This window comes from Monodelphis domestica, chromosome 1 (assembly GCF_027887165.1).
Source record: "Monodelphis domestica isolate mMonDom1 chromosome 1, mMonDom1.pri, whole genome shotgun sequence".
Classification (NCBI taxonomy): Eukaryota; Metazoa; Chordata; class Mammalia; order Didelphimorphia; family Didelphidae; genus Monodelphis; species Monodelphis domestica.
Genome location: NC_077227.1, coordinates 320516222 through 320804579, shown reverse-complemented (window position 1 = coordinate 320804579; position 288358 = coordinate 320516222). Strand labels below are relative to the sequence as shown.

The window sequence follows — 288358 nt, the reverse complement described above, 5'->3', positions numbered from 1 at the left end:
CTGGGTCAGAGGATATACTGAGTTTTATTGCCCTTCTTTAAAAAAAAATTTACCAGTGTTAGCTATTTTAATTTGATTTTCCATAAAACCAACTCCTACTTTTATTTATTAGTCCAATGTGTTTTCTTTTTTACTTTTGATTTTATTAAGCTCTCTTGATTTCCATTTTGATATTTCATTGGGGATTTTTAACTTGTTCTTTTTGTAGCTTTTAAAAATTATATGCCCATTTCATTAATCTGTTCTTTTTCCCTCTTATTGATGTACGAATATTATTGCATGATTTCTAACCACAGGAATGCAATTTAGAGAAACTGAGTCTCCAAGCCAAAAAGAAATAAGTTTATTGTAAGAGGGTTGATCTCACATTAAAGCTGGGCTTCTGATTAAGACCAAAAGACCCAGAGCACTGTGAGAGACTTTCCTATATACCTCAAAGAATATCACAACTTATATACCAAGTTAAAAATAATCCAAGATGATGTTAAAAATAGAGCAGGACATACTTCTCATTGGTAGAGGAAGTCACTTGATGATGACTTGAAAGTCACTTGATTGAAAAAGCTGGGAGTTGGGGAGCCTGGAGTAATGGTGCAAATGGACTAGGGGGGAGTGAGGGAATCTGGACTAGTGACACAAAGATAAGTGTGGGTGGAACCAGGCTTTAAACCTGGGTCAGGCCTAGCTCAAGACCATAATTATTGCTGATGGTGCATTATATAGCAAATTTGAAGTGTGAGGCTGACATTAAGATCTATGCTAACACTGATTAAATATATATATTAATTACTTAATTCAACCTTAATAATTATACTAAAACAATCACAAAAGGCTAACTAAAATCATGATATGCTGTCTTAGAATTACAATTATGATTATCTTAAGACTACTGCTAACATTAAAATATAATCCTCAAATAAGAAGGTAGGGGATTTTTCACTCACAATGTAGAGATACAAATTTTCCTCTAAGTACTATTTTGGCCACATCCCACAAATTTTGGCATATTATCTCATTGTCATTATTTTTAATGAGATTATTGATGTTTCTAAGATTTATTCTTTGACCCATCCATCCTTTAGGATTAGATTATTTAGTTTCCAATGAACTTTTCATCTATGCTTTCACAGTCCTTTAATAAATGTAATTTTATTGCATTGTGTTCTGAAAACAACATATTTAATAATTCTGCTTTTCTGTATTTGTGAGCCCTAATACACGATCAATTTTTGTGAAGGTGCCAGGTACTATTAAGAAAAGATATGCTCCTTATTTTTCTTATTCAGTTTTTTTCCAGAGGTCTATCATAGTTAACGTTTCCAAGATTATATTTATCTCCTTTACCACCTGTTTATTTTATGATTAAATTTATCTCTGAGATGGAAAAGTTGAGGCCTTATTAGTATAGTTTTACTGTCTATTTCTTCCTGTAATTTTTTCGACTTTTCCTTTAAGAATATGGATATTATGGACATTTGGTTCTTGTCTGTCCTTAATTTTTAGAAGAAAACCAATGGCATCACTAGGGTGATATCTTGACTTTCTAATGAATTGGATTTAAATGAGGCAGAGTTGCACAAAGTCCTCAGCCACATTCTCTCTTCCAGTCATCAATGGCCAGTGGCAAGACAAAAACCAGGATGCCTGGAGATTACCCAGGATGCAGTGGTTGACCTTGGAGCCTTTGATGTCTGACTGCTCTAAGCACTCTACAATACCTGCTTCAGCTGCCTTCATGGCCACTGGAACAAAGTTTTCTTTTACTTTGGGTAGACATCCCTCTACCTCGCCAAGTCTGAGGTCTGCCAGTTATCTTCAACCAGGTTTAGCGTATCTGCTGAGACAGTATTACTGGGATGTGGCCATTGAACATGCAACAGCTGGTGCATATTTATTTAATATTAGATAATTAATTAATCAAACATATATTTAATATTTAGAATAACACTTCATTATCTATGATTTCTTTTATGGAATAAGCATTTATTTAGCATTAGTATATTAAAGCATTTTACAAATATTATCTCATTTGGTCTTTACAACAATCTTGAGAGGTAGATGCTGATCTTAACCCCAATTTCCCTAAAGAAGCTGAGGCTGAATGATCTACCTAGAGTCACACAGCTAGTGTCTGAGGTCGGATTTGAACTCAGGTTTTCCTAACTCCTGGTTCAGCACTCTGTCCACTGAGTTACCTTGCAGCTCTCAACTGCCTCCCAGTTTCCCCTATAGGAAAGTCTTATCTATGACATTCCTTAGGGGAAGTTCTCTCCTTTGGGGAGGAGAAGTGTTTTAAGAGGATGATTAGGAAGGGGGTTGCAAATTGTTATATCTGATTCCAGGTCTATGCTTTCGGATCTGTAAACACAGTAACTGTTATAAAAGGTTTGAGAACAGGCCTGGAATGTTACCTTATTTACTCAAAGTTAACAAACAAGGAGATTTTATAGAGGAGCCTATCCACTATGCCTGGTGAATTGGGGGGGGGGGGGGATACTTTATCTCTAGGTGCTTATTGGCAGGGTTGGAAGAAAAAGAGAGAGAGAATGAAACTTCTTGACTGACTTTAGGGGTAAAAGCAAATATCAAAGGGATAATTAGCTCTTACAAGAGAAATGCCAACTATCTGGTAAATGCCAGGAGAATTAGCTTTGGTCAAGCTCTTTTCTCAGGTGAGAAATCAAAGGCCTTGTAAAAATGACTATGGTTTTTTCCCCTCTGAGAGATTCTCCCTTTGAAATGCAAACTCAGAGTCTGTAGGAACAGAAAAAGGCTTCTAATATGTAATTCCTAACAAGAGGGTAAAGTCTTCACTTAGAAATATCACTATTTATAAATGTGTATATGTATATAGTATACTCTCTGGGGTACTCACTCTAAGGTACATTTAAACTAGTGGGTCGGTGCTTGAAATTCCTCTAGTTTCAAGGATGGATTCTTGTAGAAATACTCTTTGAAGAAGAGTATAATTCATAAACCTTCCTTCCTTCCTTCCTCCTTCCCTCCTTCCTTCCTTCCTTCCTTCCTTCCTTCCTTCCTTCCTTCCTCCTTCCTTCCTTCCTTCCTCCCTCCCTCCTTCCCTCCTTCCTTCCTTCCTTCCTTCCTTCCTCCCTCCCTCCTTCCTTTCTCCCTCCCTCCCTCTCTCCCTCCCTCCCTCCCTGCCTTCCTTCCTTCCTTCCTTCCTTCCTTCCTTCCTTCCTTCCTTCCTTCCTTCCTTCCTTCCTTCCTTCCTCCTTCCTTCCTTCCTTCCTTCCTTCCTTCCTTCCTTCCTTCCTTCCTTCCTTCCTTCCTTCCTTCCTTCCTTCCTTCCTTCCTTCCTTCCTTCCTTCCTTCCTTCCTTCCTTCCTTCCTTCCTTCCTTTCTCTCTGTCTCTGTCTATCTGTCTCTTTCTCTCTCTCTCTAGCCTTGGACATTTCCTAGTTTTGTGATCTAGGGCAAGTCTTTTGACCCCAACTGCCCAGCCATTACTCCTTTTCTCCTTTAGAACTGATACTTAGTAAGGGTTTAAAAAAAAAGAAAAAGAAAAAATTAATCTCAGCAGGAAAAGCACTAACAGTGGCGGGTGGGGGGGGGGCACCTGGAAAAAGCCCGTTGAAGAAGGCAATATTTGACCTGAGATCTGAAGGAAAACAGGGTAATTAGGAAGCAGAGGTGAAAATGAAGTATTGCCATAAAAATTTTTGGTTTCTTTTTATTAGTTTTTATTATTTAGGGTTAGAGCTGCCTCTTCAGTTTAAGAAGGATATTTAGCTGGCTGTAACTTGTTCCACGGAATATTAAATTTTAGAGAAGGCTCTCACATTGTCCCAAGATAAGAAGCTAAAAGGGAGTCAAGGTTTTCCAAAGTAATTTAACTTGTTTTATTTGTGGAAGTATCCCAACTGGCTCCAACCCTGTGGCACATAAATCTCCCTTCTCAATTAGGAATAATAAACTCTAAATCTTACAAACTTATGTATGTGTAATTTGCTTTAGTTTATTTGTAGATGCCAAAATTAAGTTTAACTTTTATGGGCTTTCAGGATATATGATACTGCTGTATGCTCAGAAATGACTTCTATCTCTCTGATGTAATTGAAAATTGAGAGAGAAAAATCAAAACAAGGCTGAGATATCATCTCACAACTCTAAGACTGGCTAAAATGACAAAAGGGCAAAATGACAAATGTTGGGGAGGATGTGGAAAAATGAGGACACTAATACACTGTTGGTGGAACTTTGAACTCATCCAACCATTTTGGAGAGCAATCTGGAATTATGCCCAAAGAGTTATAAAACTATGTATACTCTTTGACCCAGCAATACCAGTATGAGGTTTATTTCCTAAGGTGATCAGGGAAAAAGGAAAGAACCTCTATGTTCTAAAATATTTCTAGCAGCTCTCTTGGAGGTAGCAAAGATCTGGAAATTGAGGGGATGTCCACCAATTGGGGAGTAGCTGAACAAGTTGTAGTATATGATTGTGATGGAATACTAGTGCGCTATTTGTTAGAAATGTCAAGCAGATTAATTTTTTAAGTGAATTAATTTATTTTTTAAGTTACATATTTTTTTAAGTTTTTAAGTTACATATAGATACATATACATATAATTTTGACAATTATTTTCTGACATTTTAGGATTTAGATTTTCTCCCTTCCCCTCTCCTTCAATGCAGGCAGTAAATAGTTTGATAAAGGTTATACCAATACTTTCATGTGATACATATTTCAAGTTAATTTTTTAAGACATTGAAAGACCTACATGAAACTATGACAAGCAAAATGGACAGAGCCAAGAGATTATATATAGCAGCAAAATATTGTTTGAAGAATATGTTCACCTCCAGAGAAGAAACTGAAATATAGAAATAATCAGGGAATAGTATATAAAAAGAGATATCTTTTTATTAAATGATGCCTTCTTTAGTGCAGGGAGGGAAGGGAGGGAGGTATCTGGGAGCTTTAATGTAACAATCCAATAAAATAAAAATTTGTTGATAAAAAATTTTAAAAACTATATAAGCTTTGCTAGTACCCTAATCAGGGTTAAGTTATTTTTCTGAGCTCTGAACCGGTGCTTGAGCATAATAAATAAAACCTAGGTTTGAACTTCTGGAATCTCTGTGTTGTGACTGTTACTCAGCAGTAATTGAGAATAGCTAAGAAGTGTTTGAGGTCAGATTTGAATCCAGGATTTCCCACATCTGGCTCTCAATCCACTGAGCCACCTGCTTGGCTCCTAATTATATGGAACCCTGAAAAAACTTTTGCTGGGTGCAAAGTCTCTGGTGGGCTAGTGACTTAGTTTGGCTCTCAGAATCAGCTCCTTTCTACAGTTTTCCTTGATTCCTAGAGCTATAACTTCTTTTGCAGTCCATAGCTGGCTCTTTTTTATTGCTGGAAGTCCTGTTCCTTGAAGTAGCTCCTGGCCTTTTGTGAATGTCTCTTTCCGTATTGATGTCTGTCTGGAGTCTGCGTCTCGGCTTCCCAGATGATGCAGCGTTTCCTACAGATGGGGTAGGGCCTCTTAACCTACAAGGCTGATGGTGAGAGATCCCTTCCTTCCCCCTGCAGGAATCTCCTTCACAGCACCTCCTGGCCTGCATTCCTTTGAGCTGCCAGACTCATCCAGAGCTTAGCTCTCAAAAATTCTTCAAAAGGAAGCCCATTTTTTTCCATCTTCCAATGAGGTTGCTCTCTTTAATTTCATTAGAGAAAGGTGTTTACATTTCATAAAGGGATCCTGAGTGTTATCACCTTGGTAACATGGAAACATTTCATTACCTCTTTTATTTAGTCTTTGCTTTCTGTGACTATATCAGCTATAGGGCTGGGGAAGTGAGGATTGCATCCCCTCCTTTGCATTTATAATCTATTAAAAGAAAATTTGGTTTAAAAAACTTATAATAGCAAGTATTTATAGAGCATTTTCAGGTTTGCAAAGGCTTTATGCATATTATCTCACGGATCCCTGAAAGGTCCCCGGAAAGTAGGGGTTGTTATTAGCCCCGTTTTACAGATGATGAAACTTGAGACCAAGACAGGTTAAATGACTTGCTCAGGGTCACATAGCTACTCTTCTGATTGCAGGGACAGCTGGGTAGGGCAGAGGCTAGAGCACTGGGCTTGGAATCAGACTCATCTTTCTAAGTTCAAATCCAGCCTCAGACCCTAACTAGCTATGTGACTCTGGGCAAGCCATTTAATCCTGTTTGCCTCAGTTTCCTCATCCATAAAAATGAGCTGGAGAAGGAAATGGTTAGCCTTTCCAGCATCTTTGCCAAGAAACCCCCCAATTTACTAAAGAGTCAGGCAGGACTAGAATGACTCAAAAACAACTTCTTGATTCCAGGGCCAGCATATTCTATCCCCTTTGCCGCTTATCTGCCTAGGTAGATTGATACAGAGTGAAGATGGAGAGAAACAGCAAAGAAGCAAAACCATACCCTTATGTATGCAATTGGAAGGGGTATAGAACTACAGAGACCATATATTTGAGGCAGGCAGCATTGAAGCAATTAAAGTTGATTTGTTTTTGTTTTTTCACTTTGCCACCGATATGTACGTAGAGAAGCTAGGACTAAACATGTGCAAAAGCAATACAAAATAATTTTAGGGAGAGGGTATAGTACAAGGGGGTGGCACTTGAGCTAAGCTTTAAAGAGAACTAGGGGTCCAAGGGGAACCTAGGTGGAGCAGTGGAGAGATTGCTGAGCCTGGAGTCAGGAAGACCCATCTTTCTGAGTTCAATCGTTGTCTCTGCAGTTCTGGGCACAACATTTAACCCTGTTTGCCTCAGTTTCCTCATCTGTAAAACAAGCTGGAGATGGAAATGGCAAACCATTCCAGTATCTTTGCCAAGAAGACCCCAAACGGGGCCATGACTAGTGGGACATGATTGAACAGCAAACAACTAGGAGGTATTCCAAGATGTGGAGGTGATAAGGAAAAACAATCAAGGCATGGAGGATAGTCTTGTACATGGGGTGATTTTTGAGTACATAAGGAGAAAAAGTGACTAGAAAAACATATTGGAATCAGATTGTAAAAGGTTTTAAATGCCGATTAGAGGAGTTGTGTTTTTTCCTAGAAGAGGCGATAGGAAGCCCACTGAAGCTTCTGGAGAAGGAGGGGTCTTGTGTGTTAGGAATATATATTTGGTAGCTTATGTGGAAGATGGATTGGAGAAGACAGAGCCTGGAAGCTAGTAAGAGGCTGGTGTTGATGCATAATCTCATCTCCTGACCTCCAGTCCCATATCACCAACTGTCTATTGCATATTTTAAGCTGGAGGTCTTACAGGCATCTCAAACTCAATATGTACATCACAGAAGCCATTATGTTTTCCTCAAAGTCCAGCTCCCTTGGGAACATCCTCATTTTTGTTGAGGGCAGGACTATTTTTTCAATCACTCAGTTTGTAGCCTCAACGCCATTCTGGACCCTTTTTAGCTTCCCCTCACATAAATACCTAGTTGCCAGATCTTATCTTCTGCCTCCACATCTCTGACAGCCACGTTCTTCTCTTCACTCAAGTCATCATCGTAGCTCAGGCTTTCATCATTTTTTTCCCTAGACTTTTATAATAACCTCTTTCTGGGTCTCTCCCCTTTCCAATTCATTGCCAACCCAGCTGCCAAAGTGGTTTCCTTAGTGTCAAATATAAAATTCTCTGCTTGGCATCTAAAGTCCTTCAAAAACTGTCTCCACCCTACCTTTCCAGTATTAGGAGTGTGGTAGAACCAGCTCATACTGATTCTTGAAAGCTGATTATTAAATTTTCCTTGTGAGCACTTACACCTCAGAAATCAGCAAATGGTTACAAATTAGGATTTATTGATTATTTTGATTGTCAAGTGATATCAAAAGAATATTAATGCAGATTAAACTTTAAACTGTGTGGTCTGTATGTATTTTAATAATCAGCTCTTAGAGAGTTGATTATTAAACATTTATTAGCATATCCCTGAATATATTACTCATCTTACTGCACCTAACTAAACTGACTTTTCTCTTCTTCAGGTAGGATTTTCCACCTTCCAACTCTGTCTCTTTGTATTGTTTCTATTGTTTTCCTTCCCTGTCTCATCTAATCCATTGCTTCCTTCAAAACTCATCATAAAATCCACCTTCTCCATGAAGCCTTTCCTGATCCCCCTACCTGACTACTACTGCCTTAACTCCCCATGTGTTCTTGGATTGATTTAAAAAACCCTTAATTTCTGTCTTAGAATAGATACTAAGTATCAATTCTAAGGCCAAGAGCAGTAAGGACTAGGCAACTAGGGTTAAGTGACTTGCCCAGGTTCACATAGCCAGGCAATATCTGAGGTTAGATTTGAACCCAGGTCCTGCTGACTCCAAGTCTGGTGCTCTAGCCACTGAGCTACCTAGATGCCTCATGGATTTATTTTGTACAAATTTTATATAGAGGTGGTTAGATTGCATAGTGGATAGAGTAAAATCAGGAAGACTTGAATTCAAATCCTACTTTTAAAAAAGCAACAAAATCCTTACCTTCTGTCTTAGAATCAATACTATATATTGGTTGAAAGGCAGAAGAGTAGTAAGAGCTAGGCAATGGGGGTCAAGTGACTTGCCCAGGGTCACACAGCTAGGAAGTATCTGAGATCATATTTGAACCCAGGACCCCCCATCTCTAGGCCTGGTTCTCAATCCACCGAGCCACCCAGCTGTCCTACTTTAAGATAGTTAGTAGCTGGGTAACCCTGGGCAAATCACTTAACATCCTTCAGCCTTCATTTACTCATCTGTAAAAGGGGAAAATGATAGCACCTACTTCAAAGGTTTCTTGTAATGATCAAATGGAATAATTTAAATGTCATACTATTATTATTATTATTATATGAGTTTCCTAAAAGAATTTGTATGATCTTTTAAAAAAAAGTTTTTAAAATTAAATTGTACTTTTTTCAATTACATGTAGAAACAATTTTTGATAATTGTCTTTTGACATTTTGTGATTCAGATTTTCTCCCTTCCTCCCCACTACCAGGCAATACAGGTTATTCCAGTGCTTTCATGCAATTTTCATTTAAAAAATTTTTTTATTTATTTCTATATTCCCCATGTAGTGATTGAAGACACATATCACCTATATCAGTGATGACCTTTTAGAGACATGAGTGACCAAACTTCAACCCTCATGTTGCACGTGACCTCCCCCTTTACCCTAGACAGGGGAGGGAATAAGCATTCCTATTGGCTGCTGGGAAAAAGGCTGGGTCATGTGAGAAATGTCCTCAGGCATGGTATAGAGGGGGAGGGAGCAGCTCCCCAGCACAGGTGCCATAGGTTCACCAACATGGACATATATAGTAAAAATCTCATTGAAGGAAATTAAGTGAAGGATGATATACTTGGATGCACAATCAGATTCCAATGGTACCTTCTTTGGTTGTAGGAATTTGTGCAGTCTTGAGCATTAATAGCTTAAGATTTTTAGGAAACCCTGTATGTATATATATATAAGGTCTCCACTATTACAATGCAAACTCCTGAAAGCCTTTTTTTCTATAGCATATGGTAGGTGCAAAGAAAATGCCTATTTTAAAAAAATACTTACCTTTTGCCTTAGATTCCATATTAAGTATGGGTTCTGAGACAGAAGAGTAGTAAAGGGCTAGGCAGTGGTGGTTGTGACTTGCCCAGGATCACATAGTATCTGAGGTCACCTTTGAACCCAGAACTTGCTGTCTCTGGACCTGGTTCTCTATCTACTTAGCTGGCTCTGTAAATGCCTAATGATTGATTATTTGATTGACAGCCTGGAGTTTAGTAGGGAGATGAAGGCTGAATATGTCAGCTTGGGAGTCATCTGCATAGAAATGGTAATGAGACCTGATTAATATCCTTGAGGGAGAGAAAGGAAAAAAGGGCCCAAGATTGGTTCCTCTGTCAGAGCAAGATAATAATTCTTCAAAGGAGCCTGAAAAGGAGCGCTCATATAGAATCTATTCTATTCCTTCCTCTCTCCAAGTGCATCCTTCACATTTTGCCCAAAGTGACCTTGCTCATATTTGATCACATCACTAGCCCCATCTTCCTCGAAATCCTAAACTTTCATTTTGTATTTTATATTATAAGCAAAGGAAGCTTATTTTATTGCTTATTGCTTATAATTGCTTGTAATATAAAATATAAAAACCTTAGTCAGCTATTCCGAAGCCCTCTACATTCCAACCCAGGAACAACCTGGACTAGGACCCGTTCCCCAATTGTCCTACATGTCTCTGCCTCCTCAGATTCGTACAGGATAGTTTATATTTCATGCCTGGGACATACTTCCTCTTTTCATTTCTGAACTCCTTCTCTTTCTTTCTTTAGAGCCTGCTCTTGGCTACCTGTGACTCATAACAGAAGACCTTGTAATTGGGGTTGAAGAAGAACTTCCTTATTGGTTGTAGTGTTAGAAGGACTTATTATTCAGTGGATGTTTAAAAATGGATTTCAGGGATCTCTGAACTTGGAGGGGGAAAAATTACAAAAAATTGAGAAAGGGGGGCAGTTGGGTGGCTCAGTGGATTGAGAGCCAGGCCTAGAGATGGGAGGTCCTGGGTTCAAATTTTACCTCAGACACTTGCTAGCTGTGTGACCCTGGGCAAGTCACTTAACTCCCCACTGCCTAGCCCTTACTGCTCTTCTGCCTTGGGACCAACACATAGTATTGATTCTAAGGCAGAAGGTAAGGCTTAAAAAAAAAATTGAGGAAGATGATTTTAAAAAACCCAACCCATTACCTTCTTTATTAGGATCAATATTGTGTATTGGTTCCAAGGCAGAAAAGCAGTAAGGGTTAGGCAATGGGAAGAGAAGTAACTTGACTTGCCCAGGGGTCACGTAGCTAGGATGCGATTGAGACCAGATCTGAACCCAGAACCTCCTCTCTTCAGGCTTGTCTCTCTATCCACTGAGCAACCTAGCTGTCCTGAGGAAGGGCATTGGAAAACTGAATGGAGAATGGACTGGAATGGGGAGTCTTGAGGCAGGCAGATCAACCAGTAAGCTGGTTGTAATAGTCTAGGGATGAGGTGATGAGGACCTGCATGAGGAACATGGCAGTATCAGAGAAGAAAAGGGGATATTATGAAGGTAGAATTGCCAGGATTTGGCAGCTCATTGGATATGGGAGATGAGAAATAGCGAGAAGTCAAGGATGATACCTAGGTTGTTCACCTGGGTGACAGGGAGAATGGTAGTGCCCTCAAGGCAGTATTTGGGAGAGGGGAAACGTTAGGAAGGAAGATAAGTTAAATTCTGGGTCTGAGACATATTGAGCATCTAAGGCACATCCAGTTAGGGATACTCCAGAAGTAGTTAGAGATAATAAAACTGGAGGTCAGGAGTGATAAAGAAATTCAGACAAATGTATTTGAGTAGGAAGGGAGACTCTGGGATACCACAACCTTGGATATCTCAACACTAATGCAAAGGACTTCTGCTTCTGATAGTTAAGATGGTGGAGTAAGGAATGCTTTAAGCCAGCTCAAACCCACTTCCAAACAAACATCACAACAATCCACCAATGCAAGGAAGGAGTAGGGAGGTAGGAGGATCAAGGCTGACTGGAGAGGGCTTTGCCTGAAATGCAGCCATGGGAGTAGGAAATATGCCATCTGGTAGCTTCCCAGTTTAACTCATTATTCTTGCTAACTAGATGCTAGACTCAGTTGTTTCCACACTCCTTAAGGAGTGAAGATGCTTGTCAAAATGTAAATGCTACACATTTGGAAAATGCACAATCTTTTTTTAAAAAATCATTTAAAAATGTTTTCACCTTCTGGAATGTTTTGGGGGCCCAGTTGCCCCTTGCCAGTTATAGCTCCAGGCATTAATTCTTGCAATACCCTCCTTAATGGTTATCCTGATTGCAGTCTCTGCCCTCTCTAACTCATCCTCCATGGTTGTCAAAAATAATTTTCCCAAGAAGCAAGTCTGACCACTTCACTCCCTTATTCAAAATCTTTAGTGGTTTCATATTACTTTTGGGATAAAACACAAACTTATCATTTAAAACCCTTCCATTGAGTTCCCTGCTCTCTCTTTCTTTCTTTCTTTCTTTCTTTCTTTCTTTCTTTCTTTCTTTCTTTCTTTCTTTCTTTCTTTCTTTCTTTCTTTCTTTCTTTCTTTCTTTCTTTCTTTCTTTCTTTCTTTCTTTCTTTCTTTCTTTCTTTCTTTCTTTCTTTCTTTCTTTCTTTCTTTCTTTCTTTCTTTCTTTCTTTCTTTCCTTCTTTCTTTCTTTCCTTCTTTCCTTCTTTCCTTCTTTCCTTCTTTCCTTCCTTCTTTCCTTCTTTCCTTCTTTCCTTCTTTCCTTCTCCCTTTCCCTCTCCTTCTCCATTTCTTTTAAATTTGTTTGTTGGTCAATTAAAACTTCCAGGCATCACCTTCCTTTCTCCCCTCCCCACAGTAGAATACCTACTACCTTTTCAGACTCTGTTGGCAGTCTTTGTACATTCTACATTCCAGCCCAGGTGGCCCACTACTGTTCCGTAAAGTTGGCATTCCATTGATGGTCTCTGTGCCTTCCTATGTGTTATCTCCCAGGCCTGGTGCTTCTTCACTCTCACCTCTTGAGATCCTTAGCTTTCTTCAAGGCTCAGTTTAGATGTAATCTCTTACACAAACCGTTTTTGACCAGAGAGGTTCCCCTAGTTGTTAGCATTCTTTCATTCCTCATATTATCATCTACCTACATTATTTCTTTATTTTAGTACATAGTGTTTTCTCCTTGAGGACTAGGACTATTTTCTTCTTGTTTTTGTTTCTCAAAACTCCTAGTATAGTTCCTTAGTAGGAATTTTGTGTAATTGAATTGAAATGAAATGAGATTATGAATATAAAAGGGTCCTGGGAACTATATTAATAACAGCTCTCATTTACATAGTGCTTTAAGATTCACAGAGTGATTTCCCTCACAAGACTATATTTAGGGTACATGATCTGCCTTTGATTACTGGAGGCAGCTAGGTGCTACAATGGATAGAATGCTGGGTCTAGAGTTAGGAAGACTCATCTTCCTGGGTTCAAATTCGGCCTCAAGATAGTTGTGTGACCTTGGACAAGTTACAACCCTCAGTGTGCTCCTCAGGGGTGTTCCTCCACCTGTAAAATGACCTGGAAAAGGAAATAGCAAACCATTTTAGTATCTGACAAGAAAACCCCAAATGGGGTCCTGAAGAATGGGACAGGACTGAAATGACTCAGCGACAACAATAAAAATGTGCAAGAAAGCTGGCCCTGCAGGGAAGAACAAAACATTGGGTGGAGGCTGAAGAAAATCCAATCTAAGAGTCTTCACCTTCTTCCTGAAGGCTTTTTGATCCTTTTCTCTTGCTAGTGCCATCTTGAGGATAACTAATCACGCTATATGTTGTCTCTCCTGATAGAATGTAAACTCCATGAAGGCATGAACTGTTTCTTTCTCTTTATATTCTCAGTGTAGCACAATACTTGGAGTATATCGTTGTATGTATATGTATGGCATATACAGTTGATAACTATTAGAGTTATTCAGAAGACATCAGAGACTGCCTTCAGAAAGAAGGAATTTCCCACTACTGGAGATCTTTAAGCAGAAGTTGAATGACCCCTTGTTGGGGTGTAGTAGAGGGTATTATTATTCCAGCACAGATTGGGCCAAATGACCCCTCTGTTCTTTTCTAGAAGCAGAAGAGTGGTCAATGTTGGCTTGAGTAGCTGGAGAAGGCATTCTGGAGGATGTTGGTTTTGAACCAGACCCTGAAGGGTAAAGAGGATCGAGATTGGAAGAAAAGAGGGGATTTTTTTTTGCTGAATCATTTCAGTCCTGTCTTACCCTTCAAGGAATGGAGTTTGGAGGTCACTAAATTGCAAGTTTCCTGAGGGCAGGGGCGGTGTCTGAATTCATCTTCATATCCTACACATAGAAGTCAAGTAATAAATGTCTTTTTTTTTTTAACCTTACCTTCCGTCTTCAAGTCAATCCTGTGTATTGGCTCCAAGGCAGAAGGGCAGTAAGGGCTAGGCAATGGGGGTCAAGTGACTTGCCCAGGGTCACACAGCTGGGAAGTCTCCTGTCTCTAGGCCTGACTCTCAATCCACTGAGCCACCCAGCTGCCCCCTAATAAATGCCTTTTTTGAATGAACAAATGAATTTGGAGATTGGCCTGGAGAAAGCAGAAAGTTGGTCTGGAAGGAATAGTTGAGGGTAAAGAGCCTTGAACAATGGGCTCCCTAGCTTGAACTGAAATCTCTAGACTAGAGAACCAGCTGAATTTTCTATAGTCCTCTCCTTGCAGTTCAACCAGAACAAAAAAGAAATCTGGTTCAGATTGTTGAACCCCAGACCAGCTCCTACATGTCATGGCCAATCTGGTTACACCATGGAAGAAAGCTTGAGAACAGTTATTTTGGCTCCCTTTGAAGTATACCTAATATGTGAACCAGAATGTTCATTTACTCCCTATATCTTGATTGCAACATGGAGGTTAATACTTAGTGCAACCTTCGGGTGTGGTACTCTAGACCTTTTAGTATTCAGTTGTTCTCAGTCATGCCCAACTCTCCATGACTCCATGGGATTTTTTTGGCAAAGATACTGGAATGGTTTGCCATTTCCTTCTCCAGTTCATTTTATAGAAGAGGAAACAGTTAAGTGACTTGTTCAGGGTCACACAGCTAGGAAATGTCTGAGGTCAGATTTGAATTTAGGAAGATGATTCCAAGTCCAGTGCTCTATCCACTGCACCACCTTGCTGCCAGAGTGCTTTGGACTAGTGATGCCAAATTCAAATAGAAGACACAGTGTCACTAACTCCTACGTGATCTCTGTGGGCTACATATTGGCTTACCTTTAAAATGTCTTTAAATAGATATTTAATTGTATTTATTTAATTAAATGTGTGTTTAATTTAACAAAATGTATATTTAATATTTGATAATTAATAAATACTGATATTTAATTAATTAATATTTAAAAATAAATAATTTTATTTATTTTGCTAAAAAATACTACTCAATTACCAAAAAAAAAAAGATTTTATCTAACTAAAGTAACAGTTCCAACAAACCCAAAGGACTTATAAGAAAGAATGCTATCCACATGGAGAGAAAGAACTGGGGGAGTAGAAATGCAGAAGAAAAACATGATCGATCACGTGGTTCAGCGAGTATGTGATTAGGGTTTGGCTTTAAAAGATTATAAATATGTTACAAATATGAATAATATGGAAATAGGTTTTGAACAATGAAACATGTACAACCCAGTGGAATTGTTTGTCAGTTTCGGAAGGGGAGGAAAGAGGGGAGGGAGAGAACATGAAACATGGGACCATGGAAAAGTATTCTAAATAAATAAGTTTAAAACATTTTTAAAATAAAATAAATTATCAGTTTCAAGACCAGAGCATAAGGCAATTGGGGTTAAGTGACTTGCCTAGGGTCATCCAGTCAGGAAGTGTCCAAGGTTATTTTTGAACCCAGGACTTCTGCTCTCCAGTCCTGGCTATCCACCTAGCTCCACCCTTCCCTCCACTACTTTTTAATCTGGTTTGGGGCCTTGTGCTTGCCCCCTCTGTCCCAGAATTCTTCCCAGCAAAAGCCCTTTCCAAGGGACTTCCTCTTTCAAAGCCTGCCTCCATCCAGAAGCTTTCCCCAAGGAGGCATCTCCTCTCTCAAATTTCTCACAGTACTTTTTCTGGACCATTTTTTACATTTACAGATTTGGGCCCAGAGGGACCTTGGAGGCCATTATGTTTGACTGTTTCATTTTATGAATGAGGAAAGTGAGGCTGTAAGAGATTTGCTGACTCATCCCAGGGCATGGAGCCCGTGGAAGGCTGAGGCTGTATTTGAATTCAGGTCTTCTTGACCTGAAGACTATCCACAATCCCACTCTAGAGGCCATTTAGCTCCCTTGCACATGAACTATCATTATTTGTATATTTGCTCTCACACTCCCCTTTTGTATTTGCAATTTGGTACCTTATCAGGATATGGGATTTTAGAGTTGAAAAAGATTTTAGAGATCTTCATATGCCTCCTCCCTCACTTTACATGCAGAGCTTGGGCTTCTTTGATATGATCCCCCTCCCCCCTAAACCCTCACTTTAAAAATAAAAAGAAATGAGCTAAGTATGGAAGGTCGATGGTTCAAATCTAACCTCAGACACTTCCTAGCTGTGTGACCTTGGGCAAGTCACTTAACCCCCATTGCCCAGCCTTTACCACTCTTCTGCCTTGGAACCAGTATATAGTATTGGTTCTATGATAGAAGAAGAAGGTTTACGTCTTAGAATCAATCCTGTGTATTGGCTCTATGGCAGAAGAACAGAAGAGTTAAGCAACTTGCCCGGGGTCACACAGCTAGGAAGAATCCAGATTTGAACCCAAGTCTTCCTGCCTTCATGGAGTCACTCAGCTGCCCTCTAACTGATTCATAAAAACAAAACCAAAAAAGGCTAGAGGCAGTCTGAGATAAGGGGAGGGATGGGGAACAAGTATTTACTAAGTACTTATTATGTTTCGACCATTTTATAAACCTTATCTCATTTGATTCTCATACCAATCCTGGGAAGCAGATGCTATTACTATCTATATTTTACAGTTGAGGAAACTGAGGCAGACAGTGGTTAAGTGTCTTGTCCCGAGTCACACAAATGACAAATCTGAGGCCAAATTTATATTCAGGTCTTCCTGACTCCAACCAGTAGATAGAAGTCTTAGCCTAGAATTGGGAAGACCTGTGTTCAAATCTCGCCAGATTATCTGTGAGACCCTGCCTGGGCAAGTGATTTAACCTTGTTTGCCTCAGTTTCCTTATTTGTAAAATGAACTAGAGAAGGAAATGACAGACCATGCTAGTATCTTTGCCAAGAAAACCCCAAATGGAGTCATGGAAAGTTGGAAGTGCCTGAGAAATGAATAACAAAACCTAGTTCAATGTATGAGATAGGGAAGGATGGGGGGAAGATTATAGAGAGAAAGATACAAAGGTCTCAGTCCTTAAAAGTTTATATTTTACCGGGGAGAGAGGGATTGCAGAAAGTCCTCAAATGCTCAGATAGCCAAATGAATGTTATCTCTTGATGTCAGTCTTCCCTTCAACAATGCAGTTTGCAATTCAACTAGTCCCACCCATTCTGCCTGGCTCAATTCTGGCCAGTTCACCAATTTGCCCTGGGGCTTTGGATGGTCTACTCAAAGTGCTGGAGGCCTGAGCATTCCAAGGGAGCATGTGGTCTGTCCACTGCTCATGCCTTGCTCTTCTTTTATAACCAGTCTGTCTTCATTTTCTCTCATAAATTTCTTTGATGACATCTTTTGCACATGTTCACAAAAATGTGGGCAATTGAATCTTTAAGAAATGTACAAAGGATGGATTTCTCTTCTTTTTCAAACACTTTCTTAGTAACTGAAGGGCAGGGGCTAGACAATTGGGGTTAAATGACTTGCCCAGGGTCACACAGCTAGGAAGTGTCTGAAATCAGATTTGAACCCAGGTCCTCCGGACTCTAGGGATGATCAGTTTCAACTACAAAGTAGTTAAACATCCTTTAAGAAATCCACAGGTCAAATTTTTGTAACTTGAATTAGGTTTTATATCAACAAGTCAAGGATCTACTGAAAGAAATGTTATGGAAAAGTCTTTTTCAAATGAATTGATCTTTTTGTAAGGCATACTAATCCTACTAAGCGTTTTGTCCATTTGGGTTTGTATGTATTGATTGGGTTTGCTTAAGAGAGGGTAGATCTGTAATTTGAATTTATGCTGTCAAAGGAAGGCAGGCACACCTAGTCCAGGCTTAATAAAATAATCAATAAATGGTTATTAAATGAATGTGTAATTTGTGATTTGCATTTCAAACATTATAAATAATTTACAGAATCTTTTTTTTTTTTGGTCTGCTAGATGTGACTACTTCATTGGTATGGGGAATTCATATTGAGGAAATTCCTTCCATCGATTCAAATCAACTCCTCTAATATTTTCAATCTTAGAAAGCTTCCTGGGACATTAAGACATGAAGTGACTTGCCCAGTCCACAGCTAGTATGTGTCAGAGGTGGGATCTAGACTAATATCTTCCTGACTCTAAGCCTTGATCCCTTTCTTCTACTCCCTGCTGCCTCTACTGTATAAAATCAGAGATATATGGACTATCAGAGTGGGAATATTAATAAGGGCTAGTACTTGTATAGCTCTTTAAGGCTTGCAAAGTGCTTTACAAATATGTTTTCATTTGTCACTCCTGACAAACAACCCCAAGAAGGGATAGGTAGTTTGCCCAATGGTTAGGGTGCCTGACCTGGAGTCAGGAAGACTCATCTTCCTGAATTCAAATTTGGCCTCAGATACTTACTATCTCTATGACACTACTGAGCAAGTTACCTAACTCTGTTTGCCTCAGTTTCCTCATCCATCATGAGCTGGAGAAGGAAATGGCAAACCACTTCAGTATCTTTGCCAAGAAAACCCCACCTAGAGATGCCCAGTTTATTTAGTTTGAGGATGAAGAAGGACCTTCCCTCAGGGGGAAACTCTCTTGTGACAAGGTCAAAACCTGCGGGTTCTATCCTCAAACTAAGTAAACTAGGGATCTCTCGATTTCCATGTTGACAGGGGTCATGAAGAGACTGAAAGGACTGATCAATTATCCCCATTTTAAAGAGGAGGAAATGGAGATTCAGTATCTTTTCTCAGGGTCAGGAAGCTCTGTGTCTGAAGTCACATTTGAGCTTGAGTTTTTTTGACTCCAGGTCTAGCCCTCTAATCACTGTACCACTTAGCTGCTCTAACTAGCAAGACTCTACAGTGATTTTTTTTTTGAGACAGATGCATAAATTTTATTAAATTAGCAAATAAGTATGATAATATATACAATAAACTAATATACATATATACACACATTATTATAATGGTTAATATACATAAACTCTCATAAATCGTGTACAGAGATCATAAAATAAGGGCAATATTGGGTAGGTTTGTTTTTTTAAAGGAATTTTAAAAACACATTGAGAAGCTCACCAAGACAAGCTTCAAAAATGCCAACTTCCCAAGTTTGGAACCAGAGTTGTGAGGCTCATGTTTGTCTGGCATTGGCTGTCCTTCTTGGAAATGCTACAGGATGCAGATAGCCCATTATCTCCAAGTCAAAGAAGGTGGCACACTGTATACAGAGCTCAGAGTCAAGATGGGGAAAGAGACCTAGTTCCAAGATCCAGTATCTTGTTCTGAAGAGGTTTTGTGCCCTGCTCCGCCAGTACCTCATAAAGTTTTTCACCCCAATAGGAGGGGCCAGGGCCACTAGCCAGCATTCTCATGACATTCTTTTTTTTTTTTTACTTCCTGAGGGGGCAGAACAGGAGCAGACTTATCTGATTTCAGTAAGTTTAGTGCCTTGAACACTGTGCAGGACAAGGAGAATTCATGTGCTGTACAACCAAACATGGGATATATTGGGGTATAATAGAGATTAGCTTTATAGACCATAAGCATATCAAAATAGAGCCCAGGGGATTTATTTTACAGACGAAGAAATTGCAATCCAGGGAGTAAAAGCAACTTGCTTAATTTCTTAGTGGCAGAAGAAGTGGTGATTCAAATCCAGGTGTCCTGAATCCCAGGTTAGTCCAAGGCTGGTAATGAGGTCCTGAACAAGAATAAAAGTAAATTGGATTTGAGAAAAGTTGGGGAAGTAGAATCAGCAGGATTTAGCTAAGGCTTAGAGCTCAGGGGTGAGAGAAGAAAAAAAAATTACTTCAGTTTGAAACTTGCCTCAGTTTCCTCATCTGTATGATTGGGAGGTTGTTTGAGCCATTGGTAACTTGGTAAATCAGGAGTAGGAAAAGGTTCATGTTCGGAAGGGAAGCTGTGGGGTTGGGTTTGGGGCTTGAGCTGTCATTTCTTGCCCTTTTGCCCTGAAGGCCCTCAGTGCATTCCCTGAATACCTGGTTGTTGTTCATCCTTCAAGCAGTATTGGGGGGCTGTGACCCTATAATGTCAGGTTGAACTGACCCAGTATATAACAACTGATACTGTGCTGCTGCCTACGTGTGTCAACATATGTCACCATAATACCTTCTGGAAAGTGGTAAATATCTGATGTTTGGGGAGGGTGGGTGGACAGGAGGTGGAGGAGTGAAGTTTTGTAAGAGATGTGATTTACCTAGAGAAGCTTCCAAGTTCCTTTCGACTCTGACGTTCCATGAATTGGTAATCCTAATGGCTCTTCCAGGTCTGATATTCTATGATCTATGAAGAAATGATCAGGTTTCTTAGAATCATGGACTGTAGAATGCCAGCGCTGGTAGATTATGAAAGACTCTGGGGCTCAAGTTGAAGAGAATTGAGGTTTTCCCTAAAGCTAAAAGGGACAGTGTTGGGGGATGGGGTGGAAAAGAGGGTTTTTAGAGATTCAGCTGCCTCCTGGTCAGGTGCCAGGAACTAGGAGATTGGAATAGATCATTATTATACTGACGATGACGACCAGCTGTTCTCTCTTTCCCAGAGGACAGAACAAGGAGAAATGGGCTTAAAGAGCACATGGAACTCCTATAGTGGCTTCTGAGATTTTCTTTGGAGATGGCAACTAGATCAGTGACTTCATTGGTACAGAGAACTTTTAGAGGAGGAAACTCCCTCTACCAATGCAGATCATCACCTGGCACCTTCTTAGCCATTTATTCTTTTATTTATCTTAAAAAAAAAAAAACCCTTACCTTCTCCCTTAGAGTCAATACTATATATTAGTTCCAAGGCAGAAGAGTGGTACGGGCTAGGCTAAGGGGGTTAAGTGACTTGCCCAGGGCCACACAGCTAGGAATTGTTGGAGGTCATATTTGAACCCAGAACTTCCCATCTCCAAGCCTAGTCCTCAATTCACTGAGTCACTTAGCTGCCCCCACCATTTAGTCTTCAAGAGTTGCCTAGAATACTGAATTCAGTGACTTGACCAAGGACCATTCTGCTATGCAGCCTGCTTCTATTGAGGAACTGGGGGAAATAATAGGGTCAGAATTCATCAGGGCCAAGTGAGGAGCTACACTGAGACATTGGCAACAGTGATAGGAGTTTATAAAGTAGAGGGATGTCATTTAGAAGCATCATCTCTAACTTTAGTGATAATCCTTCACATCATATATGATATCTGTTATATCAAAGACGTCAAGTCTAGAAAGTGGTTCTATACCATTATTTCATTTGGATCTTAGAATAAATACACGGCACTGCTTCTCCCAACAATATGCCTTTCCACCTGCTGTCCCTCAGACCTGGAATGCCTTCCTTCTTCACCTCTGTCTTCTTTCAAAACTCAGCTCAAATTCCACCTTCTGCAGAAGGCCTTTCCTGTTTCTCTCCCACATCCAGTGCCTTCCATCTGAGATGACCTTTGTAAGATTAAAATTTATATCCAATAACTCCAAGTATTACATTTTATAAAGTTTATTAATAGTCAATTAAATTAGAAAAAATACAAGAACAAAAGTAAAAGCCTGAGTAAAGCCACATGGAAAAATTCTCCTGTCTGGCACTTACAAACCTCATTCCTCCAAAAAGAGAGCTTTTATAACTTTATCCTCAAAACGTAAGGATGTAATGTGAGAAGGAAAGTGGGATGCTAGGAGAGAGAGTCCCTGGGGACCAAATTCTAATTATGCACCTTTCATTGGATAATGAGTTAGGGTGTCTATTGTAAGGGTTAAAATTAATGGTTTGGCTAAATATATGAAAATTATAAATCTTTTATTTACAACAGAGGTGGAAAGAGTGAAAGTAGAAAAATACAAAAAGGTAGAGAAGACATGAACCTACTCTGCCAGGATGTGTTGACCTTCAATAGGAATTAAACTCTCTCCAGAAGATAGGAAGGGAAAACCAGCTATCCACTCACCCAAGTCCCTTCCAAGAGGCAGGTCAAGGCTATGAATCGAGCTGAAGGTGACTCCTGAGGCTAATTTTCTTCCTTGAGTCGACTTTCTTTCTTAAGCTGACTTCCTTCTTGAAGCCAACTTCCTTCTTGGAGTTGACTTCCCTGGCCTCAGAAATTCAGAGCCTTTTATAGTGGCTTCTTGTCTCCTCCTTTCTTCACAGGTGTCACTCATAGCTTCCAAATTGTCTAGGACTGCCCAGGGGGCAGAGTTTGTGAGAACCAGTTTCCACCTTCTGGAGGGGTGAATATGCATTAAAACCACAGTTTCTGAGGGTGTGAACTCTTATAAGTTTCTGACTGAGTGAGAAAAAAGGGTGGAGCTCTCCAATTATCTTGCTGACTTCTCACCTAGCACTAAGCATGGTGTGAATTCACTACGTGGTGTGGAGCTCCTCCACCTCCATCAAGCTTGTGTTGATTCAATCAAAAGGTAGACAAGGGAGAGTTAATACTATTTTCACAATCTAGTGAGGTACTTAAATTATTGTTAATTCAGGATAAACAATAGAGTAAAGAATTCTCTTTCATATTATCCCAAGCATATGAAGACTTCCCTCAGTGTAATGGATACATGAGAACAATTCATTCAAATGGCCATGATGGCCCCTAAAACTTGGGCAGACATTGAAGATTCATAGATCATCCAGTGGACTTACATGACTTCAGGAGAGAGTAAGACTGAAGACTTTAGGTAACTCTGCCTCACATAAATCCAATTCACAGGCAAGTCTAGACAATACCCCATGATGTCACTGGCCCTCTTTAAAAAGGAAGATGAACAACAGCAACAACTTTCCATTTTTTTCTGAATATGTCTTATACTTAATGAAAAGTTTACAAGTTTGACTCCATCATTAGAATGTGAGCTCCTTGAGGGCAGGAACTGGCTTTCTTTGCATTCCCACGGTTTAGCACATTATCTAACACATAGTAGACCCTTCATACAATGTTTGTTGACTGACAGACTGCCTGAGAGGGTTGGAGTGGAAAGAGTACTTAATTTGGAATCAAAGGATTTGAGTTCAGATCTCACCTCTGCCACTTCTATCACTTTGGGCACATTAAATAACTTTTCTTGGTCTCAGTTTTCTCATCTGTAGAATTACATACATATAAACTTTATATTATGTTTATACATATATAATGTATAATGTATAAACTCTAATGTCTAGCTCTAAATCTATGCTCCAATAAGGTAGGCAGGACAGGAGTTCCATGCCCATTTTACAGTTAAAGGAACTGAGAATGAAATTAGAATGAAATCAGGAAATTTGGTGCTCCCACATCACTCAAGAGTTAACAAAAGGAGGTTTATTTAACCATAGCAGAGGAAGAACATTAAGCAAGGACATTCAGTGAGGACACTCACATTGATTCAACCAAGCATAGCTTCCTGGATTCAGTCAAGCTATCAGGTCACAGAGAGGGCTGGAACTCCTGGTAGCCTCTTGTATTCAGGTGATCAGAAGGCAACATCAGCAACCTTAGTTGTAGGTCCCCAGAAATAATCAACTCTCCAAGGAGAGTTTCAGTACCTCTTTATCTTTCAAAAAATTTAATCCCTTACTTTCTGTCCTAGTAACAACTGTAAGACAGAAAGGAAAGAGCTAGGCAAATGAGGTTAATGACTTGTCCAGGCTCACACATATAGGAAGTAACTGAGGTCATACTTGAACCCAGGACCTCTCTCCACACCTGCTCTCATCCACTGAACCACTTAGAGGCTACTTCAGTACCTCCTTTTTTATTCTTTTAAAAAACCCTTACCTTCTGTCTTAGAATCAATGCCAAGTATTGTTTCCAAGGCAGAAGACTGGTAAGGGTTAGGCAATGGGAGGTAAGTGACTTGTCCAGGGTCAGTCAGTTAGGAAAGTATTTGAGTTCAAATTTGAATCCAGGACTTCCAGTCTCCAGGTCTCTGTTCTGCCTCCTGAGCCACACAATGCCCCATCAGGACCTCATAAGGAAAAGAACTAGCCTAATGTAGGTGGAGTGCTGTACCATTTGTTTTATCTTGGCACCCAAAGGACTACTGGGTCATTCCATCATCTCCAGAGCTGAAACTTCCTACATGTGTAGTCATCCTGTACTAGAATGTGAGCTCCTTGAAAGAATGATTATTTGTTTTTAAAAATCTCTTAGATGAGTAACAGAACTTCTTACATGCTTTTTCACTTATTCATTAATTCATTCATTTCATCCCCACTCTGCCATTCTCTACTTTTCCTGTATTTCTCTGTGTATGTGTAACTATTGCTTCCCCTTTTCCTCCTTCCTCCTCTCCTCTTCCTTCTCTGCTATCCCCTCCCCCCCCACCCCATCTCTTCTCTCTTTCACATTCTTCTAGCTTGGATAATGTCACATTTACATGCAAAACTACAAGCCTTAAATCTTTATTTTTACTTTGTAGATAAATTTGGAAGTAGACCAATCTGCTTCTCATCTTAGGGCTTTCTGCTCCTTCCAGGGCTGGTCTCTCCAATCCTAGTACTATTACAAAATGCTCCCCACTCTGAAATAGACCCAAGGAGGAAGTGGCTTGGCCATGGTTGAAAGTAGCAGAACTGAGATTCAAACCCAGGTTCTCTGATTCAGAATTCCCCTACGCTAGGCTGACTTAAAAAAGCAAACAATTCTGTCTTTTTTTACCTTCCATCTTAGAATCAATTACTGTGTATTGGTTCCTAGGCAGAAGAGTTACCTTCTGTCTTAGAACCATTAATTCTAAGCAGGAGAGCAATAATGGCTAAGCAATTGAGGTTAAGTGACTTGCTCAGGGGCATATAGCCAGGTCTGATCTGAACCCAGGTCTTCCCAACTACAGGCCTGGTTTTCTATCCATTATGCTATCTAACTGCCCCACTAGGCTGACTTTTTAAAAAAATCCTATTTTTTAAGTCTCCACTCAAGGATTTACAATATACAGAGTAATCTGAATAGGCCTGACAATTAAATCATAACAGCTAATGAGGTCACCCAAAGACAAAGTGTAAAAGAAGAGGGCTCAAGGCCTGTGCATCATTAGGGGCAGGATATGGACAATGATTCAGCAAAGGAGACTAAGAAGGAAACACACAGAAGTGTAGGAGAAAGCATATGGAGGAGGAAAGGGTAATTGACTGTTAGATGCTGAAGAGGGGTTAAGAAGAATGAGGACTAAGAAAAGATCTTCAAATGTGTTCATTAAGAAAGCATTAAGAGCCAAGCCCAGAAGGTGGGAGGTCCTGGGTTCAAATGTGGCCTCAGACACTTCCCAGCTGTGTGACCCTGGGCAAGTCACTTAACTCCTATTGCCTAACCCTGATTGTTCTACTGCCTTGGAACCAATATACAGTATTGATTCTAAGAGATAATGTAAGGGCAACTTAAAAAAAAGGAAAAAAAAGAAAGCACTGATAACATTGGAGAGACTGATAAAGAGATGGAAGCCAGATTGTAATAGATTGAGGAGTGAGTGAGGAAAGAAGAAACCAGTGAGTGGGGACAGCTTTTCCTAGGCAATTTCTAAGGAAAATCAAAACCTTTTTCTTCCCTCTTCACATCTATCAAACAACTTTGGATTACTGAGGGCAAGATGTGAGTGTAATAGAATTCTCAAAAATCTAGAAAATCACAGAGATCCAGGCCCTTACAATACAGAACATAGAAGGTCAGACCTGAAAGAGAAATCATGAAAACTACCCTCCCTATTTAACAGATAGGGAAACTGATGCTCCACAAGAAGTGAATTGTCTTGGGACAGCTAAGTAGCTCAGTGGATAGAGAGCCTGGCCTGGAGATGGGCCTGGTTGTGTGACCCTGGGCAAGTCACTTAACCCCAATTGCCTAACCCTTAATCCTCTTTTGTCTTGGAACCAATTCTTAGTACTGATTCTAAGACAGAAGATAACAGTTTGTTTGTTTAAAGAAAGAAAGAAAAAAAGAAGTGACTTGTCTAAGGGCAAACAGTTAGTGGCAGAATTGCAACTAGAACTCAGATCTCCTGCATCTTTTCTCCCATGCTTGTTCGATTATACCAGGGTTTTCTCTCATTTCTTCTATAATAGATATTCTTATATTTGTGCAATTCATACACACACAGACATAACTACATATATATATATATATATATAAAGTTTTTTTTATTTTTTCTAGGTTGAAACAATTTTCAGTAATCCTTTTCTGACATTTTGTGATCCATATCCTTTCCCTTTATCCCATCCCTACTCCCTCCCAAAATAGCAGGCAATACAGTATAGGTTGTACATATGTTATTATACAATACATTTTTCCATGTTCACCCTGTATTGAAAGAAGAAACATATCACTTAACACTAGAGAAAAATTCATGGAGGAAAAAAATAATTACATGCTTCAGTCTGCATTCAGACTTGATCAGTTCCTGCTATCTCAGTGGAGAACCTTTTTCTTTATGAGTCTCTTGGAATTGTCCTGGATCTTTGCACTGCTGATGATAGTTGTTATTCATGGCTGATTTAACATGTTAATTTAATTAATTAACATTGTACACTATTGGTGTTACAGTACAAATGTTCTACTGGTTCTGCTCATTCCACTTTGCATCACTTAATATAAGCCTTTTTAGGTATTTTTGTGATCATCTTGTTTGTTATTTCTTATAGCACAGAGTATTCTATTACAATCATACACCACACCTTGTTCAGCCATTTCCCAGTTACACAGGCCTTCAGTTTCCAGTTCTTTGCCACCAGGAAAAGAACTGCTATAAATATTTTTGTACAAGGAGGTCCTTTACCCCCATCCTTGATCTCTTGGTGATACAGACCTAGTAGTGAGATAGCTGAGTCTAAGGAAATGCACAGTTTGATGGCCCTTTAAGCACAGTCCCAAATTACCTTCTAGAATAGCTGTATTGGTTCACAGCTCCATCAACAGTGTGTTAGTGTCCTGATTTTTTCCACATCTCCAACATTTATCATTATCCTTTTTTGTCATATTAGCCAGCCTGATAGTTGTGAGATGGTACCTCAGAGTTGGTTTAATTTGGTTTTTTCTCTAATTAAGAGTGATTTGGATCATTTTTCTCATATGGCTGAAGATAGTTTTAATTTCTTCAACTATTCATATCCTTTGACCATTTTTCAACTGGGGAATGCTTTGTATTCTTATAAATTTGATTCAGTTCTCTATATATTTGCAAAATGAGGCCTTTGTTAGAGACACTTGCTATAAAATATTTCCCCCCAGTTTGTTGTTTGTCTTCTAATCTTGGTTGCATTGGTTTTGTTTGTGCAAAACTTTTTAAATTTAGTGTAGTCAGTTACTCATAGTGTCCTCTATTTAGACATATGTTTAGATATATGTTCTTCTCTAATCCATAAATCTAACAGGTATTCTATATTCTTTAATCTGTTTATGGTTTACCCTTCATTTCTAAATCATGTGTCCATTTTGACTTTATCATGGTATATGGCACAAGGTGTTAATCTCTGCCTAGTTTCTGCTGCAATATTTTCCATTTTTCCCAGCAGTTTTTATGTACAATTCCTTTTTTTGTGATTTTATCCTGTATGTTGAAGCTCAGCTCCATTTCTCGAGTGGAGGGATTACTGTCCTGATATACTATGGTCTATTCCATACCTGAGGATGGCTTGGCTGTCTCTGGTTCTAGGATTAAGCACTCTACACAATTCTGCAGATAGCCCTTGTGTGGAATAACATTGGATTCTACCCTCTCCCACAGAGGCCGAACCTTATTGGGTTGAATTCTTTCCACTGCTCCCTGCACTGGTATTGTATTGTATCATCTTGGTTTCCACTCTCCCCTTGCTGAAGCTGGACCAAACTTGTTTCTTCTTGTACCAAGAACAAGTCACAGTTGTAGCATTGTAACATTTCTAAATATCATCATTAAATATTTACATCATTTTGGGCATCTCATATAACATCTATGAACTAGAAAAAGTCATGATCAGAATATTTTAAAATATTAGCCTCCTCAGTAAGAAAACACTACTAAATGTTTCATTACATGGATAAAAATAGATATATTAGTATTACTTAATTAAGCATTGTAAACCAATAGATGAGTTTCTACTTTATTTTGCCAGGGTCTAAGTCTTTACCTCATTTCCTAACCCATCTCTAAACCATACCTGTTCTTCAGGCATCATCCTCATTTCCTTCTTAAGGAACATTTGGATTTCTGATCCTAGATCCACTCTGGATTCAGATAAATATGCTTTTACTTTTTAAACTCTTACATTCCATCTTAGAATCAATAATAAGCACTGGTTCCAAAGCAGAAATGATAAGGGTTAGGCAATGGGAGTTAAGTGACTTATCCAGGGTCACATAGCTAGGAAATATCTGAGGCCAGATTTTAACCCAGAATCTCCTGTTTCCAGGCTTAATTCTCTATCTATCAAGCCATCTACCAGCCTCTAGATAGGTGTGTTTTCATCTTATTTTGCTAGATCCTAGGTCTCTACCTCACTTCCTGGCTGTCTATAAACTTTGTAGCCTTTTCTTTCCTTCTTTTCCTCCCTTTCTCTTACTCAATATAATTGTCTTTCTCATTAGAATCTAAGCTCTTTGAGGGCAGGGATTATTTTCCTTGCTAGTGTTTATGTTTTTACTGTTTAGCATAGTGCTTGCCACATAGTAAAGTGCTTAATAAATGCTCTATCAATGTTGAAGAAGGCAGTTTCAGAGAAACCTAGGGAGGCTCATATTTACTGATTCAGAGAGAAGTGAGCAGAACCAAAAGAACAATTTATATAACAGCGACAATATTGTAAAGATAAGCAACTTTGAAAGATTTGAGACACTCAGATCAGCACAATGACCAACCATAATTCCAGAGGATTCATGAAACATGATGCCCATCTCCTTAAGGAGAGGCAACAAAATGCAGCTGAAGACATATCTTTCTGGACATGGCCAATGCAGGTATTTGTTTTGCCTGATAATATATGTTTGTAACAATTTGTTTTTCTTTCTCAATAGGGGAAAGGGAGGTGAGAGAAGGGAGGTAATCTTCCTTTGAAAATAAAGAACAAATTCTCTATTTACTTAGCCATTCATCCATCTATCTATCTATCTATCTATCTATCTATCTATCTATCTATCTATCTATCTATCTATTTATCTATCCATCCATCTATTGAATCTGCTAGGTACCATCTTTAATATTTGAAAAGATGCAATATCTGCTTTTGTGGAAGTTGGGATTTCACCCTAGTTAGTACTTCAGGGCTATCTGGGGTAGAGGCGACAATGTGGTGCCCTAGATAGGTGCTGTAAAGCACCTGTAAAAATGTAAAGTACATTTTTTTTAATGTACACTCTTATGCCAAAGGGGACTGCCCCCTAATTGGCTTTTGTCAATGCGCCCAGCAAAACATTGGTTTGCTGACTTTCTCTCTCCTCTATTTCCCCATATTTACAACTATTATAATTGTCCTCTTAGTGGAAAAAATTTGTATACACTTATAGTTAGAAATTTTTGGGGTGCAGTATGCTTATGTTTAGTGATCAATTGGGGAGACTAGTCTCCCAATCATCATCAGGGGGGATTGTGAATTTTAAAAGTCTCCATCTTGGTCTAGCACCCAAAAATTGTGCACACCCACCTACACGGGCATGCGCTAGTCAATGACTAATCAGAAATAACTAACTGCCCACCTGGGCTGTCCTAAGCCAAGCTAGAGCCAACCATTGGATTTTGTGAGACACAGGAAGTGAGGGAGGGAACAGCCTCTGGAATTCGCTCACTTCCTGTGGAGAGAGCGAGAGGGGAGTTGGTGTTAGGAGCTTGGAGAGAGAGGACGCCCGCAGACAGCTTTCCTTCAGATCGGTCACGTGAGTTAAGGACTGATTCTTTCCACCTGGGCCTTTAGGCCTAAACTCCCTCTGCCTTGGTCAGAGGTTGAGTAGCCCCTTTTCCCTTTTCTCTTCTCTCCTTCTCTCCCTCTCCTTTTCCCTACTCCCGTTGTGATTAAACCTCCATAAACTCCATTCTGACTTGAGTGTTCATTTTAGGAATTTCATAAGTAAATTCCTTGGCGGCCATTGTTCAATATTACATAAATCCTGTAGCCACATTTTAGCCATTACAATATTATAACCCTCTCACAGAGGCCTAAATTTCCCCATTACAGTTTCTTGGACTGAGAAATTAAAGAACTGGTTTCCAGTCCAGGCACGGACACCAATCAATTCTATGTCCTTAAACAAACCATTTTTCCATATCTGTGTTTCAGTTTCTTCATCTGTTAAACCAGGAACTGGTCTAGATAATAGTAACTCACATTCACATAGCAACTTACTATTTTCAAAGCATTTTCATCACAGTAAGACTACGAGGTCAATAGTGCAAATATTATCATCATTTTATAGATGAGAAAACTGAGGCCAGAGAGGTCTAGCAATTCACTGTGTGATCACATAGCCTATAAAAGCTGGAGCAAGGTCTTGAGCCCAGGTGTTTTGTTTTTGTTTTTTAAGCCTTTACCTTCTCTCTTAGTATGGATTCTAAGACAGAAGAGTGGTAAGGACTAGGCATTTGGGGTTCAGTGGCTTGCCCTGGGTCACACAGGTAGGAAGGAACCCAAAGGTTTTGATTTTAAACCCTGAGCTCTTTTCATTGGGCTGGGCATGCTTCATCCTCTACTCTGCCATTCTATGTTCAGTGATTCTAACAGCCTAGAAATTTTCTGATTCAAGGGTCAAATGCTCTGGATTATATCTTGTATTGGTTTACTTATGACAAGAAGGTGGCAATTCCAGTGATAATATTATAGTATTCATTATCAAAAGGAGGCAACATGATTTAGTGGAGAGTACTGGTATGGGAGTTCAGTCCTAGGTTATAATATCCAGAATCCCTGGATACAATCACTGAGTATCAGTCCCTTGTGGGCATGCCAATTCAGCTTGTTCATTATAGATATTTGAAGGATTTTTGGTCTTCCCCACTCCCAATCCTGAGATCCTTGCAGTTGCAGAGGCCTCTGATCCCTTTAGCCTTCCTGAGTGAATAACAATGAAAGCCTCAAAGTTCAGAAGCCTCTCAGGTCATTCTGTCCTTCCCACATCTGACCAACTTCTAAATGGACTGCTTTTAGCATGTTGCAGATCAGAGCTGAAAGGATGCTGTGTATCTATTTCACCAGCTGGTGCATGTCCTTGTTGGATCCTTTCTTTGTTTATTACTGGGACTACATCCATGATTTCATTAATGCAGAGAATGTCTATTGAGGAAACTCATTCTACCAACACAAATTGGCACCTTCTCTGTAACAGTGAGGGTTAAAAATATTTTTTATATAAATGTTTATTGATATCTTATTTTTTTACAACACCAAAATTTCTTCTAGTATTCCTGGCCTTTTCCCTCCACAGAGGGCCATCTCATATAACAAAGAATATTTTTAAAGAAAAAAAGCAGCAAAATTGATACATTAAAAAATCTAAAAAGATACACAGTATCTTTTTATGGTAGATAGAGCTTTGGGCCTGGAATCAGGAAGACCTGAGCTCAAACATTTAGTAGGTGTGTGACTCTGAACAAGTTACCACACTTCTGACCACACTTCTGACTGCCTCAGCTTCCTCAACTGTAAAATGGGAATAACAATAGTATCTGCCTATTTATGGGTTGTGAGGATCAAATGAAATAAAAATTTTAAAAATTGCTTAGTTGTAAGTGCTGAGTATAATAAGTGCTATATAAATGCAAAATTCCTTCCCTTACCTCCTACAAAGGAGTATATGGGGGTGTATGAGGTATTCAAGGAGAACTAGTACCTCTGGTGTGAGGGCTTCCTGAGTTCTGAGTTTCTGAGTTCCTCACCCTCCTTTGATGTCTACATGTCTCCCACTTTCACTGGTGACTCCAAGAAGCTATAGAACACATAATGGTGACATACCAGTGAAACCATCTTAGCAAATAGCCTAAACCAGGTTGAGGATAACTGACAGGTCTCAAACTTGTCAATGAGGTGGGAATATGTCTACCTTTAGCAGAATGGGTGGATGGGAAGAATTTATTCCAATGGCCACGAAGGTGACTGAAGCAGGCACTATAGAGCTCTTGGAGCTTGGTCAGAGCTCCAAGGTTATCTCTTTCATTCTAGGCCATTGCCAACCATCTTGACTTTTGTCTTATCACTGGATTTTGATGATTCTGGAAAAGAGAGTGAGATTGCAACTCTATCTCACTTAAATCCAACTCACAGGCAAGTCAAGACATCATCCTGGGATGTCATTGGTCTTCTTTGGAAATGAGGGATGAATAACATCTCTACAGATGAGTAGAATGGGAATATCTTCTTGGTTTTGCATGTTTCACTTCATATAAGATAATATAAATGTTTCAATGCTTCTCTATATTCATCATGTTCATCATTTTTCACTTATAGCATCATAATATTCCAATACATCCATGTACCACAATTTGTTTAGCCATTCCCCAAAAGATAGGCATTCATTTTGTTTCCAATTTTTTGCAAACACAAAAAGAGCAGCTATAAATGTTTCGCTGTTGTAGGTGTGGCCTTAACACCAGCATCCTCTTCGTTCAGGATTGATATTGGGACAAAATGAATCACTGGAAAGTCAAAGGAGATTTGTTTTCCATAATGCAGCAAGAATATGCAATAAGGAGACGGCTGCATTTAGCTTGTCTAGATGTAGCCTCCTTTTTCTCCATCTAGTCAGTAGGCCATCAGGGTATGGTGATTCACATGATCTTAGGCACCCACCAGGTCTAAGAGGACCAGACTTGATGTAGTTGGGACTTTTAAAAAGATTTATTAAATTTTTTTCAATTACCTTTAGGAACAAAATTTTTAAATTAATTTATTTAGTCAATTTAGAACATCATTCCTTGGTTATAATAATTATATTATTTCCCTCCCTCCTCTCTACCCACCCTTCCCACAGCCAACACGCAATTTCATTGGGTATTACTTATGTTCTTGATCAAAACCTATTTCCGTGTTGTTGGTGTCTGCATTAGGATGTTCATTTAGAGTCTACATCCCCAACCATATCCCCTAGATACATGTATTCAAGCAATTGTTTTTCTTCTGTGTTTTTAGAAACAATTTTTGACAATTGTTTTCTGACATTTTGCAATTTAGGTTCTTTCCCACCCTTCCTTTCTCCTCTCCCGATGGTGGTAAATAGTCTGATACAGTTTATACTAGTGCTTAGATACAATGTGTACTTCTATAATCCCATGTGATGACTGAAGACATATACCACATATAATAAAAAACTCTTGAAATAGGGGCAGGTAGGTGGCTCAGTGTATTGAGAGCCAGGCCTAGAGAGGGGAAGTTCTGGGTTTTAAATCTAATCTCAGACACTTCTTACCTGTCATACCCAGAGCAAGTCACTTAATCCTCATTGCCTAGCTCTTACCACTTTTTTACCTTGGAACCAACACACAATATTGATCTGAGCTAGAAAAAGGTTTTTTTGTGGTTGTTTTTTATTTTGGTTTTAATCATGAAGGAAATATAGTGAAGGGTGGTGTGTTTTAATCTGCAACCAGATTCCAATAGTTCTTTCTTTGGCTATGGATAGCATTTTTGTTTTCTGTGTTTTTATCATGAGTCCCTTGGAGTTATATTGGAACTTTGCTTTGCTGATAATAGTTTATTCCTTCACAGTTGATCATCACACAATATTTCTGTTATTGGGTCCAATGTTCTCCTGTTTCTGCTCACTTCACTTTGCATCAATTTTTCTGGTTCTGCACAATTTACTTTGCATCAGTTCATGTAAATCTTTCAATGTTTTTCCAAAATCATCTCAGATATGGGTCTTGAGCACAATTCTTTCTGACTTCAAAGCTGGCTGCAATGACCTCCATCTTTTTTTTTTAAATACCATTAAATTGTCATTAGGTGAGTTCTCTGGACTTAGTGTAATCTACTACTTTCTTCTTCATGTCCAAATGACCTACTGCACTTGATGTATGATCTTGGTCAATTCATTTAACCACTTTTCCTTCTTATTTTCTCTCATATGTCAAATAGGCACAGTGATGTCTACCCTGCTTCAAAGAGCTATTGTGAGAATGATGAAAAAGCTTTATATAATAACACTGTCTACTATATAGGCAGTTCTATTATAAATGGCTATTAAAATGTATTATAAATGGGCCATCCAGCAAAACCTAGTCCTTAAGAACATGTATTATCTCCTGTTTCTATTAAAATCACCCACATGAAGGCTGGACTCACCTTCCTCTACAACAGTGATGGTGAACCTTTTAGAGATGGAGGGCTGGGCCCCACCCCCACCCCACTCCAAGACCTTGTGCCATGACCTCGTGCGATGTCCCTCTCCCACCACATTCTGGATATGCCCTGCTCTCCCCCTTATCCCATATAGGGGAGGGAGGAAGTATTCCCATTGGGCTGCTGGGCAGAGGGTGGATGAAATGAGGAATGTCCTCAGTAAATGTAGAGAGGGAGAGGGGAGTGGTCCAAGAACTTTGCTCCCCTCCAGCTCTGTCACCTGTGAGCTGCCCATCTTACCCCCTGTGTGCTCCCATTGGACTGCTGGGCAGAGGGGCAGGGCATATTAAAAATGTTGTCAGGCATGGTGGAGAGGGGGAGGGGAGCAGCTCCACTCAAGTCTCTGTTTTTCTAGTAATGAACAGTGGAGGGGGGGAGGGTAGCTGAGTACTCACAGAGAGTGCTTGGCATGCCATCTTTGGCACCCGTGCCATAGGTTCACCATCACTGCTCTAGAAGGTCATGATAACATAGAATTGAGAGGCCTGGTTCCCTTCTTCAGAGGATGAGCTCATGCAGGTATTCTGTGTCCTGTTTTTCTATTACATAGGGAAGAGGGGCTTTTGAACTGACTGCTAAATTGGAACTGAGAGTTCAATACAAATAGAGAAACTTTCTCTTTTCTCTTCCATTGGCTACAAGGTACAAGGAGAACCCTGGAGGACCACTGAGGGGGAATGTTCTTCCTCTTCCTCTTCTATGGCCAGCCCACCAACTCTTGATTTTATGGCCTCTTAAGCAAATCTGTTTCTGAGTTAGGACTGCCTCTTATATTTGTCTTTCTTTTGGCATAGAGTCTTGTGAGACTTCAAAAGGCTAGAGAAAAAGACCAGTGATGGGAGTTTGCAGACTGTGGAGCCCAGAGTACCAACATATATCTAAGGAGTAGCATACTTGAACCAACCCTGTAGTGGACTAACTTGGTAGTCAAGATGCTTTATTTTGCAGCAAGGGAGGCTTAGCCAAGGATTATGCCACATTCAGAAATAAACTTCATGGAACAAAATGTAGCAACTGTTTTAAGTTTGAACCCACTCTCTCCAGGGACCAAGATGATAAAGTGAAGAATTTGTCCTGGTTTGGAATAGGAATGTTTTAGTATTTAGATTCTTGCTGTTTCAGTAAATATCCCTTTGTAAAAGTTAATTTATATTAGCACTAAAATAAATCCCATATCCTTTGCTCCAAGGTCCTTAAGGGGAAGATGTAGCCTTTCTCTGGGGACCCATTCTGCTAGTATGCAAGTGAGAATTGGGATAAAGACCTCCCTTTCTTTTTGTTTTTTTAAACCCTTACCTTCTGTCTTAGAGTCAATACTGTGTATTGGCTCCAAGGCAGAAGAGTGGTAAGGGCTAGGCAATGGGGGTCAAGTGACTTGCCCAGGGTCACACAGCTGGGAAGTGTCTGAGGCCAGATTTGAACCTAGGACCTCCCATCTACATCCTGGTTCTCAATCCACTGAGCTACCCAGCTGCCCCAGTTGACTCATATTTTTACAAACCATGTCTCTCCATGACATTGAAATAACAGAACATTTAAATGTAACAGACGTGAACAGTAAAGCAATAAGAAGTAATCATAGCCAAACTCCCAGTGAGTACCATCACACTCCTCTACTCCCAAAGAGAAGGTTGGGTCTTAGTCATCTCTAAACACTCCCAATTCTACTAGTACAAGCCTAGATAAAGTACTGTGTTTCTGTAGTTACTGACAGATAAGAAATTTTTCTCAAGTCAGCACTAGCATCCCTACTCAGATCACCATGGGAATCATTTGGCAGCCATCCTTAGTCCCTTGCCATTGGCTAAGCTTGCTTGCCAAACTGGTCACCTCCAGAGCCAGCTCCTGGGTTGAGTGTGGCTGCTCTCGTAATATCTGACTTCTCCTGTCAATCTGCCTATCTGCTATGAATTATGCCACACGTAATTCCAGGAAACATAGTCTTTTACCTTCCTTATGTTCTGAAGCTACACTGAATGTACTTCTCTCTGCCCCTTCCTAAGACAGGGACAGGAAAAAGGAAAATAAATATATAGGCAAGGTTTCTGTTCCTATCTGTTATGTACCAATTCAGATATATCAACCAATTGCATATCTAGATGTAGATGCTATGTTAAGGGTACCATATCAGAAGATATAGTTCCTGTCCTTTTGGAGATTATAATATCTAGGCTTTGAGAGGCAGGGCTGACCACTGCACAGATTGTATCTTGCATTTTATAACGTAACAGGATGTCTAAGCATTTTAAAGGTGATGAAATTAGCTCTGTTCCAAGTAAATGCAAGGAATGGTTTGAGGACATTGGTTTTCCTTAAGGACATATTCTTCTGTGTGAAAAGGCAAGAGTGATGGATTGTAAAGAAAACAACAAAGACATTGACCTTCCAGAATCAATAGTAACCAAGAGGGAGGCATTAGGTGGCTCAGTGAATAGAGAGTGCTAGGCCTAGAGTAGAGAGGTCCTGGGTTCAAATCTTGCCTCAGACACTTATTAGCTATATGATGCTGGGCAAATTCATTTAATCCAAATGACCTGACTTTTTCTACTCTTCTGGCTTGGAATAGAAGGCAAGGGTTTAAAAAAAAGTAGCACAAGAGGCCCATAAGTTCAAAAGGCAAAGATAGAAACAGATCATAGAAGCTAGTTCTATTACATTTAGGAGTTCTTAATCTGAGGTCCATGTCTTTCATTTTGTTTTTAGTGTTTTGATAACTTTATTTCATTATTATTGGTTTCCTTAGTAATCCCATACCTTTTATTTTATGTACTTAAAAACATTCTGAGGGTAGCTAGGTGACTCAGGGATATAGAGAGCCAGGCCTGGATACAGGAGGTCATGAGTTCAAGTCTCAATTCAGATCCTACCTAGCTGTGTGACCCTGGGCAAGTCACTTAACCCCTATTGCCTAACCCTTACTGCTCTCTTGCCTTGGCACTAATACTTAGTATTGATTCTAAGATGGAAGGTAAGGACTTAAAAAGCAACATTTTGAGACTGTCCATGACACAAAAAGGTTACCAACTCTTGATCTAGATGATAAACTATATGTGGACTGTAATAATTAAAAATGGTTGCCAAATATAAGAATTAAAAAAAATTATCATGGTCACCATTTATAAAAATAATTAACTTTCTGTCAAAATGACTATAAGCAGCTTTTATTTATAGCATGGTAGAGATATTAAAGTGGAAAATATAGGAAATAGGTAGAAAAAAATCACCTAGCTACAAGTACCCTAAATCCTAATCCTAATGCCTCTAGACCAAGGATGCAAATCCAAAAGCAAATCTCACCAGAATCCAAAGTCCTAATTAGGAAGCTGAAATCTGAAGAGCCAGGAGACACTGAAAAATCTGCCAAGAACCTTCAGCACACACAAGGCTAAGATTGCCAAGAATCTCACCAAAGCTCATGCTGAAGAAAGTGTCCCACCAAAGCTCCAACCGACAAAGAGCCAAGGAAGAAATGAACGAATCTTCTCCTTTGTCTTGCCTTTTAAAGTCCTTCTCCCATGTCACTTCCTATCTCTCTCCCACTTCACAGGAACCAATCACTGCCTCTCAAGGCCTAGCATTGCCCAAGACAGGCAGTGCTTGTGGTCTTTGGAGGTGTGAACATTTTTTTATAGTAACTTGTGAACTCTCTTATTTAGTGACTTACTAAGTGTTAAGTAGGGGTACTTTAAATTATTGATTGATTAAATTAAAGGTTGCTGATTGATTACAATAAAAATAAACAAAGAGAGTTTAATTCTCTCTTCACAGTACTTAGAGGAAACCTTATATCAATTCAATTCCATAAATATTTGGCTAATGTTGTATGTTCCTTATTGCTGGACATCCACACAAAGATGAATAAATATAGCCCCTTGCCTCAAAAAGCTCACAATTGAGTAGAGATGGCAAAATCCATACTTATATAACTATAATAGAAAATTTATTAACAGCTCTTGAGGGATAGTAGGAGAAAATACTCTGGTGTGGGGTACAAGTTCATATTTTTTACCATTTACTAGCTCAAGACAAGCCAAAAATCCTTTAAGGCTAAGTTTCAACCATTAAAGGAAGATACTATTTGTACTACTTATCTAAAATGAATTTTGTGAGGTTGAAATAACATTAGGTATATATGCTATATAAATATGTTATTTTATTAGAAATGTGTTATATTTACAGGCAACAACATAAGCAATTTTGTTGTTCAATCATGTCCTATTCTTCACGATTCCATCTGGGGTTTTCTTGGCAAAGATATTGGAATGTTTTGCCATTTTCTTCTCCAGCTCATTTGACAAATGAGGAAACTGAGACAAAGAGTCTTAATCAAGTGACTTGCCTAGGGTCTCACTGCTAGTAAGTATCTGAGGCCAGCTTTGAACTCAGGAAAATAAGTCTTCCTAACTCCAGGTCTAGTATCCTATCCACTATGCCCCAATATCCCTATCCCTAGCTGCTTCTATATCAGCAGTTCAATCTTTTAAAATGTTGTGCTTTTATGTGTTAAACATACCCATATGTAGGTAGTTAAATCTATTCCTGCAGGTAGTGTAGGATATTTAGAAATGGTTCATGTGGGGCAGAGGGGCTCTAGGTGGCTCAGTGGATAGAGAGCCAGGCTTGCAGAGAGGAGGTCCAGGGTTCAGATCTGAATTTAGACACTTCGTAGTTATGTGACACTGGACAAGTTATTCAACCCCTTACTGCTCTCCTACCTTGGAAATGATACTTAGTGTTGATTCTAAGTTCATAGCTAAGGGTTAAAAAAAAAGGAAATGGTTCATTGATATTAGGACTTTTGGAACCATAAAAATAGAAACTACAGGTGTCATATCCATATAGAACAAAACATATTAAAATGAAATGTAATATAGCCAATATTAACTCTTCATAGAAAAAGAAAATGTTAGAATTTATATTTAATTGATTGTTGTCTCCTTTAAAATAGTATAGAGGGAGTAGGTGAGGGCAGACCAAATTGGAGAATTTTCCTAAACAACCTGATGACATTATAAGGCATTGGTTGTCTAAAGAAGGCAAGTAACTGATAGGACTCTGGGAATTTTTCTTTCTTTCTTTCTTTCTTTCTTTCTTTCTTTCTTTCTTTCTTTCTTTCTTTCTTTCTTTCTTTCTTTCTTTCTTTCTTTCTTTCTTTCTTTCTTTCTTCCTTCCTTCCTTCCTTCCTTCCTTCCTTCCTTCCTTCCTTCCTTCCTTCCTTCCTTCCTTCCTTCCTTCCTTCCTTCCTTCCTTCCTTCCTTCCTTCCTTCCTTCCTTCCTTCCTTCCTTCCTTCCTTCCTTCCTTCCTTCCTTCCTTCCTTCCTTCCTTCCTCTCTCTCTCTGTCTCTCTCTCTCTCTCTCCCTCTCTCCCTCCCTCTTTCTCTCTTTTTTGGTTATTGATTTAAAATTTTTTTATTTTTAAATACTTTTCCATGTTTACACGATTCCTTTTCTCTCCTTCCCTCTTCCCTCCTCCCAGAGCTGACAAACAATTCCATTGGGTTGTACAAATGTTATCACTTGATACCTATTTCTATATTATTCATTTTTGCGGTAGAGCTATCTTTTAAAGACTAAACCCCAAATCACATACCCATATTGGGAATTTCTCATGATTGGTTAGCTGCTGACCTCTTATTTTACTTTATTTTTTTAAAACCCTTACCTTCCATCTTGGAATCAATACTGTGTATTGGTTCCAAAGCAGAAGAGCAGTAAGGGCTAGACAATGGGGTTTAAGTGACTTGCCCAGGGTCACACAGCTAGGAAATGTCTGAATCTGAGCTTGAGCAATTACTTTGGAGGAAGGAATGATCTACTGAGGTCCCACCCTTACTTTCTTACCTGCATTTGTAGAGTGTATGTAACAAGAGGGGAAGAAATTTTTTCTCTCACCAACCCCCTACCATGGATTCTATGGCAAAAGCACAAAGCTGTAGATGTTCACTTCCATATAGCCTGAGAGGAGAACTCAAGGACAACACTTCCTGAATCCTAATCTTCTATGTAGAGAGACTCAAAGAAAGAAAAACTTGGCATGTAGAATTGAGATCCTGCTGCTTGGGAGATCACAAGCTTTATAGCCCCAAACTCTAAGATAATATTGCTAAAAAGACTTCCAGCTAGTTGTAGGTTAAGGGTTCTGGTTCATTCTCAGAAAGCATAACAGTACCCTAACCAATAGCTTCAGATGAACCAGTAACTAGAGGCAGAGAAAATCATAGAGAAGTGGCACAGCAACATATCCAGTGAGCAGGCCCAGTGAAACCAGCCAAGCCAAATGCCAAACAGGACATTATATAGATCAGAGAGTTGCATGAGATCGTCCTAAAAGGACATCAGGGGTCCAGCAGTGTCAAAGGTTATTCTTCCATGCATGTTTCCCATGGTGGGGTTATCATTGCATATGGTCTTTATATTCTGCCACCCAAGAGGCCATAAAATCCAGCTCCCTTATTTTATTAGTATGATCCTAGGTAGAATAAAAAAAAAAAAAAACCCAGCTCTTACCAGAGAAGTACGTAACCAACCAGTAACTGCTCACCAATGCATATCTTTTAAATCTTGAGAACCTTGATCCTGGGACTGGAAGTTCAATCTTTCCTCTCCTAAGGAATAAGGGAAGAGTAGGAGGAATTGCACAGGGAAATTATGCCTTTAGTGAAAAATTACAAGTGTATTGCAAAGATAAGTGAAGGCAAGAGGGCTCTGGGCAACTCCGGACACAGGCTCTGTACCCAAGGAACTTCAATCATTATGCCACACCTCTGTTCCCAGCAGCTTCTTCTACAGGGATGACCAGAGGAAGGACAAGAGAGAATGGGAACTTAGTACCACCAGGGGTGGTGACAAGAAGAGAAAAGATTGTGGTTGAGCAATGTCAGATTACCAGGAAACAAAACAGAATGCTGGTTTATCTGTTTCTCCTGGGAAAACATGTATCCCTTCCAAAGCTTGTCTGTTTCTTCAAAGTCTACTTGGTATATCTGTCCATCCCTTCTCTATAAGCCTGTATTAAGATATAACTGGTTAACTTGGTGCCTGACTGGTCTGTACATATGCCATTTCTTCAAAAACAGTTGAGAGGGAGGCTGTGGTCAGCTAACCACACAGAAAGGAGATTTTCTTTTCAGTCACTAATATTCCTACCAGCTTGGGGCTTGAGACAAACACAAATGATTTTTAAAATGGATAATATGTTAAATTCCTCCAATCTTGAGATAAAAATGAATCTGTACTATCTTGGATTTCCCTGGCCACAAATGAGACAACTATGTAAGGGGAGGAGAGGTTTGCTAATAAAAATGAGGAAGCTTGCCTCTGAGGCAGTGGCCTTGGACAACTCCCTTCTTTGCTGTTCTAATCTCACAGCAGGTTAAAGAATCCCTTTCTTTCTTGCCTGAAGGGCTGAGTGGTAGGAGGTGGTAACTGAGGGGAAAGTTGTCTTCACTGGGGGCCTGAGAGAGGGAATAATTAGTTTTGCTCTTCAGCTAGGCAATTCTATACCACCTCCACTGTCCAAAATATTGAGGAGTGATCTGTATTGGTCCTTTTGTCAATACATAACAGGTTAAAAAAGAAGAAGGTAATCCAGGGACAAAACCACAAAGCAGAATAGGTGTGATACATGGAACAATCAGAGGAGTCCTATGTATCCTAGCCCAATGATGTGGAACCTTTTAGAGATGGCGTGCTGGGCACTGCCCCCATCCAACCCCTCCAAGTGTTAGGCATTCCTCACCCCACCCCCCAACATGGGGGAGGGAGGAAGCACTCCCATTGTGCTCCTGGGCACTTAGGTGCATGGAGAGGGAGAGGGGAGTGGCCCAAGCAGTCTCCAGCTCTGCCACCTGTGAGTCACCCACATTACCCCCTGTGCACTCCCATTGGACTGCTGGGCATATGAGTGGGTGATGTGAAAAAATATCATCAGACCAGTGGAAAGGGAGAGGGGTTCAGCTCCACCTAAGTCCCTCTGCCTTTCTAGTAACAAACTCTGGTGAGGGTGGGTGGCCATGTACCCACAGAGAGTGTTCTACATGCCATCTTTGGCACCTATGCATAGGATTGCCATCCCTATCCTAGTCTATGCTTAATTGTCATTGTATCTAAGAATCTCTGCGTGGGTAAGTATAAAGTTATGAAAATTAAATTAGATAATTTATGCACAAGTGTCATGATACCTGTTAATCTTTAAGCTTCTCATCATTCCAAACCCTAATAGAGTCATAATTACATAGAGAGCAGTATTTTTTCCACTGGGTGCAGATTGTAGGCCCTCCATATTTTCTTGGCTTTTCTCTGTTTCTTTTAATATATCATTTATACCAATTTGGCAACTGGCCTTTGCATCTGTTATTCCTTAGATCCTTACTTGACTGACTCACTTCCTTTCCTAATAATATAGATTCATCTCCATTCCCATTATATGTCCTCAATGATGTCTTTACATCACTTTTTATTTTAAAATAATCATGGAGAATATGCTGCTGTCTACTCACCAATTCTTGTATCATTTCATGTCAGTTATAACTGTTTTTGTTGCTCCAAGGATGTTGACGTTTGTCACAATATTTTTCTAGCTCATCTCTTTGAAGGCATCTGGGCTTGTTGGTAAAAGGTATTTAGAAGGGTAGACCTTAGGACAAGGGGCTTATTTAATTTTGGTGGTCCTCAGATTGTTTTTTCAACTTCAAATTCTGCTGGAGGCTGGGAATAATCAACACTTTCCCCCCTTCCACTTCATCCAAAGTTATTCATTTGCTAAACTATGGAAAGTAATCATTTCTAGGAACCCAGAATAAAAGAATGTTGATTCTATCTACTTTAATATTTGAAGAAATAGAACACTTATTCCATTCAGCAAACATAAATCAAGTGTCCAATATATGTAAAGTAAGACCTAGAGTAAGGTTCTGGAGTTTGGGAGATAACAGAAAAGAAAGAAATGGGGGGCAGCTGGGTGGCTCAGTGGATTGAGAGTCAGGCCTAGAGACAGGAGGTCCTGGTTTCAAATCTGACCTCAGACACTTCCTAGCTGTGTGGCCCTGGGTAAGTCACTTGACCCCCATTGCCTAGCCCTTACCACTCTTCTGCCTTGGAGCCAATACACAGTATTGACTCCAATACAGAAGGTAAGAGTTTAAAAAAAAAAGAAAAGAAAGAAATGACATAAAATCCTGGCCAGAGAGCTGAAGTCATGAATTAGCCTAGTGCCCTCATATCATTTCACAACAGTTACAAAAGCACCATCTAAAAGAACAAAAACAACAAAGAAAAGGGGGAAGAGAAAGCAACTTTTATAGGAAAACCTTTAGAGAAAAATTAATAAGACTATTGAAGGGGGGGGCAACTAGATTGCTCAGTGGATAGAGCCAGACCTAAAGCTAGAGGTTCTGGGGTCAAATTTGGTCTCAGACACCTCCTAACTGTGTGACTGTGAGCAAGGGCAACTCCAATTATCTAGCCCTTATCACTTTTCTGCCCTGGAACCGATACTTGATATTGATTCTAAGTCAGAAGGTAAGAGTTTAAAAAAAAAAAGATTGAAGGAGGGAACAAACAGGAAAAGAGGCATTAATGTAGTAAATAAATATTTCAAGGTAAAAGAAAGCGAATCAGATTCTCTAGAAACACGGACAAAGGAATTTATATAATTCTCATTTGAACATGGTACCATTATGAAAACTGGGCATAAAATTCTCACAAAAATGTAGAAAAGTAGAAATATCATATTTATTATTTACTGAACTCAGTGCAATGTAACTTATATCCAATAAAAGCCTCTTAAAGATTGAATTAAAAAGTAGTAGAAACTAAATAAAATTAGACCTGGTGGGTCAAATAATATATTATATAAACAATAGAAAATTTCAGCAAAAGAGAGAAAAATCAAATCAATGGATGGGATACAAAGTTAAAAAAGACAACAAAGGAAAAATATCTAATGAAATAACAAAATTGAAATTACAAAAATTAAAGAAGAGGTTAATAAAATTGAATGCAAAAGGCCATTTGACTAGTAAAACTAGGAGCTATTAAAAAATAAAGTTATCTAGACTGATGTTTAAAAATAGAGAGGAAAACCAACATTTTCATATTAAAGGTAAAACAAAGATCTCATAATAATTGAAGAGGAAATAAAAGATAACCAAAACTCATTTCACCCCAAAACTGATAACTTAGAGAAAAGAGATGCTGTTGTTCAGTCATTCAGGTATGTCTTCTTTGTGACCCCATGGACCACAGCATGCCAGGACCTTCTATCCTCCCCCATCTCATGATGTCTGTCCAAGGTCATGTTCATTGCTTCCATAACACATATCTATCTCATCTGCTGCCATTCCCTTTTTTTTTTCCTTCAATATTTCCCCAAATCAGGGTCTTTTCCAATGAGTCCTCTCTTCTTGTTATGTGGCCAAGGTATTTAAGCTTCAATCTCAGGATTTGACCTTCCAATGAATAGTCTATGGAAAGGAGAAGAGTTCATGACTAAAGAATTGATAATGAGGATTACATAAGATAAATAGACAATACTGAATATATGTAATTTAAGAAGTTTTTTTCACAAATGAATCTAATATTAGGTAAAAATAGAAAGGAAACAAGCAACTGGGGGAAATCTTTGTACTAAATTTCTTTAATAAAGTTCTCATATCTAAGATATACAAGGCATGAATTCCAATTGATACAACTAAGAAATATTCCCTAATAGATAAATGGTCAAAGGATATGAATAGGCAGTTTTCAAAGTAAGAAATCTAAGCTACCAAAAATCATATTTTTAAAAATGTCTGACATCACTGACAATTAGAGAAATATAAATTAAAGCAGCATTTATCAGAGTAATGAAGTTGATAACGAGGAAATTATAGATATTGGAAGGACTTCTGGAGAACAGGTTCTTGTGCTATTATTGAAGCTATGAATTGGGCCATTATGGATCAATTTCATCGTGTAAAGAAATTTGGAACTATGACCAGAAAGTTGCAAAATTGTGCATACCCTTTGACCCAGAGCTATGGATAGGTAGACCTTTTCCTCAAAGAAATTAAGGAAAGAGAAAAAGGAAATACATGTACAAATTTGTTTATAGTAACTCTGTATCATAGTAGCTTCAAACTGGAAACTAAGGAAGTGTCCTTATATTGGGGAAGTGGTAAACAAATACTGGCATAAGAATAATGGAATATTATTTTGTTATAGGAAATGATGAAATGGACTCTTTCAGAGGAAATTGGATATGATCTGATACAGAGTGAAATGAGAAGAAATAGGAAAATAATTTATGCAATGATAGCATTATAGAGAAAAAAAACATGAAAAAGACTTTAGAACTTTTATCAACTCAATAATAAACCATGAGACCAAAAAGAATGAAGATGAAATATGTCATTTACCTCCTGACAGAGAGGCATTGAACTTAAAAATATAAAAAGCAATATCCTCTAACACAAGAGGACTGTTTGTTAAGGTAATATGAAAATAATATACATACACATATGTATATTAAATACATACATATACATATTATAGAGTTTGAATACTATATTCCAATAAGTTGTTTAAGAAAGTTACATAGAAGTATTGAGAACATAGGGCAGCATGCAAATCAATAGAACTCAATGAAAAAAAGGTAGATATGATTAAGACAGGATTTATAAAGTAAGACAAGCTTTGTCGGTTGTACAGACAGGAGGGAGAACCGTATGAGGGCATAAGAAATAAAACTGTGTTTTTTTCTCTTCAAAAAACTATTTTAAAATTATGTACCGAAACTCCATTAAAAACTATTTCTACACTATATTTGAGCACAAAACATCAGGAGTTGCAATCATGATTTCAAATAAAGCAATAGCAAATGTACATAAAATTAAGAGAAACTTTTAAAATATAGCAGATTATGTAATATAATTAAAGGCACAATAAGTAACGAAACAACATCAATGTTAAATATAAATATATATGCATCAAATGGATCTTAAAAGAAAAGAAAAAGCTCTAGATAGTAAGATAGTAATTTTAGGTGACTTTAATATTCTTGTATCAGAATGTGACAAATTAAACAGAATTTAATAAATCAAACTCTTAATGGTAGCAGAGAGGCTGTAAGTAAGAGAATTGTAGAGTACTGTGCCTAGAGTCAAGAAGATTCACCTTCCTGAGTTCAAATCTGGCCTTGGACACTAGCTGTGTGATCTTGGGCAAGTCTATTTCCCTCAGTTTCCTCATCTGTAGAAAGAGCTAGGAAAGGAAAATGCAAATCTTTGCCAAAAGAATCCCAAATGGGGTCACAAAGAGTCAAACACAGCTGAACAACAACAAAAATGTGCCTGGCACTATGCTAAGCACCAACGATACAAAGAGGCAAAAGGCAGTTGCCGTCCTCTAGGAGTTTAAAATCTAATGAAGGAGACAATAAAGCAAGCTATGTACAAGATAAATAGGAAATAATTAAAAGAAGGAAAGCTTGGAATTAATAGGAATTAGGGAAAGCTTCCTATAGAAGATAGAATTTTAGTTGGGATTTAAAGAAAGCAAGGGAGGTCAATAGTTGGAGTGGAGGAGGGAAAGTATTCCAGGAAGGGGAGGAAAGCCAGAGACAATGCTTGATGCTAAGAGATGGAGTGTCTTATTCATAGAACATCCAGTAAGCCATGGATCAAAGAGAATCTTTGGAATCTTTGGGAGATGGGGGGGAGGGGTAGGGTATAAGAAGAATGAAATAGCAAGAGGAGGCTAGGTAATGAAGATTTTGAATGCTAAACAGAGCATTTTGTATTTGATCCTGGAGGCAAAAGGGAACTTCTGGAGTTTGTCAATATGAAGGGACCTGTGTTTTAGGAAAATCACTTTTGTGATTTAATAAAAAGTGGAATAGAATGAATATAGATTTGAGGCAGACAGACCCACTAGCACACTATTGCAACAATCCAGGCACAAGGTGATGAGGACCAGTAATAGAGTGGGGGCAATGTCAGAGGAGAGAAGGGAACTTGCATTTTTAAGTATGATAAAATTGTAGCACATATTCGAGAAATGTTACAGAAGTGAAATCAAGCAGAACCTTGGTAACAGCTTGGATGTAGGGGATTAGAGATAGTAAGGAATCCAAAATGATGCCCAGGTTGTAAGCCTGAGGAGCTGGGAGGTGGGTGTTGCCCTCTACCACAACTGAGAAGGTAGGAGGCATGTTTGTGAGAGGATTTAGGGGGAAAGAGTTCTATTTGGGACTAAATGAGTTTGAGATGTCTGAAGGTAGTTGGAGATGCAAGATTGGAGGTCAGCAGAGAGATTGACTCAGAAACCTAAAGAGATACTCTATCATAATAAGCAATGAATGTAAGGAATTCAGAAAAACATAGTGATGCATGAAGTGATACAGAGTAAAGGGAGCAGAAATGAGAAAAATATACAAATGGCCACAGTCATATAAAGGATAACACTAGAACACAGTTGAACTCTGATAAATTGTAGCAGTCTTGGTCCTGGCGAAACTGATAAAGAAACATACCTTTTTTCTAAGAAAGGTAGGTAGAGAATGTGGTATAGACAGATGCAGTTGCAATGTCAATTGGCTTTAATGACATGTTTTTCTTTGATACAAGGAAGGATTCAGTAGTGATAGGGCAGTTTAGAGGGGAAAAACACATAAAAAAGGCAACAATAAAAATTTAAAAAGAAAACCTGACATTCTAAATAAGTAGTAGGTCAAAATTTGAATAACAGAAACTGTAAAAATTTATATTAAAAAGAATAACAAACATGAGGCAACATACCAAGATTTATTTGGTGTTATAAAAACAATCTTTCCAAGGCAGAATATATACCTGAATACTTCTATTAACAAGAGAAAAAAGACAATGAATTGAGAATGCAACCAAGAAAAAAAAAAGGAAACCATCAAAATGGTAAGTTCAAATGAAGCATCAAAGAAATTTTGAGAATTAAATAATAAATAATATCAAATTATTTTTTTCTTTTAAAAATTCATTAATTTTGGTTACTTTAAAATTTCTTGGCATCTCATCCTTTCCCCTACCCTCCCTGTACCAAAGAAGTCACCAACTGAAAAAAATGTATATATAGATTATGTATTTCATATTTCTATTTATCAATTTTTTCTCTGGAGGTGAACATTCACAAGTTATCTTTCAAATATTAATTCTGTAGCTAACTATAATGTTTTCCTGGTTCAACTTGTTTTGCTCTTCATAATTTCATGTAGATTTTCCCCAGTTTTTAAAAAAATTAACTCCTCATTATTTCACATAGCATAGTACTATTCCATCATAATAATAAACACAATTTATTCATCTATTCCCCAAATGATGGATATCCCCTCAATTTCCTCAAATTCATTGCCACCACAAAAAAACACTGCTAAAAGTACTTTGGAACATATAGCTTCTTTTCCTCTCCCCCTGATCTCTTTGGGAAAGAGACCCAACAATGGTATTGCTGGGATCTAAGGATATACACAATTTTATAATTCTCTGGGCATAATTCTAAATTGCTTTGTGAGATGGTTAAATCAGTTCATAGTTCCACCAACAGAATATTATTAATATCTCCATTTTTCTACCTCTTTCCCAACATCTGTCATTTTGCCCTTTTATCATCATAGCCAATCTGATAGGCATGAGATGATATTTCCCAATTGATTTGATTTTCATTTCTTTAATAAGTAATTATTTAGAGCATTTTTTCATATCCCTATACAGTCATCCCTCACTATATTGCGGTTTACTTATCATGGCTTCACTGTATCCCAGGATTTATTCAATGTATCTATCTATCTAATTTTGTATTATGGAGTTTTTGCTATATTGTGGGATTTTGTGGATGAATACTGTACTGTACACAATGAAAATGCAGTATGCCACAACAGGTACCACTTGCACAAGTTTGCCAATGTGAGATTGCATACTAGTATACATGGTATACTATTGACTGATGAAATGAAAGGCAACCAATCACAGCTCTGTGTTCTGTATCCTGGGCAATTGCTTCAGTTTTATAAGAGTGTGGGAAAGGTTAATAAGAATATGGAAAAGGTTTATAGGAGAATGGGAAGGGTTTATAAACCCTTTAAATATATATAAATAATGAAATAAATATAAAGTTGCTACTTTGAGGATTTTCGCCTATGGCAGGGGTCTCTGGAATGTAACTCCTGCAATAGGTGAAGGATCACTTTATATGACTTTGATTTCTTCATCCAGAAACTGCCTGTTCATATCTTTTGACTATCAATTAGAAAATGGCTCAGATTCTTATAAATTTGATAAAGATCTCTATGTATTGTTATGAGACCTTTATCTAAGAAATTATCTATAATATTTCCTCCCCAATATTCTGCTTTCCTTCTAATCTTGGCTACTTAATGTAATCAAAACTGCCCACTTTACAGCTCACAATGCTTTCTCTTTTTCCATAAATTTCTCTCTTATCCATAAATCTGATAGGTAATATATTCCGTGTTCTTCCAATTTGCTCATTTTATCTCCCTTTAAGTTTAGGTACCCATTTTGATATTATCTTAATGAATGGTATAAGATATTGGTCTATACCTAGTTTCTACAAACCTACTTTCCAATTTTTCTCAGAGATTTTTACCAAATAGTGAGATCTTTCCTTCAGTATATGAAGCTTTACTTTTGTTATATATAAGGTTACTATAATCATTTGCTATTATTTGTTTTATGTCTGTTCCACTAGTTTATTTCTTTGCTATCAGATATTTTTCATAATTACTACTTAATAATACATTATTAAGTATAAATCTAGTACTGTGTGATCTCCTTTCTTTACATTTCCCCCCATGAATTCCTTTGATATTTTTTATCTTTCATTCTTCCAAATGAATTTTGATATTTTTTCTAGATCAATAAAATTATTTCTTGGTAATTTAATTTAAATTAATAAGTAGATTAGTTTAGGCAGAATTGTCTTAATTTTTTTTTAAACCCTTACCTTCCATCTTGTAATCAATACTATTTATTGGTTCCAAGGCAGAAGAGTGGTAAGGGCTAGGCAATTGTCCAGGTTCACACAGCTAGAAAGTGTGTGAGGCTAGATTTGAACCTAGGACTTCCCATCTCTAGGCCTGGCTCTCAATCCACTGAGCTACCCAGCTGCCCCTTGTCTTAATTTTAATTATATTGGCTCTTCCCACCCAATAAAAATAAAAATTTCTTCAATTATTTAAATCTAATTTCACTTGTGTCAAAAGTATTTTATAAGTGTATTCATGTAGTTCTTGTGTTTGTTCTGACAGATATACTCCCAGTTATTTAATTCTGGCTATGGTTATTTTCAATGTGATATCTCTTCCTATCTCTTCTTACAGATTTTTGTTACTATTTTTGTTATTATTTGAAAATGCTAAGGATTTATTCCCCTGAGATATAATATTTTATATTCTGCCATTTTGCTTAAAGTATTGATATTTTCAACTAACTTTTTATTTGTTGAATCTCTAGTTGAATCTCTAGACTTTTCTACATATACCATTACATCATCTGCAAAAAGAGTTTTATTGCCTCTTTGCCCATTTTGGTTCCTTCAATTTCTTTTTCTTCTCTTCTTGCTATTGCTAGCATTTCTAAAACAATGTTGAATAATATTGGTGATAATGGACATCCTTGCTTCACTCCTGATCTTACTGTGAAGGCTTCTAGCTTATTTTCATTAGAAATATACTTGTGGATGGTTGTAGGTAGATAATTCTTATCATTTAAAGAAAAAATTCATTTGTACGTACGCTTTCCAGTGTTGTTGTTATTGTTTAAATAGGAATGAATGTTGTATTTTGTAAAAGCCTAGGAAGTGTCCGAGGCTCACAAAATAGTCTTTTAAGCAAATTTATGTTTGGCCTTTGAGCAAGAAGATACAACAAAGAAAGTTGTTATAGAATTATTTTTTCAAACTAGGGACACGTTCATCCCTTGAACATAGAAAGTCTCTGGGGAGGCAGCTAGGTGCTCAATGGATTAGAGTATTAGGCTTGGAGTTGGGAGGATCTGGGTTCAAATTTGACCTCAGACATTCCCTAGCTGTGTGACCCTGGCCAAGTTACTTAATCTTGTTTCCCTAGCTTTTGCCCTTCTGTCTTAGACTTGTTAGCAGCACAGAAGAAGGTAAGGATTAATATATATTTTTAAAAGTCTCTATGGAAAGTGGGTTCAAACTTAGCACCTATGGCCAAAGTTAAACTCCCAGGTACTGGTTACTAAATGTGCTTTTAACACTATAAAAATTCCTCTTAGACATACCTCTAGCCTACGCTTCACAATGCCTATCATCTGCCTGACATTTAGAAGCATAAGATCATAGATCTAATGCTAGAAATAAGAAGGAGCTGGAGTTAGTTCATGACAGCATTTACACGTTGGAAATCAGCAAACATTACAAATCAGAACTTTATTTGTTCTTTTATTAATAGGAGTGGAGGGCAGGGCAGTAAACTGTGGCCTAACAGCCAAATCTAGCTGTAAGCTAAGAATAATTTTTGCATTTTAGATGTAATAAAATTTTATTTAAAAAATGTGAAAACATATTTAGCTCAAAAGCCCTACAAAGGGTTACAAGGGGGTAGACTGGATTTTGCTGCAGATCCCTTGACTAGACTTAAGCAATGGAGAAATTGTTAATAATGCAGACTAAACTTAGAATTGTGTTGTGAATACATTCCTCTCCCCCCTCCCCCAGCTGATTGTTAAACAATGATCATATTTTAGGTTCACTCTCTTTTTTTTTACCTTCATATAGGGTCTGCCTCTTTAAGGAGCTTCCAAGCCAGAAAGCTCTCAATACTTTACTGCTGGACTAATTGCTGAAATTCTTCCACTATTTAAAGTCCTCAGGTCATGATCAGATTATTTAGTAAGACAGTCACACTAGTCTCTTATTGTCCCAATCAGAGATTCAGACCTCATAAAGGATTTTGAATTATCCTGTTCACACATTTTAAACTTCATTCAATTATTAAAGTGAGGGGGGAGGGAAGATATTGAACCCTTCCACTAGGATGGGTCACTTAGGTAGATGTCAAGATTTACTAGTCTTAAGATAGAGGAAGTATCAGTCCTTCACTGCTGTCAGATGGACCTTTCTTAGGTGTAGATCTGATCATGTTATTTCTCTGTTTGAAACTTGCCCTTTGTTGCCTCCTAATCAAAATTCAAACTTTTTAGTATGATATTCAAGACCTCTCACAATTTGTTTATTTATTTAAGAACCCTTACCTTCCTCTTGGAATCAATACTGTGAATTGGTTCCAAGGCAGAAGAGGGGTAAGGGCTAGGCAATGGGGGTTAAGTGACTTGTCCAGGGTCACAGAGCTGGGAAGTGTCAGAGGCTAGATTTGAACCTAGGACCTCCTGTCTCTAGCCCTGGCTCTCAATTCACTGAGCTACCCAGCTGCCCTTTCCCACCCCCCCCCACCCCGCCACACACAATTTAGCAATCTTACCTTCCAAATCTTGTCTCATATTATGCTTTTTTTTTTTTTAACCTTGCTATCTCTCTTAGAATCAATACTGTATATTGGTTCCAAGGTGGAAGAGCAGGATGGGCTAAGGGGGGGGGGGCAGGGTCACATGGCTTGTGTTTTAGGCCAAATTTGAACTCAGGTCTTCCTGAATCTAGACCCAGTACTTTATCTATTGAGCCACCTAGTTGTCTACTCATACTAGTAAGTTCATTTTTTTTATGTGTGTGTGTGTGTTTTTTTTTTTTTTTGGTATGAAAATGATCTAAATTTCTTAAACAAAAGAGGTATAAGAATAACATTTTCTTTACTATATTCTTTTGATTCTTTCTACCTTGTTAAAACTGGGCTAAGGGTTTGGGATAATACTTTATCCTTCAATTTGTATGTGAAATAACTTTCCACACTATAATCAGAGTTTACAGAAACTAGATTCAGTCTTGGAGGGTAGCCCTAAAATGAGACTCTCTTTGGTTTATAATACCCATGCCCACAGTTTAATCTGGGACAATCACCAAATACAACTTGTATCTAGATTTCCACAAATGTGGGTAACAGTATCTATAGCTCAGGGTTTCAATAATATCAGGTACAAGACAATGTTTATTTCACCCCCATAGAAAATGCACAAAACCCAGAGGACTTGAAGGACCCAGTAAACATTCCATACAATTCTCTATGTTTGGGGCTGGCTTTTTACATTCCTCAGAAGCTCTTCTTCTGAAGGCTTTGTCTGCCCTAAAAAGAAAACACACTTGGGGACTGCTTAGACAGACAATCCCTTTCCTAATGGACTTGCTCTCTTCGAATAACTCAAAGTAATAGCAAAGAACAAAGTCAAGGACTCTCTTGATACTTTCTGCCATAATTTAGTCCTTGGCTTCTTCAGCTTTGGGAGCCATACGGGCAGATCCTCTTCTTTCTCTTAGAGCATGCTTCTCAGGTAATTCCCTTTCCCTGGCTAGAAGGCTAGGACCCAAATCAATCCCATTTGGGATTACTTGCAAGGTCACTCCCAAGGCTGGCTTCCCTTTTGTTGACTAGAATGCTATATTCTAGAATCATGCTGTCCATTCTTAAGGCACTCAGAGGCAAATGTTTGGGAATAAAAATGTCCATGAACTCCCTTTCCTTGTTTTTAATTTTTTTTTGAAATTCTGAATAAGCATCAAATTAAAGGAATATTTCCATATATAAAGCAGTTCACAAAAAGAGGATTCTATAGGAAACAGAATATATTATACATTACTTGCTTTTTTGTCTTTTAAATATATAATAAATTTAACTTATAACCTTCAGAGCTGTCCTCCTTGTTTGTGTTTCTCTGTCTTCCCATCTGTTCTCTTCAGTAAAATGAGGATAACTGCACTAACCTCCCAGGATTGTTGTTAGGTTCAATTGAGTTAATATATGTAAAGTGCTCTGCAAACCTTTCAAAACCAGTGGCTTATTATTAAAAACACACAACTTCAATGATCATCTTTTCTTTTTTTGTGTTTGCCAGTCCTATCACCAATCCTCTTTTTAATTTCTGATCTCCCCTGCCCCCAACTCTCAAATGAAAAAAACAAGAAAGCAAAATTCTTGTAAAAATATGCATAGCCAAACAAAACCAATTTGCATATGTTTAAAAATGTATACCTTGAGTTCAATTCATCTATCAATTGGTGGATGGTATGCTTTATCTTCTGTGTGATTGGTCATTGCTTTGATAAGAGTCCTAAACTCCCTTTTCAAGGCCATGTGGGCAAGCATTTGTAATCCCTATGTGAGTTTCTATGACACTTTACCACTTCCCTGGCTTTTTCCATCATTTGGCTCAGGGAAATCCATGCTCAAGTCTTTGGTTTCTAACTTGTGCTCAGAAAGGAAAAAAGGCAAAAGATAAGCAAGAACTCTTCTTTCCCACCATGTGAGCTTAGACAGTGAGCACATGCAACTCCCATGTGTATTTGTGTCAAAGTAGCAATTCATGCCCTTCTATAGGCTCTAAGGAATGTTGACAAAAATTCAGCATCTTGGATGAAAATGTATTTTATAAGACAATGGAAATGAGTTGGTTTCTCCAACAAGAACCAGTCTTCATAATTATGAGTTAATTCATCTTGGGAGAAGTTTCTAGTTCCTAAAAACCCATCCCATAGGATGACTCCAAATAAATGAATGGTTCTTAGGTAAGCTCAGTCATAAAGCCTAAAACTATTTTTTTTTTGTACTCTTAAATGGCCATGTTCAGACCTTTCATGGGGAGATAAAGACAACCAAAAGCTGGTATATTCATAAAATTGATGAGTTGATCTACCTCCCTCACTCCCATTTGATTATTTTCTTGATAGTTGATGAGTTCATAATAAAATCTGAGAAAAAAAGGATTAAGTGCAAAATGCTTTATAAGCATATTCTTACATAAAGTGCTCATTTTACAGATGAGTTACAAAAGGGTAATAGAAAGACCATTAAAAAAAATTACAAAGTCACTTAGGATCATGGGATTTAGAGCTGGAAAGGACCTAACAGACTAGTTCAACCTCCTCATTTTGGATATGAGAACACTTAATACCACAGAAACCAGAGCCAGAAGGAATTCTAGGTCTTCTGACTCCAAATCCAGCATTTCCCCCATCACTCTACATGCTTTTCAAAAAAAATAACAGATTAATTGAGATATTTTATCAAGTTTGAAAAATGTTTAAATGCTACTGTAAATATTTGGTGACCTTCATGAAAACAGTTCTCTGATCTAAATAGTCTACATTCTTTAAGGAGACAATTATATAATTCTTACTCTATTTGCAAGAACTATGAAATTCATGGAGCAAATATTCCTAAAATGGGTACCACTTATAACTATGTTTGTAAGATCATTCAAGCAGAAGTGAATGTGGTTAGATCAACAGAGTTAATAATGAATGTTCATGTAGTATTAAAAGCTGAATTTAAATCCCTGATTATTTATTTAGTCTTCAAAACCATAAAACTCAATATTTTTCTACAGCTATTTATATCTCTGAACTGTTGTAAATCCTACACATATTGAGTTTTGGTTTGAAAGGAATTATATTTATATTTCAGATGGGTTTTTAAAAATGATTGAAGACCCTCCCCAATTATCCATTAACGATTTTATTTTTGAAAACATTTGATTTTTGACCAGATAGTATTTTCTAGAGAGTCACCAGATGTATAATCAGACTCTAAAATAGCCCCGGTGGCTTTTGTCCCTTAAAGTCTTTGAACTTGTGAATTTCTCACATCACTGTTCAGCCATTAACATGAATTTCTTCAGCTCTAGATTGAGCCAGAGGGGATAAGCAAAATCAACGAAAAACTAATCCCAGGTATTTGAAAAGGCAAGTTCTTCCTAGGAGATCCAAGGGTTGGGAAACTAGTGGACTAATTTTATTAAGGGGGAAGGGTGGTAGTGCTTTCAGCACTGAAAAGTGGACTATGTCTTTGGAGGAAGTTGACCCACAAAACAAAGGGATTTGGGTGTCAATATTTTTCTCTTTATCCTTTTCAACATCCCGGCCATTTTCAGTAAGTGTAACTCTCTCAGAGCATTCGATGGACTTCATTTGTCTTCCAATTACAGTCGAGAAATTAAATATCTGAGAACCAGTAGTGGGGGAAGGGGAGTAAGCAAGGAAGATTTAACCCTACCACTCTTTATCAGCAGACCTCTTCTTCCATCTCCAGCCCTGCCCTGCCTTAGCTCTTTCTGGTTTAGGATGGGAGATAGGGACAGAGGGAGTACACACAGGGACTGAGGGACAGTTTGGTAGGATGCAATAAGGTGCAGTCCCAGCGGAATTTACTGTATCCTGACACTGACCAGCCCGTACCTAGCTACAAAGAGGCAGGCAATTGACTGGAAACTGCAACTCCAGATCCAGGAGGGCGAATGTGTATGTGTGTGTATATCTGTGAGAGAGATGTACACATTATTATCCCTCATGGAGCTAGCTACTGTAGTTCAAACAGGGAATAAAAATCTTCCAGCTGTCTAAGGTCGAATATTGCAAAGTGGCTGGGACCTCGCTACCTCCCTTTGGAGGCGGGGTTCGGCCCGGAGGGAGAACGGGGAGAGGAGAGATGGCCCTCCGCAGCAGGAAGCTCCTCCTCCTCCTCTTTCCCTCTGGCCGCAGAACACACAATAATTTGGGTAACTCGAGCAATTCAGATGTCTCCCCCCCCCCCTTCACTTTCCTCTCTTTTACCCAAGGGGGGGACTTTGTATATTGTACTGGGACTATAACCCACCCCAGAAGAACTGCTCCCTCTGATTCCCCCACCTCTTCAATCCTAGGAGAAGGTATGGGGGTTGGGGAGGGGGATTGGCGCAATTAGTTTCTTCCAATTAGTTTCTCTTCTTTGTATGGAGTCCATTCAAACTGTGATGTAACCTTCCGCTGAGAGGGGGAGGAGAAAAAGTAGTGCGGTTTTAACAGCTTTTTTTTTTTTACATTAAAAAAATTAAGCTGTTTAGCTCTTCGGTGGGGTTCCTATGGGAAGCCAGATGAGGGTGTAGCTTGACGGGTGTTATCGAGAAGGGAGGTTGAGGGGAGATAGGCTAAATCCTCTCCATTGCCTAGCCTAGAGAGAGGGATCATGGGGCGTAGAGAGATTGCAAACCCCCCAACCACGTACAGCGGGAGATACGCGTCAACCGAACTCGAGCAACGGAAGCGCCGGGTCCGCCCCCTCCTCCTTCCCCCTCCCTTCCGCACCCAGCTTCCCTTTGACGGACGGGGTGTCCCAGCCAACCGACGCGATTGTGGCTCTTCCAAAATCCCAGAGGGACCAATGAGAGGCCGGGAGTGGGGCGGGGCCTTCCTCAGGCCGGCTGAGTTCGGCTGAGATCCTTGCCTGCTCCTCCTCCCCTCCCCTGCCCTCTCTCCTCCCCCCTCCCCCCCGGCTCCCTGCTCCCAGAGTAGTTGAGCCAGTGAAGTGCGGACGGGCGGCGATGAGAGCGAAAGTTGCGCTTGGCTTCGAGCTGGGGCGTTGAAGCGGCTCCGAGTCCCCGGTCGCCGTCACAAGTCTCTCCCTCAGCCCTCTCTCCCTTCGGGCAGCCCCGGTTACAACTGTCGCCCCCGGAGCCCCGGTCCCCTCGGCGGGCGCGCCCCCCTCCTAGCGCCCTCGCGGCGAGCCTCCCCTCCGCCTCGCTCCTCAGCCCCACTTTGCTCCCTCCTCCCCGCGCCCCGCCGTCCCTTCTGATGCCAGCCATGGTGGAGAAGGGCCCGGAGGTGTTGGGGAAGAGGAGGGGGAGGAATAATGCTGCTGCCTCCTCGGCCGCCGCCGCCTCCAACGCCGCCAACGCCGCTGCCACCACCACTACTACTGCCTCCTCCTCCTCCTCCTCTTCTTCCTCCTCCGCCTCCGCCAATGCCTCGGCCGCCTCTGCCTCCTCCGCTGCAGCCTCCGCCTCGGCCTCCGCCGGCTCCGCCAATAATGGCCATAATAAAAGTTTGGCAGCGGCGGCCACCGCGGCGCCCAATGGAAATAGCACCAACTCCTGGGAGGAAGCGAGCTCGGGCTCCTCGAGTGATGAAGAGCATGGTAGGTGATAGCCTCAAACTCAAGCCGAGGCTACCCTACCTTCACCGCCCCCCCTCCCCCTCTCCGCCCCGGTGTCCCCGTCCTTCTCTCCTGCCCGGCTTCCAAACTCTTCCTGGAGCCCTCTCTGACTTCTCTTTCCCTTTTATTCGCAGGAGGAGGTGGCATGAGAGTCGGGCCCCAGTACCAGGCAGTGGTCCCTGATTTTGATCCTGGTGAGTTTGGCATCCGTGAGGGTGTGTGTGTGTGGGGGGGTTAGGGGTGGCGCCCCCTTCCCCCCAAGGCATTGGATGGCCGCTGCCTCTGCTTGGGGTGGATTGAGGCAGAATGGGTTAAGATATATAGTAGCTTCAAACGGAATGGAGTAGGTTAGTAGCCTCAAACTGGTTAGAGACGGTGTTGGGGTGTGTGTGTGTGGGCGATGAAGGGGACTTTGGTGGAGTGTATGTCCTTGATTGTTGCACCCTTGTCTTCCAGGTGGGGTTCTATTTGAGGGATAGGCACCCCACCCTTTTCACTTCTTGGAAAGAAAATCTTACGGGAAAACGTAGAATCATGTGAATATTAGGGAGTATTGGGGATTTGGATAGAGAGTGGAGATCAAATCAACAACTTTCTTTTTGTGTGTGTTCGCCCTGCTGTCCAAGGGAAGAACAGCAAGAGGGGGAGGGGGAACGTGTTCTGCCAACGTGCTTCCAGACTTATAAAAAAAGATAATTTCTCCTTCACGAAATACCAGTGTAACTTACGATTTGGTGTCTATTCTCTGGAGAGCAGGGAATGTATTGCTAGCGGAGATGTAGTAGTGGGAGCAATTGTATTGGCTCCGTTCTGGCTCAGGTGTGGTTAGTTTCACATTCACAGTGATTATGGTAGTGGTGGTGGTAAAGTAGAATCTAGCAAGCGAAATGGACTTAATGAAATTTCACTGACCACATAGAATAGACACCCCTACCCAATCAATTATTACTTAAGGTTCTTATTTATTCCTTTCTGGCCTCCTGAGCCCATGCTTCTGCCCTTATCTCTGATTTTGAAACGTCAAGTATGGATGGAATAAGGACCAAATACATATTGTTTCAGTTTATAAGAGAAGTAGGTTTTCCAGAGGGCGCTTTGCAGGGAAAAAGCAGAAGAAAAGCTTATATAGCTAGAAGAGGATCTCATGTGGCAGTTTTGCTGCCTTTTTTTTTTGAGACTTCTTTGTAAATACTTAGTCCTTTGGAGGTGGTAGTGGTAGTGGATGACTTATGAAAATAAAATAACCCAAAGTCTCATTTTAGAGCATAGATTAATCTAAAAACAGTCATCCCCAAAATCCATCCCCCAGAAACAAGAACATTTTTGAAATCATATCCTTCTTGCTGTTTATGTGCAAGATAATTTAAAGTGGTATAGGAACAAATCAACATGCAGACAAAAGAATTTTAGTTAGATTTTAGTTTTGGGGGATTTTCAGCATATTAGTTTACTTGACCTGTATGTTAGTAATTAGAGTTTTTAAAAGGCATAAGTTTTATTTTTTAAAATAACATTTTAAAACTTGTCCCTTAGTCAAACTCTTACTTTCTGAGGTTTTTTGACCTGGAGTTGCTTCACTTGTATGATTCAAAGATTTATTTTCCACAAGATACAGAAAGAAAATTAATAGGATAGTCATTGAAAAAGGTACATCTTTTACTCTATTAGTGAAGGTTTTAGATACCTAATTTGGTTTGATATTTGAAGTCAATAAGTGGAGATGACCTTGCCCTGTTCCACTGTACTTTGGACATAGATTTTTTTTCCCTTGCAATTTTACCTTTCTTTGTAATTTTGAGAATTTCTAACAATCTATATTAAGTGAAAGAAAATAAGGCTTTAAAATTGTGTAGGTGTATGTCAGTGCATAAAGGCTTGTGCTTAAAAAAAAGAAAGATACCCTCCATGTTACTTTGTAATAACTTTTATTACCAGAATTTTGAGAGTACTCCTCTAATTTTGATAATCACTTTTTATTTGTTTGAATGAAAGAGCTGACCTAGGAAGCTAGACTTGGGGAGTGTATGTGCCCCCAGGTCCCCCCTCCCCTCCCCTCTTTCTTACACTCCACTCCATCATTCCTTAGTCAGCCACCAGGGGAAGCATATTGTTTTTTGGTTACAGTTGACCCTTTCTTCAGTTTGTAGGTCAAGCTCAACATTTCTTTTGCATATTTAAAATAGAACTTGTCACCAAGTATCCATAAAATATCATGAGGTTGTTCAATCATCCTCTCAAATCTTTTACTTTTAACAAGTTGCAACTATGTTGGCTTAATTTGATACATTTTGGTTACATTTATTTGAAACCTTTTTCTTAAGTGTTTTGAATGGGCTACAAGAAAGGCATTAAAAAAGATTTTAAAATCTTGCTTCTTAGCTGACTACAGCTGGTCTATCTTCATCATTTAATATTCTATTGCATTATTAGCAGTTTAAAGGTTTGACTGGTTTATTCTCTCATCAAAGAGTATATGTAACTGATAATATTTAAATTGTCAAACACTTTTCCAGGAAACATTTACCAGTAATGGGCTTATTAGAAGCTCATCATTGTAAAAATTAAACATCATTGATGCTCTTATTCTGGCAAATAGTATAATTTGCCTGTTTTGTGTGCATTTCTGAATCTTATTTGAATAAAAATGAACAATTTGAATTGTAACATTTCAAATAATACTTGACCAGTCTAAACTGGGGAATGTGTCAGAAAGTTAGTGTTGGCTCTAGGTTTGATTAAAGGTTGTATGTTTGGCCTTGTAATTTTACAACTTAATGACTTTTTTGCCTATACTTAAGGAAATTCAAAAATAAATAATTGGGAAAGAGGAAGGATGTTAATTTTGGGAGTCTATGTTACTCAAACTATTTCCTTTCTTTTAGACTAATTGAGTATAATAATGGGAAACTACCATACAGGGAAGTTTGATCATTCCAGGATTATCCAGATCTCATTGCTTTTTCTGTCTACTTTTCGGATATGATACTCTTTTAGCTTCTCTACCAGATATCAGCAAAGCGGTAGTGAAATTGGGTTTAGGAAGTATTACTTTTTCAGTAAAGTATTTGAGGTTATGTGAGGTAGTGTAAGATGAAAGGCTGATTGGCTAGAACAATAACTTTTAGACTATTGTTATTTATAGTTTTTGTTTAGTTGTGCATATTCTTCCATTAAATTTATTTAGAGGTGATACTATGTAACTTATAAAGTTCCAATAAGACTAACCTCTCCCCTTCCCCCTTTATAGACAGTCAGGGTTTACAATCATCCTGTGTGAAATCCTGATTGTAGCAGAATGTTGATTCAGTTCTTACAATTTAATTAAGAGCTAAGCAAGATCAATGGAGTACTACTTGAAAATAATAAGTATTAAAGTCATCTTAATTACTGCCTATTTACACTGAGAGAAGAACATTTTAGCACTCAGAATTTAAAAAAAAATATGAAAATTGGAAGTGTAGTACAGGGAAATGAACCATTTATTTAGTAGAATAGAATTTTGTTGTTTGAAGAAAGTAGTTGTCCTCAGAACTTGGGTCATATGGGGCCCAATGATGCTTTCTAGGCAGTCTTTTTTTGAGCTTCATTAAATCTTTACCTTTGACTTTATTCTCCTTAGATCCATTTCAGCTATCACAGAGAAAATTACCAAAGTTTTATTATTCTGTGCTTATTTACCATCCCATCTACTTTTTAATATACAGTTCACTGTGTTCCTAAGCTATGGTCATTATTTTGAAATAGTTAAGATAGTTTCCCTTCTGTAAATATGAAAACTCTAGTAATTTTATTAGTATGCCTAAGAGTAATCTGTTAAAGACTTTAATCTTTGCTATCCTATAGTCTAGTAAGCTACCATATTATTTTTTTGTCCTACATTTGCATGTATTTTAGTGATGTCAGTCAACAAGCATTTTATTAAGTCATTGTGATATGCTAGGCAGTGTACTGAGCCCTGGGGATACAAAGACAGGCAAAAAAAATTGTCCCCATTTTCAAGGAATGTACATCCTTTTTTAAAATTATTTAAACCCTTATTTTCTGTTTTAGAACTGATACTGAGGGTCTTTTCTAAGAAAGAAGAGATAGGCAATTGAGGTTAGGTGACTTGCTCAGGGTCACACAGCTAGGAAGTTTTCGAGGTCAGATCTGAACCCAGAAGGACCTCCTGTCTCTAAACATGGCTTTCTATCCACTGTACTACCTACTTAACTTCCCTAGGGATGTACATTCTAATGGAGAAGACAACACATAAGTAACTGGGTACATACAAGTTATATAGAGAATAGATGGAAAATAACCTGAAAGAGCAGGCTAGGGAAATTCCTCCGGAGAAGGTGGAATTTGAACTCAGGCCTGAAGGAAATAAAGAAGCAGAGTTGAGGAAGAAGAACATTGTCATCTTTCACTTAGTCAAATTGGTTTTCTCAAAGAGAAGGTCTGATCTAATAATGCCTTATTCAAATTCCAGTGACTCTATTGCCACCAGAATAAAAAATGTAGTGTATTTATATTATACATTTCATATGCATTATGTATTCTAGCATTCAAAGCCCTTTATAATTTCCCAACCCTCTCCAGTCTTCTTATGCCCTACACCTCTCCTCCCCCATTTACACTGCCATCCAGTGACACTAGCCTTTTTGCTATTCCTTGAACCAGACACTTTCTCAGCTTCTGAAAATTCCATCTCCCAGCTCTCAGGCATTTACATTGACTGTCTCTCCTGTCTGGCATCCTTTTCTCATTCTTGCCTCCTTGTTTCTCCTGGTTTCCTTCAAGTCCTAGTGAAAATCCACCTTGTACAAGAAACTTTTCCTGATTCTCTCTGACCCTGGTACCTACCTTAATTCTAGTGTCTTTTTTGTTGGTTATTTCCAACTCATCCTTTATATAACTTTTTTTGTATATAATTTGTTTGTTATCTCCTGCATTAGACTGTAGATTTGGTAGTAGGGACTATCTTTACCTTTCTTTGTATACCCAGCATTAGTGCAGTGCCTAGCACATAGTAGGTTCTGTGTTTTTCCCCCCAAGTTTTGGGAAATTTTATTTAATTAATTAATTTAGAATATTTTTCCATGGTTACAAGATTCATGTTCTTTCTCTCCCCTCCCTCCAACCCCTTCCTGTAGCTGACACACAATTTCACATAGTAGGTCCTTAATAAATATTTATAGACTGACTACAGAACAACCAGTGCAAAAGTAGAGAGATGAGATGAGATGGAGTTGGGAGAGAGAAAAGGGCTTGAAAGTAGATGTCATGGTGTAGTTGTAGAGTATATGGAGGGTTTGAGAAGACTGGACACCTAAAAAGGGACCAGGCTATGGAGATTTAGAAGCCAAATAGGATTTTAAAAAATTTGGACCTTGAGGTAGTAGGGGGCCACTGGAATTTGTGAAGGGAGAGTGACATGATCAGATTTACTTCACATGAAAAATTATCTTAGGAACTTTGTGGAGACTGGATTGGAATGGGAAGATTTGAAACAGGGAGTCCAGGCTCCTTCACTATTTCAGGGGAGGAGTGGTGAATCTGAACTAAGAGTTTATCTGGATGAATAGAAGTGTATTATATGATACTTGTGAAGATAGAAATGAGATTTGACAACACTTTGGTTATGTCGAGTGACTGCAGTTTTGAGCCAAAGAGCCAGGGAGGAAGGTTCTCAATTGTGATAATTTAAATTTTTTTCTTTAAAAAATTAAAAAAAATCCTTACCTTTTCTCTTAGAATCAATAGGTGTATTGGTACCAAGGCAGAAGTGTGGTGTGGTAAGGGCTGACTTGCCCAGGGTTACACAGTTAGGAAGTGTCTGAGACTAGATTTGAACCCAGGACCTCCAGTGTCTAGGCCTGGCTTTCAATCCACTGAGCCACCCAGCTGCCCCCCAATTTTTAATTTTAACAAGCATTAAGTGTCTACTGTGTCCCAGGCACTGTGCTAATCATTTTGCAAATTATTTCTTTTTATCTTCACTACAAATCTAGGAAGTTTTACAGCTAGGAAATTGAGGCACATATAGAGAGGGTAAGTGTCTTTTTCTAGGGCCACAGAGCTAACAAATACCTGAGTCTAGATTCAAATTCAAGATAATGATTCCAAATCCTGGACTCTATCCACTTTACCCCATAGCTGCCTCTAGATGGTGACAGGGAAGTTTGGAAGGGGAAGAGGTTAAGAAGAAAGAAAATGAAATCTGTTTTGAGCCACTAATTTGGGGTGTTGAGTTTGGGATGCCTATGGGACATTCTATTCAAAATGTAGTTGGACATGCTGAACTCAGATTTATGATAGCTGTGCAGACCTGGTAATTATCTACATAGAGATGATAATTAAACCCATGGGATGTGAGAGAAGGGAGTAGGGGGAAAAAAAAGAAGACCCAGGATGGAGCCTTGAAGAACCAGGGGTAAAAAAAAGAGCCAATAAGTGGGACTGAGAGATCAGTTGGACAGTTGAGAGAAATATGACATGAAAACTTAGAAGATATAAGAATATTCAGAAGGCAATCAGTAGTGTCATATAATGTAGAGAAGTCAAAGATCAAGATTGAGAAAAGGCTGTTAAATTTGATAAATGATGAGATCACTAATAATTTAAGAGCAGATAGAAGGTAGATTATAGAGGGTTTAGAAGAGATGGAGAGGAGGGAAAGTGGAAGCATCTAAAGGAATTTAGGCACAAAGGAAGAAAACATGTAAGAAGATGATAGTTAGCCAGGTTGCTAGGACTAAGTAAGGGTTGTTTAAGGATGAGAGAGATATAGGTATCTTTGTAAGCACCAGTAAAGGAACCAGTAGATGGAGATTGAAGAGAAGAGTGAGGACAGTAAAGATAGTAATAATTTTGTTGGAGAGAGTTTGGGAGAAATAGAATCAAGGGTTGGATATAAAAGATTTGACAATGGCAAGAAGGGCCACCACCTTATCTGAGACTAGGGTGAAGGAGGATATAGTTGGAAAAGATGAATAAGGAAAAAAGGAGAATTCTTGGGGAATTTTTGTTGTTAAGTATGAAGTGGAATTCAAGGCTGAAATGGGGGGAGGAGGGAAGAGAGGCACTGGGAGGCTTAAGGAGAGAAGAAATGAGGTGAATGGATTGTGAATCAATTAGGAATAGAATTTTCCTTGCTTCAGTGAGGATCCAGTAGAGAATAGTTAACAAATCTGTAGTTGGTCTCATGGTTCAGCAAGGGAATAGGAGCAAAGGAGAGGGATGATGGGAGCAATCCAGGATTGGAGTTTTTCAAGGGCTGATAATAACAAGGGGGCTAGGATTGCAGAGCAGAGGTTAGTGTAGAGTGGAATTGTTACACCGAAGTTTGAGATTGGGAAGGGAAAAGAATATAGTCAGTACTGGGAAGGATCTGAGAGTTGGAGATTGACGTTAGTGCTTGGACTCCTGGCTGGTGTTTATTAGGTCAGTTTGCTTTATTTTTCAGAACTACAAATCACCACTTAGTAAAATTCTGGGTTTACATAGAACCGGAAGAGGTCATCTAACCTATATCTGACCAAAGATCCCCTCATCCCTAACAAGTAATTGTTCTTCTATTTGAGACCTCCAATGAGAAGAAACCTATTACCTCATGAGGCAGCCTCTGCCATTTTTGGAATGTGTTGCTTAGAAAATCTGGCCTTTAATTGAGTCTAAGTCTGCTTCTCTGATACCTCTAATCATTATCTCAAGTTCTGCTTTGTGGGGAAAAGCAGGTTGAATTTAATCTCAGGAGAGATCTTCAGATATTTTAATGTCACAATTATATTCTCTGCTAAAGTCTTCTTTTCCAAAGACTTAAAATTCCCTACTTCCAATTATGGCATACTCTAGATCTCTCACTCTTCTGGTCATTCTATTTTGGACATATTCCAACTTTTCTTTCCCGAATATAATACCCAGAATCCAACAGATCAATATATATAGTCTTACCAAGGGGAAATGTAATAGACATTTTAGTTTCCTTATTCTGGATACTATACCTTTTAATAAGGTCTATAATTAGCAATTGGGATGGGGTTTTGTTTGTTTGTTTGTTTTTTGGCCTTAGAATTGACTCTATTGCCTTATTCTTGCAAATCACATAAATGCTTAGATCTTTTTCCATAGGACATGCCTGGCCATATCTTCCTCACCATATGTTAATCAAATTGGTTTTTTTTATAATAAGAGTGGAATTTTACCTTTATTTCTATTAAATTTTTGCCAAAAACATAATTGATGTACAGTTGAGCATTTTAAAATGTATCTTTTTTTCTCCCACTGGAGTTATATTGGGTATTAGAGAAAATCCAATTTAAATACATTATATAAATGTATACATTTTATGTTTACTATTGGCCCAACTGATTTTTTTTCCAGTTGATTTCTTAGTACAAAATAGTATTTATTATGATACAGTTTTCAGAAGAGAAAAACTTGCATAGAATAAGTATTTTTAAATGTCGTACAATGTGATCTGGTTCCTAAAAATAAAATATCCTTCTAAGCAGGATAATTTAAATTATTATAAAACCTCACTGATGAATTAAAATGATTCTCTAAATTAGTGAAGTTTGAGTTAAGACACAATCCTGCTTTTTAGTTACAGCTATACACAAAATCTTTGACATAGATACGTTAAAGTTTTGCATTACTGAGTATAAATTTACTTAAGAGAACCCCTTTTCTTACCCAGTACAAACAAAACCAGAAAAAGATCTTTAACAAAAAAAGCAAAACCCCTAAATACTTTAAATATTGATCTAAGCCATAGAAATTCCAAGGTCTGAATAGTGTCTGAATTATTGAGGTTTTACTGTCATCCTTTAGCTTTGAGTATTTTATTTTATTTTATTTAAACATTAATTTAATTGGTAATTTTCAAACCTTATTCATTGGAAACAAAGATCATTTCCTTTTCCTCCCCACTACCCCCTCCCATAGCTGACATGCAATTCCACTGGGTGTCACATGTGTCCTTGATTCAAACCCATTTCCATGTTGTTGGTATTTGCATTAGGGTCTTCATTTAGAGTCTCTCTTCAATCTTATTCCCTCAACTCCTGTAGTCAAGCTGTTGCCTTTCCTGCGTGTTTTTACTTCCACAGTGTTTCCTCTGCTTGTGGATAGTGTTTTTTTTTTCTCATAGATACCTGCAGATTGTTCAGAGACATTGCATTGACACTAGTGGAAAAGTCCATGACATTCGATTGTACCACAGTGTTCAATGTTCTCCTGGTTCTGCTCCTCTTACTCTGTATCAATTCTAGAGGTTGTTCCAGTCTCCATGGAATTCCTCCAGTTCATTATTCCTTGAGCACAATAGTATTCCATCACCAACATATACCACAATGTGTTCAGCCATTCTCCAATTGAGGGCATCCCCTCATTTTCCAATTCTTTCCTACCACAAAGAGTGCCACTATGAGTATTCTTGTATATGTTTTTTTCCTTATTATTTCTTTGGGGTACAAACCCAGCAGTGCTATGGCTGGATCAAAGGGCAGACAGTCTTTTATCGCCTTTTGGTCATAGTTCTACATTGCCCTCCAGAATGGTTGGATCCATTCACAACTCCACCAGCAGTGAGTTAATGTCCGACTTTGCCACATCCCCTCCAGCATTCATTACTTTCCTTTGCTGTCATGTTAGCCAATCTGCTAGGTGTGAGGTGATAACCTCAGAGTTGTTTTGATTTGCATCTCTCTGATTATAAGAGGTTTAGAGCACTTTTTCATGTGCTTATTAATAGTTTTGATTTCTTTAACTGAAAACTGCCTATTCATCTCCCTTGCCCATTATTCTTTTTTTTCTTTTTTTTAATTTTATAGTATTTTATTTGATCATTTCCATGCATTATTCATTAAAGACAAAGATCATTTTCTTTTCCTTCCCCCCACCCCCCATAGCTGACGTGTGATTCCACTGGGTATCACATGTGTTCTTGATTCGAACCCATTGCCATGTTGTTAATATTTGCATTAGAGTGTTCATTTAGAGTCTCTCCTCTGTCATGTCCCCTCAACCGCTGTAGTCAGGCAGTTGCTTTTCCTCGGTGTTTCTACTCCCACAGTTTGTCCTCTGCTTATGGATAGTGTTTTTTTCCCTAGATCCCTGCAGATTGTTCAGGGACATTACACCGCCACTAATGGAGAAGTCCATTACGTTTGATTATACCACAGTGTGTTTGTCTCTGTGTACAATGTTCTCCTGGTTCTGTTCCTCTCGCTCTGCATCACTTCCTGGAGGTCGTTCCAGTCTCCATGGAATTCCTCCACTTCATTATTCCTTTTAGCACAATAGTATTCCATCACCAACATATACCACAATTTGCTCAGCCATTCCCCAATTGATGGGCATCCCTTCATTTTCCAGTTTTTGGCCACCACAAAGAGCGCAGCTATGAATATTTTTGTACAAGTCTTTTTGTCCATTATCTCTTTGGGGTACAGACCCAGCAGTGCTATGGCTGGATCAAAGGGTAGACATTCTTTTGTCGCCCTTTGTGCATAGTTCCAAATTGCCCTCCAGAATGGTTGGATCAGTTCACAACTCCACCAGCAATGAATTAATGTCCCTACTTTGCCACATCCCCTCCCACATTCATTACTTTCCATAGCTGTCATGTTAGCCAATCTGCTAGGTGTGAGGTGATACCTCAGAGTTGTTTTGATCTGCATCTCTCTGATTATAAGAGATTTAGAACACTTCTTCATGTGCTTATTAATAGTTTTGATTTCTTTATCTGAAAACTGCCTATCCATGTCCCTTGCCCATTTATCAATTGGAGAATGGCTTGATTTTTTGTACAATTGATTTAGCTCTTTATAAATTTGAGTAATTAAACCTTTGTCAGAGTTTTTTATGAAGATTTTTTCCCCAATTTGTTGTTTTCCTTTTGATCTTAGTTACATTGGTTTTGTTTGTATAAAAGCTTTTTAATTTGATGTAGTCAAAATTATTTATTTTACATTTTGTGATTCTTTCTATGTCTTGCTTGGTTTTAAAGCCTTTCCCCTCCCAAAGGTCTGACATGTATACTATTCTGTGTTTACCCAATTTACTTATGGTTTCCTTCTTTATGTTTAAGTCTTTCACCCATTTTGAATTTATCTTGGTGTAGGGTGTGAAGTGTTGATCAATTCCTAATCTCTCCTGTACTGTCTTCCAATTTTCCCAGCAGTTTTTATCGAATAGTGGATTTTTGTCCCAAAAGCTGGGATCTTTGGGTTTATCGTATACTGTCTGTCTTTCTGAGGTCGCTTGCCCCCAGTCTATTCCACTGATCCTCCTTTCTGTCTCTTAGCCAGTACCAAATTGTTTTGATGACTGCTGCTTTGTAATATAGTTTGAGGTCTGGGACTGCAAGGCCCCCCTCATTTGTGTTTTTTTTTCATTATTTCCCTGAATATCTTTGATCTTTTGTTCTTCCAAATGAACTTTGTTATGGTTTTTTCTAAATCAGTAAAGAAATTTTTTGGGAGTTCCATGGGTATGGCACTAAATAGATAAATAAGTTTGGGTAGGATGGTCATTTTTATTATATTGGCTCGTCCTATCCATGAGCAGTTAATGTTTTTCCAATTGCTCAAGTCTAGTTTTAGTTGTGTGGCGAGTGTTAGCTTTGAGTATTTTATATTTGGGCAGCAGAGATCTTTTTTTTTTTTGTAAATACTTTTATTATTATTTTTCAATTACCCATGGAAATGATTTTTTTTAAACAATTACTTTCTGACCTTTTGTAATCCAAATTCTCTCCCTCCCTTTCTCCTTCCCCTACTCCACTGGAGGAAAACAATTTGATATAGGTTCAGCAGAGGTCTTTAACATTCCTCCTTTCAGCTGATGAAAGGCATATTAAATAATCCCTAGACTTAGAGCCTGAAGGAATCTTAATATGTCTCTTAACCTCCTCATTTTAAAGATGAAGCAGGCCTAGAAAACTTAAGTGGCTTGTCTAAGTAGTAGAACCAGAATATGAACCCAGGACCTCTGATTCCAAATCCAGTATTTTTCCTAATTTATTACATTGGAGGAGTTAGAAGGTTGGTTGAGAGAGATACTGTAAATAAACTTTTTAAGAAGAGGGAAATTTAGGTAATTTAAAGATGACTATATATTTAGTTTTTTGTCTTAATTTTGGAAAAAAATAGATCCCTATGAAAGTATAGTAGGGGCAGCTATGTGACTAAGTGCATAGAAAGCAAGGCCTAGAGACTGGAAGTCCTGGATTCAAATGTGGCCTGAGATACTTCTAGTTATGTGACCATGGGTAAGTCACTTAACCCCAATTGCCTGGAAATACCACTCTTCTACCTTGGAATTGATACCTGGTATTGATTTTCAGACAGAAAGTAAGGGTTTTAAAAAAAATGGGAGTTTTTTTTTCCATTCACATTTCTTTGCAGTCTTTTAAAAAGAAATACTACTAAACTTTCCTGTGTATACTAAAACCCTTTACTAGACAACTGTGAGCAGAGAGTTATATTTATAAGCCTGTGAACTGGGAACCTGGAGTTTGTTTCAAGAAGTGGTAGTATACTGTTTCCCTTCCTCTTGCTAATATTTGCCTATAATAACCTTCTAGAGACCAGTATGAGGTAGCAGCATAAGAGCTGGATCCCAAGGGGAATTGATTGTAAGGGGATTATGTTGACACTTTAAGCCTTGAGTGGTAGTTATGAATTGGGCAGATAGGTGGTACAGTGGATAGAGTACCAGGTCAGAATTAAGAAGGTCCGAGTTCAAATTTTGCCTCAGATACTTAGTAGCTGTGTATCCCTGGACACGTCTGTTAACTCTGCTTCAGTTTTATCTGTCAAATGAGCTGGAGAAGGAAATGGCAAACCATTATGAGAAAACCTCAAATGGGGTCATGAATAGTCAGACATGACTGAAAATGACTGTACAACAGTAACAATTACAAAGATACATCCATCCTTTTCACGAGTTCATTGCCTATTCTAGGCAAACCCATCATTAGTTCTTTACTAAACACATTATCTTTTCTGACTTTGCAAGAGTGATCCATCCCCAAGTTTGGATTGGGCTTTTCTTCCTTTTCCTCATAGAATTCTGAGTTTCCTAAAAAAAAAAAAAAAACAGAATTCAGATGCCAACCTCAAACCCTGTCTTACCTCTTGTTGCTTTTCCTGTTCTTTCCCTTTCCCTGACTATTAGCATTTTCTCCCTCTGGAAATAACTGTATTAATTTATACATATTTTGTATTTGTTTGTGGACATATTGTATCCCTCTAGTGGAATTTAAGCTCCTTGAAGGCATCACATGTTTTTGTTTTATTTCCCAGCACTTTGTGCAGCAGCTGGTACCAGGGAGCTTGATAAATTTTGGATTTCAGGGAGGTATTTTGCTACTGTATTTCTTTCCATGGGGTTGGAAGTATTTTCCTGGCCATGAATGACTGCATGCAGTGTCTTAAGTTTTGAGTTTGTTGCTTGATTGTTTTTGACTTTTAAAGAGATGAATGCTAGAGTTTATCTAAGGTGATAATATTTTAGTTAAAGCAACTGATTAAAGAGAAAGGCTCTTATTAAAGAATGATGCACTAAGATCTCATCTAAGCCGGTGCTTTTGAGTGGAGCTGGATATGAGTGTGGGCTTGGACCTTGTGCTGACCTGGTTAGAGGATGCCTATCGGATGCTAATAGAGCTTTACATGCCTTATCCACAGTTATATAGGAGACAACTACAGAGCCAGGGCTTGAATGAAACCTGACTTCTCTGATGCCAAATCCAAGGTTTTTTCCTGTGTACCACACTGCAGGGAGTTAACTAGGGAAGAGATCTGTTTCAACATTCATTGAAAGCTTAAAATGTATTATTTTCTGTTCTTGCCTTTTTGCCACAGAATATAATTGAATTTTGGTATCAGTCATTTTGAAACCTTTTTTAAAAACTTTTATTGTATTTACTTGTCTGCAACTTAAGAGTCTTTGCTGCCTAGAACAGTAAGAGGTTAAGTGACTTTTCAAAGGTGGAGCTTATGAATAAAAAGGGATCTTGTCAGAGTTATAACTATTTATTGAGAGAGAGAGAGAGAGAGAGAGAGAGAGAGAGAGAGAGAGAGAGAGAGAGAGAGAAAGACAGAGACAGACAGATTTTAGCCTTACTAATTTAAAGTAAGATCTGGTCCCAGATTTCAACCCAGCATGCTAACTGCCACTCATAAAAAAACCTCTCTCCTTCCTGTGCTTGCTTTATAAACCCCTATGGCGACATTGCATATCGATACTTAAGCTATTAAATGTGATTTACTCTGTATCGCCACTAAGTGCCAGAGCAGGATGGAGATATTTTTCCTCACATAGACTTGAACCCAGGTCTTCCTTATCTCCAAGGCCAGCTATCTGTTATGCCCCAGAAGTATACATCCTTGTTACCTATCATATTTACTTAAAGCAGCTTTTAAATAACACATTATCTACTATACCAGGTTGTGGGTCTGAAAGTATTATCATACAGATACTTTTTCAGATAAAAGAACTATTCAGAAGTGAAGTGACTTAACAAAGTTATACAACATAGCTAGTAAATGCCAATGCTAGGGCTTGAATTCAAGTCTTCCAACTAGGAGCAGGCTATTTCTGCTGACTAGTGCTACTAGCATTGCTGTTGATTTTTATGGCTTCTGGGATATGTCATAGCCTAAACTCTGCTTCTTCAACTAGAGCACTACACAATGAGATTTTATATCCATGGTGAGAGCTTCTTTCAGCTCCTTTCTTTACATTTTACAGATGAGATTCCCAAGTCTCTTTAGTAGAAACTTGATCAAGGTCATCAAGTGAGTTAGTGGAAAAGCTGGGATCAAAACCACTTTCCTGACTCTAGTGTTTTACATATATCACCACTCTTATGAATGCAATAGTGATGGAAGATTAGGCTAATCATTTACTGTTCTAGAAGGTTGTTTTGTTTTTAGCTAAAGTTCTGATGAGTTTTTTTTTTAACTTTTTGTTCTTTTCTCTAAAAATGGAGTGTTATCTGAGAATTCTAGTTAGTTACTAGGTTTTGGCTGTTGAAAGCTTTAATATATTTCTTATCAAGATAAAGCTTAAAAAAAGATTTTCCTTAGTTGGAATTCCTTAATGGGAAGACTACTCAAAATTAACTGAGAAAAATCCCAAGCTTTGAATATTTGTTCTAAAATGTCATTTTTTTGGGAGGGGAGTATTATTTTATGCAATTATGTATTTCCTTACTTGCAAGAAACTTGTGTGTTCCTTAACTTCCTGTTCTCCTTGGGCCAGAATTTACTCAGAATTGTGATCCTCAGAGGATTATTGGTATCTTCTCAGTGTTGGCTGCTAGCCTATGAGGTGTAGAAGTTGCTAAATCATGTTTTCCTTGACTTTGAGAGATGCTCTGAGCAGCTCTATTATTTTGTTGTTAATATGTGCTGTTTTTAAAACCACAAATTGTTGAGAATATATTAAAATGTAGAATATTTAACTGAGCCATGAAGCCAGATTTCATCATGATTCAGTTATATATTTTTGGGAGAATTAAAAAAAAAACTTTTAACTTTGGGGAGGAGGAAATAGAATGAGTTATTTCTAAAGACTCATCTAAGTATATTTTTGTTCTACTTCCTTACAGTGACAGTTATCATCAGTATAGATATCTTTTTTGTTGTTAGTTTTGAACATAGATAATCCAAAATATGGACTTACTATATAAATATGGTTTTGTAAATTTGTGATTCAGATCCCTCCCCCTTTTTAAATTTGAACTTTTTTTCAGAATACAATTGTAATATGAAAGGGATGATATGCATAAACTGATGCAGAATGAACTGAGTAGAAGCAATTGAACATTTTAAATAATAAGTGTAAAAGCAAATAACTTGCCAAGATCTGAGATTTCTGATCAATTCAATGACCAAGCCATAATTCTCTGAGGCTAATGATGGCACTTGGTACTCCACTTTCTGACAGATGATAGATTCAGAGTGCAGAATGAAACATAGTTTTTGTATATAGTCTAAATTGGAATTTTTTTTGCTTGACTGTATATTTGTTGCAAGAACTTCCTCCCACTCCTCACTTCCCCTGCTTCCATGGTGGGAATAAGTAGGGGGAGGAGGGAGGGAGAGACAGAGACAGTCAGTTTTTGTTAATTGAAAGCAAAGCAAAGAATTATGATAAGAATATTTTCTTTTAGAGTAGGATGCTAATGAAACCAAGATCATAGTTATGGTCAGTCTTAGAGGGGAAAATTAAGTTTAATTTATAAATCACTTTGCCATTTTGTGTTGCCAGTTTAAGGTGGACTTGAGCAAGAGCCAATGATGACTATAACCAGAAAAACTTAAGAGTCAAGAATATGCTTATAAGAGGACAACACTTTCCCCCCACCTTATTTGTCAACCCAACATAGCTTACTTAGAAAGAACCAACCAAAAAAATGTTGAGAAAAACAGTTTTTGTTGTTCATACTTCAGTCAAGTCTTTGTGACTGCATTTGGGTTTTTCTTGGCAAAGATACTGGAGTTATTTGCCATTTTCTTCTCCAGGTTATTTAACAGATAAGGAAACTGAGACCAACTGGGTTAAATGACTTGCCTGTCACACAGCTAGTAAAATGTCTGAAGTTGGATTTGAACTTAGGAAGATGAGTCTTCTTGACTACTGGATTGGTAAAATTACTAGCAGGAGTTCTATGGTTGACAGAAATTGTTCAGCGGCCACTTTCATTTGTCCTTTCACTAGAAGAAAAGGAGGAATATAGTAAAAGGATTCTTTCCTCACAAGCAAAAAAGCTAGAGTAATTTGTTTTTCTGTTATGTATTAAAATTGAAATGATCATTACCCACAGCTCATCATGTTGGTTTTAGGCTAAAAGGTTCTGAGGTGTAAATTATCCCCCTCTTCTGGTTAAGTATGATATTGTCCCAACTCTAGGTTGCCAAAAATAATGATGTTGCTAAATCTTTTTTTTTTTTCAATGCAGGATTAAGAGCCCTGCTTTAATTACCCCCCCTTTTTTTTTTTTAAGAAACTGAAGTGTTTGTGAACAGTAGCATCTTTGATAGTTTCCTGAGGATTGAATGCTGAATGCCCTTCTAGGCTCTTTGGTACATTTACTTGAGAGATTAATATCTGCAGTTATATGAGTAATCAAATTATTCTGACTATGCATATTCAAGAAGAAATCTTTATGTTTAATCCCTGCATTAAGAAAAAAGAAAATTGGTGTAATTAAAAAGAATTTTTAAAAATTAATTTCTTTCTCTTCCCTCCCACCTCCTCCCACCCCTAATTGAGAAAGTTTGAGAAAGCAAGAAAAAAAAACACCCTAGTAAGAAAAATGGAGAGCCAAGTAAAATAAATTCCCGCACAAAAAAATCTCAATCTGTACTCTGAGGCTATCACCCCTCTATCAGGAGGTAAATAACTTGTTTCATCTTGAGTCTTCAGGAATCATGGCTATTCATTGTGATGATCAGGGTTCCTAAGTCTATGAAGTTTTTCTTTTTAATACTGTTACTATTGTATAAATCATTCTCCTGGTTCTTCTCACTTTACTCTGTATCAGTTCATACAACTATTCCCATTCCCTCTATCATTTACTTGAGCAGAATAGAATTCTATCACATTAATAAGCTATCATTTGTTTAGCTGTTTATAGGCACCCCCTCAGTTTTTTATTTTTTTGCCACTGCAAATGGAGCTGTTATGAATGTTTTTGCATATATTGGTCCCTTTTACCTTTTTTTGGCTTGTTTTCTTTGTAGCTATAGACCTAATAATGATATTGCTGGGTCGAAAAGTATATACAGTTTAATACCTCTTTGACCATAATTCCAAATTGCTTTCCAGTATGGACAGACCAAGTCACAGCTCCACCAATAATGCTTCATCAGTGAACTTGTTTTTCCATAGTTTTTCTAGCATTTGTTATTTTCCTGCCAATCTGAGGGGGTATAGTTTCCACAATGGTACTTTTTAGATTTACCAACAGTTGCTGTGGGATAGTGAGTTCTTGCTCTAACAGTATGTATTAAGGGGTTTATCCAATACTAGGTTCATTTACTTTTGTATATTATATACCCATTCACTTCTACTGATCAACTGTTCTATTTCTAACCCAGCTTTAAATTGTTTTGCTGATTACTGCTTTAATAGTAGAGTTTGAGATCTGTTATTGTTAGGACCTCTTCCTTCCTACTTTTTTTCCTCCCATTAATTGGCTTGAGATTCTAGGCACTTGGGCCCCTTCTCAGACCATCCTGAATCTTTGACTTTGATAGTGAATAGTAAAGCTAACTCTTGGTATTCATTTCTGCATCTGGTATTAGGTCAGAGTCCATATATATGGATCTAGTACCTCTTGCTCTGGTATAGTATCTTGGTTCTCTTTCAGTTTCTGCATGTTGGAATGCTTTTTGAACTACATCCCTGGTTAGATCTGGTCTCCAGGGTCCACATACCTCTCTGTCTGCCTCCACATAGAGACCTTGGCACAAAGTATGATTCATTTGGATTTTTCTTTTATTTTTTGAGTAGGACTTGGTTCATTTTCTATATCTTTGTGGAGAGTTGTATTGGTGGGAACTTGGCTCCTTTACTTTTCATAAAATAACATAATTCTGTTAACTGTTTTGGGTTCCATAGAATGACATCAAGTGACCTTTATAGCCTGATTAGGAATTTGAATTTGTGATTCATCAGTGCAGGTAATACAGTACAAGTTGCACCCCCTTCATGATTTTTCATTCTTTGCAAGTCTTGTCTATATTATTATATAAATTCTTCACTGGAAATTTACTCAACAAGCTGGGGGCCTGCTTCTCTTCTTTTAAAAATTTTTTGTTTGTTTTTATGCCTTTACATTTCCCCTTTGCCCAAAAGCCATCATTTGTAACTGAATAATAAAAGAAAATCTCATTCATCAAAACTGACACATTATCTTTAAAAAAAAAAATGTCATGGTTACCATTCAGGTACACTCATCTCTTATCTAATCTTCTTAAGATATAAGATTTTGTAATGATAAAGAATTTGGTAAAGCCAAGATGAGATGAAATATCCAAAAGGCTATGATTTCTCTAGCAGAGCAACAGAAGGTATTCTCTTTCCTTTTTCCCTTTTCCATTTCATTTATACTCCCATAGGAGTTTCTAAGGTTGTTTTTTGACCTTTAATTCAAAGTCTAGGTATATATATATATATATATATATATATATATATAAAGTAATCATTGTTGATAGTGTACTTGTTCCTGGTTGAGGTGGATGTCAATCTTAACTATGTTGAATTTGAGTACCATGGGGCTAAATTGAGAAGTTGTCTGATTTATGAACTAAGTGAAGACTTTGGACTTTAATCAAGAATCTGTGGGGAACTTAAGGGCAGACCCTGCTCTGTGTTTTGCTCTTGGAAGTTTGGTAAAAACATAGCTTCTCCTGGAAGTTCTTTTAACAACCAAGAGAGGCATGATATAGATGAATTGATAGGCTTGTGTCTAGAAATGCCATAAGATATACTTAAATTCATGGTCATACACCTAACTGCTTGCCTTTTAGTGAACTGAATTCTAGTATGGTTACTTGATTGTATTGCAGTAAGTTAAATAACCCTGTGGAATCTTGTCAGCATTGACCGGAGTTTAGTTCCAACTCTACTCTTTTTAACTCTACCAAATGGAGAACTCTCCTTTCAGCCTAAGTCATTAGTTTAGCTTTAAAGGTAGTATAGGCAGGTCATGGAAAGAAGTTGCTGCATCATATTTATTCCTGTTCTTTAACACACTTGGCCTGATTTAGCATCTTTCAGTCTTGGTGAGTGGAGTTGAAGAGAATGGAAATGTGACCTTATAGTATTTAAATATATTCCAGGAATGAATTTAATTTTCAGGTCCCCAAGGAAAGTAGGAGATAATAGCTATGAATGGTCACAGAGAAGCCATAATAGTGACTTTTAGAACATATTTTAAGAACATCTTTAAGCATTCAAACATTTTTGGCCAAGCTAATTTGCCTTTAATGGAGACATCTTTTTGAACCTTTGTCACTGATGTTTGTGGTTGTGATTATTTAAAAAATACCAAAAGACTTGAATAGCATTAAGTAGTTAAATAAAAGCATATGTCTTTGTTTTACCTTCCTGAGTTGATGATGTACAATAATCAAGAAGGAAAATTTAGGTAACTATCTCTTATGGCTTGAGCTTTTATTCATATCTTCCTTTAAAATGTATTGCCTCTTTTATTTTGTGAATTGTCCTGGGGAGCTGAGCTTAATTGAAAGCTCACTTTTTGATTATTCTTTTTAATTAGCTCTGGAGTTATGCTTCATGTATCATGTGACTTTAGAGTAGGCCCTTGATCTTTTGTATGCAGTTTTTTTCAGAATATTTTCTTGTAATTGATCAGAGGTTATGATGTGTATATATTTCTCTAATGCAGACATTTTTTCAAGGTGTTAGCAACAACGTATAATGAGACATCTGTCAAAAAAGCCCAAAAGAAAGTTTGAAAGTCCAGAAAGGGATTGTTCTTTTCTACTTAACTATCATCTATATCATCCTGATGCATTTGAAGGAGTACTAGATTTGGAGTTAGAGGACTTGGGTTTGAATCCCAGTTCTACCACTTATTACCTATATTAGGTAAATTAACTTCTCAGGGTCCTGGTTTCCTCATCTATAAAATGTTTGAATTTAGATAACCCCAAAGGTCTAGATCCCTTCCGAATGATCATATCATTATCCAGTTCTAAATCCTTCTGAACTCAAAAAAGTTCCCATTTGTCTATTACTTTACTGCAAAGCACTTTTCTTATAACTCTGGGAAGTATTATTATTATTATACCTATTAAACAGATGAGGAAATTGAAGTACAGCAAAGTTGGACTTGCCCAGGGCCACAGAGTAAGTTAGTGGCAGAATTGGCAGGTGACCAAGGTCTTTTTAACTTCAGGTACAGTGTTCTTTCCACATACACCCTCCTAACTAACTGAATTAATGGCTTTAATCCAATGTTCCTCCATAGGACTTAGTTTTATAAGGTGAACAAACTTTAAACTATGCAATTCTATCTGAATTTTTGTCCAGTGTGCCTTTGTAGTGATCCACAGAGAATTTTCAGGTGGATAAAGAACTTTAATTCCTCCCTTCATGGGCCATGGTTCATCTTTTTGCTTTACCTTAGCTTAAAAAAATTGTTTATAGGATAAGAATATGTTGTGACCAATTGTAATAGAATTGTTTTAAACTTTAATAAATGTGTTTCTAAATAAAACTAGATTGTTTCTATTATACCTAGATAGATTTCTTTAACATCTGTAAGCCGAATTAAAAATTTTAAGTGCATATGGCTTTAGCAAAATTCTGTATTAAAAATCTACAATTTTATTTTGATCACTATTTCTAATCTGTCACTGCAGCCAAGATGATTGCATTTAAGTGGCGATATATATGGTTATGATATATAGTTCTAAATATAAAAGTAAACATTGCATCTTTTTGCATCTTCCCCTATACCTCCTGGGTATTATATGGCATAGTTGGCTTTTAATAAATGAATTGATGGTTATATGTATATAATGAATTAATATAAAGTGGGCTTGGTGATTTAAGTTCATTTTTTTGAGAAGATAATGTACTGGTTAAGATCACTGGGTTGTAGATATGGTGAAACTTTACATTTTTATATTCATTAGACATTTCCTATTTTAACCTAGGGTCTTTTTAGTATTTTGTTAATTTTTATTCAAAGTGTGGGAGAAGATCTAGCTTTCATTTTCTTTGTTATTGTTACCCATTACTAAAATATTTTGGTTTTGCCAGCCCAGATTTACATTTGGAGGTCAATTCTACTCATTGAAAACTTGGTTTTGATTGTCCAGTTGCAGATTATGTTCATGTTTTCAAACATCCGTTCACTAGTCCACAAGCAGTTTTTCAGACACAAGTTTAGTCAACAAATAATTTGATTGGAATGCTAACATGTTACCTAAATGTCTTTAATCTATTCTCCTGACTCTCCACTTTTCTTGCATAACTAGTTGTTTCATGTTAGATAACAGTGAGGCATTATAGGTTGCTTCTTTAAAAAAGCATTTCAGTAGATGAATAATTTTGGGGGGATTAAATATTTCCTTTTAATTGAAATTTTTAAGCTTATGATCATTAGAACGTCATTATATTTTTCTAATTTTTTTCTGTATGTTTATTTAAAACAAATTTGTTCATAATACTTTCCGTTTTCCATGAATCACACAATGGGTTAGCTTTTAAATCATGATTATAACTAATCTTTGTAGATTAATAATTCTTATAATACTAACATAAATCCTGCAGATATACTACTACCTCCTATTTGGTGGCCATATAGGATCAGACATACCTAGTCTGGAGAGATTTTTCCATTTTCAAGTGTCCTAGTCTTTCCTGCTGAATTTCTTGGGACTTCTAAGTCTTATAGGGAGTTATAGTTAATCTAGCAATTTTAGGGTGGACGTGAATTTCAAAGGATTCATCATATCAAGCAATGCTTTAATTTCTAATCCTGCAAGTCTTTTGTAAGGGTTAAATTTAATGGTTGGACAATAATTTTATGAAATGATGTGGTCACCAACATTATATCTCTAGTCGGAATTTTATTTACAAATATTTACAAAATGGAGAGGAAACAATAAAATAGAGAAACATGAAGAGGTTAGAGAGGTTATCTATCCTATACACCTAAATGTTTACTCCAGATCTACTTAATCCAGGCAGAGATTAATTAGTTCTCAACCAGGAAAGCTGGTGGTGAGTAACCACGTGGCTTCCTCCAAGATGGAAACTAGGAAAGGAGTCAGGCTTTCACTTACCCAACGAAGTTGTCCAGGAGTCAAGAGTCTTAAGTTGAAGCGGAGCTCCAGGCCCCGGATCCAAGCTGCAGTCTCCAGCAAAGCTCCCTTGAAGACTCTTCACCAGTCAGAAGACTATCTCCAGAAGACAATCTCTTCAGACTCTTCTCAAAGACAATTTCCCTCTAACTTGGAGTTTGGGGTTAGCTTTTATGGTGACTTTTTATCCCTGCCCATCTTCACAGGGGTCAATCACAGTTTCCAAATTGTCTAGCACTGCCCAGGGGGCAATGTTTTGGGATTGACTTCTCACCTTCTGAAGGTTAAGTTCTTAACTTCTGGAAAGGTGAATACTTATCTTGGCTGATTGAGTTTCTGAGGGTATGAATTTACTAAGTGGTTTGTGAGCTTCTCCACCTATTTCAAGTTTGTATTGATTCATTCAAAAGATGGACAAAAGAGAGTTAATCCTGTCTTCAGAATCTAGTGAGGTACTTAAGTTAGTGTTAACTCAGGATAGGCAATAGAGTAAAGAATTCCCTTTCACACTTTTTTCCTCCATGTCTTTTCCTTTTGTATTTAAATATGGTTCTACATGAAATTTTTGTGTAGGAAGAAGATACAGAGCTATTTTGCCAAGAATGTCACTGTAACTACTTTGGCACAGCCTCTGCCAGCCTTCATGCATGCAGAATGACATAATACTCTAAAGTTGGAGGACTTAGGTTCAAATTCTACCTCTGATAATCACCTGTGTGACTTTGGGTTCAGTCTCCTTAAGTCTCAGTTTCCTCATCTTTAAAATCAATGGTTTGGACTTAGCTTTTGAAGTTCTTTCGAATTTAATGACCGATCCTCTGATTCTGGCAGTAAATAAGAGTTATTTAAAAGTTGTTTTCTCAGACTTCCAAGTCATTAAAAATATTTAATTTTTCTGTACATTATTTTCCTGCAGGGAGAAATAAATCTGTATACCTTATTAAGGGACAAGACTGGGTAAATTGTGATGCTCATGGAGTCATTGAAGCACACTGAACATCTTTTTTCCTTTTTCTTTTTTTCCATCCCTCCCCCTACCAAATCCAACAAACAGTCCCACTGGGTTATACATGTATCATTGACACTGAACATTTCTTACAGAAAGCAACATTTATTATTCTTGCTTAGTAAAGTTATAAAAGCTAGGGTAGTCAATGCAATGTTGTATCTGAATAAAAATTAAATCTGATTTCTGTACAGATAAAGCTAAATATGTGGAAAAAAAGAATCCATTACTATTTTATTATTCTTTGGTATAAATAATGGCCATTATTATTCTCATTTTCTTTGGTCACTTTCAAGAATTATTTTTACCATATTGGCCCAAATGAAGGCAGCTTTACCTCAGATATGTTTATGACTCACATTTTGGATATTTTTCCTTCAAAAGAGAAGATAGTCAAGGATTTAAAACTGAAAAGGATTTTTAGAGGTCATCTAATGCCTTCATTTTGCTGATGAGAGAATTTAGCCCCATATAGGTTAAATGACTTGTCTAAGGTCCCACAGAGCCAGGATTTTATTTTAGGACTATAGGTTATATTGGGAAGTAGGGAAAGTCTGTAGTTTTATCAATAAGGTAAGTTAAATGCCTATTTTAAGATAATAGATATAGGTATGCTAAATGCTTTAGTATATAGATGTACCTAAGAAATAAAACTCATCAAGGATTTAGTATATATATATATAAAATACACATACACATCACACTGAGGAAGTTTTAAAAAAGAAACATATAAATTTCAGTGCCAGCAAATTATTCTGGTACATCAATATGACTGAAGCAATTAAAAAACAAAATTTTACATAATGTATTGTGTAGTACAGAAAAGATTGGTTTTCATATAATGTGTGTTTATGCACATGAGAAGGGGAGGGGGAGAGAATAAACATTTATATAGCATTACTATGTCAGGTATTGTGCTCAGCATTTTTTACAAATACTGGCTCATTTGGTTCTTACAACAACCATGTGAGGAAGGTGCTATTAATATCCTCACAGATGAGAAAATTAAGAAAGGCAGAGGCGAAGTGACTTACTCATGGTCATATGTCTAGTGCTTATCTGAGGCAGAATTTGAACTCGGATCTTAGTGACATAGCAGACCCAACTCTCTTAGACACTGTCTTGCCTCAGTGGCCACAGAGAAGTCATTTAAAAACCTTAAATTAAAAAAAAAAGATTTCTCACTTATAAAATGGGGTTCCTTAGTAGTTAGCACTTATTACTACTTTTTGGATTTTTGTGAGAGTCATTAAGATAATGTATGTAAATTTTGCAAAAGTTTGCAAAAGGCTTTGTAAATCTTAAAGTGACTTTTATAGATGTTATTTATTGTCACATCTTTTTTTATGGCATTCACATACAAATGGTCTTTATATAGGTCTCTATTCTTCTGTTACTCTTATATTCAGGTAGATTAAAATCACAGTTTTTGGAGCCACAGGTTAAGAGTTGGGTGAGTGGTAGACATTAAAGGTAGATAAGCAGCCCTGAAAAGGACTCAGCCTTAACAACAAAAATGTGAGTTTTCTTTCTGCACATCCAGTATATCCCTTTAGGTAGACCTGTAAATTATGTATTTCAGATTAAGTGGCTGTGAATGAGAGACAACTCAGTAAGGGAATAGAACTTGAATTCAAATTCTGTCTCTGATTGTGTGACTGGAAAGTCACTTAAACTTTCAAATGGGTTCTAAAGATTATAACTGGTGAATTGTTGATCTGTATCCATGGAGAGAGTTTCCACAATAGAAGGCTTCTTTAGCTTGGTACAGATTTTTTAAAAATGCTATGTTACTGCTTTTCAGAGATGAATCCGTGTGGTATAGTTTTAAAGTGAGCATTGAATTGGTAGTAAGGAAGACAGTGGATGGGGAACAGTTAGATTTTAGCCCTGATTTTGATTCTAGAATTGTGAGATATTTTTGTTATTCTTTTTAAGGTTGGAGGAAGCCCTAAAGATAATCATCTAAGAAATATGGCCTAAGTTGGTTGACAGTTTTTGCTCCTCTTAAATAAGGTAGTTGAACAAGGAATTCTTTTTAAGTTCTAAAATTCCATGATTGTGTGTGATTTTTGCCAGGACCCTGATAAAAAGTTGGCTTCTCTATGAAATAATGCATGTTTGAAATATTTCCTTTAAAATAATATGGTAAATTGAATCCTACCAATTTTTATTTTGTAACTGTAATTATATTTCTAGGGCAAAGGCCTTAAGAGCTTACCTTCTATAAAAAAGAAACTCCAGAAAGATCTGGGTTACTTTCTTTTTATATAGTTGTGCAGCATTTAGATTTAGAACTAAATGGAATCTCAGAAGCCATTTTAAGTCCCCCAACCCCTGCCCCTCAGTTTTACAGATATGAAAATTGAGATCCAGAGAAGCTAAGTGACTTTGATGAAATCTGTTGTCTTCTTGGGCCAAGTAAAAAAGATATAACAATAACTTTTCAAAATTTGTCAAAAGGATAATCATTACCCATTTCTGGTGATTATTATAGATACAAATGATATTGCTAGAGGAACCTAAAAAGTGCTGCATTAGAATATTAAATCTTGGTGAGGAAATACCTCATAGGGTTGTTGGGTTAAATGAGATAATATTTGTAAAGTGCTTGGCATAATGCCTGGCAAATAGTAGGGGCTTATTAAAGCTTATTAATTAACCCTGCTCCTTGGGTTGTATCAATGAGATAATGTATGTAAAGCCCAATTTGTTGTTGAGTCATTTTTCAGTCATGTCTGACATTTCATGACCCCATTTGGGGTTTTCTTGGTAAAGATACTGGAATAGTTTGCTGTTCCTTCTCCAGCTTATTTAATAGATGAGGAAACGGAGGCCAACAGGGATAAGTGACTTGCTCAGAGTCACATAGCTAGTAAGTGTCTGAGGTCAGAGTTGAACTTCGGAAGATGAGTTCCAGGTCCAGCACTCTATCCACTGCATTACCCCTAGGATATTATGTTGATATGCTTTCAAAAGAAAAATTTCAAAAGAAAAACTGAATGATGAGAAGGAAGGATGTAATGAGAGAAGAGGGAAAGGAGAGGAAGAATGGGGAAAATTGTCTTTTAGAAAAGAGGCATGCAGGGAAGAATTTTTACAATGGAGGGGGGAAGGCAAAGAGAGAGCAGGTAATGAACTGATTCAAAGAGGGAAGAATATATATATGTATGTGTATGTATATGTATATACACATACAGTTAATTGCAGAAATTAATCCTACCCAATAGAGTAGTAAGGGAAGGGGCTAAGATAAGGGGGTAGGACAAGAAGACAGATAGATTCAGGAAGACAGCCATTAGAAGTTAAAAAGAGACTTCTGAGAAGGGGACAGAATAAGAAAAGAGGAGGATAAACATAAAAAATAAGACAGGAGAATACACAGCAATCATAACTTTGAATGGGAATGTAATGAATTCAATCATAAAACAGAAAAGGATGGCAAAATAGACTAGACACCAGAATCTAACAATATGTTGTGTATAAGAAATAGACACACACAAGTTAAAATGGGCTGGAGCAGAATCTGTTATGACTTGGCTAAAGTAAAAAAGGCAAGGTTGGGGGCAGCTGGGTGGCTCAGTGGATTGAGAGTCAGGCCTAGAGACAGGAGGTCCTGGTTTCAAATATGGCCTCAGACACTTCCCAGCTGCGTGACCCTGGGCAAGTCACTTGACCCCCATTGCCTAACCCTTACCACTCTTCTGCCTTGGAGCCAATACACAGTATTGACTCTAAGACAGAAGGTAAGGGTTTAAAAAAAAAAAGGCAAGGTTAACAGTCAGGTCTGACAAAGCAAAAACAAAAATAGAACTGATTTAAAGAAAATGAAGGAAACTAAATTTTACTAACAACATCATAAACAATAAATTAATATCAGTATCGAACATATATGAACCACAGGGCAAAGTATCCAAATTCTTGAAGGAAAGGTTAAATGAGTACAGGAGTAAATATGAAACAAAACTAATACTAGTGGGGAACTGACCTCTCAGATGTAGAAGTTAAGGAGATGAATAGAATTTTAGAAAAGTTACCTTTGGAGAATATTGATAAGATTAGAAAGAAGTATACCTATTTCTTATTTGTGCATGAAAGCTTCACAAAAAATTTGATAGTGGGGGCAGCTGGGTGGTTCAGTAGATTGAGAGCCAGTCCTAGAGGCTAGAGGTCTTGGTTCAAATCTGGCCTCAGACACTTCTTAGCTTTGTGACCCTGGGCACTTAACCCCCATTGCCTAGCCCTTATCACTCTTCTGCCTTGAAACCAATACATAGTATTGATTCTAAGATGGAAGGTAAGGGTTTTTAAGAAATGACAATTATTAGGGGATGGAAACCTCACAAACAAATGCAGAAAAGGAAAAAAATATTAAATTCACCCCTGTTGAACTACAGTACAGTAAAAATTGCATTCAATAAAGGGCTTTGGAAGTATTGATTAAAATTTAACTGGAAACTAATCTAATCCTAAAGAATGATTAAGTTGAAGACAAAATTATAGAAACTATCAACAATTTCTTTTAAAATTATGAAATGATATGTCAAAATTTGTTGTATACATCAAAAAGAGCACTTAGGGGAAATTATGTATCTTGAAATAATATCAATAAAAGAGAGAACTCAGATCACTTTGGATATGCATCTAAAAAATAAATGAGGAAAAAACCAAATTAAAAATCCTCAAATTAAACACCAAAGTAGGAATCCTAAAAATTAAAGGAGGTATTAATAAAATAGAAAAAAAATGAACTAGCAAATAAAACTAGGAGTTAGTTTAATGGAAAAAACCTTAATAAAAGTGATACCGCATTTTATAATTTGATTTTGAAAAAAAGATAGAAAACCAAATTACCAGTATCAAAAAAGGAAAAGGAAGATGAAATTAAACCAATGAAGATGAAATTAAAGCAATTATTAGGAGCTATTTTCCCTAACTACATTCTAATAAAACTGATAATCTAAGTTATAATGGAAGAATATTTGCAAAACTACAAAATGTCCAGAAGAGAAAATAGAATGCTTCTCTTAGAAAAGAAACAAGCCATCATTGAACTCCCTAAGAAAAAAATTCTCAAGATCGAATGGGTTCACAAGTGAATTCTATCAAATATTTAAGGAACAATTTCAATACTATGTAAATTATTTGAAAAAGAATTAAGAAGGAATCCTACCAAATTCCTTTTATGACACGAATATGATTTTTAAAAAATTCCTTACATGTTGTCTTAGAACCAATAGAATGCGAAGGGCCAGACAATGGGGTTATGTGACTAGTCATACAGCTAAGTGTTTGAGGCCAGATTTAAAGCCATTTCTAAGCCTGGCTCTCAATCCACTCAGCCATATAACTGCCCCCACAAATATGGTTTTGATATCTAAACTGAGGAGGGCAAAACCAGAAAATTATAGGCTAATTTCCCTAATGAATATTGATGCAAAAATTTAAAGAAAAAATACTAGCAAGTAGATTAAGGCAATATATCACCAAAATCACATACTATTACTAGAGTGGTTTTATTCCTGGAATGTAGGATTGGTTCAATATTAGGAAAATTACAAGCATAAATTGACCATATCAATAACCAAAAGAAAAAAAATGATTGCAATTATAGATATAGAAAAAGCTTTTGACAAAATATAAAGCCCATTCATATTAAATATACTTGAATGCATAGGCATAAAATGGGTTTTTTCTCAAAATGATAGGTAGTATTTACCTAAAACCTACAGCAAACATGATTTGTTATGGGTTAAACTTCCAACTTTTTCAGTAAGATCAGGGGTGAAGCAAGGATGTCCATTATTATTTAGTATTGTACTAGAAATGCTAGTCATTATAGCAATAAGAGAAGAAAAAGAAATTGGAGGAATATATATGCTGAATGTAAGAAATGATGAAGGGGATGATTTCAGGAAATCTTGGGAAGACTTACATGAGCTGATTCAAAGTGAAGTGAATAGAATCAGGAGGACAATCTACAGTATAACATCAATATTATAAAGATGATTAACTTTGAAAGACTTAATAATAATTGAACAATACATTGATCTACCACAACTCCAAAGGACTCATGATATAAAATGTTATCCACTTTCAAAAAGAGAACCAATGGATATTGCACATTGAAGCTTATTAATTTTTCCTTTATTTTTCTTGCCACCCCCCCCCCCCCGCAAACTTGGCTAATGTTGGCATACGTCTTGTATAATTTAAAAAGGAAACACCAAAAAAAGTAACAAAACTCAGAGTAATAAACAAGGTCAAATGACTATGTGTTAATTGTAGCTCATATTTCAGAGAACAGTTGCTGTGTACTTTTTCTGCTTACCTTCCTCAAACTCTGCCTACCCCTGCCCCCCCCCCCCTTTTTTAAGACAACAAGGTGTTTAGGGAAGAGAGAAGAAATAGTATATATGGAAATAAATAATTGTCATGTAAAAAGCATAAACACAATAAATATTTTAAAGTAAAAAATAGAAATGTTCCACTTATTTTAGATCATTATGTTAAATATTTTGTTGTTTTCATATAGGTTTTCTGTGTCTTGGTAGATGGATGCCCAACTATATTGTAGTGATTTTGAATATTTCTTTTCTCTTCCTGATAGTTTTGTTGATATTACAGAAAAACTGTGAGTTTATGCTCCTACTTTGATGAAATTATTTTTAGTTAATTTTTAGTTGAATGTCTAGGATTCTGAAAATAAACATCTTAAAATGATAATTTTGCTTATTTTTGTGATGTTCATTTCCTTAATTCCTTTTGCTATATTTCTCTCAGATATTAGTGGTGATAAAAGGCATCTTTGTTTTACCCTTGATCTTATTGAATGGGGTTATAGAATTTTTCTGTTACATGTAATATTGGTTCATGGTTTTAGATACATATTAAATGCCTAGTTGTAGTTTTTTGATTATTTTAACTGAAAATGGGTTATATACATGTATATGTATATATTCCTTTCTGGATCTATTGATAGAATCTTATGATTTTCATTTTTAAAAATTAGTGTTTTATTGTATTTACCTTTTCAATTTTTAAAACAACCCTGCAATCTTGCTGTAAGTTCAGCCTGGCCATAGTGCATAATTTAAAAATATATGTATAATAATATAGTAAATCCATTCTTCTTTACTATGAAATGGAAACCAACCAACTTATAGAAGGAACTAGGTCAGCAAGGTGGTTAGTGGTGGAGGATTAAGCACTGGAAATATGGTACACAAAGTGAACTATGGAGAGAGGAAATCACCTGGAAATTTTTCTAGTATATTAACAGTGCTTAACATTTTTATTTTAATAAATAGTTGAGAAAATAGAAAATATGTTGTTGAAGCCTCTTGATAAAATTTTATTTAGTATTAAGAAGTTTTAATCTTTTTGTATTGCCCTGTGCTCTTTTGTCAGTCTGGTCAATAAGCCTGTGACTCCTTTCCTGAATCATGCTTTTAAATGTATAAAATAAAATACATCGATTACAAAGGAAACCATTATCACATAACTGATAAAATTCACTCCCAAATTGTCTGATCCTGGTGTAGTTTTTTTGGATTTTCTTTTTTTCTGTGATTGAGTTAAATTCTTTTTCTAATTTGTTATTCTGGCTACTTGTTTTTTCTACAAATGGTCGCTTAAGTTTTTGGTTTTTTGGGCATATAACTGGACAAAGGTGTTTTTACATACACATTTTCCTTCAAGGATTGTTTTGGCAGCTACCCAAAAGTTTTGTTGTGTTATTTCATTGTTATCATTTTCTTTGATGAAATAATTTATTATTTCTCTGATTTACTCTTTGACCCATCAGTTCTTTAGAGTTCCAATTAATCTCCAATTATGTCTAAAAATTTTTTCCCCTAGTTACATGTAGGGACAATTTTTGACAATTGTTTTTTGACATTTTAAAATTGTTTTTCTCCCTCCTTGCTCTCCCATTTCTCCCAGAGGTTCTAAATAGGCTGATGTAGATTATATCCATACTTTCATGTGACACATGTTGCTCATGTCATCATAGAAATACATTTCACACATATGATTGAAATCTCATGAAGGATATATAGTGGAAGATGGCATGTTTTTATTTTTTTGTTTGAACATTTTATTTATTTAGTCAATTTAGAACATTATTCCTTGGTTACAAGAATCATGTTCTTTCCCTCCCTTCCACCCACTCCTTCCTGTAACCGACAAGCAATTCCACTGGATTTTACATGTACCCTTGATCACAACCTATTTCTTTGTTGTTGATGTTTGCACTAGGATGAGCATTTAGAGTCTACATCCCCAATCTTATCCCCTTCGACCCATGTAGTCAAGCAGTTGTTTTTCTTCTGTGTTTCTACTACCACAGTTCTTCCTCTGAATGTGGATCGTGTTCTTTCTCTTAAATCCCTCCAAGTTGTTCAAGATCACTGCATTGCCACTAATGGAGAAGTAAGTTCATTACATTTGATTGTACCACGGTGTATCAGTCCCTGTGAACAGTGTTTTCCTGGTTTTGCTCCTCTCACTGCATCAATTCCTGGAGGTCATTCCAGTTCACATGGAATTTCTCCAGTTCATTATTTCTTTTAGCACAATAGTATTCTATCACCAACATATACCACAATTTGTTCAGCCATTCCCCAATTGGAGGGAATCCTCTCATTTTCCAACTTTTTGCCAAGATGGCATGTTTTGATTTGTACTCAGATTCCAATAGTTCCTTCTTTGGCTATGGATAGGATCCAATTAAGTTTTAATAATAGCTAATATTTATGCTATTTTACAGTTTGCAAAACACTTATAAATATTATCTCATTTGAGCTTCACAACAACTATGTCAGGTAGATGCTGCCATACAGATAAGGAAACCAGTGACTTTCCCAGGATTGCATAAGTAGTAAGTATCTGAGACTGGATCTGATTTTAGGTCCAGCACTATACACACTGTACCACCTTTGGCATAGTTAAGAAAACTGCCTTTTCATTAAAGTTCTTTATTGTTTATTTTAATTATTATTGTGTTCTCAATAAAACACATGTCTGATATTATTGATTTTCTGATGAGGTTTTTAAACCCTAGCCATGGTCAGTTTTTAAAGTTAAGGCACCATGTACAACAGTGAAATGGGTACATTACTTTCAGTATCATATCTAACTTTTCTAAAATTCTGAAACTTAATTGATTTAAATGTTTTTTCATTGAATAAAATCCACCTTATTTCTCTTCCACTTTCTTCTGTCCATTGATAAAGAGAAAACAAAACCCTTTTACATATATGTATAATAAAGTAAAATACATTGCAGAATTGATCAAGTCCAAAAAAATCTCAGTCTGTACTTTGAATTGCATTATCTCTCTCTCTCTGGAGATAGGTAGTATATTTCATCACGAGTTTTTAAGAATTCTATTGGTCACCCAATTGATCAGAGTTCTTATATCTTTCTTTCATCAAAGTTATTTGTGTTTACTATATTGTTATTATATACCTGGTTCTGCTCACATCATTGTACATTAGTCATATATATCTTCCCAATTTTCTTGTGAATCTTTTTGTCAGCTGTGTCTGAATCACACTGAAAAAAAAAGTATTTTCCTTCATTTACTTCAATGAACTTTTCCTTTATATATGTTGTTCAGTCTAAATATATTAAAATACTTATACTATTTCATTGTCTGTGGTGCTTTTATGGAGAAGGGAGTGCAAAACTACTCCAATATTTTTGCCAAGACAACCCCAAAAGGGATCACAAAGAGTTGGACATGACTGAAAACAACTAAATCACAACAACAAATGGTGCTTTTAAGCATAATAATGTTTCTCTGTTTATCTTTTAACCATCTCTTTTTTCCCCTTCTGTTGCCTTGTCCAAGATGGTGATTGCTATTCTTTTGTGAGTTTACTTAAACTTATTATGTTATGCTCCACTCTTGTTTTGACTCTGAATCTTCAAGTTTATTTCTTGTAAACAACATATTATTAGGTTTTGCTCTTTAAACCATTATATTTGGTTCTGGTTTTATGAGATTTCATTATGAAGATTGTTAATTGTAATTTATCTTTATTCTGAAGGTTAATTGTAATTTTGTTATTACAATTACAATTAATTGTATTAATATTAATTAATGCAATTTTAATTACAATGTTAATTGTAAATTTCCCCTTGTTCTTATTCTTCCATCCTACCGTTCTTTTTTACAAAGAAGACCAGGGATGAACTAGATGTCATGAAGAGAGCTATAATTTTGTTTCCATTCCACTTTTTCCTAGTCCCTACTCACTAGTCTTTGCCTTCTGATATCCCTATGTTAGTCCCCTCCCTACCATAATCCATTCTGTGAAGTTAAAGTTGTATTGCTTCCTTTTCCAAATTACCATCTCTATTAATCCCTTGCTTGCTGTCACTTGTTTGCTCAATTTATTTTTATACCAACCTGGCCCTATTTTACTTAGTGTATTTTTTCCTCTCTTTTCTTTCTACTCCTAGGAGAACATATCCACCAACATCCACATCCTCTGCTTGTCTTATTTTGCTTCCTCTATGACTTTTGAAGACATGAATTTATTGAAGGGACATTTGAGTCTTTCCCTCATTAGAATAATAAATCCTTCATCAGCCTCAACCTCCTTCCATTTGCTCAGATGTGTTTACCTTTCTAGCTTTTTCTTTACTACTGTGTTTGAATTTCAAATTTCCACTGAGCTCAAATCTTTTCATCAGAAATGCTTGAAATTCTTTTCCATTAAATATTTTGTAACATTAAAAAACACTGAAGAAAACAGTTCAAAAGAGGATATAAGCAGCAATTTTCTTAATGTCATATTAAATTTAATATACACTTAAATTATCATGTTTATGAATTTATAGATAATCCTCAGTTTTTTTCTTTGTATACTGAAATGTTTGTGTTGACTAAATATTTCATTTGTTGACTAAATTAATAATAAAAAAATTTAGATTCCTTCCTGTGGGTTGTCTTTACCTTATCATAGTTTGTCAGACTGATTGATCTCTTTGAATGATTAAAAAAAAAACCCAAACTACAATGATGCTTCTCAGCTACAACAATGATTAAGGAAACTTGTGTACTGCAAATAATCTTGTTGACTGGATTGGCAAGGCAAAATAACAACAAAAACAACAATAATAATAAAATAGCAGCTAACATTTATATGGTGCTTACTATGTGCCAGGTACAATGCTATATACTCTATAATTATCTCATTTGAACTTCACAGTATCCCTGCAAAGAAGGGTGCTATTATTAACCCTCATCTTACAGATGAAGTAACTGAGGCAAAAACAGAAGGTTTAGTGATTTGCATAAGTCATATAGCTAGTCTGAGGCTGAATTTGACCTTGGGTCTTCTCATTCCAGGACCAGCACTATGGTGCCACTTAGATGCACTAGAAAGATATACAGATTTTAAAAGCATAATCTAGCATTACCTATATCTGTTACATGAGGTCAGTAGTTAGTCTTTTTTGGCATAATTTTCAAGCCTAATACTAACCAGATATGCTGTGAATATTATAGTTATATATAACATAGAATGCTGACATTTATTGATTTAATCTGTATCATATTTAGAAGCTTTCAATAGCCTTTCTTTTTGTTACATTTGTTTTTCTATTGGAAACATTTGAGCAAGGGAATAGTGGATGAAAAGCATATAGTGAAAGAAATTTCCATTATCTACTTCGGTTAAGAATTTTACCAGGTTTTTTTTTTTTTTACAATTATGGCAAATTAAGCTTTAAAGTACAATATTTAAAAAACAACTATTTGCCATATTTTGGAGCACACACTTTAGTTTTTCTGTATAAATGTCAATACCAGAAATCATTAAATTTGGCTTATAATAAAGAAAAGAAATTTAGCCCTTCCCTGACTATTTTTAAATGTGGGCTGATCTTCCACCTCATTTTCAAACTAGCTTGACAAGTTTCTCCTTTAGAAAGGACAGGAGATTGTATTCTGGTCTGGAAAAAGGCAAACCAAAAGGTTTAATATACAATAATATACAATATTCTTTTAAAATTTTTATTTAATTATATGATTTAGAATATTTTTCCATGGTTACAAGAATCATGTTTTTTCCCCTCCCCTCCAGCATCTGATGCGCAATTCCACTGGGTTTGACATGTGTCTTTGATCAAGACCTATTTCCATATTATTAATATTTACACTAGGGTGATCTTTTAGAGTCTACTTCCCCAATCATATTCCCATTGATCCATGTGATCTAGCAGTTGTTTTTCTTCTGTGTTTCTACTCCCATAATTCTTCCTCTGGGTTTGGATATCATTCTTTTTCATATGTCCCTCTGAATAGTTCTGGATCATTGCATTGCTACTAGTAGAGAAGTCCATTACATTCTATTTTACCACAATGTAGCAGTCTCTGTGTCCATTGTTCTCTTGGTTCCTGTTCCTTGCACTCTTCATCAATTCCTGGAGGTCATTCTAGTTCACGTGGAATTCTTTCAGTTTATTATTCCTTTGAGCACAATAGTATTCCATCACCAGCATACACCACAATTTTTTCAGCCATTCTCCAATTGGAGGGCATCCCCTCATTTTCCAATTTTTGACCACCACAAAGAGCTCAGCTATGAATATTCTTTTACAAGTCTCTTTCCTTATTCTCTCTTTGGGGTACAAACCCAGCAGTGCTATGACTGGATCAAGCAGACAGGCTATGCCCTTTGGGCATAGTTCCAAATTGCCCTCCAGAATGATTGGATCAGTTCACAACTCCACCACAATGCATTAATGTCCCATTTTTTCCACTTCTTCTCCAACATTTATTACTTTTCTTTGCTGTCATGTTAGCAAATCTGGTGTGAGGTGATACCTCAGAGTTGTTTTGATTTGCATCTCTCTGATTATAAGAGATTTAGAACACTTCTTCATGTGCTTATTAATAGTTTTTATTTCTTTATCCGAAAATTGCCTATTCATGTCCCTTGCCCATTTATCAATTGGGGAATGGCTTGATATTTTTGTACAATTGATTTAGCTCCTTATAAATTTGAGTGATTAGACTTTTTTGTCAGAGGTTTTTGTTATATTTTCCCAATTTGTTGCTTCCCTTCTAATTTTGATTGCATTGGTTTTGTTTGTACAAAACCTTTTTAATTTAATCAAAATTATTTTGCATTTTGTGCTAACTTTTGCTTCTTTCCTTTCTCAAAGATCTGACAAGTATACTATTTTGTGTTCACCTGATTCACTTATAGTTTCCTTCTTTATGTTCAAGTCATTCACCTATTCTGAGTTTATTTTGGTGTAGGGTGTCAGATGTTGATCTAGACCTAATCTCTCCCATATTGTTTTCTAATTTTCCCAGCAGTTCTTGTCAAATAGGGGATTTTTGTCCCAAAAGCTGCGATTTTGGGGTTTATCATAGACTGTTTTGCTGAGATCACTTACACCAAGTCTATTCCACTGATCCTCCCTTCTGTCTCCCTAGTCAGTACCATATTACTTTGATGACTACTGCTTTATAGTACATTTTAAGATCTGGTACTGCTACCTTCTTTCACTTTTTTTTTTTATCATTAATTGCCTTGATATTCTTGATCTTTTGTTTTTCCAAGTAAACTTTGTTATTGTTTTTTCTAATTCAGTAAAGTTTTTTGGTAGTTTGATGGGTATGGCACTAAATAAGTAAATTTGTTTGAGTAGGATTATCATTTTCATTATGTTAGCTTGTTTACCCATGATTAATTAATGTCTTTCCAATTATTTAGATCTAATTTTAATTATGTGGAGAGTGTTTTGTAGTTGTGTTCATATAATTCCTGTGTTTGTCTCAGCAGATAGATTCCTAAGTATTTTATATTGTCTAGGGTGATTTTAAATGGAATTTCTCTTTGTACCTCTTGCTGCTGGGATGAGTTGGAGATATATTAGAAATGTTGATGATTCATGTGGGTTTATTTTGTATCCTGCCACTTTGCTAAAGTTGTTGATTATTTCCACTAGCTTTTTAGTTGATTCTCTAGGATTCTTTAAGTAGACCATCATATCATCTGCAAAGAATGATAGCTTGGTCTCCTCATTACCTATTTTAATCTCTTCAATTTCTTTTTCTTCTCTAATTGCTACTGTTAGAGTTTCTAGTACAATGTTAAATAATAAAGGTGATAATGGGCATCCTTGTTTCACTCCCGATCTTATTGGGAAGGCTTCTAATTTATCCCCATTGCAAATGATGCTTGCTGATGGTTTTAGATACATATTGTTTATTTTTAGAAAAGGCCCATCTATTCCTATACTTTGTAGAGTTTTCAATAGGAATGAGTGTTGTATTTTGTTAAAGGCTTTTTCTGAATCTATTGAGATAATCATGTTATTTTTGTTGGTTTGCTTGTTGATATGGTTAATTATGTGAATGGTTTTCCTAATATTGAACCATCCTTGCATTCCTGGTATGAATCCTACCTGATCATAATGAATTACCCCTTGTGATCACTTGCTGGAGTCTTTTTGCTAGTAATAGTATTTAAGATTTTTGCATCTCTGTTCATTAAGGAGATTGGTCTGTAGTTTGTTTGTTTTTTTCCTATGATTTTGATCTACCTGGCTTTGGAATCAGTACCATATTTGTGTCATAACAGGAATTTGGTAGAACTCCTTCTTTGCTTATTATGTCAAATAGTTTGTATAGTATTGGAATTAGTTGTTCTTTGAATGTTTGATAGAATTCACTTGTGAATCCATCAGGCCCTGGGGATTTTTTCTTAGGGAGTTCTTTGATGGTTTGTTCAATTTCTTTTTCTGATACGGGGTCCTATTTCTTCTGTTAATCTAGGCAATTTATATTTTTGTAAATATTCATCCATATAATTGGGCAAAATAGCTTTTAATGATTGCCTTGATTTCCTCTTCATTAGAGGTGAGGTCTCCCTTTTCATCTTGGATACTGTCAATTTGGTTTTCTTCTTTCCTTTTTTTAATTAGACTGACTAGTACTTTGTCTATTTTGTTTGTTTTTTTCCCAAAGTACCAGCTTCTAGTCTTGTTTATTAATTCAATAGTTCTTTTACTTTCAATTTTATTAATTTCTTTAATTTTTAGGATTTCTAATTTAATTTTCATCTGGGGATTTTTAATTTGTTCACTTTCTAGTTTTTTAATTTGCATGTCCAATTCTTTGACTTCTGCCCTTCCTAATTTGTTAATATATGAACTCAAGGATATGAATTTCCCCTTTAGTACTGCTTTAGCTGCATCCCCTAGATTTTGAAAGGATGTTTCATCATTGTAATTTTCTTCAATGAAATTTTTAATTGTTTCTGTGATTTGTTCTTTAACTGATTTTGGAGAATCATATTATTTAATTTCCAATTTTTGATTTGTCTCTCCATGTAACCTTACTAATTATTTTTATTGCATTATGATCTGAAAAGGCTGCATTTATTATTTCTGCTCTTTTGCTCTTGTTTTTATGCTCTAGTACATGGTCAATCTTTGTGTATGTATCATGTGCTGCTGAAAAGAAGGTGTATTTCTTTTTGTCCCTATTTCTTTTTATCCATATATCTATTAACTCTTAATTTTTCCAAGATTTCATTCACATCACTTACCTCTTTCATATTTATTTTTTCGTTTGATTTATCTAGATCTGATAGTGGTAGGTTCAGGTCTCCTACTAGTATAGTTTTACTATATTTCCTCCTTCAACTCCTCTAATTTCTCCTTTAGAAATTTGGATGCTATACCATTTGGTGCATACATGTTGATTACTGATGTTTCTTCATTGTCTATACTGCCTTTTATCAGGATGTAATTATATTCCCTATCTCTTTTAATCAGATCTGTTTTTAAGTTTGACTTTGTCGGATATCATGATTGCAACTCCTGCCTTCTTTTTCTCATTTGAAGCTCAATAGATTTTGCTCCAGCCTTTCACCCTTAGTCTGTGTGTGTCTGCCTGCCTCATGTGTGCTTCTTGTAAACAACATATGGTAGGGTTTTGGTTTCTAATACACTCTGGTATTTGCTTCTGCTTTATGGGTGAGTTCATCCCATTCACATCCAAAGTTATGATTACTACCTGGTATTCCCCAACATTTTGATTTTCTCTCCTTGTCCTGCCCTTTACTCTTTCACTATTTTCTTCTACACCAGTGTTATATTTTTAATCAGTCCCCCTAATCACCACCCTTATTTTATTTTCCTTTTTCCCACCTTCCTTCTTATTCCTGTCTTATTGTTCTTTTGGGGTCTTTTTAAGCTACCCCCCACACTCTCCCTCCCTAGTATTGCTTCCTTCCCCACCTTCCCTTTCTGCCCCCTCCCTTTTTATTCCCCTTTTATTTTTTTCAGGGTCTATTAAATTTTCTTCCCCTTCTCTTTCCCTCCCTGCTTTTTAAACTCCCTTCCCCAGTCCCCTACTCCTTAGTTTTCCCCTCTCAACTTCCCTATAAGATAAGAAAGAATTGGATACCCTAATGGATCTAGATGCTCTTCCCTCTTGGAACTGACTCCACTGAGAGTAAGGTTTGATTATTACCTTTTAGCACTCTCTTCCTCTCCTTCTTATAGTTGTATTCTTCACCTCCCCCTCCCATGTGCCTTTTTGTGTAGAATAGATTATCCTAATTTTCTTATTTCTTCAAGTTTTTCTTGGTGCCATCTTCCCTCTCCCCCACTTTCTTTCTTATTTTTTTAATATATGATTTTAAACCACTTAGTTCCCCAATCTCTAACTATGAATAATTCTTCTAACGACTATAATTGTGAATACAATTTTTTTTAAACCTTTACCTTCCATCTTAGAATCAATACTGTGTATTGGTTCTAAGGCAGAAGAGTGGTAAGGGCTAGGCAATGGGCGTCAAGTGACTTGCCCAGGGTCACACAGCTAGGAAATGTCTGAGGTCAGATTTGAACCCAGGATCTCCCATCTCTGAGCCTGACTCTCAATCCACTGAGCCACCCAGCTGCCCCTGTGAATACAGTTTTTGATAGTTACAAATAACATTTTTCCATATAGGAATGTAAACAATTTGGCCTTATTGAGGCTCTTAAAGAAAAAAAAAATAAGACCTCTCTCTTTCTTATTTACCTTTTCATGTTTCCCTTAGTTTTTGTATTTCAATGTCAAATTTTCTGTTTATTTCTGGTCTTTTCTTTACCAATATTTCGAAGTCTTCTATTTTGTTGAATGCCCATACTTTCTCCTGGAAGTATATAGTCAGTTTTGATGGGTAGGTGACCCTTGTTTGTAGACCCATTTCTCTTGCCATTCTGAATATCATATTCTAAGCCTTGTGGTCTTTTAGTGTGGAGGCTGCCAGATTCTGCGCAATCCTGATTGGTGCTCCTTAATATCTGAATTATCTCTTTCTGAACTCTTGTAATATTTTCTCTTTAGCTTGGAAACTCTTGAATTTGTCAATTACGTTTCGGGGGTGGGTGGGAGGGTTGTCTTTTGAGGATTTAGTGTAGTGGGTGATCTATGCACTCATTCAATGTCTATTTTCCTCTCTTTTTGCAGAACCTCAGGGCAGTTTTCTTCGATAATTTCTTGTAGTATGATGTCAAGGTTTATATTTGTTTCCAGGTTTTCAGGTAGGCCTATGATTCTCAAATTGTCTCTCCGAGATCTATTTTCAAGTTAAACCACCCTCTTGATGAAATAGTTTGTGTTGCCTTCTAATCTGTCATTCTTTTGACTTTGCTTCATTAATTCTTGCTATCTTGTGAGATCATTGGCTTCTACTTACCCAATTCTAGTTTTTAATGACTGATTTTCAGCTAAAATCTTTTGATTTTCCTTTTTGGTTTGATCTATCCTGCTTTTCATGGCTTCCAGCAGGTCATTTCTGGTCTTCAATTTACTTATTATTTCATTTGATTTCTGGGCTTCAATTTCTAAGTGGGAGATCCTGTCTTTTAAACTGTCATTTTCTTTTTGAACTATTTTCCACTTTCTTGCCACATCTCTTCCATTTTTCTCACAATCTCAGATTTAAAGTCTTCAAGAACTTGTGACCAATTTCCATTCCCCCTTTCCCCCTCTCGGAAGGTTTGGGTGTGTTTGATTGTTTGTCATCTTCTGCTGTCTCTTCTTTAATCTAGGTTTTTCTGCATAACATTTATCAAGGGTTAAAATTTTCATCTTGGCTTTTTTGGTGTATGTGGATTTTAGTTTCTGGGAGTTGGTGACCATTGCCTTGTTCCTTCCTGGTCAGATGTCTAAGTGAGGAATTTGGGTGATATTTGTATTGGGCTCTGGAGAGGTTTTTGCCCTGAGAATATTTTTACCAGTCCTCAGCAGTGTCCAGCTGCTCTTAGTGGCAGGTTCAGCCCCCAAGAACTAAAAGACCTCTGGGTGTGGAGTGTAGGTAAGTCTCTGTATTGAGTGATGGAGAGGTTTTTACCCACAGGCTATTTTTTCTGGTCCCTGTGGTGTTTTGTTTTGAGCCACTTCTCTCTAACCAAGCTCCATGCCCCATTTCCACATTTCCTCAGCCTCCTGGGGTCCCTAGTCTTCCTGTCCTTATGGGCAGGTCCAGCCCCTGAGAATTTAAAGATTGTATGGAAGAGGTCTGGGTGTGGGATGTAGGTAAGACTCTATTGAACACTGGAGAGGTTTTTGACTGAAGGCTTTTTTCGGTTCTCTGTGGTGTTTTGTGTGAGCCACCCCCTCTCCCCAAGCTCTGCACCCTATCTCTACGTTTCCTTAGCCTCCCAGTGTTCCAAGTCTAGTTTCTGTTAGGAGTAAGTCTGTGATGGCCTCAGCCAGCCTCCCTCCTAGAACTTAGAAGTTTGTCTCGTGCTTACTCAGGCTCTGGAAAGAGGTGAAGTGGGAGAGGAGTGATGAGCTCGCCCCTTGGTGGGGGAAATTTTGCCCCCCTTTTAGCGTGGAAATGCCCTAACTTTGCCTACTTTCCATGCTGTGCCCTACTATAGAACTCCTTCACTCGTTTGACTTTGGTTTTGTTGTTTTGAGGCACTCTGTCTCAATTGGGGGAGAGGAGAAAAAGGGCTCTGCTTCTACTGTGGAGCCATCTTGACCTGGAAGAATGTGATATACAATATCCTACTGAAATCTGTATTGGCAATCATTTCTTTAGAGATTGGTGAAGTCTCTAACAAAGAGGCACTAGAGGCTCATTAAGGAAGGGAAAGATGGACTTTAATGGAAAGTGTACCAGACAAACATACCTCTCTTTTTAGTATTGTTTCTAGCTGAGTCTCAAATATGATTCTCTTGGGATCCTTTTCTTGATTTGTACAGCTGTCACAGTACTGTTCATGACAGTAGCCATGGGAACATAAGTAGGATGACATGAGTTTATAACTTATTGCTAGGCAGATCTAGCTCAATATGTGTGTTAAAGTCTTTTCATTTAAAAAAGTGTTTGGATTCTTTTTAAAAAATTGTTTTGTGGGGGAAAATAACTCCAACTTTTATCTTGATATGAATTTTTAAATTTGGGGTCTATTCCAAATTGCAGTTGTCAAATGTAGAGTAGGAGGGATTGGATGAGCACCTGACACTGAGTAGAATTAAATTATCTAAGTAGTGTTCTCGGAAACCTAACCCTTTGTCCTTTTAAGCTCAGATCTAGATATCTGATCCACTCAGTCACTCCTGAACCCTAGAATTACCTGAATCTCTAGTAGTTTCATTTGGTCAGGGCATGAACTGGTTTGTTTTAATTCAGACATTGATTAAGCACTCACCCAGTAGTTAGTTGCTGGGGTTTGGATGGATGGAAAAAACTATGTAGTCTTGTCCTTATAGGGAGAGAGCATAATTTCAGTCTACTAGCATTTACATGGTAGGCACTGGGGATCCAAAGAGAAACATGAAATACTTCTTAACCTCAAGGAGTTTACATTCTGACTGGTATATGCAAAATATATACAACATAATTTGGATAGTAGTTGGGAGGATCAGGAAAGATTTAATATGTAAGGTGGCATTTGAACAGAGGTGGAAGTGAGGACAGATTACATTCAATGTATTTTGAAGGGGCTTTCCAGCTTTAAACTTTGTGATTAAGTACATAGGAGGGACTCAAAGGGTGACAAATGGTGGAGAGAGAAGGTTCAATTCAAGGAAGTAGCTGGAGCTTGAAGTCATAGAAGGATTTCATCAGGTGAGATATGAGGAGAGTTCATTTTTTAGGCTGGAAAGGCTGTGTACAGATGGTAACAACATGGAAGTGGGCTAGGATGAATTAGGGCAGAATTGGTGAAGATATGTTACATGTGCAGAGCTGGGAGCTGCTCTGTTCCCCTTCTTTCAATTGCCTGAGAACATTTTTTGCATGGCCTTCCGCTCTGTCTAGCTGGCCAAAGCAAGCACTTCCTCAGCTCTGGTAATGCAGGGGCTCACTGACAGCTTGAATTTGCCCTTTGGGCACTTGAACTCTGAAAAGGTTCACCTATGCTGAATTAGGGGAAGGGCTAATAGTTTGGTTTAATAGAGATATAGAGTATATGAAAAGTAGTAGTGTAAAATAGGTACATTGATGCTTGGTATGATTAGATGATTAAAGTGCTTTAGTCTGTTACAGATTGATCCTTCTTGGCCTTTCAATTTGTAGGGGACAAATTGATTCTTCCAGAAGTGGTAGTTGTTTATATCATCAGTTACATTTGTTGCTGTATGATGTTGGGTAAGGTGATTGACTGTTCAGTTTTAGTTTCCTCATCTGTAAAGGGAGAACTGGACAGATGACTTTTGAGGTCCCTTCCAGTTCTATATCTATTGCCTTTTCAGTTACAGAATATGTAATTTACTTATCTCTGAATGTTACCAACTTTTCAGATCCCACATGTGAGCGACCCTGTAGAACAATTGATAGGAGTACAAGAAACTACATAGTATCTATATAGTGCTTGGCAACAGAAACAGTTTTGTGTATCTGAACATTTCTCAATTCTTTGTTTGGACACTTGAGAAGAAATTTTCTTTTATATTTCATGTGTATCTTTCCCTCCCTAATGTTTATGGATCTATGAAATCTGGGACTGAAAGCTTCATGTCTTTTGGAAGTTGCATTTATATTCTGCCCTCAAGGTCTAGCTAGGCATGTCTCTGAACCAACTACTTTTTTTCTTGCTCTACTGACATCACTAATTTTCCTTAAGCAACTTCCCTACTCAATCAACTCCACTGGCTTCCTTTGCTCTAGAATTAAAACAAAAACAATAACCACAAAACACATTTCCATTTAAGTTTCCATTTAGTTTTTAAAACCCTGTATAACATGTCATCAATCTGTCTTTTCAGCCTTATTAGACATTATATTCCTGCAATCTAGCCAAACTGGACTCTCTGTTCTCCTTTGTGTGTTTATTCTCTTTGTATTTATGCTGCATCTATTTTTATATGTATTCATCTCCATTAGAATGTAAATTTCATTCTTTATACCTGTATCCTCAAAGGTATAGAATAATACCTGGTTGCTTTAAAAACATATCTATTGATTAATCACACATTGGCACTCATTGTCATGCTTTCTCCCAATTTTAATAAATACTAATTGACTTATGGACTTGACAATCTTGTCAACACTTTACAACATGAAATTTATATGCAAGCCCTAATATATTGACTATATTAATGATAAACATTTATTAAGCACCTACAATATGCAAGGCTCCTATAGAAAAAGATGAAAGGAGTTTGGTAGGGCAAAGTGGTATAGTGGGTGTGTGTGTAATATAGTTGAGGTAAAAAATTCTGGGTTTGAGGTTATCTTGTAGTTAATTGCTGTGTGACCTTGGGCAAAACACTTTAACTCTTTGATCTTGGTTTTTGCTTGCTTGTTTGTTTTTAAATAAATGGATTGGAGTAAGGTCCTAAAATCAGTTGTTGTAGAAACAAGTAGATATTTTTGATTTGTGGTCAGATGTTTCTGAGCAGTTAGATGGCATAGTGGGATAGAGTGCTAGCTAGACCTGAAGTCTGAAGACACGAGTTCAAATTTGTCCTCAGACACTTACTGGATGTGACTCTGGTGTGTCACTTAACCCTGTTTACCTCTGTTTCCTCACCTGTAAAATGAGCTGGAGAAGGAAATGGCAAACCACTCCAGTATCTTTGCTAAGGAAACTCCAATGGGGAAACAAAGAGTTAGACATGATTGAAGAACAACAATTTCTACCATACTGTACTGCATTGGTGAATATATTGAAAAATGATCCAAGATCATTTAAACCAAGTTATAGATTGATATCTTTTCTCATCCTCTGGTTTTAGGTCCAAGCAGTTTTTGATTTGCCAATGCATTTCCTAGAAACATTATAAATGCTTGTTAGGTCCCCTGACCCACCTACCAGTGTGTTGCTTTAAACCCATAATAAAACTGAAAACCTAATACAAATAGTTCTGTTCCCTATGTATCTCATCATTACTTATTAATCAGTTTATTTACCTAGTACTGTGTTGGTGAACCTATGGAACATGCGCCTGAGGCTGCTTCCCCATACACACACCATGCACATCTGGGTACATTTTTCACATCACATCACATCACCCACCCCTCTGCCCAGCAGTGCAATGGGAGTGCTTCCTTCTTCCCTTCTCTGAGGTGAAGCAGGGGGCTCACATGCAGCATGAGGGTTGCAGTTTGGACACTTGGTCTCTAAAAGAATTGCCATCACTGACCTAGTATATCTAGGATTCTGAGCAATATGGGGTCATTACAACAATAGAAGAAACATCTTATGATTTCCAGGTGAATTACATGTACTTCAGTAGGAGTGAAAGATCACAGTAGGTTGGGGTAATTAGGGAAAACTTTATGGGAAAAAAGTGGATTTGTAAATGAGTCTTGAAGGATATATAGCATTTAGGTAAGAAGACAGAGGGCAAATGTAGAGCATGTTTTACAGATAAATTCAATGAAAATTTTTATCAAGTGCCTATAAGGTACTTGATGTACAAATACAAAAAAAAATTTCTACTTCTCAAAAGGAGTTTATAGCATACTGAAGGTATTCAATCTATGGAAATAAATAAATATAAAGTATGTATACTTTATTATAGATATAATTTCAAGATAAAGAACACTAATGGTGTGAGGGAATTAGGAAGGATTTTTATATAAAAGATGTCACCTAAGCTTTATTTTGAAAGAAGCTGGGGATTCTTTGAGATTGAAGTAAGGAGAAGACCACATTGGGAGTGATCTGTTTAGGGATGATCATGCCAAAAGTGGATACATTTTTTTTAATTGGATAAAATCTATAAGGGAAAGAGTACAAAGAGAATAATAGAGGACTAGGACTGAATCCTGGGGTATGCTACATTTAAGGGGCAAGACAATGATTGAGCAGTTAGTAAAGGAGACCAGAAATAGAAGACCTAGAACAACTTTAATTATAATACTCTGTATTATGGGTTCTTAACCTTTTTTCTTGTCAGGGTTGACAGTCCTGGTTTCACTCTGTATTACTTAGAAGTTTTAAAATACACAAAATATATAGGATTACAAAGGAAAGCAGTTAATTGTATTCAAAAAACTTTTTTAAAGTTCACATGCACCTTATTAATATGCTATACATAAAACTTAACATTTTCTGAAGCCAAGGTAAAGAAATTAAGGAGTATGCTCACTAAGGAAGTGTCAGGTCTTTAGATTTGTTAATTAGTAAGTCTTTGGTAACTTTCTACTTCTGTGACCCTGATTGTTTCAGACTCTTATGCAAATATGGCAAGTTAACACAACTCGCTCCCTAAGCGCTAGGGGGTGCTTGCTGGCGCGCTCTCTCTCTCTCTCTCTCTCTCTCTCTCTCTCTCTCTCTCTCTCTCTCTCTCTCTCTCTCTCTCTCTCTCTCTCTCTCTCTCTCTCTCTCTCTCTCTCTCTCTCTCTCTCTCTCTCTCTCTCTCTCTCTCTTCTCTCTCTCTCCCTCCCTTCCTCCCTCCCTCCCTCCCTCTCTCCCTCTCTCCCAAAAAACTGTTGCCTTCTGTCTTTGTATCAGTTCTAAGACAGAAGAGCATCAGGGACTAGGCAGACAGGTTAAGGGACTTGCCCAGGAGTACACTAAGAAGTATCTGACATCAGATTTGAACCTGACTCTAGGCTTGGGGTGCCGCTGTGCTACCTAGCTGTCCTAGGATATTACTTTTACTACCAGCATTTGGATTTGCAGACATTGAAAAACAATTCTAATATCATTTGTACTTAAAGGAATCCAAGTGTGCTTTGGTTCCCACCTGTGAGTCTGGGCAAATATTCTAAAAACTGTATCTCTTTTCAGCACTTGTCTTTAATTCTTGGATAGGTATAATATGATTCTCTTGTCATATACTAATGTTGTTAAGTCAAGTATATTTGGGCTTTTCTTGGTAATGATACTGGAGTGGTTTGCCTGTGAATTAAGGCAGACAGATTAAGTGACTTGCCCAGGATCACACACCTAGTGAGTATCTAGAGTCTAGATTTGAACTCAAGACTTCCCAACTCCAGTCCCAGTGCTTTATATTCCCTGAGTCATCTAGCTGGCTTACTGTATATACTTTTACTATCTACCTAATCCTCCTTCCCAGTTCCCCCATTTCCCATTTGATACACATACACAACCATTAATAAAGAATGAACACTTAGAATTCATATTTACTTGCAGAAACAGATAAGTTTGATCCTGGGAGTAATAATAAGTTCTGTTTTGTATGGCTGATTTTTAAGCTGGACATATCCAAAAGGTATTCAGTGATATGGGACTGGAGTTCAGGAGAGATTGGATATATACATTTAGGAATCATCTTTGTAGGGAGCTGATGAGATCACCACATGTGGGGAGCACAGAGAGAAGAGAGAATACAGTCCAGGACAAAGCTATAGGAGACACCCAAGTGTCTGGATGCAGACATAGCAAAGGAGACTGAGAAAGAGTGGTCAAATTGGAGAGGAACCAGGAGAGAGCAGTATTATGAAAATCTAGAGAGGAGAAGGTGATGAACATTTTGAAGTGCTAGAGAGGTCACCAGGGTGTGGATAGATAAAAGACCATGGCTTAAAAAAAAAGTTTGGCATTTGAGTAATTTTTAACTTTGGAAAGGGTATTTCAGTTGGATATGAAGTTGAAAGTCAGATTGCTGAGGATTAAGAAAGAGTGGCAAGAGGAAGAGAATCAGAAAAAGGGGAGATAAAAGATAAATAGCAAGCAACTGACAGAAAGTCAGTTGACATTTTATCTTGCAATAGATTCAAACTCCATCCTGGGAAAATTCCTCAGTATTTTTTTCCTTGTTGCTCCTAAGACATTTAATGGAAGACATAGATGAAAATATGTGTGCTTATTTGAGATTACTCTTTCTTCTGAGGCATTTTGGTAACACACATTAATTGTAGTTCTTAGAAGCTTCTTGTTATAATATTGCTATTACAAGCAAAGGTACCAATTAGATTTAAGCCTTTGGAAACGGATGAAGAATCTCAAAAAAAGACAATATTCATATTAAATTTCTGGTAGTTATTTGGCATGTCCATCTTTCTTATGCCTCATAATACTGAACTAGAGTGTGACTTTATATATAACCTTGTGCCAAAAGCTAAAAAAGAGAAAAATTTTGAGGCGTCCTCCTGAGAATATTGTTTAGTACAGGATTTTCTGTTCTAAAGAATTTAGTTTGGTTTGATAACTCATACTTGCATTGCATTTTACAAAAATTTACAAAGTGTTTTCCTCATAACAAATATGTTCATTTTACATATGAGTAAACCAAGGCCCAGAAAGGTAGAATGGTAAATTTAGAGATAAAACTTGCAACACATCCGATTCTAAGTTTAAGTTCAGCTCTTCCACCAATCCACTGATGCTTCTTATTATAAACAGGTGGTCTGTATGTTGCTCCGAGCCCCAAGTGCTTTTGTTTAGACTAGGAGACAATATGTTCATTACTGTTGCTTTAAACCCAACCCAACATGGGGAATTGACATGCGGCCCTCTCTTTGGCTCATTGGCACAGCAAACAAAATAATAGGAAAGAGGATGAGAGTAGCTCACGGGCAAACTTTTCTGTCCCAGTTTTTCTTTCCTATATATACTTGTTAATCGTCAAGACTATAGTACCAATTGACTAATGAAGTTGGAGATAATTGCTTTACTATAATAATACTGATTGGTAATAGAAATTAAAGAGACCTTGGACATAAAGGAATCACAACTCAAAAAATCAGACTTCCTTAATTCTTCAGTGAGTTACTGGGGAAAGTAAGTGAAATAGCCAATTACTAAACATTTTCTCTCATTGTAATGCACCCAGATCATATTGAAGAAATCAGTTGGGAAACCTTACCCCTCCTGAAATGGTGATAGAAGAAGCAAGAGCCTTCAACACAACTAAGAGCCTATTCATTTCCCAGATCTGTTTTTCCTGTAGTGTAATAAGTAGCAAAATTTTAAACTGGCTGCATGGAGGTATCTTTGCTTGTATCCTGGTTTCTTTGTTCTTGCTTTGCAATGGTAAGATCAATAATGCCCAGGACCTCTTTTCTTTGTAACACCCTTTTCTACTTCAATCTAAAGACCATTCTGTACCTTCATTTCTCATTGTTCACTAGGTAATAGAGGAACAGAGAAATTTACCCTCTACTGAATTTTCTGTTTTTGGTTGTAAGGGTCTGGTGGATGATTTGATTTAGAGATAGAGGATCAGATCACTTAGGCAGTCTTAGTTTTTTTATTCCTCCAAAGAAAAAATAAACCTAGAGAGGCTAAGTGATCTATCCAACATTACACATGCTGCCTCTTCAGTATTTTTAGGTGTCACCCCGTTTCTACCCCTCCCATATGCTTATGAGGAAGTGGTTTTTAAGTTGAAGGTGACTGGAAAATTGAGTTATCTTGGAATGAGTAGAATGGAAAAAAGAAAACTTTGTAGCAAACCTTTAGATGGCTTCATAGAGGAGCAGAGGGGGGGTTATTGAGTTAGGAAGAGTTTACCTAGTCATTTTTGAAATTAGACGAGTAATCTTCATATCAGCATAAAAGACTTTTTTCCCAAAGATCTCTGGGAGACAGCCTTTTCTACTTAATGTAGATGGACACATCAGAGACATTTAAAATGACTGGATCATAGATTTAGACTGGAAGAGGTCTTAGAGATATCTACACCCTAAGGTGAAGTAACTTTTCAAGTTCTACTTTATTGCTTTACTATAATAATATTGATTAGTAATGGAAACCAAAGATAAATTGGAGATAAAGGAATCACAGTTCAACAGAGTCACAGACTTCCTTAATTCTTCTGTGTGTTTCTGGGGAAAGTAAGGGAAATAGTCATTTAGGCTATATATAGGACACAGAGGCATTCTTTTTTCTGTACATAGGTAGAGAGTAATTTTGCCCAGGGTATGCATGTTTGATATACTGAATTCACATTTCTGCTATTCTACTACTACTATACTACTACTACTACTACTACTAATAATAATAATAATATGGGTGAAAACTAGAGCGATCTGGACTATTAAAATTGTTTATTTTATTTTTGTGCCTGGATGTTTCTCCCTGCACTACCTTCTGCCATATAGTTATTTCAGGTTTTTTTTTAAATCCATGTCTAACTTTTCTTGACCTCATTTGGCCACGGTCACAGAGCTAGTAAGTTTCTGAAAACAGATTGAAGAAGATGAATCTTGACTCAAAGTCTGGGATTCTGTCTACTGTGCTACCCGGCTGTGCCAATAGCTGCTAAATTGAGGCAATGTGGAATGGTGGAGAAAGTTGTTCTGGATTTAAGCCAGGAAGATGTAGATTCAAATCCCACCTGAGACTGGGTTTAACAACCCTTTCTGTGTCTTAGTTTCCTCATGAGTAAAAATGAACTTAATGGCCTCAAAAGTCTCTAGATCCATCCAGCTCTACATTGATAATTGTGTAGTGATCTTAGAAACCTAAAATGTATGTCAATTAACTCCTTTGGTCAAGAATCCTTAATATCTGTCTATTGCCTCTAGGCTCTTAACAGTTTACTTCCAGCATTTATTTCTAGACTGTTTTGAAAACATTAGTCTGTTTATGCACTCTCCCTCTTAAGCATTGCATTCTAGCCAAACTGGATTACTTCCTGTTTTTTCTATTGGCATTCCACTTCAAATTTCAGTGGCTGTGTGTACTGTCCCTTATGCCTAAAAAGTTTTTTTCCTTCTGCCTTTTCCTCATTTATTAGCTCCCCTCACCTTACCCCCCAATTATTTTTTATTTATTTTGAATGTTTCTATTTACTTAAGTGTACATGTTTATCTCTAGCAGAATATAAATTGTTTGAGTGCGGAGATTGTTTCCAATGGTATTTGTTTCCACAGTTCTTTTATGGTATTTAATAACTGCTTAGTGAATTGAATTCTTTGTTATAAAATTACAATCCTAGTTTTTAGAACCTTCCCTATATATCCAATTTATAATTTACCAAACCACACCTATAAAGTGCAGGGAGCATAGATCTAGAGCAAGAAGGGACCTTGTAGACAATCCTGACCAGTCCTCCTCATTCGATAGATGAGGATATCGAGGCCCAGGAAATTTAATGATTTAAATTCAATTTCTCTCTAGAGCCAGTACTTTACTTTTCTCATAGTACCTTGCTACTCCTATGATGTAGCTAAAATTTTTGTCTTTAAAAAGAAATTTACAGTTTGGAAAGAGAATTGTACATGGATACAGTTACCTTATTCGTCTAAATGTAAGCTGTTCCCCCCCTCCCCCATTTGGCTTGTATAAAATTGGAGTGTAGCCTAATGTTAATTTTTTTCATCACATATGTTTTTTCTTTCATTCAAATAAATTTTGTTTTAGGGATTATAGCCTGTTATTTCTTTTTTAATAATTTTTTTCAGTGAACAAAAATTCATTTTTCTCCCACTTTTCCCACCATTAAAAGAAGGGGGAAAAAAACTCTTATAATAAATGCGTAGTCAAACACAATAAATTATTACATTTGTTTTGTCTAAAAAATAGATGTTTCATTCTTTACCCCAAGTCCATCACCTCTCAGGAGGAAGGTAGTTTGCTGATTTATTACTGGTCTTCTAGAATTATAGTTGGTAATTGCAGTGATCAAAGTTTTTATAGTTTTCAAAGTTGTATGTTTTACACTGTTATTACTGTTGAAGAAACCGATTTGCTCTGCACCACAAAGTCTTCCCAAGTTTCTCTGAAACCATCCTCTTCATTTCTTGTGGCCCAAAGTATTTCATTACATTCATATGCCATGATTTGTTCAGCCATTCTCTAATTAATGGGAAATAAGTTCTTTGTTACTATAAAGAGAATTAGTCTATATTTTTTTATATATAGGTCCTTTCCTCCTTTGATTCCTTGGGGTTATATATAGTGTAATCTTTTTTGGAGTAATCTATATTTGAACTAATTATAAATGTGTCAGCACGTAAAAGTTGTTCTAAGGTCTAAAACATTTTGAGAGTTTTTTTTAAGATAGAGGTTGCTTTGAAACAAGTCTTAAAGGATGGGTGAGCCTAAAGAACTTCTAGGAGTAAGTTATAGTGTTAGCCAAAGGCAATGGGTTTTTAAAAGGGGAATTTTAGAAAATAGGAGATAAAGCTGGCAAGCTTTATATTATAGATACAGACTTGGAAGGGACCTCAGCTATCTGGATACTACCTCCACCCCCATCCCTCCCTTTTTATTTTTAGGTAAGGAACTGAGGCCCATTGAAGTTAGTTGACTTGCCCAAGGTGTCATAAAAGTAGAAAGTTTGGGTTGCAACCCTAGATCTTCTGACTTCAGATCAGCATTGTTTTTCCCTCACTGTGCCTCATTATATGGGGGAATAGGTTATTTAGTGACTTGATTATCAAACAAAATGGTTTAAACTGCATTTAATAGGCAGTGAATAAACCAGTGGAGGATTATGAGTAAGTGGGGGTTGGCCAGATCTGTGCTATAGGAAGATTAAATTATAAAACAGCATACATTGTTATTATTTATCCGTATTGAAAATGACAAAGGATTTTATTAGTGTGTATCTTGAAGTACAGCTGTTCATGCTGTTTTTATTTCCTAATTTAGCATTTGAAACTGGCATTAGACCAAATTATGGTAACCCTACTTACTGTAAGTGACAGAGAAAAGTTAACAAATCTTTACACATTTTCCATCTGCTGAGTATTCTCCAGTTTCATCCTTAAGTGCCTTTAAGATGATCTGACTCAGTGTGTGTCTCATTAGTCTTCTCTTCTCTAAAATAATAATAACCATTGTATAGTACCTAACTTTAGGTTTGTTGTGGCTATATATATTGACAAAGTTTTTGTAAGCATTAAAGTTTGATGTAATGCCAGCTGTCATTATTACAACTATTTTACATCAGTATCTAAGTAGTTTAAAAGTATAGTTAGCTTTGTTAATGTCCAAGTAAAATATATCCAAGGACAGAGACAAAAAAACCAAAATAATTTATTTGTGTCTTGCAGAGATTCTTAATTTTTAAGAGGACTTTGCTAGTGGTCATTTTGTATTTTATTTTTTGTTGATTGAATTTACTTATTTTCTTTTTGGGTGGATGTAATGCTGATGGTTAGGGGGTACAGATGATGAAATTGAAATTGAGAGAAATTAAGTGGATTGTACAGGGTCCCAAGCTAGGAAGTGTTTCAGGTAAGACTTAATTAAAATTGTCTTGCACTCTCCATGCCATGTAAAGTGTTACCTAGCTTCCTTTATATATTGGGGAAAGCAGAAGATCAAAGAAAGGATAGGACTAATACTTTGTGAGAAGTTCTGCTGCAGAACTTCTCTTTTTGCTTGTTTTCTATGAAGGAAGATTTTTAGACTTTTAAAGGATATAGTAGAAAAGGCTAATAAGGATTGTTAACAAAGATAAAGAAGGAGAAAGAATAATAAATCTAGAGCTGGAAGAGACCTTAGATCACTTTTCATTTTACAGTTTACGAGGGAACAAAGGACTAGGGAAATTAAGTGATTTGCCCAAGATCTCAAAGTAACTGCCAGGTCATAGATTTGAACCCAGGTCCTCTGATTCTAGAGCCTGTACCTTTTCTACTGTAGGTACTTAGATACTTAGATAACCCTGAAGAGTTCAAGTCAGTAGGCATAGAAAATCTCTATATTCCAGGATACTAAAAGAATTAACATAGAGAATTTCTGGTTGTTCATGGTATTTGTCATTGATCTTTAAAAGATAGTAGAACATTAAAAAAAGTTGATTGTGAAATATAGGTGCCATATTTCCATATTAACCATGTGTCAAAAGAAAACTCAGGCCAAACCAAAACCCAAGAAAGTTAAAAAAAAGTATGTTTTGATCTATATTTAAATGGCATCAGTTTTTTTTTAACCCTTAACTTCCATCTTAAAGTCAATGCTATATATTGGTTTCAAGGCAGAAGAGTGGTAAGGATTATGCAGTGGAGATTAAGTGACTTCCCCAGGATTATACAGCCAGGAAGTGCCTTGAGGTCAGATTTGAACACAGGACTTCCCACTTCTAGGCCTGGCTCTCAATCCCCTGAGCTGCCCCCTAAATCAGTTCTTTTTCTGTCAATAGCATTTTTCATTATAAGACCTTTAAAATTGTCTTGGATCATTTTGTATTGATCAGAAGTAGCCACGTTATATGCATTTGATTGTTGTACAGTTACTGTTACTATGCACAATGATGTGTTTCTGCTCACTTCATTTTGCATTAGTTTCATAAGTGTTTCCAGGTTTTTCTAAAAGCATCCTGCTAGACATTTATTATAGCACAATAGTTACCCATTATAACTATATACCAAAATTTATTGTCATTCCCCAATTGATGGGCCAATTCTTGGACATTGTAAAAAGCTGCTATAAAATATTTTTGTACATATAGGTCCTTTTCCTTTTTCTTTGATCTCTTTGGGTTACAGACCTACTGATTTTGTTCGGCCAAAGGGTATGCACAGTTTGATTTTATTTTGAGAGAATAGTTCCAAATAACTCTCCATCAAATTGCTCAAACTCCACAGTAGTGCATTATATGGGTAACTTTTAAGAAGGAAGTTTCTTTTGAAGCACAAGGTGAGAAGTTAGACTTCAAAGGGTTGAGAAGTAATAGGATAAGAGACAACGACTATAGATTTTTTTCCCAACAATTTTGGTTGAGAAAGGCAGAAAAAAGATTGTATAATTGAGGATATAGGACCTAGTAAAGGTTTTTTGTTACATTTTAAAAGAATTGAAGAGATTTGGACCCGTGGGAAAGTTGTAGAGAAGGAACCAATTGAAAGAGTAGAAGCTGCTACCTATGTGTTAGGTACTGTGCTAAGTCACAGAGTTATAAACTGTAGAAAGCTAGACAGCCTTACCCTCATGAACTTTAAATCCTAATAAAGGAAGCCCACTCATAAAGGAGAATCTGGGGAAATTGCCTTGAATTGAGGTAGAGATCCTGCTCACCTTTTATAGCCCTGCATGTTCCTGGAGGAGAGTCAAAGGTTCTTCTGGTGGGCCCTCAGGAAGATGATGACAATGGTTCAAGTGCAAGTGCCAGCATTTGTATGTATCAGAGGTGGGATTTGAATCCCCATCTTCCCTCACTCTCCGGCTGGCTCTCTCTACTACTCTAGGCTGCTTTTTCTGCTTTGTTCAGTACATTTGTTTGGATTCCCAAGATTCCCCTCACCATTTATCTGTGAGTTTTGAATTGTTTTTCTAGTGGTGGTGATGAATTTGCAGTGAATAACCAGTGACAATGTGGGCAAGGATCAAAATGAAGCCAACTCACATGGGAATTTAATCAAGTAATTTTAGCATCATTAGCACAATGTTCTAACCAGCTGAGCAAAACAGTTAAGCTCAATTGATATATAGTCAATATTTTATTTATTATCATTTTTTGGAAAATATTTGGTAAATAGCTACTTTTAAAAAGAGGAAGGAGCTGGTGGGTTGATACCTGTACCTTTTGAGATGCAGATTTTTTTTTAATTAAAAAAATTAAATTGTGGAATTAGACTGAATAATGGATATATTGACACTTTAATTTCTGAAAATTTCCCTTCTGTTAGTAATATTTATTTGTGAGCAATTTGTGAGCAAATAATTTTTATTTGAATTATTTGATTAGAATATGTTAGGCACTTATGCCAAATATGTTAATATATTTATCATTTTTTTCCTAGACTAAGTAACAGTGTATTAAAGATTTTGAGATAAGAACATTTTAAGGCTTAAATATACAGTATTTTGTGACACTTAATACCATTAAGATTAAAATTCTCTGGAGGCTGTATGTTAATTTATAATTATTAAAGAGTGAAAGTGGTTTGGAGAGAGAAAAGGCACATAATCACATGGCTGGTTGCCTAGCTAATCTCAGCTCACTGATCACTGCTGTCTGCTGCTCCTATTAGGACCGAGAGCACAAACTTCATTGATTCATAATAACTTATAACCCTTCTGGGTCTCTCTGGTTGGACAAACTTGATCTCAATCTGGGTTAAAGGCTAGTCTTCTGGATTTGAGGAGTCATTTGGGACAAAAGGCCAGTGTCTTCCTTATACAGATAATCCTCAGGCCTTGTTCCCAACCCAGTCAAAGGATTGGGGTGAGACCAAAATGGATTTACAAAACTTTCCTTTTAAAAAGGAAAGAGGGGGGTACAGATTTATGTTAAATTCACACAAGATACACTCATGGTGGTGTGGGGTTATCCTGTATTCTGAAAGGCAATGCCACTGAAGCCTCGGCTCTTACAGATTTTGTGATTTTAGGTCACAAAGAATCCTGGCTTAGGTAAACTTGGAGGAAGAGGTGTTCATTAATAGATTGACCTTAATGATCATGGATCATACACATTGAACTAGTAGCTCCTTATTTAGAAACTGAGGTTCTAGAAGTTTAAGTAATTTGCTCAAGATTACACAGATAGTAAGAGAAGAGTTGTTAATGAATTGTCTCCAAATTGATAGCAACTTTTGTAGACCCACTACTAAGTCTTCTAAAGAGGTTATTACCTGCACTATATTTTAAGTATCTTTGAACATATTATTAAGAATTATTCTTCATCACAATATGGAGTAGAAGGGGAGGTAAGCTGAATAGAAATGTTGTGAGATATAAGAAATCTAGTCTTTTTTTTTTTAACCCTTACCTTCTGTCTTAGAGTCAATACTGTGTATTGGCTCCAAGGCAGAAGAGTGGTAAGGGCTAGGCAATGGGGGTCAAGTGACTTGCCCAGGGTCACACAGCTGGGAAGTGTCTGAGGCCAGATTTGAACCTAGGACCTCCAGTCTCTAGGCCTGGTTCTCAATCCACTGAGCTACCCAGCTGCCCTCAAGACAAGAAATCTAGACTTAAGATTGCTTTCTGTTCTGTTTTTTACTGTACTGGCATGATTACAAGTGGTATTGAATTATTGTTCTGTGCTAATGAAATTCATAATTCCAGGCCATATTTAAGGTTGATCCATTTGAGCTCAGAACATATTTTTCAACTTTTGTACTGCAGCCTTTTCCCATCTTGGAATGAGGATTGTCATGATGCATCTGACACAGATGTTGTGAATTAATTATAATTAGTTAATGATTACAAGGTGCTACTGAAGATGAAAGAATTCATATTACTAAATTTTGTTGTCTAGCTGGTAAGTCTCTTAGTATGGCTAATCAATGAAAGAATTTCATTCTTGTCCTCTTGGGATATTATCAGGGAAGTTTAGTCTATTTTTGCTTGTTCTTCCAGATTTTTTACATTCCACCTTACACCATAAATAGGATATCTACCACATAGAAACACCATATGGAAGAGGGCCAAATTTGAGCCTGGCAGCTTCCTATGGTTCTGTTTTTGTGAATGATTTTAAAACTTTTCTTCCAGAAGAACTAGTTGTACTTATTCATACCTCTTAAAAATTGTGAGCCACAAATCATGGTTTTCTGCCATGATTTTAAGTGATAGATTTTTTTTTCTTTTTTAGGAATCTACTTCCTTGGGGACTTCTCAAATGTGACAGGTTATTTTTCCGAAGAGAGAGGAATCACCAGGTCCCCTTACTATTATCATGTCTTAATGAATTTTCTTTCCCATATGGATACCAAGACTTAAAAAAAAAAAAAACCAACCCAAAACCAACCACTAAATTCAGACTGGCAGCTAGAATTTATAGTTTGGAACTCACTTTGAGGGTGAACATTAAAGATAAAAAGTAAATGAATCTGAGGTTTGTTTTTTGAGCCACTTAAAAATTTTTTTTAATAGGGATTCAATACCAAAACATGTTAAAATGATTATGAATAAATAATTTCTTTTGTAAAGCTGTTAAAATGTATATGTGGATTTTGTAACCCAGGGGCAGATTTTAATTCTTTTGGTCCAAATCTTGTATCTGATGTGTGTGTGTGTGTGTGTGTGTGTGTGTGTGTGTGTGTGTGAGAGAGAGAGAGAGAGAGAGAGAGAGAGAGAGATACATACATATGGAGAATATGTGTAGGGTTTTTTGGGGGGAAGTGGGAAAGGGGTAGAGGTCTGGTCTGATTCTTCATTGATCATGGTCATTTTTTTTCCTTTTGTAAAAAATTGTATAGTAATCCAGAGAATGAGATAAATAATTAATAAATAATTTTCATCAGAATGATAATTTACAACAATAATGTTGCCAGAGAATCTTGACATCCCAGAGCAGAAATCCTTTTTTTGGAGGGTATCTTTTTTTTTAAAATAACATTATTTTATTTGGTCATTTCCGAGCATTATTCATTGGAGACAAAGATCATTTTCTCCTCCCCCTCCCCCCACCTATCCCATAGCCACTGGGTATCACAAGTGTTCTTGATTCGAACCCATTTCCATTTTGTATCCTGCAACTTTGCTAAAGTTGTTGATTATTTTGATTAGCTTTTTGGTTGAATCTCTAGGATTCTTTAAGTAGACCATCATGTCATCTGTAAAGAGCGATAATTTTGTCTCCTCCTTGCCTATTTTGATGCCTTCAATTTCTTTTTCTTCTCTAATTGCTACTGCTAGTGTTTCTAGTATAATGTCAAATAATAGAGGTGATAATGGGCATCCTTGTTTCACTCCTGATCTTATTGGGAATGCATCTAGTTTATCCCTATTGCAGATGATATTAGTTGAGGGGTATCATTTTATAATAATTAGCATTGTTAGAATTTTAACCTTTTCAACACCAGGTAACGTAAGCTTTGTAGTTACAGCTCAAGGTAGAATTAAAATTTTAAACCACTTATTCTAGACCTTTTCCACTGAGAAGTACTTCTATAGAAGTCTGAAACTTACCAGTTACTTTTCATTCAACAAGTTTTTGTTAAGTGCTATTACATGCCAGGCACTGTGCTAAATGATGGGACACAGAAGTAATATCTTTCCCTTAAGGGGAAATGACATTCAAATTGGGAGTGCAGGGAGGGCAATGTATGTATAGAAAATGAAGTACTAAATATCTGTAGAGGAATTTCCCAGAGAGGCCTTTGCAGCATGGGGGAATCCTCTTGTATTAATGTTGAGCAAGAAGCAAGGGAGTCTTCAAGTTATAGGTGAAGAATTGCATTCTAAGCAAGTAGGAAAAGCTTTGTGCAAAGGCTTAGAGATGAGACATGGGATGTTATTTTGCCGGCCGGTTTGGGTGAAAAAGTAATATAAAATAAACCTGTAGAAGTGGGCCATAACTAGAATGTGAAAGATTTTTAAAGTCAAACTGAAGAGCTTGTATTTGAAATTAGAGGCAAGTGGAGGCCACTTAGAGCTCTTCTTTTCATAATTTTTTCACTTTATGTATGAACCTAAAGATTATTTAAATTATCGATGCAAAGAAGAGGGAAGATTGAAATACAGATAGGAAGTTTAATAAGGTAGTAACAAAATTGCTTTATTTGTGCCTCCTTCTATACTCAGTTTCTTTAGTACATTTAAATGTTTTAGTAAAACTTTTTTAAAGCTTATCACTCCTCACTAATTAGCCTCCTATATCCCCTACAAGCCCTCCTTTCTAAGATATAGTAATTTTATTATATATATATTATTATATATTGTACATAGAATTATAGATAAGCTAGATATAGTAAATTAAATCAGGCTATTGGCCATGTCTGAGAATGCATATCTTGTTCTGTAACTAGTCTACCACATTTCTGCTAATAGATCATTTTTGTTATTAGTCTTTTAAAGTTCTGAGTTCTCTCAAAATTCTTTAATTTTGTGGCCAAAAAAAATTTTTTTTGCTTCTGCCTTCCAGAGCTATTAAAAAATTTCCCCCAAATGGATATATAGACATATCTTTCCCACCTAACTACTTCTACTCCTCCAATTACAATTGGAAAAGGAAAGAAAAAAAATCAGGTTACAAACATGGATAGTCAAGTAAATTAAATACCTACATTGACTATGTCCAGAAAAAAAAGTATCAATCTGCACTGTTATCACCTCTCAGGTAGCCTGCTTCATCATCAATCTTCTGTGAAGATCAGCATTCCTAAGTCTCTTAGAGTTGATTCTCTTTTACCAAGAGTGGTTATATAAATTGTTCTGGTTCTACTCATTGATTCAATATTTAGAGGATGGGATCTATGAGCTTTTAAGTCTGAGTCACATGGATGGTAGTTTCCTCCACAGGAAATAGGGAATTTAAGAGAGAAGAGAGCGGAGTGGTTGAAAAGGGAGAGTAAATAAATTTTGGTTTTGGAATGTTCAATTGAAAAAGTCCATTAAGTGCTGCTCATGATGACACTGGAGCTGGGTATATAGATCTGGGAGCTATCTGCATAGAGATTGTATTAAATTCATGGGAGCTGATGAGAACACTGGGAGTGTTTGTACAGAGAGAAAAGAGCCCAGGACACAGTGCTGGCTGGAATTATATGCCCATGTATAGGGAGTGAGACAAGGATGATTTAGCAATGGAAACTGAGGAGAGTCCAAATTAATAGGAAAAGGATCACAAAAACCTGGATTGGGGGTGGGGGACTACTTAATAGTCCTTGAAGTCACTTTTTTGGGCAATATTTTTTTTTAAACATTATTTTATTTGGTCATTTTCATACATTGTTCATTGGAAACAGATCATTTTCTTTTCCTCCCCCCCAACCCCCCCCCCCTTCCCTAGCGCGATTCCTCTGGGTATCACATGTGTCCTTGCAATGAACCCATTTCCTTGTTGTTGGTATTTGCATTAGGGCGCTCATTTAGCGTCTCTCCTCGATCATGTCCCCTCAACCTCTGTAGTCAAGCAATTGCTTTTCCTCCGTGTTTTTACTCCCTCTGCTTGAGGATAGTTTTTTTTTTTCTTTCTCATAGATCGCTGCAGGTTGTTCAGGGACATTGTAAAGCCATTACTGGAGAACTCCATTACGTTCTCTTGTACCACAATGTGTCAGTCTCTGTGTACAGTATTCTCCTGGTTCTGCTCCTCTCACTCTGCATCACTTCCTGGAGGTTGTTCCAGTCTCCATGGAATTCCTCCACTTTATTATTCCTTTGAGCACAATAGTATTCCATCACCAACATATACCACAATTTGTTCAGCCATTCCCCAATTGAAGGGCAGCCCCTCATTTTCCAATTTTTTGCCATGACAAAGAGCGAAGCTATGAATATTCTTGTACAAGTCTTTTTCCTTATTATCTCTTTGGGCTACAAACCCAGCAGTGCTATGGCTGGATCAAAGGGCAGACAGTCTTTTATCGCCCTTTGGGCATAGTTACAAATTGCCCTCCAGAATGGTTGGATCAATTCACAACTCCACCAGCAATGCATTAATGTCCCTACTTTGTTGGGCAATATTTTTAAATGATGGTGGATTACTTCTTAGTAATTGTGGGAAAATTTCAAGATAGTACATCAGTTCTCAAAATTTTTGTTCTCAAGACCTTTATTTTTATGGAAATAGCTTAATATTTTTTTACCTGATAGAGACCCCTGAACAAATCTTGAGGATCAATCATCCCAGGACTATACTTTGAGAAATATTACATTATTATATAGTGCCACAACTTGTGTTACAGGATGAGATAAAGGAGAATAACATGTATATACTTTCTTCACCTTTCCCTTTATTAACCCCAGTAAATTCACTGGGGAGAGGGAAAGGAAGAAGAGGAAGAGTAGGAAAATAAGATATGATCATTTACGTCCTGGACTGGTCTGCTGCTGCCAGTAACCTGTCAGATTCACATTTTATCCCATTCACCAAAAATGAGTCAATCTGTGGCCGTGTTAATTAGGATATTTTTTAATTGCCCTTTCACCAATACTTTTCCCCTTCTCCCAATCATTTAATAGTATCCTTGAAGAGAAAGGATTAGAGATCTGTTCCAAAGAATTCTGGGTTTATTCCTTTGTAAAGTGAGAGTTTGGGACTGGATCATTTTCTACCTTTTCTTACAGTTCTAAAGTCTATGGTTCTAAGTATGGAGATGATTTGAATGTGATGGAGAGTGGTTTGCTTTCATGTTTTTTCCTTAAAAAGAAAAAGATCTTTCGCCTAGATGAAGGAAGAAAATAAAATAAAAGAAGCTTCTAACATTACTTCATCCCTCCACAAGATTAGAAGTGAACTGAATCTAAAAGCCCTGTCATTACCCTAACTTGGGTAGTAAGAGATAAAGAAGCTTGGAGAAAATACTAGCTTGTCCTGTGTATCTCCCTGTCCTTGCTTCCCTTCCTTCCAAATAGCAATTCATTTCTTTGTGATAATCCTTTCCTCAAACTGACAGACTTGGGAGCTGACCTGCCAGCACTGACAACTTCAGAAACCAGAGAAGAGTGTTGTGTGTATGTAGAGGCCAGAGGAGAGGGAGGATTGTTAGAATATTGATCAAATATTTAACATACTACAGATATGCTAATGAACTACAGCTATATCTTTCTTTGTCTCACTTGCCTTAAGACCAAATTTCTTACTATTAACAATGCTTATTTAAAGGGATGGTAATTGTAAGGGAGCCTGCTAGGGAAAAAAAGATCTAGTTTTGATCTATACCTCTGGTAAAATGTAGAGGACTGGGTCTAGAGTTTTTTATTTTGATGTTCCTCGGAAGCAGAGAAGCAAGTATTTATTAAGTGTGTCAAACACGGAGCTATGTGCTTTACAAATATTATCTCTCTTAATCCTAACAACCCTGGGAGGTGGTTGATACTATTATCTCTTTTTTAATATTGTGGAACCTGAGGCAGATAGAAGCTGTCAATCAATCACACATTTATTTAGAATTTATAATATGTTAAGTTATATAACACAAAGATATACACAAAGAAAAAACATCAGTGGAATTGGGAGAGAGAGCATGGAAACATATATACAAAGCAAAGTTAATCTACAGGATAAATGAGGAAGAATTCAGAGGGGAGCAGGCACTAAATGGGGTTTGGGAAGACCTCCTATAGGAGGTGGAAATTTGGTTGGAACTTAAGTGAAGCTAGTAGTTAAGTTACTTGCTCAGGGTCACATAGTTAATAAATAAGGGTCTGAGTCTGGGTTTGAACTCCAGGTCTTCCTGACTTTCAGACTCAGCATTCTATCTACTGCATTATCTATTGCCTCTGGTGATTACTCTTGCCATTAATATAACTGATGAAATCATCAGCCTCCTTTTACTCATCTACAAAATAGGAATAATATTTGTATCACTTATCTCTTAGGGTCCTTGCAAGGAAGTTAATTTGTATATTCTCCACAATTTTTCAAGAAGTGTTTGCTATTATTTTGTTTCATCAATGTCCTTTTGTGTTTCATTGTGGTCTTAGAAGTTAACTCTGCAAAGTAACAAATATATTTGGTGCTAGTAGCTAGAAAATTATAGGCATTGAGATCTATTACTGGATGATGGGCTTATCAGATTGCCCATTATTAACCTCTGTTCTTTACATTCTTTTTTATTTTATGCCAGTCTTTCACTTTTTAGTGTTGGTTTTTTTTAGAGTGAACTATAAGGATCCTTTATTCAAAAGTAGTATGTGGAATAGGTGGAAGAGGGAGGGCAGATTAATAGATTATTACAAAATAAAAATTGTACAATATTACATCATCTATTTGCAATAATAAGGAGGTACCTTTGTAGTCTTTTTTATGATTTAGATATGGCCTTGATAAACTTTGCAGAGACAAAGCAGAGAAAATTATAGACTAATACCCTTAATGAACAACGATAAAAATTTTAAGTAAAATATTGGCAAGTAGGCTACAGTAAGATATTGGAAAGATTATACACTATGGCTATGAATTTATGTCAGGAATGCGGAGTTGGCTCTTAACAGGCAGACTATATAATTACCATGTTAATAATATAATAAAAATTGTGATTCTATCAGTAAATGTTGAAAAGACTTTGGACAAAATCTAACACACTTCTAATTTAGAAAAATATTAGAAATGAATGCCTTTTTCCTTAATGTAGTAATATATGTAATGGAGAAAAATTAGAGGCCTTTCCAGTCATATCAAGGGTAAAGCAAGGATCACCATTACTTCTTACCAGCGATGTTAGCTTTGGCAATGACAAAAAGAAAGGGAAGGAATAAATATAGGCAAAGACAACAAAATTGTTGGTATACTTAGAGATGAACTAAAAATTAAAACTCAGTTTAGCAGTTTCACATAAGATAGACACAACTCATCAGCATTCATAGACATATATGTGCGGGTATGTACACAGACACAATAACTACAGAAGCTATAAGATATTGGGAGTGTATTTTACAAGATTGAGTAAATTATCAATCTAATTATAAAAAATACTTTGCAGAAATAGAGACTCTTTAATAAATAAGATAAATGATATTAATAATTTTAAAATCAAATAAATAAATGGAAAGAGGCTAAATTTTCATCTCCACATGGGTAAATTGAACAAGTATGCCAACAACATACAGAAGCAAATAAGGTAGCCTAGTTATTATTATTTTTAACCTTTACCTTCTGTCTTAGAATCAATTCTGAGTATTTGTTCCAAACAGAAGAACGGTAAGAGCTAGGCAATTGAGGTTAAGTGAATTGCCCAGGTTCACATAGCTAGGAAGTGTTTGAGGTTAGGTTTTTTTTTTTTTTTTTAAATATATTTTATTTGATCATTTCCAAGCATTATTCGTTAAAGACATAGATCATTTTCTTTTCCTCCCCCCCACCCCCCATAGCCGACGCGTAAGTCCACTGGGCATTAGATGTTTTCTTGATTTGAACCCATTGCTTTGTTGATAGTATTTGCATTAGAGTGTTCATTTAAAGTCTCTCCTCTGTCATGTCCCCTCAACCTCTGTATTCAGGCAGTTGCTTTTTCTCGGTGTTTCCACTCCCATAGTTTATCCTTTGCTTATGAATGGTGTTTTTTTTTTTCTCCTGGATCCCTGAAAGTTGTTCAGGGACATTACACCGCCCCTAATGGAGAAGTCCATTACGTTCGATTATACCACAGTGTATTAGTCTCTGTGTACAATGTTCTCCTGGTTCTGCTCCTCTCGCTCTGCATCACTTCCTGGAGGTTGTTCCAGTCTCCATGGAACTTCTCCACTTTATTATTCCTTTGAGCACAATAGTATTCCATCACCAACATATACCACAGTTTGTTCAGCCATTCCCCAATTGATGGGCATCCCCTCATTTTCCAGTTTTGGGCCACCACAAAGAGCGCAGCTATGAATATTTTTGTACAAGTCTTTGTGTCCATTATCTCTTTGGGATACAGACCCAGCAGTGCTACGGCTGGGTCAAAGGGTAGATATTCTTTTGTCGCCCTTTGGGCATAGTTCCAAATTGCCCTCCAGAATGGTTGGATCAGTTCACAACTCCACCAGCAATGAATTAATGTCCCTACTTTGCCACATCCCCTCCAGCATTCATTACTTTCCTCTGCTGTTATGTTAGCCAATCTGCTAGGTGTGAGGTGATACCTCAGAGTTGTTTTGATTTGCATCTCTCTGATTATAAGAGATGTGGAACACTTCTTCATGTGCTTGTTAATAGTTTTGATTTCTTTATCTGAGAACTGCCTATCCATTTCCCTTGCCCATTTATCAATTGGAGAATGGCTTGATTTTTTGTACAATTGATTTAGCTCATTATAAATATGAGTAATTAAACCTTTGTCAGAGGGTTCTATGAAGATTTTTTCCCAATTTGTTGTTTCCCTTCTGATTTTAGTTATATTGGTTTTGTTTGTACAAAAGCTTTTTAGTTTGATGTAGTCAAAATTATTTATTTTACATTTTGTGATTCTTTCTATATCTTGCTTGGTTTTAAAGCCTTTCCCCTCCCAAAGGTCTGACATGTATACTATTCTGTGTTTGCCCAATTTACTTATGGTTTCCTTCTTTATGTTTAAGTCACTCACCCATTTTGAATTTATCTTGGTGTAGGGTGTGAGGTGTTGATCTATTCCTAGTCTCTCCCACACTGTCTTCCAATTTTCCCAGCAGTTTTTATCGAATACTGGATTTTTGTCCCAAAAGCTGGGATCTTTGGGTTTATCGTATACTGTCTTGCTGAGGTCGTTTTCCCCCAGTCTATTCCACTGATCTTCCTTTCTGTTTCTTAGCCAGTACCAAATTGTTTTGATGACTGCTGCTTTGTAATATAGTTTGAGGTCTGGGACTGCAAGGCCCCCATCATATGTGTTTTTTTTCATTATTTCCCTGGATATCCTTGATCTTTTGTTCTTCCAAATGAACTTTGTTATGGTTTTTTCTAAATCAGTGAAGAAGTATTTTGGTAGTTCAATGGGTATGGCACTAAATAGATAAATAAGTTTGGGTAGGATGGTCATTTTTATTATATTGGCTCGTCCTATCCATGAGCAGTTAATGTTTTTCCAATTGTTCAAGTCTAGTTTTAGTTGTGTGGCGAGTGTTTTGTAGTTGTGTTCATATAGTTCCTGTGTTTGTCTTGGGAGATAGATTCCTAGGTATTTTATTTTGTCTAAGGTGATTTTGAATGGGATTTCTCTTTCTAGTTCTTGCTGCTGAGCTGTGTTGGAGATATATAGAAAAGCTGATGATTTATGTGGGTTTATTTTGTATCCTGCAACTTTGCTAAAGTTGTTGATTATTTCAATTAGCTTTTTGGTTGAATCTCTAGGATTCTTTAAGTAGACCATCATGTCATCCGCAAAGAGTGATAACTTGGTCTCCTCCTTGCCTATTCTGATGCCTTCAATTTCTTTATCTTCTCTAATTGCTACTGCTAGTGTTTCTAGTACAATGTCAAATAGTAGAGGTGATAATGGGCATCCTTGTTTCACTCCTGATCTTATTGGGAATGCATCTAGTTTATCCCCATTGCAGATGATATTAGCTGTTGGTTTTAGATATATACTGTTTATTATTCTTAGGAATGACCCTTCTATTCCTATGCTTTCTAGTGTTTTTAATAGGAATGGGTGTTGTATTTTATCAAAGGCTTTTTCTGCATCTATTGAGATAATCATGTGGTTCTTGCTAGTTTGCTTGTTGATGTGGTCAATTATGTGGATGGTTTTCCTAATGTTGAACCAGCCCTGCATCCCTGGTATGAATCCTACTTGATCATGGTGAATGATCCTTCTGATCACTTGCTGGAGTCTTTTTGCTAGTATCCTATTTAAAATTTTTGCATCTATATTCATTAGGGAGATTGGTCTATAGTTTTCTTTCTCTGTTTTTGACCTGCCTGGTTTTGGAATCAGTACCATGTTTGTGTCGTAAAAGGAGTTTGGTAGAACTCCCTCTTTGCTTATTATGTCAAATAGTTTGTATAGTATTGGGGTTAATTGTTCTCTGAATGTTTGATAGAATTCACAGGTGAATCCATCAGGCCCTGGGGATTTTTTCTTAGGAAGTTCTTTGATGGCTTGTTGGATTTCAATTTCTGATATGGGATTATTTAAGAATTCTATTTCCTCTTCTGTTAGTCTAGGCAGTTTGTATTTTTGTATATATTCATCCATTTCTCCTAAATTGGTGTATTTATTGCCATATAATTGGGCAAAGTAATTTCTAATGATTGCCTTAATTTCCTCCTCATTGGAGGTGCTGTCCCCCTTTTCATCTTTAATGCTGTGAATTTGCTTTTCTTCCTTCCTTTTTTTAATTAGATTGACCAGTACTTTGTCTATTTTGTTTGTTTTTTCAAAGTACCAGCTTCTTGTCTTATTTATTAAATCAATAGTTCTATCACTTTCGATTTTATTAATTTCTCCCTTAATTTTTAGGATTTCTAATTTGGTTTTCTGCTGGGGGTTTTTAATTTGATCGCTTTCGAGTTTTTTCAATTGCATTTCCAATTGATTGATCTCTGCTCTCCCTTGTTTGTTAATATGAGCTTTCAGGGATATGAATTTGCCTCTGATTACCGCTTTGGCTGCATCCCAAAAGGTTTGAAAGGATGTTTCGCCATTGTCATTTTCCTTGATGAAATTATTAATTGTTTCTATGATTTCTTCTTTAGCTAAACGGTTTTGGAGTATCATATTGTTTAATTTCCAATTGGTTTTAGATTTGGTTTTCCATGTACCATTACTAATCATTATTTTTATTGCCTTGTGATCTGAGAAGGCTGCATTCATTATTTCTGCTTTTTTGCATTTGTGTGCTATGTTTCTGTGACCTAATGTATGGTCAATTTTTGTGAATGTGCCATGTGGTGCTGAGAAGAAGGTGTATTCCTTTTTATCCCTATTTATTTTTCTCCATATGTCTATTAATTCTAATTTTTCTAAGATTTCATTCACTTCTTTTACCTCTTTCTTATTTATTTTTTGATTTGATTTATCTAAATTTGATAATGGTTGGTTTAAGTCTCCCACTAGTATGGTTTTATTGTCTATTTCTTCCTTCAATTCTCCTAGTTTCTCCATTAGAAATTTGGGTGCTATATTATTTGGTGCATACATGTTGATTAATGATATTTCCTCATTGTCTAGAGTCCCTTTTAACAAAATATAATTACCTTCCCTATCCCTTTTGATCAGGTCTATTTTTGCATTGGCTTTATCAGATATCATGATTACCACTCCTGCCTTCTTTCTATCAGTTGAGGCCCAGAAGGTCTTACTCCATCCTTTAATTCTGACCTTGTGGGTGTCAACCCGCCTCATGTGTGTTTCTTGAAGACAACATATGGTAGGGTTTTGGATTCTAATCCATTCAGCTATTCGTCTACGTTTTATGGGTGAGTTCATCCCATTCACATTCAAAGTTATGATTGTCATTTGTGGACTCCCTGGCATTTTGATTGCCTTCCCTAATTCTAACCTTTTCTTCTTCGGCTCTACCTTTTAGTCCAGTGATTTACTTTGAATCAGTCCCCCTTGTCCCCTCCCTTGATGTTTCCCTTTTTAGTCCCTCCCTTTTTGTTCCCTCCCCCTCCCCCCTCTCTTTCCCTCCCTTTTTGTTCTCCCTCTCCCCCTCCCCCCCTTGGTTTTCCCTTCTCCTTACCCTTGTTGGGTAAGATAGAATTCAAGATCCCAATGGATCTGGATGTTTTTCCCTCTCAGAGTTGATTTCCCTGAGATTGAGGTTTAAGTAACCCCCCCCCCCCTCTCTTCCTCTCCTACTTATAGGAGTTTTCTTCCCCTCCCCTTCCCCTGTGAATCTTTGTGTGAGAACCATTATTCTATTTGGTCTTTCTTTACCCCCTATTTATACATTACATTTTCCCCACATATTAGTATACATAGGTTGATATAAATGTAGTCCTTATAGAAGAGAGTTTGAGTAAAAGAAGATAACATTTTTCCCCTTTCCTTAATATTTACCTTTTCAGGTATTCCTTGCTCTTTGATTTTCGGTATCAAACTTTCCACAGAGCTCTGGTCTTTTCTTTGCAAAAAGTTGGAAGTCTTCTATTTTGTTGAATGCCCATACTCTCCCTTGGAAGTATATAGTCAGTTTTGCTGGGTAGCTGATTCTTGGTTGGAGACCCAGCTCTCTTGCCTTTCTGAAGATCATGTTCCATGCCTTACGATCATTCAGAGTAGAACTTGCAAGGTCTTGTGTGATCCTGATTGGCATTCCTTTATATCTAAATTGTCTTTTTCTGGCTTCCTGTAGGATTTTTTCTTTTGTTTGATAGCTTTGGAATTTGGCAATTACATTCCTGGGAGTTGTCTTTTGGGGGTTTAGTGTAGAAGGTGTTCTGTGAGCTCTGTCAGTGGCTGTATTGCCCCCTTGTTCTAGAATCTCTGGGCAATTTTCTTTGATTATATCTTGTATCACCATGTCCAGTTTGGTGTTTATTTCTGGCTTTTCTGGGAGTCCAATTATTCTTAAATTTTCTCTTCTCCCCCTGTTTTCCAGATCTATCACCTTGTCGGTGAGATATTTTATGTTCTCTTCTAATTTCTTGGTGTTTTGGCTTTGCTTTATTAGTTCTTGCTTTAAAGCCTGGTTTTCTTTTACAGTTTGGTCAAACTGGTTTTGTAGATGCGTGAATTTCTTTTGCATCATTTCCCACTTTTCCTCCCAGAGGGCTTCCATCTTTTTGGTCCTTTCTGATTCAAATTCTTCATGGGTTTGTGGAGAGTTTCTATTTCCTTTGGAAGATTTTGGAGAATTTTCTTGTATATCTTCTTCTATCTGCTCTGTATTTTGTATTTTGGCTCCATAGAATGTGTCCAGAGTCGCCCCTTTCTTCTTATTTTTCTTGGTATTTTGGGGCTTCTGTGCTTCTGTGGAATTTGTCATCTCTGAACGTGGAGGATTGGCTTTTCTTGTCTTTGTCTGGTGATCAGTGGCTTTAGTCCTGGGCAGATGTTGGTTCTATGAGCGTTCCCTGGGTTAAACTGAATATGCCTCACTGGAACTGGAATGGAAGGGTCGGACCACGAGGCCACACTCTCCCCCTGGCTCGATTTCCGGAAGTTGCCTTCAGAATCGCTGGCCGTGAGGCTGTTTCGTCGGCCTGCGGGGGGATGGGCTGCCGCTTCCCCAAGCTCCGAGAGCACAGACTTTCACTGAGACTTGGATAGCAGGATCCAGCCTGTGAGGCTGTCTTGCCCGCCCTGAGGGTTGCTGTTGTTTTGACCAGCTCTCTGCAGCGGAGGCCCCAGGCAGTAACTTTCCCCCGGACCGACCAGCTCTTTGCAGCGGAGGCCCCAGGGAGTAACTTTCACCCGGACCGACCGGCTCTCTGCAGCGGAAGCCCCAGGCAGTAACTTTCACCCGGACTGGGACTTGGGTAGAAGACCCTGAGGGTTGTTGTTCCTCAGACCCTGCTCTCTGAGCCCGGCGCGGCTGCCGCTTCCGGGAGCCTTGGACTCTGCGCTCCTACCCCTGAGGTCCGAGGGATCTCGGGTTCTGGCTTTTAAGGGGAGCCGTACCTTTTGAACCGGGTCCAGGTCCAGGAGGAGGGTTCCCAGGGTCTGTGCTGTTGATCGTTTTGAATTTCGGCGCCTTAGGAGCTTCTAGTTTGAGATTGGTCGGGAAGGGTTTTCCGGAGATCTGAACTTCAGCTTTCTCTAAGCCGCCATCTTAACCGGAAGTAGAGGTTAGGTTTTAATCCAGGATTTCTCATCTCCAAGGCCTGGTGCTCTGTCAATTGAGCTGCTTAGCTGCCCCTAGCCCAGTTTTTGATAACCCAAAGACTTCAGTTGAGAAAACTGACTGCAGTCTGACAGAAATTAGGTATTGGTTTTCAGTTCTTCATACTATGCATTTAAGCTACAAAGAGAAACATTTATGACTTCAATATAAGAATTCATATCATAAATTACAGGAACAGGGAAGAAATTGTCTTTCAGACCTATGGATAAAAGGAATAGTTTATTTTTAAAAAATGATAAGAGTAGATCACAAGGTAAAATGAACAAATTTTGGTTATTTTAAATGTGAATGTTTTTGCATAAACATCTTTAACAAAAATTAGAAGGGAAATAAGAGAGGGTAAAAAACTTGTTAACAGGCTTTTCTGGTAAAGGTTTCATATAAAGAATGGATCCAAATTTATAAAACCAAGAGAATAATAACAATTCCCAAGTCAATCAATAAATATTAACAAGCAGTTTCCAAAGGAAGAAACCCAAACTACTAATAATCACAAAAAATCCCTCCAAATCTACACTAAAAATTAAAGAAAATGCAAATCAAAGCAACTCCTGGAAGAGTGGTAATGATAACAAATTGAGGAAATGACATGTTGGAAGGGCTCTGGGAATCAGTTATGCATTCATATACTATTCATGAAGATATGTATTGGTCCTGCAGTTCTACAATGAAATTTTGAACTATACCTAGAAATTTATCAAACTATGCAAACTCTCAAGTTATGTCATTAGTAGGTCACATAAAAGAAATAAAAAAGGAAAGAAGGATATTTGTAGCTCCTCTTTTTGTGGTAGTTCAAAACTCGGAGCTAAAATTCCTCATTTTTTCAAATTGGGGAATGGCTAAATAAAGCATGGTGTATTAATGTAATGCAATATTATTGTATCATAAAACATAATAAAATGAACAGTTTGAGAGAAAACTGGGAAAACCTTTAAAACTGATGTAGAATGAAGTGATTAAAACTATGAGGTCAGTTTATAGAATGATAACATTCCTGGGAAACCAGGAGGCAAAAGTGAGAAGGGAAAACATTTTAGGCATATGGGATATATCCAGTGAAAACACATATTTTCTTTTTCTTCCTTTCCTTCCTCCCTCCCTTGCTCTACTTTTCCTTTTCTTCCTATCCTTCTTTCTGTTTCTTCTTTCTCTTGCCTTCATTACTAAGCACTGAAAAAACCACCCTGCCTAAAAACAAGAATGCGCAAGCAAAGTAAACATATTGACTATGGCTGAAAATCTACTTCTCATTCTGTAGCTAGTCTCAACTACTTTGCAAAGCAAAATGATTCATCAGAATTCTGAAGTCTTATTAGTTGTTTTCTTTTACTTGTGTTCATGTAAAGTTTACTCCTGGGTCTTCTCATTTTGCTCTGCATCAGTTCATAGAATTCTTTCTAAAATTTCTATGAATTCTTCCTTGTCCTTATTTGTTATGGTACAACATCATTGTGTTTATAAGACAATTTACTCAGCATAATTGACAAGCACCATGTCTTGTTCCTAGGTATACCACAAAAACAAAACCAACAACTTACTATAAATATTTTTTGCACATGTGATTATTCCTGCATTGACCTCTTTGGGGTATACTCCATTAATTTTAAGAGACTATTAGCAGTTCACTAATTGTGCATGTATTTTTTGGGGAGGCCTGGCCATTTTGTTGTAATTGAGGGAAGTTATAGTTTTCCCATCTCCATATTATGTGTATCCATACCCTATTAACCATTTTTTTCTTTTTTCTTCTTTAAAATTTAATTAATTTAGAATAATTTTTCCATTTGAATTAATTTATTTAGTCAATTTAGAACATTATTCCTTGGTTACAATAATTACATTATTTCCCTCCCTCCCCTCCACCCACCCTTCCCACTGCTGACCCTCAATTTCATTGGGTATTACTTGTGTCCTTGATCAGAACCTATTTCCATGTTGTTGATGTTTGCACTACGATGTCCATGTAGAGTCTACATCCCCAACCATATCACTTCGACCCATGTAATCAAGCCGTTGTTTTTCTTCGGTATTTTTACTCCCACAGTGTTTCCTCTGAATGTGGATAGTGGTTTTTCTTGTAGATTCCTCCAAGTTGTTCAGGGTCATTTCATTGCCACTAATGTAGAAGTCCATTACATTCGATTGTACCACAGTGGATCAGTCTCTGTGTACAGTGTTCTCCTGGTTCTGCTCTTCTCACTCTGCATCACTTCCTGGAGGTTGTTCCAGTCTCCATGGAATTCCTCCACTTTATTATTCCTTTGAGCACAATAGTATTCCATCACCAATATGTACCACAATTTGTTCAGCCATTCTCCAATTGAAGGGCATCCCCTCATTTTCCAATTTTTTGCCACCTCCAAGAGCACAGCTATAAATATTTTTGTACAAGTCTTTTCCCTTATTATCTCTTTGGGCTACAAATCCAGCAGTGCTATGGCTGGGTCAAAGGGCAGACAGTCTTTTATCACCCTTTGGGAATAGTTACAAATTGCCCTCCAGAATGGTTGGATCAATTCACAACTCTACCAGCAATGCGTTAATATCCCAACTTTCCACATCCCCTCCAGCATTCATTACTTTCCTTTTCTGTCATGTTAGCCAATCTGCTAGGTGTGAGGTGATACCTCAGAGTTGTTTTGATTTGCATTTCTCGGATTATAAGAGATTTAGAACACTTTTTCATGTGCTTATTAATAGTTTTTATTTCATTAACTGAAAAATTGCCTATTCATGTCCCTTACCCATTTATCAATTGGAGAATGGATTGATTTTTTGTATAATTGGTTTAGCTCTTTATAAATTTAAGTAATTAGACCTTTGTCAGAGATTTTTGTAATGAAGATTGCTTCCCAATTTGTTGCTTCCCTTCTAATTTTGGATGCATTAGTTTTGTTTGTACAAAAACTTTTTAATTTGATGTAATCAAAATTATTGATATTACATTTTGTGGCTCTTTCTATGTCTTGCTTGTTTTTAAATTCTTTCCTTTCCCAAAGATCTGACAAGTATACTATTCTGTGTTCGCCTACTTTGCTTATAGTTTCCTTCTTTAAATTCAGGTCATTCACCCATTCTGAGTTTATCTTGGTATAGGGTGTGAGGTGTTGATCCAAGCTTAATCTCTCCCATACTGTCTTCCAATTTTCCCAGCAGTTTTTTTTTTTATCAAATACTGGGTTTTGGTCCCCAAAACTGGGATCTCTGGGCTTATCATAGACTGTTTTGCTGAGGTCACTTTCCCCAATTCTATTCCACTGATCCTCCTTTCTGTTTCTTAGCCAGTACCAAATTGTTTTGATGGCCACTACTTTATAGTATAGTTTGAGATCTGGGACTGCAAGTCCTCCTTCCTTTGCATTTTTTTTTCATTATTTCCTTGAATATCCTTGATCTTTTGTCCTTCCAAATGAACTTTGTCATGTTTTTTTCTAATTCAGTAAAAAGTTTTTTCGTAGTTCAATGGGTATGGCACTAAATAGGTAAATTAATTTGGGTAGGATTGTCATTTTTATTATGTTAGCTCGTCCCACCTATGAGCAATCAATGTTTTTCTAATTGTTTAGATCTAGTTTTAATTGTGTGGAGAGTGTTTTCTAGTTGTGTTCATATAGCTCCTGTGTTTGTCTCGGCAGATAGATTCCTAAGTATTTTATATTGTCTAAGGTGATTTTAAATGGATTTTCTCTTTCTAATTCTTGCTGCTGAGATGGGTTGGAGATATATAGAAATGCTGATGTCTTATATGGGTTTATTTTGTATCCTGCAACTTTGCTAAAGTTGTTGATTATTTTTACTAGCTTTTTGGTTGATTCTCTAGGACTCTTTAAGTAGAGCATCATATCATTTGCATAGAATGATAGCTTGGTCTCCTCATTGCCTATTTTAATACCTTCAATTTCTTTTTCTTCTCTAATTGCTACTGCTAGTGTTTCTAGTACAATGTTAAATAATAGAGGTGATAATGGACATCCTTGTTTCACTCCTGATCTTATTGGGAAGGCTTCTAATTTATCCCCATTGCAGATGATGTTTGCTGATGGTTTTAGATATATACTGTTCATTATTTTTAGGAAAGGCCCTTCTATTATATACTTTCTAGTGTTTCCAATAGGAATGGGTGTTGTATTTTATCAAAAGCTTTTTCTGCATCTATTGAGATAATCATGTGATTTTTGTTGGTTTGCTTGTTAATATGGTCAATTATGTGGATGGTTTTCCTAATATTGAACCATTCTTGCATTCCTGGTATGAATCCTACCTGGTCATAGTGAATAACCCTCGTGATCACTTGCTGGAGTCTTTTTGCTAGTATCCTATTTAAGATTTTTGCATCTATATTCATTAAGGAGATTGGTCTAGTTTTCTTTCTTTGTTTTTGACCTGCCTGACTTTGGGATCAGTACCATATTTGTATCATAAAATGAATTTGGTAGAACTCCTTCGCTTATTCTGTCAAATAGTTTGTATAATATTGGGATTAGTTGTTCTTTGAATGTTTGATAGAATTCATTTGTGAATCCATCTGGACCTGGGGATTTTTTCTTAGGGAGTTCTTTGATGGCTTGTTCAATTTCTCTTTCTGATATGGGGTTGTTTAGTTAATCTATTTCTTCCTCTATTAGTCTAGGCAATTTATATCTTTGTAAGTATTCATCCATATCACCTAGATTGCCATATTTGTTGCTATATAATTTGGCATAATAGTTTTGTATGATTGCCTTAATTTCCTCTTTATTAGAGGTGAGGTCTCCATTTTCATCTTGGATACTGTCAATTTGGTTTTCTTCTTTCCTTTTTTTAATTAGACTGATCAGTACTTTGTCTATTTTATTTGTTTTTTCAAAGTACCAGCTTCTAGTCTTATTTATTAAATCAATAGTCCTTTGACTTTCAATTTTATTAATTTCTCCTTTGATTTCTTGGATCTCTAATTTAGTCTTTAATTGAGGATTTTTAATTTGTTAACTTTCTAGTTTTTTAATTTGCATGCCCAATTCATTGACCTCTGCCCTCCCTAATTTGTTAATATATGAACTCGGATATAAATTCCCCCCTCAGTACTGCTTTGGCTGCATTCCATAGGTTTTGAAAGGATGTCTCATCATTGTCATTTTCTTCAATGAAATGATTAATTGTTTCTATACTTTGTTCTTTAACTAACTGGTTTTGGAGAATCATATTGTTTAATTTCCAATTAATTTTTTATTTCCTCTCCATGTACCCTTACTAATTATTATTTTCATTGCATTGTGATCTGAGAAGGTTGCATTTATTATTTCTGTTCTTTTGCACTTGTTTGCAATGTTTTTATGCCCTAAGATATGGTCAGTTTTTGTGAATGTACCATGTGCTGCTGAAAAGGTGTATTCCTTTTTGCCCCTATTTATTTTTCTGCACATATCTACTAACTCTAATTTTTTTAAGATTCCATTCACTTCTCTTACCTCTTTTCTTATTTTTTGGTTTGATTTATCTAGTTTGGATAGAGGAAGGTTCAGGTCTCCCACTAGTATAGTTTTTCTATTTCATCCTTGAGCTCCACTAGTTTCTCCTTTAGAAATTTGGATGCTATGCCATTTGGTACATACATGTTAAGTACTGATATTTCCTCATTGTATATATTGCCTTTTATCGGGATGTAATTATCTTCCCTATCTCTTTTAACTAGATTTATTTTTACCTTAGGCTTTTTCAGATATCATGATTGCGACTGCTGCCTTCTTTTTATCAGTTGATGCCCAATAGATTTGGCTCCATCCTCTTATTTTCATCCTTTGTGTATCTACCTTCCTCATGTGTGTTTCTTGTAGACACCATATGGTAGGGTTTTGGATTCTAATCCAATCTGCTATTCGGTTGCTTTTTATGGGTGAGTTCATTCCATTCACATTCAGAGTTATGATTACCAGCTGTGTATTTCCCAGCATTTTGATTTCTACTCCTAGTCCTGCCTTTTCTTTAACTATTTCCTTCTACACCAATGTTTGTTTTTAATAAGTCCCCTGTGTTCCCACTCTCATTTTACTTCCCTTTCTACCCCCTTCCCTTCTTATTCCTCCCCTTATTTTCTTTGTAGTCTTTTTAAAATGACCCCATCACCCCTACCCTCTCCTTCCCTTGTACTGCTTCCCTCCCCACCAGTCTGTTTGTTGCCCTTCTACTCCCCTATTGGGGGCAGATCTATTCTCTGGCCCAAAGGATTGGATTGTTCTTCCCTCTTTGGGTCAATTTCAATGCACGTAAGAGTTGGGTATTTCCTATCTCCAACCTCTTTACCCTTCCAGTGTATTGATGTTTCCCCTCCTCTCGCCATGAGCTTTTTAATGACATGTAAATTCAGCCCCTTTTCTTTCTTTTCCCATTTCTTTTAGTATTAACCTCTTTTTTTAGCTCTAGTTGTGTGTGTGTGTATATATATATACATATACACACATGTATATGTATGCATATATATGTCTATATACCTATTTATGTCTTGTCGTTTCTCCCTATACAGTTTGTCACTGTTCCCTCTAAGTGTAATTCTTCTAGCTGCCCAGGTGTTAATAACAATTTTTAAGAGTTACCAATGACCTCTTCTTATAGGAATACAAATCATTTTATTTACTGAGTCTCTTTTAAAAAATGCTTTTTGTTTTGTTTTGTTTTTCTTTTTTAATTACCTTTTGACGATTCTCTTGAGTTCTGTGCTTGGGCATCGAATTTTCTGTTCAGGTCTGGTCTTTACAAATTCTTGGAATTCTTCTTTTTTGTTTAATAACCATACTTTCCCCTGTAAGAATATAGTCAGTTTTGCTGGGTAGTTGATTCTTGGTTGTAGTCCTAGTTCCCTTTCTTTTTGGGAACATCATATTCTATGCCTTTCAGTCCTTCAGTGTAGATGCAGCCAGATCCTGTGTTATCTTCACTATGGTTCCATGGTATCTGAATGACTTCTTCTTGGCAGCTTGTAATATCTTTTCTTTGGTGTGATAGTTCTTGAATTTGGCTATAACATTCCTGGATGTTGTCATTTGGGGATTAAGTACAGGAGGTAATCTGTGGATTCTTTCAATCTCCAATTTTCCCTTTTGTTCTAGAATAACAGGACAGTTTTTCTTGGATAATTTCCTGTATTATTATGTCCAGGCTTTTTCTCTTGTCATGGTCTTCTGGTAGACCAATGATTCTTAAATTGTTTCTCCTCAAACGATTTTCTAAATCCTCTGTTTTGTGAATGAGATGCTTCATATTTTCCTCAATTTTTTCATTCTTTTGGTTTTCTTATATAGTGTCCTGCTGCCTTGCGATATCACTTAATTCTAGTTGTTGTATTCTGGTTCTTTAATACTGGATTTCATCCCTGGCTTTTTGGTCATCCTTTTCCATCTGGTCTGATTTTCTTTGGAGGTCATCTTTCATTCTCTTTACCTCATCTTTCATCTCCTTTGCCTCATTTTCAAGCTGGTTGATTTTGGCTTTCAAGACACTATTTTCTGTTTCCAGATGACTTACCTTAGTTTTTAAGTTCTTTCTCCAATTGTCTTTAGCCTTTCTTAATTGTGTTTTGAATTGCATTTTGAGTTCTTCCAAAGGCTGTATCCAATTTGCTGGGCTTTCTGATTTGTTGTTTGATGATCCCTCCTCCTCTGATCCATTTGCTATTTGTTTGTTGCCTGTATAGAAGCTGTCAATTGTAATTTCTTTTTTCTTTTTCTGTTGTTTGCTCATATATACCCCTTCTTTACTCCCTGTATTTGTCTGTACTCTTGCTCCTCTCATTTTTTTGGTTTTGGGGTTATCTGGCAGTCTCCCCTCTTGGAGCTTTGCTAGGAGATCTCTTGGTGCAGTCTGTGGGGGAAGGGTGTTGGAGCTTGGGATTTCCTGACCTCTGAAGACTTTTAATGGGATTAAGTTCAGCTGGGTTGGGCTGGATGTGCTCTGAGGCCTAAACCTCCTGGAAGGCTAGAGCCATATGGAGGGTCTCCACCGCTGTGACCAAGCTGCCCGCTCTGCGCTCCCTCTCCAGCTCCTTCCCCACTGCCTGTGTTCGATGCTCTGAGCCTGGAACAGCCCTGCCCGCAAGGTACACCCTCCAGACCAGCACCTTGGACCGCTCAGAGATTCCTGCTGTTGCTGGAGGCTTAGCGCTCTGGAGGGGTGGGGGAGTAGTCCTAGGATCTTCCTTCTGCCTTCCCCTTAAACCTGAGTGTTCTTGAATTCCGGCTTCGGGGGGAGGGGGGTAATACCATGTGATCAAGCAAATATTTTTCTTCTGTGTTTCTACTCCCAGCTTTCTTGATATGGATAGCGTTCTTTCTCATAATTCTCTCAGAATTGTCTTCGATCATTGCATTGCTGCTAGTAGAGAAGTCAATTTTGTTCGATTGTGTTACAGTGTATCAGTCTTTGTGTACAACAGTCTCCTGATTCTGCTCTACATCAATTCCTGGAGGTTGTTCCAGTTCACATGGAATTCCTTTAGTTCATTATTCCTTTGAGCACAATAATATTCCATCACCAACATATACCACAATTTGTTCAGCTATTCCCTAATCGAAGAGCATCCCCTCATTTTCCAATTTTTTTGCCACCACAAAGAACGTGGTTTTAAATATTTTTGTACGTGTATTTTCCTTATTATCTCTTTGGGTCACAAACCCAGCAGTGGTATGGCAGTCATTTAAAGCCCTTTGGGTATAATTTCAAATTGCCTTTCAAAATGGTTGGATCAATTCACAGCTCCACCAGGAATACATTAGTTTTCCAGTTTTGCCACATCCTCTCCAACATTTATTAATTTCCTTTGCTGTAATATTGGGCAATCTGCTAGGTGTGAGGTGATACCTCAGAGTTGTTTTGATTTGCATTTCTCTAATTATAAGAGATTTAGAACACTTTTTCATGTGCTTATTAATAGTTTTTATTTCTTTATCCGAAAACTGCCTATTCTTGTCCCTTGCCCACTTATCAGTTGGGGAATGACTTGATTTTTTTGTATAATTGATTTCGCTCCTCATAAATTTGAGAGGTTTTATCAATTTATAAATTTGTCAGCTTTTTGTTATAAAGATTTTTTCCCCAATTTGTTGCTTCCCTTATAATTTTGGTTACATTTGTTTTGTTTGTTCAAAACCCTTTTAATTCAATGTAATCAAAATTATTCATTTTACATTTTTAAACATTCTTTATCTCTTGCTTCGTCTTAAATTCTTTCCTTTCCCATAGATCTGACAGGTATACTATTCCATGTCTACCTGATTTACTTATAGTTTCCTTCTTTATATTTATGTCATTTACCCATTCTGAATTTATCTTGGTATAACTAAACCTAGTCTCTCCTATATTGTATTCCAATTTTCACAGCAGTTTTTGTCAAATACTGGATTTTTGTCCCACAACCTGGGATCTTTGGGTTTATCATAAACTGTCTTTCTGAGGTCACTTACCCCAAGTCTATTGCACTGATCCTCCCTTCTGTCACTTAGCCAGTACCATATTGTTTCGATTACCACTGCTTTATAGTACAGTTTAAGATCTGCTGCTGCTAGGCCCCCATCTTTCACATTTTTTCATCATTTCTCTTGGTATTCTTGATCTTTTGTTCCTCCAGATGAACTTTGGTATAATTTTTTTCTAATTTAATAAAAAAGTTTCTTGGTAGTTTATAGGTATGGCACTAAATAAGTAAATTAATTTGGGTGAGATTGATGTTTTTATTATATTAGCTTGTCTGATCCATGAGCAATTACTGTTTTTCCAATTACTTAGATCTAGTTTTAATTCTGTGGAAAGTGTTTTGTAGTTGCATTCACATAATTCCTGTGTTTGTCTTGGCAAATAGATTCCTAATTTTTTAATTTTATATTTTTATTTTTTAAATTAAAAACCTTACCTTCTGTCTTGGAGTCAATACTATGTATTGGCTGCAAGGCAGAAGAGTGGCAAGGGCTAGGCAATGGGGGTCAAGTGACTTGCCCAGGGTCACACAGCTGGGAAGTTTCTGAGGCCAGATTTGAAACCAGGACCTCCCATCTCTAGGCCTGACTCTCAATCCACTGAGCCACCCAGCTGCCCCCTAAATATTTTATATTGTCTAGAGTGATTTTAAATGGAATTTCTCTTTGTAACTCTTGCTGCTGAGTTGTATTGGAAATATATTGAAATGCTGATGATTTATGTGGGTTTATTTTGTATCCTTTCAACTTTGCTCAAGTTGTTGATTATTTCCACTAGCTTTTTAGTTGATTCTTTAAGTAGACCATCAAATCCTCTACAAAGAGTGATAGTTTCGTTTCCTCATTGTGTATTTTAATCCCTTCAATTTCTTTTTCTTCTCTCATTGCTACTGTTAGTGTTTCTAGTACAATGTTAAATAATAGAGATGATAATGGGCATCCTTGCTTCATCTTATTGGGAAGGCTTCCAATTCCTATTAATCATTTTTATACAATCTTTTCTAGTCCCGACTCAGGAAAAAGAGAAAGCAAAACGTAAATTGACTATTTAACCCATTATCTTTCCATATACTATCCTTATAATCATCTTTTTCTCTAATGTAGCAAAAGCACTCCTTTTTGTTGTCCCTAGTATCTATCACATTCTGGTCATTTTTCTGGATACTAGTTTTATAGATCTATGCTTTTTATTGATCTGCTTCCTTAACTTCCATCTTATATATCTTTTTAAATTCTTACACCTTTATAGAGCCATATTCTAATCAATGGTACTATTCCATTCCTCCACCCAACAAGTTTCACTCTGTGCTTAAATTTGTCTCTTAGTGTTAAAAGTTTCCTTTGTACCCTATTGATTGTGTTTCTACATTTGTGTATATAATCTAAGGACATGGTTTTCTTTGCCGAATTTTAAATTAATTTTATTCTTTGGATTTTGATTCCTATTATTACTTGATACATCTATTGGTATTCTTCCCATTTTATAGCTGCTAATCTCTATAGTACGTAGATTAGTAGACGGTACATAGGAAATTTTCTATCTTCCTCTCCCATTTCAGTTTAAAGTTTACTTAACTCATGTTTGCAAGGTTCCAGGCCTAGGTATAGATGAGTGAAATTTTGGTTTTGTTAATATTTTTTTTGTTTTGTTTTGTGTTGTTTTTACAGTCATTTCTGGAAATTCACATGCCCCAATGAGAGCCATTCCTTATAACAGTGATGGTGAACCTTTTGGAGATGGAGTGCTGGGCCCTGCTCTTACCCTACCCTATTTACCCCACACAGGGGATGGAGAAAGAACTCCCATTAGGCTGGTGGGCAGAGAGGTGGGTGAAGTGAGGAATGTCCTCAGCAAATGTGGAGAAGGGGAGGGGAACAGCTCTGCCCAAGTCCCTCTGCCTTTCTAGTAACAAACTTGAGGAGGGGCAGCGCACGTCCACCGAGAGTGCTCTGCGTGTCATCTTTGGCAACTGTTCCATAGGTTTGCCAATACTGCCTTTTAACAAAAAAGGAAAACCAACATTGTGACCCGATTTGGTGATATATATATATAACATTCTCCACTAATAATCTACTTATGGAGAAAAAAAGAGCTATTTATTCATGTCCTCTCTGGGCCTGGATTGGTTATTACAAAATTCTCAAGTGGGTTTTGTTGTATATTTTGTTTCTTATTGTAGTTTCAGTAATTTTGTATTTTATAATTTTGTAATAATATAAATCTTTCCACATTTCTCTTGAATTTTTCACTTTTTCCTTATAGAAAAATAATCCATTATATTCATAAAATAAACTTGGAACTGGAAGAGACCTTAGAAGTCATGTAGTTTAGTTGCTTCGTTTTATAATTTAGGGTTAGGGTTTTTCACCATTCCCCAATTTTGGTGTGTACCCATTTTTTCTAGGTCTCGTTATTGTTATCACTTGTTAGCTGCATGCTATTCCTTGTCTTATATTTTATATTTTAAATTATATTTTAAATCCAGAAATCCAACATTCTTTGCATTTTACCATTTATTCCAAGAAAACTGAGACTTGGAGAGTTTTTCTTGCATTAGATCTCACAAGCAAAAATTGTAGAGGTGGGTTTAAAGTCCAGAGCTGACTCCTTCCTGTATTTCCTCTCTGTTCATTTGCTCAATGTGTAAATGGATCATCCATAATCAAAAGCCAGTGTTCAGTTTTCTTTATCTATAAAATGAGGGGGTTGGACTAGATGACATATCTCAAGTTTAAAAGTATCTTTCAGCTCTATCGTTCTGTTTCTATGTTTGGGATATTATACCTTTTTTCAGTTGCTTAAATTATTGCTACTGTCTATCCTAATCTGTACTATGGAAAACCCCTTGCAGTCTTTCTTTTGGAATATGTATATGCAACTGCCAAAGGAGACTTTAAGCAAATGCTGCAGCCTTGTCAGGGATTTATAGGAAGCATAGTTGGCTAGGTATGGATTGAACTGAATTGAGTTGAATATGAATTGGCTTCCAACACAATCATAATCACAAGATTGCTCCAGCTTACTGTAGTTAACTCTCTGTGATTGTTCTTAGAAACATAATGTCATTCTCTAAAGCCAGTTAATGTGATGACATATACCTGCATTGCAGTGTCCATAGGGGGGTACATTTTGGATTTGCCCTCTGACAATAGCTATTTCAAACCTATTTGCCCTTTTTATAATAGTAAACTTTGACATAGCACCAGATGTATGCCAACATATTAGCGGCATTTGAGTTGTTTGATTTCTTTTTTAGGTGTTTGAGCAAGAAACCAACATTTTATCCCTATCCTGTTACCATACTTTGCTTTTAAAACTTTTTGTAATCTTTTAAGTACATTTCTGCAGTTTTTAAATGTTTGTTTAAATGGGGGCACTCATGTTTTTCCACCAAACTGCTAATATAATTAAAGACAGATTTCAGAAATGTTATACAAGAAACATACACATGTGCTATTTTAAAATGTATTCCTAAAAGATATAATGTCACAGTCTTTTTAAGTAAGGACTAACCTTATTGGTTATGAGGAGAATAAGTCCATATACCAATATTTTAACTAGTCTTCAGGATATATTTATTACATTTGTGCTAATAAGTAGTCAATTAACATTTAAGTTATTTACCCCTATTTGCCTCAGTTTCCTCCATCTGTAAAATGAGTAGAGAAGGAAGTGGCAAATCACTGCAGTATCATTGCCAAGAAAATCCCAAATGGGGTCAGGGAGAGTTAGTTACAGCAATCATAAGTCATTATTATGTGGTGGACCCTGTGCTAAGTACTTAGGATACAAATATAGAGAAGGAAATAATCTCTATTCGCAATGGGGCTTATCTTTTAATACCATAAAACTTATTTCTGTCTCTTTCCACATACCATTAATCACCAGTCTGATTTAACTATAGAACTTTATAGACTTGTGGTGTGATCTTGTTAAAATTTCATTATTCTATAAAAGCCATTTCCCAGTTGACAAATGGGCAAAGGATATGAACAAGCTATTTTCAGATGAAGAAATCAAAAGCATCAATAATCATATGAAAAAATGTTCTAAATCCCCCTTTTTTTTTAAACCCATACCTTCTGTCTTAGAGTCAATACTGCGTATTGGCTCCAAGGCAGAAGAGTGGTAAGGGCTAGGCAATGGGGGTTAAGTGACTTGCCCAGGGTCACACAACTGGGAAGTGTTTGAGGCCAGATTTGAATCTAGGACCTCACATCTCTAGGTCTGACGCTCAACCGACTGAGCCACCCTGCTGCCCCCATAAATCACTCTTGATTAGAGGAATGCAAATTAAAACAAGTCTGAGATACCACTTCACACCTTATCAGATTAGCCAATATGGCAGTAAAGGAAAGTGGTAAATGTTGGAGGAAATGTGGCAAAATTGGGACACTAATGCATTGTTGGTGGGTTGTGAACTGCTCCAACCATTCTGGAGGACAATTTGGAACTATACCCAAAAGGCAATAAAACTGTGTTTACTCTTTGATTTAGTAATACCACTATTGGGTCTATATTCCAAGGAGATAATTCAAAAGGGGAAAGGACATACTTGTACAAAAATATTTATAGTTATTCTTTTTGTGGTGGTAAAAAATTGGAAATTGAGAGGATGTCCACCAATTGAGGAATGGCTGAACAAATCGTGGTTCATGTTGGTAATGGAATACTATTGTGTTATAAGAAATGGTAAGCAAGATAATTGCAGAAAAAGCTGGAAGGGTCTGCAGGAACAGGTGCAGAGCAAAATAAGCAGCATTGGTAGAACGTTATACACAGTAACAGGAATATTGGACGATTCTTATCTGAAATCTTGGCTACTCTCAGCAATGCACTGAACTGGGACAATCCTGGAAGACTTATGATGGGGAATGCTATGTACCTCCAGAGAAAGAACTATTGGAATTGTCTTTCACATCAATGCATTTATTATTTTATTTTGGTGTTTTGGTTATGTATGAGATTGCTTTTTATAACAATGACTAATATGGAATTGTATTTTGCATGACAATAAAAAATAGAAAAAAATTCTTTATTCTAGTTTAGCTTTTTACAAATCTTACAAAAAGCAATTTTGCTCATGAAAACAATGACTATGACTTGGAGGAAAGTTTACAAATTTTATTGCATATTAGGAGTCAAGAAGCCTGATTTCCAGACCTGGCTCTTCCTTGAATCTTGTATTGGGTTGTTCATATGATGTCTACTTCTCTCATTTTCTCCATGCTTTGTATACTCTTCTCAGGTACCTCCATTATGAGAAATATACCTCCTAATAATTGCTGAAATAAATTTACCTCTCTAGGTTTCTTTGGAAACTAATGTTTGTATTTCAAAGTTTCTCATCAGAAATGTTTTAAAGTTGGGGTTTTCCCCTGTAATATTTATTGGGAAAGGAAATGGAGGATTGGGAAAATGGGGGATAAAGGGAGGTTTGTATGGGGTATGGAGGGAGTTAAGGGGAGAGAGGGTATATTGCTCGGTGAGGCAAGGGAGGGAGATGCCCCCTGCTGAGAGTAAACAGCAGGGGTCCGATAGGGACTGTTTGTCCTGGAATGACTGAACTGAAGTTCAGCTCCCTCTATGACCAGAAAAAATAGTCCACTTATCTGACTGCGAATTCAAATAATATAAAGTTTAATAATCAGTTGGGATTGGAGTTCTTTCCTCAGCTTCTGAGTTGAGGCCAGGCCAGAGGCTGGCGGAGGGTTCTCCTACTCCCGTCTACTCAGTCCAGTTTTGTCTTTTTAGAATCTTAGCAGTAGACAGAAAGCAAACAAGAACAGATCTGACCTTCAGGTGCCTGTGTTTTCCAGCTGAACCAAGAAGAGCATGCCACTCCAGACTGGGCTGAACAAGCTCCTACCTCCTCCAACCCCAGCAGGAAGGAAGTGCTAGTCACAAGACCCAACTGCCACTCCCAGTTGCCCCTTCCCCCACCAACTGTCAGTCTTGTTTCCTTTCCATCCCCCCCCCCCCCCCCCCCGCTCCATTAGGATTATACTCAGTTTTCCAAGATGTCCTCTTTCATAGAAATAACCATCAGGTCTTGTACCATCATGAATGTAATTCCTTGGTACTTGAATTGTTTCTTTCTAGATTTTCATGGTAATTTCTCTTTGATATATGTCTCCTGGATTTGGGCTGTGTTAATCTTGGGCCTTTTCCTTTTGGAATTCCCTTCTGTAAATGATTGCTATGGATTCTTTCTTGACAGATCTGAACATTTCCCATATGTGATTTCCTGAAATAGTGTATCTAGGATTTTCCCCCACTCATAATTTTCAGGGAGTTTATTCCTTCTTGATCCATTTTCCAGGTTGGTTGCTTTTTTTAAAAAATCAGATCATTTTCTTCAGTATTTTTTCCCCAGTCTTCTGATTTTATTCTAATATCTTTTGCTTTTTCATGGAGTCATTGATTTCTCTTTGGGCTAGTTTTAAGGGAGTCTGTTAATTGATAAAGTTTGCCACTTTCTATTTTAAGTTATTATTCTTTCCTCCAGAATTAAAAAAAATATATGTTTTGTTTGTTTCATTGCTTCTTATTGCCTTGTAGGAAATCCATCCCTCTCCCCCTTTGAGTTTTTGCTTGTAATTGTTAGTTACCCTCTCTTTTTAAGGGAAGCTTCTAGATTTACAGTTTTTGTTACTAGTCAGTCTTTTCCTTGATTTATTTAGATTTCCAGCTTTAGCTCCTGAGTTGGGGCTTCTTATCATATTATTTATTTCTATGCTTTTCTGGAATTTTTATGTCAGTTGTCAGCCTTGCTTGTTGTCTTATCCTGGGTCCTCTAGGATTTTTACTTTCCATACCTCCCAAGGTTAGGTACCCCCTTGATCTTTGAGATTCATATTGATGAATCTTCAGAGACCTTGGTGGTATTTCAGGACCCTCAACCCCTCAGGACAGAGAGTCAATCAGTAGTGAGCATTTATTGTATACTATGTTCCAGTCCGTGTCCTAACCACTTTTTTTTTTTTTACATCTATGTGATGGTAGTTTGTAGTGCAGCAAAAAGAATACTTGACTTATCAACAACTATTCCAAAACAAGGGCAGTGAGCTAACTGTGATCTTTAAGGTCACTTTTATAGCCCCTATAATCCTGTAATTATTAGGAATCTTTTCTTTGGGTTGAGTTGAAATCTGCTTCTCTATAATTTCTACAATCTTTTATCCTAATTATGTCCTCTGGAGCAACATAGAACAGATGTGTCCCTTCTTCTACAACACTGTCTTTCTGATGTGAGAACTGCTCTTGTAACACCCTCTCTGAGATGGTCTGCCAGTTTGTGCTAATATTTGTGAGCTGTGGTTACCCTAGCCAACAGGGGTCATGTGATTAGTATTCCTATTAAAATTGTACATGAGCCCCTACTTATGTGCTTCCAATTAACAGTCACCTAGTAGACTGAACTCTAATCAGGGACTTTTACTCAAACAGCATAGCAAGAATAGTAGTCATAAAAACTTACTCCATATGTGTAGTGTCCTTACACACACACACATACACACATACATACATACATACATACATACATACATACAATGTCCTTGGGAATAGTGGAATCAAACTCAGAAGTACAGTGGTTGTGAGACACAAAAGATATGTATGTGGCAAAGAGAACTTAACAACTCTTGGTACTTTAGGGCCCTGAAAGCCTCCTGTCTCCTTGTAGAGATTCCTCCCTCCTCTCCCCCAACTTGGTTTCCTCAAGTTCTCTCCAAAGCTTCTTAGAGCTGCTTTATTCTCTTAGGTGACTTTCTTTTTGTATCTGCCTGTCTCTCTAGTGAGTGTGTTAACTCCTTGATAAAGTATTTCCTTTCCGTCCAATAGCACCCCTTTTAAACTATACATAGCCATATGGGGGGTGGGGAGAGAGTTCTCTCTTCTTTCCCTATTGGGTCTCCTTTTTAGGCTCCTCAGGGCGTAACTATTTAAAGTCTGCAGAACTAATTTATTTTTTTAAGCCAATTGTGTTGTTCTCTTCTTGACTCAGTAAAGTGTGTTGACCTGGAACAGAGGGATCTGGCCATAGCTGCATCTCTCCCATCAGTTTAACACCTCATTAATATGTTATATTTTCAGTCTGTCTTCTGTGTTTACATCAACAGAGGTAGAAAGGGAAAAACCTTTCTTTTCACTTTCACATCTTCAGGTTGAACACTCAATTCTCATTATGTTTTGGTGTAAAGTATACTGGATTTGAAGTCAGAAGATCTGAAGTATATAAAATAGGATAATATATGAACTACTTGCTTCACAGAGCTATTGTGAAGATCAAATGAGATTATAAATTTATGCTGTCATCCATATTTTTTTACTAACTAGGTTTTGAATCTGATCCTTAAAAGTGTTAAATTCTTCAGTTTTATTATATTTAATTTCCATATTTAAAAGTTGTATTTTAGGCATTGATGACAATTCCTTTGTATTTATCTTGCATTAAGAAAACCTAACAAATAAAGCAAATGATTTTTTGCTTTATAAAGACAAATACTTCTTTTTATTAAATAAAGAGCTTCCTTAGACCATTGAAATGCTTTTTTTTTTTTAAGATCATTAACACATTTAAAGGACAGAAGAGAAAACTCTAATATATCAGGATTTTTTGCTAATTGAAGATAACCATGAAATGATGACAAAGCACCATTGAAATTGTAATTATGAAGGAAGAAATAAATTTCAAAGAATCAAAATATTAGAGTTGGAAGGAACCTTAGGGATAGTTCAGTCCAACTCCTTGGTATTTCACCATTGAGGAATCTCAGGTTCATTGAGATAAAGGGATTGCCCAAAATCACCACAGCAGTTTAATATGTATAGACAGTTTTGCTAAATTTAAATTTGTTTCAAAGGCATTGATGATGATATTAGGGAACTGTTTGAAAATAATGTAAATTTTGCCTTTTGGCTGGGCCTGCATTAGGGAAGGTGGGACCTGTGGAAAGAGATATCTTCTTACTCTTAGTACTGCAGCAAGCCATATCCTCTACTACCTAGGATGAAATCAGAGCTTCTGGGGTAAGTATTGGGGTCCTTGAGAGGCTGGCACAAAAATGAAAGGAAGATAGGGAGACTTCCAACACAGCCCTCACCACAGAACACACCAGTCCCTTTGACCCCAGCCACTTGCCAAGGGAAAGACCCAGATAGATATAGTTGCAATATAGTGCTATAGTGGAAAAAAATCTAGGTATATGTATAGGGAGTTGGAGGGGTGGTTGGGATAGAATGGTCCTTCCTGGTGCACTTCACAGAAGATGAATATTCTTCCTAAGGTTCCTCACTTCCAGGTCCTAGCCGATCCCACCTATGCCTCTCAGGCCAATTTCTTTTATGCTTTTGACAGGGCAAAAACTGATAGACTAATGTTGGTGACCTAGATCCTACAGCTACATACTGCCCCCACCCCCACTGAGTTTGAGTGTTGTGCCCCTCACTTCATTTTCCCCATAAGCCCTGTGGTTTTGGATTAGTCAGTTTTGCCTAGCACAATAATTTTTAGGAACACGTGTTGTATTATTGCCCAACTGATTGGATAGTAATTCTAAATCTAGTGTTCCATTACCCTAGTCTGTATCTCAATTTATTATCAAAACTATGTTATACAGATTTTCAGGAATAGATCTACTTCAGAAAAGGTGATTGATTTTTTTTCTTTTTGGCTATAGTTTACTTAGTATTTGAGGAGTCATAGAATTTTAAAATGAATTTAAATATGAGATTGTCTTCATTAGACTGTGGCGCCCAGTGCATCATTGGTTACTTAAAATTCCTTGCTTCTTTTGCCTTATGTTCTACTTCCCACTCCCTATAAGTTTTATAAGTTTACAGTAATTGTTTTTTTCTTCAATGTTTTGTTCATTTTCATTTGAAGTTCACTTTTTATCTCAGCACTTCAAAATTCTTGTTCTAAAACTTTAGCATATGATGAAGGGGGTTGAACTAGATGAATTCTAAGTTTCTGCTTTGACATTCTCTGATGAAAAATAGAGTTAATGCAGATTAGTGTGTCTAAAAAGCTACTGTTATATTGCTTATTAAAATAAACCTCACCTTTGTCTGCAAAAAATGAGATTAATAAAAGCCTGGTTATCACATGTTTTTCTCCCAGCATTTGTTTTTTTATGTATATTTAAATAATAGAAAAGTCATAAAAGTGCTGCAAGGTACTCAGGACTTCAGATACTGTCCTTGTCAGCAACTTGTCAACTTGTACATGCAAACTCAGCTGATTATAATCATTCATCTTACTCTGGATTTACATTTCTTTGCTAATGATACAATAATTTGAGAACACATCATGATTATCCATTCAAACAGTTCTGGTGACTTTCTTTTAAAGTTTTTGTTTTTTTAGTTAGATAATGGGCCTATATTAAGCTTGGTTCTGGCATCTTTATTTCAGAGATTCCTATAATAGTAAAAGTGTTAAAGCTTCTCTGACTTGAAATAGTGGTTTCCTTACCTTTTGTGGCTTTCTTAAGGATGCCCAACATATCATTTTGTAAGGAAAAATAAAAATACTGCAAGTAAACTAAAAAAAGAAAAAAATTGTTGTTTTTTTTAAATACAGAAGTAGAAACATTTCAGTTTTTTAAAAAAGTGTTTGGTTTACATGATGATAGATATATTTTCTCTATCATGTAATGTCAGGATCAGTTTAGCTTAGGATGAGTAGTCTTGTCAGAATGCACAATGGTTTTAAAAATGTTTGGTTTACTTTTTAAATCTGTTAATAAAATATATAACTTATTGTTTCTGGTTTTTTCCCCCCCAAGCTAAAATTTCAAGGCGCTCTCAGGAAAGAGAAAATCTTGGCATGCTGGTATGGTCACCTAATCAGAATCTATCAGAGGCAAAATGTAAGTCAGCAACTCAATTTTTTACTTCTTTTGTTTAATTGTGAACCAATAGTCCTTTTTCAACCAACAATGCTTGTTTTTGTTGCATTTTTCTTTAATAATATGTATGCATATATAATGAATACATCACCAAAACCAGCCATCATACAGATGATCTTTAGTTATCTTCTAGGCACAGGCCTTTGAAAAACTTGCACCACAAGCTTTCAACATCATCCTTTTTTTTAAAGTGCTGTAGCAGCTGACACAAAAATAACATTGCTGAGGCAGGATGAAAGGCTCCAGGAAAGGAAGGAACATTGCAATACAGTAACTAATCCAGCTGAGACTTTAAGGATATTTACGATGCTAATATTTGAAAAACCTTGGAATACAATGGACTAACTAATGCATGTTATAGAATGGTGATGGTGAATCTGTCACATGGGTTCCAAAGATGGCACACAGAGCACTTTCTGTGGGCTCTCGGCTACACCCTCCTCCCCCCAGTTCATTACTAGAAAGGCAGAGGGACTCCAGTAAAGCTGCTCCCGTCCCCCTCTCCATTGTGCCTGATGACATTTTTTCCCCCCACATCCCCCACCCCTCTACCCAGTAGCCCAATAGAAGCACGCAGGGGGTGAGGTGGACAGCTCACAGGCTGCAGAGCTGGAAGGAAGCAGAGCACTTGGGCCACTCCCTTCCCCCTCTCTATACTCACTGAGGACATTCCTCACTTCACCCACTCCTCCACCCAGCAGCCCAATGGGAGCACTTTCTCCCTCCCCTGTGTACAGTAAGGGAAGTATGGCACTCTGTTTGGGGTGGGGGTGGCACTCCATCTCTAAAAGGTTTGCCATCATTGTGTAGGAGATGGGTTTTCTAATGTTAAAAATGCACAAACCAGGTAGGCAAGACTAATTACATTGAATGAACTAAAGAATTGTAGTTATTTGATTTATGTATGGTTTTAAAATTGTATTTGTGCTATAAGCTACTTTGTTTTTGCTTTTCTCTTTTGGTATTCTAGCTGTTAGTAATTTTTACTGCTTTGACTTTTGAGCTTTCCTGGTCTCTTTCTACAGTGCTGCTTTTTTTTTCTTTTACCCAACTCTAAACATGCACACATACATACCTTAAACTAACATTAAAGATGAATTTCATAAGCCACTTTCAAAATCTTTGTTTTTTCCCAACTAAAAAAAAAAACTACCAGTCATTGTTTTTTGAAGAGTTTTTGCAAAAATACAATTCTCTCAACCATGGTACGCATAGACCATTGCAAATCATCAAGAGTAGATAGCTTGAGAAGATGGAATCTAGCAAATCCAGTTTAGGTTAGTCATCTTATGCTTAGCCTAGTATATAATAACATAGCAAAAATTATTATTAGTTTTAACCTTTTAGAGTGCCTTGTGCTTTACTCTCACCACATTATTTTACAAATTTAAGAAGCAGGGTGGTGAATTAAAGAGAGCCTTCTCAGACCCTGAAAGACATGGATTCAAACCCTCCTTCTGACACATACTCATTGACTTTCCACTTTTAAAAAACCTCAACAAAAAAAGCTTGCTGTTCTTAAAATACTAAGTATTGGTTTCAAGGCAGAAGAATGACTCTTGGCATTAAACGACTTTCCCAGGTTCATATAGCTAGGAGGTATCGAAGGTCAAATTTGAACCCAGGGCCTGACTCTCAATCCATTGAGCTACCTAGCTGCCCCCAGTGAGCTAAAAGGGAACCTAATTAGGCTGTCATAAAGGGAAAAGGGCTTCCTGATTCAGAGGACAGCAAGAGCCCCTTTGCTATATATTTTATGCCTCTTAAGAAAATGTTTGCTATTTTGATAGAAGAAGATCTCTAACAGAAATTCCTTAAATCAATAAAAATCACAATTTTGATCAAAAAACATAGTAGCCAAATAGAATTTATAAGTCATCTAGTCTAGTTTGTTACTTAACTCCTAGAGGATTTACTGCATTATACCTAGGTAGTGATTTTTACCTTCCCTTGAATACTTTTGTTATGGATGTCTCATTATTTCTCAAGATAGCTCAATCAAATTTTGAAAAGTTATAGTAGTGGAGAAGAATTTTCTAATAGTGACCTGAACTTTTTCTCATTTTCTACTCATACACCTAGATTTCCCCTTGCAATATAATCAGTCTCTTGATAATCTCTAAAATTTTTATGACAACCATCCCCAAATCTTGTAAACTATTAATTATATGAAATAATTCTACAATTTTTCATCTTCAGGCCTTCCTATGGATATGTTCCAGTTGGTCAGTATCTTTCCTAAATTGTGATATGGTCTGACCAAATTTTAGGACAGGAAGACAGTCCCTTTTACTTGAAAATCATTTTAAAACAATTAAAATTACAGGTAATCCAGAGGATGACAGAAAAGATCAAGTTTAAGATTTCATTATACATTTGAAAAGTAATAGAAAGGACATTATGAAGGAGTTGTCTGACTAGAAAAAGATCTTGTGAGAAAGGAGTAAAGGAATCATTCTCTCAGGTTTTCTTGACTGGCATCCTCAAGACAGTGATATTTAGAAAATTTTACCCAGGAAGTTCAAGTAAGAATCACACAGAATAAAAGGTAAACATCTGAATATAGTATTGGACTATTGGAAGATATACAAATGAAGCCCACCAACAACTTTGGAATTAACTTATTTATTGGTCCCACTAATCATTTGATCTAAAATTAATATTATAACCCATAAAAGGATATGTCAATAAAATATACCAATGTTATCCAAAACCAGTTCCTTCTCAAGCCAAATTTGAAGAAATGAGGTATGCTTTGCTGAACAGGAGTCATTTGATCTGAGTTCTACTTCTGGATTTTCACTGACTTGCTTTATACTTCCTGGGTTCCACTCTCATCTGTCAAATGATGGGATTTTGAACTATATGATCCACCCTTCTAGTACCAATATTCTTTGGTTTTATAAGTGAATCTTCGATGTTAGCAAATTTGGTGGGACTTTTGTAATTCTCATTAGTAATAACTCCACATGTGAATTAATAGATTTTTAGAACCAGTATTCTGCAAATGATCCTTCATAGAATTCCCAGATAAAAATGTATCTTTCTGCTTTAATGCACATTAGAGTAAAAGCATTATATTAAAGATTTCTGAAAATACTGCTTTAGATACAAATGACTTTTGAGAGGGGGAAATCAAAATCAATTGTGTTTATCTTCACTATATTACAGTCACATTTGTGATCATTCTAGTGGCATATTCATATTGAAAATAAAGTGACTGGCCATGTTTAGCATCTTCATCAGTCAGGAACTCTTACTTTCTTAATGACACATTTTAATATTTTGGTGGATCTGTGGTCTCTGGGATGTGGATGTTTTTTCTAGGAGTACAGATCATAGCTCATCTACCCTTCTTGGATATATGACTTAGATATAAAAAGTCCCATCACAAACAAATTGGAGCAGCAAGAAAGAAATTACCTTTTCAAACTATGACTAAACAAGTGATGGAAAGGATGAGAGAAAATATGGACCGTTTTGACTATCTAAAATTTAATAAGTTTTTGCACAAACAAATCTAATGTAGTTAAAATTAGAAAAGAAGTAAGTGGGAAATAGCTTTTGTAACAAAGATAAACCTGATAAAGATTATAGATCCAAGATATTTGAGAACAGATTCAAACTTAGATTCAGCAGCTATTCCTCATATATATAAATGGTCAAAGGATGTGAACAGGCAGTTTTCAAAGAAAGAAATCATATGGAAAAAATGTTCTAAATAATTATTTAATAAATACATGTATAACCCAGGTCAAATTGCTTATCATCTCTAATAATGGGGAAGGAAGGGAGAGAGGGAGACAATTTAGATCTTATAATATCAGAAAACATGCTGAAAATTGTTATTACATGTAATTGGGAAAATAAGATATCTTTGAATTTTAAAAAATGTACAACCCCCCCCCCCAAAAAAAAGAAACCTACCCACAATTATGAAATAAATACAAATTAAAGTTACTTTGTGGTTCTGTTTCATGCTGCCAGACTAGCAAATGTGGCAAAAGAAGAAAAGGAGACTGGGAAAATAGTACACTGTTGGTGAAGTGGTAGAGTTGTGAAATGATGGAAAGCAATTTGGAATTATGCCCAGAAAGTTGCTTTGACTCACTAATACCACTACTAGACTTGTATCCACAAAAAGAATAAAAGAGAAAAAGGGCATACATGTACAGAAATATATTTATAACTCTGTGTATGTCTGTGTCTGTGTATATGCATGCATGCTAGCCCAAAACTGGAAACTAGGGTGGGAAGGAAGGTACACTCTATTGGGAAATGAATAGTTAAACAAATCATGATATATGAATGTAATGCAGTATTATTATACCACAAGAAAGAAGGAAATATATGAGAGGGTTACTAGTTGGTTCAGTGGATTGAGAGCCAGGCCTAGATCACTCATCCCCCCCATTGCCTAGCCTTTTACAGCTCTTCTGCCTTGGATTCAATATATAGTATTGATTCTAAGATGGAAGGTAAGAGTCTGAAGAAAAGAAAGAAAGAAGGAAATGGACAATTTCAGAGGAGCACCTTTATGAACTGATACAGAATGAAGTGAACAGAACTAGAACAGTTTTATACAATGATAATATTATAGAGGAAAAAGAACTTTGAAAGACTTTGGAACTCCAATCAACATTGTGATTGTGAGTCCAAAAGAATGTAGATGAATATTCCATTTACCTCTTGAAAAAGAGAATGTATTTAAATTTAATCAAATTAACAAAGCAGGAGATACCTAGTAAAATCATAACACTTAGAGAAACAAAAAGTCTGGAATATAAAGAGAAATGGTGAAAAAGATGGGAATGAAGTGAGAATAGCAAACTCCTGGTTTTTTAAGCCCTTAATAGTCTAGCTTTAGGCAATCTTTTTAAGTTCTTCCTTTCATCCAATTTATTATATACAGTCTGGCTCTCTTGCTGTCCTCCATATATACCATTTGTTCTCATGGCTTTCCCTTTGCCCAGAATGGCCCCCTTCCATAGCCACTGAGCAATTACACTGGGTATTACATGTGTCATTGATCAAGACCTACTTCCATATTATTGATATTTGCACTAGGGTGATCATTTAGAATAGGGGTCCCCAAACTTTTTACACAGGGGGCCAGTTCACTGTCTCTCAGACCGTTGGAGAGCCAGACTATAAAAAAAACAAAAATGACAAACAAATCCCTATGCACACTGCACATATCTTATTTTAAAGTAAAAAAAAAAACACAAAATGGGAACGAATACAATATTTAAAATAAAGAACAAGTAAATTTAAATCAACAAAATGACCAGTATTTCAATGGGAACTATGGGCCTGCTTTTAGCTAATGAAATGGTCAATGTCCGGTTCCATATTTGTCACTGCTAGCCATGACAAGTGATGCAAGTGTACATCAGTTAGTCTAGATCTGGTTGGAGATTTCAGATGTTTCATTCTGGAAAAAGTCTGTTCAGACATAAATGCTGCCATGATCATATTTTGCAAATGGAATAAATTAATATGTACTCAGAACTGTCAACAATTATTTATTAATAACAACTAGCATTTATACAGCACTTTAGGATGTGTTGCTATATTTGATATCTATAAAAACCCTAAAAAGTAGGCCTCCTTTTTATGTATGAGGAAACCGAGGCACAGAGTGGTTAAGTGATTTGTCTAGAGTCACACAGAAAACTAATAAATATCTGAGGCAGGGTTCAAACTCAGCTCTTTATGACTTTAAGACTAACATTCTGTATACTGCACCGTCTTTTAACTGTTAACTATGTTTGTTGGAGGCACTCCCTGTGCTTTTCACAGAGGATATAAATATAAAAGTAATGATAGGTTCTATTCTCAATGAGCTTACATTCAGATGAGGAGGGGTACTAATATAGAGAAAGTGACTGACTGATGGCCAGAGAAAAAGAAGTACTGAGTAGAGTCCATTTAGTCCAGTCAGGAACAATGGTTGTGTTGATTTTATTCTGATTCATGGTTCCAGAATTGGAAGGTAGGGGAGGGAAGAATGAATAAGGCACATGACACATTGTTAAGGAGGTTTTGCAGTGGGGAACGTAATGAAGTACAAAAAAGTAGTCCACCAGAAACTAGATTGCATGAAACTAAAAGGAAGAAATATTGTTGAGACTGTAATTGGTAAGAGAGAGCAAGGGATATTTCAACTCTCCACCTTGACCATTGAGTGAGGAAGCTGGCAATGAGTAACCTGTAATGGAAAGGGCGGCCAGTGATAAAAATATTATTAAACAGGCATCGTGTTTCAGTGAATGCCAGAAGATGGAAGGAGCAAGTGATGAAATTAGTTAGTTATGGAGAAGGCTTTCCAAGATAGCGCAGTATTGAGATATTATGTGGGGGAAAATTAAAGTGTATGGGAATTAGGCAGTGGATAGCTAGATTTAGAGGAGAATTTGTCCTTTTTTTAATCATTTGGGAATTTAGCTTCACAGGGATGGGGATGCAAGTATGAGGGAATGAAAGTATTCCCAGTGGTGAATGAGGTTAGGCAGAAGAATTGCATTGCAGTGATGAAAGCAGATGATTAGAAAATTCAAAGTGGACTGTAAGAGATTTCAGAACTCCCCTTAATTGGCATGTTGCTATGTCCTAGGAAATGCCTGGAACTCTGCTTTATTGTATGAGTAGGAGGAAGTAGTATTCCCAGCTAAAAGATATCTGTGTCTAATTCTGGCTAATCTGATGGTCAGTTGTGGTCCTTGAGGTAGCTTAGAATCCTATGGAAGAGGCAAGAGATCATGTGCTCCAGCTTTCTTTATTTATTTAAAGGTTTGTTTTTTTTTCAGATTACATGTTGGTACAGTTTTCCTTAATAGTTTTCTGACATTTTTCAATTCTCTCTCCCGTGTGCCCCTTCCCCAAGAGAACAGGTAATATGTTATTGGTTGTACATGTGTCATTATACAGTACATGTTTCTGTGTTTATCATGTTATGAAAAAATACTAATTGTTAATTACACCAGTGAAAACATTCATGGAGGAAATAATGTCAAGTAGCATGCAGTTCCTTCTATAGCAGTGGATAGCTGACAGGAGTCCCTTGGAGTTTTCCTGGATCCTTACATTGCTAATAATAGTTGTCATTCATAGTTGATCACTTCATATAAATCTTTCCAGGTTTTGTTGTGATCTTGTTTGTCATTTTTTATATTGCAATTAGTATTCCAATACAACCATATACCACAAAAAGAGTTGGTATAAATATTTTGGTACAATTGGCCCTTTCCCTGTATCTTTGACCTCTTTGGGATACAAACCTGGTAGTAGTATAGCTGGGTCAAAGGGTATGCACAGTTTGATGGCTCTTTGAGGATTGCTCTCCAGAATGGTTGCATCAGTTGGTCCAGTTCTTCTTGCACCAGCTATATGCAGAACCTAGTCATGTTTAGTTTTTAGTGTTTATGATAAATGAAAAAGTTAGCATAGTTTTTGCCAAGACTGATCATAAATTCCTGTCCTAGACCTTCATTCCTAATGAACCTGTTCTTTACTCTCAAAAAAATATAAGGTCAATGCAAGTTAGTCTTTTAAAAATTGTTTGTGGGGGCAGCTGGGTGGCTCAGTGGATTGAAAGCCAGGTGGAGAGATGGGAGGTCCTGGTTCAAATTTGGCCTTAGATACTTCCTAGCTGGGCAAGTCATTTGAGTTCCATTGCCTAGCCCTTACCACTCTTCTGCCTTAGAACCAATACACAATATTGATTCTAAGATGGAAGGGAAGGGTTTATTAAAAAATAGTTTGTAGTTGTATCCTTAACACCTAGCATAATGCTAAATATAGTAACATAGTTTATATATTCTCAACACTTAATAAATACTTATTCATTTTGTCATTACTTTATTCTCCTTTTCCTTTTTTTCTGGCTTTACTTCTCTCCAGAGAAGATTATAAACGCTTCATAAATGATCCTTTCCAAGCTGCTCAAATGCATTTCCATTTTGCCTACTGGATTTCTTTATCTAGATTTCATATCAACACCACAAACTTAACACTATCAAAAAATGAACTCAGCATCTTACCCTTTCTCCCAGCTTCACTGTTATTCTTGATGATCCTATCATCTTTGCCAGGTGTCTAGGCTCCGAGAGAAACCATTATTATCTTTCTCCTCAGTCCTCCAAACCTTTCCCCCAGATTGTATTAATTTACTTTACTGTGCTACCACCCTAGAACAAAGGACTCCCCACCTAAGTGAATAATAAATAAGCAAATAATAATACATAAGTGAATAATAAACAATCTCTTGTGCCTCTTATCTAGCACACTTCAGACAAAATTGTTCTTCTAATGCAAAGTTCTGCTCATTTCTGTGTGTCTTTCTTGTTAAAAAACCTTAAATGAATCCTCTGCCTGTGGAATACAGTACAAACTGAAATAAATTCATGCATTTTTATTGTATTCTCACAACAAGAAGGAAACAATTATTTAAATTAGAATAGCCTACATGATTCCATTCCTGCCATTAGAGTAATCATTACATAGCCATAATTTGATCAGATGCCCATTGACTTCTCATACCAACATCTGTATTCAAATAACTTCAAAAATTGCTCCATGAACCTGAGCTAAAGTAAAATGTATTAGGATAGAATTGAAATTCTGCCTTGGAAACTTATGTTTTAATAAGCACAAGTGAAAGCTGATAGATAAGGAAAGCAAATAAGTTTTTGTTCTGAATGCTATTCTTTTTACCTATAGAAAGATCATAGGATTATAGATTTAACCTTGGAAAAGACCTGAAATATCACAAGTCTCTTTGATTCATAATCTGAAGCAGAGAATATATCTCTTTTTCCTTGATCTCCCTCAGGTCCCTACATTTTTATCACTTCCAAATTTAGATCTCTTTCACTGTGACATATGCAGGGTCATCCAAACCCAATGTATTAATGTAAAGTGGGCCCTACAGAAGGAATATGGACAGAATATGAGATCATTAAGTATTCTGTTAACTATTAAAATGTTCATGCTTCCTCTTTTCCCACATTACACAGGGAAAGAAACTTACTAGAGAGAAGATGTGACTTTCAAATGGCTTGAAATGAAAGAGTGCACATGGCTCAAACTGCTGATACTTAAAATTTGAGCATTTCTATCTTTTGACCTTGGGGCTTTTGGAAAACGTAAAAGGTGAAGCCTCATTTTTATGAGCTAACCCCCTCGCCCCCCAAAGCCTTTTGAATTCCTTCATCTAAATTTTGACCTTTCTTTCTTTCTTTTTTTTTTAATGTTGACTTTGGATGATTGGTTGCAGTTGCTTGAATAATAGTTTTTCTGATTACAATATCATTATAAGAAGGATAATAATGACTGTAGTGCTTTTAATAGGCTTGTTATAAGGACCAAGTGAAATAGTGTCTGTAAAATATTTTGCAAACATTATATGCATAAACCTCAGTTATTTTTATTACTAATTCTTCTTACCTCCTGTTTTCTCATTGGTGAGATACTTGCATTAATGCTTTATAGCCACCAGGTGACACTATTGCTTTACTAAAACAGCATGTGCTAATTACACTTTCAATTGAGATGCTGCAATAATCCATTCCTTTAATCATAAAAATGTCAGCCATTTGCTATTGCAGTCTTAGATTTTTTTTTAAATGACCATACTCAATATTTTAGTTTGAGAAGAAATCTGCCAGCTTTCCTTTGCAGTGTCTAAAGCTACTGCAAATGGCCCATACATTAATAGGCTCCATTAAAGGGATAGCACTGTCCTTAGCTCACCCTATTGTGTCATCCAGTTACACCACATAGAATATGCAGGATCACAAGGTGTTTTTGAATGCCTGCAGCAAATAGGGAAGAAGGTGAGTTAAGGTGATGATAGTATTTTTTTCAGTTGGATTTCTTTTCTTCCATTTCAATTTGAGACCTATTGATATAAAATCATAAGCTTTTTAGTGCTGACTTGTTCATCAGATACAAACATTAATTTTGCAAACAAGATCATCTTAGAATCCAGCTGCTATGGTTTCTCTGTGTTCAAAATGGCACATCATATTGTTTCCTCAATATTCTCTTCATCCCATCCAAGCCAATCTGTCATTCATCTGGTTTTGCTACCAATGAAAACTTGTGCTAAAACTTTAAAGTATTTTTGTATAAGGGAAAGAGTTAAGTGTCCAGAGTATTTGGGTTTTAATTTAACTCAGCAACTTATTGTCTTGGACAGTCAATCTATGAACTTTTATTAAACCCCTACTATGTGTCAGGAACTCTTTGAGAACATAAAGACAAAAAAGAAAATAATGTGCTCTCAAAGATGGCAGGTAGAGAGCATTGCATGTGTTTAGATACAGTATAAAACAAAATAGACAAGGTGACCTTGAAGAGAAAACTGGAGCTAGTTCATGTAGGAAGTGGTGCTTAAGATAAGACCTAAAGAAAATCAGGGATTCCTGGAGATAAAAATGAGGAAGGAGTTCAGTACTTTTCATGCAAGGAGTACAGCCAATGCAAAGTCAGAGAAAAACGAGATCACAAATCATAGCACTGTTCTTTCATTGAATAGATAAGGAAACGGAGATCTACTTAGAGGTAAAGTGACGTGTCCCAAATCGTCAAGCAGGATTCCTGACTCAAGTTACTGTGCTCAAGTCAAATGGATGTTTTAGTTTTCCACCGATCATCTTTATAAAGTTCTTCCCTAGATAAATATTTGTTTCCTTTGTATCCTAAATTCACAAGTTATATAATGGATAGTCAATAAATGCTTATTGATAAGGTTGCTGAAATTCTTGAATTGCCCTAACCATTCATTGATTCTGTCTTTTTGTCAAAGGCTTTTCCTGCATCTATTGAAATAATCATATGATTTCTGTTAGTTTGGTTATTAATATGGCTAATTATATGGTTGGTTTTCCTAATGTAAAACCAGCCTTGCATTCCTGGTATAAATCCCACTTGGTCATAGTGAATAATCCTTGTGATGACTTGCTGTAGTTTCTTTGCTAGTATTTTATTTAAGATTTTTGCATCTATGTTCATTAAGGAGATGATCTGTAGTTTTCTTTCTCTGTTTTTGGTATAACTGGTTTGGGAATCAGTACCATATTTGTGTCATGAAATGAATTTGGTAAGACTTGTTCTTTGCTTTTTTTGTCAAATAGTTTGTATAGTATTAGAATTAGTTGTTCTTTAAATGTTTAATAGAATTCACTTGTGAATAGATCTGGCCTGGGAATTTTTCCTTGGACTTCCAATTTCTTTTTCTGAGATGGGATTATTTAAGTATTCTATTTACTCTTTTGTTAATCTGGACATTTTATATTTTTGTAAATATTTGTCCATTTCACCTAGATTATCATATTTATTGCCACATAACTGTATTATCTTGCTACCTATGTGACATTTTATAGTTTTTCTATATTTTTAGTTTCTTTTTTTCTTTGAAAAAGTTACTGGTCTGACCTTCTTATAAGATACTCTATTTTTTAAAGTCAGAAACATGGTTTCAGTAGATTTGTGTCTCCTAAATTTAGAGTTAAATGTTAGGTAATTCTTCTTGGGTGTTTCTACTCTGAATTACCAAAGTAGTTTTATGTGCATTAGGCTTTTTGCAATTTTTGCAATTGAATGTAATTTCAAAATTACATTTAAAAACAGAATATGGTTAATCTCATAACATTGTATCTACTTCCATGGCTCATGGTGACAGACAAGAATGTACTATTAACTAGGAGGGAGGGTTTAACAGTCTAAAGAGAAAGAACAAGTCTCTTGTTTTCCTACGAAATGTTGCTTTGATAAGGTCTCAATATATGAGACTGTAAAAGTCGGATAGGCATAGCAGAAAGTTTTTATTGCCCTATCATGTAAATTTTTTTTAAATTGAGATTCACTTTCTGACTTAAATATTCTCTGTGGTATGAGATCGATAATGAGGGACAAATCTGCAGACCGTTTAATGATGTGTCCTTAATATAAAATACTCTGATGACACATTTGCACTATTTTGATTGATTTCCTGTTTCATCTCCCTCCATTCCACTCTATTCTCCACTGTTTCCTAAATCTGACCATGTGAGCCTTTTATTTGGTAGCTTCCAGGATGAAATATAAAACTATCAGTTTAGTGTTTAATATCCTTTAGACAATTTCTAGTTTTCTTAGGTTTACTTTTGTTTGCATATTCTGTGGGCCAATGTAATTATCTCTTAATTCAAATGCCCTCCTTCAGATGATTATCTCCAACTTTTTCTTGTATATATTGTATTCACATGTACTTGTTTGCATGTCTTTCCCATTAAAATGTATCCTTCTTGAGAGTAGGGGCTATTTTTTTTCACCTTTCTTTTTATCCCTTATACTTAGGATACTACCCAGTACATAATATATGCTTTATAAATGCTTATGATTTAACTTGGTGAGGTTTTACCAATTAGAATTTGGGCTATAAAACCATTTATGTTGTTTGGCCCAGCAATACCATTACTAGGTCTGTGACTCAGATCTTTTTTGAATAGGAAAAGGACCTATATGTACAAAAAAATATTTGTAGCAGCAGCTCTTTTTGTGGTGACAAAGATTTGGAAAACAAAAGGATACCCATCAATTGAGGAATGGTTAAATAAGTTGTGCTATGATTGTGATGGAATACTATTGTGCTAAACAAAATGATTAGAAGGATGATTTTAGAAAAACCTGGAAAGACTTATATGAATTCAATGCAGAGTGAAGTGAGAAGAACCAGGAAAACATTGTGCACAGTAACAACAGTATTGTATGGTAAACAACTGGATGCCTTAGCTGTTCTTAATGGTCTAAGACAGTCCTAAAGATACATGATGAACAGTGATATTTGGCTCCAGAGAAAGAACTGATGGAATTTGAATCCAAACCAATGCAAAAAAAAGGACTAATATGAAAAAAATGTTTTATATGATTGCATATAAAATCTATGTCAGATTACTTACCATCTGAGTGAGGAGAAAGGGGAAGAAAGGAGGGAGAGAATTGCAAGTCAATTTTTAAAAATGTTATAAATTATTTTTACAAGGAATTAATCGCAGCATTAAGTGAAACACGCTTACCAGAAGAGGGATCACTCAGCGAACCCACCACTGGATACACCTTCTGGAAAGGTAGAGCCATAAGTGAAGACAAAATCCACGGTGTTGGCCTGGCTATCAAGACCAGTTTGCTCAAACAGCTGCCAGACTTGCCTGTGGGCATCAGCAAGAGGCTCATGAAGATCTGTTTGCCTCTCAGCAAAGACCGGTATGCCACAATCATCAGCGCACATGCCCCAACACTGACCAGCACAGAGGAGACCATCGAGCAGTTCTACTCTGACCTGAGTGCCGTACTGCACTCAGTGTCCACAAATGACAAGCTGATACTACTGGGAGACTTCAACGCCTGCGTTGGCCAGGACCATGAAAGATGGAAAGGAGTGCTCGGCAAACATGGCGTGGGCACAATGAACAACAACAGCCTACTGCTACTCAGCAAATGCTCAGAGTTCAAACTCACCATCACGAACACTGTGTTCAGAATGGCAAACAAATATAAAACAACGTGGATGCACCTGCGATCAAAACAGTGGCATCTCATGACTACATCACTGTATGCCGGCAAGACATCCAGGATGTACAGATCACCAGAGCCATGAGAGGAGCTGAATGCTGGACAGACCACCGATTGGTTAGAGTGACTCTTCAAATGCGCATTGCACCTCGCCATCCAAAACGCGCCCAGACAGTTCACGCATTTTACAACGTGAGTCATCTTAGACATCCATCTTATTTGCAAACATTCCAGTCCTGCCTGGACAGCAAGCTGTCTGCCAAGGGACCACTCACTGGAAGCTCAACCGAGAAATGGAACCAGTTCAGAGATGCAGTGAAGGAAACATCAAAGGCAGTCCTAGGCCCCAAACAACACAACCACCAGGACTGATTCGACAAGAACAACACTGCTATTGAAGACCTATTGAGCAAAAAGAACAAAGCCTTTATGGAGTGGCAAAATAACCCAAACTCTGCTCCTAAAAAGGACAGATTCAAGTCTCTCCAAGCCATAGCGCAGTATGAGATCAGGAAGATGCAAGACCGATGGTGGGAAAAAAGGCAGAAGAAATCCAGTGCTTTGCTGATACAAAAAACTACAAACAATTTTTCAGTGCCCTCAAGACTGTCTATGAGCCATTAAAACCCACCACCACTCCCTTGCTATCCTCTGACGGTGACACGTGGAAAGAACACTTTAGTTAGCTTCTCAACCGACCCTCTTCAGTCCACCAAAGCACCCTTGACCAGATCCCCCAAAACTGCACCATTGAACAACCTGACGTCCCTCCTTCAATAGAGGAAGTCCCAACTGATCCAGCCATTCTGGAGGGCAATTTGGAACTATGCACAAAGGGCGATAAAAGAATGTCTACCCTTTGATCCAGCCATAGCACTGCTGGGTTTGTACCCCAAAGAGATAATGGACAAAAAGACTTGTACAAAAATATTCATAGCTGCGCTCTTTGTGGTGGCCAAAAATTGGAAAATGAGGGGATGCCCATCAATTGGGGAATGGCTGAACAAATTGTGGTATATGTTGGTGATGGAATACTATTGTGCTCAAAGGAATAATAAAGTGGAGGATTTCCATGTGAACTGGAACAACCTCCAGGAAGTGATGCAGAGCGAGAGGAGCAGAACCAGGAGAACATTGTACACAGAGACAAACACACTGTGGTATCATCGAACGTAATGGACTTCTCCATTAGTGGTGGTGTAATGTCCCTGCACAATCTGCAGGGACCAAGGAGAAAAAAACACTATCCAAAAGCAGAGGACAAACTGAGGGAATAGAAACACCAAGGAAAAGCAACTGCCTGACTACAATGGCTGAGGGGACATGACAGAGGAAAGACTCGGAGCGAACACTCTGATGCAAATACTAACAACATGGCAATGGGTTCAAGTCAAGAACACATATGATACCAGTGGAATCACACGTCGGCCACGGGGGGTGGGAGGGAGGAAAAGAAAATGATCTTTGTCTTTAATGAAAAATGCATGGAAATGATCAAATAAAATACTATAAAATTAAAAAAAAAATAGAGGAAGTCCCAAAAGCCATTAAACAAATGAGTGCAGGCAAGGCACCCTGTAAAGACGGGATCCCAACCGAGGTGTACAAGGCCTTAAATGGAAAGGCGCTCCAGGCATTCCACATGGTGCTGACCAGCATATGGGAAGAGGAAGACATGCCCCCAGAACTCAGAGATGCCTCCATCGTTGCCCTATACAAGAACAAAGGCACACGAGCAGCCTGTGACAACTACAGAGGAATCTCACTACTCTCCACTGCTGGAAAGATCCTCGCCTGTGTCATACTCAACAGATTCCTGTCATCTGTTTCAGAGTAGAACCTGCCTGAATCACAATGTGGCTTCCGACCAGATCGTAGCACCATCGACATGGTCTTCATCTGAGTCTCTACATTGTCTTCATAGACCTGATGAAGGCATTCGACACAGTGAACGGGGATGCATTGTGGGTGATCCTCAGCAAGCTCGGTTGCCCAGCAAAATTTGTCAAACTGATCCAGCTCTTTCATGTCGACATGACAAGGGAAGTCCTATCTGGTGGAGAGACTTCCGATCGCTTTAACATCTCCAATGGCATGAAACAAGGCTGTGTCCTCGCTCTGTACTATTCAACCTATTTTTCACCCAAGTATTATGACATGCTGTGATGGATCTAGACCTGGGTGTCTACATCAAATACTGACTGGATGGCTCACTATTCGACCTTCGCCACCTGACTGCAAAAACAAAGACAACAGAGAGACTCATGCTGGAAGCTCTCTTTGCAGATGACTGTGCTCTCATGGCCCACCAAGAAAATCATCTTCAAACCATTGTGGACAGGTTCTCCACCACAACAAAACTGTTTGGCCTGACTATCAGCCTCAGCAAAACAGAGGTGCTGTTCCAATCTGCACCAGGGAGGCCAACGAACCAGCCGTGCATTACAATCGACGGCATGCAGCTTTCTAACGTCAACACTTTCAAGTACCTGGGCAGCACCATCGCCAACAACGGGTCCCTAGACCACGAGATTAATGCCAGGATCCAAAAGGCCAGCCAGGCACTCGGGCGGCTGCGCTGCAAAGTCCTCCAACACAGCGGTGTAAGCACTGCGACGAAGCTCAAAGTGTATAACGCAGTGGTCCTCAGCTCGCTCTTGTATGGTTGTGAGACATGGACACTGTACCGGAAGCACATGAAACAGCTGGAGCAATTCCACCAACGCTCCCTCCGGTCAATCATGAGGATCCGATGGCAGGACCGAATCACCAACCAGGAAGTCCTCGACAGAGCCAACTCCACCAGCATCGAAGTCATGGTCCTCCAAACCCAGCTACGATGGTCTGGACACGTCATCCGCATGGACGCACAGCGAATACCAAGACAGGTATTCTACGGTGAACCGTCAGCTGGACTCAGGAAACAAGGCCGACCAAAGAAAAGATTCAAGGATCAGCTAAAGTCCATCTTGAGGTGGGCTGGCATGACACCAAAGCAACTAGAACTCGCTGCCTCTGTCAGAAGCACCTGGCTAACCCACATTAACCCTGCCGCCACCACCTTTGAAGATGAGTGACGTCGACGTCTTGCTGCTGCGCGTGAATGCCAACATCAGGCCACAGCCTCACCTCCCGTAACAACTGGTGTCCCATGCCCCATGTGCCACAAACTCTGCGCCTCAGTCTTTGGACTGCAAAGCCACATGAGGGTACACCGTAGATGAAACTGCACAAAGACAATAGTCATTCTCAGTCACCGAGAGACTACCACTTACAAGTAATTGGGGGGGAAACTAAAATAAAAAATGTAAATAAAGTAATAAAGAAAAAACCCTTAAAAACGCAATTGACTTAATGGAAAAAGAGACACAAAAATTCATTGAAGAAAAGAATAAAAAAATAAAAGTAGAATTGGAAGCAGCTGGGGGCTCAGTGGATAGAGCCAGGCCTGGAGACAAGGATTCAAATCTGGCCTCATACTTCCTATATGTGACCCTGGGCAAGTCACTTAACTCCAGCTGCCTAACCTTTACTTCTCTTCTACCTTAAAATTGATACTTAGCATTGATTCTAAGAGAAAAAGTAAGCATTTTTTGTTGTTTTGATTGTTGTTTTTAAAAAGCAGAATTGGCTAAATGGGGGAAAAAGATAGAAAAACTCACTGGTGAAAATAAGTCCTCAAAAATTATAGCATTGGGGAAGTGAAATCTAATGAATCTGTGAGAAATCAAGAAATAAAAATAGAAGAAAATGTGAAATATCTCTTTGGAAAAATAAGTGACCTGGAAGATAAATTGAGGAGAAATAGTTTAAGGATTACTAGATTACCTGAAAGCCATGATTTTTAAAAGAGCCTAGATATAATTTTAAGAAATTATACAATGGGGCAGCTGGCTAGCTCAGTGGATTGAGAGCCAGCCCTAGAGCCTGGAGGTCCTGGGTTCAAATCTGGCCTCGGACAGTTCCTAAATGCGTGATCTTGGGCAAGTCACTTAACCCTCCCCTTGCCTGGCTCTTACTACTCTTTTGCCTTGAAACCCAGTGCACAGTATTGATTCCAAGATGTAAGGTAAGGTTTAAAAAAAATTGTATGAGGAACTGGCTTGTTATCTAAGATATAGGAGGTCAAATAGAAATCGAAAAGAATCTTATCATTTATCCCCTGAAAGAGATACCAATATGAAAACTTTCAGAAATAGTATAGTCAAATTCCAGAGCAGACAAAAAATTCAACACTCAAGGCAAAGGTTTAAGAAAAGAATAAAATAGTAAATATGAAATAATAATCGTAAAAAGTACTCAAGTTAAACTGCTTGCATTCCTATTTTGAAAAATAATACATATAACTTCTAAGACCTTTATCATTTTTAGGACAATTAAAAGACATGTCATGGATGTGAGTTCATAATGAGAGCATTCTAGGCCTCCCAAAAAATGAGTAAATGAAGGGATGAGAAAGAAATGTTGGGAGAAGGGGGAAGAGAGAGGTAAAATGGGAAAATTTCACAAGAAAGAACTTTTACAGTGGAGTAGAAAATGCGAGGATGGGAGTTCTTGAAGTTCACTTGTAAGAATTGTTTCTAAAAGGAAAGAATAGCTATAGTCACTCACTCATATATAGAAGTATAAGTTACCCATTAGGGAAATAGGAGGGGAAAGGGATAAGAGAAAGGGGGAGGGGATGATAAAAGAGAGAGCAGATTAAGGGAGACAATGATTAGAAGCTAAATAGATTTTTGAAGAGGAGCAAGATAGAGAGAAGTGGAATGTAGGGAAATACATAGTAATTATAAATGTGAATAGGATGAACTCACTCCATAAAGCAGAAAGAAAAATGGATCTGAAAGCAGAATCCAACAATACATAGTTTAATAAGAAATACACAAACACAAAGTTAAAATATAGGCCTGGAGCAGAACTTAGTATGATTCAGCTGAAGTAATAAGGGTAGGGGTAACAAACATTATTTAAGACAAAGTAAAAGCAAAAAAAAAAGATAATTTTAAGATGATTAAAAGTCAGAGAAATTATATTTTGTTAAAAGGTACCGTAGGCAATGAAGTAATATAAAAATTTTTCCAAGGTTCTCTGATAAAGGCCCCATTTCTTAAATATATGGAGAATTGAGTCAAATTTATAAAAATAAGATTCTTTCCCCAATTGATATATGGTCAAAGTATGAACAGGTAGTTTTTAGAAGAAATCAAAGCTATTTATAGTCATATGGAAAAAATGCTCTAAACCATTATTGATTAGAAAGATACAGATGAAAACAACCCTGAGCTTTCACCTCACATCTATCAGATTGGCTAATATGACAAGAAGAGGAAAATAAATCTTGGAAGAGATATAGGAAAATGCCTAGTTGGAGTTGTGAAATGATCTAACCTTTTTGGAAAACAATTTGAAACTATACCCAAAGGGTTCTAAAACTGTTATATACTTTTTTGGTCCAGTACTAGTAGGTCTGTATTTCAAAGAAATTTTTTTTTAAAAGGGACAAGGACCTATATGATGTAGCAATTCTTTTTGTAGTAACAAAAAATGTGAAATTATGGGAATGCTCATCATTTGGGGGATGGCCGAATAAGTTGTGGCATATGATTGTAATGGAGTGCTATTCTGTTAAATGAAGGGAGTTGCTTTAGAAAAACCTACTAAGACCTATATGGACTGATGTAAAGTGAAGTAAGAACTGAGATTATTTTACATAATAACAGCAATGTTGTAATGGTGATCAACTGTGAAAGACTTGACTATTCTGATTACTACAATGATCTAAGACAATTCCAAAGAACACATGATGAAAAAATGCTATCCATCTCCAGAAAGAGAACTGATGAACTGACTTCAAATTGAAGTAAATTTTCTAATTTTATTTTTCTTGACCCTTTAACCCCCCCCCTTTTTTTTTTCAATTTGGCTACCATGAACTATGTCTTGCGTGATTTTACATGTATAATTGATATGTTGTTTGCCTTCTCATTTAGGTAGGAGGGAGAGATTTGAACTCAAAATCTAAAACGAAAAGAATGCTAAAAATAAATACCTGTTTTAAAGAAAAGATTTATACAAGTGTAAAAAGGAATTCTTTATTCCTTTTTTAATTTAACTGGGGACCTAGAGATCCTCTTACCATAGAGATGTGTAGGGATTAACCAGCCCACGGTGACAAGAAGTAGGAACTGAGTAGCCCCCTGCTGTGTGAGCATCAGTTAGTTGGTCAGGGCTGTCAGTTGCTATCAGTTACTGACAGTTAGGGCTGGCAGTTGTGGGGAATTTGGCTGCTGGGCTTCAGTTGCGGGTTGGGGGTTGGTTGCTGGTGGTGTAGTTGCTGGAATATAAAGGCAAGTCTGAGTTTAATGAGAGGGCTTTTTGGCTTTAGCCTTTAGAGGGCTTTTTTGCCTTTTGGGTTTTGGGCTTTTGGTTTAGGCTGTTAGGTTTTTTCCTTTCCTTGAACTTTTTTGGAAGGTGGCTGGTCTTCGTTGACAGACCTAATTGGGTTTGGATTAAAAACTGATTGGGTTGGTTTTGATTGGGCTGGATTGGTTTGGAACTTTGTGGGGTGGTTGTTATTATAGGTAGATATAGGCAGTTTTATATAGTAGTTATAGAATAACTAGGATAGACATTAGGAAAATTGCCTCTTTTATATTCTTTTTACTATCTCTATTTTAATTAAACTAAATTGTTAATTGTTAAAAGCTGCTAGAAGTTTTCTTTTCTCTGGCTTAAAGGGATAATATTAATTTACAACTCAATTTAAATTATTAAATGCTGTTCTCTTATTTTGTCAAAACCCCTATTTTTAACCCTTACACAAGGTAAATGGAGAATAATCTTAGAGGGAAAACACTAAAAGCTTGTGGGAGGTCAGGAAAAGCCTCTTGTAAAAGGTGAACTTTGAGCTGTGTCTTCAAGGAATGGTGAGATGGGAGAGCATTACTGGTATGAGGGACAGCCTCAGCACAAAGGCACAGACTTGGAAGATAGTGAGGAACAACAAATAGACCAGTATTTGCTTGGCAGAGAATAAACTGTAAAAAGATTGGAAGTTATGAGGGGGCCAGGTTATGAAGTAATTTTCATGACACAGAATTTTTTATTTTATCTTGGAGGTTATAGGGAACCAGTGGGATGGGTTGTAATGGAGAAAGTAAAGAAAATCAATTAGAAAGTTATTTCAGTGATGAGATGAGAGGAGATATTGAAAAAAATTGAATATTGTTAAAAAGTGAGAGAAGATGGAGAGCCTGTACAGGGCTGATAGTAAATTATATGAAGAGAGAGAAGGGGATAGATACCAGAGAGACTGTGAAAGTAAAAATAGCAATATTTGACAATAGATCAGATGTCACAGGGACACAGAGGTCCCTGTGAAGAAGTAGAGAAATGGAGATTCTTGTAGTTGTGGGTTTTTTTTTTGGTTGTTTTTTTTTTTTTGAGAAAGGAGTGCAGGCGATTGGGGATGGTTGGATGAAGTGATTTTTTTTAAGGACATGCAAAAATGTACATATTTGTTCAGCAAAGAAGGAGTCATGAGATGGGTAGAAAAGAAAGGCTTAGAGGCTAATATATGGGAACAGTCAACTGGAGGACACTGGAGGGAATGAAATAAAAAACTCATTTGATAGATTTTGCTTTTGCAATTAACTTTTGTTTTCTCTTTTCATAAATGGTGATGGGGCAGCTGGGTGGTTCAGTGGGTTGAGAACTAGGTCTAGAGACTGGTGTCCTAGGTTCAAATCTGGATTCAGACATTTCCTAGTTGTGTGACCCTGGGCAAGTCACTTAACCCAGCCCTTACCACTCTTCTGCCTTAGAACCAAAATATAGTGTTGATTCTAAGACTGAAAGTATAGGTTTGTTTGTTTGTTTTTTTAATGGTGATAATACTATTTGTACTACCTACTTTACTGGGCTTTTATGAGGAAAGCTCTTTGTTAACTGTGAAGTGCTACATAAAGGTAAATTAAAATAGATTACTGAGGTGGCAGCTGGGTGGCTCAGTGGATTGAGAACCAGGCCTAGAGACAGGAGGTCCTGGTTTCAAACCTGATCTCAGACACTTCCTAGCTGTGTGACCCTGGGCAAGTCACTTGACCCCTATTACCCTTACCACTCTTCTGCCTTAGAACCAATACACAGTATTAATTCTAAGTCAGAAGGTAAGGGTTTTATTTAAATAAAAAAAAGATTACCAAAAAGAAATAGGTACTATTAGAAATAATATCATTATGGATTATGTGTTTAACTAGCTTACATACAAGAACCTCAGAAAAATAGAAGCACACGTTTCTTGTCTTTTTTTTTTTTTGATCCCATGTGCCTGACTCTTTACCTGGGGTGGCAGTAATGAGACATAGAAAAATATCAGGATTCTCATTTTTACCATGTTTCTTTCTTATTCTTCTGGTTGCTACCACTAGGAATATGATAGAGAATAGGAGATGTCATGACTTTGTGTTACTGCTCCTTTTTTGCTACCTCTAAAGCATTTTTCCAGTAGTTAGGTTCCCAGGTCACAAAAGACCCATTTAACCTCCAGTTTAGTGTAACTTCTAAGATTTAACAGACTATCCTTCTGAGGAATAATAGCCTGACTCAGTTTAGAGAGGCTCATTACCAGAAGGCTTTCTGCTTGATGATAAATTCCTTCACTGTGATAACTCATGGTGGGGGAAGAGGCATGAAATGGCCTTCAATCTTTGGAAATTCCCTTATATTTTTTGCAGTGATGGTGGCAGATAAAGGAACAAATGGCCTTATGAAGAATCACAGTTTTTAGACTATAAACACTCATTTTCATGTTGGATAATATAAATGTGAGAACCTTGTCCAGTGACATAATGAGTGGACATTTTACTGAAGGAATTAAATTAAAATCTTGGGATTTCTCCCCTATAAGTGAAACCATGAGACAAAGGAAGGTATATTGAAATTCAAAAGAAGGTTCACATCTCCTTGGGTAATCCTATCAAAGAGTTCACAAAACCACCACAGATTTAGAGCTGCAAATTATTGTAGAGGTTACATAGCCTAACTTCTCATCTTACAGCTGAGGCTGAGAAAGATTAATGAACTTGACTGTGGTACAGACTAATAGCAAATGGTAGAGGAAGGATTTGTACTCAGGGCTTCCTTTTTTTTTTAATATTTTATTTGATCATTTCCATGCATTATTCATTAAAGACATAGATCATTTTCTTTTCCTTCCCCCCACACCCCATAGCCGAAGCGTAAATCCACTGGGCATTACATGTTTTCTTGATTTGAACCCATTGCTATGTTGATAATATTTGCATTAGAGTGTTCATTTAGAGTCTCTCCTCTGTCATGTCCCCTCAACCTCTGTATTCAGGCAGTTGCTTTTCCTCGGTGTTTCCACTCCCACAGTTTATCCTCTGCATATGAATGGTGTTTTTTTTTCTCCTAGATCCCTGCAAATTGTTCAGGGCCATTACACCGCCACTAATGGAGAAGTCCATTACGTTCAATTATACCACAGTGTATTAGTCTCTGTGTACAATGTTCTCCTGGTTCTGCTCCTCTTGCTCTGCATCACTTCCTGGAGGTTGTTCCAGTCTCCATGGAACTCCTCCACTTTATCATTCCTTTTAGCACAATAGTATTCCATCACCAACATATACCACAATTTGTTCAGCCATTCCCCAATTGATGGGCATCCCCTCGTTTTCCAGTTTTTGGCCACCACAAAGAGCGCAGCTATGAATATTTCTGTACAAGTATTTTTGTCCATTATCTCTTTGGGGTACAGACCCAGCAGTGCTATGGCTGGATCAAAGGGTAGACAGTCTTTTGTCGCCCTTTGGGCATAGTTCCAAATTGGCCTCCAGAATGGTTGGATCAGTTCACAACTCCACCAGCAATGAATTAATGTCCCTACTTTGCCACATCCCCTCCAGCAATCATTACTTTCCTTTGCTATCATGTTAGCCAATCTGCTAGGTGTGAGGTGATACCTCAGAGTTGTTTTGATTTGCATCTCTCTGATTATAAGAGATGTAGAACACTTCTTCATGTGCTTGTTAATAGTTTTGATTTCTTTATCTCAGAACTGCCTATCCATGTCCCTTGCCCATTTATCAATTGGAGAATGGCTTGATTTTTTGTACAGTTGATTTAGCTCTTTATAAATTTGAGTAATTAAACCTTTGTCAGAGGTTTCTATGAAGATTTTTTCCCAGTTTGTTGTTTCCCTTCTGATTTTAGTTACATTGGTTTTGTTTGTGCAAAAGTTTTTTAATTTGATGTAGTCGAAATTATTTATTTTACATTTTCTGTTTCTTTCTATGTCTTGCTTGGTTTTAAAGTCTTTCCCCTCCCAAAGGTCTGACATGTATACTATTCTGTGTTTACCCAATTTACTTATGGATTCCTTCTTTATGTTTAAATCACTCACCCATTTTGAATTTATCTTGGTGTAGGGTGTGAGGTGTTGATCTATTCCTAGTCTCTCCCACACTGTCTTCCAATTTTCCCAGCAGTTTTTATCGAATAGTGGATTTTTGTCCCAAAAGCTGGGATCTTTGGGTTTTTCGTATACTGTCTTGCTGAGGTCGCTTGCCCCCAGTCTATTCCACTGATCTTCCTTTCTGTTTCTTAGCCAGTACCAAATTGTTTTGATGACTGCTGCTTTGTAATATAGTTTAAGGTCAGGGACTGCAAGGCCCCCATCATATGTCTTTTTTTTTCATTATTTCCCTGGATATCCTTGATCTTTTGTTCTTCCAAATGAACTTTGTTATGTTTTTTTCTAAATCAGTGAAGAAGTATTTTGGTAGTTCAATGGGTATGGCACTAAATAGATTATAATAAGTTTGGGTAGGATGGTCATTTTTATTATATTGGCTCGACCTATCCATGAGCAGTTAATGTTTTTCCAATTGCTCAAGTCTAGTTTTAGTTGTGTGGAGAGTGTTTTGTAGTTGTGTTCATATAGTTCCTGTGTTTGTCTCGGGAGGTAGATTCCTAGGTTTTTTTTTTTTTGTCTAAGGTGATTTTGAATGGGATTTCTCTTTCTAGTTTTTGCTGCTGAGCTGTGTTGGAGATATATAGAAAAGCTGATGATTTATGTGGGTTTATTTTGTATCCTGCAACTTTGCTAAAGTTGTTGATTATTTCAATTAGCTTTTTGGTTGAATCTCTAGGATTCTTTAAGTAGACCATCATGTCATCTGCAAAGAGTGATAACTTGGTCTCCTGCTTGCCTATTTTGATGCCTTCAATTTCTTTTTCTTCTCTAATTGCTACTGCTAGTGTTTCTAGTACAATGTCAAATAGTAGGGGTGATAATGGGCATCCTTGTTTCACTCCTGATCTTATTGGAAATGTGTCTAGTTTATCCCCATTGCAGATGATATTAGCTGATGGTTTTAGATATATACTATTTATTATTTTTAGGAATGACACTCCTATTCCTATGCTTTCTAGTGTTTTTAATAGGAATGGGTGTTGTATTTTATCAAATGCTTTTTCTGCGTCTATTGAGATAATCATGTGGTTCTTATTGGTTTGCTTGTTGATGTGGTCAATTATGTGGATGGTTTTCCTAATATTGAACCAGCCCTGCATCCCTGGTATAAATCCTACTTGATCATGGTGGATGATCCTTCTGATCACTTGCTGGAGTCTTTTTGCTAGTATCCTATTTAAGATTTTTGCATCCAAATTCATTAGGGAGATTAGTCTATAGTTTTCTTTCTCTGTTTTTGACCTGCCTGGTTTTGGAATCAGTACCATGTTTGTGTCGTAAAAGGAGTTTGGTAGAACTCCCTCTTTGCTTATTATGTCAAATAGTTTGTATAGTATTGGGATTAACTGTTCTCTGAATGTTTGATAGAATTCACTGGTGAATCCATCAGGCCATGGGGATTTTTTCTTAGGAAGTTCTTTGATGGCTTGTTGGATTTCATTTTCTGATATGGGATTATTTAAGAATTCTATTTCTTCTTCTGTTAGTCTAGGCAGTTTGTATTTTTGTATATATTCATCCATGTCACCTTAATTGGTGTATTTATTGCCATATAATTGGGCAAAGTAATTTTTGATGATTGCCTTAATTTCCTCTTCATCGGAGGTGCTGTCCCCCTTTTCATCTTTAATGCTGTTAATTTGCTTTTCTTCCTTCCTTTTTTTAATTAGATTGACCAGTACTTTGTCTATTTTGTTTGTTTTTTCAAAGTACCAGCTTCTTATCTTATTTATTAAATCAATAGTTCTATCACTTTCGATTTTATTAATTTCTCCCTTAATTTTTAGGATTTCTAGTTTAGTTTTCTGCTGGGGGTTTTTAATTTGATCGCTTTCGAGTTTTTTCATTTGCATTTCCAATTGATTGATCTCTGCTCTCCCTAGTTTGTTAATATAAGCATTCAGGGATATGAATTTACCTCTGATTACCGCTTTGGCTGCATCCCAAAAGGTTTGAAAGGATGTCTCGCCATTGTCATTTTCCTTGATGAAATTATTAATTGTTTCTTCTTTAACTAAACGGTTTTGGAGTATCATATTGTTTAATTTCCAATTGGTTTTAGATTTGGTTTTCCATGTACCATTACTAATCATTATTTTTATTGCCTTGTGATCTGAGAAGGCTGCATTCATTATTTCTGCTTTTCTGCATTTGTGTGCTATGTTTCTGTGACCTAATGTATGGTCAATTTTTGTGAATGTGCCATGTGGTGCTAAGAAGAAGGTGTATTCCTTTTTATCCCTAGTTATTTTTCTCCATATGTCTATTAATTCTAATTTTTCTAAGATTTCATTCACTTCTTTTACCTCTTTCTTATTTATTTTTTGATTTATCTAAATTTGATAATTGTTGGTTTAAGTCTCCCACTAATATGGTTTTATTGTCTATTTCTTCCTTCAATTCTCCTAGTTTCTCCATTAGAAATTTGGGTGCTATATTATTTGGTGCATACATGTTGATTAATGATATTTCCTCATTGTCTAAAGTCCCTTTTAACAAAATATAATTACTTTCCCTGTCCCTTTTAATCAGGTCTATTTTTGCTTTGGCTTTATCAGATATCATGATTACCACTCCTGCCTTCTTTCTGTCAGTTGAGGCCCAGAAGGTCTTACTCCATCCTTTAATTCTGTCCTGTGGGTGTCAACCCGCCTCATGTGTGTTTCTTGAAGACAACATATGGTAGGGTTTTGGATTCTAATCCATTCTGCTATTCGTCTACGTTTTATGGGTGAGTTCATCCCATTCACGTTCAAAGTTATGATTGTCATTTGTGGACTCCCTGGCATTTTGATAGCCTTCCCTAATTCTATCCTTTTCTTCTTCGGCTCTACCTTTTAGTCCAGTGATTTACTTTGAATCAGTCCCCCTTGTCCCCTCCCTTAATGTTTCCCTTTTTAGTCCCTCCCTTTTCGTTCCCTCCCTCTCCCCCCTCTCTTTCCCTCCCTTTTTGTTTTCCCTTTCCCCCTCCCCCCCTTGGTTTTCCCTTCTCCATACCCTTGTTGGGTAAGATAGAATTCAAGATCCCAATGGATCTGGATGTTTTTCCCTCTCAGAGTTGATTTCCCTGAGATTAAGGTTTAAGTAAAAAACCCTCTCTTCCTCTCCTTCTTATAGGAGTTTTCTTCCCCTCCCCTTCCCATGTGAATCTTTGTGTGAGAAAGATTATTCTATTTGGTCTTTCTTTACCCCCTATTTATACATTACATTTTCCCCACATGTTAGTATACATAGATTGATAGAAATGTAGTCCTTATAGAAGAGAGTTTGAGTAAAAGAAGAAGATAACATTTTTCTCCTTTCCCCTTTCCTTAATATTTACCTTTTTAGGTATTCCTTGCTCTTTGTTTTTCGGTATCAAACTTTCCACAGAGCTCTGGTCTTTTCTTTGCAAAAAGTTGGAAGTCTTCTATTTTGTTGAATGCCCATACTTTCCCTTGGAAGTATATAGTCAGTTTTGCTGGGTAGCTGATTCTTGGTTGAAGACCCAGCTCTCTTGCCTTTCTGAAGATCATGTTCCATGCCTTACGATCATTCAGAGTAGAACTTGCAAGGTCTTGTGTGACCCTGATTGGCATTCCTTTATATCTAAATTGTCTTTTTCTGGCTTCCTGTAGCATTTTTTCTTTTGTTTGAGAGCTTTGGAGTTTGGCAATTACATTCCTGGGAGTTGTCTTTTGGGGGTTTAGTGTAGAAGGTGTTCTATGAGCTCTGTCAGTGGCTGTATTACCCCCTTGTTCTAGAATCTCTGAGCAATTTTCTTTGATTATATCTTGTATCACGATGTCGAGTTTGGTGTTTATTTCTGGCTTTTCTGGAAGTCCAATTATTCTTAAATTATCTCTTCTCCCTCTATTTTCCAGATCTGTCACCTTGTCAGTGAGATATTTTATGTTCTCTTCTAATTTCTTGGTATTTTGGCTTTGCTTTATTAATTCTTGCTCTTTTACATGATCGTTGTCTTCCAGTTGCCTGATTCTGACCTTTAAAGCCTGGTTTTCCTTTTCAGTTTGGTCACACTGGTTTTGTAGATGCGTGAATTTCTTTTGCATTATTTCCCACTTTTCCTCCCAGAAGGCTTCCATCTTTTTAGTCATTTCTGATCCAAATTCTTCATGGGTTTGTGGAGAGTTTCCATTTCCTTTGGAAGGTTTTGTAGCATTTTCTTGTGTATCGTCTTCTATCTCCTCTGTATTTTGTATTTTGGCTCCATAGAATGTGTCCAAAGTCGCCCCTTTCTTCTTATTTTTCTTGGGATTTGGGGGCTTTTGTGGAGTTTGCCATCTCTGAATGGGGAGGATTAGTTTTTCTTATCTCTGTCTGATGTTCAGAGGTTTTAGTCCTGGGCAGATTGTCCGTTCTATGAGCTTTCCCTGAGTTGAACTGAGTATGCCTTAAGGCAGTGACTTTCACTGGAACTGGAATGGAAGGATCCGGCCAAGGGGTTTCACTTTCCCCCGGCTCTATCTCCTTCCCTGCTATTTGGGTGCCCTCTCGACTGGGTCGGGTTGCTTTCCGGAAGTTGCCTTCAGAATAGCTGGCCGTGAGTCTGTCTTGTCAGCCCTGAGGGTTACTGTTGTTTCAGAGGACCCTGCTCTCTGAAGGGGGAAGGGCCGCAGCTTCACTGAGCTCCAAGGGCAGTGACTTTCACTGAGATTTGGATAGAAGGATCCAGCCTGTGAGGCTATCTTGCCGGCCCTGAGGGTTACTGTTGTTTCAGACGACCCTGCTCTCTGAGGGGGGAGGGGCCGCGGCTTCCCAGAGCCTTGGACTCTGGGCTCCTACCCCTTAGGTCCGATTGATCTCGAGTTCTGGCTTTTGAGGGGGGCCATACCTTTTGATCCAGGTCCAGGTCCAGGAGGAGGATTCCCAGGGTCTATGCTGTTGATCGTTTTGAATTTCGGCACCCTAGGAGTATATAGTTTGAGATCGGTCGGGAAGGGTTTCCGGAGATCTGAACTTTAGCTTTCTCTAAGCCGCCATCTTGACTGGAAGTCCCCTCAGGGCTTCTTAACTCCAAAATCCTACGGTTCTTTCTTTTAAAAAAGTGTTTATTGAAATATTTTGTTTTTACAAATAGATTTCCTCTTGTATCCTTCCTCTTCCCTTTGCAGAGAACCATTCCTTATGATAACATAGAACTCAACATTCCTTTTACTATACTATACTACCTTTCAGGTGAGAGTTGATTTTGTTGTTCATCTATAGGCCACAAGAATCATTTAATGGGACATTGAATCATCTCACTGCAGTACTTCTGAAAGGCATTTGCCAAAACAATATTGTTCAAATAACCAAAGCTTATATGTTAATTTAGGAAACATCTGACTAGGAAATCCAAGAAAAAGTCACAGAGTCATTTTTCTTGTCCACTATAGGGAGATACAGAGGTCTGCAGGCACTGGGAACAGGGTCTAGGCAGAAATAACCATGCAGAGAGGAGGATGTGCACCAGAACCAGAAGAATACAGAGGTATAATTTTGTGCAGGATATAAGAATAGAGGCAAACTGGCAGCTCTGTTACCTGCTCTTCAGTTCTGGGTCGCAGATTCAGGGCCGACAGAGAAGAGACCTTTTCCAATGGTGAGGAATGGTCATGAACAAGGAACATGTTCAGAAGCAGGCAGTAGTTGTATGGTGCTATTGCCAGAAGTGAAGTTGATTTCAGTTCCAACTTCTAGTTCCAGTCTAAAGCCTGAAGAGGAATTACTAGCACAGATATCCCAGACCAAAAAGATGCCTGCAGTTCTGTCATTCTGAACCAGCAGAGCTTTCCAGCTTGTTGAAAGTGACTGAAATTTAGCAGTACTCTACTAGAATTATGCATGAGGCAAGCCCATAGTCATGTTGTTTAAACCCAAACCCAGGTTAGGGATTTGCAAAGTTCAAACAAAGGGGTAGAAATCAGACCACTTTAGGAGCACTGAAAGCTTTCAGATCTCCCATTTTAAGCACTGGGAATAATAAAACATTCAATACTACCAAGAAAGCAGCAGCAGGTCCAGTCTAGCTATTTCCTCCACAAGTGGTTGGTGTCTGGCTGTAATATAAAATCTAAGGTCAGAAAGTAGACTGGAGGATTAAGCAAGCAAAAAAAAAAAAGAATCCTCCCACCATTAAAAAGTAATGATAAGAATACTTATGATGCAAACCTAGAAGTGAATGACTCTAAAACACCAATAATAATACTATTAATAACTACTATTTATGTTATAAAGTTTGCAAAGCACTTTACAAATATAATCTGTTTGTTCTAATGACAACAACCTGGAAGGTAGAGGCTATTATTATATCTATTTTATAGTGAAGATACTGAGACAGGCATATTAAGTTTGTCAGACATCCAATAAGGGTCCAAGGCCATATTTGCACTCAAGTCTTCTTAAGTCTAGGTTCAGCACTATCCATTGTACCTCCTAGATTCCTCAAAGAAAAATGTAGCTTTGGTACAAGTTTAACTAAATTTTTTAAAAGATGAGTTTTGAGTTTTAAAAGTTTTTATAAATGAAATGAGAGTGCTAGAGAAAAATATGAAAAGTTTAAGCAATTTAAATTATAGTAAAGAGAGCAAAAGAATCCAGAAAATGCTTTATCTAGCAAAGACTTAGAGTGGGAAGTGTAATATAAGAAAACTGGAAAGATAGAGGGGGCTAGATTATGGAGGGCTTTGAATGCCAAACAAAGCATTTTGTAGTTCATCCCGGAAGCAATAGAAAGCTACTGGAGTTTATTGAGTAGTAGGGATTTGACATGGTTAGATCTGCATTGTAGGAAGATCATTTCATTTATTTGGAAGGATCTTTTTAATGGCTGAATGAAGTGGAATGATACTTGAGGCAGGCAGACCCACCAGCAAGCTATTGCAATAATCTAAGCATGAGGTGAAGAAGGTTTATATCAGAGTTGTCAATAGGCTTTTACTCATCATGGGGTTATCAGGAGAGAGAAAAAAAACCGGAAAACCAGGTTAGTTAGCCATGTAGAACTGCTCTATTGATTAGTATGTAATGCCCAGAGACCTAGAGGATACCTCGAGAACATTAACTATATCCCCTGAGGAGGATTCACATGATGGCCTGGGTAAGAACTGTACAAATTGGGGAATATAGGTGATCTAAGATTTTCATCAATTGAAGGGAGTACCTACCTTAATGAGATTTCAGATTCATCCATATAGCTAAAAACTAGAAATTGCTTCCCTCACTTATTTTTAACTACCATACTGAATTAATCTTTTGTGTTGAAAATGTATCCTGAATAGCCAGTTTACAGTTAAACTATAGCACAATAAGCCACAAAGCACTTGGGTACTAGAGGTATATGTAAACTACTGCTTGCAGCTGTGAGGGTTATGATGAATGACTTAGTTGCTACCCTCTGTGTCTTCCTATCTAAGTATAGAAGAACATGAATTTGTAGAGTACAACTATTATAAATAGGAAATGGTCTTTACCTTAAAAAAATAGATTGCTTAGGACATTTCCTTATTTTTTTCCCCTAGATAACTTGAGGTATGATAGGAAGTTCTTTATATGTCATCACTTGCCATTAAAAATTTTATTAAAACAGATTGGTTCACTTAGTTAACTGCTTTATATACTTTAATAAAGAATGGCAGAATGAAAGTACTTAAATGTTTTACTGAAAAGTTAGTGTCTTTTAAAGAATTTGTTTTTTGATGGTACAAAACATTGTATAATTTAGGTGATTTCTGGACATTTGACTTATTACTATTTAACTGTTCTAGCTTAAGTGACCACAGGTCATTGGAGATATTTTAAGGAATATAGTTAACTGCTCTAGGTAGGAATTAACATTTATTTCAAGAGCTATACTAATTTGTTTTTCAAAACTTTTTCCTCCCTCAATATTTTCTGTATGCTAGCAGTATATATTATAATCCTGAGTATTTTCTGTTTCTTGTTGATACTGTACACATGAAATCAGTTCAGTATTTCCAAGTGTGGAATACTTTCAAACAATGTAGATCTTAGTCTTTTTGTACCTTAGTCCAGACAATTATTATGAGTTTCTGAAAAGTTAATCACTGAATTGCCAAGCTTTTGTTTATAAATCATTCAGAATTATAAAAAAGGCTAGTTCCTGAGCAACATATGCATTCTACCACTGGTTCCAAACTCAAAGAATTTACAGTTTGGGTAGGATCTGCCAGAATTTGTGCTTTGCTGGCATATCCTTTTGGAACCCAGGCTTGTCTTCATATTATGTGATAGAGCATCAAAGTAAGACTTTTGTAGAAGATCTAAATTAATAAGATGAGAAAAATACTTGGAGAGTTTTGAAGAACAGTCTAGAAAATCTTTCAATATAATTTATGCAAATCTCTTCTTGAATAACCTAAATCTTTCCAATGGCATTTAAAATCCATTTCCTGTTGAATAGAGGGCAGAATTTGTCCTAGTCCATATTTATATTCTCCAGATTACCTAAATTAGGAGTCTTATATACAGATGCTCAAAAAAAAAAAATCTTGTTGCATGTCTAATTCTTTTATTACATTCTATCATCAGGAGCTCTCTAATTTCACATACTATATTCAGTACCTTCAGTGAACAAAAAACTATACTAGTTGCTAGGGATACAAAGGCAATAGAAAAGGTTGAAAAGTATACTGATTGCATTTACACAGGTAAGGAAATACAAGAAATTTTGAGGGAAAAGTGAGAGGAATCAGATAAAGCCTTTCTTAAGAAATAGTACCTAATAAACTTTGACAGAAGCTAAAAATTCTGAGATGCAGAGTGAAAGTTCACAAAAGCTGCATCTACAATTTGGGGAAGAAGAAATAGACAGGGAGAAGACTAATATAAAATAAAATCAGTAAGGTAGGCAGTAGCCAAAGTATGAAGGGCATTAAATGAAATATGAAGTATTTAGCATAGTGCCTGACACAGAATATACACTTAATAAATGTTTATTCCCACTTTAAGTGTCAAGTAAAGGAGTTTGTGTTTTATCTTAGAGGCAATAGGGAGCTCTTGAAGATTCTTGATCAAGAAAGTAACATTGAGGGACCTGTGCTTTTGGAGAATTATTTTTATACCTAAGTAGAGGATAAATTACAGAGGGTCAAGACTGGAAGAAGGGAGACTAGTTAAGATGATGTTATAGATATTTAGGTAAGAGTTGATGTGGATTTGAATTAGGGAAGTGACAAAGTGAATGTAGAAAAGACTTGGCAACTGATTAGGCTAGTTATATGGGAGGGTGAGAGAAAGAGGAAGAAGAGTCTAGGGACGTTGTGAATCTGGAGATTAAGAGATGGTGGTATCCTTCACAGAGATGGGCAGGTTTGGAGATGGATAGGTTGAGTTTGAGCTGAAAAAGGAATATCTAGATAGAATTATTCAGACAATTGGTTATGTTGGACTTGAGTTCAAAATAAAGATTAGGACTAAATATGTCATTTTGAAAGTCATCTGTATAGAGAGGTAATTCAGCCCATCAGAGCTCCTGAGAAACATAGAGTCAAGCATTTAGAGAAATGCATGTTTTGGAGAACAACTACAATTACAGATAGGAAACAGATGTTGGTTTAGCAAAGGAGATGGGAACATACAGCAGGTAGGAGGAGAACTAGGGAATAGCAGTGTTGGAAAAAACAAATCTAGAGAGGGATCATGCAGGATAAGAACCAGCCATTCTGTTTTCTAATTTAGAAATCATTGGTATCCTTGGAGAAAACAGTTTCAGTTGAATGGTGGAATTGGAAACTACAAGTGTAGAGGCCATGAGTATAAACAATTTTCCCTGTAGTTTGGCTATGAAAGGGAGGATATAATATTTCAAAGACCAAACTGATGACTCATTTGTACAATCTGTTTTTAAGATTTTGATTTTTGCTTGGATTTTGTGGTAATGGAATATGACTACTAAACATTAATGGAACATTTACTCTTCAGTCTTAGTCCTGACAAACCCTAATTCTCTGCCCTTTCGGGCCCTATGTGTTGAAAGTTTGAAATGAAATACAAACAAAAATACATGTATCTCTATCAATAATTAATTTGTTTACAGACCTTTTGTTTTTTTGTTTTTCAGTAGATGAATACATTGCCATTGCCAAGGAGAAGCATGGGTACAATATGGAACAGGTAATAAAGTATTTTTTTTCTCGTTGCCATTAAATGAAGTCCTGTAAAAAACTGTTGAAAAGGATTTTCTTTTTGTACTATTGGGTAGTTTTCCAATGGAAAATGCTTTTGTACTTCCATTGCTCATTAGGTCTCTTCTTTTTTTAAACCACCCTTGTCCATAGATTCTGAAAGGACATTTTCTATAAAATAGTATAATAATTACATATATCATAGAAAGAATATGGTGTATAAATGTGAATTATAACTAGTGTAGTGTCTCTTCCTATTAACAAATCTTTTTACATATTATAAGAATTGGCCATCCACCTTCAACTTAAAATTTTTTACTGATGGGGAAATCACTTCCTACCAAGGAAAACCTTTTCATTGTTGAATAGTTTAGTTAAAATTCCAGGGGAGCTTATCTGGTGGGTAGGGAGAGGCACATACTTCTGATTGTGTGTTGGTGGGGCGAGGGGAACAACATGGTGATACTTCAAGTGAGATTCCTCATCCCCATTTATTCAGCTTGAAACAGTTCAAAGGAAGGAAATGGGTCCTCCCTTAATTAATACCCCTTTTAAAAAACTAATGCCAGAAATGGGATTTTTAGCCATTTATTAAATAGTTAAAGGGTAAGTGCTAAAAATACACAATTTGAAGAAAAATTTAAATATCTTGAGAGAATCTTTTGCAAAGATCCTGATCCACCAATCCCATGAATATCTATTATATGTTTAGATAGCTTAGCGCACCTCATTTCTAGTTTGGGAGACTCTATATTGTATCATCTTAACTTGATAGTTGGCACCATCATCACTCTCCTCCTCCATTCTCCTCTTACCATAGAAAACCAAAAGAACATTTCATCATCATCATCCAGTTGATACCTGATTTCCAGGGAAGAGCTTTATAAAATAGCCTTGATTCTGCCACTCCTGCATAGTTCCATTTCCTTTTTACTACAGACACATTATCATGTACCTCCCCACAAACCATATTTCAAGATTATATATATATTCTTTGAAATACTCAGAAATGGTCATTTCTCCACAAGCCATCATTAGGAAAGTATAGTGTCAAAACAATATTGACACATTTTAAACTGATACTTCATCATATCTACTTTTTTTGTGTGTGTATTATGGAATTGAAAAATTGGAAGAGAACTCAGGGACTATAGCTTTTCAAGAATTCTCTGTAATATCTTTAAGAATCATATCTACAAAATTTTTAGATAGAAGAAATTAAATAGAAAATAGTTTGGTATTTTCCACAAATGTTGAACTTATACTCTCTTCATTTCATCAAGTTTGTTTTTGAGGTTATTTGATCTAAGAGTATGGCATTGCATATAAAATTTATATATGTATATGTTTATATATTTATTTAGGCACTTGGGATGCTTTTTTGGCATAAGCACAATATTGAAAAATCCCTGGCTGATCTACCCAACTTTACCCCATTTCCAGATGAGTGGACTGTGGAAGATAAAGTTCTTTTTGAGCAGGCCTTTAGTTTTCATGGGAAAACATTTCATAGAATCCAACAGATGGTAAGCATATTAGAGGAAAATAAGGAAGGACATTATTTAATACATTATCTTGGTACAGGTATGCTGCTTTGAGTGTGTCGAATATTAAACATGGGCATTTGTAATTTTTTTTTGATAGTTGAACATCTCTGTTAATACATGTTGATACATGGTTCTAGTGCTCCCCCTCCCATAGCCAACAAAGCAGTTCCACCGGGTTTGCATGTATCACTGATCAAGACCTATTTCCATTTTATTAATATTTGCACTAGAGTGATCATTTAGAATCTGCATCCCCAGTCATATCCCCATTGACCCATGTGATCAAGCAGGTGTTTTTCTTCTGTGTTTCTACTCCCACAGTTCTTCCTTTGGATCTAGATGGTGTTCTTTCTCATAAATCCCTCAGAATTGTCCCAGGTTATTGCATTGCTACTAGTAGAGAGATTACTAGGTATTTTAAATGGATGATGGTTTTGTTATTTCTGACTATTTTTGCCTCTTTGTACATTTTAACACTGCACTTTAGACATAACCAATCAGAATTTATGGTAATTTTGGATGTGGAACAGACTAGAGTGAAATTTGCACTGAGTTGGTGTTGTATCTGAATCTGAATAATAGCTTTGTTTAGTAAATTTCATTAAAATGAATTTTTATTTCTGTTTTTAGCTTCCTGATAAATCTATAGCAAGCCTAGTGAAATTTTACTATTCTTGGAAGAAGACAAGAACCAAAACCAGTGTAATGGATCGTCATGCTCGGAAACAGAAAAGAGAACGGGAGGAAAGGTAACTAAATTCATAGCTATGTTTTTTATCTTACTAACTTAGGTGATTTGGGTTAGTCACTTGAGAGCAGATAGAGACAAAAAGTGAAAATATATTGCTTAGAATTTCCCCAATTACTTCCTAATGGAATCAGTATTTTAAAAATACAAAAATATTACAATAAAACAAAAGTTTTCTTCATAATTTTCTTTCTTTTTTTGCCATTATCACATTGTCTTTTAATTTAGTAAATTTTTCTTCCCAAACACTTCTTTGTATCCCCCTTGAGGTTGGCATAGCTATTAATTTTAAAGTAATCCTATAATTTCTAAATTTAAAATATACCTATGATCGTTTCATAGGTCCTTGTACTAATGATTTCACAAGTTTCATCTGGTGTCTATCAAAGTCATAATTAAATTTCTAAACCTAGACATAGGATTACCAAAGAAATTAATTATATTGAAATATAGTTGTCAAAATATTAAAATACCAAGTTCTCAGACCTTAGGTTAAAAGCCACTGCTTTAGTCCTAATTAGACCTGAAAAAGAATCCCACCTAGAGATGGAGAAATCAGTACCTCCTAAGATAGCTCATTCCATTTTTGAGTAGTGCCTAAATTTAATTCTTAGGAACCACCTACCAATTACCCCTAGTTCTCTTTTTTGGGGCCAAAAATACAATTTAATTTGTCTTCTGTCTTACACACTTCAGGCTCTTGAAAGAGAGTTTTCATACACCTTAATCATCCATCCCATCATATCCTCCCTCACCACACCCCCTTCTCTCAATCTTCTCTTCAGGCCAAACATTTCCAGGTCCTTCAATCAATGATTGTGTGGCTTGGGCTTTTGAGGCCTTTTACTCTTTGGTCACTTCTGTATTGCTAGAAACTCTGCCTCCTTTAACTGCTACAAGAAATCTCATTAGTGTTGACTGTCATCTCACAATGTGGATTCAGAGAGTTTGTAATACACTAAATTTCTCAGATCTTTTTCAGACAAACTGTTTTGTTTGACTTTTTTTACTTTATTATTTTTGTCTTTTTGCCTAGCTATGACTCCTTCATTTACCTGTGAAATCAGTTTCTTCAACTTGAATATAAAATGTTTGTAATTATCTCTAAAGAGAGCGCTGGTTTGGAAGTGAGGGAACAACTTGAATTCCAGTTTCTCCTCTCAGACTTTGGACAAGTCATCTAACCCTTCTGGCTTTTGGGGTTTTTTTTGCCTGTAAAATGAAGTTATAAATTACCTCAAAAATTCTTGTAGCTCTAAATCTATAAATGCACTCTCTGACTTTTTTAGTATGTTATCCATCCCTCTGCTTTGGGTCATCTGTAAATTTAAGGTGCCAGCTATCTCTTTATCCAAATCATGGATAACAGTATTATTAAACATACCAAAGCTAAGCCCAGATTCTTGAGGAATTCTATTGGTAATAATGTCTTTTCACATTGCTGTGGAACTAGTAATGATTATGCTTTGGGTCAGACCAACCAGTGTCAAGTCCATCTAATTGTACTGTCCTCTAACCCACCTTTCTTCATCAAATGTTTCACTAAAATCTACATAATTATTATCTATATCATTCTCTTGATAATTCAGTTTAGTAATCCTTAAAAAAAAGGAAATCATCTGGCATGTCCTGTTCTTCATCAAATCTGTGCTGTTCTCTGTGTTCATTTCCCTTTCTAAATGTTCACTAATCATTTCTGTAGTAACAAACGATAAAATTTTGCCCAGAATCTAAGTCAAACTTATTAGTAGATTTTATTTTCTTTCTTTCTTTTGAAAGTCAGGATATTTATCTTTTCTAGCTTCACAGTGGTTCAGAAATCAAATCTTCCCACTTTTTCAAATGTCTCTGGATATATTTAATCTGGTTCCAGTGACTTGAGCTCATGAAAATCAGTTAGATACTCTTATTTATTTTGGACACTAGCTTCTTACAGTTTTAATTTTTGTTTTGCATCCCTTACATCTAATCCCCTCTCTTCTTCCCTTCACAGCTGCTTTAGTTTAGGGACTTATTACCTCTTGCCTAGATTATTGCTGCATCTTCCTTATTGGTCTTCCTTCTTCAAGTCTCTTTCTAGTCCAGTCCATCCTACATATTATTGCCAAAGTAATTTTCAGTTTTCTTTTAGTGCAGATCTGACCATGTGATTTTCCTACTCAGTCAATTTTTGTGGCTTCCTTTTGCTACAAAGATAAAATTTCAATTTGTCTTTATTGTTTTTAAAGCTATCTTTCCAGCCTCAGTGGAAATTTTTTTTTCCCTCACAGTCTTTGATCCATCCTGAGTGGCCTCAGGACATAATGCTTCATGTCTTTTCTAGGGGCCTTTGTCCCAGTATTCTACATGCTTGGGATTCACTCTTTCTATACTTGTGCCTCACCAACCCATTTTCTTCCTTTAAGACAAGGCTCAAGCATCATTTTCTGTGTGAAGCCTTTTTTGATTCTTGCCCAACTATTAGTCCTCTCAGTGTTTGTATTGAATTTTGTGCATATTTGTGTTTATGCCCTGAATGCCATGTATGTGTACTTGTTTACTCTGTTAAAATGCCAGTGCCTTATCAATAGCGATGATTTCATAGCACAGAAGTGGGCACATAATAGATGTTTAAGAAATAAATGCTATAGGAATGAGAAAAAGCAAGAAAGAAAGTTCGCAAAAGGCAGAGTCTTGGGTTGCAATCCAGGGGGGCTCATGCACAGAACACTAGGAGATTAAGTTCCAAGGAGTGTCAGGAAGATATTTAAAAAAAAAAAAAGGACCTGAGTGCTGAAGGGGGGACCTGAGTGCTGAAGGGGGGCCATTGGTTCCTGTCTCTTGGGGAGCTTTGAGACTTCACTTCCTTCCAGGGTGAATAATGGACTTTTCATTGGAAGCCATTTACTCTGCACCCGAGAGTTCTTCCATCTTTTATTCGGTCTCTGAATAGAGATTTATCTACAGAAGTTGCAGCTGTTCCTACTAACTATGTTCCTGAGTTCCTGTTTCCTAGTTGTTATTTACTGAGAAGAACCAACCTGAGCTAGAAAGATGTGTTGTCATTAAGTGAAGCCTGCAGCCTCTTGGCTGGACCCTTTGAGTGACTTTGCCATTGACCTTCATCCTATCAAAGCAACCTGAACTATCTTTTGTTTACCAATACTATTTTGGGGGGCCAAATGTCAGGAAATCTAGATAGGATATTTTGGGGTTCAGAGACAGTCAGTGAAGAGTTAAACAGCTGGAAGAAACAGAAAGCAGATCCATGAGGATCTCTTAGCTTGGGGGAGATCTAGAGAATCAGAGATTAGGGAAACTTCCCTTAGCCCTCCTTCCTTTCCCTGTATCAAAACACTCAAATGCTTTTTGTTTGAATGAGATAGCAGTCAGATTGTGTTGTGTCACTGAATCAGATCTGAGGCCTAACACACTGACCTACAGCCTGATAGAGACAGAGAAAAGCACTTGACCATCTACCATCTATAAGGGTCAGGTAACTTACATATTTTAATGCTGATAGATTGGTTGCTGGTTTAGAGAGTGGGATCAAACCAGACTTGTTTTGTTGATAATATATATGAAATAATACTTTCCAAAAATAAAGCAGAGTTCAAATTTCATTTCTTTCTTAGAAGTTTAAAACATAGACAAAATTAACCCCAAGCTTTTGTGTGTTTGTCTGCATGTGTGTAGAATCATCACAGTCATTTTTCAGTAACTTACTTTTGTCTTCCAGTGAGGATGAACTGGAAGAAACAAATGGAAATAACCCAATTGACATTGAGGTTGATCAAAACAAGGAAAGCAAAAAGGAGGTATTTTCCCCCCATTTTTTGGAAGACTAATAGAATTTATTATCCATTTTTATGAGTAAAAACATACCGATCACAGGAAAACTGTTACTTTTTAGACACATCAACAATATTTGCAGTTTTGTTCAAGGAAGGGAAACATAAATGTGGAAAAGAGGATTTTTTCTTTCATATTGCATAACTGAAGGTGATTAAAGATTTTCTCTCTAGTAGCATCATCTTTTATTTAAGCCATTTGTCTCATTTGGTTAGAAATTGGTCCTGATAAGGATATTTGATTGCTGCCACATACTCATTCCCAACTATCATGCTTGGGGAATGAATGCTTTCCACTATTTTGGAAACCAAAGTATGGCTTGATAAATAACATAATTTTAATATATGAAGGCAAGGTACCACTTTCTTCCTTTCAAAAAAAATTCCCTATGTTTTTAAATATAAGTAATGCCAGATGATACATTGGCCGTTAAGTGTTAGATGGTTCTACTAAGTTTGGAATATGATTTCTTTTTGTGTACTATCATTTAAAAATCTTTCTTGATTGAAGCATTTTATATCACCAAAGAAAGGGATAGATAATACAATAATTACTCAGAGAATTCCTGATTTAAAAAAAAAAGAAAAATGGTTAAATCTCAGAGTTTTTACTGAATTAAACCTTCAGCAAAGCAAGAATTCTGTAAACACTTAGACTTGAATGGATAATTATTATGTTATACAGAGAAAAAATAGCAGCTTATAGTTTAATAGCCTACTATTGTGAATGTAAGGTTTTGTTTCTAAGAAGCCTTGTTTTAAAAATCATACCCATTATGGTTCATTTCTAGCTATTTGGTGGATTTTTTAATGCCAAGGAATAACCTTTAAACATATCTGAAGATAGTTTTGTTGTTAGTTAAAAGCACTTAACCTTAGGGGGCAGCTGGGTGGCTCAGTGGATTGAGAGCCAGGCTTGAAGATGAGAAGTCCTGGGTTCAAATGTGACCTCACATACTTCCCAGCTGTGTGACCCTGGGCAAATCACTTAACCTCCATTGCCTAGCTCTTACTGCTCTTCTGCCTTGGAGCCAATACATAGTATTGACTCCAAGATGGAAGGTAAGGGTTTAAAAAAAAGCACTTAACCCTAATTGTAATGAATGAACAAATTGTGTTTTGCCAATAATAAAGTATAATAAACTTGACATTAACATAATAAACTTGAAAAGTGAGACATTTAATAATTAAAAACTTATTAAGGCTTCTTATTAGCAAAGTAATACTTTCCCTTGCTAGGACATTAGATCACATGCTGTGAACTAAACTTTATTATTGGTTTCATAACATTGATAGTATATAGTATATCTTTTAGTAGTGTAAAATTTCATTTTGAAGAAAATTATACATGTTTTATCTGAAATTAAGTATAATTTAAGATAGGTTGACATTAATTTTGAATTATTAGTTTAATGCAAAGATTTTTATTTCTTTTTGGTGTATATTCTTGTACATTTTATAGATTTCAAATTTAAATGTTTGCCACTAAATTCTCACTATATATTGCTGTTATATCTGTCTTTGACCACAAAGTGTTTCAGCATAAAATAGGCTCATGTTCCTTATAAAGAAACAAAAACAACATTGTAGAGGGGCAAAGTTCATAAAAGTATTCTCCCTTGTTTGCTGAAATAATCCAACCCTAGTTGAGGCAGTATTTCTTGATGACTGAAGCTTAAACTGTGAAGTCAGGATTCTTCTATGTAAAGAAGAAACAGGAGTTAGCTGTGAAGTGATTAGTCATTTTTGACTTCTTGTTACTCTGAGCACCATGTGCGTTAAAATTTTTAGTTGTAATTATAATATTATGTGGACCTTTAATAGAGTTTAGAGCCATATGTTAAAGAAAATATTTCATCATTTTTGTAGGACACCGCACTTCTTTCTGTTTTATTTCAAAAACCTTTTCTTAAGCATGAGTTATCAAATATTTGTTTTGCAGGTACCACCAACTGAAACAATTCCTCAAATCAAAAAAGAAAAGCATAGTACACAAGCAAAAAATAGGGCCAAGAGGAAACCTCCTAAGGGAATGTTTCTTTCTCAAGAAGATGTGGAAGCAGTTTCTGCTAATGCTACAGCTGCTACCACAGTGCTGAGACAACTGGACATGGAATTGGTTTCAATCAAACGACAGGTACCCATCTTTTAGTATTGGTGCTGAATAGACACCCAGAACAATCACCTTCAGTGACCCAGAGAATCTTTCCCTCCAAGTATTCCCTATTCATATCTTAATAACTTGATATATTTCATGGAGTTATGGAGACTTGTTTGATTAGTGGAATGTCTACCTTTGATCCTATGCTTGATTATGCAACGATATTAATTTTTTCTTTTGTTTTTCATTTGACCTGTGATTTCATTAGTACAAGAAAACTCCCAGTTATATACTTATTTATTAAGTGCCTGATTTATGCTGGGTACTGTGTTAAAGACTGGAGATGGAAAAAAAAGACAAAAACTGCTTTAAAGAACTGAGTGTGATAGGAGAAACAATGCAAATAACAATGAAAAGCAAGATAAGATATAGACAGGATAAATTGAGAATAATTTCAGACAGAAAGCACTCAAAGAGGACTAGGAAATGCTTCTTGCAATTCAATTAATGGTTTATCAACCATGTTCTCTCATGCCCATTATGTCGAATAGATTGCACAGATTCTGCTCACAATTTTCAGATAGGAAAACTGAGCCTCAGAAGAATATCTTGCCTGTGGTCACATAACTAACAAGTGTAGGAACTGGGATTTGTACACAATTGTCTCTGGTTCTAAATTTGTATTTTTCTGCTTTGGTATGTTGTCTGTCATGGAGAGTCCAGAATGGGAATAATTCACATTAACAGTGCTTTATTATTATATACCATATCTTTTGATCTTTATAACAACTCTGTAAGATTGGTAATAAAAATATTATCTCTATTTTATAAAGCAGGAAATTAAGACTTAGAGATACATGTAGTTTCCAGAAAGGATTTTCCCATGTCAAGATTCTGAAAAGTAGTTACCCTTTGGAAGGTTTCTTCCTTCCTTTCTTATTTTAGCTAAAAGTAGAAAAGGAAAGATGGGCTACTTTACCCCTGAAACATGCTGATTTTACAAAAATATGAGAGCAGTTGTAAGATGTAATTGTAAGAACAGACCAGTTCTTTTTACCAGAGAACAAGTAGAAGAAGCCTTTTCTCATCTATCCTAGGTCGGTTTGGGGCATGAGATAAAAGTGAAACCTGTTTTAGTCTAGATATGTCTCACTTTTGTGTGGTCCTGTTGAATAGTAAGTTATCCTTCAAATAGGTTTTTAATTTTTTTCTTTTTTGTTATTAACCTCTTTAACCATATGGTGAAGCTTTTGGATCCCTTCTCAGAATAATCTTTAAATGCATAAAATAAAGTTCTTAGGATTAAAAAGGAAACAAGTTGGATTCAAATACTCTTCACATTTTTAAAAAAACAAGTTTAACCCCAGTTTAAGAATTCTTGCCTTAGAAGGCTATATGTAATAAAGTTCATTTAATCAATTCCTATTTACTTCTCAAACCTTTGTATTCTAAATTCAGATTCTAGTACCCAACTGAAGCCTTTTTTATTATAAAAAATGAATAACAATACAATTGCTAAATATACTGGTACCTTTTTTTTTAGTCATTATCTTTCCTGATCTCTGAAGTTTTTTACTCTTTTTGACCAACCCTTCTTACTGAAGGAACAGGAGCCTCTTTCCTAAGCAGAAGAGCAGAAAGGACTAGGCTAGGGCTTAAGTGACTTGTCCTGGGTCACACAGTTAGTGTGAAACTGGATTTGAACCTAGGACCACCTATCTCTAGGCTTGATTCTCAATCCACTGAGGCACCTAGCCATCCCCTTTTCTTAATTTTTGATTGCTATTCTTTTCTTCTTCCTGTCCTTTTCTGTCTTTACTGCTGAAAGAGTCACTCTTAGCCTCTTAAGTTTTATTAATGTCTTTTCTTGTTATAGTCACAAAACAATTCTCCTTCCCCCTTTGAAATATTTCCTTGTAACAATGAAATATAATTAAGCAATAAACATCTGGTACAGTGACTACCACTATGTATACAACATTTTACCTTATTAATTACACCTGCCTCTCTAAATTGGCATATCTGTCATTATTTGTTATCAATCTCTTGGCACCCTAAGGATTGTTCTCCTGGGCTTTCTCATTTGATCTCCTGAGTAGCTTTGTATTTTATTTTGGATGTAAATAGTTTTAATTTAAATAATGACTTACAAGACAAAAGAGTTGTCTATAAAGTGCCATGTGACTAACATATTGCCAAAAGTGTAGCTGCATCAGATCTCTTCAGCTGGCAGCTGCTCCTCCTCCATCTACTCATTTTTTCTTACCTAGCAGGGATCATTATCAAGACCTTTTCAAGAGAGACCAAGGAATTCCTTGGGAAGAGCTTGAGGTATCTTGTTGGAAGAATAAAGGATAATTGCATATAAAACTGAATTTTTGCTATATACTGTTTTCTAAAAATGTGGGAACAAAGTTGACATGTTTTTGTTGCTTTTTGAATTTTGTATTTTTGTTATTTTCCTTCTACCCATATTGAACTCTTCTTTATAATAAGGAAAAACAATATGGTAAAAATGTCATAACTAATCAGTTAATTTCTTTTTGAATATTGACTATTGTTCATTTTCAGCTATACAATCTGATTTCATATCAACTGCAAATTTGATAAGGATGCTATATAAATTTTTATACATGCAGACTGACAAAAATGTTAGAAATATATACAAATCTTTGAGTCTTTCTTTGGAGAAAGATGTCTTCATAGAATTATATTTTGTTTTGATTCTTGTTTAATTTTTCCTTATAGTCATGGCATTTTCTTTAAACTATACAAAATCAGTAATATTGGTGGCATAATTCCATGGACATACTGACATTTTTGTTTCTGATTGGCATAGAAGGATTAATCTATTTTTCTGTCCTGGGCCATTTTACCCTCATTTGAGCCTGCTGACCTCTCCTCCCAGGCTTATCATGTTAGTGCTAGATTTAGTGAACAAACCTGATGAGTTTTAGCCCTACTGCAGCTCAAGCAGTAGTCCTGAACTCAAGCAATCTACCAGCCTCACCCTATCCAGAAGCTGGGACTTATAGGGATGTTGTGACACTAGGTCACTAATCTATTTGCACAAACATTTTGTGAAATATAATTCCTGTTAGTTTTTTTTTTTCTGAGACAAAATAAATTTGAGGGATTTGCTAATATGAACATAATTTAAAATATTGCTTTCATTAACCTTTTTTTTTTAAATGTATATGAGAAAGAGCACTAGACTTGGGAGAACTGGATTCAAGTCCTGGCAGTACGAATGAATACCTATGTATCTTGATCAAGTTATCTGATCTTGCCAAGTTTAATTTTACTTATAGCTACTCATATTTTCTAATTTGTAAGAGTATTATAAGGCAGTACTTGGCCAATGTTCAAGTGTTCCACAAATGTCAGCTGCTATTGTCATTAGGTTTTTTGCTCATATAAAAAGAATAATTTTTTCTACCACCAGATTCAGAATATCAAACAGACAAACAGCGCTCTCAAAGAAAAACTTGATGGTGGAATAGAACAATATAGACTTCCAGAGGTAATATTGTTAATACTATCTCTTTCTCAATAGCCTTGTCATATTTGATTTGTATTTAGTCTTTTTGGGGGGCGGGACAGGGAAAGAAAAATAAAGTTTCATTATCTTAGGATCTTGCATTTAATAGAAAAATGAAAACAGTTCATCTCTCACAGATTTTCAAGTATAAATGGGTTAATAATGGCTTCTTCTGATGGCATTTAGGTTATTCAGAAGTTTAATGCACGTTGGACCACAGAAGAACAGCTTCTTGCTGTACAAGGTATGGAAGGAATTATATATATTTTTAATCTCTCAGATTTAGTTTAATTCATTTACATTGAAGACTGTAAGTACTCCTGAAAATCTGTATACTGTTGCTTATAGATAAAGCATGTTAAGCCAAGAATTAGGGATATAGGCAAAACACATGTGCGCCCACGCGCGCGCGCGCGCGCATACACACACACACACACACACACCTTGACCTCAAGGAGCTTACATTTTAATGACACTTTATCAACAAGCATTTTACTAAACACTATGTGTTAATTGAATTGTGTTTACCTTTTGAACCTCATAAAACAACAAATTAATTTCTACTCCCTAGATTTGCTTTTCTTTTGAAAAAAAATTATAATACATAAAAATTTATTTCATAGCATTAGTCTGATGTTGTATTGGTATTAGAACTACTAGTTTCAGGGGCAGCTAGGTGGTTCAGTGGATTGAGAGCCAGTCCTAGAGATGGGAGGTCCTAGGTTCAAATCTGGCCTCAGACACTTCCTTGTTGTCACTTAACACCCATTGCCTAGCACTTACTGCTCTTTGCCTTAGAATCAATATTGATTCTAAGACAGAAAGTAAGGGTTTTTAATTAAAAAAAAAAGTTTACTAGTTTCTTTGTGGATCTTTGGACTAGTCATGAAATCTGAAAAGAAGATAGATCCTATATCATGCCTGATTTCTACAGCTGTTGAATTGGGATTCCTCTATATTGAGTGTCTATTTACTTGTCTTTAGCTTAAGTTTATAGAAATTCATCTCTCTCTAAAAGATACTCCATCTCTAACAACCCATCTCAGTGCTGAGTGAGTTTTTCATGTGCCCTTCCAAAAGACCTCCCCCACCCCCCATCCCCAATATATCTGGTTGATAATCTCAAAGAATCATAGCTATAGAACTAGAATGGATCTTTGAGATCATTTAGGCTATGACTTCAGTTTTAAAATGAAGAAACTGTAGGCCAAAGTGATTATTTTACATTGAGATTCCAGAGACAGTAAGAAGCAAAGCATGAAAATAATTATTCTTCTCTTTTTCTGTCACTATTTGCCATACTTTCCTTTGAAGTTTCACTGTTTCTCTCTATAAGAGACACATTGTTTATTATTTATTTTAGTAATGTTTAATAAATATATTTATTAAATATTATTTATATAAATTTTATTTATATATACTACATAGTATATATTATATAAATATAAATATGTTAAATAAATATATTTAATAAACAATATTTAATAAATATATTTATTATTATAATCTGCTGGTATCCTGGACGGTTATCTTTTCTAAAGAATTTCAGTATCTGACTCAGTTTTCTATATTCTAGCCCTTATCTTAAAATTTGTGTTTTAGTTTTAGTGTATTTTTCAGTGCCTCTCAAATACCCTTGCCTCCCAATTCATTAACTTCCATTATTCCATTTCAGCTATTCAGAGTCAATGATACTTCTCTAATCATAAGTGTCATAATTTCATAGGGGTTTTATCTTAGCTTTATGCATTCTTTCTTGGGGGTGGGTTGGGTACAGAATATTATTATTCTTTGGCACTAAATAAAGTGACTTTTTAATTCTTTAGCAATCAGGAAATACGGCCGAGATTTTCAGGCGATCTCAGATGTCATTGGAAACAAATCAGTGGTACAAGTGAAAAACTTTTTTGTAAATTACCGACGCCGTTTCAACATAGATGAAGTCTTACAGGAATGGGAGGCAGAACATGGCAAAGAAGAAACCAATGGAACCAGTACCCAGAAACCTATAAAGTCCCCAGATAATCCCATTAAAATTCCTGAAGAGGAGGAGGAGGTAAATCTACAGCCTAAAATCTGATTTGTTTTCTTTGGCAACAAATGTTCAAGTGAGCGTCTAATGTTATTGTGATTTTGACTGTAGAAATATTTGTATCCTTCAGTTACAATGAAAATAATAGCATCTTGCATTTTCATAGCACTTTAAGAGTTATAAAGTGCTGTCCTCATTACCATGTGAATTAGATGTATCAGTAATTTTATATTTTATACATGCTGTAGAATGGAGTATTTACAGTTATATGCACTCTAATTTTTTGGTCATTTTTGTGTGAATAATTTGCAGTGTAGATTCTGTGTCAGTCTTTGATCATCTTTCAGATTCTCCAATAATTAGACCACACTTTTCTATCAGGTTTGTATTGCATGTTACATAGGAGGCACTTCTATTCCACTATTCTACTTCTAAGGCTTGTTGATTGGCTGATTTCCTCACAGCAGGAGGAAATTGGCATACGTGGGGAAATCGCACCCAAAAGCTTCCTCCCCTGTGAAGTTGTAGTGACCTTGAAATCACCTCTGTGGTCCTTATCCTGGAGGGCCTGATATCTTCTGCCCTCCAAGTTCTATTCATCACCACAGTAATCTACTTTCCATTCTTCCTTTTTATCCACACTGTTTTGACCTTCTCTCCCAGTCACTTTGAGATAGCTAGGTAATATAGTGGATAGAACACTGGGCCTGGAGTCAGGAAGAACTGAATTTAAATATGACAGCTGTGTGATCCATGGCCAATCAGCTACCTGTGACTGCCTCAGTTTCTTCAGTTGTGAAATGGGAATCATAATAGTGTCTACCTCATAGAGTTGTTGGGTCAAATGAGAATAATATTTGTAAAGTTCTTGGCATAAAGCCTAACACCAGTAGGACTTAATAAATAGTTATTTATTAAACTCCCTCCCTGGGTGGTTGTAAGAATTCAATGAGATAATATGTAAAACTTACTATTGTCATTTTTCAGCTGTGTCTAACACTTTGTGACCTCATTTGAGGTTTTTCTTCTCCAACTCATTTTAAAGTTGAGAAAACTGAAGCAAATAGGGTTAAACCACTTATCTAGTCACAAGCTAATAATTGTCTGAGGCCGGATTTGAACTCAAGAAGATGCCTCCAGTCATTATATCCACTGCACTACTAGCTGCCCTAGAAAACTTTAAAAGTATATAATTGATAACAATAGCATTTATTGTTAAGATTTTAGTTCCTTAAAGGACTGAAAAGAATTCCTTATGTGATATGTTTCTTATCCTTAAATACAAAAGAGAGCTCCGTGCTTAGGTGGGTCTTAGCTAGTTAGTTGATTCTTGCTATTAATTCATTTCCCTACCAAAGGCCTTAATTCTTTTTCCTTTATCCACTTTCCTAAAGAGAAGTCTATAAAGGCTAGAGAAATAACTTTTTCAGTATATTTAGATAAACTAAAAGGTTTCAGTATCCTTCCACAAACTGTATTTCTCATGTCTTCTGTCTGCAAGTGATTGTCTTCCATATTTCAAAAATTCTCCCTTGGCTTTTCTTTGTCCTGAAACTATCATCCTGTCTTTATCTTAAGGTAGCTAATTGGCACAGTGGATAGAGAGCTAGGTTTATAGTCAGTCATATGGAAGCACATTCAATTCCAGCCTCTTGACTTTTGGCAAGCCATTTAGCATCTTTCCCCCCCTCAGTTTCCTCAGCTATAAAAAGGAAATGGTAATAGCACCTACTTTGCAAGATTGTTGTGTGAATTGGATGAGTTAATTTGTAAAGGGCTTACTATGTAAATCCTAGCTTTTATATTATCTTCCCTTTTGCTGCCAAACAGCCTCAATTTCCTTATCATTCCTCCATCCCTTGTTAATTTCTGACATTGCATTTTTACCAAATCTTTGATTCTTTCTCTGAAGTATTAGAATTGGGTTCTTCTTTTCCCTTCTCATCCTACCTTGAGTGTTCTAGTTGAGATCATTTCTTCTTTTCTTCTTGCCAGACTAGTCTATCATGATGCCCTCTAACTGATTTTATGCATTTCTCCAATCCAATTGCTGGAGTTAGTTTGCTAAGAATTGAATTAAAAATATTCCTTTACTCAGAAACTTTCATGGCTCCCTGTTACCAGTTCAAAGGGTCAAGGGTTTAACCTATTTTGGGGAGGTGGAAGGAAGAGAGACAAATTTTTACTGATTGAAAATTCTTATTTCAAATATTCAAGCCTCTATAATCTGGTTTCTACCTATCTTGTTTCAGATTGCATTCTAGCCACCCTGGACTACTTTCCGTCTCCTGATCTCATCTTGCCTTCTATCCCTCTGCCTCTGTTCAGGTTATGAAATATGGAATCAAGAATGTCTATCACCTCTGAATCTTTCTCACCTCTGAATCTTTCCCATCATTTGGTGATTTTCAGTCATATATTCTCAGCCTAACAAAGAGTTTTCATGGAAAAGGATGAAGAATGTCATTCACAAAGGTGGTAGGAATAGGGAAAAGTGAAAATCTGGAAAATTATTATACAGTTCTTATTTTTGTAAATTTGCATTATGTATATTTGATTTTACATGAAGAATTCTGAAAGAAATTCTCATTCCCCAAAATCCACCTGTTAACCTAAAAAGAGAGTACAGTATCGTGCTCTCTTTCTCCATTCTGACCTTATGCTCAAGTTCTAAGGCCTCCCTGTCATGCATGGTATGATGTGCAAACTCTACTGCTTTCACTGATTGGCTCCCTAATGGCAAATTCACATATTCTAAAAATTTCCTTAAGTAGAAGTCTATGGAAAAGTCTACTTACATAAAGTGAGAACTATATACTGGTTAACATGTACATAATGCTTTTATGGTTAAGACTGTTTTCATTTCAATTTTCTTGGAAACACCTATAAGTAGGAAAGGATAAGCATGGCTATAAAATGAATCTAGTTTGGGGTAAAATCTATATACATGTTAAAGTACTGCATCAGAACACTGGGAGATACTTGCTTTATTTTACAGAAGAAGAAAACAAAACTCACAGGTTAAATAACTTTATCTAAGTTCATACAGATTGTAACTGATAGTATCAGCACCCCTTAACCTTAGGTTTTCACTCTCCCAATTTAGTTCTCTTTCTACTACAGAGGCAATAATATGTTATAGAATGAGTCCTGAACATGGGGAGTCATAAGACCATGTCCAGGCTAACATTTTTAATATCATTTTTCTCATATACAAGTCATATTTATATGATGTGCCTTAGAGGATTGGTATTGATTCTATTATTGGATATAATAGTATGTTAATACCTTCGAAATCATCTATTTAGCCATGTCATTTTATAGATGAGAAAAGAAACTTGGTTGAAATCATACAACTAGTTAGTAGCAAAACTAGAACACGAACTCAGATTATTTATTATCCAGTCTAACATATTCTATATTATATCAGGGTTCTTAATTCTATTCCTCATACTGTCTTGTTCCAAAAGCATATAGATAAGGGAGCAGGAAGTTACAGTTTTAACTTGTCTCTATGGTTACTTTTCATTGGCTTGCCTTTTCCAAACAGCAAATGATCTCAAATAATTTATTTAAAATTACCTTTGGAAGATGATGGCTAATTATAACTGTAAATTTGGTCAGATCATGTCTTTTGGGCCTCAATTTCTTCATATGTATTATGTGACAATAATCCTTGTATACCCTGCTTCAAAATTATTATGATCTTAATCAAATGATCTAAGTGAAAACAAAGTACAACAAATATAAAATAACGGTAAACAGTTAAGCTAAATACTATGAAAGAAGGATTGTGACACTACATGAGACTTTATAATTTCATGGTTTCCTTTTTTGTTGAGAAAGGGAGTATTTTTTTATTAATAATTTTGTAACAGTGCTCATTATCTTTGTCATTATTTAATGTCTTCATACACATGCTTGTAGCAATTATGTATTTTATTTCATTTAAAATGTTTTGTCTTTTTAATAAATCTTTGTCCGTTACATTATTTTAAATGAAGATGAATTTCCTTATCTCTCCCCTATTAAACTAATAATCCCTCTCAGTTTTTCCACTTTCAATTACTTCAATTACTCAACCTTATTTCAATTGCCTTTTGAGGATTGAGGGTCATGTGTTCCGATGTCATTTTGGGCTTCTCTGTGACAGGAAGGGCTAAGGAAAGAAATTTGAGGCTTTAATATTTTTACCTCATGCTCTTTGCCTCTAGAGTGCTTAGACAACACAATTCTTTGCTTTGGGTAGAACATGCTGGAATAGTAGAGAAGCAGAGGAGGAAGGGAAAAAAAAATCTGTTTTTAGATTTGTCCAAGCAATGGACAATGGATTGGTCCCAGTTTTAATTAAAAAGTCATTTTCCTCCAAGTTTGAGAAGAGACTGGTTGATTTCTGGGTATCTAGCCTGACACAGAAAAGGTGATGAGGTAAAGGTCTTAAATTGCCTGAAATCTGAGTGTTTGGTTCATCGTCTACCACCATACCTCTTCCATAGTCAAGGAGCAAGAACAATAGTTTGTCACTTAGGAGGGGGATCCTAGAAACTGCTTTGTCTAATTTTTGTTTGTGGCAGAAAACAGCTTCATAAAGTAGAAGGGGCACTTGATTTGGATTTAGGATCCAAGTTCACATCTTAGCTTTGCTTTTTGATGCCTGTACAAACTCAGGCAAGTTACTTTCCCATTCTGTGCCTTAGTTTTCTCCTTTGTAAATTGAAGATGTTGGACTAAGTAGGTCACCTCTGAGGTTCAGTTAAGCTTTAGATACTGCTACAGAGGAAAATACATGACGCCTAAAACAGAGACTTGGCAATTGGAAGCAGAAGCAAGATAAGTACCAAGGTCTCTAGTTCTCTGTCCACTTCTTTTCCCTTTTAATATTTATAAACAATAAAAGAAAATTCAAATGACTGGAATTAAGGGCAAAAGAGGTTTGTTAAAATCACTTTTACATACTAGTCAGCTTAGAATCTCTTGATTTAACTAGGAAAAGTTAGATATTTTAATATGAGGTGCTAGTTATTTGAAGTCAATCAGACTTTATAGGCCAGTAGTTTCCCTTAGAGTATCTTTTCCATATTATTAAGGCATTACCAATTCATGAAAAAATTGCTAAATTTTTTAACCTTAAGTCTCATTATCATTAAGGTAGCACCTACTTCACAAAACTTATAATAAAATTAAACAAATGTCTTTAAATTATTTTATATAACTTCTAAGTGGAGCTGTCTGTATTAGCTTTTTTTGCTAATGGCCAAGGTCCCTGGGAGCCTTGGTCTCCTAGCTCTTGAGTCTAGACCCCTTTCTGCCACACTGTTTCTCTTCCAGCAATGCCCATTTAGTTGTTTTGTCTAATACTTGATTTTCTCCTCCTCTACAGGCTACTTCTGTTCTTGACGTCAGATATGCATCCGCTTCATGAAAGACTTGAGTAGCTTAGAATAATTTGCGTTAACTACTGTTATTCAAGATATCAGGTATTACCGAACCTCAGACAGCCATCTGCATCATACCTTTGTGGACAAGCAGCTATTACCAAAAAAGGCAAACACTTCCAGTCCTGTGCTGCAACTGCCTTAATTCTTTGCTCATTCCTCTGCATTGCCTCCACTTCCCAATTTGCTTTTTGTTTCATCAGTACCTGCCTGAATGCTGGGGAGAATCACCGTACCCCACATCGCTTGTGGGCTTATTTTTGAACTGTCTCCATAAGAAGGAGCTACTGAATTATTCTCCCTGCAGTCTCGTGGTAATCGGCAGGGAGTGGAAGGGGGAGAAGAGTCAGCTCAGAAGGTCTAACTGTATTGCCTGTAATCTTTGCTTTGTGCATAGTGTAATTATAATAGTGACACTCTTAGCTTTCCAGGAAGAGCCTACTATTCATTTTTGAGTTGACTGACCACCTTGAGACATCATGCTTCCTCTGAAAACATAGTCTGCATTTGTAAACTGCATCGTGACTTTTTAGTGCTGAGCGTTCCAGTGCCATTCATGGTCTCCTCAACTTAGGTCCTAATGATGGTTTATAATTATTGGACCATAATGGCTTAATGACGGTGTCTTTTTTTAAGCCAATCCCTAATGATCTGTCTTGGTGGAAAACTCACTAGTAGTGTACAGACCAGCCTGGGTTACTGTAGCTTCAAGGTTTGGTTGAGTAAAGTGCCACCACATCATCATTTTGCATAGTAACCCTGGTCAGGCACACCTTCCCCTACACTCTACTCCCTACCTTTCTCAGTATCCCCTACAGATTGAATCCAAACAACTTTATCTGGTGCTCATCCATTTGGAATTGGTGCCTTTTACATTTGGCATCCATATCACCATTATGCTTCAAAGTCATCTTCTTTCCTTAAAGCTTGCTGCTTGCCAAAGATGATTGTAGTCATGTGAGGGGTGGCAAGCATGAGTGTGCTTGCCATAGATCCTGACAGGAGCACAGGTTTAAAATTTCTTATTTCTGAACGGTCAGATGGCTGGTGACTACTACTTCATGAAAGCTCACTGCACTTCCTTCTCTTCTTTGTACACGTTGCCTCTCAGTCACAATCCCCTTTGTGTACCTATGCACCAACATGCGATAGCAAAATGCACATGGATCAAAGGATAGGGTGTAGAAACGGTTGGTCAGCTTCTTGATCTAACGAGACTATGATAAAAAGAAATATATTCCAAGGTAATATGATAATGCCTTTTGGTTGGACTGCTAAAACATTTCTCCCGAAGGCCCTAAGATTTGGAAAATAGATTTTTTTTTTTAAATCAGGCCTTCAGTATGTAGAGGTGGAGGAGGAACAGACTAGCAAGCCACAGATTCAGATCCATGTTAAATTCAGCCTGCATTTTTTAAGGTTTAATTAACTTTTTCCTGGCATCATCAAGTTTGATTTATAGTTTCTGTTTTAAATACCAAAAACAAAAAAAATGCTTGCCAGATGCTTTAAGGTACAACATTCTTCTTAAGAACTTCAAATATGCAATTAAAATTGGACATGTGTTTAGAGTTCCTCTGTGCACCTTGCTTTTTAAGCTAATTGATCTGCTTAGGAAGAGGGTCACCTGGGAACTGTAATTTTTAGAAATGCTTCTGGGGGAAGATTACTCAACTACAGAAGTCAGAGGGAAGAGAACATTTTCTTTTCCTTTTTTGCACCTAAACAAGGTCTGTGTGTTGCTTATTGGAAGCTATTGAGGAAATCGGAGAAAGAAAGATGAGAGGGGCAGCAACTGGTTGTTCTTGTGTGATGACAGCAGGATTAGAACAACACTAGAACTTGAAAGAAAAGAAAGGAAGAAAGAGAAAGAAAGAAAGAAAGAAAGAAAGAAAGAAAGAAAGAAAGAAAGAAAGAAAAGCCAACAGCCAGCCTGTTGCTGAATTAGGGAATTGGCAGAGATGGTTTAGGGAAGAAGAATCAAGGGATAAATTTGCCATTCTTCCAAAGCAACAACATAGGCTTTCTCTAAGCTAATGGCAGTACATCAGCAGGTTTTGTTGTAGGAATGCCTCTTGGCTTTGCCAAAAAGCTCATTTCTCCTACCAAGCATATTATGATTAAGAAATAGATGCTGTTGCCTGCAATTTAGAATGGCAAACAGGTCAGTACCACCAGATCTTTGATTTTCAGTGAATTAGGCTCTAATCCCATCAAGCTACCATTTGTATTTCCTAGCAGCTAAGTTTTGGCACACTCCCCAAGGGATAATAAATAGCATATGATTTTCATTTGATAGAAAGAAGGAAAAAATAAGTGACCCATCTTTGCTTGACTGCTGCCATTGTAGCTATATACATAAGATAGCACTGTATTTTTACCTTTGATTTTCATTACACTGTCTTTGCAATGATGTTTTAAATGCAAGAAATCACTTAGCTTTAAAAGCTAAGCAGCTTGGTCTTACTTATATTAAGACCCCTTTTAATGGATCAAGAATTATATGCATCAAATGGTGGCATTCAGACGTGTGAAAGTCTGCAATGATAACTGCAGAAGATGTAATATTCCCTTAAATTTTGTTTTCTTAAAAATTATCAATGTGAATGTCATAATTATATAAATTTTTGTGGAAATGGGAATTTATTTCTCCTATTATAAGTTATTGTGCAAAGTATAGTAGTATCGTTAAAGCAAATGATAGTTTAACTTTTAGTTTAGAATCCCTCAGAGATATAAAGTGTATTTACATATGCATAAGCAAATTACGTTTGTTTTATTTAATTTTTACATAGGTGTGTAAAATACTAGGAAAAGTTTTTCCCACTTAACCCATTTAAACACCTCGTTACTTGAATATTGTGTTAACTGTTCTTGAAACACAGTGATCAATTTTGTAATATAGCTCTCGTAACCAAGGAAATGACTATGCCTCAGTTGTGCTTAATAGTTGAGCAATTGTGGACAATTAGAGTAGATGCTACTGTCCACAGGAGCCATAGGTAGTGTGTGTATAGATATCTATATAGATATCTATATAACACAATGGCTATGTTGTGTCTTGATAAATTCATTACCAATAAAGATACTGATTTCCCAATAGTAATTTGTAAAAGTTTTCAACCCAGAGGATCCCTTACTGGTCACATAAGCCTCTAATCTACAGAAGGTCATTGGGTTTTAAAACTCTAACCATGGTGTTCAAACTAGTTTTTAAAAATTCCTTTAAAAAGTTCTTTTAAACAAATTTACACCACTGAAATGTACTCATTGTCACTTTAAATTTAAACCGTGCCCTTTATTTTGTCTTTCTAAATATCTGATATACTGTTGGTATAATTGCACACCAAATATGAGCCAAACAGTGCATTATAGCTCACTGGGCCACTGCTAGGTGAGCCCAGGGCAGCCACGGACTCCTCAATTGAGCCAAGGCCCTACATATGGCGCCAACCAGAAATAAGAGCCTCTTGATCTCCCCTGTTTTAAAGTCTATTGACGAATGACCTAGGATTCAAGCTTTTGAAACAAAATTAATCCCTGTTCTCTTTATTGACACGAGATAGTTTTTAGCTAGTCTGATGCTGATGATCTTGTGCAGGGGCCTAATTGCCTATAGTCTTTTCAGCCACTCCCTGGATTTGTGGAGCTTTTTCTGTTGATCGTGAAGCACAATTGCAGTAACAGTTCAGAAGAAGGAAGGTCAGTATAGTCTATGCATGTTGTATAATAATGAGTGTTTACAGTCATATTCTCTGAAGATGAAAATTTATACTGGATTGTATAGTATTATTATTCCATTATGTAGATTTTATCAATTTTGTTAAGTGCTTTTAGACAGCTTAAAAGTTTTTCAGGATTTTAAAAGATGTATAAGGTTAAGTTTGCAAATATAATGGAAATGCTGTATAGCTTTTGAAGTGACAAATTACACGTTTGAATTTTAAAGAAAGTATGTTGTAATAATGCTGTTGTAAGTAATATTTTAAATGTCTCTTGGGCCTGTTTTTTATTATTCAGCACATTTATTGTGGTGAATGTTCATAGCATTATAAACTTGCTAAGCCATTGAAAGGTAAAAGGTAACTTGTTTTTCTGATTATCATTTTATTGTAAATGAAATTATAGTGGAGATGGAAAAATTCATTTGTGAAATTCTGCATAATTCAGTTTTTTTTCTATGATTTGCAATGTTTGCTGATCTCAAATAAAACTTTTTCAAGCCATGGATGTAATAAAACACGGAGTCAAACCACCTCTCCCCCTAATGAAATGTTCAAAACTGGTGTTTTCTGTTTTAATATTTCTCTTGGTATTGGCAGGGATGTAGTTTACCTAAACATATCATGACTGGAAATCAGTTGGTCCTTTTAAACTAAGTAACAAGACTTTTTATTGAATTTCTTGTTCTTTTCCCAAGTTAAAGAAATTAAATATTTGGGTTCTATCTATACATGCATTTATTTTTAAAATTCCTTTAGTAAGGGCATTTGATTGGTGGGTAAGAGAATCTCTCCATTATCCATGATGAACAATTAGTTCCATGACCCTCTTTTCAAATGAAACCACTTGCCTCCTTGCATGCACTTTCCTGAAGAGCTAACTGAAGAATTAATAAATGTCACAGCTTTGAATGGTGCTAAGATCTTCCTTTTTTTTTTTAATTCCCTCCCTTTAAAACCTTTTGGCCACAATATTTGATCAGCCTAAAACTTTGAAATGTGGGTTTGGGCATAGTTATTGCCAGGATTCATTTACATTAGTCCCATTTTTTAGGTGGACAAGTAAGATCCCTTGTAGCATTTTGAAATTGATTTTTGGTGATCCACATGCTGATACGAACCAGTATACGTCTGCATTAGTCTCTTTGCTTGTTCACCACCACCCCACCCCGAGTTAGGCAAAGAAAGAATAGTCAGATTTACCTCAGATGGCAAGTGTTTAAAAACAACAACAAGAAAGGATAAATAAGATTTGAAGTTGTATCCGCGACCTAGCTACTTTAGAACCCCAGGATATTTACATTTGGGGCAAAGGCTTATCCGATCCATAGAACCTTACTCCACTAAAGCTAAAGGTCGAAGTTACGATGATATGCTTTTGTTTCCCTGACTCTTTTATAATCTCATCAGAGGAAGCAGTGTCTACAAGGGTAATGTCAGTGCAAATCATTTGTTGTATTGGTGGTCAAACTTCAGGGGTCCCCATTGGGCTAATGAGAAGTGGACTCCTTCCCATTTGTGCTCTAGGTACCAGGTAAATTCATAAGTGAATCAAAAGACTTTATTAGTTATATATAACAATGTATATGAAAACAATATAGTACACAACTATGTAATCGGATGCATACTTTGTGTGTATCCATGTCTATATATGTGTAAATAATATATACCTACAGTACAGGGTATCACAAAAGACTTAGTGTAGTTTAAGCTTTAATTACTTAAGTATAAATGCTACAAACTTACCCATGGGCCCTCCCCCACCCCAAATTGGGAAGGTTAATTATTTGTTCTTAAAATATTGATGTTTCTTATTAAAGTTCTAAATAACCACCTTCTCCTGCTATCTATTGATCTTGCTTAATAAAAACATTCATTGGCTTTTGCTCAGTGACTGAAGTGATCATATCTGTCCACTGAGCCTTAAGAAAATCTCAAGAACAGGCAAGGTTTTGATGTGTGCAGGACTGTTTTGACATGATTCCATAAGAAAAAGTATAATGAAGATAGGGTGACCAAGTAAAAACCCCCTCTTCCAAATCACTTGTCTAAGAAAGCTTTATCCAAAAACTCATGCATAACGATAGAGTATTCCTCCATCTTATTAAAATTAAAAACTGAATGAGTGTAAGAAAATTGTAAATACTTTCAAATTTTTTAAATCAATTATACATTTTATACAAGTGTCACATTTATACTTCTAAAGTTGATAAAGCTTAAAACTGCATCAAGATTTTTTTGGACAGCATGCACACTATAATAAAAATGTAATGTCTGTAAACAAGAGAGTATACAGGTGGATGGAAAATAGGATACGGGGGGAGGGGGGGAAGGAATGTGACACCCATCGTTATGAAGAAGAGTTTACTTCTTGACTAGACACTGGTGCCTCTAAATCTATCCCTGATACAAGTCCCCGCCTTAGCTCTCTTGAGGCATTTTCTAAACTTTGTCATGCACTTAAAGTTTAACTGATGTAGCCTTTCCCGCCTCTTCTCCCACATTTGAAATCCACTTTGTGACAAAAACAAAGTACAGAGTATGGCTTCATTCTACAGCTGGCACCAAAATTAGTGATTGCAGTTAATCTGAGTATAGCTGCTTGTATCATTTTCCATTTACATTATTTAAGTCACTGTGTCTGTAGTTTTACTTATGATTCTTTCTTTATTCTATGTCAGTTCATACTACTTACAACTCCAACCTATGTTTTTAATTCCCCTTAGTTAATTCACATACCACAAGTAGTCAGCTGTTTCACAATTAATGATCATCCAAAATCCAGTGATTTTGTCTGTTTTGCTAACCAGAAAAAGTAGTAAAATAGATATTTTCTTTATAAAGAGAATCTTGTATGTATGTCTTTGATCTCCTTGAGATATAGGCCCAGTAATGGGATCACTGGACCAGTTCACATTCCACCAACATTAGTAAAGCATTAGTTTTCATATGTATAAATGGGATATGAGGTGGGAATTGTGGCAACAGTGAGACCTGGCTCATATTGACTTAATTCCTTTATGCTTTGAAGATATTTGGAATTAAATCACTAATTCTATCTATTTTCTCTTTGATTAATCAACCACTACCATTGGCATGTGAGCTCCCCAAGGGCAGGGATCAGTGTATTTTTGCTTTATCTTTCTAGTACGTGGCATAGCACCTGGCCCTGAGCAAAAACAATACACTGTGGCTGACATTATACAACATCCATAAATGCTAACACTGTTGTTAGGAAGCCACATGATTAGGAGGAAGGAACCTGCAGAACTGCTGCCTTTTTTTTTTTTTAATCCAGAAGGCCCAACTTGAACCTTTTTCTTCTAAAATATCCTCAATCAAGAGGTCACTCACTCTTTTGGATTTTGTTTTGTTTTTAAACATTTCCAGTGACATGTTTACTAACCTCTTGTGACATTCTATTCCATTTTGGACAGCTCTGATTGTCAAGAAATTTGATATGTGGGAGGCAACTGGGTGACTCAATGGATTGAGAGCCAGGCCTAGAGACAAGAGGTCCTAGGTTCAAATTTGACCTCAGACACTTCCCAGCTGTGTGAACCTGGGCAAGTCACTTGACCCCCATTGCCTAGCCCTTACCACTCTTCTGCCTTGGAGCCAATACCCAGTATTGACTCCAGGATGGAACGTAAGGGTTTAAAAAATAAAAAAATAAAAATTTGATATGTGGAGCATATCTAATTATCTTTGAATTTACAATTTTTCCATCTTATCCTCAAGGATATCATGAGAAACTTTTTCAAGTGACAAAATTGACTGAAATTTTGCAATACCATGTCTGGCATTCCTCAAAGCTAGGCCATTGAATAATCCCTTTATAAAAAAAAACATGAAATTAGTCTGTTGTGACTTGCTCTCAACTCCTTGCTGACTCTTTTTCAAAGGCTCGGGAGGCTACTCTTTACAGTTTTTGAAAGGAGATGATGAAGTCTTCCCTTTTTAAAAATCATGACACATTTTCCCTCTCCCAGAAACTTTCTTGTGCTCCCTGCCCTGTACCACACTTCTTGCAGTCCTCCCCCAACCTCCATCTGTAATATCTTCCACATCTTCTAACTTAGATGTTATGGCAGCTATATGAGGTCATATGAAATAACCTGATCTTTCTCTGGCAAAAGCTGTGAGATTACCTTCTTTGCTATAAATCATATCTAGTTTTTCCCTCAGAGCATTGTGAAGCAGAAAACGTTTAAGCTTTTTTGGGGGATAGCTTCCTCAATTACGTGAGATTAGAATGCAAAAAGCATGGACTCCTGTTGGGTCAGTTCTTCTAAAGTCTGTCCCTGGAGGTCAAGTCCTGGATCCCTCAGACTTTCAATCTAATTTGTGACACTTAAGGAAATGTTTTTGCAATTGATGTTTCCTATCATTTGATTCTTCTAATGGAGCCCAAGAATGGCCTGGGGAGGTGAGAGAGTATGTGTGTGTTAAATCATACCTTTTGACTGGAGTAAATCTGCCCCCAGGATCTACCTCTATTTGATTTATAAAAGATAAACAGGAGGACCCTTGCAAGTTTTGAAAGACCCCATAGCCCTCATGTACCATGTGTCTCATTTCACATTATTGTTTTGCTGTGGCTTTATGAAACCTTCTTAAATTATGAATCGTAGGTTCGTAGACTTAGACCTGGGAAGAATCTTAGGTGTGATGGAGTATAATGACCTCATTTTACAGGAAAAAACTGGGGCATATACAAATTAACTTGCCCTGCTAGGAAGTCCAAGGTGGGATGTGGACCCAGGTCTTCTTGATTCCAAAACCTGGTGCTCTATACTACTACCCCATGCTTTCTCTATAGAGCCATCAATCCACCCAGTTTCCTCTTTTCTTCTATAAATGCCCTTGTACAATTTTTTTTTTTTGCAACCATAAAGGCATATATGAGATTAAAGTATGTTTGGCAGAGAGAGCATAGAAGAAAATGTATTCTGGTTTAAATTCTGTTGTTGACTTCTATTGTGACCTCACTGGACGTCATCTTGTTTCCCCTTCTGTGGAATAAGAATTGAGTTTCAGCAAATACCCAACAAATAATATTTTTTTGCAATGCTCCTGGAACAACATTCATTGCTCTTGTGGTATGGATACAGGATGAAATGAAAAAGACCAACTAGACTATACTGTTGACTTGGTCTAGCAAGTTCCTTTTCCATTCTGGGTCTCATTTTCCTCTTTTAAAAATATTTTTGTATGTATTTATAATAGATTTGAGATTTTTATCAATGTCCCACTGCAAATTAATGTAGCTATTCTGTAACTTGTAGTCTACCTTAGTCATTGAGAGGCTGTGTCGCATAGGCAGTTTATGTTAGAGGCAAGACTTCCATCCAGCTCTTCCTGTTGCCAAGACTGTTAACTACTACTTCACTATCCTGCCTCTGGAAAAATAATAGCCCCTAACACTTTGAACTATCACAAGTTAGACTCTAGGAATCAGTATTGATGTATCTTTATGTTTGGGAGCATCTTCAAAATTGCTGTTTGGAATCCATCGGTAATAGAGAATGACAAAAACTTTAGTCAACTTTTTTTGGGTTTTTCCCCCCTTTTTCCTTGGGGGGAGAGGTAAAGGATAAAAGGAAGAAAAGTTAAAACTCAGGAAGACTTTAGGAGGCCATCTAAATCTACTTTCTTGCCTCTACCATAAGCTGTCATTTCTGTTGTCAAAACATAAGTGCTGTGGCCAACTTCAGGATGGAAAAAAGAGCTTCTGTTTTCAAGTTTGCATTATTAGTTGGGGGTGGGGGGTGGAGTGCACATAGATAAATAAGGTTATATGAAAATATATGTGAGTAACAAATAATACAATGAGAGATCACTTCAGCCCTGAGAGCAGGAAAGACAAGATGGAATTATCTCAAAGATTAAATGACTTGGATGGTGGTAGAAGATCTCAAAGAAATTTCCTAATTCTCTACCCTGTTCAGATACTGTCAGGATGGTGGCAGGCCTGGATATTATATGGTGTTTGGAAGTTTTTCTCTTCAAAAAAGTAAGAATTATCTTTTTATTGTATCATGTGAAAAAAAGATCAGACTTGTAGTGCCTTGCCCCAGACAGAACTAGTAACAGGAGGTTGTAAAAGAAAGATTTTGGTTTAATATAGCACAATTTTCTAACAAATTGAGATGGCTAAAAATGGACCAGGCCCTCACATTAGGCAATGATGTTCTAATTGCTAGAATCCCAATTAATTGCTCATTAAAAAATTAAGCTGAATGACTTGAAATTTTGTTGGGGAAGATTTCTCAGAGAAGGGCTAGCCTGGATAAATGATGAGATAGATCACTTCCAACTCTTTTTTTTTTTTTAAATATATTTTATTTGATCATTTCCAAGCATTATTCGTTAAAGACATAGATCATTTTCTTTTCCTCCTCCCCACCCCCCATAGCCGACGCGTAAATCCACTGGGCATTACAGGTTTTCTTGATTTGAACCCATTGCTATGTTGATAATATTTGCATTAGAGTGTTCCTTTAGAGTCTCTCCTCTGTCATGTCCCCTCAACCGCTGTATTCAGGCAGTTGCTTTTCCTCAGTGTTTCCACTCCCATAGTTTATCCTTTGTTTATGAATAGTGTTTTTTCTCCTAGATCCCTGCAAATTGTTCAGGGACATTACACCGCCCCTAATGGAGAAGTCCATTACGTGCGATTATACCACAGTGTATTAGTCTCTGTGTACAATGTTCTCCTGGTTCTGCTCCTTTCGCTCTGCATCACTTCCTGGAGGTTGTTCCAGTCTCCACGGAACTTCTCCACTTTATTATTCCTTTTAGCACAATAGTACTCCATCACCAACATATACCACAGTTTGTTCAGCCATTCCCCAATTGATGGGCATCCCCTCGTTTTCCAGTTTTGGGCCACCACAAAGAGCGCAGCTGATCACTTCCAACTCTTATGACTTCAATGATGCCAGGGCTCCTCTTAATAGGACTTCAGCATGTGGGAGTGAGTAGAAGATGAAAGAATGGTATAAGCAGAAAAATGGGGAGAGAGTAAAGCAACCTGATTAGAGTATTGGGTACACAAGGTGTAGTAGGGAACAAAGTAATTTTGATGCTTGCTAAGAGACAGTGCAAAGTCAGTTGAACAGGCCTTTTCCACATCCATCTGCTGTAGAACTCTTTCATAAACTAGGAGACTGGAATATGTGCCAGGTTATAACAGTGGCAGAGCCAGAATTCAACTCAAGAAATTCCTACTCACTGCAATGTAAACTCATTAAATGTAATTGTTGTGGTGCTGGGGATCCGAAAAAGAAAAACAGTCCTTGAATTTGAGCTTTTGTATAAGGTAACATGATAAATTTGGAGGAAAACTATGAGATTTTCAGAAGCACAGTGAGGAGGCAATGCATAAGGGTTAGAAGGAAGAGTAGAGATGGGTTTCGATAGCCAGAACAGTAATGGAAGCACATTCTTGTATTGAGAGGTGTGTGTGGGGAAGAGAAAATATTGTACAAGTACTTCCAACGTTCTTCTACCTCTTCCCAAAAGATTCTTGGTTCAGACATTTTGACTGAATCTGATGTTGGAGAGGCAGAAGTTAGTTTGATCGTTAATTTGGATACAATTTTAATTAACTCTAGTTGGGAGAGTATCTCTAATCTTTTCCTTTTGTGCTTTGTTTTCCTGTTCTATAAAATGAAGTTGTGCTATATTAGCTCTATGGCTCCTTTCTCCCTTGTCCCTTCAGTCTTCTCCGAGACTTAAGTGATTAAGGTGGGGCATTTGAACTTTAGACTGTTGCCTAAAGAGGTGGGAAAGAAATTTTATTTCATTGAGATTGACAGACATTTTGGGATAAATACCTGATCTACAAGGGGCAGAAAACCCAGTAATGACAAATGGTTCTTATAAAAGGAGAAATAAAAATGCTGAGACCCCCTTAGGGTACACAGTAGACTGGTGGTAAGGGATTCCCTAGTTCAAGGTCAGGAGGGGGCTAAAGTTTACTGGGCTTCCTCAAGGACTTCTCTGCCTATGCTTTTCAACTCCTGGCTGGTGACCTGATCCTGGCTCATTGTTGCCTTGCCTCGACTGTTTTGGTGGAAAGCCAGAATGTTAAGAGATTCTGGAGAAGAGGACAAAGCAGATAGGAAAGAAATTCATTGATAGTTCAGAGATTTGGTGTATGGGAGGGCAGTGATACTATCAACCAAAATAGGAAAGGTTGGGGAGGAGGCAAGTTTTGGAGGAAGGAACATAGGATTTAGAACTGGAAGGAACCTCATGTACTCTAGTCCAACGTTCTCCTTTTAAAGATAAAAATTGCCCAGAGGGGTTGTGGGGCACTTAAGTTCTTGCAGAGCTAAATTGCAAACCTAAGTCTACTAACTAACTCTAAGTGACGGGTACCCTCTCTATTATGCTAGCTTAGTGACTTCAATTTTGGACAATTTTGAACATGAATTTTGGTTAACAGAGTACTCTTACTAACTTCTTTCTCCATGATAGTGAAGCAGCCTAGCGTGATGGGAAAGATAATAATAATATAATATATATATTAAAATAATAATAATAAATAATTAGCCTGTGAGCCCAGGATACCTTGATTTCCAATATTAGCTTTCCTGTGAGCAATGTATGATACCCCTGAGACTGAGTTTCTTACCATCTGTTAAAATGAATGGCTTCTGAGTTCTCCTTTGATCAGTTTGACCATAGGAAGTATGAGATCAGAAGAGAGATGAGTCAGAGATGACTATAGACTTTTCTTCAGCCTTTTGGATGAGTCAAGATATAGTTAGAATGCTGAAAAGAGGAGCAAAGGGCCCCAGGCAGGGGGCTGGTAAAGTGGAACGAGGTCAGATGATCCTTTATTGAGCTAGCTACTGAGTCTCCCCTGTCTAAGCTGCCCATTATGGACCATTGCCAAAGGTTAAAATATTCCTAGAGATGTTCATACATAGGTCATTCAGACACCTAGGAAGTGATATCAAGTCTCCCCCACCCCCAACCCTTACCTTCTGTCTTAGAATCAATACTGTGTATTGGTTCCAAGGCAGAAGAGTGGTAAGGGCTAGGCAATGGGGGTCAAGTGACTTGCCCAGAGTCACACAGGTAGGAAATGTCTGTGATCAGATTTGAACCCAGGACCTTTCATCTTTAGGCCTGGCTCTTAATCCACTGAGCCACCTACCTGCCCCCAGCCATTTAGTCTTGAGAATAGTTTCTGTACCTTTTAGCAGAAAATAAAGCCTGGGAATGGAGTGTTGGGATATTGCCACCACCACAGATGGAGTTTCACTTCTCACAGTTTATTTGAAATCATGGCATCAAATATCTGTTAACCAGAATAATAAAAATCAATCAACTTAATCCTAAGAAAAAAGATGATGGGCAAAAAACATCATAGAAATAATAGATGATGATAATGAAATATACATTTAAAAAATGTAATGCAGCCAAAGTTAGTAGTCCTCTAAAACCCTTATCAACAAAAGAGACAACATATTCAGTGTGGCATGCAACAACAAAAAAATAGAAAACAACAAATTCAAAAAACCTAATTAAACACCTAAATAAAAATACCCCTAATAAAAGACATTAACAATGTTGGAAGAAAAAAATTGAGTTAAATAAAATTTTAAAAAAGATATTTAGGGAAAAAATAGCTGATTTGATTAAAAAGAACAGGAAACCCAAATAACCAGTATCACAAATGAAAAAAAAACAGAGCAAATGAAGACAAAATTAAGGAAATTATTAGAAACTTTTGCCTAATTATGACAATAAAACTAATGACAAATGAAAAAGATGAATGTTTACAAAATATAAAATGCCTAGATTAACTAAAAAGAGAATTTAAACATCTCAATTTCAGGAAAAAGAAATTAAATGAGCTATAATGAACTCTTAAAGAAAAAAGCCCCTAAAACCAGATGGATTCACAAATTCTATCAAACAAAAAAATAATTCCAATATGATCCAGACTTTCCTATTAAGACTTCTGTGAAACAAATATGATCTAAGCTAGGGAGAACAAAACTATAGGCCAGCATCTCTAATGAACACTGACCCAAATATTTTAAATACTAAGAATGAGGCTCCTGCTATGTATAAAACTATACCAAGAGCAAATTAGATTTATACTACAAATTCAGAATTGAGCCAAGATTAGGAAAATTATCAGTACAATAGACCATTTTAATTACAATATCCTTTGTCAATAGATGTTGGAAAGGCTTTTGACAAGATATTATACCTTTTTCTGTTAAAAAAATAGAAAACATTAGGAATAAATGCACCTCGTCATATGATAGGTAATAACCATCCAAAACCAAGGGGAAGCATTATATGAAATAGAGATAAACTACTGGCCTTTCCAGTATAATCAGTGATCAATTATGCCTATTATCACCACTACTACTTACTATAATCCTAGAAATGCTAGCAACAGAAGTAGACAAAAAAAAAGAGAAACTGAAGGAATAGGGAGAAAGAAGAAACATTTGTCAGTTTTTTTGCAGATGATATGATGGTTTACAAGAAGCCTAGTCAACTAATCATTGCAACTATAACTTCAGCAAAGTTTCAGAATGTAAAATGAATACACAAATTGCCAAAAATTCTGTATATTAATAGCAAAACCAAGCAGGAGGAGATATAATGGGAGAGTCTATTAAATAATTACAGAACTTATACTATTCTTGGGAGTCAAGCTGCTAAGCTACATGTATAAACCATATGTATACAACTGCAAAACATTCTTTATGGAATTAAAGATAGACCTAAATAATCAGGATTATTGCTCAGGGGTTTGCAGAGCCAATAGGATAAAAATGAATGTATTACCTAAATTAATTTATGTATTCACTGTTGTACTTAACATTTTATTGAAGGATTACTTTATAGACCTAAAAAAATGCTAATGAAATTCCTCTGGAGGAACAAAAAATTAAGAATCTTTAAGGAAATAATGAAAAAAGGGAGACAAGGAGCATCACTAGATCTCAACTATACTACAAAGCAGTATTCATCGAAACTATTTGGTAATGACAGCTATGGGGCACGGTAGACAGAACACTGGGCCTAGAGACAGGGTGATCCAAGGTCAGAGGTGATACTAGCTGTGTGAAGGTGGGCAAGTCTCTTAATTTCTCTGCCTCGGTTTCCTTATTTGTAAAATGGGCATGATCATTACACCTACCTCCCAAAACTGAAGATAAAATAAGGTACGAATGATACATAAATACCAATTATTACTGTTGTTTAAGAAATAGGTTCGGGGGCAGCTGGGTAGCTCAGTGGATTGAGAGCCAGGCCTAGAGACGAAAGGTCCTAGGTTCAAATGTGGCCTCAGACACTTCCCAGCTGTGTGACCCTGGGGAAGTCACTTAACCCCCATTGCCTAGCCCTTACCACTCTTCTGCCTTGGAACCAATACACAGTATTGACTCTAAAATGGAAGGTAAAGCTTAAAAAAAAAAAGAAATAGGTTCATTAGTAGAATAGATCAGGTATATAACAATCAATGACAATTGGAAAACAGGCTGGCAGAGATTAGGTTTGGACCAACATCTCATATCTTAAAGCAAGAGCAACCTTGCAAAGGAAGAAATTGTTTTTCAGATCTATGAATAGAAGAAGAATTCATGGCCAAACAAGGGAGAAAGAAGGTAACAGAAGAGAAAATGGATAGTTTTACTACATAAAATTTAATCAGGAGTTAAAGGTTTCATTTCTAAATTTCATGATGAACTTATTCAAATGTATAAAAATAGGAATCACCTTTCAATTAATAAATGACCAAAGGCTATGAGCAGGGAACATTTACTTCCCCTGTTCTTTTTTATACTTTGTTTTTAATTTTTTTTGTTATATTTTTAGTTCCCTCTCTCCCAACTACACCCTAGAGTAAGCCAGCATTTGATGTGAAACCTACAATACTTACTTTCATATTTCAATTCTTTCTTTGGATGCTGATAGCATCGTCTTTCATAGGTCCTTTGTTACTGATTTAAGCATTCATATTGCTCAAAATAGCTTAGTCATTCACAATTACCCTTCAAACAATATTGCTGTTAACTACATACAACATTCTCGTAGTCCTGTGCATTTTACTCTTATTTCATGTCTTTCCGTGTTTTTCCAAAATCAATCCTCTCATCATTCCTTGCATCACAGTAGTGATGTAGTAGTATTCCATTATAATTATACAATAACTTATCCAGCCATTCTCCAATTAACAGGTAGTCTCTCAATTTAAATTCTTTGCTACCACAAAGAGAGCTGCTATAAATATTTTAGAACCTACAGGTTCTAAAGGGCAGGTAGGTGGCAAATGGATAGAGCACCTGGGTTCAAATGTGACCTCAAACACGTCTTAGCTTAACCCTTTTGCCTAGCCCTTGCTATTCTTAGAGTTGTAAGACAGAAAGGGATTAAAAAGAATATATATGTATATATAATTTTACAAAATATATATATGAAAAATACACATATAAAATATATATGTACATAAGTTCTTTTCCTTTTTCCCTGAGAAACTTTGGGAGACAGATCTAATCATAGTTGTTCATCCTTTCTTTTTAAAGCCCTTATCTTCTGTCTTAGAATCTCTCAACTCCAGGAGAGGGAAGGGAAGAGGGGAGGGAGACCACAGGAATCTTGTAACTTTGGAAAACTTAGGTGTAAATTTGTTATTGGAATAAAATAAAAATAAAATAATTAATATTCAGTATTGATTCCAAGGCAGAAGAGCAGTAAGGCCTAGGCAACGGGGGTTAAGTAACTTGTCCAGGGACATACAGCTAGGAAGTGGCTGAAATCAAATTTGAATCCAGGACTTCCCATCTCTATGCCTGGCTCTCTATCCACTGAGCCAACAGCTGATTGCTTCTGGCCTTCGTTTTGGAAGGATGATCAGTTGGGGGGGGGGGGTATTTTTACCAGGGTGTGGCTGCTGTACCACCTACAGCTTTTTGGAGCCTCAGGTGAGAGTTAGGTGAGCAATAGACGGATAAGCATCCCTGAAAAGGGCTTGACAAAGCCCTCTCATTCATTGGAGGAGCTAGTCCTCCTTGAACACCACACACCCCCTAATAGTGTTACTGAGTCAAAGGGTATACACAGTTTTAAAGCTCTTTGGTCATAATTTCAGATTGCTCTCCAAAATGGTTAGATCAGTTCACAGTTCCATGAGTAGTGTATTAGTATCCCAAATTTTCCACATTCCTCCCAACATTGTCATTTTTCCTCCCACCATTTTTTCCTAATGCATATAATTTCACAACTTTTATGGCCATCAGTATCCATTTGGAACTTTTCTTGCTAAATGGTTTTTATTCTATTCTCATTTTCCTGTTGCTGCACTTTGTGGTAATGAAAAGTCTTTTGATTGTTCCATGATGGAACTGATTATATGTTGAGCATGTTCTGAAGTACAGGGAAAGATTCTTCCATTGTGCATGCCCGAAAGCAGGCTTACCAAGGATTGAACCAGGGAGAGAATATTTCACATGTTCCAGGGATGGGGCAGGACCCTCCTCCATTACAGAAATAAATATACAGAATGATATACAAAATGAATACAAGATAGTTTGAGGAGGGAAAGTATTAACAGCTAGGAGGGATCAGGAAAAGCTCTCTAAAGAAGCTGGTAAGTAAACCAAGTCTTGGAAGAGACTAAAAGGCAAAGGTGAGGCCAAGGGAATGAATTCCAGGCAAAGAAGACAGTCCTGAAAGCATGGAGATAGGAGATGGAATGTACTGTGCAGAATATGAAGGAGGACAGTAGAGCTGGATTGCAAGTTTGTAAGAAGACTGAAATAGTGACTGGCAATAATGTCTAATAAGACTGAAAAAGTAAGAAGAGGTCAATCTGCAATTTAAGATTTAAGTTGGAATTTGAAATTGGAATTTATTTGGGGGGTGCCATGCTTATGCTTTAGGACAATCCCTGGCAGATTTGTGGAAGGTAGATTGGAAGAAGCTTAAAGTGAGGTGGATCAAATAAGAGGCTCTTGCAGTAATTCAGGTGAGAGGTTATAATGGTCTGAATAGTGGTGATTGTATTAGTGAAGAGGAAGGAAGCAAGCATTTTTAAGTGCTAGACACTATGCTAAGATCTTTACAAATATTACACCTGGGAGGTAGTTGCTATTATTGTCCCCATTTTACATATGTGTAAATGGAGGCAAACAGATTAAAGTGACTTGTCTAGGGGTAGGGTTAAAACTCTGGACTTTATGACTCCAGGGCCAGTATGCTATTCACTGGGCCACTTGGCTAGTGGATAGACATAAATGAAGGATGTTATAGAGGGAGAAAAGACAAGATTTGGCAACTAGTTGTTCTATGTGGAGTGAGGGCCAAGAATCAAGAATGACACACACTAGGATGGTTGTGCCTTTGATGATAATATGGAAATTCAGAAGCGATATGGCTAGATGGTGGGGTATAGAGGGAAGGAAATAGTGAGTTCTGTTCAGAGCATGTGAAGTTTGAGATTCCTATGGAATTTATAGAGCAAAATATAGTCTTTTAAATTTAAGGCTCACATATTTTTAATGTTTTTAATATTTTTAAGATGTTGCTAGACCAAATAAAATCCTCAAACTATTGTGGAATTTAAAAGCCTTCAAAATGAGGAAATCATGGAAGAAATTAAAACCATGTGGGAACAAGATGAGGCACATATCTTGTCCAGTACTAAAGTTCTGAAAATATTTTCATTTCCTTTAGAAGGCAAACTTACAATTTAATAGTACTTTTATTTGCCACCACAAAGGGAGCTGCTATAAATATTTTAGAACATATAAGTTCTGAGGGACAGCTAAGTGCTGTAGCACGAGGCATTTTACCCACAGTAGTCCTTAGAACATTAAATATAAGAGTAAAAGCAGCTTGCCCGTAACATTATTTCTATCTGAATTCCTACCAAAAAAAAATAATAAACAATGAGAAAATCATTTTTAACAGCAAATCATGTTGATGATAGGGAAAATCATTGATACCAGAATTATAGAACGATCATCCTAAAAGATGATGGAGGCCATCATACCCCCACTGGCTGACAAGGTCACAGTTTGGAAGATGGGAACTGCAAGGCATCCCCCAGAAAATGAGGCCCCCACTGATCCCCCTCTGTGACTTCTCTCTCTTTAACTTCCCTTAATAATGGATGATTTATAAAAGAAATGATATGAGCAAAGACTTATAGAATAAACATATATCCCACCTTAATCCCCCCAGATTATTACCCTAAAAGATTACATTCACAGAATTTACCAAGGCTCCAGGGGTTGTAAAGGTGAAAAAGGAGGACCTCCCACCTCTGTTCATCCGCTCCACCTCCCCTCCCCCCAAGCGGAGGAAAATTCCTCAGAGGAGGTGCTGCTGGTGGCTGCCTAACCTGGAGATTGTTATACCTAGCTGCTTCACCTTCTAACACAAACCTCATCTCCAGGTGGGGATCTCTCCTCATCAGGATCTAGATTTGACATTGAAATTTCACAGACTCCAGCTCTAAAATTCTCTTTGGACAATGAAGGTGTCCTTTCAGTTGCAGACAGGTTTAAAAAAGTCTAGACAAGATGGGTCTTCCCTCCATCAGGGAACCACTGACCACAGACCTGAACAAGTTCCAAGAACTCAGCCAGCTGTGGCCTGCTTGCTTTTTTGTCCCTTCTTAAAGGGCTGTGCTGAATTATTTCAGTAAATATCTTTCTTTTGCTTCACTATAGCCCATGATCCTTTTTAAGCTTCTCAAAAGTTCTTTGGAGGACTTCCAGTCAAGATGGCGGCTTAGAGAAAGCTAAAGTTCAGATTTCCGGAAGACCCTTCCCGACCGATCTCAAACTATAAGCTCCTAAGGCGCCGAAATTCAAAACGATCAACAGCATAGACCCTGGGAATCCTCCTCCTGGACCTGGACCTGGATCAAAAGGTACGGCCCCCCTCAAAAGCCAGAACCTGAGGTCACTCAGACCTAAGGGGTAGGAGCGCAGAGTCCAAGGCTCCGGCCCGCTCAGAGAGCAGGGTCCTCTAAAACAACAGCAACCCTCAGGGCGGGCAAGACAGCCTCACCAGCTGGATCCTGCTATCCAAGTCTCAGTGAAAGTCACTGCCCTCGGAGCTCTGGGAAGCCGCGACTCCTTCCCCCACAGAGAGCAGGGTCGTCTGAAACAACAGTAACCCTCAGGGCCGACAAAACAGCCTCACGGCCAGCTATTCTGAAGGCAACTTCCGGAAAGCAACCCGACCCAGTCCAGTTGAGGGGGCACCTTAGCAGCAGGGAAGCAGATAGAGCCGGGGGAGAGTGTGGCCCCCTGGTCCGACCCTTCCATTCCAGTTCCAGTGAAAGTCATTGCCGGAAGGCATACTCAATTTAACCCAGGGAAAGCTCATAGAACCGACAATCTGCCCAGCACTAAAGCCTCTGAACACCAGACAGAGATAAGAAAAACTAATCCTCCCCATTCAGAGATGGCAAACTCCACAGAAGCACAGAAGCCCCAAAATCCCAAGAAAAATAAGAAAGGGGCAACTTTGGCCACATTCTATGGAACCAAAATACAAAATACAGAGGAGATAGAAGATGATGCACAAGAAAATGTTCCAAAACCTTCCAAAGGAAATGGAAACTCTCCACAAATGCATGAAGAATTTGAATCAGAAATGGCCAAAAAGATGGAAGCCTTCTGGGAGGAAAAGTGGGAAATAATGCAAAAGAAATTCATGCATCTACAAAACCAGTTTGACCAAAGTGAAAAGGAAAATCAGGCTTTAAAGGCCAGAATCAGGCAGCTGGAAGACAATGATCATGTAAAAGAGCAAAAATTAATAAAGCAAAGCCAAAATACCAAGAAATTAGAAGAGAACATAAAATATCTCACTGACAAGGTGACAGATCTGGAAAATAGAGGGAGAAGAGATAATTTAAGAATAATTGGACTTCCAGAAAAGCCAGAAATAAACACCAAACTCGACATCGTGATACAAGATATAATCAAAGAAAATTGCCCAGAGATTCTAGAACAAGGGGGTAATACAACCACTGACAGAGCTCACAGAACACCTTCTACACTAAACCCCCCAAAGACAACTCCCAGGAATGTAATTGCCAAACTCCAAAGCTCTCAAACAAAAGAAAAAATGCTACAGGAAGCCTGAAAAAGACAATTTAGATATAAAGGAATGCCAATCAGGGTCACACAAGACCTTGCAAGTTCTACTCTGAATGATCGTAAGGCATGGAACATGATCTTCAGAAAGGCAAGAGAGCTGGGTCTTCAACCAAGAATCAGCTACCCAGCAAAACTGACTATACACTTCCAAGGGAAAGTATGGGCATTCAACAAAATAGAAGACTTCCAACTTTTTGCAAAGAAAAGACCAGAGCTCTGTGGAAAGTTTGATACCGAAAAACAAAGAGCAAGGAATACCTGAAAAGGTAAATATTGAGGAAAGGGGAAAAATGTTGTCTTCTTTTACTCAAACTCTCTTCTATAAGGACTACATCTCTATCAATCTATGTATACTAACATGTGGGGAAAAATGTAATGTATAAATAGGGGGTAAAGAAAGACCAAATAGAATAATCTTTCTCACACAAAGATTCACATGGGAAGGGGAGGGGAAGAAAACTCCTATAAGAAGGAGAGGAAGAGAGGGTTTTTTACTTAAACCTTAATCTCAGGGAAATCAACTCTGAGAGGGAAAAACATCCAGATCCATTGGGATCTTGAATTCTATCTTACCCAACAAGGGTATGGAGAAGGGAAAACCAAGGGGGGGGGAGGGGGAAAGGGAAAACAAAAAGGGAGGGAAAGAGAGGGGGGAGAGGGAGGGAACGAAAAGGGAGGGACTAAAAAGGGAAACATTAAGGGAGGGGACAAGGGGGACTGATTCAAAGTAAATCACTGGACTAAAAGGTAGAGCCGAAGAAGAAAAGGTTAGAATTAGGGAAGGCTATCAAAATGCCAGGGAGTCCACAAATGACAATCATAACTTTGAACGTGAATGGGATGAACTCACCCATAAAACGTAGACGAATAGCAGAATGGATTAGAATCCAAAACCCTACCATATGTTGTCTTCAAGAAACACACATGAGGCGGGTTGACACCCACAAGGTCAGAATTAAAGGATGGAGTAAGACCTTCTGGGCCTCAACTGACAGAAAGAAGGCAGGAGTGGTAATCATGATATATGATAAAGCCAAAGCAAAAATAGACCTGATCAAAAGGGATAGGGAAGGTAATTATATTATGTTAAAAGGGACTTTAGACAATGAGGAAATATCATTAATCAACATGTATGCACCAAATAATATAGCACCCAAATTTCTAATGGAGAAACTAGGAGAATTGAAGGAAGAAATAGACAGTAACACCATATTAGTGGGAGACTTAAACCAACCATTATCAAATTTAGATAAATCAAAAAATAAATAAGAAAGAGGTAAAAGAAGTGAATGAAATCTTAGAAAATTAGAATTAATAGATATATGGAGAAAAATAAATAGGGATAAAAAGGAATACACCTTCTCAGCACCACATGGCACATTCACAAAAATTGACCATACATTAGGTCACAGAAACATAGCACACAAATGCAGAAAAGCAGAAATAATGAATGCAGCCTTCTCAGATCACAAGGCAATAAAAATAATGATTAGTAATGGTACATGGAAAACCAAATCTAAAACCAATTGGAAATTAAACAATATGATACTCCAAAACCGTTTAGTGAAAGAAGAAATCATAGAAACAATTAATAATTTCATCAAGGAAAATGACAATGGCGAGACATCCTTTCAAACCTTTTGGGATGCAGCCAAAGCGGTAATCAGAGGTAAATTCATATCCCTGAATGCTTATATTAACAAACTAGGGAGAGCAGAGATCAATCAATTGGAAATGCAAATGAAAAAACTCAAAAGCGATCAAATTAAACCCCCCCAGTAGAAAACCAAGCTAGAAATCCTAAAAATTAAGGGAGAAATTAATAAAATCGAAAGTGATAGAACTATTGATTTAATAAATAAGACAAGAAGCTGGTACTTTGAAAAAACAAACAAAATAGACAAAGTACTGGTCAATCTAATTAAAAAAAGGAAGGAAGAAAAGCAAATTAACAGCATTAAAGATGAAAAGGGGGACAGCACCTCCGATGAAGATGAAATTAAGGCAATCATTAGAAATTACTTTGCCCAATTATATGGCAATAAATACACCAATTTAGGAGAAATGGATGAATATATACAAAAATACAAACTGCCTAGACTAACAGAAGAGGAAATAGAATTCTTAAATAATCCCATATCAGAAAATGAAATCCAACAAGCCATCAAAGAACTTCCTAAGAAAAAATCCCCAGGGCCTGATGGATTCACCAGTGAATTCTATCAAACATTCAGAGAACAGTTAATCCCAATACTATACAAACTATTTGACATAATAAGCAAAGAGGGAGTTCTACCAAACTCCTTTTACAACACAAACATGGTACTGATTCCAAAACCAGGCAGGTCAAAAACAGAGAAAGAAAACTATAGACCAATCTCCCTAATGAATATAGATGCAAAAATCTTAAATAGGATACTAGCAAAAAGACTCCAACAAGTGATCAGAAGGATCATTCACCATGATCAAGTAGGATTTATACCAGGGATGCAGGGCTGGTTCAACATTAGGAAAACCATCCACATAATTGACCACATCAACAAGCAAACCAATAAGAACCACATGATTATCTCAATAGACGCAGAAAAAGCATTTGATAAAATACAACACCCATTCCTATTAAAAACACTAGAAAGCATAGGAATAGAAGGGTCATTCCTAAAAATAATAAACAGTATATATCTAAAACCATCAGCTAATATCATCTGCAATGGGGATAAACTAGACACATTTCCAATAAGATCAGGAGTGAAACAAGGATGCCCATTATCACCTCTACTATTTGACATTGTACTAGAAACACTAGCAGTAGCAATTAGAGAAGAAAAAGAAATTGAAGGCATCAAAATAGGCAAGCAGGAGACCAAGTTATCACTCTTTGCAGATGACATGATGGTCTACTTAAAGAATCCTAGAGATTCAACCAAAAAGCTAATTGAAATAATCAACAACTTTAGCAAAGTTGCAGGATACAAAATAAACCCACATAAATCATCAGCTTTTCTATATATCTCCAACACAGCAGCAAAAACTAGAAAGAGAAATCCCATTCAAAATCACCTTAGACAAAATAAAATACCTAGGAATCTACCTCCTGAGACAAACACAGGAACTATATGAATACAACTACAAAACACTCTCCACACAACTAAAACTAGACTTGAGCAATTGGAAAAACATTAACTGCTCATAGATAGGACGAGCCAATATAATAAAAATGACCATCCTACCCAAACTTATTTATCTATTTAGTGCCATACCCATTGAACTACCAAAATACTTTTTCACTGATTTAGAAAAAAACATAACAAAGTTCATTTGGAAGAACAAAAGATCAAGGATATCCAGGGAAATAATGAAAAAAAAAACCACATATGAAGGTGGCCTTGCAGTCCCTGACCTTAAACTATATTACAAAGCAGCAGTCATCAAAACAATTTGGTACTGGCTAAGAAACAGAAAGAAAGATCAGTGGAATAGACTGGGGGCAAGCGACCTCAGCAATACAGTATACGAAAAACCCAAAGATCCCAGCTTTTGGGACAAAAATCCACTATTCGATAAAAACTGCTGGGAAAATTGGAAGACAGTGTGGGAGAGACTAGGAATAGATCAACACCTCACACCCTACACCAAGATAAATTCAAAATGGGTGAGTGATTTAAACATAAAGAAGGAAACCATAAGTAAATTGGGTAAACACAGAATAGTATACATGTCAGACCTTTGGGAGGGGAAAGGCTTTAAAACTAAGCAAGACATAGAAAGAATCACAAAATGTAAAATAAATAATTTTGACTACATCAAACTAAAAAGCTTTTGTACAAACAAAACCAATGTAACTAAAATCTGAAGGGAAACAACAAATTGGGAAAAAATCTTCATAGAAACCTCTGACAAAGGTTTAATTACTCATATTTATAAAGAGCTAAATCAATTGTACAAAAAATCAAGCCATTCTCCAATTGATAAATGGGCAAGGGAAATGGATAGGCAGTTCTCAGATAAAGAAATCAAAACTATTAACAAGCACATGAGGAAGTGTTCTAAATCTCTTATAATCAGAGAGATGCAAATCAAAACAACTCTGAGGTATCACCTCACACCTAGCAGATTGGCTAACATAACAGCAAAGGAAAGTAATGAATGCTGGAGGGGATGTGGCAAAGTAGGGACATTAATTCATTGCTGGTGGAGTTGTGAACTGATCCAACCATTCTGGAGGGCAATTTGGCGACAAAAGAATATCTACCCTTTGATCCAGCCATAGCACTGCTGGGTCTGTACCCCAAAGAGATAATGGACAAAAAGACTTGTACAAAAATATTCATAGCTGCGCTCTTTGTGGTGGCCAAAAACTGGAAAACGAGGGGATGCCCATCAATTGGGGAATGGCTGAACAAACTGTGGTATATGTTGGTGATGGAATACTATTGTGCTCTAAGGAATAATAAAGTGGAGGAGTTCCATGGGGACTGGAACAACCTCCAGGAAGTGATGCAGAGCGAGAGGAGCAGAACCAGGAGAACATTGTACACAGAGACTTATACACTGTGGTATAATCGAACGTAATGGACTTCTCCATTAGGGGCGGTGTAAGTTCCCTGAACAATTTGCAGGGATCTAGGAGAAAAAACACTATTCATAAGCAGAGGATAAACTATGGGAGTGGAAACACCGAGGAAAAGCAACTGCCTGAATACAGCGGTTGAGGGGACATGACAGAGGAGAGACTCTAAAGGAACACTCTAATGCAAATATTATCAACATAGCAATGGGTTCAAATCAAGAAAACCTCTAATGCCCAGTGGATTTACGCGTCAGCTATGGGGGGTGGGGGGGAGGACAAGAAAATGATCTATGTCTTTAATGAATAATGCTTGGAAATGATCAAATAAAATATAATTTAAAAAAAATTTCTTTGGTCTCAATTCCCCGTCCTCCCCACTATTTTCAGCTAATAGGAGGCTGCAGTCCTCTTGAGGGTGGGATACTGAGATTGTCCAGGTTTGAGGGGTGCTTTGTTATCTCTGGGGGCCTTTTTGGGGGAAAGGGGAGCTTACCTAGGCGGAGCTTCCTGGATTCGGGCACCAGTATTTTGGGAGCCATCCAGTGATCTCTCTGAAGATCCAGGCTTGCTCTGTCTATATGTGACAATCCAGTCAAGTAATGGAGATGAGAGACTATGTGCTCAGGCCCATGTGCATAGGTGTCACACAGTGTTCTGCCATAGCATGGAGGTTTGTTTATTATATAGGCTGGTGATTACATACTTCTTTGACACAATCAGTTTTCTACATATGTGTTTCCTTGGAACTTAACAGACGTGTAGCCTAAGGAGATAGTCAATGAAACATTGTTGCTATAGATGAATGGCAAACAGGGTGATCTAGAGGTTAGTTCTCCCTGACCTAGGAGAATCATTGTTCCTTTTGGTCAGCTTTCACAATTACTTAGGAAATGAGTAACAAAACATTTCGCAGCTAGGTACAAGGTTAGAGGGCAATTTAATGACAGGCTAGATTTGGGGTTTTCCTCAATTTACAAGTTACATTTTTCTTGTGTTTCACTCGGGTACTTGGAGTTGTTGTTCTGACTATTGTAACATAACACCAGTGAAGTGTGTCCTGTTAACCTGGGCTTGAAGGTGATTGATGTTCTTGGTTTGCCTGGCTTATAATGGAAGTGAATGTAATTCTGTGGAGAGGGAAAGGAGGGGGGTAATGGGTAGTGATCTTTAGGTTTTAATTCTGTGAATGTAATCTTTTAGGGGAATAATCTGGGGGGATTAAGGTGGGGTATGTGTTTATTCTATAAGTCTATGCTCTTATATCAGTTCCCATCTCCCAAACTGTGACCTTGTCAGCCAGTGGGGAATATGATGGCCTCCAGCAAAAAGAAACAGAACTTACTGATATAGGGACTTCAAGGAAATGGTACAAATTGCAACATATCACTTCCAGTTGCAAAAATGGAGCCTTTACTGAGTACCTAAATGAACATTTGATAAAGCCCCATCCTACACAACTCTCAAAAGGCCATTTTAAAATTTAAGAAATCAACTGTATTGGAACCAAAGGATCAGCACAGACAAAATTGCTGTTCCCAAGGGCATGGGCAGTATATACACCCATAAAAACTCTATTGTGGGTCAACCTCATCCAGTGTCTAACACTAATATGATAAGCCTCTGAGAGGAGGAAGGAGTCGGAAAATTCTTCCATCCTCTTTGTTTCTGACAAATAAGATCCCAGCTTGCCATGCTTATTTTTGTCCCACCAGTTAGCATCAAACTAGCATTCAAACCTGTTATATATGAAACTTCTGGTTCCCTATGTCTCCCACTATAGTCCACTGGTATGGGACTTTGAATCTACCTCTTTGTCTACCAGGGAAGACAAAATTTGTACTACCTATTAAGAGACCTATTGTGAGAACAAATGTGGACATGATGGATGTGGCCAGTTATGTCAATGGCACAGAGGAAGGACAAGGGAGGGTTGTAGAGTATTTGTATTGATTGATGGAAGGAGACATTTGGTCTGGTCTGGGAGAAGCTCTCCAGGTTTCTCTTTATACTTTGGAGGTAGATAGGGTTCAAGGACCAAAAACTCAGGTGGAAGGAAACTCAGGAAAGCTCTCATATTTTATTTTATTTTTTGCATAATCATAGTTTGTGCAATGGTTTTTAATTCAGCATTTTTTAAACTCATGGAACTGCATAAAGGTAATTATAAAAATTTTATACAATAATATAATAAAAATAAATAAAATCAGATTTAAATAATTGGAGGAATATTAATTATTCATTGGTGAACAGAGACAAAATAATAAAAATGACAATCCTACCTAATCTGCTTATTTGATGCCATCCCAATTAAATAACCAGAAAATTGCTTTATTGAGCTAAAAAAAAAAACTAATAATCCATTTGGAAGAACAAAAGTTCAAGCATATCAAAGGAATTAATAAAAAAAAATGTGAAGGAAGAAGGTTTAGCAATACCAGATTTTCAACTGTATTATAAAGCAATAATGATATTTTTTTAAAAAAAACTTTTCTTACTGGCTGTGAAATTAAAAAGATCAGTGAAACATAACAGACATACAATAGACATAAAATAATAAAATATCTAATGAAGTAATTTTAAAACCCAAAAGATTGTAATAAACCTATGTTTGATCCAAGCTTTTGAGATAAGAATTCATTATTTAGTCAAAATTGCTGGGAAAACTAGAAAGCAATCTGGCAGAAACTAGGTAATGGGTATTTCAGCATTTACGGTAAGATCAAAATGGATACAGGACCTGTAGTTCTTATAAGCAAATTAGAAGAACATGGAACATAAAGAATATGAATAAACATGAGACAAAGCATTGAAAGATACAAAATAGATCACTTTGATTACATTAAATTTAAAAATAAAAATATGGTACAAATAAAAACAATTATAGCGAAGATTAGAAGGAAAGCAAATAATTTGGGGAAACTTTTAGATAGTTTCTTAGAGGTCTTATATTTCACCTTTATGGAGAACTTTGTCAAATTTATAAGAATATGAGCCCCCAATTGATGTGGACAAAAGATATAACAGATAGTTTCTGGATAAAGAAATCAAAACTATGTAATCACATAAAGAAAACACTCAAGTTATTGCTGATTAGAGAAATGCAAATCTGTCATGCAATTCAGAGATAACATCTCCCAACTATCTGATTGGCTAAAATGATAAAAAGGCAAAATGACAAATATTGGAGGGAATATTGAAAAATTAGAACACTAATACACTTGGTGGAGCTTTGTACTGATCTAATCATTTTGTTTTATAGATTTGCTGCCTTATGAAATCATTCACTTCTAGTTATTCAATTCTAATTTTTGAAGACTGAATTTCATCCCTGGATTTTTGATCCTTTTTCTTATGATTTATTTTTCTTTGTAGGTTATCATTTTTATCTTTTACTATCTTTGCCTCATTTTCAAGCTGGTCAATTTTGTTTTTTTAAAACACTATTTTCTAGTTTTACTTCATGTGCCTCTGTTTCCAGATGACCTATTTTGCTTTTTAAGTTCTTTTCCAAATTTTCTTCAGCCTCTCTTAATTGTTTTTTGAATTGTGCTTTTAGTTTTTCCAAAGCCCAATCTCCTGGAGTTCCTAGGTTTTTGCTTGGCATTCCTTGGTCCTCCTCTGTTCCATATGTTCTTTGTTCATTACCTGAATAAAAGCTGTCGATTGTAATTTCCTTTTTTTTTCTGTTGTTTTACTCATATATTTCCCCTTCTTTCCCCCTCCTTTGTATTGTTGCTCCTCTGTTTATTTGCTGGATCTGTGGGTTTGGGCTTTTCTGCCCTAAAAGTGCTTCATCTCTGCTCAGCTGATTAACTAGATTAGGCTGATGGAGTTGACCAGTTGTATAAATGTGCAGAGGCCACATCTTCCCTAGCTGCTAGCAGAGGCTGAAAGTGAAAGTGAGGGTGTGGAGGCTGAAGGAAGTTACCCTTAGTCCTCCTCTCTACTCCTTTCTGCCAGTCACCTCCCTGCTAACTGCCCCATCAGAGCCCTAAATTTCCTGTGGTGATACCAAGGTACTCTGTCACAGTTGCAGTCTTCACCCTGGAATCCCAGTCAGCAGGATTCCCTACTGGGAGTTTCGGCACAGTAGATGGGGGAGGGGTGTTGGATCTTTCCCTTATACTAAAGAATTTGACTTTATCTGCAAACTGTTCAGGTTGGATCAAGCAGGAGAGATCCTTGCCTCTGTCCCACTGCCAAGCCTGGTTCTCTGTCCATTCTGCACCCTTGCCCCTCTGGTTTTCTGCCAGCTTCTGAGACAGAGCCCCTCTACCCTTCTTCTCTGCACTATTGATAAACTAGATTAAGCTAGTTGAGCTAATGTGCAGCATTGAATGTGCCCTGAGGCCCAAAATGGTGGTGTGGTGGCTCAAGGCTGTGACTAGCCTGCCCTCTTCTCCTTTCTCTAATCCAGCTGCCTCCTTGCCAGCTGTGGTCAGAGCCCTGAGATACTTGTATTTGTGGTAGCAAGGTACTCTATTCTGGTTGGAGCTCTCACCCTTGGATCCCACTGACTGCCCGAGACTCAGTGCAGTATGTGTGGGAAGGGCTCTGGGACCTTCCCTCTTTCTTTTCCTTAAACCCAAGAATTCAACCTTTTCTGCATACCTTTTAAGTTGAATCAAGGAGAGTCCCTCAGCTCTGTCTTCTTGTTGGATTTGGTTTCTTGTCCCCCTTGAAGCACTTTATTTTTGATTCGTGTGGAAGGGTTTTCACAGAGGAATTGACTTTTGCTGCTTCAAAGGTGCCATCTTAATTCCTCCTGCTGATCCAATCATTTTGGAGAGCGGTCATCTGGAATTACACCCAGAGAGTTATAAAACTGTGTATACCCTTTGACCCAGTGATTAGTTCTGCTTTCTAAGGTGATCAGGGAGAAAGGAAAGAACCTATTTGTTCTAAAATATTTATAGCAGCTCTCTTTGGAGTGACAAAGAGTTCAAAGTTGAGGATGCCCATCAATTGGGGAATGGTTGAACAAATTGTGGCATATGATTGTGATGGAATACTACTGTGCCTTAAGACATAACAGGTTAATTAAAAAAAAAAACACTTGGAAAGACCTAAATGAAATTATATAGAGTGAAATGAGTAGAACCAAGAGAAAATTATATACAGCAACAGAAAACATGCAAAATAGCATGTGTGTGTGTGTGTGTGTGTGTAAAATGTTGCCTTCTCTAGTAGAGGGAGGGAGATACATAGAACTTTATTGTAACAAATAAACTGGGGGGGGGGGAATAGCATTAAGTGAAGAAGGGCTCTCTGGGGCAAAGTAGAATTATGGGAGGGATTGGGGCAAATTGGGACTATGCTCTGGAGCTTTCTTCTGTCTTTTGGATTAGGTGATCTAAGGACCTCTTTCCCTCTAAATCCTACGATGATCCAAGCTTGCCCCAGCTGAACATGTCATACCTGGCCTTATGTCCCCAGTGTCTGGTACATAACAAGTATTTAATACATTCTTGTTGACTGAATTGTAAAATTTGAGTTAGAAGCGACCTCAGGGGTCATCTTTTCAAACCCATTCACTAAAGGAATCCCCACTATTAAAATATGTGGCTAGTAGTCTTCTAGGCTGGGGAAGCCATCATTCCTTAATGTAACCCATTCTGATTTGAAACAGCTAAAACTGTTGGGAAATTTTTCCTAAATGGGCCTTACAACCCATTGCTCCTGTTTTGCCTTCTGGGGTCAAATGAAAACAGTTTAATCTCCCCTCCAAATGATTGCCCTTCAGATGCTTGAAGATGACTCTTGTGCCCTCCCAGGTTTCTTATTTAGGCTAAACATGGCAAGAGCCTTCAACTGATCCTCCTCTAACATGGTTTTTGTTGTTTGTCTTGTCTGCCTCTTCATGACTCTATTTGGGGCTTTCTTGGCAAAGCTGCTGGAGTAATTTGCCAGCTCATTTTACAGATGAAGAAACTGAGGCTAAATAGGGTTAAGTGAATAGCTTAGGGACATTCCTAACTGAATATATTGTACTTATTCACGTACATAACATTTCCTCTTATTTAGTTTACAGCCTCTTGAGGAGAGAAGCCACATTTTATTCATTTTCACATTTCTTCCCTATCTTATAAAACCAAGCAACACTATTAACAACAATAATTGCATTTATATAATGCTTTAAAGTTTGCAAAATGGCTTTATAATTATTATCTCTTTATACTCACAACTACCCTAGGAGGGAAGTGCTATCATTTTTCCCATTTTATAAATGAGGCAAGCAGAGGTTAGATGACTTGTCCAGGATCACCCAGCTAGTAAATGTCCAAGGCCAAATTTGAACTTATGTCTTCTTCAACACACTAAGCATCATATCACCCAGGTGCCTTTGGGCATGTGTTTTCTGGTTTACTGTTGACTTACAAGTGATTGGCAATCCTTTGCACCTTGGACAATCAGTAAATGCTTCTGCATTACTGTGATGATAAACTGAGGCCTTCCTTCATTTCAGTTCAGTTCCATATCAACTTTGTGTCATTCACTGTTCTAGGAAATGGGCATATAATGACAAATGAATGAGCTTACCTTATTTAGTTTTGAAGAGAGAGCAAATGCTTTGGGAGATTAGAAATGGCTTCTAGGAGGTAGCAGATGAAGCTTCTTGAAAGACCTAAGGATTCCAAGAGGCAAAGATGGAAAAGGAGTGCATGAGGGAACAGTCTGTGCTAATATACTGTAGTGCGAGGAGAATATGGAGTCTGGGGAATAGCAGCCAGTTTGGTTAGAACAAAGAATGAGTGAAGGTAAGCAATGCAGAATAAGTTTGGAGAGAGAGGCTAGAACCACATTTTAAAACTCTTTAAATTCCAAGGCAAAAAGTTTGTATTTTATCTTAAAGGCACTAGGGAGTCACAGAATATTCTGGAGCATGGAAGTGATGTGATAGAAGCAACTTGTGCTTTAGAAAATAATGAATTTAAGGGTTTATGTATTAGGAAGGCAGCTCTGAGATGAAAGGAACACAGAGGAGCCAGGCTTCCCAATCCTTGTTACATCAAAAGTACTTTCATCTCTGGGCCCAACTCCTAATGCCTACTTTATTTTCTGGGGCTTTTAATTTTTTATATAAGTTATTATAAGGAAGAGGAGGGGGCAGCCAGTCTTCCTGTAAAATATTGTATCCTGTGGCTTATTTTGTCATTTCTATAACGTTTTATTTTGTTTTTATAAAAAAAAGAAAAAATAATGAATTTAACATATGTGTGAAGAATGGGCTGAAGAGGGCAAAATCTGGAAGCTGAGAGGCTAATTTGGAGGTTATTACAATTGTCTAGGGAGGAGGTGATGGACCTTAAGGAAATAATACATCTACCCTGGAGCAAAAACCAAGGATAGACACAGATGTAAGGAGAGGGAGGAAGTGGCTGCCAAGAGAAGCACCAGCTATGAACCCAAGAAAGACCTGGGGAGCCCAGAGTAAGAGATCTACACAGCAAAGTTTCACTCAAAGATATGTACAAGGATTGTTCGAAGAAAGGGCTTCCAATACCAGGAGTTTCACAGCCAGGAATTGAGTTATTCTTTCTACATATGTGCTCTATTAGTGTACCCAAAACGTTCACACTCAGATTTAAGCCCATTTTTCTTGTGGATCTATGAAGGAGGTGAAATGTGGGTTTGAGGAAAACATCTCATCCTCGCAAAAAATACCTTAGAAGTCAAGAAAACAGTTATAGGCTCATGTAAATAGAGAATCTCCGGCTGGATCTTATTGATTTGATCTTGGGAGGAGGCTTCCACTTTTATTTTTTAAAGCCTTACATTCCATCTTAGAATCAATACTATGTATTGGTTCCAAGGCAGAAGAGTGAGAAAGACTGGGCAATGAGGGATATGTGACTTCCCAGGAAGTGTCAGAGATCAGATTTGAACCCAGGACCTCCCATCTCTAGACCTGGCTCCCAAACCACTGAGCCACCTAGCTGCCCCACTAGGCCTCCACTCTTTTAGACATTTCCTGCACCACTGGGATATTCTAAGAAGACTAACCACAGAGTTCACTTCATCACCCCACTTAAACAAACCTGATCTTTGACAATTTCTGTGATCTCAAGCATTATACATTCTAACCCCAACGTCAACATATTCTCCCTCAAATCACCTGATATCCTGCTCCTGTTACTCAGCCTCCCAAATAGGGAAAATGGTTGAGCAGTCTTACCTGACAAGCATCGTGGTCGCCAGACATATATATGTATGTTTTCCTTTGCTTTGGCATTGCCACTCACTAGCAATTGCTACCCATCAGCTGACACTAATGAAACCTTTTCTTTTCTAGCCTTGCTCCTCTTGTCAAACAGATCAAAATGGGAGGAATTGCTCTCTGGGTGGATCTTAAGCCTTTTAGGTTAAGTAATTCCCCAAAGATATTAGATGTATTTATGGGAGAGATTTGGGGAAAGGGGTATGTTTTATGCCAACGGTCCTAACAATATCAGCCAAGTCAATGTTAGGAGCTGATTAAGCCTCCTGCCTATTTGTTAATGAGACGCATATGGATATGTAGCTATGTGCTACATTAGTAGTAGTAACTGCCCATAATTATTCCTAGAAACTTCCAGATTCTACTCAGAGGAGTTGTTCTAATCCTGATCATACTGAGTATTGATGCTCCTGTCTCACTCACTGGTACAATAGAAAGCCCTGAGTAGGAAGATCTTAGCTTCTCTATTACCCACTCACTTTGCTCATTTGCCAAGTGAGAAGAATAAAAGCAATTTCATAAATTGCTCTGATGAAAATCAGTCAATCAACAAGCATGGATTAACTACCATGAGCCAACTCCTGTGCTTACAAGGTGCCAGAAGCAACACAACTGTACCCAATACATTCAGAAAATAAACTTATTCATGCTAGGAAGATAAAGGCTTCAGGTAGCAGGTGTCACTTAAGCAACATTTTTGTTTGTTTGTTTTTTTAAACCTTCCATCTTAAGGCAGAAGAGTGGTAAGGATGAGGCAATGGGGGTTAAATGACTTGCTTAGGGTCTCTCAGCTAGGAAGTATCTGAGGCTAGATTGGAGGCCTGAATATCCTGTCTCTAGGCTTGGCTTGCAAACCACTGAGCCAACTAGTTGCACTTTTAACTAATGTTCTTAAGGAAGCAAATGTTTTCCTAAGAGGCAGAGGTAGGGTTGAAGTTTCTAAGGCATGAGGGGACAACCACTTACAAGGACAAGGAGGCAGAAAAAATAGGAAGGCAACTAGGTGGTATGGAATAGAATGCTGAACCTAGAGACAGAAAGACCTCAGACACTAGCTTTGTGGCCTCTGGACAAGTTACCTAAACTCTCTTCCTGCTATAGTTTCCCTTTCTGTACAATGAGGATAAAAGAACCTACCTCCCAAGGTTGGGAGGATAAAATGAGTTAATATTTGTAAAGCATTTTGCAAACTTTTAAGGCACTGTGTAAATGCCAGCTATTATTAAGGCCACTTTGGCTGAGCCATGTGGGAAAGAGAGGAACCTATAGGTTAAAACCAGATTATGATTAGTTTTAAAAGTTGGGGAGTGGGGGAGATGGCTAGGTGGCTCAGTGGAAAGAGCCAGGCCTAAAGATAGCCTGGGTTCTGTTAAAGCTAAATTAAAACTCTGGTCCTTAATTTTCATAGACTTTATTTCATTTATTAATTTGCTTATTTTTAAAACCCTTTCCTTACCCTTACCCTTACTGTGTATTGGTTCCAAGGCAGAAGATTGGTAAGGCCTAGGCAATGGGGGTTAAGTGACTTGCCCAGGGTCACACAGCTGGGAAGTGTCTGAGGCCAGATTTGAACCTAGGCTGGCTCTCAATCCACTGAGCTACCCAGCCACCCCTCATAGAGTTTATTAATATTTACCTGAATAAGAGAAGACAGAGAATTAATATTCTCAAACTAACCACATGGGTGCTCCTCTCGTGACTCTCTCAGCCCATGTCCTTTCACTACTGCATCCAAGGAAAAAGAGAGAAATCACTTCCTGGAGCCCCCTTTTTTTATATCTTCTCCTTTACCCCCTGATCCTTTCTGGATCCTGAGCCTAGATCAGTGTCCCATGACACATGCTGAAGTGCACTCACATGACAAAGAACAGGACACAGGTAAGACCCCAGTACATGATCCTGGGGGAGGGGATGTTCCCTTCACACACTCCCTCCTTTGGGAGACCAATCTGTTAAATCTCCTCATTTGGGTTTTTTAGGAGATTAACATGTCAGGTCTCCCCAGTGAATCATTCCACATATGTAGCTTATACCTCTAAAACTTCTCTTACTAGAGGTGTATAAAATATTGTACTTTACAAAGAGGGTATTATAACAATTTGGGGATAAGAGGAAAGGGAAAAAAGGAGAAAGAAAACAATAATGGTAGACACAGTGACAAAAAGCCAATTGGGGGCACTCCCCTTTGGCATAAGAGTTTACATTCAGACTAAATGATAGGTTTAACCCCCTTCAGTCAATTCATTATATCCCAAAGTTCACTCTGGATCTCTTGATGTGGTTTCTGTAGGCATCCTTATAACATCATCTCCAAAAGATCTGCTTTCTTGATTTGGGGTATTGATGATTTTCTTTTCTTCAAATTGCTTTAAAAGATCTTGAACCTGGGATTTTAGGGTAATTATACAATCCCCCTTGAGGAGGGTGTTGACCAACACTAGAATCACCCTGGGATACATGGCTGAGTTATGGGGTATATGAATCAATTCTCAAAAGAAAACCAAAAACTTGAAAAAAAATAACAAATAGAAGAGAAAAAATTAAATTCTGGGTAAAAAAAATATATATTTTTCCTAGGTGTTTAAAATTATGAGTAAAAGGATAAAACCATAACAGGTTCTTGAATCATGAGCAAGGCCCAATTAAAGTGGCTTATGTTCTACAAGCATGCAGGACAATTGCAGCAATATTGTGCTCACCCATCAGCAGCCAGGACTATAGAAAATTGCCACATTTTAATTAGAGGAGGGGAAAAATTCTGAGATAAAAGGAAAATATGATTCTCTGGTCTGATTTTACCTTCAGTATCAGGGATAAAAGAGCCAAGATGAAAGCCAAACTAAGGTACTTGTAGAAACCTGGCACAGGGAAGTCCAATGTCTGAATTAGTCAAATATCCACTTTGTTGAACCACAAAACAAGTCCACTGTATTGGCATAGATCCTTATCAACCCCACAACTGTTCATCTGCTTGACCTTGTGCCTCTTTGCACTGTGCAGTGGCTCTGTTGTTATCCTGTCTTTTGAAATCAGATACAATTATTAAAGTCCCATAATGCTTAACAGTTAGTGGCAGATTTCCATAGTCTAAAGCTTTTGGGTATGCATTGGTATTAGGGCTAATAGATATTGTAAATTTATCCTTCAAAATAAAAAATATTTGGGATAAGAGGGAAAGAAAAGAAAAATGAGAAGAAAATAAAATGGTAGCTGCATTGACAAAAAGCCAATTGGAGGCACTCCCCTTTGGCATAACAATTTATATTTAGAATCAATGATATGTTTAACCCCCTTCAGTTCAGTTCATGATATTCCAAAGTTCACTCTGGATCTCTTGATGTGGTGTGAGGTTTCTGTAGGCATCTCCAGAAGATCTCTAAAAGATCCATTTTCCTAATTTGGGTGTTGGTGATTTTCTTTCCCTAAAATTGCTTTAAAAGATTTTAAACTTTGGAATTCAGTTTAATTATACAATCTCTCTGAGGAGGGTATTGACCAACACTAGAATCACCCTGGGATACATGGCTGAGTTATGAGGTATATGAACCAATTCTCAAAAGAAAACCAAACATCCCCCCCAAAACCCAATAGAAGAGAAAAAAATAAATCTGAATAAAAATATATATCAAAATCTTATGTGTATAAAATTATGAGTAAAAAAGAAAACCATAACAGGTCCTTGAATCACTACTAAGGCCCAATTGAAGTGACTTATGGCTTACAAGCATGCAGGACAATTGCCGAAATAATGCCCATCTACAGCCAGGACTATAGAAAATTGCCATACAAAGAGAAGGAGACAAGAGTCTAAGGTAAAAGGGAAGTATGCTTCCAAGGTCTAATTTTACCTTCAATCTCAGGGAAGGGAGAGCCAAAATTAAAGCCAAATGGAGGTACTTGTAGGAACCCGGCACAGGGAAGTCCAACTGAATGTGTCAAACAGCCACTTCCTTGAACCTCAAAACAATTCCTCTGTCTTGGTGCAGATCCTCATCAATCCCAGAGGGATTGTTGGTCTCCTTGACCTTGTGCTTGTTTATACTGTGCAGTGGTTCTTTTGTGACCCCTTCTTCGGAAATCATATACAATTATTAGTTAATTAAAGTCCCATAATATTTAACAATCAATGGTAGGTTTCCATAGTCTAAAGCTTTTGAACATGCATTGGTATTAAGGCTAATAGATATTGTAAACTTATCCTTCAAAAACAAAAGCATTAATACTGATTTCACGTATTCAAGTACAAAAAAAATAAGAAAAGAGAAAAAAGAAGAAAAAAAATCAAATATTCCATTGTAAATATAAAGAGAAAAAATAATAAATCAGGAATTCATAGTTCACATTCAAATATGACCTCAGACACTTCCTAGCTAGGTGACTCTGAGCAAGTCACTTAACCCCAGTTGACTAACTCTTACCACTCTCCTACTAAGGGCTTTTAAAAAAAAAGCTGAGCAAGAGAGTTTATATTTAATCCTAGAAGCAATAGGAATTGTTAGAATTTACTGAGTAGGAAACTGACATTGGTCAAACCATGTGTGTAAGAAAAGCACTTTAGCAGCTATGTAAAGGATATATTAGAAAAGCATTGGGACCAATTAGGGGAATAGTGTAGAAATGTAGGCAAGAAGATGATGATGACTCAAACTAGATATGTAGATAGAGAAGAGACAGATGTGAGAATATTGTGGAGGTAGAAATGACATGATTTGGTAATGATCTGTGAGGTAAGGGAAAGGTCAAAGGCAATGCCATGATTATTGAATCTTGGTGTCTGAAAGGATTGCAGTGTCAACAGCAATGGAGAGGTTCAAGAGAAGGTTGAGTTTTGGGAGGAAAACGGTATTCTACTTCGAACTTGTTGAGTTTGATATACCTATCTCAAGTTCAGTTGGAAATTTCCAATAGGCATTTGAAGATACAAAAATGGCACCCAGGCAAGAGACTGTGGTAACACCTTAAGGTTGCAAAGCACTTTGTCTTTGGTATTTCAATTCATCTTCATAATAACCTGATGATTTAATGGCTACAGGCATTATCTTGTTTTGTAGCTGAGGAAACTGGGCCCAAGGAGGTCACATAGCTAGTGTCCAATGGGATTGGAACCCAATTTCCTTTCTTTCTTTTTTTTTTTTTGGTAAACCCTTACCTTTGGTTCCAAGGCAGAAGAGCCATAAGGACTAGACCAAGGAGACTGAGTGACTTGCCCAGGGACATACCCCAGGTCTTTTCTTCCCCAAATCTAACCCTATTATTTTTGTCTTTTCTGCACATTATCTCCCCATCCCTTACTCTACTAGACCTCCTTGAAGACAGGGCCTGAACTTCACTCCCTTGTCTCTTCTGCACCATGCCCTAGCCCTGTACACTCTGGGAGCCTTGGTAATATTTCTGGTCTGATTTGTCAGGAACCTCTAGGATGTATAAGTTGCTTTCAAATCATCAAGCTCTTCTTGCCTGAGAGGACTGCGGTGGGTCCACTGGGAGTGTCTGCTGAGCAGAGTCAGGGAGGGGGCATTCAGGATTTTAGAGCCTAGCATTACCTTCCTGGGAAACCAATGCAGTAACTAAGATGAAGGGAAGGTAAGGAAAACACATGAAAAAGCTTCCCTCAAATGAAGCTCTAATAACTTGATAATGAATAGAAAGTTATTTCTAATTGTTCCCCAGTTAGTCTAATAATGGGAACTCTGTGATTAGAGGGGCTGGAGGAAGAAGGCTGAGAACTATGCAAATGCCAGTATTCGGCAGCTCCAAAGAAACTTGATTACAGTCACTTTCCCAATTATCTGTTAATGAGAATTAAGCTAATGACTCTGCTGGGGTCATCCAGGAGAGAGCTAGGAGAATGGAAGCCATAGTTAGGTTTCCAGCCTCCTTTTATCCAAAAGCTCTCTCCTCCCTTCCCAGCAAATATATGTTTAATCAAAATTGCTAATGAAGACCTTTCCCCAGGCCTCTACCAGGGACAGAGATTGGAGGAACAGGTATAGGGCTGTCCACTGGACACATTCTTTACAAATGGAAGTCTCCATCATGCAACCAAGAACCTGCCACCCTGCAAGATCCCATCAACCTGGATGCTGACACCTCATCAGGAGCCTCTAGCAGTGACTGCTAGAAGATGGAAGGAGTGAGATTGGAAAAGATTTAGGCCTGGAATAAGCTATAGAACAAGTATTCAAGAGGGCAATAATAGACTTTCTCCATCTGCCTGTTTTGTTTTGTTTTGTTTTTTTTTCTATTTGGATTGTTAAGCCAAACTCTTCTGGGTGATTCTAGATCTTATTTCAGAGGCTCTATAATATTCTGAGGTTTTATGCAATCTGAATGTTACCCCCAAAAATGAGCACCTAGAGGACCTTGCCTTTTATTGGAATATCTCTTTGACTTGGAATTTGTACTGCTTTAATCAGCAAATACTTAATTTACCTGCCAAGTCAAGAGAAATCTGAAAGCCAAGGGTCACAACAGTTTGGAACACAAACTTATTCATAAAATCTTACAGAGAATAGTAGAAGATTATTGTCTCATAAAACAGCCAGAAGCAATGGAGGGAAAAATACATTTAAAGAAAGACTAGCAAGTGACTTAGCAAAGCAAAGTCATTTCAAGAACACTTAAGAAGGAAATGTGAAGGAGGCTAACAGAGTTTTGGCAAAAGATTGGCAAAGATTTTTGTAACAAACTTTTCTCCGTCTATGACAATTGAGCTCACATCCCAGTCTTAGATATTCTCCTACAGGAAGTGAAAGTGAGACTGAAGTAAATAAAAGTGGGAAGAATAGTTGGACTAGCTCAAGTCTACATGGGAGAGGATCATGCTGATGGATATACAATTTTGAGAGCATTCTCAAAGTATCTCTGCAAGTGGGAGCTAAAAAAGTTATGGAAGCAAGTCTCAGACCTTATGATTATTATTAAAAAAGGTGAAAGCATCAGCATCTACTAACCTATGTATACATTTTCATCGATGTAAAGTTTGTATGAGAATAATCTATACCAGTGATGGTGAACCTTTTAGATACTATGTGCTGTGCCCTATCCCTAGAGACCAAGTGCCATGTCCCGCACCCCCACTGAGTGCCAGGTGTGCCCTGTCCCCCTCACCTCACCACAGACACAGGGGAGGGAGAAAGAACTTTCATTGGGCTGCAGGCAGAGGGGTGGGTGAAGTGAAAAAATGTCCTCAGTGCTGGTGAAGAGAGGGAGGTGAGTGATCTGAGCACTCTGCTCCCCTTTAGTTCTGCCACCTGTGAGCTGCCCACCTTACCCCCTGTATATTCCTTTGGGCTGCTGGGCAAAGGGGCAAGTGATGTGAAAAAATGTTGTTAACCATGGTGGAGAGGGGGAAAGGAGCAGCTCTGCCCAAGTCCCTCTGCCTTTCTAGTAATGAACTGGGGAAGAGAGTTGCAGCAGGCAGCTTGGGTGCCCATAGAGAGCATTCTGCATGCCATCTTTGGCACATGTTCCTTAGGTTCTCCATCACTGATATATATGTACAACAATGGCATCTTTGAAGAGAATATAATCAGGGAGATTATATGCCCTTTATACAAAAGGAATACTTTGGCAAAATGTTGTGGAGGGTGTCAAATGTACTAATTACAATTTGAGTACAAAAGGATTGAATCCCAATCTATTCTATAAATAAGAAAGTTAGCAGATTAAAACACAGTTCAAGGGGCAGGTAGGTGGCACAGGAGATTGAGAGCCAGTCCTAGAGAAGGAAGGTCCTGTGTACAAATCTAACCTCAGACACTTCCTAGCTGTGTGACCCTGGGCAAGTCACTTAACCCCAATTGCCTAGCCCTTGCCACTCTTCTGCCTTAGAATCAATACATAATATTGACCCCAAGAGAAAAGGTAAGGATTATATCAAAAGCAAAACATCCAACAATTTTGCATGTTATTTTTTAATGAAAATATAGAACATAATGATGTTATATATAAATGAATATGTGTGTGTGTGTGTGTATATATATATTTTTATATATATATACACATATATATGTATATATATGGACATATTTTGAGAGCCAAGCCCATAGTCTCTCAAAGTTGAGGGTCCTTCTGACTAGGTGGATCAGTCAGGCAAATAAGAGATGAGAGATGACTGAGTGCTCAGACGTGTGCTTAGACATCTCTTAGTGTTCTGCCATTGCACGAAGTTTGCATTTATTTTATAGCTTCAGTGAGTACATGCTTTTCAGCACACAATTTCATTCTCAACATACATGTTTCCATAGAGCCTAACAACAGACACGAAGCCTAAGGAGATAGTCAACAAAGCATTGTTGCTAAGTGCAGGGTCAGAGGGTAAAATCAACATGACCCTGATATAGGTTGGGGAATTCAGAGCACAAATTTGCCAGAAGTTTTTATGCCTAGAAAAGAAGGTCCTAAACTAAGTGGGTATATAAGAATCCTTAGGTTTAATTTTGTAAGTGGGATTTCCTGGTAATATTCTGGGGGGACAGAGTGGGACATCTGTTTTGTTCTCATCTATTTTTCCCGGGGCTAAGTAAAAATAATAATCAGCAATATCAATAATCAGGGGATGTTAATAAGGAAAGTCACTTAGGGGGGGTTTCAGTGGATGTTTCCATCCTTCCTGGGGGCTGCTGTGTAGTCCCCGGTTTCCACATGTGACCGTGTCAAACAACATGGTCTTTGATGGCTCCTGGCAGTTATATACATATATATTGTGGAAATGTCTTAGCTTCTAAACTATTTAAAAACCTATTGTAGGTGATACTATAAAGTATTTGAGTGGTATATAAAAACAAAGTTTTTATAGAATGAGAATCAATACATGCTTAATTAAAAGGAAAGAAAGACTAGGGAGAAATTTCTGGAATATTTTTGATAAAAATAATACTTAAAATTTGATGAATATTTATAACTGTTCAAAAGTAAAATTCCTTCTCCATAGGCAAATCAATAATAGATATGAATAGAAAATTCTCAAAAAATAAAAAAATATTAATAATCACTTGAAATTTTATTTGAGCTAATAATCAAAGAGGGGAACCTAATTGGCACAGTGGATAGAGGGCTGGACCTAATTTTCCTCAGTTCAAACTCAATCTCATGACACTTACTGTGTTACCTTAAGCAAGTTATTTGAACTTGTTGGCCCCAGTTTCCCCATCTTTCAAAGGAACTGGAAAAGGAAATGGCAAGCTATTTCAGTATCTTTGTTAAGAAATCCCCAAATGGGGTCATGAAGAGTCAGACATGACTAAAAAACAACTGAAAAAATAATCAAAGAAACACAAAATAAACCAACTCATGTCACTGTAAACCCATTAAACTGGCAAAGATGGTTAAAAATTAGAAAATTCAGTGTCACAGGTTTGATAGAAATGGACAACCATGTTATATGGTTGGTGAAGCTGCTAATTAATGCAATCTCTTCTAAAAGCAATGTGGCCATTATGTGTTAAGAGTTACCAAACCATTCCTACTCTTTAATCTAGTGAATCTGTTTCTAGCACTATACTCTAAGGATGTTACTAATGGAGGAAAAAAGGAGCTGTATGTATAAAAATATTTCTAGCATCATTCTAACATCAGAAAAACTGAAAACAACTCGTAGGTTGTGGAAATTCTTTTTCAGGTATGAGTTGAACTGAATGGTTGCTGAGGCCCTTTACAACTCTAAACTTCTTTGATTCTGGGAATTTCTGAATGGTATGTAAATATAATGGAATATTATTGTGTTCCAAAAATGATGAATATGCAGAATACTAAGAAATATGGTAAAATTCATATGAAATGATTTCGAGTAGAAAAGGAGAACCAATAGACCAATATATTCACTGACAGTATGTAAAAAAATAATAGCAGCATCAATGAAATCTGAAAAAAAATAGGAAAAAAATTCAGAAGAGAATTGAAGCAAGGCAAGTGTGTTAGCATTTTGTTAAGTTAATACACACATTTTCCCCTAAACTAACTATAATTGAAAGCTTGCTGTTGATATATATAATCTTTTTTAAAAATCCCACATTTGTATTAAAAATTTTATATTTGTCAATAGTTACTAAATTTATGATAAATACATTTTTCAAGTGAGTTACTGGCTCATTGATATTAGGGAAGCCAGTAAATAGATCTGCATTGAAGATAATGATCTTTGTCCAAGTTTCCATCTCTATTCATTACACATTGCTTGATTTTTTTTAAGTATGTATTTCGGGGCAGCTAAGTGGCTCAGTGGATAGGGAGCCAGGCCTAGAGACAAGATTCTCAGTTCAACTGTGACCTCTGACACTTCCTAGCTGTATGACATTGGGTGAGTCACTTAACTCTAGTTGCCTAGCCCTTACCATTCTATTGCCTTGGAACCAATAACTTGATATCAATTTTAAGACAGAAAGTAAGGGTTGAGTTTTTTAAAACTATGTTGTTTTTTTTTAACATATTGCTTTCCAAGCTGTCTTGCTTGTCTGTTTAGAACTGATTTCTAAAACAATAGCAATTTTTTAAAAAAAAATTAAGCATTCTAGCACTAAGCTTGTTAGAACTAAAACGCAGCCAGTCATATTTCCAGATATCTTCATAGACCTGTTGCTTGAGAACTGGAAGAAGCCATGCAATGAGGATCCATAGCAGAGGAAAGCCAAGGAGCAGCAACCAGAGTAGAAGTCACAGAGAGATTCCCTAGCAGAACTGTGCACAGAATAGACTAGAGGGGACAGGAGAAAACTGCAGAAACAAATGACAGTGGTAGTGGAATTCTAAGACTTTTACAGCAGAGAAAGAAAGCCCTAGGAGACCTCTTGGAGAAAGAGCAACCAGATTCAGAATACCAAAGTGGAGGAATAAAGTTCCTTTCTCTTTGCAAAGATTTCCACTCAGGGTGGTGGTGTAAGTAATGGGGACTAGAGAGAACCTTGGATTGGTTGCCAGATAGGAGAGTTTCTTGACTTTTTTGTTCTCAATACTATGTGCTCAGAGATGAGTTCCTTTTCCATTATTGGGTAATAACCACCGTGATATTTTAAGTCATGAAGATTTGTCCAAGTTCTTTTTTTTTTTAATTTAGTCAATTTAGAACATTATTCCTTGGTTACAAGAATCATATCTTTCCCTTGCTCCTCTCCCCCCATCCTTCCCATAGCCAACACACAATTCCACTGGGTATTACATGTGTCCTTGGTCAGAGAGGTTCTTTTTTTTTTTTTAACCTTATCTTCTGTCTTAGAATCAATACTATGATCTAAGGCAGAAGAGCAATCCTTATTGCTAGGCAATGGGGGTTAATGACTTGCCCAGAGTCACACAGCTGGGAAGTGTCTGGGGTCACATTTGAACCCAGGACCTCCCACCTCAAGGCCTGGCTCTCAATCCACTGAGGTTCTTAGAGGAAGATGGTCCCATGATTGTATATCAGTTCTAATGTGTGCCTTTCCTAGTCCTTGACTATAGTAAAACTTTTATGTTTATGTTTATTCAAGCATTCGGTGGCCACTTCTGAGGAAGTTCCAAGTGCCAACATTCCCCAAGTTGCCAGATCAGGGCAAAAACTCAGATAAATGTATGTTTCTATACCCTTAAGAGACTTCCCTTTCATATAGGACTATTTAGTGCTAATGGGGGAACCGGGAAAAAGTATTTTTGCATTAAAAAAGATGTACATCAACAAAGTAAAGGATGTATGGTATTGTCTTTGCTTTGATGAACACTTTGATTTTGGTGCTTGAAGTGAATAGGGAGAGAACTTTGATTTAATAAAAATTACTAGTATCTGTGCATAAAATTATCTCATGGTATTTTGTAATAGGAAACTAATCATAGCATAAATACAAAGGAAGATTACCTTATAAAAGATAATTTGTATGTGAATAGCTTCATGAGTTAAGTGGTAGATTTTTAAAAGATAGACAATTGTTTGAAAAATGAGTAACAAAAAGGTTTCAAAGACACAGAACATAATGCAGGAGTGCATTGAGGATAGAGAGTTGTAAGACATGATGGCTTGTTAATTCACTTGAATGTTGTTTTTTAGAAACAAAAGGGTAAATTTAACTCAAAAAAAAAAAGTCATAATAGAGGCTCCTGTGATACGAGTTCAATTCACAAAGTGCAAGCATACTTCTAGCCAACCTGCCCCTGCTGTTAGCCAAGGTATAGACAAACAAGCCTATAATGATCTTCATGGAGAACCCATACCAGCTATTAGCTCAAACATAGGGGGGAGATCAATTGTTGTAATTCAGTCATTTCAGTCATGATCCAACTCTTTGTGACTCCTTTTGGGGTTTCCTTGGCAAAGGTACTGGAGTGCTTTACTATTTCCTTTTCCAACTCATTTTCCAGAGGAGGAAATTGAGGTAAACAGAGTTAAGTGACTTGTCCAGGGTCATACAGCTAATAAGTGCTAAAGCCCATTTGTAAATGAACATCTCCCTGACTGCAATCCCCAGCATTCTGTCCATTGTGCCACCTCGCTGCCAATCAATCAGCAAGCATTTATTAAGCATCTACTGTGTGCAAGAACCATAGCTTACCATAAAAGGGCAAGCTCATGGAACTTACTTGAAAAAGGAAAGGCACAAAATTAAGAGGGTTTGGAGAAGTAACAAAGGAACAAGCCCCTCTAGAGCTGTTGTGTTTGAAATGAATCCAGGGGGATAGTGCCACCTGTGCAGGCAGTCGTCACTTTGTATAAATTTGCATTGCCCAAACTCGACTGTGGAGGGGGCTGGTGACAAACTGCAGTCAAACCCAGACTAGTGCCTGCTGGCCAAGTGGCGGCAAATGCAGTACCAGTAGCCGTGGTCCATGCAGCCCCATCCTCGAGGTCCTCAGGCTGGGCGGCTCCAGGTACCCAAGCTGTGGAAGGAGTAGGAGCCCCAGGAAGGAACAGGGAGGACTTCTAAATGGTAAGCAGTGCTAGAGTTTGCTCATGCAAAATGTGCCTTGAGTGTAATTATGTTTCATTCTGCACGTGTTAATTACGGCTTCTTATTTTGCTGGTATCTTTGACTATATTTTATGTTCTATTCCTGTTTCAGGATTGCCTGTTAATTGTTTTGCACCTACACTAATACTTCTAGTTAAATTGGATTTTAAAAACATACAGGCCTTTGGGGGTTTTTTTGGTCAATCATTCTTTGTCTTGTTTTTATGATTAATTGCTATTTCTATGGACATTCATGGACTTCTGAACTGTGGATGCGTTGTGTCTTACACATAATTTGGCTGTTTTGTACCCTGTGAATTGATTATTTTTGCAATGCCATGTCTCTGGCATGTATTGTTTTATTTTGGCTTCAGAGGTACTGTAACTGGAGCTTCGTTACCTAGGACACCAAGACATTCACTCTTCTTGGTTTTAAAATGTTGCTATTTGTTTATGCTGTATGGCTTAAGCTTGCTTTAGCTGACTTCTTGCAAGGGGCTACAAAAAGTTTTGGCTCAGGGAAAGAATGTCACCTGAGGTTTAAGTCTGGGCACTTGCATTAAAACCTCATTGAGAGAGAGCATTATTAATAAGTTATAATCGAATAATCATTACTCTATACCCTTCACAACCTCCCCTTCAGCCTCCTTGCCGTTCCTCATATTTCCTTTCTCAGCTTCTATACAAGCCCCCTCTCTTGCCTAGAATGCAAGCTCTCAGCCCTTGCATATCTTGGAATCCTTAACTTCCTTCCAAGCTCAACTCCAGTGCCACCTCTTACATCAAGCCTTTCCTGATCCCTGCAACCCCTGTAGGCTTCATACTACATCTACAAAATTACCTTTTATTGACTGTGTATGTATTTTCTGTTTTGTTATTGTTTCTTTCAAAGACTGTAAGCTTCTGGAGGGCAGAGACTCTTTGATCTGGGGCTTTGTATCACAAACTTGCTCAATGCACTGCACATTTGTTGTTCATTGGTTCAGTTGTATCCAATTCTTCCTGACCCTCTGTGGCATTTTCTTGGCAAAGATACTGAGGTGGCTTGCTGTTTCCTTCTCCAGTGAATTAAGGCAGAGGTGAAGTGACTTGCCCAGGGTCAAACAGCTAGTGAGTGTCTGAGGCTGGATTTAAACTCAAGTCTTCCTGACTCTTAGCCACTGAGCTGTCTAGCTGCCTCTGCACCTAATAGAAATTTATTAAATGATTATTGATAGGTACACAATATTTAACAATCTGAATTTGATTTCATTCTGTTTTACCAAATAATATTGCCTTAAATTGGAGATTCCATTTTTTTCCATTTTCAAGCAGAATATGATGGCATTAGTTTCAAAGTTAGGACCACAGAATTCACAAGAAATACGCATTGATATCCTTCTTTTTATCCATCCAGTACATATTCTTGGTATGTTGGGGAACAATGCTTTTAGATTCACATTCAATTCAGCTACCTTGTAAGATGCAGAATTCTGATGCCATTGAACTTTTTTTCTTAGAAACTACAATCCCACTTTATTAGGAAGGATCTCTACATAAATTGCCCAAAGTATTCATTTATGTGAAATATTGCACTCTCTCTCTGTCTTTCTTTCAAACTGTTGTGGGAAAACACACTTAAGTTTGTAGCAGGGTCTGGCCCTTAGAAGGGAAGGCTCAAAATTCCATTCAATCCAGAAATATGGAAGAATTTTATTTAAAGAAGAAATTTTTGAGATAGTATAATAGTTGGTGAAATAGTCTAGGGCAGGGGTCCCCAAACTACAGCCCCAGGCCACATGCAGCCCCCTGAGGCCATGTATCCAGCCCCCATCACACTTCCAGAAGGGGCACCTCTTCATTGGTGCTCAGTGAGAGGAGCACTGTATGTGGTGTCGCGGCAAAACGCAGCATTGCTCACATACAGTACCACTTCTGGTGACATAATCCTTTGTGTGGCGCCTTAGAATGAGGCGCCATGCAAAGGATTATGTGGCTGCACAATGGAAGATGTCAGCATGGTGAGTGTCGATCTGGGGGAGGGGATTCTACACTGTGTGTACTGCTGCCTGGTTAGGGTTAGGTTTAGGGTTAGGTTTTTATAGTCCGGCCCTCCAATGGTCTAAAGGACAGTGAACTGGTCCCCTGTGTAAAAAGTTTGGGGACCGCTGGTCTAGGGGCTAGCGGAGTTACCTGGGGCTGATAGAATAGACTAAGGGCTGATGGAGTAGCCCAAGGTGTGGATCAGGGTTTGTATATTTGTTGAGGAGCTAAAAACCTGAGCATTGAGAAGGTGGATCCAAATTCAGGTAGAGGTATGGTTTGGGGGTCTGACACATGGGTGATCTTGAGGACACCAAAAAGGGGATAAGGATCATGTCCTGGTTTGAGGCAATTGCCCTGGGCTGACAAAGGCCTTAGTACACATGACCCATGTTCTCCCCATTGTCCCACTTGCCATCATTTATCAGTGTAGGAGAAGTCTCGTTACCCTTCATCTAAGATGGGAACATAGGGAGGCTATAGTACAGTAGATGATCATTATAGGTAATTAATAAAGCCTAACACTTTAGAACTAAGGTAAATCCAGAACAATGTAAATGATTAATAATGCAGAACAGCACAAAGTTGGTGCACAGAAGAGAACAGTACAGAACCATTATGAATGATTAATAATAAAGAATGGTTAACCGATTAATAATACAGATTTTGCAATTTATGCTTGACATGCTAAAACTAGTGAAAATACAAGATTTCAGAACATGAGGTTCCTCCTTCTATTACTGTCCATTGCCCATCTCCATCAAAATCCTTTACTGTCTGTCGTAGTATCAATTCTAAGACAAAAGAGTGGCAAGGACTAGGCGATGGGGGTTAAGTGGCTTGACCAGAGTAGCATAGGTAGGAAGTGTCTGAGGTCAGATTTTAACCCAGATCTATCCTGACTCCAGGCTTGGTGCTCTAGCCACTGAGCTATCTAGTTACTCCAACTCTGTCCTTTCTCTCTGTTGAGCTATTTGGTCAGAACTCCATTGAACAAGATGCCCCTTCCCAGGATGAGCTGACCACCAGAAATCTCATCATGCTAAACTCAACCTTGGATACTGAACGCCTTCCAACTCCTTAGACCTTCTCCTGATGGAAGTACTAAATTCCACCCAAAGCCCTCTCAAAAACTGGATATGCCAGATACACTCCCCTTCCCTCCTATCAGTTTCTCATTTCCTTTTGTGTAATGCCTTTCTATTTAAATTGTAAGCTCCTTGAGAGCTGAAACTGTGTTTCTTTTTTTCTTATATGTATCCCCAGAATTTAGCACAGTACCTGGTATACAGTAGGTACTTAATAAATATTTATTTAACTTAATTGAATTCCATATCTCTTCTACCTTGACTTTCCCTGCCAGCTTGACCATCATGACCCCAATGCATCTCTGCCCTGATCAGGAAAAATCACCTTAAGGCTCCCTCACTTCTAAAGTATTTTAAAACATCCTCAAATTTTGTAAGTTAGCAGGCTGTTCAGTGGAATGAACCTTGTTCCAGTTCTGCCAATCACTCTTCATCTTTTTGAGCCTCAATTTACTCATCTGTTAAATGTAAATAATAATGCTTAAGCCACTTGCCTTATGGGATTGTTGTGAGGAAAGCCCTTTGTAAACCTTGACATGCTACAGAAATGGATATTATTATTATCATGCCAGTGAAGCCCAAGTTGTGGCAGGTCCTACCAAGCTATAAAAGACTTTAAATACAGGCCCAGTGATAAAAATGAAAACTGGACCTGGCTTCGTGTCTTTATACTGTCAAAAGAATGTTGACTACCAGAGAAGAACTCTTTGGGGCATTATGTTCTGATGTACAGAGGGGATGCTATTCCAGTTGGTCCTGGGAGTGCCCATAGACTAGAAAAATCAGGGATTCTTAAAGAATTAAAATAAGGTACTGTAGGCATTTTTCCAGTCCAAAAAAAATCCACATTTTCCTTTCTGAATTGCAAATCCATGTTAATTAAATAATCAATTGTGAATTAGACAATTCACCATCATTACCCAAAAGGGTACCTGGAGAGGTAGCACCACAGGTAGAGTGCTGGGGCCTATTATCAGAAAGACCTGAGTTCATATTCCTCTTTCAGACATTGACTAACTATGTAACCCTGGGGAAATCACTTAACCTCTATTTGCCTCAGTTTCCTTAACTGCAAAATGGGAATCATAATAAGCACCTACCTCCCAGGGTTTTTGTGAGGTCAGATGGGATAATAGTGCTGAGCACATTGCCTAACATATAGTAGACACTTGATAAGTCCTTTCTTCCTTCAGGTCTTTCTAAGAAGTTATTTCAGTATACTTAGGAAGGATGCTGGCTAGGCAAAAGCAATTCAGAAATCCAAATGTACTCTATAGACACAATAGAGAGTGAATATTGATATTATAAAAAGCTTTAAAGGGCAGCTAAGTGTCCCGGTGGATAGAGAGTCAGGCCTGCAGATGGGAGGTCCTGGGTTCAAATATGGCCTCAGACACTTCCTAGCTGGGTGGCCCTGGGCAAATCACTTCATCCTAGTTGCCTAGCCCTTATTGCCCTTTTATCTTGGAACCAATACACAGTGTTGATTCTAAAATGGATGGTATGGGTTTAAAAAAAACACCACAAAAACAACTTCACTGAAATATAGAAGCCATTTAGTTTGATCTCTTCATTTATCAGGTGAGCAACAGGAAGTCTGGAAAGGGACAGAGGGAATTGGCATGACCACTAATTGACACTGCTCTGTGTTCTTTAAGAGTAGTTTAAAATAAATGACAGCATAGAAAAGGATCCAGGAGTCTGATTTCATCTTCAGGGAGGGAAGAATTTCCTTCCAATCAGGTTGCCTCTGGAGGTAGTAAGTTCCCAATCGCTGGACACTGTTAGATAGTGGTTAGAAAGGCATTTGTTGGAGACATCTAGAGAGGATTCCTTTCAGGTAGGAGCTGAAATACTACCTGCTTTCTGAAGCTCCTTCTAAGTCTGATGGGCTACGATTCTGTGATCGTTGCATTTGATTTTGATTTTTTCCATGGTTACATGATTGCTGTTGTCTCCCTCCTCACTTCCCTACCCCCCTCCCAGAGTTGACAAGCAATTTCATTGGGTTTTATATATATATGTGTGTGTGTGTGTGTGCGCGTGTGTACATATATATGTATACATATATATATATATGATTTTTTAAATTAAGAAATTTTAAGTAGAATCAGAATAAGACCTAAAAGGGTAATGGGATAAGCCTAAAGACCTGAGGCTTGCATCCCATCTCTACTGCCTTTGTGAGCTGAGGCGAGTCATTCTGCTTTGAAGCACGGTTTCTATCTTTGTAAAATAAAAGGCTCAAGCCTAATGTCCCTTCCCAGTCTAAATCCTATGATCATATTAAGTTAACAAGCATTTATTAAGTTCCTACTATGTGACAGGTTGTGTGCTAAGGGCTGAGAATACAGAGAAAAGCAAAAAGTAGTTTCTGATCTTTCAAGGAGCTCAGTCTAACTGGAGAGTTGTTGCTAAGTTGGATTCAGTTATATCCCACTCTTTGTGACCCTTTTGCAGATTTCTTGAAAATGAGAGAGAGAACATGCAAACAGCTATGTACAAACAAAAATATACACCCAAGTAGGGCCCAAGTCTTACCCTTTCCTTCAACCTCATATAGGACTTTTGAGAATATATGAGTAATGGCAATAGTCTGAAGTCTGTGACCAATTAGTTCAGTGGTTGGCCAAAAGTCATAGTTCTGATTTAAACAGGAGCCAACCAATTCCTTTCTTTTTCCATTTTAGCTAGTTGCATTCCTTTTCCCCTGGCCAACAACTGGCCATTTTACAAGTATGAGATATTGGCCATGTGGGTTGTTGGAAAAGGGTGTCACCCCCCTCCTCCACCTCATTGTGGGAATATTTCTTTTCTTTTTTTTTAATGGAGCCTCTTCCTTTTATTTTTTTTAAAGTTAACTTATTTAGTCAATTAGGACATTATTCCTTGGTTACAAGAATTATATTTTTCCCTCCCTCCCCTCCCCCTACCCTGACGCACAATTTCACTGGGTATTACATGTGTCCTTGATCAGAACCCATTTCCATGTTGTTGGTGTTTGCATTAGGATGCTCATTTAGAGTCAACATCCCCAACCATATTCCCATCGACCCATGTAAACAAGCAGTTGTTTTTCTTTGGTGTTTCTACTCCCACAGTTTTTCCTCTGGATATGGATAGTGGTTTTTCTCATAGATTCCTCCAAGTTGTTCAGAGTCATTGCATGGCCACTAATGGAGAAGTCCATTACCTTCAATTGTACCACAGTGTATCAGTCTCTGTATACAATGTTCTCCTGGTTCTGCTCCTCTCACTCTGCATCACTTCCTGGAGGTTGTTCCAGTCTCCATGGAACTTCTCCACTTTATTATTCCTTTGAGCACAATAGTATTCCATCACCAACATATACCACAATTTGTTCAGCCATTCCCCAATTGAAGGGCATCCTCTCATTTTCCAATTTTTGGCCACCACAAAGAGCGCAGCTATGAATATTCTTGTATAAGTCTTTTTCCTTATTATCTCTTTGGGGTACAAACCCAGCAGTGCTATGGCTGGATCAAAGGGCAGACAGTCTTTTAGCACCCTTTGGGCATAGTTCCAAATTGCCCTCCAGAATGGTTGGATCAATTTACAACTCCGCCAGCAATGAATTAATGTCCCGACTTTGCCACATCCACTGTGGGGATATTTCAAAGCCTTGGGATGAGAGAAGGAAGGGGGAAGCAGCATTTTCACATTATCTTTAGCCTGGGCAAATATGAAGAGTCCTAGACTGGAATTATTACCACCTGAGTTCTTGTTCCACCATTTCATTGTATAAATTGTGCCTTTTCACTGGTCTTCAGTATTCTTATGTGTAAAATAAGGAATTAGATGGGAGACTTGCATGAAATGCTGCAGAATAAAGAGAATTACAGCAACTAACATTTATATAGTACTTTGTGGCAGGCACTTGTACTAAGGACTTTACAAATATTTCATTGGAACCTCACAGCCTTGAAAGATAGATGTTATTATTATTCCCATTTTACAGTTGAGGAAATTGAGGTAGGTCTAAGTGTCACACAGGTAATAAGTGTCTGAGGTTGGATTTGAACTGTGGTCTTCCTACAGAACAATGACCATGATAATGTAAATGAAACCAATAAAAAACAATTGAACTCTGAAATGTTTGTGAGCAGTCTCTGTCCTTGAAGAATGAGTAGCAAATATGGCTTCTTCCTCTTGGTAGAGAAGTGAGGGGGGTCTATGGATGTGAAATGTGGAATACATTGTCAAATGAAGTTGCCACTTGAAGTTGTTGTTCAGGCTTTTCAGTGGTGTCCCATTCTTCATGACCCCATTAGGGATTTTCTTGGCAAAGATAATAGAAGAAATGGTTTGACATTTCCTTTTCCAGCTCATTTTATAGATGAGGAAACCAAGACAAACAGGGTATTTTGTAATTTGCCCAGGATCACACAGCTAGCAAATGTCTGAGACTAAATTTGAACTCAGGAAGATGGGTTTTGGTGACTCCAGGCCTTGCACTCTCACCACTGTGCCATCTAATTGCCCCTTGTTTTCCTTGTTTTTGAGGGAGGGTTCAAGGTGGGGGAGAGCATCCCTGGAAAAACTATGGTGTAAGCATTAAAGGCACTTCCCCTCTGAAACGTACACACCTTTAAAAACATGAAGAATTTTAAAAATGAAAAAACAAAAACAAAAACATGGAGGGCTTGTCCATAATGGCCTCTCAGTGTTGTAGAATCCTAAAGCTCAGCCTGGCTTTGCAACTTGATGAAAGAACATTCGCTGTGCTCGGGCTGCTTGGATGTCTGGCTCTTGGCAGGTGCTGTGTCTGGAGGCCCTTGCTTCCCCAAACCTTCCCCTCCCATAGCTGAGGCCCTCCTAAAATCCCAATATATCACATTCCATTCTGGGCAGTAATTGTTGCTGTGGTAATTCCTAGGGAAGGGGTTGAGACAAGGGGAAACACTCTAGGGAAGTCCATCTGGCTTTTTGTCCAAACTGTCTCCCCCTGCTCTATATCTACTCTGAGTCACTCTTTTGAGGACACAAAGGGAGCTGGATTTTGATCTAATCTAGTCCAAGGCAGAGCAAAGCAGGCTTCTGAGACCCAGAGAAATCTGTCAGATCAGCCCTCACTCAGAAAGACAGTGTAAACCTTAAAATTTCACAGACTTATGAATGTTAAAAATTTTACTCCACATTGAGGAATCCTCCAATTCCCTACTTGAAATAATTCCCTACCAGATAGTGAGAACTCTACTTGAATGTGAAAACTCCTTGCTATGGGAGTATCCCTACTCCACCCTTACTTAAGACTGCTTTAGGGCAGAAAACTCCTTGCTAAACAATGAAAGTACTTGAAAACCATACTTATAAAGGAAAGGAGTTCTTTGAGCCATGTCTGTTTTTGGAATTGATACAATGGGATGCTAGGTACCTATAAAGGTGGGGCAACTTGTAAACTACTTAGACCTAAAAGGTGAAAACTTACTCAGAGGTTTTCTCTTAATGAAATTAGTCGACACAGCAGCATTTTTTTTTCTGATTTACTAAAGAGATTAATCTACTCAGCTGTGAATTCAAAATGGGCTGTCTTTTGGAAAACATCTACAGTGATTGGTAGATGGAAGAACTTAGGGGAGGTGACATAGGAGATTTTGCCCTTAAAAATAAGAGCTCAGAGAAGAGCTGGAAGTCATTCTGAAACATTCAGATTGAGGAGGACTCATTCTGAAACATTCAGATTGAGGAAGGACTGATTCTGAAACATTCAAATGGAGGAAGGAGCTGGTGAAAGCAGCTGAGATGATGCTGGCCTCGTGTCACTAGAATCCTTGCTTAAGCAGACCTTGTGGTGAGTGTTAAAAGACTGACTGACTGATCTCTCTCTCTTAAGACTTAGGTCTAGGCCATGTTGGCTTAAGGCCCTTCATACTTATTTCCTTTTTTCTCTCTTTCTCTCTTTCTCTAATTCCTCATTGTATTATTAATTGAAAATCTCTATAGAACCCAGTTGACTTGGGTATTTGAATAATTGGGAATATTTCCCTGGAGACCACCTTATATTTGATTTAAAAACCAAGACACTGTAGTGAAACATATTTTCTGCGGTCAAATTTACTCACCCTCTCTTATATCTATCACAATCTATATCTTCCACCATTTTAACTCACTACAGTTTATGGGCTTCACTATTTTAAATCTCACAACAGGCAGATCTTGAGGGGAATGTCTAACCTTGCCCCAATCCTCTGCCCCAAGCAAGACCTTACCATATGCCTGATGGTAGTGGAAGGGATTCTGGAATCAGAAAAAAATAGATCATAAAATAGCAGAGACTCAATGGGCTTTGGAGATTATTTTGTCCAACCCTCTCATTTTACAGAGAAGGAAACTGGGATCCAGAAAATGTTGCTCACAGCAAGTAAAGAGAACTGAATGATCACTGTAAGGGTCCAAAGGTTATGGCTGGCCTAGGTAGGCCCCAGGCAGAGCATATTGGGCACACTTCAAGGCCTGTACCTTCATTGACCAGTCACCCCCCCTCCCCCAACTTCCATCCATTTCCAGAATCTCATTTTGGTTCTGCAGTCTCAGAATCCTATTAGAAGATCTTTACCACAGCTTGGAAAATAATTGCTTCACTCTCCCCTCCTATACTTTCCCCAGCATACTAAACTCACACTAGGAAAAAAGGCAAAGCCAAACAGACAACAGCTGCCCCGAGGAGGATTGAAACCTTTTTCTCAGAGCAGGTAGAAGATCCTGACCACTGGTAAATCCATTTTTCTAAGGACTTCACCTCCTTGGGTCTGTATGCCTACCTTTGAAATAGGAGGTTCTAACCTGGAGCTATAAGGCAGGAAAATTACTGGAAAGCAGAATGCTTTGAGAATGAAAATTGAAAGAAGCCTATAACTCTCATTGCAAGGGCCCTGCATCTGGCAAACAGCTGAATATCTGGCTTTTTCCTTATGACTGGGGAGGTCTTTCAAAGCAGAAAGAACTCCAAGCAAAGGCATAGAATGCAGATTTAATGTAGGGGGTGATCAATGGATTCTTTCAATATCTATTTTGCCCTCTTATTCAAGAATATCAGGACAGTTTTCTTGGATAAATTCTTGTAATATGATTTCAAGGCTTTTATTTTTTTCTAGGCTTTCAGGTAGACCAATAATTCTCAACTTGTCTCTCCTGGACCTGTTTTCCAGTCAGTTGTCTTTTCAATGAGATATTTCATGTTTCTTTCTATTTTTTTTTATTCTTTTGATTTTACTTTATTAATTCTTGCTGTCTCATGAGATCATTAGCTTCTATTTGCCCAATTCTAGTCTTTAAAGACTGATTTTCAGCTTTGATCTTTTGATTTTCCTTTTTTGGATTGGTTTATTCTGCTTTTCATGGCTTCCAGAAGGTCAATTATGGTCTCCAGTTTGCTTATTACTTAATTTGATTTCTGTGCATCTTTTTCCATGTGGGCAATTTTGTCTTTTAAGCTGTTGTCTTCTTTTTTACATGTTTCATTTCTTTTCCCCACTTTTCTTCTTATTTTTCTTCTTTCTTACTTGGTTCTCAAACTCTTTTTTGAGTTCCTCAAGAGCTTGTGACAAATTTCCATTTTTTAAAAATTTTGCTTGTTTTTTACTCTCTGCTGTTGTTTCTATATTTTGCTCTTTTTCTCCATAGAAATTATCCAAGGTCAAACTCTTTTTGATGCTACTTATTCCTTTTGCTACTAGTGTATTGGGGTTCCTACATGTTGGTGGACATTGCTTTCTTTCTTTTTTTTTTTAAACCCTTACCTTTTGTCTTGGAGCAAATACATATTGGCTCCAAGGCAGAAGAATGGTAAGGGCTAGGCAATGGGGGTTAAGTGACTTGCCCAGGGTCATACAGCTGGGAAGTATCTGAGGTCAGATTTGAACCTAGGACCTCCTGTCTCTAGGCCTGGTTCTCAATCCATTGAGCCACCCAGTTGCCCCCTGGACATTGCTTTCTTAACTTCTGTCTTGCAGGGTTTTGCTTTGGTAGTATCTTTCCTTCCTAGTCAGAAGTCTGAATGAGGAGGGCAGGCAGTTCTTTCTGTAGTGTGCTTTAAAGCATTTTGCCCTGAGGCTATGCTCCACTGCCCAGGCTTCTCACTCTTCAGCCTCAAGTCCCAAGTCTCCCTGCCAAGGTCTTGCACTGCCCTCAGGGGTAAGTCTGTGGTGCCTTCAGTCAGTCCCCAAGAATTTAGAGATTGTCCAGGCCCTTCCTCTGACTCTGGTGTGGTAGGTACTGTGGGGGAGGGGTGACCAGCTTGCACTTTCATAAGTGTAATTTCATCTCCTAATAGTGTGGAAATCCCCAAACACTGCCTACCTCCAAGGCTACAGCCAGCAGGAAAGCCAGATATCCTGTCAGGCTTAGAGAATAGGGTTTACATTAGGAAGGAGAGGCTGGGAAGTGGGTTGGGGATTGGAGAGGGTCTTTAGGAACAAGATAAGGTTTAAGAAATCTGGCTCTGAGCTCTGAGAGCAGGGAGGGGGACAATTTGGACAATATAACTTCCAAAAACCTATATTGTAATTATTATATAAATTGGTAAAAAATAAAATAAGAAAAATTTTTAAATAAAATAAAAAGAAGCCTGGCTCTGGAATCAAAGGATCCAATCTAATCTTGTCTCTGTCACTTACCTGTATGGCCATGGGCCATACTGCTTTATGCCTCCATAAAATGAAGGGGTTAGACTAGGTGGCCTTTAGTTCCCAGCTCTGACTCTATTGAGCCTATTTATTTCTTCCCATAACTAAGTAGGAATCTCCTCTACTACAGCCCTTATAAGTGGTTATACAGCCTCCAAATGAAGTACTCTAGACTAGCCCCGCTAGTCTAGGTGACCTATTCCACTTGTGTCCAGCACTAGTTCTTAGGGAATGTTTCTTTACCCAGAGCCTTAATCTGCCTCTAATCTCTACCTGTTGTTCCTAGATCTGATCTTTATGGCCAAGCATAATAAATCTAATTCTTCTTCTACATGTTGTTATTCAATCATTTCAGTTGTTTCCAACTCAGTATTACCCCATTTGGGGTTTTCTTGGCAGTGATATTGTCATGATTTGCCATTTCTTTCTCTAGCTCATTTCTCATTGGAGATGAGGAATTCCAAACAGGGGTAGGTGATCACACAGCTAGAGCCCAAATCTGGATTTGAACTCAGGTCTTTCTGAGATCCAGCACTCTATCTATCCACTGAGCAACCTAGCTGCCTCCTCATTTACATGATAGCCCTTCAAATACTTGGAGGTAGACCTACTCATACAAAAATATTTGTAGCTGTTCTTTTTGTGGTGGTAAAGAATTGGAAACTAAAGGTATTCCCTCAATTGGGGAATGGCTGAACAAGTTGTTGTATATAATGGTGATAGAATACTATTGTGCTATAAAGAATGATGAACAGGATGATGTCAGAAAGAACTGGAAAGATCTGTGTGAATTGATGCAGAGTGAAATAAGCAGAACCAGGAGGACATTATGCATAATAATAGCAATATTGTGGAACAATCAAAAGTGAAAGTCTTAACTATTGTTAGCAATACAATGGGCTAGGACAGTGATGGTGAACCTTTTAGAGACCATGTGCCATGCTCCACCCCACCCACCCACCCAGACCCACATCCCACCTCACCCAACACTTTACCTCAGACAAGGGAGGGGAAAAGGGAGAGAGTGACCTGAGCACTAGGTTCATGGGAGGGAGTAAGCACTTCCATTGGACTGATGAGCAAAGGGGATAGGAGATGTGGTGGAGTAGGGAAGGGAGCAGCTCTACTTGAGTCCCTCTGCCTTTCTAGTAATTAACTCTGCTAGGTAATATTGGTGTGCCCACAGAGAGGTCTCTGCATGCCATCTTTGGTACCAGTGCCATAGGTTCCCCATCACAGGTCTAGGACAATTCTGAGGGATTTATGGCAAAGAATGCTATCCACCTTCAGAGAAAGAACTGTGGTGGTATAAATGCAGATGAAGACATATGATTTATTACTTGTTTATTTGGGTATGTGTTTTGAAGTTTTGGTTTTATAAGATTACTCTCTCACAAAAATTAATAATATGGAAATGTTTTGCATTATATATATATATATATATATATATATATATATATATATATATATGTATGTATGTATGTAATCCAGATTGAGTTGCTTGACAGCTCCAGGAGAGAGAGAAGGGAGGAAGAAAGACAATTTAGATCATATAACTTCAGAAAACTTTTGTGAAAATGTGTTATTACATGTAATTAGTAAAAAGTAAATAAAAAAAAAAACAAATACTTTGTCACTAAAATTCCGAGATCTTTTTCACACCAATTATTTTCTAATCTTATCTCTTCTGTCCTGTGCTTATATTGTTGCTTGTTTTTTAGTATAGGACTTCATATTTTTCTCTATTTCATCTTAGTTCTAATCAACAAGATCCTTCTGAATTCTAATACTATCATCAGATAAGCTATCTCTGCCTCCCAGCTTTGTATTATATGCAAATTTGATAATATGGAACCTATACCTTTAAGTGGCTGACAAAAAAAATTTTTTTAATGATCCAAAACAAAAGGACTGTCCATTAGAAGCCTTCTTCCATGTTTACATTGACCCATTAATACTGACAACTTTATGGAAGTGGCCATTCAACAAATCTCTCATCCACCCAACCGTATTATTATTTTGCCCATTTAAAAAATCTTGTTTACAAGAATAGCATACAGAATTATTAAATGCTTTGCTGAAATCTCAGTAAATATTATCTTTGTAATGATATCAAACTGAAAAAGAAATTCAGTCATTAAATCATTCCTATGGCTCTTTGTGGAGGTATATGACTCAGAAAACCACATATTAAAATTATGTTTTATATGTATAACCCAAGGCAATTGCTCGTCACTTCTGGGAGCAGGAAGAGAAGGAGGGAGGGAGAAAAAAACAAATCATGTAACCATGGAAAATATTTAAAAATAAAAAAAAACATTAAAAAACTGTTTTATTATATTTTATTTATTTTGTTAAATATTTCCCAATTACATTTTAATCTTGTTGGGAGGAGCATTATGGTTTGAGTATTTAAGATTCAATGGCATTTCCCCAGTTCATTAGTCTCTGCTACTAGTTGTATTTCTATCACATGTGACACTTTATGATCCCATTTAGGGTTTTCCTGGTAAAGATTCTGGAGGAAATGGTTTGCCATTTCTTTCTCGAGCTCATTTTAGAGACGTAGAAACTGAGTCAAACAGGGTTAAGCAATTTGGGTCACCTGCCTGGGGTCAGACAACTAGTCAGTGTCTAAGGCCAGATTTGAACTTAGGAAAATGAGTCTTCCTGTCTGCAAGCCCAGTGTGCCTGTCCACTGTACCATCCAACTGCCCTAGGAGGTACAGCGAATAGAGAGTAAGACCTGAATTGAAACCCTGCCTCAGATATTTACTAGTTGTGTGTCCCTGGGCCAGTCATTTAACCTCTGTGTACTCTGGTTTTCTCATCTGTCAAATGAAAATAGTAATATCACCTACCTCATAGAGTTGTTATGAAGACCAAATAAGTATATGGAAAGTGCTTTGTAAACCGTAAAGCATTATATAGATTCTAACTAGGAGGAAGAAGAGGATGAGGAAAAGGAATAATCTTGTAAAAAAAAAAAAGGAAAACGAATTGAGTCCAGCTTGGCTTGTTCTCATTGCCTGCCACATCTTTTCTGTGTTCAGAGAAACTGTTGGCACATTGGAGTTACCAATGACCTCTTTTCTTATAGGGATACATATCATTTTAACTTATTGAGTCTCTTAAAAATTTTTTGTTGTTTTTCTTTTTTCCCCTCTTTTTTTTAAATTACCTTTTGAGGATTCTCTTGCTTGGACATCAAATTTTCTGTTCAGGTCTGGTCTTTTCTTTACGAATTCTTGGAATTCTTCTATTTTGTTGAATGACCATACTTTCCCCTGTAAGAATATAGTCAGTTTTGCTGGGTAGTTGATTCTTGGTTGTAGACCTAGTTCCCTTGCTTTCCGGAATATCGTATTCCATGCCTTTCTTTTTTTCAGTGTGGATGCAGCCAGATCCTGAGTTATCCTCACTGTGGTTCCTTGGTATCTGAATGACTTCTTCTTGGCAGCTTGTAATATCTTTTCTTTGGTGTGATAGTCCTTGAATTTGGCTATAACATTCCTGGGTGTTGTCAGTTGGGGATTAAGTACAGGAGGTGATCTGTGGATTCTATCAGTCTCTACTTTTTCCTCTTGTTCAAGGATTTCGGGGCAGTTTTCTTTAATAATTTCCTGTAATATAATGTCCAGGCTTTTTATTTTGTCATGGTCTTCTGGTAGGCCAATAATTCTTAAATTGTCTCTCCTTGAACGATTTTCTAAATCCTCTGTTTTGTGGATGAGATGCTTCATATTTTCCTCAATTTTTTCATTCTTTTGGTTTTGTTTTATAGAGTCCTGCTGCCTTGTGAAGTCGCTCGATTCTAATTGTTATATTCTGGTTCTTAAAGACTGGATTTCATCCTTAGTTTTTTGGTCGTCCTTTTCCTTTTGGTCCGATTTTCTTTGGAGGTCATCTTTCATCTCCTTTGCCTCATTTTCCAGCTGGTTGATTTTGGCTTTCAAGACACTATTTTCTGTTTCTAGATGACTTATCTTAGTTTTTAAGTTCTTTTCCCAATTGTCTTCAGCCTCTCTTAATTGTGTTTTGAATTGCATTTTGAGTTCTTCCAAAGCCTGTATCCAATTCTCTGGGATTTCTGATTTTTCCTTTGCTGTTCCCTCCCCCTCTGTTTCATTCACTCTTTGCTCATTACCTGTGCAGAAGCTGTCCATTGTAATTTCTTTCTTTTTCTGTTGTTTGCTCGAGTTTACCCCGTCTTTGCTCCCCGTATTTGGCTGTGCTCTTGCTCCTCTCATTTTGTTTTGGTTTTGGGAATGTTAGTCTCCCCTCTTGGAGCTTTGTCAGATCTCTTGGTACAGTCTCTAGGGGAAGAATGTTAGCTTCCCTGTCCTCTGGAGGCTTTTGATTGGATTGAGTTCAAGTGGGTTGGGCTGTATGTGGTATGAAACTGAGGCTCTGAAAACACCTGGAAGGCTGGGCCGCCCAGGCTCTCTCCAATTCTCTCTAGCTGTTTCTCCACTGTCCACAAGTGCCTTTGCCCTCCTCCCTAAACTCTGAGGAGTTCTGATGGAATTGGCTGGATTGATCTGGTTATGCCCCGAGGCAAAAGTGAGGCTGGAGCGGAGGGACCCAGCCGGGGCCCCCTCTCTCCCTGGCTTCCTCCCTGCTGTCCAAGCTGGATTCTCCGAGCCCGGCGCCCGCTGCTCACAAGGTAGACCCTCCAAGCCAGCACCTTTGGCCGCTCAAAGGTTCCTGCTGCTGTTGCTGCGGGCTCAGCGCTCTGGGTTGTGGGGGAGGGGTCCTGGGATCTACCCTCTGCCTTCCCCTTAGCCCTGAGTATTTTCGGATTCCAGCTTTTGGGGGGCGTACCTTTTGATTTGAGTCCAGAAGGAGGATTCCCCGCTTCTGTCCTGTTGTTCAGGTTGGGTTTCGGTGCCCTAGGAGCATTCAGTCTGTATCGGTAAGGAAGGGTCTTCCATGAGTTCTGAACTTTTGCTGCTTGCTAAGCCTCCATCTTGACTCCGCCCCTGTTGGCACATTGGATAGGACATCGGGTCCCTGAAGTTGGGGGAAGTCCTGACTTCAGAGTCAGTCTCAGACACTTACTAGCTGTGTGACCTAGGCAAGACACTTAACCTCTGTTTACCTCAGTTTCTTCAACTGTAAAACAGGAATAATAATAGCACCTACCTCCCAAAGTGGTTTTGAAGTTCAATTAAAATGATTTTTTGGTAAAAAGCTCTTAGCACAGTTCTTGGCACAAAATAGGCATGATATAAATGCTAATTCCATTCCCTTTTCCTTCCTCTTCATGAATCATCTCTTCAATAATTTATTCTAGAATTTTGCAAGAAACCAAAGGCAAAGTCTACAGATGATAATCTGAAGAATTTATCTTCTTCTCTTTTTTTGAATAATGGAAAATTCCTCTATCTCCAAGGCCTCTTCTCCAGATTTTTCAACGATCATTGACAGAAGCTCAACAATCCCAAGTCTCTTTTCTTTTAGTATTCTAGAATGTGACTTATCAAGGACTGCTGACTTGAACTAATCAGCATCTGCCTATACTTTGCCATCTCCTCGTTATCTTGGACTTCAGCTTCCTGGTATCTGCTTTTGTTCTGTCCTTCCTCATCCAAAGATCATTTTCTTTGTTAGAGAAAACAGATTTGGAGTAAGAGTTTTGTAGTTTTGCCTCACATATTAATTCCTCTATGTAGGCCTCATATCAGATTAGGGTTTACAATATTTATTCTTGCTGACTCATATTCATTTTTATCCATCCATCTTTTTTTTTTTAAACCTTACCTTCTGTCTTAAAAACCATACTCAGTATCAATTTTAAGACAGAAGAGCGGGAAGGACTAGACATTTGGGGTTAAGCAATTTGCCCAAGGTCACATAGCTAGAAGTATTTGAGTCAGATTTGAACCCAGGTCTTCCAGAGTCTGGACCTGCCTCTCTCTATCCACTGTGCTACCTAGTCATATCCATCCATTGATTCATCAATTCACCTTCCTCTCTCTCCCTTCCTTCCTTCCTTCCTTCCTTCCTTCCTTCCTTCCTTCCTTCCTTCCTTCCTTCCTTCCTTCCTTCCTTCCTTCCTTCCTTCCTTCCTTCCTTCCTTCCTTCCTTCCTTCCTTCCTTCCTTCCTTCCTTCCTTCCTTCCTTCCTTCCTTCCTTCCTTCCTTCCTTCCTTCCTTCCTTCCCCCCCCTTACCTTCTTAGGATATTTTAGAATTTGCCTTAGAATCAATGCTGTATATTGGTTCCAAGGTAGAAGAGTGATGAGGGCTAAGGAGGGGAGGTTAAGGGCCTGAACCCAGGGCAATTGCTCACTACATTCTTGCTGGGTCACACAGCAAGGCCAAATCTGAGGTCACATTTGAACATAGGCCCTCCCATCTCTAGGCCTGGCTTTCATTCTCCTGAGCCACTCGGCTGGCTCCCATCCATCTGTCTTTCAAAACTGAAGAACTGGAAGAAGAATGCCATTGTTGGAAACGAAGACAAAAAGTATCCCTGGGAGAGTTCTGGACCTATCCAAGATAAACGTTGCGCTTGCTGGTGCTAAAAGACATAAAGGAGTTCTTTGTGTGTGTGTGTATGATGGTAGTTTGGCGATACATATGGACTCCTTGGAATCACTTTATTTGAAAATCCACAATTTAAGAAGATGTTAAACTTTAGTTAGAAGTTAGCAAAAATGAAGATGTAACCCACTTTTTCCCCATTCAGGTTCATGTACAGGCCTCCTGAGATTTATCCATGACCTGGGGGAGGGGGGCACGTTAAGGATGGCTATTTTACTAGAGTTCAGTCTTCACCAGCAGCTCCTCGAGAGGCTAGGTCTCCTTAGCAAAGCCAAACGCTGAGGTAATGAACAAGGGAATTCCAGCCAAGATGTGGTGCTTTACAGCTGACGTTAGTTTGGGAGGATTGGACACAGTCTTGGAAAGCTGCGACATGACTGAAAGTAGCATAGGAATGCAGACAACTCGGCGAGAAGCGGGATCCCTTCCCTCTCTTCTCCCCAGGTTGAATATTTGGGGCCTGAACCCAGAGGAATTGCTCACTACATTCTTGCTGGCTTGTATTGGCCTGGCACCTCTCTCAGAAGCCCACTGTGAGTGCTCTGTTCTGAGCCCGGGGAGGGAAATCAAAGGTGGGACTGGATCCAGGGCTTGATGGAGAGCGAAGAGGGCAGGACTGCTTCCAGGCTCGACACTCAGGGCTTGGGAGGAAAGGTGGGACCACTGATAGAAATGGGGATGAAACAGAGCTCGGGGTCATTAGGAAGGGAGGCCAAGCTATGGGCAGTCCTTCTCCAGCTCCAAACCATCTGTTTTCAATGGAGAAGCCCCAGGGGACTAACTCTCCTGCCAAACGAGAGTTTCCCCCAGCCCAGACAGGAATTAATTCCTGTTGGCCAGCCAGCTGCTGGGCTGCTTTTGGGTTCAGCCTGGACGTCTGTCCAAAGCAAGTTGACTTTTTGACTGAATAGGTCAGACAGATTGGAAGCCATGCTGTGGCTGGTGGTGCTCAGCTTAGCAGCAGCCTGGACATTCGAGGACCGGCAGCTCCAACTCAAAGAAGACCACTGGTTTTGATGAGCCATCACCAAACAATTCCTGAGTTTGCTGGGTCCTGGCCTATGAGGGAATGGCAAACAAGGATACATGAGATTCTTGTTTCTAAGTAGGTGGCTGGTGTGGCTGGAGTGCTATGCCCAGACTCTGAAAGACCCAAGTTCTAATCCAGCTTCACATACTAGCTGTATGACCCTGGATAAATAACAACCTCTGCCTCAGTTTCCTCAACTGAAAAAGGAGGATAATAATAGCATCTACCTCGAGAACTATTTTGAGGACCAAATGAGATAATATTTACAAAGAACTTAGTGGAGTTTCTGGCTTCCAGTAGGTGTTTAATAAATGCTTGAGCCCTCCTGAGTCCTGCCATGCCCTCAGGGAACTCCAAGACTACTTAGTGAAACTGGTCATGGACACAAACGGTGATGGACCTTTGTAAAGCACAAGGCACCTTTGCAGTAGCAGTAAGCATAGTTATTTTCTTTCTGTAGATGCTGAAATTCAGATGTAGAGAAGGCAACTTAGTGGGGGTTGCACAGCTGGGATGTGGCAGATCTGGGGCTTGTACCTAGGTCTTCTCACCCCTATGTCGATTTCCTTTCTTGGAGTAAATTCCTAGTGCCATGTCTACTTTTTTAAACCTTTACTTTGTCTTAGTAATAACTTTAAGACAGAAGGTGGGGCAGCTGGGTGGCTCAGTCAATTGAGAGTCAGACCCAGAGATGGGAGGTCCTGGGTTCAAACATGACCTCAGACACTTGCTAGCTGTGTGACCCTGGGCAAGTCACTTAACCCCCATTGCCTACCCCTTATTGTTCTTCTGCCTTAGAATCAATTGATTCTAAGATGGAAGGTAAGGGTTAAAAAAAAAAAGACAGAAGGACAAGGGCTAGGCAATTAGGGTTAAGTGACTTGCTCAGCATCACACAGCTAAGCAGTATATGAAGTCAAATTTGAATCCGGGTCCTCCCAACCCTAGGTCTAGCACTCTATTCGCCATGCTACCTAGCTTACCCTTTCATATCTATCTTTATTTTTATTTTTTAAAACTTCTTTACTTTTTATTTATAATATATTTATATTATATATTTGTTACATATAATATAAATAAATATTATTTTTATTTTATTAATTATTTTAAACCTTTTTATTTTTTTAAACCTTTACCTCCTATCTTAGAATTAATATTGTGTATTGGCTCTAAGGAAGCAAAGCAGTAAGGGGTAGGCAATGGGGGTTAAGTGACTTACCCAGGGTTAGACAGCTAGGCAATATCTGAGGTTACATTTGAATCCAAGACCTCCCAACTCCAGGCCTGGCACTCTGCCTACTGTTCCACCTTGCTTCCCTCCACATCCATAGTTTAGAATTTCTCTGTTCCTAAGCAGAATTTCAGAGAACCATTCATTGATGAGATGATGGACTCAACGTAGGTAATGAAACATACATTTTTAGCCATAGCCAAGGTGGAAATTTGTTTAGTTTAACTATGCATAGATGTTACCTGGGTTTCTCTTCTCTTCTTCTCTTCTCTTCTCTTCTCTTCTCTTCTCTTCTCTTCTCTTCTCTTCTCTTCTCTTCTCTTCTCTTCTCTTCTCTTCTCTTCTCTTCTCTCTTCTCTCTTCTCTCTTCTCTCTTCTCTCTTCTCTCTTCTCTCTTCTCTCTTCTCTCTTCTCTCTTCTCTCTTCTCTCTTCTCTCTTCTCTCTTCTCTCTTCTCTCTTCTCCTCTTCCTTTTCCAAGATGCAGGAGGTATGAGAGAGAGGAGGCATATAATAACACATTTCCCCAAAAGGAAATGTAGAGATTTGTGGAGGTTATCTTTTTTTTTTAATGCACAAAAGAACAAAGGCCAGAAGGAAAGCCAGACAAACAGAACAGCTCTTGGAGTCATGTGTTGAAATCATTTTAAACTTAAAAGGAAAAGCAAACAGCATGTAATACAGATTCATAGTTTCCTGGGCAATCTACTTTTTCTCTTCTATTTTGCATATGGAAATAGTTGTTTTGTCTTGTTTTCATAAATGAAGAATTTTTAAAATAAAAACTTTTAAATTCTTATTTTCCTTCTCAGAATCAATACTGTATATTGGTTCTATGGAAGAAGAACAGTAAGGGCTAGGCAAAGAGGGTTAAGTGACCTATCCAGGGTCACCCAGCTGGGAAGTATCTGGGACTAGATTTGAATTCAGGACCTTCTGTCTTTAGACCTGGCTCTCTCTTCACTGAGCCACTTTGCTGTCCCCAAATGAAATTTTTTTTTCACTTAAAATTTTTTTCTCTTTCATTTTTAAAAAAATTAATTTACTTAGTCAATTTAGAAAATTATTCCTTGGTTACAAGAATCATATTATTTCCCTCCCTCCCCTCCCCCTACTCTTCCCGCAGCCAACATGCAATTTCAGTGGGCATTACTTGTGCCCTTGATCAGAACCTATTTCCATGTTATTGGTCTTTGCATTAGGATGTTCATTTAGAATCTATATCCCCAACCATATCCCTTCAACCCATGTATTCAAGCAATTGTTTTTCTTCTGTGTTTCTACTCCCACAATTTTTCCTCTGAATGTGAAGAGTGGTTTTTCTCATCGATTTCTCCAAATTTGTTCAGGATCACTGCATTGCAAATGAAAATTTTTTAAGGGAGAGAAAAGACAAATTTTTCCTCTCCGAGGTTCAAATCTAGTGGCTCCTACTCCATGATCTTATGGGCTAATGAGCTCTCCTTCCCTCTCTGAGTTTCTCCTCTAGCCCTTAGCAAGCAGCCCTTCTCTGCTTTCTTCTCTCTGGCTTCTATCTTAGTTCCTCATGCACATATTTTCCCCTTATTCAATTATAAACTCCTTTAAGTCAGGGCCTGGGTCCTAGGAACAGTATCTTCTGTTCAGGAACCATTTTAGTGTCTGGCTCAGAAAAGGTGCTTCATACCTCAAGGATTCTTTACTTTTCTGGAGTTATGGACCTCTTTGACACCCCACCCCCAGGGGAAAAACCTATAACTCCCTTTTCAGAATCCCGTTTTAAATGCTTAAGATTGCAGAAGGAACCAATTATCTTGAAATAGGTTATCAAAATATTTTTTTAAAACAAGTTTGTGGGTCCCAGATTACTCCCAGGCTACACCCAGGGCAGCTAGGTGGCACAGTGGATACAATATTGAATTTAGAGTAATGAAGACTCGAGTCTCAATCTTGCTTCAGGCATTTAACAAAGTGACCCTGGGAAAGTCCTTGAACCTTTCTCATCATCAGTTTTCTCACCTGTAGCCCTTACTTCCAAGAGTTCTCATGAGGATCAGGAGATGAATATACTGACTCAGAGACACAGCCTGATACTACACTGAGTGGAGTGACCTAGGTGGTCTTTAAAATCCCTTCTAATTCTGTGATGCACAGCAGAGGGAGCATAACCAGGAGAATAATTTATAGACAAACAACAACATTTAGAAAACAAATAACTTTGAAAGATTTAAGAACTTGAATCAACCAACTACAATTTCATATCACTGACTGATGATGAAGAATGAAAGGGAGTAATTAGAAGTTTCAGTGGTTTGAAAGCCAGGCCTGGAGATGGGAGGTCCTGGGTTCAAATCTGACCTCAGACACATCCTAGCTGTGTGACTCTGGGCAAGTCACTTAATCTCCATTACCTAGCCCTTACCACTCTTCTGCCTGGGAACCAATGCATAGTATTGATTGTAAGACAGAATATAAGGGTTAAAAAAAACTCCAGAATATTAGCTGCCTCCTGAGAGAGTTGATGGACTCAACATGCAGAATGAGATGTGCATTTTGGGGCATGGCCAATGTGGGAATTTATTTTGCTTGACTATGTATAATTGATACAAAGGTTTTGCCTTTTCCCCTCCCCTCCTGTTGGGGGAGGGGGCATAAAAAGAAGAGAAAACATGCTTGTTAATAGGAAAAAACTTAAAAACAAGTTCTGTTTAAATCCTCTGATCCGGTCACCTTTCTCAATGGGATGTCTCTAGCCCTGGTGCTGGCCTTGATCACCTGCATTTCTCTGCATTGTTCCTCTCCAGGCTTTGATGTAATGGTACAATGCAGTATGGGCTTTCAGAGACTGGCTACTTGGTATATTGAAATGTTTATCTAGCAAGGAGTTGAGAGCAAAAGAAATTCAAGCTAGAGTGGAAAGGACCAATCTCCATTTAAGATCCAGTCAAAATGAGTTCTGAGGAGGAAGGCTGACTCTCTAGCAAACTAAAATGCTTTGCCCATATCAAAGATGGAACCCATCAGGGTTGCTGGATTCAATAGTAACCCCAAGCCACATAATACTACAATATAAAGCTTAGGAGGAACCTTGTGGAAATGGGATTGGGGAGGTGGAAGAGTGAGAGTCTCTTGATTGGCCATGGCCTCAGGTATGACTTTACTCTGCATTTTTGCTGTATAAGTAAACTCTTTTCTACAAACAGGATTTTTTCTCTAGTACAGAGAAACATCTGCTTTATACTGAACTTGAGATGGAAAGGTGTGTGTGCCTCCTACTGGGGAGGGCTGGCATTCAGGGTGTAATCTATGCAGAATCCTCCAGATGGCTCTCGAAACCCTGTGCTGCCCTCCAGAAGCCCTTGCAGTAGATGTGCAGATGTGACTTGTCTGGGTTCTCCAACTCCCACTTTTTTTTTTTTTAGGTGCTTCAGTGTGGATTTCCAGCCTAGGTTGTTTTCAAACCTGATAATAATAATAATAATAATTTGTGAATTAGCAAAATGACTCATGTATACCCCCATCTTGTCAGGATTCAAACTTGGTTATGGTGGAAAGGATGAGGATGATCTTTAAAACAAAGGGAGTAAAAGTCTTAACAGATAAAAATGTGGCCAAGAGACGGGGCTCTCTCCAGAGGATGTGCCACTCATAGAAGTAAATTTTACAAAATTGAATGAATCCTCTGCACTTGGATTGCACACAGACAACAGGTGCCAAGGCCAGCTGTTGGATGAGGGTCTACGGCTGTGATACTGGCCAAGGGAAGGGGAAGTGACCGGTGGAGAAAATAGACCAAGCTCCACTGAGCACACCCAATCAGGCAGGAATGGCAAAAATTGGAATCAGCCCATAATCAACCCTACATGAATTATGAGAAAGTAAATCAGTGCTTCCCCAAACCTACTAAACCATAGTCGTGAGAGATTCAATTAAAGCCAACAAACAATTATTAGCGGGTAGAGGGATGTGTGTACTGGTAAATGGTTAACAGCTAGCTCTCAAATAAACCAGGATACACTTTAAAAAAAAATCTAGACAACCAACAAAAGAATAAACCAAGCCCAGATTTATAGCGTTTGTTGATTTGCGAGATGTAAATGCTCTCGCTGAAATAATAAACAGGTAGGGAGCCAATTTTGAATTAGCTCCAGCATAACTTTGAACATTCCTTACCTACTATGTACAAGGCACTGTGCTATGGTACTGGGGAGTCAAAGACAAAAACTAAAGAAATCCATAACCTCAAAAAGCTTACAGTCTATTAAGGGGATGCAACATGTACATGAGTGGAGCAGCTAGGTGCACAACAGATGGAGCCTGGAGTCAGGAAGACTCATCTTCCTAAGTTCAAACCTGGCCATAGACACACATTATTAGTTGTTGGGCCCTGGGCAAGTCATTTAACCCTGTTTGCCTCAAAAACAAAACAAAACATGTACAGGAGCAAGAAAACACAATAAAAGGTGATTTCAAGAGAAAGAGCGCTAATAACTGGGGAGATCAACAAAGTTTCCATACAAGAGGTGCCAGCTGTCAGTGGATACTATGCGCTAGTTGCCCTATAAAGTTCTGAAGATACAAAAATCAGTAAAATGTAGACTCTGCCCTTGAGCAGCTCACAGTCTAACGGGGGAAACAAAATTACAATTGGGTACAAACAAGATATTTTTTAGATAAATAGGAAATAATTAACAGAAGGAAGGAACTAGAATTGGAGAGCTAGGAAAGGTTTGCTGTAGAAGACTGACTTTTGGTTGAGACTTAAAGAAAGTCACTGTCACTTGCTTAGCCATTTCCTCTTTTCTGCCTAAGCCAGTGTCTCTGTCTTATCTTGCAAGTTATACTCTGAGTTCTCTAAGGGCAGGAACAAGGAGGACACCTATTATGTGACTGGCACTGTGTGTGGGCAGATCAGAATGGGTTTCCTGTAGGAAGAGGCACAAGAAGGAAAAGAGCGATTAAAAAAGAAAAGAAAACATTCTATGAAGCTGAAGTGAGGAAGAAGCAGATTCTAGGCTTTGGAAATCATGTAGAGCCTCCAAAGTCCAACCCCTTCATTTTCCTGAGGAAACCGAGATCTAGGAAGGTGAATCAGCTTGCCCCAGGTAGTAAGCGGCACAGCTGCTCTTGATTCCGGGACAGATTCCACTTTCTGCCATGCTATGTTAGGAATCATTCACAGGCAAAGGAAATGAAGGCCAGAGAGGTGTAAAAATTAAAATTTATATCTCTAATAATAAAAATATTATATTTTATGAGATTTATTAAGGATCATTAGAAATCAAGGAATAAAGAGGATACAAAATAAAAACCACGTGCCCATGGCTGGTTAGCCATTTTCAAATTTTCCCCACCTTACCACCATCCTGATGCTACATCATGCAAGAAGAAGAGGACGTGGGAGGTGTTACTGCCAGTTAAATACCAATAACATGATTCTGCCAACATGGAGACACAGGGGAGATTATAGGGAATTCTGGGAAATACCAAGGACTTCTGGGGAATGAAGTCTAAGGTTCAAAATCTCCATTTACACAGAGGTTAAGAGAATTGGCCAAGGTCACCCATGCAGAAGGCAACTAGAGAGCGAAGGGGAGGAGTCCCAGGGCTTGAGCAGACTGTTTCTGCTCAGGAGGTCTGAGTGACCTTTAAAGCAGTAGAAAGAGGTCATTAGTTTACTTGGCCAAGCTGGGCTGAAAAGACTATCCACAGAAGAGCTATTAAGTCCATTGAGTCATACCAACCGGCCATCAAAGAGTGTACTGCCTGCCATTGCCCTCCCCAGCTGAGGACCCACTTTAAAATGGCCCTAAACAAGAGATGGAGATATTTTAGCCATTCCAGCTCTCCTCATTCAGCCTGTGTCCTGTGGTGATGCAGTCACCCTTCTCAATGGAAGACGAGGACAGGATGCCGCGAGGCGCTCTGGAGGGCCGGGGCCACATTTTCTTTGGAGTGGCTCCGTGGCCGTCTGGCCTGCAGGGATAACAGAAGCTCCCGGTTCTGAACAACCAACTTTAAAGGGTACCAGGGGAAGGGAAGCCCAGGTGGCCCTTTGAACATCCATTCATTTCTGATTCTGCTCCTGAACGAGTTGGGGAAAGTGCCTTTAATTGGCAGCACTTCGAACTCAAAGCTGAACAGTGAAAACCTGCCTTAGGGATCCTCTCTCCTGTTTGTAGTTAACACTAGGCGGGATGGAGTTTCCAGTCTCAATTTAGAGCAGCCACAATGACTCTTAAGTCAGACCAGGAACTAAGAACCTGCTCCAAAACATGACAGACTTTTTGTTTTTGCCTCTGTCTGGTCACTGAAGACTAATTCTTTTTTTTTTTGTTTTCTTTCTGAAAGGTACATGCTGAATTTATTACATCTTTTAAAAGAAAAGTAAGCTATACATAATGGAGATTCACAGTTTTTTGCATTAGCTCTCTTTTTTCTTTTTCTTTTTTAATTTTTGGTATAGAGATTAATTTTTTTAAATTTTTAAATTTTTATTTATTCATTTTCCTTGTGGAAGAGTATTCTAGTAGACTTTTATGTAGTGCTTTGGAGAGACTGCTTGGTGTAGGTGATGGAAAGCTGACCTCAGAGAGCTGGAAGACTTGGGTTCAGGTTCTGCTTTTGACACAGGCTGGGCAAGTCACAATACCTCAGTGTCCCAGGCAGCTTTTTTTTTCCCCTTAAATTAAACCTTTATCTTCTGTCTTAGAATCAATACTAAGGAAGTATCTGAGGTCAGATTTGAACTCAGGACCAAGAGGTCTCTGAGCCTGACTCTCAATTCACTGATCTACCTTACTGCCCTAATACTACGTATTGTGTAATTAGAATCCGTGACCCTAAAAAACTATGATTCCCAGCACCCCACTCTCATCCTGTCCTTAAGTGCCAATGTAGACAGGATATAGATTCTGTGGACTTCCATCTCTCACTCTCTTCCTATCTCAGCTTTGGTGGAGCGGGCTTTGAGCAGGTAGAAAAACTTAGTCTTGTGGTTCTTTTTTGTTAGATAATAAACTTTATAAAATATAATACTGGAAGTATTGGACATTAATTTAAATCCTACAATATTGAATACTAAGTATTCTTCCAAAGCAGAAAAGAGGTAAACCAGGCAAATGGAGTTAAATGTCACATAGCTAGGAAGTATCTGAGGCTGGATTTGAACCCAGGACTTCCTGTCTCTAAATCTACTGAGCCACTTAGCTAATCCCCTAGGCAGCTTTAAAAAACCAAACATTGCCTTTGATCTTAGAATCAATATTAGTTATGAATACTAAATATAAAAATATTTAGTATTCATAGCTAATATTGATTCAAAAGGGAGGTAAAGGCTAGGCAATTGGGGTTAAGAGACCTGCCCAGGATCACATAGCTAAGAAGTATCTGAGGTCAGATTTGAATCCAGGTCCTCCGGTCTCTAGACCTGGCTCTCTATCCAGTCACTTAGCTGCTCCCTCAGGCAGCTTTTTGAGACTAAATTTCAACTCAAGGGTTGATCTGCATTGGTAGAGGGAATCTTTTTATTGGGAGTTCCTTACACCAAAAAATTTCAGGGCTAGTTTCTTCTCAAAATACTCATATGTGTATGTGTGTGTCTGTCACATATACACATACACATATATGTTGCTTTAAATTTGTAAACTGCCTTACACACATGATCTCATTTAAATGTCACAACAGCTTTGTGAAGTAATTACTAGTGGTGTCATCTCCATTTTCTAAATTGAGAAACTGAGGCTGAGAGACATCAAATGACTTGCCTATGATCACAGTTGATTTGAACCCAGATCTTCCTATTTCCAAGGCCAAAATGCCATCTAGTATTTTAACAAGTGGCCCAAGATTTTCCTTTCATGTGGCCTGTTTGGAACACTACATTTATGTCATGTGAGATGAATTCCCTTAACTTCCCTTCTCTACTCCTCTGAACCTCTTTATGTCCTCCCCCATCCTTTCTCCTCCTTCAAATCAGGTCTCAGAGGTTGGGGTAACCCTCTACCTTTCCCAAAGGTCCTTCTGTGCCTTAAAAAAACCCAGGGGACAGCTTGGGGGCTCAGTAGATTGAGAGCCAGGTCTAGAGATGGGAGATTCTGGGTTCAAATCTGGCCTCAGACACCTCCCAGCTGTGTGACCCTGGGCAAATCACTTAACCCCCATTGCTTAGCCCTTATCACTCTTCTGCCTTGGAACCAATAGTTAGTGTTGATTTTAATACAAAAGGTAAAGATTTGGGTTGTTTTTTGTTTTAATTTTTTCAATCCTTACTTTCCATCTTGGAGTCAATACTGTGTATTGGTTCTAAGGCAGAAGAGAGATAAGGGCTAAGCAATGGGGGTTAAGTGACTTGCCCAGGATCACACAGCTAGGAAGTGTCTGGGGCCAGGTTTGAAGTCAGAAGCTCCTGTCTCTAGCTCTGCCTCTCAATCCACTGAGTCACTTAGTTGCTCCTCCTTCTGTGTTTATATCATTCAGGATCTTCTGGGATATTGCTCCAGCAATCACATTTTCTCCCTTCCTTATTCTCTGCATTCATTCATTCAAATTCACATGCACAGAATTAAAGAATATTATCTGTGGAAGGGACTTCAGAGATCATCCAGCCTAGGGATTCTTCTTAACTTGGGATTTAGAACTTTAAAAAATGTTTTGATACCCATATTTCAACATAATTGGTTTCCTTTATTATCCTACATATTTTATTTTAGGCATTTAAAAATTATTCTGAGACTTTTTCTTAGGTTTTATCTGACAACCAAAGGGATCCACAATACATGAGGGGGTACAAACTCCTGATCTGGTCCTCATTTTATGGATAGAAAAAAAAAGTGTTTTAGAGAAGGGAAGGGACTTGCTTCAAAGTTTTTTGGTTATAGGTTATAAAACTTGAACTTTAATCAATGTTTTCTGACCTGAATTTAAATCAAATGCTCCTTCCCTAATAACATATTCTCTACCACTCTCTACTTCTGCCTCTCCCTCCCCAATATCTAGCAGAAGGACTCACACCTGGTAAATACTTGTTGAATTGAATCTTCAATTTTTCTCTCACTCTACTGGGTCCTTCCCTTCTGTCGATAAACATATTCAGGTTTGTTGTTGTTGCTTTGTCATTTCAGTTGTGTCTGACTCTTCATGACCCCATTTGGGGCTTTCTTGACAAAGACACTGGAGTGATTTCCCCTTTCCTTCTCCAACTCATCTTATAGATGAGGAAACCGAGGCAAATGGGGTAAAGTGACTTGTCGGGGGTCATACAGCTTGTAAGTGTCTGAGGTTAGAAATGAAATTGGCAAGAGGAGGATTAATCTTACTGGTTCCTGACTGGGCAACTCTATGCACTATGGTGTCCCTTAGCTGCTCTAGGTCTTTTCTCTCCTAAATGCAATAGGAGTCAAGTTGATTGAGCATGCTTAGTCTGTAACTGGTTCTAGTCTTCTAATCACACAGTTAAGAGACAATCATATGGTTTTCAATTGGCTGAGTAGTCAGAATTCCTGAACCTACTCCTGGCTCATCCCAGAATTGGGAATGCCTTAAAAAAGCAGTAGCACCCAGAGTTGGCTATTTCCTCTTTGCTTGATCTCTCCTGGTTTGAATCCTTTGAATCCTTTGAGATGGAGGGGTCCAGAGGGAGATGATGCTGTAAAGGGAAAGATTTTGGGTCCTCTCCTGTGTGAGGCCAACACATGGTCCTATGAAACAGGCCTTAGCTCTTTGTCTCTGCCTCTGTTGTCTGTTTTCAGGGAAGTAAGTGAGGACCCTAACCTTGTGAATTTCAAAAGATAAGGAGAAAAAGTCTTTGAGTATCCTGGTATCTTGCTATCCTTGAACTTTAGTATCTCAATATCTGGGTTCTACCATCAGCTCAACATCAATGACCTAAGGAGCAAGGAAGGAGTGACCTTTGGTGCCCACCCAGCAGAAGCTGAAATGAGAACTCATCAGATGGTACTAATACTTTTGGATATGAAGTTTGTGGGACTTAGTGCTATGTAGGCTCTAAGCTTTGCCTGAACCTACTCTCTGTGAATCTTAAAACTACTCAGACTGTATTTTAGAAGATTTGGTCTAACTATTCCCTATTGTAACAATGGAGATACTTGATCAGGAATGTATTGGGAACTTTTAAAAATACTCCACCCTACTCAGACAGTGCCTTAGGGAAAGATAAAGTTGTAAACTCCTGATTGAACAATGAAAGTCCCCAACTCATACCTTATAGTAAAGCTAGAACCTTAAGCTAGGTCTATTTTTAGATCTAATACAAAAAGGTGTTAAGTACCTGTAAAGGTTAAACTTGCACCTAAAAAGGTCAAGTAACTTACAAAAGGCAAGCTTAACAAAGAGGTGTGAAGTACTAAGAAGATTTCATCTAACATGGAAGGTGAAAACCAAAGAAGGTGAAAACTAAGAATGGGCAGTCCTGGAAAAAAGCATCTACTATGATTGATAGATGTAAAAATTTAGGGGAGGTGACATAAGAGAAAATTTCTTTAATAGGAAGGAGTAAAAAGTCAGGAGACAAATGAATTCAGTTTGGAGAGGATTTCAGTTTGGAGTGGAAGAACCCAGCGTGGAGATGGTCTTGTGGTAAGTGATAAAGACTGACTCGCTCTCCCTTAGGCTCAGGGAGGCCAATTTGGCCAAGGCCTTTAACTACTGCTTGGCTCAGCCTGAACCAGAGCAGTCTAAATTAATTCTCTCTCTCTCTCTCTCTCTCTCTCTCTCTCTCTCTCTCTCTCTGCAAACCTCTAGAACTGTGTAATAAGTGTCTATTGGATGTTTCCAATTGGATATACTACAGGCATATTAAACTCAATGTGTCAAAACCAAAACTCACCAGCCTTCTATCCCCTATTTGTTCATGGTACATCATCACCCTTATAGTGTTATAGGCTCTCAGTTTCCTTTTCCTGCTCCTTGTCTTTATTCTTCTCCTTTCTCATGCTCTTTCTTCTCAACTATCCCTGTACAGAATCAGATGGGAAAAAAATTGTGAAGCCAGCAGGATAGAAATCTCCCTTTTCTCTATGTTCTGTTTAGTTCTTAGTGCTTCCTCAGGAGAAAAAAAATCCCTCCTAAAATACATTCATTTTAATGAGTTAAGAGTTAGGGGAGGCAGCTGGATAGCTTAGTGGATTGAAAGCCAGGCCTAGGGATGGGAGGTCCTAGGTTCAAATCTGGCCTCAGACATTTCCCAGCTGTGTGACCCTGGGAAAGTCACTTTATCCCTATTGCCTAGCCCTTACCACTCTTATGCCTTGGAATGAAGATAAGGGTTGTTTTGGTTTTTTTTTTTTTTAAAGAGTCAGGAGACCTGGCATCTAGCTAATGGCCCTGTAAACCTTTGAAACCACTGACAATATTCTACCTGTCTGGATGTTCCTTAGCAATATATCATGCCAGCTAAGCATAGGCATCCCCCAAAACTCTGTTCTGAACCCTCTTTTCTTTCCACCCTCTCTTATTTGAAACTGTCATCTCCTATGAGTTTAATTAGCATCTCTCTTTATGTGGCATATAGATGTTTATATCCAGGTCTTGTGACCTTGAATAAAACATCATGGACTGCCTATTGGACATTTTGAACCAGATGTTCTATAGGCATCTGAAACTCATTATGTTCAAATCAGAGCTCATCATCTTTACCCCCCAAACCACCCCTTTCCCAAACTTTTTTTAATTCTGTCAAGAATATCAATATCCTTCTAGTCATTCAGATTCACATCCTCAGTGTCATCCTTATCTCACTTTAATTCACCTCATATTCAGTCAGTTTCTATCTCTACAACATCCCTCCAATACATCCCCTTCTCACTACTCATGTAGTCACCATCCTAATTCAGATCTCATCACCTCTCTCCCAGTCTATGGTAGTAACCTCCTAATTGATCTGCCTGCCTCAAGTCTCTCTCGTCTCCAACTTGCTCTCCACATAGCTACCAAAGTGATTTCCCCAAAGTGCAGTTCTGATTATGTCGTCTTCACCCCCTCCATCAAGCTCTTTCTTAATGAATTTGGCAACTCCCCACTACCTATAGGATCAAATATAAATTTCTCTGTTTGGCACTTAACTCTCTTCATGACCTGATCCTTTTTATCTGTACAATTTTCTTACACGTTACTCCATTTCAAATACTTTGTCATCTAGTCATATTAGCCCACTTGCTGTTCCTTCTTTGTACTGCCTATCTCTTCTATCTGGAATGTACTTCATTCTTACCTCCTCCTATCATAACCCCTGGATTTCTTCAAAGGTCAGCTCAAGAACTACCTTCTATGTGAAGCTTTTCTGGATCTTCCCAGCTGCTAATGCCCTTCCTCTGAAAACTACCTTATATTTATTTGGCATTTATTCTGCACACACACACATACATCATATATGTATATGTATGTGTGTGTATATATATATATATACATATATATATATATATATATATATATACACATGATTTGTGTTGTCTATGGAAGATTCAGTGACAAATGTCCAATACATTGGTGATGAGAGAGATTAGGCTGGAGAGCTACATCTGGAATCAACTGCAGAGAGATAATAATTGAACCCATGGGAGTTGATGAGATTACCAGAGTGAGAGAATATATAAAACAAAGAGAAGATCTTGAAATAAAACCACAGGCAGCTGGATGTTGATAAGGTTCTATCCAGCAAAGGAAAGTAAGAGGAAGCATTCAGATAGGTAGGAGAGCAGAGCAAAGAAAGATCACTGCCATGAAAACTCAGATAGGAAAAGGTATTCGGTGTCAAAAACTCAATAGAGGTCCAAAAGAATAAGGATTGTGAAAAGGCCATCAGATCTTGCAGTTGGGAGATTATTGATAATTAGAAAAGGCAATCTTAGTTAAGTGATAAGGCTGGAATGCATTTTATGGGGATAATTGAAAAGTGAATTGAGAGGAGACTGAGTTGAAAAGAGTAGAAAAAGATTTTTTCTAGGCATGATTCTATAAAAAGGAGGGGAGGTAATGAATGAGAACTTGAAGAGATGATAGGATCGAGTGAGGATTTTTTTTTTAAGTATAGGAAGACTTGGCTGTATTTTTACACACTAAGGAAGAACTTTTGAAATTAAAGTGCTCCACTTTTCCAGTTGCCTTATTCTTGACACACTCTTGTTTAATTTCTTTCCCAAAATATGATGTCCAGAACTGAACACAATTCTCCAGATGTGGTTTATACAGAGCAGATTCTCACCTCCTTATTTCTGGAAGCTATTTCTCACAATGCAGTCCAAGATTGCATTCTTTTTTTGGGGGGATGGGTTACAATTTCATACCATAGACTCAAATTGAACTTGGAATCAATTAAAATGCATACATCCTGCTTCATAGAAGCTTTCATACATACTATCTTCTACCTCCTGCCTTATTAGTAAAGTTAATTTTGTATAATCCAAGTGTAGAGTGTTACTTAGACTCTCTGGGCCTCATTTTCCTCCTCTGCAAAATGAGGGGGATAGTTTGAAAGGTTCCATTTTTGCATGCTCTGCCTCTCTTCCTGGCCACCTAAAGCAATCACTTCCTCCCTCCATACTTTCTCTCTCTCTGTCTCTCTCTGTCTCTCTGTCTCTGTCTCTCTCTCTCTCTCTGTCTCTGTCTCTCTGTCTCTGTCTCTCTGTCTCTGTCTCTCTCTGTCTCTCTCTGTCTCTCTGTCTCTGTCTCTCTCTCTCTCTCTGTCTCTCTCTCTCTCTCTCAATTTGGAGGGCAGGGAGGCTCACAGACAGCTTGAATTTGTCTTCTGGTCAAATTAAAAAATCTTTGCCAATCCTGGACTAGGCTCACACATCTAGGAAGTATCTGAGACCAAATTTGAACCCAGATCTTTCCTTCTCCAGGCCTGGTTCTCCATCCACTGTGCCATCTAATTTCTCCTCCTGTATTTCTTTTTATGGAACCATTCTCCAATCTCCCAGCTTTGAAACAGAGCCATATTTGACCTTTCTTTTTTCCATATCCCTAAAGGTCACCAAATTCTTTTAAATCTTCCTTGGTAATGCCTCTTGGTTCTATTCCTTTTTTATTCATATAATTGCTATATTTATTCAAGCCTTTTATCATGCAACAGCTAGACTACTGGCTAACCTACCTCCACTTTCTCTCTTTTCAGTCCATCTTATGCATCCATATTAATTATTGTGTCCCTGTAATATTACTAAGTATTAAGTAACTAGATGACATAACAGGCCTGGCATATAGGTAGACCTGGAATGTGGGACTTGAAGTCAGAAGGACTCAAATTTAAATATAACTTTAGACATTGACCTTTATAATGTATTTATTTATATTTTTATGATTATCATTCATTACTTATAAGTCAGGTAACCTTTATCAGCTTCAGTTTCATCTGTACAATGGGGATAATAATAGTATCTGCCTTCCAAGGTTGTCGTGTTTATTCCAACAAATGGAATAATATTTGTGAAATACTTAACATAGTGCTTGGTACAAAGGCAATACTATGTACTCTACCAATGTTAGCAATTTATCATCATCATCATTTTTTTAAATGATAGCTGGACTAGTATTATATGATTTCTCCACTATTAGACCACGTTTTACAGTTTTTATCTTTATATTTTGTTAGTTCTCTATCTCAGTATCTATGCCAAGAGTTTTCCCTGATGCTTCCCACAATTAAATTTCAATACACTGTAAGAATTATATTTTGTATACTATATTAACTTCCCTATAAGGGTCAGTGAGAGTTTTTGTGTATTTCTGTGTCTGGGGTCTGGGTCAGAGATTCCATCCAATCTGTTGCTTTTTGCATTTCCTTCATTCTTGGAAATCCCCAGGAATGTGTTCCTTTCATGGATTCTGGCTAACAGGAAGGTTTTACCATGATTCTTTTCTGGTATTCTCACCATTTACTTGCCCATTTGTGGGGATGGGGAGGGATGGATAGTCTTATGGACCACCTCCTAATTAACTGTTTACCAATTACAGATGCCTTGGAATGTTCAAGGAAGGGGCTGAATAATGAACTCCTAAAAATTTATTTATTGAGCTTCCTGACCAAAGAACAGGGTCTCTGGTCACTGGAGAGGGCTACTGACCTCTATGTCACTTTATCAATTATGACGCTGGCCTAACTAATAAACTTACATAATCAATAAACTGATATTCTTCCCCAAAATCAGTCTCTGAAGATATTTTAATTGTAACAACACAAAGCCAAGCAGTGGCATACAGGTATATTGACTAATGATGGGATAGAGCTCCTAAACTTGACTTCCAACAGCTGTATTTTCCTGTACCATCATCCTTGTCCCTTTGGGGTAGAACTAAGAATTCCCGTGATTCCCCTATTGCTAGCACCGTAACATTTTGGGAGGGGGGGTCTTTCCTCAAACTCTGGAAAGAGCAGGGGGTGGTTATTTTTTAAGTTGTTGATGATATTTGTTGTTGATATTTTTATTTTTTCACATTATTATTATTATTTTTTAGAATATTTTTCCATGGTTACATGATTCATGTTCTCTCCCTCCCTTCTTCTCTCCCCCCCCCAGAGCTGACAAGCAATTCCACTGGTTTATACATGTCTTATTACTCAAAATATATTTTCATATTATTCACATTTGTAATAGAGTAATCTCTTAAAACCATAATCCCAAATTATATGCCCATATAATTGAGTGATATATGTTTTTCTTTTATGTTTCTACTCCTATAGTTCTTTCTCTAGAGGTAGATAGCATTCTTTTCCCATAAGTTCCTCTGGATTGTTCTTGATTGTTGCATTGCTCTTAGTAGCAGAGTCTATTTTATTTGATCATTCAATAATGTTTCAGTTACTGTGTACAATGTTCTCCTGGATCTGCTCATTTCATTCCATGTCAATTCATGGAGATCTTTCCAGTTCATATAGAAATCAAGTAGTTCATCATTTCTTATAGCACAATAGTATTCCATCACCATCATAAATTACAATTTGTTCAGCCATTCCTCAATTGTGGGACACCCCTCATTTTCCAGTTTTTTGCCACCACAAAAAGTGCAGCAATAAATATTTTTGTATATATTTTTTATATCATTGGGTTACAAATCCAGTAGTGATATGGCTGGATCAAAGGGCAGTCATTCTTTTAAAGCCCTTTGGACATAATTCCAAATTGCCCTCCAGAATGGTTGGATCATTTCACAACTCCACCAGCAATGCACTAATGTCCCAATTTTACTATATCCCCTCCAATGTTTAATATTTTCCTTTACTGTCATATTGGCCAATCTGCTGGATTTGAGGTGGTACTTCAGAGTTGTTTTGATTTGCATTTCTTTAATCAGGAGGGATTTAGAATTCTTTTTCATATGATTATTGATAGTTTTGGTTTATCTGAAAAGTGCCTATTTATACCCCTTGACCATTTGTCAATTGGGAAATGGCTTGATTTCTTGTAAATTTGACTTAGTTCCTTATATATTTGAGAAATTAGACCTTTGACAGAGAATTTTGTTATAAAAATTTTTTATTATAAGAATTATTAAGCATTACTATTTCTGTGAGAGCAAATACTCTAAGCAAGTAGAGGACTAGAATAGGGGAAAGATGTGTCATTGTTAGATGGGGCAATTACGTGGCTCAGTGGATTGAGAGCCAGGCTTAGAGATGGGAGGTCAGGTTCAAATTTGGCCTCAGACACTTCCTAGCTGTGTGACTCTGGGCAAGTCATTTAATGACCATTGCCTAGCCCTGAGAACCAATATACTCTTTTGCCTTACTACCATTCACAGTATTGATTCTAAGATGGAAGGAAATGATTAAAACAAAAGAATGTTATCTTTGGGGGCAGCTATGGGGCTCAGTGGATAGACTTTCAGGCAGAGCCCCAGAGAGTTGGGAAGACTTGGGCTCAAATCTAGCCTCAGATACTGACTGCCTAGCAGTGTGACCCTGGGCAAGTCATTT

General features: G+C 37.5%; 1 protein-coding gene and 1 long non-coding RNA gene across 2 annotated transcripts; one reads left to right on the top strand and one right to left on the bottom strand.

Moving 5' to 3' along the window:
- Positions 1-18808: 18808 nt before the first annotated feature.
- On the bottom strand, positions 18809-22024 carry LOC103094916 (uncharacterized). Its single transcript, XR_457624.2, has 3 exons — positions 21874-22024; positions 20149-20234; positions 18809-19632 (listed from the first exon to the last, which is right to left on the bottom strand). It is a non-coding gene; the product is annotated as an uncharacterized LOC103094916 (long non-coding RNA).
- Positions 22025-57500: 35476 nt separating this feature from the next.
- On the top strand, positions 57501-208585 carry RCOR1 (REST corepressor 1). Its single transcript, XM_001367100.4, has 12 exons — positions 57501-58233; positions 58386-58445; positions 150768-150851; positions 185006-185058; positions 186434-186595; positions 187247-187365; positions 191083-191161; positions 193137-193331; positions 196741-196818; positions 197023-197080; positions 198663-198892; positions 204249-208585. Exons 1-12 carry the CDS (start codon positions 57891-57893, stop codon positions 204288-204290), a joined length of 1503 nt encoding a protein of 500 aa, XP_001367137.3. The 5' UTR covers positions 57501-57890; the 3' UTR covers positions 204291-208585.
- The last annotated feature ends 79773 nt before the right edge of the window (positions 208586-288358 follow it).

Coding starts and splice junctions, on each gene's coding strand:
- RCOR1 (XM_001367100.4), top strand. CDS start 57,891: ATGCCAGCCATGGTGGAGAAGGGCCCGGAGGTGTTGGGGAAGAGGAGG. Junction 186,596..187,246: donor TTCATAGAATCCAACAGATG/GTAAGCATATTA, acceptor TTCTGTTTTTAG/CTTCCTGATAAATCTATAGC. Junction 198,893..204,248: donor TTCCTGAAGAGGAGGAGGAG/GTAAATCTACAG, acceptor CCTCCTCTACAG/GCTACTTCTGTTCTTGACGT.